The 279,872-nt window shown below is 36.6% G+C and overlaps 10 protein-coding genes and 1 long non-coding RNA gene across 12 annotated transcripts; 4 read left to right on the plus strand and 7 right to left on the minus strand.

Annotated features, from left to right (window-relative positions):
- Nucleotides 1-32,516: 32,516 nt before the first annotated feature.
- LOC100888483 (general transcription factor II-I repeat domain-containing protein 2-like) lies at nucleotides 32,517-33,122 on the minus strand. The gene has a single exon (XM_003730228.3). The coding sequence runs from the start codon at nucleotides 33,120-33,122 to the stop codon at nucleotides 32,517-32,519; it is 606 nt and encodes a 201-aa protein (XP_003730276.3).
- A 3,395-nt stretch (nucleotides 33,123-36,517) lies between these two features.
- LOC115927288 lies at nucleotides 36,518-37,979 on the plus strand. Its single transcript, XR_004065547.1, has 2 exons — nucleotides 36,518-36,695; nucleotides 37,898-37,979. It is a non-coding gene; the product is annotated as an uncharacterized LOC115927288 (long non-coding RNA).
- A 759-nt stretch (nucleotides 37,980-38,738) lies between these two features.
- Nucleotides 38,739-40,550, plus strand: LOC115927638. Its single transcript, XM_030993753.1, has one exon. The coding sequence runs from the start codon at nucleotides 38,739-38,741 to the stop codon at nucleotides 40,548-40,550; it is 1,812 nt and encodes a 603-aa protein (XP_030849613.1).
- A 65,428-nt stretch (nucleotides 40,551-105,978) lies between these two features.
- On the minus strand, nucleotides 105,979-111,339 carry LOC105441883 (tripartite motif-containing protein 45-like). Its single transcript, XM_030993754.1, has 3 exons — nucleotides 110,704-111,339; nucleotides 108,787-109,977; nucleotides 105,979-105,987 (listed from the first exon to the last, which is right to left on the minus strand). The coding sequence occupies exons 1-3, from the start codon at nucleotides 111,337-111,339 to the stop codon at nucleotides 105,979-105,981; spliced, it is 1,836 nt and encodes a 611-aa protein (XP_030849614.1).
- A 7,976-nt stretch (nucleotides 111,340-119,315) lies between these two features.
- LOC588505 (NSFL1 cofactor p47) lies at nucleotides 119,316-138,085 on the minus strand. The gene is made up of 10 exons (XM_030993017.1): nucleotides 137,872-138,085; nucleotides 135,677-135,840; nucleotides 134,620-134,733; nucleotides 133,536-133,616; nucleotides 127,105-127,270; nucleotides 125,776-125,885; nucleotides 124,658-124,795; nucleotides 122,791-122,949; nucleotides 121,410-121,469; nucleotides 119,316-119,979 (listed from the first exon to the last, which is right to left on the minus strand). Exons 1-10 carry the CDS (start codon nucleotides 137,989-137,991, stop codon nucleotides 119,847-119,849), a joined length of 1,245 nt encoding a protein of 414 aa, XP_030848877.1. The 5' UTR covers nucleotides 137,992-138,085; the 3' UTR covers nucleotides 119,316-119,846.
- A 3,602-nt stretch (nucleotides 138,086-141,687) lies between these two features.
- LOC588529 (26S proteasome non-ATPase regulatory subunit 2) lies at nucleotides 141,688-160,632 on the plus strand. The gene is made up of 20 exons (XM_030993018.1): nucleotides 141,688-141,820; nucleotides 143,099-143,155; nucleotides 144,031-144,195; nucleotides 145,994-146,115; nucleotides 146,681-146,908; nucleotides 147,742-147,900; nucleotides 148,715-148,859; nucleotides 149,813-149,873; nucleotides 150,545-150,697; nucleotides 151,254-151,360; nucleotides 152,274-152,401; nucleotides 152,945-153,032; nucleotides 153,392-153,554; nucleotides 153,852-153,953; nucleotides 154,499-154,734; nucleotides 155,310-155,478; nucleotides 156,098-156,319; nucleotides 156,869-156,987; nucleotides 158,273-158,387; nucleotides 159,290-160,632. Exons 1-20 carry the CDS (start codon nucleotides 141,719-141,721, stop codon nucleotides 159,355-159,357), a joined length of 2,709 nt encoding a protein of 902 aa, XP_030848878.1. The 5' UTR covers nucleotides 141,688-141,718; the 3' UTR covers nucleotides 159,358-160,632.
- Nucleotides 160,633-163,663: 3,031 nt separating this feature from the next.
- LOC100893473 lies at nucleotides 163,664-170,609 on the minus strand. The gene is made up of 9 exons (XM_003728510.3): nucleotides 170,500-170,609; nucleotides 169,105-169,584; nucleotides 168,042-168,263; nucleotides 167,476-167,562; nucleotides 166,518-166,704; nucleotides 165,734-165,873; nucleotides 165,089-165,188; nucleotides 164,678-164,781; nucleotides 163,664-164,090 (listed from the first exon to the last, which is right to left on the minus strand). The coding sequence occupies exons 2-9, from the start codon at nucleotides 169,577-169,579 to the stop codon at nucleotides 163,897-163,899; spliced, it is 1,509 nt and encodes a 502-aa protein (XP_003728558.1). The 5' UTR covers nucleotides 169,580-169,584; nucleotides 170,500-170,609; the 3' UTR covers nucleotides 163,664-163,896.
- A 24-nt stretch (nucleotides 170,610-170,633) lies between these two features.
- On the plus strand, nucleotides 170,634-180,083 carry LOC585534 (U11/U12 small nuclear ribonucleoprotein 35 kDa protein). Its single transcript, XM_785359.5, has 5 exons — nucleotides 170,634-170,989; nucleotides 175,036-175,183; nucleotides 175,845-175,940; nucleotides 177,595-177,808; nucleotides 178,500-180,083. Exons 2-5 carry the CDS (start codon nucleotides 175,076-175,078, stop codon nucleotides 179,297-179,299), a joined length of 1,218 nt encoding a protein of 405 aa, XP_790452.3. The 5' UTR covers nucleotides 170,634-170,989; nucleotides 175,036-175,075; the 3' UTR covers nucleotides 179,300-180,083.
- On the minus strand, nucleotides 179,825-213,781 carry LOC585554 (DNA-binding protein RFX6). The gene is made up of 18 exons (XM_785376.5): nucleotides 213,246-213,781; nucleotides 208,721-208,935; nucleotides 204,195-204,411; nucleotides 203,382-203,505; nucleotides 198,700-198,761; nucleotides 196,379-196,456; nucleotides 195,788-195,815; nucleotides 189,966-190,073; nucleotides 188,907-188,984; nucleotides 188,067-188,230; nucleotides 187,070-187,229; nucleotides 186,272-186,413; nucleotides 185,824-185,918; nucleotides 185,207-185,324; nucleotides 184,394-184,516; nucleotides 182,868-183,545; nucleotides 182,085-182,396; nucleotides 179,825-181,526 (listed from the first exon to the last, which is right to left on the minus strand). The coding sequence occupies exons 2-18, from the start codon at nucleotides 208,809-208,811 to the stop codon at nucleotides 181,276-181,278; spliced, it is 2,829 nt and encodes a 942-aa protein (XP_790469.2). The 5' UTR covers nucleotides 208,812-208,935; nucleotides 213,246-213,781; the 3' UTR covers nucleotides 179,825-181,275.
- A 3,235-nt stretch (nucleotides 213,782-217,016) lies between these two features.
- On the minus strand, nucleotides 217,017-243,587 carry LOC115927289 (zinc transporter ZIP12-like). The gene is made up of 12 exons (XM_030993020.1): nucleotides 243,051-243,587; nucleotides 226,862-227,152; nucleotides 225,958-226,165; nucleotides 225,470-225,696; nucleotides 224,546-224,720; nucleotides 223,718-223,887; nucleotides 222,756-222,908; nucleotides 222,107-222,220; nucleotides 221,161-221,206; nucleotides 219,972-220,124; nucleotides 218,443-218,630; nucleotides 217,017-218,177 (listed from the first exon to the last, which is right to left on the minus strand). The coding sequence occupies exons 1-12, from the start codon at nucleotides 243,381-243,383 to the stop codon at nucleotides 218,043-218,045; spliced, it is 2,193 nt and encodes a 730-aa protein (XP_030848880.1). The 5' UTR covers nucleotides 243,384-243,587; the 3' UTR covers nucleotides 217,017-218,042.
- A 9,630-nt stretch (nucleotides 243,588-253,217) lies between these two features.
- Nucleotides 253,218-271,806, minus strand: LOC115927290. Of its 2 annotated transcripts, none has more exons than XM_030993022.1 (12): nucleotides 271,756-271,806; nucleotides 266,502-266,614; nucleotides 265,798-265,851; nucleotides 264,691-264,771; nucleotides 263,272-263,340; nucleotides 262,272-262,532; nucleotides 260,341-260,603; nucleotides 259,647-259,768; nucleotides 258,517-258,910; nucleotides 256,891-257,398; nucleotides 255,315-255,430; nucleotides 253,218-254,375 (listed from the first exon to the last, which is right to left on the minus strand). In XM_030993022.1, the coding sequence occupies exons 2-12, from the start codon at nucleotides 266,578-266,580 to the stop codon at nucleotides 254,028-254,030; spliced, it is 2,295 nt and encodes a 764-aa protein (XP_030848882.1). In that variant the 5' UTR covers nucleotides 266,581-266,614; nucleotides 271,756-271,806; the 3' UTR covers nucleotides 253,218-254,027. The 2 variants fall into 2 exon arrangements, with proteins under 2 accessions (XP_030848882.1, XP_030848881.1); XM_030993021.1 differs by having other exon boundaries at nucleotides 262,272-262,571.
- Nucleotides 271,807-279,872: the final 8,066 nt, after the last annotated feature.

The raw sequence follows: 279,872 nt of genomic DNA on the forward strand, positions 1-279,872 counted from the left end.
ATTAACCCAGTCATCGGATTCAGGCTTGCCCGTACACAATTGTATGCACATTTTACACTCTCTGGGGAGCATTCCAGCCAGGCATCATTTTACAGACGCTCACAATGCTCAGCAAACTACACTGTTGTTCATAATGGTGGAATAATTGTTTTTACCCCAATTTATAGAATGATTTTGACTAATGTCTTGCCAAAGGACGTTGGTGTCGGGCTGGGATTTTAACCCAGTGCCTTGTGATCTGCAGTCGAGTGACTTATCCACTACACCACAACACCTCTAAGGAATAGCACCCACCCCCCCCCCCCCCACCCCTCGCATACTCAACCCGAGATACGCCACCGACAAGAGGTTTTATATCAAATATGTGTACCTTATCAGCTATCATATTACGGGATACAAAACAGTATTTGCTTTCAAGTTGAAAATAAATAAATTTCCTCAGAGTTAGACAACGGAATACTTCTCTTTCAGACTATAAGTATCATATTGACCATCAACTCTATGAGTATGCTATATTGACAGAGTGATTTCAATCTATGTTTATGTAATAATAAACTGTGTTAGGTTGTTAGCGCTATATATATAATAGAAAAAATGTAAGGAAACAACTATATGGCAAATATAGGGGTTCATTCATCCAAAACTTTATGATTTATATGAAGCATACAAAAAAGGCAAACAAAGAAAGGAGAGTTTCAGTGCCTACTTTGCCCCTAGAACCACCCCTGAAGATTGTGCCAGGAAAAAATGTTGCTCCTCTTCTCCATGAATATTCATGATGGAAATGCTGCTTCAACTTACAGAAATATATTATGTACTTTTCATTACCATACATTATCCATATTAATTCAGAAATATTTACATGTGTTTCAAACAAGCTTTTTTGCATATCGATCTTACAATAACTCATGAAAGAAAGGGATCATGTTATAAAGTTACATTCATGCAATATTTCGCATCAGTTTGAAATAGATTTAATTCAAAATTTGGTATTAAGTTTGGATTTCCCTTTAGATTCAACCACATCTAAACAAGCCTTAAGAGATAAAATAATTGGACAAGCTGATGTGTATAATGCTTTCCACACAACTGTGCCAGGAGTGTCATTTTTGACAGACATGGCTCATTATAAAATATTCACTATTATTAGTATTGCTGCATGACATTATATCTTGTTTGTTATTTTCTATGTTGATTATTTTTGGTGTGCGGTATATAATTATAACAAATAAACATGCAATACCATTGAAATAAGTTACACCGTTTTTTTTTATTTATCAGGAGACAATTCATATTACACAGTAATGAAAATAGATGTAGCATGGAGTATTAACGTATGACGTCATAATATCTAAGTTGTCAAGGTTGCTGGTTCCAAACGCCCCCCCCCCCCCCGCCCCCACTCCGTGAACGGAGGGATACGTAGTCCAGAAGCTGGCCTATTCATTTTGATCTCCACCATGCACGCTAACGTTACCTCTCCCTACTTACTTGCTACCAGCCGATGATGGCGTGATCATTAAATTAAGACGCCCGGCGAAAAAGCTTGGCTGGGGAGCATAATTATGAGTTTGTTGATAACGCCATCTTCGACGGCTTGAATCAAGTGTGTAGGGAAAAAATAAAGGACCGTGCACTAAGGGATACGATGCGTGTTCCCAAAATGTCCGGTAAAGGGGTACTTTTCACGCACCAAAGTCCGGCTCGTAGGATACAAAAATCCGGCCCGTACCTTAAACACCGGACTTAGGGGGTGTTTTCAAAAGAAGGGAACATGCATATGCGTACCCTAAATAATACTGAGTAAGGGGGGCGGGGTTCCAATCAATGCTGTGCTTAACAATGGTGTCACCGTGTTGTGATCACGCCGGCGTCAAGCACTGCCCCGATCCGGTGCGTTGCTTGAATGATTTCACAGTGAAACTCATACGCATGCACTGATGTTAAGAACTAGTGGATTACGAGCAAATATGACATAAGCGCTTTGGTACTATATGCCAGGCGCGTACGCAGGAGGGGGGGGGGGGGGGGTGGGGGGTTGAACCCCCCTTTGGTATTTTAATGTGTGTAAACCCCCCTAAACCCCCCTTCTTTTGTCCTCTTACCCCCCCCCCCCCCCCCCCCCCTTGAAAAAATACTGCGTACGCCACTGCTGTATGCTGAGTACTATTGAACACCTGGAATCTGAAACCTGAAGCTAGAAGATGATCATGTAAAATGCACTCTCAATCGTTAAGCAGAATGTAGGTATTGGTATTGATATATCTAAATGACTTCAAAATCAAATACTCTAGGAACACTTGTGCAAGAGATACAAAATAAAATAAAAGAACTGAACACCACTGTAGCGAAAGAAAGAGAAAGATTGATTTAAAGCCAAATCATGCAGATATTGTACTTTAACATATTATGTATACTTCAACTGATCTGCTAACTTTGTTCCACGGTGAAGGCCTTGCATTAACAAAAGTTCTCTCTTTTCACGTTGACTTCAACATGGAGGAACACGTAATCTGTAGTTGATAGAGTTTCATGATCTTTCTTACCGTTATGAACATATTTATCTAATAACTTAATCCTTCTACATTGGATAGAATGGTAATACAAAGTCTTGTGACCGAAATATATCTCTGAATAATTTTGTTTAACTACAGATGGTTATCTGCATTGTAAATATTTCTTCCTAGCGAAATAAAAAAAAAATAGTTTCAAGGGGGGTGGCATAATCATACTTCTCCCCCTCCCCCCTCCCACCCCCCCCCCCCCTCCCACCCCCCCCCCCCCCCCCCCCCCCCCCCCAAAACTCCACGTCCACGGACCCCTGTAAGGCTTCTATAGTCAGGAACGTGAATGCATTCATCCTATGCTAATATTAATCTATTCACAAAGACCAGCGTAGCACATCCTTTGTCAAAGCTCCTACATTATGTGTTTGGGGGAGGAATTTGTTTGCAAATTTGTGCCAAGTGAGCATCAGTTTGACGTGGGATGGTATACAAATAGACGCCATTTTGATTGGCACCTGATACACATGTTACACGAGGTTGGATAAATTGTGCTTCTTCAAACAGTTTCAATCATAAAAAGAGCATCTAGATGATCAGCATTCTTTCTGACTTCACATTACGAAGATTTGCATTGCAACATACCGGTATTAAAGTGAGCTTAACGTTATATGTAGGTCATTTTGTTGTGAAAAAGTTCGGTTTCATACAAGGAAGTGGATGAAAAATACGTAACTATGCGATAAAAGGAGAACCAGAGGTATTTATGCGGGATGGGGTATGTTTAAATTATCTGGAGAAAGAAATATGAGAAAACAAAGTTAAATTCATAGGATAACAACCTGTCTTTTGTGTTCATTTGCTTTACTTCTCACAAAATTGATAAATCAGGATGATTACTGGCAACGAAATAACTGAATACATTGTTTTTTCTCGCTTCCTCACAATATATTAACAATCTAGATGTAATATTTGTGGGTGTGAGGCTTTCACCACCAAAATATGTCTATTTGTACAAGAATTGGAAAACAAATAATCTGATAATGGTGACGTGAAACAAAGAAACGGAGACTTTTGGAGGGAAAATTAGATGGAAACGAAGTTTCAAGTTGCGGGTTCGTCACAATATGTTAAGAGGGGATAGGGGTATTGACAGGGATAGTGTGAAAGGAAGCGATAACAAGGGGTTAGAGAGGAAGAAAGAGAGGGAGAAAGAAAGTGGGGAAGAAATGAATCAATATGAAAAGAGACAGAAGGAGAGAGAGAGAGAGAGAGAGCAGGGAGAGACAACTAATGACATATAATTATAATGATTAAAGATGTTTGCACTGTTGTAGCATAGTTACAGCCAATGAGGGGGCATCGGTGAAATAGGGGTGAAAAGGAGAGGGTGAGGGGGGGGGGCAACATGCACTTAGGGTACATGCCATTAAGTTACATATTCATGCATGTAATTCTCAAATATTGTTGTAGTGAGAATCTTGAAATGAGTTCGATATCAAATAAGCAAATACAGATACTGTATTTTAGATTATGTGATCTGCTACATCTGCTCCACAGCGAACGCCTTGCACAAGCCAAGATTCTCTCCACACACATTGTCTTTACCTTGGTTTGTCGACAAACCTCCTTTGTGAATTCGGGACTATGTCTTTAGCTTCGAAAGAACACGTAATCCAGAGTTAATCGTCTGCTCAGAGCCAGAAAGGCAATAACTCATATTACTGAGCACAGAGTGAATGCCCTTCTGGCTCTCAACAGACGGTTTGTAGAGTTTCATGATCTCTAGCTCTTACCCTTATTAAAACATTGATCTAATGTCTTTATTCCTTCTACCTAGGATAAAATAGTTATACAAAGCCATGTGACCGATATATAACTCTGAAGAACTGTGTTTTTAACTACAGCTGATTATCTACCTTAGGCCTATATAGTTCTTCCTAGAACTGGAGTGGATATGCAATCCCCCTGCGCCCCTTGAAACGCCTCTAATGACATCAGAAGGAATGTGAATATATTTATATGATCTTAGACAGCGAGGATTCGTATTCATATTTATCTATTTACAAAGAGCAACGGAGCACATGTTTTGCCGACGCTCCTACATTGTGTGTTTGAGGGACAATTACTTTTTTCTCTACTTGCCATTATGCATGCACTATATGCCTGCATGAGTAAAAAATAACCATGAATTTGTGTGCAAATTTATGCCAAGTGAGCATCAGTTTGACGTGGGATGGTATACAAATAGACACCATCTTTATTGGTACCTGATACACATGTTAATAATAATAATAATAGTTAGCTCTTATATAGCGCATTTAATTACCGAAGGTAATACCAATGGGCTTTACAAACATTTCAAAATCAAGATACAAATGTAGAAGACAATATAAATAAAGACATATATAGAAATAATTACATGTATAATAAAAAATTACAAGTAAGTAGGCATACAATAGACATTACAACAATCGATAGTAGCTTCTATTAAAGTGACTTGGTAACATTGTTGAAGGTTGATGACAAAAATGGCTTAATTTGTGTATATAATGTTACTTACTATATTCCGTCTACGTACTAACCCTCTGACATGCACAAAATCCTGAAAACATTCTCAATCCACAAAGATATCTATGGTTTTCTGTGAAAAGGTCGATGTATGGCACCCTCTAACAGTGATTAACAGTGAATTCTACTAGCCATTTTTGAATTTTCCCAACCTTTTTTCCATGAAAAAAAGACATTGAACAGGCTATACAAAATCTGTAAACACTTAAATGTCTGGAATGGAATGTTAAGCCATTTTATTGCTTTGTGACGATTTCCATTCACCTAAAATGTAATTAAATTGTAATAATATAGTTGGGATCGATCAGATCAGTTTTTCCAATTTGTACCATGAATAATGGTCCGTTTTCACTCAAATCTTCAGATTATCTTTAATTGTACATCTAGCATTGAAGTCACTACCGTAGCACCACTATCTCTCATCTGAACAATGATACCAAGTCCCTTTAAAGGTGATACATGTAATATAACGGTGAGGAAGGCCCAATACAACACGAAAAGGTACATGTACGCCTGTATGCACGTGGGATGAAAAACAATTCCTTTGATGAATTTTGGATTAGGGTGACGTGACAATACCTCAAGAGGTATCACCAACATCAACATTTAAACATCACTATACTTGCAGTGCCGAGAATCGTTTTCTATGATATTTTCTTCTCATAAATTCCCTCAACGTTAGACTACAGAAAATTCCCTTTATATTAAAGATTGTGAGTGTCACATTGGCCGCACAATTGTTAATACATTGTCGCTCATATAGTTGGAATATTTTGTTTACCCCGATTTATGGAATTATTTTGACATTGATTTATTCCCAATACACTGTTGGTCATAATGATGGAATCATTATTTTTACCCCAATTTATGGAATCATTTTGACAATGATTTATTCCTAATAGATCTAGATAATAGTATACATTCTCAGATTGTATTGAATAATAATTTGTGAGTGTTTTATTTTTGCTTGACTGCTAAAGCATGTGTATGCTAATCAACTAGGGGACCTACTTCCTTAAGTCATAACTGACAGTAATGAGGATCAATGCCTCATAAAAAGAAACTAATATAGCACATCTACACGGTTTTCATCCTATGGGCTCACAGGAACGAAGCAATTGCTTAGCCAGTGAATTATGACTGTACGCAACGGGGGATAGGGTACGTCCCCGCCCCCACAAATACAAAAAACTAAGAAAATGCAAAAGAATGCAAACAATGGTGTCACCGTGGGGTGATCACGCAGGCGTCAAGCACTGCCCTGCTCAGGTGCGTTGCTTAAATGATTTCACAGTGAACCTCATACGCATGCTTTGTTGTTAAGAACTAGTACCCTGGATTACGAGCAAATATGACATTAGCACTTCGGTACTTTATACTGAGTATTATTGAAAACCACAGACATTCATAGACAGTTCGCTGGAAGATGATTATGTTAAGGCACTTTCAATCGTTAAGTAGAAAGTATGTATTGGTATTGATATATCTAAATGACTTGAAAATCAAATACTCTAGGAACACTTGAGCAAGAGATGCAATACAATAAAAGAACTGTTCACAACTGTAGCGAAAGAAAGAGAAAGATTGATTTTAAGCCAAATCCTACAGATACTGTACTTAAAAAGATTATGTATACTTCAACTGATCTGCTACTATTGTTCCAGGGTAAAGGCCTTGCATTAGCAAAAGTTCTCTCTTCTCACGTTGACTTCAACATGGAAGAACATGTAATCTAGAGTTGATAGAGTTCCATGATCTTTCTTACCGTTATGAAAATATTTATCTAATCACTTAATCCTTTTACATTATATAGAATGGTAGTACAAAGTTGGGTGGCCGAAATATATCCCTGAAGAAATTTGTGTAACTATGGTTGGTTATCTGCATTGTATATAATTCTTCCTAGCGCAATAAAAAGATTTGTTTTAAGGGGGATCGGCATAATCATACTTCCCCCCCCCCCCCCCCCCCTCCACGTCCACGAACCCCTGTAACGCTTCTTTTGACATAACAAGGAATGCAAAGGCATTCATCCTATGCTAGACTGCTATGATTCATATTCATATCAATCTATTCACAAAGAGCAACTGAGCACATCCTTTGTCACACTTCTACATTGCGTGTTTGGGGATAACTAACTTTTTTCTCAACTCTCAATATTCATGTAATGCATTCATGCATGAGTGAAAATGCCCATAAATTTGTTTTCAAATTTGTGCCAAGTGAGCATCAGTTTGACGTGGGATGGTATTACAAATAGACGCCATTTTGATTGGCACCTGATTGTTACACGAGGTTGGATGAATTGTGCTTCTTCAAACAGTTTCAATCATAAAAAGAGCGTCTAGATGATCAGCGTTCTTTCTGACTTCACATTACGAAGATTTGAATGACAACATACCGGTATAAAGGTGAGCTTAAAGATAAACTCCAGTTCTGGTAAAAAAAAGAAAATTAATTCTCACAGAATCAAACAAAACTTACACTGAATGTTCAAGATTACAAATAAATGACATATGCCAAACAATTTTGGAACAAAATGTATACTGGCTGAGTAATGAGCATAGAATGACAAGGAAATCAAGATAGTACTAGCCCCGACACCATGTGTGTTGTCCCATATACAGCTTTCTGTGTACAGTGCTTGTTACTTTACTAAGACTCGGTCAAATTTATTATGATTTTGATGACTCCAGAACCTTGCAGTGCACACCAATACTTACATGCTACATGATCAACTGTTTCTGATCCTTTCCACACCTTTTCTTTCACAATACAATCGCATTACCAGTACTAAAGTTTATCTTTAACGTTATATGTAGGTCATTTTGCTTTGAAAAAGTTAGGTTTCATACAAGGAAGTGGATGAAAAATACGTAATTAGGCGATAAAGGGAGAAAGAGGGGCATTTATGCGAAATGGGGTATATTTATCTTATCTAGAGGAAGATATATGAGAATACAAAGTTAAATTTATGAGATAGCAACCTGTCTTTTTTGTTCATTTGCTTTACTTCTCACAAAATTGATAAATCAGGATGATTCCTGGCAACGAAATGACTGAATACATTGGTTTTCTCGCTTGTTCACAATATTTTAAAAATCTAGATGATATATTTGGGGGTGTGAGGCTTTCACCAACAAAATATGTCTAATTGTACAAGAATTGGAAAACAAATAATTTGATGTATTTTGGATAATGATGACGTGAAACAAAGAATCAGAGACACTTGGAGGGAAAATTAGATGGAAACGAAGTTTCAAGTTGCGGGTTCTTCACAATATGTTAAACATACTATGTCCCTTTTGCAGCCAACCTCAAATTCTGTAGAACTTTCCGGGAATTATGAATATGTCATGTATGTCTGATCTGTGAAATGTAAACGTTAGCAGTGTCCTAATATTCAAATTATGCAAAGAAACCCGTTTACTTGCTAGACTTCACTGTCAGACACTATTGTTAGTATGGAGTGAGTGACTGGCTTTTTTTCTTCTTTGGTAATAACATACATAAAAAGAGCTGTAAAGGATTTGTCTACATCAATAACCTACTTCTTGTAATGGCAAAAATTAAACTGATTAAATCTTTGCGCAGCATAAAACGTACGACCATGCGGTACAATGGTCTGAAAATTGAGACTATTACTTATTGGCTCTATAGCTCCTAAGTCGATTTGGCAACTGATAGTCGTTATTTTCCCACTTAAAGACATTTCAAGCCCCCTTTTTTTTAAGGGGAGTTCTAATTTAGTATTATTTTCCAATGCCGTTGGAATTCAACCTTTTCATCTTTTTGGCCTACAAATGGGACATAGTACCTTTAAGAAGGGGATAGGGGTATTGACATGGATAGTGTGAAAGGAAGCGATAACAAGGGAGGGGGAGATAGAGAGGAAGACAGAGAGAGAAATAGAGAGCGGGAGAGAGAAAGATGGGAAGAAAGGAATCGATAGGAAAAGAGAGAGAGAAGGAGAGAGAGAGAGAGAGAGAGAGCAGAAAGAGACAACTAATGACAGATAATTATAATGATTTAAAATGTTTGCACTTGTATAGCATAGGTCCAGCCAATGAGGGAGCATCGGTCAAATAATAGGTGAAAAGGAGAGGGAGGATGCGCCACGTGCACTTAGGGTACATGTCATAAGGTTAAATGGCCATGTATGCAATTCTCAAATATTATTGCAGTGAGAATCTTGAAATGAGTTGAATAGCGAATACTCAAGGAACACCATTAGTGCAAAGAGATAAAATAACATACAAACACTACACACACACATGTAATGACATAAAGAGAAAGATTGATTTGAGCCGAATCAAGCAGATACTAGTCTTGTTCAGACGGAGGCAAGTTACCCTGGGGTTAAGGTCGTGTTAAGAGCTAGTCAGGGTCAATATGGTAAGGTAGGTGTTAAGGTCGGAGTAGTGAAAGTCCGGACGATAGTCCTGACCTATTTACTCCTGGACAAAATCCACGAGTAACTCGCTAACACGAGTAGAGGGTAGCGTAAGTTGTCCGTGTGGATGCTCTCGCTTACACCCAGGAGTATGTGTGACTTTTCACGAGCCATCTAAACACAGACTTTGGCCAACTTGGTTTCACTGGGTCACAACGTGGCCTATATTCTTTTGTTTTGTGTTTGCCTAACAAAGCAGTAGTCGCCATAATGGCCCGAATTCACAAAGGAGGTTTGTCGACAGGTATTTGTCGACAGATAGGTTTACGTGCGTCATATGACGCGTTTCGATGCGTTTCAGACAAATTAAGGTCCTATTGGAGCTCAGTGTTATTTTGCTCTTGTTTGTAATTCGAACCAGGAAAATAACACTGAGTTCCTATAGGAAATTTGTGTATTCGGATGGTCATATCTCAGCCAATTGGTTTTTCGACATTTGGATAATATTTTTGATGCTCTATCGGAAAAAAAGAAAACATGGAGAAATTCTAAACGTAGATTGGTATGTCACAGCTTCAGTATTTCATATGGTGTAAGTGAAATATTCATGAGAATTTACTGCTGCAGGTATTAACGTACGCCGAATAGCAAAACCCCGTCTGAACAAGACCTGTGTAGTTTAGTTTATTATTTATACTTCAACTGATCTGCTACATCTGCTCCACAGCGAACGTCTTGTATGAGCCAAGATTATCTCCACTCACTTTGTCTTTAGCATTGAAAGAACACGTAATACAAAGCTTTTATATATTCAGAATCTGTCTTACCCTGACGCAACCATTGATCTAATGACTTTATTACTTCTACCTAGGATAGAACAGTGGCACAAAGTCATGTGACCGAGATATAAGTTTTAAAAGAACTGTTTCTAACTACAGCTGGCCATCTCATTTTAGGGGTTAGGATAAGCCCCCCCCCCCCCCCTGAAACGATTCAATGGATTGAAATCACAAGGAATTTCAATGGATTCATTTATATTCATGATAATTATTTCACAACTAGAGCAACGGAGCACATCTTTTGTCAACGCTCGTTCATTGTGTGTTTTGGGGACAATTACTCTGTTTTTCTACTTGCCATATGCATGCACTGTATATGCATGCATGAGTGAAAAATGCCTATTAATTTGTGTGCAAATTTGGGCTAAGTGAGCATCAGTTTGACGTTGGATGACATACAACTAGAGGCCATCTTGATTTGCACTTAATACAAATATTACGATGAATACAGGTTGGAGGAATTGTTTTATCAGCTTTATTTATGACTTCATATTACGAATGTTAAAATCGCAACATACAGGTATGTAAAGTGAGCTGTAAATTTGATGTATTTTATCTTTGCTTTGAACAAGGTTGGTTTCATAAAAGGAAGGGGATGAAAAATGTCTAAAATTGTAATAATGCAAACAAAAAGAAAATAAGTTGCATGTGAGATGGGGTATGTATGTCTTATTTGACAGTAGACAGATGAGAATTCACATAATGGATCCACTTATAAGAAATCTTTCAGAAATATAAGGTCCTACAACATGAGATGAAATATTTCACACTGTTTGTCTCTTTTTCTTTCTTCGTGTCTCTATCTCTCACTGCCCGAATTGCGTCATTATTTGGTTGGCATGGCACCCGAATAAAACCTTATTTATTGCATTTCTATATCGAAATGAAATGTATGCCACAACAACATTTTCTTTTTATACCACTCGTGGATTTACTTATCGAAAAATTGATAAATCATATTGATTCCTGGCAAGGAGATGACTGAAGACAATGTTTTGCTCGATTGCTCGCAATATTTGGGACCCGGGCAATATCTTTTCAGACGAGAGACCCTATTTACAATGGACAATAGATCAAAACGCATGTACCTTATTAGCTAACTTACCACTTAAATGAAAACAATATTTACTTTGAAGATAAAAATTAATCTCATGGGATAAGACTAGATGTGTTTCCATGAATACAATTATAGTTGTTGATAACCAAGAATGAGAAGTGGTTTAAACATCACATTACATTTTTTGGTGGACAGTTGCTAAAATCGATTTTGATTTATCATTATTGATTTAGTAGAAACCATTGGACTTGTTGACATTCCAGTCAACTGCCTGATGCTACTAGTCAATATACTAGTTAGTTTGCCCTTTTTCTCCTCCCACTGGCTCCTCCTTGCAAGACGTTGTTTGCCGAACTTTTATTTCATCAAGTTGCATACTCAAACACTTTATAGCTGTCTTCTTTCCACAATTCAGAATGTTGGGTTCTTTATCATGCCATATCTTTACAAGCAAGCCTTAACTGATAAAATAATCGGACAAGCCAATGTTTAATGTTAGCATAAACCTGACTTGACTACAATCAGTGCAAATTTCCCCTCCAAATGTAATAGCTAAAGGGGGAAAAGGTGTGTGTATGTGCGTGTGTGTGTATGTGAAAGAGAGAGAGAGAGAGAGAGAGAGAGGGGGAGGGGGTGAGATGCATGAAAGGGAAAAGGAACATAGGATGATGTAAGTAGATAATGTATAATAAGTGATCAGTAACTTGGGGACAACATGATAAGTATAAAATGAAATATGTTGTATGAAGAAAGAAAGGCGATTATCACAAAATAATTTGGGTTGATTTGATCTGCGTCATTGATGGAGCATACAGCAGAGAAAAAAACAAATGGAGTTAGGAGTGAAAGATAGGAGACATACTGGAAAAAGCAGAAATGAAACAGTATGCATGTATGTCTGGTTCACTTTAAAATAAAATATTTTACCATGTTAAAGGAGCAAGGGGCATATCCGATCCCGGCCTATTCAGTCTGCCTCCCCAAATTTCGACCATTTAAAACAGCGTTTTTCAACCGAGATACCACGGGTCTGTCATGCTTATATTTAAAACATATATTGTGGACATCGTTAGCTTCAGAAACTGAGAGATGCTCAAATATATATATATATATATATATATATATATATATATATATCGCTGGGTATTTTGAAGAAGTAAAAATATATCAGAAATAGTTAAGTATATATTTTTTCGCAAAATTTTTAAACGACTCCATATGATGATATTATCATGTGCCCGAATATCGTATTGATCGGGGCAGAACGGCACCCGAATATTTATTGTATTGAAATGAAATTGATACCAATACGAAGTGTCTTATTTTAGCCCCCGTCTCTATAATTATTGCAAAATGGATAACTCGGGATGATTCCTGGCAACGAAATGACCGAATATATAACCTTACATTTTATATAGTGTATATTGATGACTAAATAACACATTTTGGCCATGGGAATAAAAGAACAATCGCTTGAAATATTTGAGATCTGGATAGTTTGTTCTCGGGCAAGGGGTCCTCACGCGAAAATGTGCCTATATTATAGAATGAAAAAACAAATCCTTGTTTACTAATTTTCGATCGGGGTAACGCGAAACTGTTTAGCACCTAAATTCCAAAGAACTCCTATAATGGTACTGTAAACAAAAATATATAAGTGGTTCAAAAACAATGATGTAGTCAACTAAAAAATAATAACATTCCGCTTTAATATAGCACTTAATACATCAACGATGTCTCCTCGCGCTTTACAGATATATTATATTATATTATTAAGTCCCGCCCAGTTAGTTACACTAGTTACACTCTCCCTGTCCACACACAACATTTTCCGTGATTAGGCGTGATTCTTTATTGCGTTTCGTTAGACTAGTTTCGTTATACGACGTATCGTTAGTGAGCGCCCACACACACAATTTCATCGTAAAACTATCGCGAAACGGTATCACTATCGCGAAACGGTATAGCTAATCACGGAAAATGTTGTGTGTGGACAGGGGGAAAGAATCACGCCTAATCACGAACATGTTGTGTGTGGACAGGGGGAGTGTAACTAGTGTAACTAACTGGGCGGGGCTTAACGTGACCTCGAGCGAAAGGAGACCAGACTGTAGAGTTTCAGGATTACTTTCTTCTGTTTATGGACATCCTTGAATTTATACGATAATTATTTATATGACGTTTCTTGTGTGTGGACACTTTGAAATTTATACTATGATTCTTTATACGATGTTTCGTTATAGAGTTTCGGGATAAATTGTTTTGTGTGTGGACACGCTGATACACTCTCTGGGCAGCATTCCAGCAATGCATCATTTTACAGACGCTCACAATGCTCAGCAAACTACACTGTTGTTCATAATGGTGGAATAATTGTTTTTATCCAAATTTATGGAATAATTTTGACAAATTATTTATTCCTAATAGATTTAGATAATAGTATACATTCTCAGATTGTATTGAATTGAATAATAATTGACGAGTGTTTGTTTTGCGTGACTGCTACGCATACGTATGCGACTATGTTTATTAACTAGGGGGCCTACGTCCTTAAAGATACTATGTCCCTCTTGCAGCCAACAGCAAATGCTGTAAAACTTTGCAGGAATAGTGAATATGTCAAGTATATATATATATATATATATATATATGTAAGCAAGCTTAGTGAAACTGCAATTTCTGACAGTGCTCAACTGTAGGAGCAAATGTAGATATACTTGGGTATTATTTGTGTCTCTTTTGTATTCTTGCCTGACTGCACATGAGTGTTTTTAACTTCGCCATGATTGTATTATGTATTTAGTTACTGATGAGCCTTCTGGCGAAACAGTCTGTATAACTCGTACCAATAAATTGTAACCTTCCAACTCCTATATATATATATAATTTATAATATATCAAATATTAAGGAGCGCTAAAAAACAATAAGTACCAATACAAATACATTAACAAAATGTAGAGTACAGGAAGTATATCACATAAATCATTGGGGGAAAATGGTAAGTTTTGAGGGATCTTTTGAGGTGGCAAGACAGGTAATTTCCCTTATGGAAAGAGGGATGCTGTTTCACGTCTTTGATGCAGCTACTGCAAAACGTTTTTCAGCTGCTGAGAGTCTAGATTTGGGAATGATAGGTTTAAATGTGTCGGTTGCTGAACGTAGATCACGAGTTTGTGTATATATTTGGAGGGTGTCATTAAGATATTCAGGTGCCTAATGATTGAGTATTTTAAAAGCATACGAACAGAATTTAAACAGAACACGTTAGTGAAGAGGTACCCAGTGGAGTTCATTAAATAAAGGTGAAGTATGTGTTCTTGACCCAAGGCCAAAGATTAATCTAGCGGCACGATTCTGGACAGTTTCAAGTTTCCTTCTATCCTTAGCAGATAAAACAGTATAAAGACTATTGCAATAATCCAACCTAGAAAGAATTGGAGCTCGGACAGCATGGTGATATGTCTTTAAATCAATGAATCTATGAATTCCCCATATATTGCGGAGATGATGGTTACAATTACGGACTACGTGGTTTATATGAGAGGTCAATTTGAACGTAGTATCAGTGCATACACCAAGATCTGTAATTTTAGGGGAGAGAGGAATGAATTTCCCATTTATTTTAAGCCGTTCATCTGATATGTATTGCAAATTTCGAGCAGAAGAACAAAAGGCCGTGATTTCATTATGTCCTATCTGTGAAATGTAAACGTTAACAGTGTCCTACTATTCAAATATTGTATATTGTATATTATATAGTACATTCATGATTCAGTGGCAAAGCAATTAATGGCCTCGCAACTGTGAGGCCCAATGATCAAAACTGTGTATATCAGTTATATTAGTGCCCTTTTGTGAGGCATTAATCCGCGGAGGTCTCGTAGTTGATAAACATAAAAGCATACACATGCTTAGCAGTTACGCAAACAAGCACTCGCAATTTACTATTCAATAACATCTGACAATGTATACTATTATCTAGATCTATAAGAAATAAATCATTGTCAATATAATTCTATGAATTGAAATGAAAAAAAGTATTCCACCATTTTGACCAACTATGTACATTATTTTTCCGATCTTACTGGGTACCCATTTAACACCTGTGTGGAGAGTGACACATTTAGACTAATGTCTTCCCAAAGGACGTTGGTGTCTGGCTGGGATTTAAAGCCAGTACCTTGTGATCTGCAGTCGAGTGACTTATCCACTACACCACAACACCTCTAAAGAATAGCACCCCCCCCCCCCCCCCAACCTCCCGAACCCGAGATACGCCACTGACAAGAGGTTTTATATCAAATATGTGTACCTTATCAGCTATCATATCACATGATGTAAAACAGTATTTGCTTTCAAGTTGAAAATAAATAAATTTCCTCAAAGTTAGACAACGGAATACTTCTCTTTCAGACTATACGTATCATATTGACCATCAACTGTATGAGTATGCTATATTGACAGAGTGATTTCAATCTCTTTTGATGTAATAGTACACTGTGTTAGGTTGTTAACGCTATCATACTATTTGTTTAAAAACACATTTGAGGTCTTAGTCCATTCGAATTCTAAAGGCATTAATAAAGAAAAAATAATTGCAGTTATAAAGCGCTAAATATATTGCTCCAAATGTCTCGGCCACTCGATAATATCACATCATAATATCGCTGTCAAATCGCGGTCACAATCCTAAGCCTATGTGACTGTCATTTTGCAAAAACGTTACGAACTAGGTGAAGTGTTATGATGTATACAAATAATATTAATAAATATATTACTTCCATATTTTCTGATCAAGAGAAAGCTCTATAAAGTACAAATGTTTTGGGAATCTTTGTATACTACGAATTGCGAACACTTGTACTTGAAGAAAACGATCAATTTAATATACATATATTATTTGCTCTCAGTGCATTATATACATATATATATATAGGTTATAAATGGTTGTGACAGATGCACACCCACACACCTCAAGACTATACAAGTGTTTCGTAATAAAAAAAAAAATTTAAAACAGTACGTAATCTTTGTATATCAATTTCAAAGCAATTTCACAAAAGGGAAAAATAGAATGCTTTCAAAGTATTTTGTCAATGTGCATTAGTAAATATTACTAATGGAGGTCATTATAATATTTTTTTTTTCCTCTCGCTCTCTTCTTCCCTTCCCCCTCTCTTCTTCAATCCCTTTCTTTTTCATTTTTTTCTGATCCTCTTTCTGTCCCTCCTTCCGTGGCTCCCCATCACTGCTGCGCTCTTCTTCTTCTCTCTCCGTTTCTTTCTCCATCCTTCTCTCACTTCATTCCACCCTCTTCTCTCCGTTCCTCCCGCCTCTGTCTATTCCTACCCCATTCATCCTACTCATTTTTCTCCCACCCCCGTCTCTCTCTCTCTCTCTCTCTCTCTCTTGAGAATTGTTCTTTCTACAGGTCAATACTCTGATCAGGATGGCGGCGAACTTCAGTTCTGCAGAAAACACATGTGAAGGAGAGAACTGTGAGGTGATCACAGATGTGACGTACTACGTAACGGAGAAAAAGACGCTCTGCGATGGCTGCGCCTCCAAAGAGGGATGCATCGGAAAAGCAAGAAAGGGTGGGTCGAATCTATATTGTGAGGAGCATGGTGAAGAAATCAAATTGTACTGCAAAACACATGGTGTAGCACTGTGTTATTCATGCGCACTTATAGATCATCAGCAGCCTTGCGTGCAACAGGGTTTAGACCGCGCCATCATGGAAAGTAAAGCGAGCCTAATCAATTTAAAAGAACATGCAAAGGACAAATTGAAGCTTTGTCGAGATTATGGAGATCATATTCATAAGTGTAGAAAAGACACCGACACCCATCTACAAGCTTTGAAAGATGAAGTTGATTTGGTAATCAATAAGGCGATCCAAACAGACAAGGACAAAGAGGAGGAGGATGCTGCAAAAATCAACCAGGAGACGGATGAGAAGAATACAAAACTTCACGAGGAGATTAAACAAATCAATGACAAGATTCGAAGAAACGATGAGGAGAGAGAAAATCTACTTGAAATCAACCGTACAAATGCAGAGAGAAGACGAGAACCAATCGACAATAAACAAAATGGTCTCCAAACAGACATACAAAACATCGCTGTAGAGAAAGAGAGAAAGATTGGACAGTTGGAGATATCTTGGCAATATAACACAAAAACCACAGAAACTACAATACAGACACTGGATACAGTACTCAAAGATGATTCAAATGTCGTCAAAGATGGGCATCGTGTGAAGACATCAGTGAGTGATGAATTAAAGAAGCCATTGAATGAGGATGAGGTGAAACAAATCACTGATACAATATCGGGTGTGATGTTTGTGACGGGTGCTGGGAGAAAGAAGTATGATTGGAGGATTGATGGGTATGATGGGGAATGGAAGCTCATTGATACAATCAATGTTAGTGATAAAATCACATTCCCAACCATTGTAGGATACATAGATGAATGCAATTTGATCGTCACAGATTGTTTAAGTGGTAGCCCACATACTTACATGTTAGATATAAACACTAACAATACTCAGAGAGTGATAACCGGTACTGATACATCATGGGTTTCTTCTTGTACATTGCTGAATGATGGCAAGGTAGTATGCGGTAAATACAGTAAAGGGTGTACAGGAGAGAGTTTGACTGGATGCATCAGTGTGTATGACAGACGATGGAAGCACATCAATGACGTCACAATACCAAGAATCATATCGGATGATGGCGCAAAGGTGGATGTAGCTGTTGACCAGGATGGGATGATCATCGCTGTTGAGTTTAGTGAGTCTAAGATATACGTCATCAACCCATCTGATGGTAAGATCATGAATACCATCACATGTAAACAGGATATATTAATGCGTGGTGTATTATCATCAGGTCATATCATCGCTATACCCTCACACTTAGATCACAGAGTGTTCTTTATCGACAGACAGGGTGCTCAAAGGGAAACCCCCCACAGTGGTGCCATCCTCAATGCCTGCATCGATCCTATAACAGACGACCTCTACGTCGTGACATCAGATGATGAGTACAAGACGTGTGTGATTGATCAGGTGATGAGTGGAGGTGACATGGAGAAGAGAAGAGTAGCATCATTACCTATATCAACAGAACTGGACTCACTGGAGGATAGGATGAGTCACCTTCTAGGATCTCGGGTGTTGATGACGCCATCGGGGAAACTGATTGCATGCGATGGAGACAACATTCTCGTGTTCAAAAACAGATTTACCCTCTAAATCGAATCCCCTTTAAATACAATTATCCATGTCGTTTACGTATACACATGCATGTAAGGAAACACTATCTACAGAATATTATCTTGATGTACTCATTTCGCTTCAATCTTTATAGACTAGAAAACCCTCATTTAAACACGGTTCTAACATGTTAAGTTCGTAAGATAGAATGACATGATGTCATCACTAGCATCCAAATAATTACATGCATATCTCTATTGTGTTTTATAACATGTACATAGATAAACAGGATAAACACTTTTCACATGAAAAAAAAATAAATTGTTATCATTTCTTTATTTCAAGGAAAAGTATAGCCATACATGAATTTGCAAGAGTACAATTACAATCACCGTAAGCAGGTTCAAGCCAAGTTTGTACTATGAATGATAGAATACAAAGAGCAAGATAAGATCTATCACTGTTATTGATCTAATTCAAATCAGGTTTGATTATAATTGTCCATATGCACTTTGTATTTACATGTATTTGCATAAACAAATGGTATGGCTATCACCACTATCATCACAATAATTACATGTAAATCTAAATATGTTTGTTATTACGTGTCACTAGATTAGATATGATTATATGATATACAGGATAAACAATTGTCCCATTAATAAATAAATTGTTATAATCATTTCTTTTTTATAAGAAAAGTGTAGCAATACATGTATTTTGCATAAGTATCTTAACCATTACCATATTAGGTTCTATCCAGGTTTTTGCAAATAGAATACAACAAGCAAGAGGAAATTAAAAAATGCAAAAATGGAATTAAAACAATAGTGACTTTAGTAGAAAATAAATGACTTTTATTAAAATACTTTAATAACGAAATACGATACAGAGTTTCCTGATCTGCCAAGATAGTATTTACACGACATTAGCTCATAAAATATGTTAATTCGTGCATTATACCAAGATAAAAGAAGATTTTGACTTAGACATTTACATTTTTTCTCTGTTACATGTTGATATAGTTCATTGTGTTCTGCTAAGGACAGCCCCTTTTAATTATATATTTATCCAACCCGATATTTAAGCCTTCTTCTTCATTATGACATATGATCCGTCACCTATCAGCTGAAAATTGGGATGAAATAAATGCTATCAAATAAAAGAAAAGGGTTGCATATCCTTCCTATTTATCAGGAAACTATTTATATCACATATGCTTATATGCTTTAATACACACAAAACCTGTACATATAGATAATTGCATTATAAGGAGTATTTGTTAGAATTAATTAGTTTTCTTGTTCTTGTTCTTTGTATCATTTTGCTATTAAGAGATATGTTTATCTATTGTATGTTCATTTACTTTTGTATGGACATATCTTACGAAAATAAAGGAAAATGTACCCATTTGTAAAAAAATACTACACTGATGTAATCAGTTTAGAGGCAGAAGGGAGTAAATACTGACTATATACTATGTTACTGTTCTTATATGGCTAAAAAAAAAAAATCTTTTACACTATACACGCTCATTTAGGTACATGTACATAACTGCATTACACTAAGTTCATGTATAGGTATATTCGTTTAAAAAAGTTATTTATCGTTTGTTCCAGCTACAGAGGTCAAATCATATGTGTTTTATAGTCATGATTTAACAAGATATATACATTTTTTTACGATTGTGGGGGGGGGGGGAGGGGATAGCAAGCCAAAACACTTTCAACCAATCCTACTACTGAGAATAAATTAAATGATACAATTCAATTTTCAATTATTTTATTCACTCATGGTAGCCAAAGGTTAAATAACAAATGAATTTACAGAATTCAAAACATTAATAACATCATACAAATTTAGAAGAATCATACACAATATTCCAAAAATACATATAAATACAAATGAAAGGAACTATACGTGTATAATGATAACATTATTACAAAATATTGCTTACAAACAAAACAAATTAGGAATTCAAATTTAAAATTTAAATATTGTCCACTTTTCATCAAAATATAAAGGCTCATAAAAAGTTACTTGAGTAGTATCTGATGGTAAAAATCAATAATAAATGTTTTTTTTTCTCCATTAAGTTTAATTAAAGGAGTCAAATTCATACATCTTTTGTCTTGTCAATATATTTAGCAAACCCTTCAAAATAATATGCTTTTAATAGATTGCATGGCATTGTTATCTACCATGCAAAAATGAAATGCATTTTTAATATGCTCAGAACATATTAACATGTATATAGCTGTATAATACCCGGTATTTGTAATATTTAACTTTCTTATTTTATGAATGTCCTATATGTATGGCACTTGTTGTTATGTTTGAGTAGTTTCATGGAAGCGATGTTAAAATAATGCGAAAAAGTTACACTGAGTTTTCATGTATATATGATTCAATTTGTTGAATTTGTATATTTGCTATGAGGCATGTTGATATAAATGTATCCAACAAGCTTACTTGGTAGAATGTCTGAGTAAACTCACAATCAATTAGGTTGCAAAGTCTCCTTATCCCTATTTACATTACAAGTTTGCTCACGATTTGTACATAGATGTATAATAACAAGTATTTGTACGATTCAACACTATCGATTTCATAACGTTGCAATGTAACATGTAATCCTTTGATATGTTATTTTTGAAAGGCAAATGATACAATATTAGATAAGTTGTATACCTTTGTCATCTAATACACTCATAATATGTAAATAGCTGCATATCATACTACTTTGGGGCAACTTTCGTTTTTTGTTTTTATTCTGCTATGAGATATGTTGATATGTGTATCCAACAAGTATTTTCAATAGAATGATTAATATCACAATTAAATGAGCTACAAAGTATTTTTATTTGATACGAAATCATTCACATTACAAGTATGCTCAGAACATGTACATAGCGAAATAATACCGAGTATTTGTAAGCTTAAAAATTTGTGTTTATATCAGTTTGCTAGGAGATAGCTTAATCTTTTTTGTAGTTTGTAAGAAGCGATGTATACAAATATAATAAGTTGCGGTCTTGTTATATAACACTCTCATAACATGTTAATAGTTATACAGTAGGCTTGCGGGTGCACTATGTGAGAGAGAGGGAGGATTGAGGAGTTAAAGTTAATAGTTGCATAATACTAAGTTCTGCAACAATCGATTTCGTTATTTGTTTTCATTTGGTAACGAGATATGTTGGTATTTGTATCCAAGAACTAGTTAGATTTAATAATATGCCAATTAGAAAATGCATGGAAAAGGCACTTTCTACCAATCGTATTGCTGAGCACAAAATAAATAATAAACCTTTCGTCTTGGTAATACCTTTAACAGACTCTTGAAGATAATTTGCTTTAGAATGCATGGCATTGTAATCTATCATGCAAGAATACGCATTTTAAATATGCTCAGAACATACCAACATATATATAGATGTATAATACCCAGTATTTGTAATATTACATTTTTTTATTTTATGAATTTTCTATGGCACAAAAGCGATGCTAAAAAAGTGGAATAATTTGCACAGTTTTGTCTTTTAAAATACTCACATCTTGTAAACAGCTGTATCATACTGTGTTTTGGTTTGTGATATGATTCATGTTGCTTAATTTATAAATTTACTATAAGTCATGTTGATATATGTTTCCAACAACTTTACCTGTTAAAATGTCTGAATAATATAACAATCAATAATGATGCAAAGTCTCCTTATCTATCAAAATATACTTACATTACAAGTATGCTCACGATTTGTACATAGATGTACAGTATAATAACAAGTATTTGTACGATTCAACACTGTCGATTTCATAACGTTGCAGTGGAACATGTAAACCTTTGATATGTAATTGTTGAAAGGCACATGATACGATATGAAATATATTGCAGACTTTTGCCATCTAACATACTCATGACATGTAAGTAGCTGCATAATACTTTTGGGGGGGGGGGCAACTTTCGATTTTTTGTTTTATTCTGCTATGATATATGTTGATATGTGTATCCAAAAAGTATTTGCAATAGAATGATTAATATCACAATCAAATGAGCTTCAAAGTCTTGTTATTTTTTACGAAATCCTTCACATTGCAAGTATGCTCACAACGTATATAAAGCAACATAATACCCAGTATTTGTAAAATTCAAATTTGTTGTTAATATCAGTTTGATACGAGATATATTTAATATTTGTTTGTAGTTTGTAAGAAGCGAGGTATAAAAAGATAATAGGTTGCAGTCTTGTTAACACACTCACAACATGTAGATAGCTGCATAATACTAAGTTTCTGCAAAATTCGATTTTGTTATTTTTTTCATTTTGTTATGAGGTATGTTGTTATATGTTAAATTTGATAATGTAACAATTAAATGAGGCGAAGTTTCATTATATATCAAGAAAGTATTTACAATATATATATGCTCATGGTATGTATATAGCATTATAATACCCAGTATATATGCATTTTGATATTATTGATAATTCATAATTTCGCTTTGGGAAATATCATTCTTTGATATGTAGCTATACAGTTTGTTATCGCTCACAAACATCACATGTAGATTATACTGATTACTTGTCATATTGATTTGTTTTTCTTTGAGACATGTTGTCGATGCATACATATATCTATCAACAAGTATTATACCTATAATATAACAATGTTGCAAGGTCAGGATGAAGATTACGATGATGGTGATGATTAAGATGGTGGCTTACAATGTATTGTATAGTGATGGTATGTTATCAACATGTATCAATAAATAATGCACATTACAAGTATGCTCAAGAAATGTACAGATCAGCATAATTCATAGCATTTGTAAGATTTGACTTTGCTGACTGTTAATTATTAAATGAAATACGTTTATCTATGTTGTGTAGGTTGATGGAAGAGATACTATTACAATACACACATGTTGTACCTGTTTTTTCCACTCCCTCACTCACAATATGAAGATCACTACATTATGTGGTATCTCATTCCACATACAACTACTCGCAATCACTAATCTCCTTTGAAAGTTGAAATGTTTTTGTTGTTTTGCGTTTTTTGCTTTTCATGTGTGTTTTTTTTTTTAAGGGGAGGGGTATTCCTCTTTCATTCTATGGAATGTACAATATCATGTGTATTGTTGCGCGAGTTTATCTCTTGTTTGTTATTTTCTTTGTTTGTTATTTTTGGTGTGTGGGAGATAAAATAAAATTAAAATGCTATATAATGAAATACGTTACACAGTTTTGTTATCTATCAGAAGACCATCCATATTACACAATAATGAAAATAGTTGCAGCATATACATGTAGTATCAAGGTAAGACGTCAAATCGGCTAAATTGTCAAGGTTGCTGGTTCCAAGCAATGTTGTGCTCAACAGTGGTGTGGTGATCAGACCAGTGCCAACCACTGAATTTGCCCTGTTCTGGCACTTTGCTTGAATGATTTCATGGTGCACCTCAAACGCAGGCTCTGACTGTTGTTTAGAACCAGTATAAACTGAAACGACGAGCAAATATGACGTTACCACTACGATACTTTATAACGAACTACTGGAAACCATGGAAATCCAAAGAAAGCTTGCTAGAAGATGATACTTTATAACGAACTACTGGAAACCATGGAAATCCAAAGAAAGCTTGCTAGAAGATGATTATAAGGTAACGTGTAAATATATTGCCCTGTCAATTTTTTTTTGGAACATTTGATAAGACATTATTCAGTTTGACATTACCAAATTAAGGGGAAATTGCAGTTGCTATTGGGTTGTGAAGTCATCATTAAAGTTTCCATTGGTTATGAACATATTTTAATGTCTATAAACAATTTGCTTTAGGCTTCAAACGTGTCAGTTTCATGAGAGATTTCAAGAATTAGAAGTAATCGGAGGGAAAATTAGATGACAAAGCAGTTTAAAGTGATGGGTTTGTTACAATATTTCAAGAGGGGTGGGGGCATTGACCGGGATAGCGGGAAATAGTTGACAGGAGAGAGGGAGATAGTGGGGCACAGGAAAGAGAGAGAGAGACGAGGAGAGAAGGGAGTATTAGATATATATATATATATATATATATATATATATATGTATATATATAAAGACAGAGAGAGAGATGTAGACAGAGAGACCGAGACAGAGAGACCGAGATAGAAAGAGAGACAGAGGTGGTAAGGAAGAGAGAGAAAAGAAACCTTCTTGCTATGACGAATCAGGAGAAATACATTTATGAACATTTTTTCTGAATGGCATGTTCCCTAAATCGATATTGCGCCCCTCCTCCCCCTCCCTCATTTCACTGGTGCTCCCTCATTGGCTGGATCCATGCTACTACATTGCAAATATCTTTAAATTTTCTCATTATTATTATCTGTTATAATTTCTCTTTACTCCCTCGCCCCCTCTGTCTCTCTCACATACAAACACTCATTTTCTCCCTTCTCTCTTTACTTCATTATCCCCTCTCTTGTCTGTTTTGTCCTCTCTTTCTCTCTCTTTCCAATTCCCTCTTTGTCTCGCTATCCCCTTTTCTCACTCTTACCTTCTTTTTCTCCTTCTTTGTCTCTCCTCTCTTCTTTACTTCTTCATCCCCGATTTACCTTATCCTCTCACCCTCTATTTCCATATTTCCCACTATCTACATCTCTTCTTTCTGCCTTATCGTCTCTCTTACTCTTTTACTCCTCCCCCTTCTTAATTACAGTGCCACTCACCCCACCCCATCTCAATTATATTTTTGCACAATGTTTCTACAGAATACTTTCATAATACACATGTTTGGTCATGTTCATCCAGAACATACACTTTGTCTCGCACCACAAATGTAGTGTATGATTCAATGAAGCAATATAGCTTGTACACAAATGTGTTATTACTTTCAATAAAGTATTGTTTGCAAGATCAGGGGGCGGTTCCGAGATTGTTTAAATTGCAGGAGGGGTTCAATTCCTCCAAAATCTATGAAGAAAAAATGAAAGGAAAAACTATTATGGCAAATATAGGGGTTCATTCATCAAAAAATGTATGATTTATATGAAGCATACAAAAAAGGGAGACAAAGAAAGGAGAATTCCAGTGCCTACTTTGCCCCCTGGAACAACCCCTGAAGATTGTGCCAGGAACAAATATTGCTCCTCTTCTCCCATGAATATTCATGATGGAAATGCTGCTTGAACTTACATAATTATATTATGTACTTTTGATTACCATACATTCTCCAGATTATTTTAGAAATATTTACATGTGTTTCAAACAAGCTGTTTTGCATATCGATTTTACAATAACTCATGAAAGAAAGAGATTATGTTATAAGGTTACATTTATGCAATATTCTGCATCAGTTTGAAATAGATTTAATTTAAAATTTGGTATTAAGTTTGGATTTCCCTTTCGATTCAACCACATCTAAACAAGCCTTAAGAGATAAAATAATCGGACAAGCTGATGTGTAATGCTTTCCACATAACTGTGCCAGGAGTGTCATTTTTGACAGAGATGGCGCATTATAAATGTTCACTTTTATTATTATTGCTGCATGAGATTATTTCTTGTTTGTTATTTTCTCTGTTGTTTAGTTTTGGTGTGCGGTATACAATAAAACAAAAATGCAATGCCATTGAAATAGTTACACCGTTTTTGTTATTTATCAGGAGACAATTCATATTACACAGTCATGAAAATAGATGTAGAATAGATTATTAACGTATGACGTCATAACATCTAAGTTGTCAAGGTTGCTGGTTCCAATCGCCCCCCCCCCCCCCCCAGCCCCCACTCCGTGAACGGAGGGATACGTAGTCCAGAATATGGCCTATTTAATTTTGATCTCCACCATGCACGCTAACGCTACATCTCCCTACTTACTTGCTACCAGCCGATGATGGTGTGATCATTAAATTAGGACGCCCGGCGAAAATCTGGCCTATTTAATTTTGATCTCCACCTACGCTAACGCTACTTCTCCCTACTTACTTGCTACCAGCCGATGATGGCGTGATCATTAAATTAGGACGCCCGGCGAAAAGCTGGGCTGGTGAGAATAATTATGAGTTTGTTGATAACGCCATCTTCGACGGCTTGAATCAAGTGTGTAGGGAAAAATAAAGGACCGTGCAGATTCTGGACTAAGGGATACGATGCGTGTTCCCCACATGTCCGGTAAAGGGGTATTTTTCACGCACCAAAGTCCGGCTCGTAGTACACAAAAATCCGGCCCGTAGCTTAAACACTGGACTTAGTGGGGTGTTTTCAAAAGGAGGGAACATGCATATGCGTACCCTAAATAACACTGAGTGGGGGGGGGGGGTTCCAATCAATGCTGTGCTTAACAATGGTGTCATCGTGTGGTGATCACGCCGGCGGCAAGCACTGCCCTGCTTGTTGTTAAGAACTAGTACCCTAGATTACGAGCAAATATGACATTCGCACCGCGGTACTTTATGCTGAGTACTATTGAAAACCTGGAACCTGAAACCTGAAGCTAGAAGATGATTATGTAAAGGGACTCTCAATCGTTAAGCAGAGTGTAGGTATTGGTATTGATATATCTGAATGACTTCAAAATCAAATACTCTAGGAACACTTGTGCAAGAGATGAAATACAATAAAAGAACTGAACACAACTGTAGCGAAAGAAAGATAAAAAAACAATTTTAAGCCAAATCAAACAGATGCTGTACTTAAAATAATTGGCAGTTATACTTCAATTGATCTGCTTCTTCTGCTCCACAGTTCTCTCCTCTCACGTTGACTTCAACGTGGAACAACACGTAATCTAGAGTTGATAGAGTTTCATGATCTTTCTCACCGTTATGAAAATATTTATCTAATCACTTAACCCTTCTACATAGGATAGAATGGTAATATAAAGTCTTGTGACCGAAATATATCACTGAAGAACTTTGTGAAACTACTGTTGGTTATCTGCATTTATAATTCTTCCTAGCAAAATAAAAAGATTTGTTTCAAGGGAGGTCGGCATAATCATACTTCCCCCCCCCCCCCACTCCACGTCCACGAACCCCTGTAACGCTTCTATAGGCATAACAAGGAACGTAAATGCATTCATTCTATGCTAGACTGCTATGATTCATATTCATATTAATCTATTCACAAAGACCAACGGAGCACATCCTTTGTCAAAGCTCCTACATTATGTGTTGGGGAACGAATTTGTTAGCCAATTGTTGCCAAGTGAGCATCAGTTTGACGCGGGATGGTATTCAACTAATCGCCATTTTGATTGGCACCTGATACACATGTTACACGAGGTTGGATGAATTGTGCTTCTTCAAACAGTTCAATCATAAAATGAGCGTCTAGATGATCAGCATTCTTTCTGACTTCACATTACGAAGATTTGAATTCCAACATACCGGTATTAAGGTGAGCTTAACGTTATATGTAGGTAATTTTGCTGTGAAAAAGTTCGGTTTCATACAAGGAAGTGGATGAAAAATACGTAATTAGGCGATAAAAGGAGAAACAGGTGTATTTATGCGGGATAGCAGGCGCGTACGCAGGATTGTTTTCAAGGGGGGGCGGGGGGTTAGCATTTATAAATCGGGAGGGGGTGGGGGTGGGGGGGGGTAGGAGGACACTTTTTTTTTTTTTTTGGTCTCGAAATTTGAAAATTTTACATTTTGCTCCGTTGGGGGGGGGGGTAAGGTCGCCTTTTTTAGGTCAGCCATGGGAATATTTAAAGAAAAAATAAATCACAAGGGGGGTTTTAGGGGGGTTTGGGGGGGTTTACACACATACAAATACAGAAGGGGGGTTTAACCCCCCCCCCCCCCCCCCCCCCCCCCCCCAATCTGTGTACGCGCCTGCGAGATAGGGTATGTTTATCTTATCTGGAGAAAGAGATATGGGAATAAAAAGTTTAATTTATGCGATTGTTCATTCGCTTTACACAAAATTGATAAATCAGGATGATTCCTGGCAACGAAATGACTGAATACATTGTTTTTTCTCGCTTGCTAACAATATTCTAAAAATCTAGATGATATATTTGTGGGTGTGAGGCTTTCACCACCAAAATATGTCTATTTGTACAAGAATTGGAAAACAAATAATCTGAAGCATTTGTGATAATAGTGATGTGAAACAAAGAAACAGAGACACTTGAAGGGAAAATTAGATGGAAACAAAGTTTCAAGTTGCGGGTTCGTCACAATATGTAAAGAGGGGAAAGGGGTATTGACAGCGGGGATAGTGTGAAAGGAAGCAACAACAAGGGATTGGGAGATAGAGAGGAAGAAAGACAGTGGGGAAGAAAGGAATTGATAGAGAAAAAGAAAGACAGAGAAGGAGAGAAAGAGAGGGAAGAAGACAGACAGTGGATATAGAAGGAAAGAGAGAGCAGGAAGAGACAACTAATGACAGATAATTATAATGATTTAAGACGTTTGCACTGTTGTAGCATAGATCAAGCCAATGAGGGGGCATCCGTGAAATAGGGGGTGAAAAGGAGAGGGCGGGGGGGGGGCAACATGCAGTGAGGGTACATGACATTAAATGTAATGATCATGCATATAATTCTCAAATATTATTGCAGTGAATATCTTGAAATGAGTTAAATGTCACTAACTCAAGGAACATCATTCCTGCACGAGATGAAATAACATACACACACTTAACACGACTGTAGTAAAGGAAAAAGAAAGCATGATTTAAAACAGATACTAGTCTTGTTCAGACGGAGGCAGGTTACCCTGAGGTAAAGGTCGTGTTAAGAGCTAGTCGGGGAAAATATGGTAAGGTAGGTGTAAAGGTCGGAGTAGTAATCGTCAGGACGATGGTCGTGTTAACCACGCCTACCTTTACCCCCGACCTATTTATTCCTGGACAGAATCCACGAGTAACTTGCTAACACGACTAGAGGGTAGCGTAAGTTGACCGTGTGGATGCTCTCACTTACACCCGGGAGTATTATGTGACCTTTTACGAGTCATCTATACACAGACTTTGGCCAACTTAGTGTCACTGGGTAACAACATGGCGTATATTTTGTTGTTTTGTGCTTGCCCAACAAAGCAGTAGTCGCCATCATGGCCCGAATTCACAAAGGAGGTTTGTCGACAAATCTAGGTTTATGTGCGTCATAATGACGCGTTGCGATGCGTTTCAGACCAAGGTCCTATTGGAGCTCAGTGTTATTTTGCTCTAATGTTATGAACCAGAGGAAAATGACATTGAGTTCCTATAGGAAATTTGTTTATTCAGATGGTCATATCTCAGTCAATTGGTTTTTCGACATTTGGACATAATTTATTATGCTCTTTCGGAAATAAAGAACAAACTTGAGAAATTCTAAAAATAGATTGGTATGATGTCACAGCTTCGGTACTCGGTGAATGACACATGAGAATTTACTGCTGCAGGGATTATCTTACGCCGAATAGCAAAACCCCGTCTGAACAAAACTTATGCAGTTACGATTATTAATTATACTTCACCTGATCTGCAACATCTGCTACACAGCACACGCCTTGCATTTAATTTGCCAAGATTCTCTCCACTCACTTTGTCTTTAGCATTGAAAGAACACGTAATCCAAAGCTTTTAGAGATGCATAATCCGTCTTTAATTCGTTTGACGTCAATTCTAATTGATCTAATGACTTTATTGCTTCTACCTAGGATAGAACGGTGGGACAAAGTCATGTGACCGAGATATAACTTGTAAAAGAACTTTGTCTAACTACAGCTGGTTATTTCGTTTTAGGGGTTAGGATAAGCACCCCCTCCCCCCCCCCCCCCCCCCCCCCTGAAACGATGCAATGGATTTGGATCACAAGGAATGTCAATGCATTCATTTATATTCATGATAAATATTTCACAAATAGAGCAAAGGAGCACATCTTTTGTCAACGCTCGTTCATTGTGTGTTTTGGGGACAATTTCTCTGTTTTTCTACTTGCCATATGCATGTACTGTAAGCATGCATGAGTGAAAATGCTTATGAATTTGTGTGCAAATTTGGACCAAGTGAGCATCGGTTTGACGTTGGATGGTATACAACTAGAGGCCATCTTGATTTGCGCTTAATACACAAATTAAGATAAATACAGGTTAGAGGAATTTTTTATCAGCTTTCTTTCAGACTTCATATAACGAAGGTTAACATCACAACATACTGGTATGTAAAGTGGGCTGTAAATTGAATGTATATAATTTTTGCTTTGAACAAGGTTGGTTTCATATAAGGAAGGGAATGAAAAATATATAAAATTGTAATAATGCAATAAAAAGAGAAACATGTGTATGCATGTGAGATGGGGTATGTATGTCTTATTTGGAAGTAGAAAGATGAGAATTCAAATTATGAATCCACTTATAAGAAAGCTCTTAGATATAAAAAGTACTACAACATGAGAAGAAATGTTAATAATATCTCACACTGTATGTCTCTTTTTCTTTCTTCTTTTCTCTATTTCTCACTGCCCGAATTGCGTCATTATTTGGTTGGCATGGCACCCGAATATAACCGTATTTATTTTATTTATATATCTAAATGAAATGTATGCCACAACAACATTTTCTATTTGTACCACTCGTGGATTTACTTATCGAAAAATTGATAAATCATATTGATTCCTGGCAAGGAGATGACTGAAGACAATGTTTTGCTCGATGGCTCGCAATATTTGGAACCCGGGCAATATCTTTTCAGACGAGAGACCCTATTTACAATGGACAATCGATAAAAACGCATCTACCTTATCAGGGGCGTACGCAGGATTTTTTCAAGGGGGGGGGGGGGGGGGGGGGTTTGAAATCGGGCCCAAAATATTTTGCTCCCGAAAAATTTAAAATCGCGCCGGCCGAAAAGTCGCTCAGTGGGGGGGGGGTGGGGGGGGGGGGGGGAAGGGGGCCGGGTAAGCGTACATTTTTTTTTTTTTTTTTTGGAGTCCCAAAAAAAATCGCAACGACTCAGCCAGCCGAAAAGTCGCTCAGTGGGGGGGGGGGGGGGGGTCTCCAAATTTGCAAATTTGACATTTTCTTCGTGGGGGGGGGGGGGGTAAGACGCCCCTGTACCTTATTAGCTAACGTACCACATAAACGAAAACAATATTTACTTTGAACTTAAAATTAACCTCATGGGATAAGACTAGATGATACTTGGTTGTTTCCATAAATACAATTATAATTGTTCATATTAAACCAAGAATTAGAAGTGGTTATATTTACAGTGCCGTGACTTGTTTTCTAAGAAATTTGTATCCTCATATAGAATACTTATCTGTGCATTGACAGAATGGTATCAATATGTTTTTAAGTAACACTACATTGTAGGATGTGTTGGAGTATGAGGTTGTTAACACTTACTATACAAGATCCGTCGTAACATTGGTTTAAAAACACAAAGTAAGAGCTAAGTCTGATCCAATCCAAAAGGTTTTCGATTTTATAACACCTTTTTCTTGCAGTTATAACGCGTTGCATACATAGCCCTTTTATATTCCACATACTAATAATCTTGCTCTACGATAGGTCAAAAGTAAAGCACGTGATGAAAGATATATCGCCCATTATTGATGGGAGAAGCAAAAAGTTCGTTACACCTTCTCAACTAGTTTGTTAGAAGCGCCAAAACGAAATGTAATTGAAGTTGAAGTGCCAACCTGTATGTTTGATGAATGTGCTGCGAGGAAATGTAGCGACCAAGCCGACAATGGACGGGTTCCAGGGGCCCACCATAGGTGGAGGATTTTAGGGCTTTTTAAAGGCCCGGATGTTGCATTTTTAACACCTTTTTAATCCAAAATGTATCAATCATAATTTCATATTGATGTGAAAAAGTTAGTACAATGCCTGGATACAATTACACTGAAAGTAAATATGTATGTAGTCATTGTGGTGCAATAAACACGGGAAATGCCAAAATAAGTTCAAATCAAACAAACAAAATGCCTTGCTTACCTCAATTTTAGTGGCTGAAGTTGCACTTTTTAGTCAGGGCTATCTGCTTGAAGTTTGGGGTGTATGATGTTGTGCAGATTCTTAAGCAGTGTTCCAAATGAGCATTTGTCAGGCTACTTCGATACTTGGTCTTTAGAATGTTCATCCAGAATGTAGCTGTTGACTCATTTCTTGTCTGCTCAAAGAGTAGTCTGAGTTCATCGTCAGACTTCATTCGTACAAACTGCATTTGCAGCTTTGCTTTTGAAAGCTGTGGAGCCACGAGGTTTGCTTGTTCCAACCACTGACCATTGGCCTCCATAGCAAATGGAATCTTGACCATCACGAGAAGATCGTCTATGAATGCAAAGTTGGAGAAACGTTCCTTGAACTCATTTGACAGTGCCTCAATGAACGAAACAAATTGCTCCACATCAGCGTCAGGTGAGTATTTCTTTAACTGAGTGAAGTGAATCATTTCACTCATGAGATCGTCTCTAAAGACATCCAACTGCAACTGGCATGCCTTCACCTCTGTCTTCACGTCAGAAAGGGACATAGATTTCCCTTGCAGGAGAAGGTTAAGTTTGTTCAAGTGCTCAAACATGTCAACAAGAAAAGCAATGACCGTCATTTCTTCCTTGCCATTGAGAAAGCAAAGGTATGATTGTGAAAATTCGTTGCCCAACTGTTGAAGAAACCCGCAGAGATCTTGTCGTAAGTCCCACACTCTACTCAAGACTTTACCTTTACTCAGCCAGCGGACTGCCGTGTGAAGAGGTACATCATGATAAGCAGCCTCATGTTCTTTCAAGAATGCCTTTACATCCCGGTGTTGTTTGGCTGACTATGCCCTTAAGAAGTTAACAAGACTAATGATAATGTTCATCGGCTTTACGAATTCACCTTTGAGTTTACTGCACATTACCGAATTATGAATGATGCAGTGAAATGTCAACAAACGCGGACAGTCTTTTTTTAGGAGAGTTGCTGCTACATTGTGTTTGCCGACCATCGCAGGGGCACCGTCAGTCACGAGGCAAGTGATTTTCTCCAAAGGTATCTCATTTGTTTGAAGGCAATATAAAATTGCTCCATGGATATCTTTCCCTGTTTTCGATCCCATCATTGGAATAAGCGCCAGTAGTTCATCCCTAAATAAACCTGCATCTTAATAAAGATACCTAACAAACAATGACAACTGAGCCACATCTGAAATGTCCGTGGACTCATCGGTAGCAATGGAAATACATTCTGTCACCTTCAGTGCATCAATAAGTTTCTCTTTCACAGTTTCGGCCATCACCTCGGTCCTTCTGGTATTAGTGTCATTTGAAAGTGGTATTTTGCGAAAGGTCTCAACTTCGTTTGGACATAACAAGCGAGCCGTTTCAACCATGCATTCTTTCACTACTTCCGAAGTGGAAAATGCCATTTTGTGCTTGTTCAGAATCCATGAAACTCGTAGTGACGCTTCCGTAGTTTTTTCTTGGAGTGTAGTTGATTTGACAATAATCTTGGTCGAGTATTCATGTGACTTGACAAGCAAAGCTAATTTCTCAACGCGTTCTTTGCTACCAAGAGGGTATTTTTGTTCAAAAGTCTGATGTGTTTTAGTATAATGCCTCCGAATGTCGTGTATCTTTACGCTGGCTACCGTGCGGCTGCAAATCAAGCACATCGGCTTAGCGTTAGATCTTTTCGGCAGGATGAAAAAGAATTCACGCATCCATTCATCATTGAATATCCGATTCTCTTCTTTCTTTTTCTTCTCAGGCGGAGCATCAGAAGAAGTAGATGCCATGATACTACACCGTAAAAAAATAATAGTCGAAATAACTCAATAAAATTGAGGAAAAGAATTGCCTTATTTTTATTAAGTAAATATTACTTACGGCATCTTAAGTAGCATTTACTTATTTTGCTGAATAATTTTTTACTCAGTTAAATCGAGTTTCATTAACGTAAATAATTTAAGTATTGTAATCATTTTAGATAATTAAAAAAAAAGCTATGATAGGATTACATATTGCACGATTTGGTACCCATCTAATCTAACAAGTAACATCCACTAATCATTTACTGCTTCTATTTAACCGTATATATATATATATCTACCACCATCACAAACTATTACACACGCTTCAATTCGACACATATTGAAAGGCTCCAAATTTTATATATACTTGATCGTAGCATCTTAAAAGGAAAATTGGTTGACAATTTCTTGAAATATCAAGTTTTGATTTGTTTTGAACTGGGTAACAATTAAAAATTGTCTTGTCTTTGCTTAGCCATGTTAAATGAATTAGTAAATGTTTTAAAGTCCTTACATTTTCATTCAACCACAAAAAAGAATTGTTTTATTTAAAAAAGAGTTTAATTTGGTCTTAATGAATATTCATAAATTATGTAAATATTTTTATTACGCACTGCATCGGTCCTTACTTTAAAAAGATAAGAATAATCAACATAAATTGTTTGAGTAATACGTATAATTTCTGATTTTTAGTTAAAATTACTAAATTAATACAAGCTGAAATTACTTAAAGTTCTTATGTATTTGATTTTACTTAAATATTCCACGGATGTTCTACTAAATTGAAAGTTTGAGTTAGCAAGACTTAAATTTAGTGCGTAAGTGGCAAAACTAATGTTTTTAAAGTAAATTCTACATGGAAAAAATACGTAAAAATTACCAATGAACAAATTCTTTTTTACAGTGTAGGGACTTTTAGAGTCGCACGAAGACAATAGGTCTATGCTACGATCGACGTCCTGTTAATGCACTGCCGTGAATGGACGTCATACGTATCAGTCCACGCAAATCTAAAAGTCCCTATTAAGTTCCTAGTTACCCCTGGTCTCTGATCACGCTTGATTCCTATACATTTCACACTATATGGAACTATTATGCAAGTTGCAGTGGTAAACAATGCTTTTGGAATAACAACGCTTGCACAAAGTGCGCTCCAGGCCAAATGAGGTCATGACCTAATTAATTAACATGGTTATTGCGACATCACTCTCGCCGACCAGTTTTTCCACTTAAAATGTCGCAATGCAGTATCATTGATTAGCTCGATTTGTCCCAGAAACCCGCGCGCGGATCACCAATCTAAAAATAGATACACGGTGTTTCCTCAGATCGGCAATGATAAACATTGTAATGTAGATAAACATCTGCATAACAGAGTCCCAAACTTCAAGCAGATAGCCCTGAGTAAATGGTAAAAGCCGTTAATTTTCCCCTTCTTCCTGTTTGTTAAGCAAACATTTGGGGCTTAACTTCGACTGCGATTTCTTGATTTTGCTGGGTTTTTAATTTAAAAAAAAAATTGTTATAATTGTTTTTTTCTTTCTTTCCGGGCAACAGCCGCGCGCCACTACGAGTGACCGCAAGCGCCACGAGTGGCGCGCGCGCCGCCAGTTGAGAACGCCTGTAATAAAATGTAGATAGTACTACTATCTACGCAGTGCAACGCACTTTCACTGAAGATAGAGGTACTATCTACAAAGGGCAATGCACTTTCACTGAAGATTATCCAAAAGCGCACTAAAACAGGCGTAATTAAGCGCGCATTACCAATGAGCGCAATTAAAACAAACACATGCGCGCACCGTATCCTCAAGGGGTTGGGTTAAACTACTGTTTAACTTTTTTGGTGTGAATTTGGGCATGGTGTCTTTCATGAAGATGCATACACGTCCTTTTCTTTTTGTAGTTAAATAGTTTTAGATGTGGAATATAAAGCAAATAATCACCTTTTGGTTTCAGGCGATGGCAAACTATCACTTCCTCGCCGATCAGAATGTATACGCTATCTTTCCTCAGCTTCGCTTCGGAAAGAAAGCTACATCCAGATCGCCTCGGAAGTGATAGTTTGTCCCATCACCTTAACCAACGGTAGTTATTTGCTTAATAGTATGGTTCGGCCACCTGATAGTGTCACTTTTCAAGAACACTGCCATTAAAGCGCGCATACGATCCTAAACCTATGTGTTTCGCCGAGCGATGATTTTTGCTTGGTTTAGATTTTCTTTTTTTTGCTCTTATAAGCTACCATAGGTTAAGTTCGGCACTGTCGCCATGTTCTTCAGTCAACGCAGTGCACAGTCAGAAATGTAGTCCAGTTTGACTCATTTACCAGTTAACCCGTCAGTTGCCATTCAAGTATTCCCGACGAAGTTTTGTCCCGCCACAGAAGTGAGTGTTTAGATTAATATAAACTGGAATGTGAACTGATAAAACGGAAAATAAGATAGTTTCAAGTTGAACTGTAAAATAGATTCTAAAGAAACTGTATTTAACTCATTAGCATAATGCACGTGTGGCATTAATTCCAAGATGGCTGCGCCTAAAATGGCTGCGCCCATAAGACGTACTTTAAAGTCATGTGTTTTTCAGGTTAAATAATAATTGTCAAAATAGAATTACAGTATTAGGCAGATATTGCTTTATGTCATTTATAAAGTAAACAGTGTTTATATGTAGAAGTCCTAAAGATAAAGGATGTTTATATTTGTGCATGCTAGAATCTTGGATTTTATGCAGTTTGTTTGGGTGACAAAAGTTGGTCTGTGGAATTTGATTTAGCTTGCTTAAAAGTTGCAAGACACCATTTATTGACTTGGTGAAAGGTTAAGCTTTGCACCTCTGGCATGTATTTAGAGTCAGAATTGAAAGACAGTGTTTAATCATTTTAAGAGTTAATAATGAAACTCGAAAGGATTGCTGTAGTGTACTGCATGTGTGGATTACAGATGTAAATTACAGGTGTAAATTACAAGTTATGCCAGATAGTTTATTTTGTATTGAAGTGTAAATCTCTAGATTATTACTGGGAAGTTTTAGAGCAAGTCAGGTATTTCAGTTTAATTCAAACAGGGTTAAATTGTATGAAGACATTTTATGAGACAGTTTTTCTTAGGCGAGCATAAATATGCAAATTAGGTGCCTGTCAAAGTCAGTGAAGGTCATTCGATACATTTAAAGCGACAATCCATTGTTGAGGTTTTTAGAAGGAATTATTTATGCTATGAAGATAGATGAGAATTATCAAGCTTATGTATGGATGCAAGATAAAGATGTTTACAGTTATTTTGGTTCATGCAAATTGACATTAATCTGTTTAAAGGGAAGTCAGGTCTGTTTGAGAAACTCTGAAAGTATGAGTGTTTGAAAGTAATGCATATATTAGACAATGCATTAGTTTTTGTAGCCATTGGTTACTCTGAGTTTTTGATAGTTAAAGGACAAGGTCAAGTTTGACAGTTTATAGAACAAAAGCAAAATGTGTTTAAATGAATCTTTATAGATTACTTGGTTTATTCAGATGTTTTGTATTGTATCTCATGTCAAGAATGATATACTAAATCTGTCACTGTTATTTTATCTGTTTTTTACAGATCGAATAAATAAGCTTCACAGCTTAATATCTCCATTTACGGCTGGACTCCCAAACTTCATTTTTCCCTTTCCTCAACTATTCACTATGTAAAGAACAAAATCAACATGTCAATTTTGCTTTCAATCATTAATTCTGCAATTGCAATAATTTATACAAATCATATTACTAAATTGTGCATTCCTTTTTGTCTTATCACTAGAAAGCCTTTCAAAAGTACAAATGTTCCGGGCAATGTATGTATAATAGAGGTCACGACCATTTTAATACTGACACAATATATATATTTAATTTATTTGTTATTTGCTCTCAGTGCATAATTTTTTTCTTCAATATATACACAGGTTATATGTTGATCGATGCGCATCGCCAATGTTCATAATCATACAAGTGTTTGATTAAATGTATGAAAAAACAGTACATGACCTTTGTATATATCAATTTCAAAGCAATTTCACTAAAGGAAATACATTGGCTTTCATTAACATTCTTTGTTTAAATGTGCATGAGGACATATTATTAATGGAATTTATTTTACTAAACATATGTTATTATCTTCTTTTCACTCTATCCTTCCTTTCCTCCTTCTTCAATCCCCTCTTTCAATCTCTTTCTTGTTCACTTTTAACTCATCATCTTTCTCTCCCCTCGTGGCTCCCACAATCCCTCCTAACATTCGCTCGTTCTTTCTCTCTGTATATCCATTCCCCGTTCATCCAACCCATAATTGCCCCATCCCTCTCTCTCTCTCTCTTTCTTTCTCCACCCCCTCTCTCTCTATCTCTCTCTCTCTATTTCTCTCATCAGAATTGTTCTTTATACAGGTCTACACTCTGATCAGGATGGCGGCGAACTTCGGCTCTGCAGAAAACATCTGTGAAGGAGAGAACTGTCAGTCAATTACAGATGTGACGTACTACGTGAAGGAGAAGAAGAAGCTCTGCGACGACTGCGCCTCCAAAGAGGAATGCATCGGAAAAGCTAGAAAGGGTAGGCCAAATCTGTATTGTGAGAAGCATGATGGTGAAGAAATCAAACTGTATTGTAAAACGCATAATGTAGCAGTGTGTCAATTATGCGCAATGATAGATCATCGTGACATGTCTTGCGTACGACAGGATATAGAGGGCGCCATCATGGAAAGTAAAGCGAGCCTAATCACTCTAAAAGAACAAGCAAAGGACAAATTGAAGCTGTGTCGAGTTTATGGAGATCAGATTCATACGTGTAGAAAAGATACCGACACCCATCTACAAGCTTTGAAAGATGAAGTTGATTCGGAAATCAATAAGGCGATCAAAACAGACAAGGACAAAGAGAAGGAGGATGCTGCAAAAATCAACCAGGAGACTGATCAGAAGAATACAAAACTTCACGAGGAGATCAAACAGATCAATGAAAAGATTCGAACAAACGACGAAGAGAGAGAAAATCTACTTGAACTGAACCGTACAAATGCAGAGAGAAGACGAGAACCAATCGGCAATAAACAGCATGTTCTTCAAAAAGACATAAATAACATCACTGAAGAGAAAGAGAGAAAGATTGGACAGTTAGAGATATCTTGGCAAGATAATACAAAAACCACAGAGACCACAATACAGACACTGAACACAGTACTCAAAGATGATTCAAATGTCATCAAAGATGGTCATCGTGTGAAGACATCAGTAAGTGATGAACTAAAGAAGCCACTGAATGAGGGTGAGGTGAAACAAATTATTAGGGCCATATCGGGTGTGAGGTTTGTGAAGGGTGCTGGGAGAGAGAAGTATAATGGGAGGATTGATGGGTATGATGGGGAGTGGAAGCTCATTGATACAATCATTGTCACAGATAAGTTCACATTCCCAACCATTGTAGGATACATACAAGAATACAATGTGATCATCACAGATGACACATCAGGTAGCTGCCATGCATACATGTTCGATATGAACACTAAAGACAGTCAGAGAGTGATAACCGGTATCAGTGATACATCATGGGTTACCTCTTGTGCATTGCTAAATGATGACAAGGTAGTATGCGGTAAATGTCAGGAAGTGTGTACAGGGTATAGTTGGATGGGAATCATCAGTATGTATGACAGACAATGGAAGCACATCAATGATGTCACATTACCAAGAATCACAATGGATAATTTCACAGTGATGGATGTAGCTGTTGACCAGAAAGGGATGATCATCACTGCTGAGCGGGATGAGTCTTACATACACGTCATCAACCCAGCTGATAGTAAGATCATGAATACCATCGTATGTAAACAGAATATAATAATGCGCGGTGTACTGTCATCAGGTCACATCATCGCTCAACCCTACCCTGATCACAGAGTGTTCATCATCGACAGACAAGGTGGCCAAAGGGAAATCTTCCGCAGTGATTGCATCCTCAATGCCTGCATCGATCCTATGACAGACGACCTCTACGTCGTAACATCAGATGATGAGAACGATACGTGTGTGATTGATCAGGTGATGAGTGGGGGTGAAATGAAGAAGAGAAGAGTAGCATCATTCCCTATATCAACACGACTGAGTGATAGGATGTTTCACCTTATAACATCTCGGGTGTTGATGACGTCATCAGGGAAACTGATTGCTTGCGATGGAGACAACATTCTCGTGTTTAAAAACAAATTTACCCTCTAAATCAAGTTCTGTTTGATTACCATTGTCCATGTTCACTACGTATACACATGCATGTATATAAACACATGATATCTACAAAATATTATCTTGATGTACTCATTTCGCTTCAATCTTTACAGACTAGTAAATCCTCATTTGATCATGATTCCAACATGTTAAGTTCCTAATATAGGATAACATCATGTCATCACTAGCATCTGAATAATTACATGTATATCTAAAATGTGTCTCATAACATGTACATAGATAAACAGGATAAACACTTTCAACACGAATGAATGAATCGTTATCATTTCTTAATTTCAAGGAAAAGTATAGCAACACATGAATTTGCATTAGTTCAATTACAATCACCATAATCAGGTTCGAGCCAAGTATGTACTATGAATAATAAAATACAAAATATAAATCTAAATCAAATCCTGTTTAATTACAATTTCCATCTGCACTTTGTATTTACATGTATGTACATAAACAAATGATATGGCTATGATCACTAGCATCACCGTAATTACATGTAAATCTAAATATGTTTGTTATTACATAACTATAACTAGATTAAACATGACTATATGATATACAGGATACAAAATTGTCCCATTAATATATAAATTGTTGTAATAATTTATTTTTTTATAAGAAAAGTGTAGCAATATAAGTACAATTGCCATTACCATAACTAGGTTCTAGCCAGGTTGGTGCAAATATAATACAAACAGCAAGATAAAATACCAAAAAGCAAAAATGAAGTTAAGATCGTAGTGACTTTAGGAGAAAATAAATGACTTTCATTGAAATACTTTAATAATGCAATACGATACAGAGTTTGCCTACCCGCCAAGATAGTATAGGATTTCCCGGCCAAATTTGCGAGTTTGTCATTAAAATTAATTTGTCTTGCGTTCAAATTCGACGGTTTTTGTGCTGTCGGGTATATCTCGGGTTTATATTCCTTTTTCTAGATTTCAAATCTATGAAGTTTTCGTTAGAATCTATGTATGTTTCATTCAAATTAATGAACAAAGTGCTTCTTTCGCTATTTGGTCATTCGATTTAGCGCAACACGATTTTCTGACATCGCGACGGTGTACTTTTTGCATTATAATTCATTTGTAGCATTCAAATTAGCACTTTGTGCACTTAAATTAATGGTCAATATACATTTCTCGTTTATTACACACTTTTTATAGCTCATTCTTTTTCTTTCAAGGTCGTTTTTTTCATGTGTATTTCATCCTATTTTATTTTCTTGCATTTATACTCTTTATATACTTTTAGATTTATCAGATATTCATCAGCCTTTAAGTTTGATTGTTTAAAAAAAAGACTTACATCTACGGACTTGATGGTCTCAATATTTGTGTAAATTTTCATGTAAGGAAGTTGTTTGTTTTGTGTTTCATCATAAATTTATCACAATTTCATTATGGAGGAAGGGTACAATATTGTGACTGAGGTAGGTGTTTTTGTATCCCCACTTTCCTGGGGTATATGGACATGTCCGTTCAGAAATGCCATATCCCTTGATTTCGCCCCTTCTTTACCTAATGTCTGACTACACACACATGCTTTGTCCTCAAAATTAATAAATTGAATAACAGAAAAGACCCCAATGGCAAATCATGTATTTAATTGCATTTTTTTAAAACTGTAAACGTGTGTTGCATTTCTTCCCCCTAACATTCCTAACTTGAATAAACATAATTCGAATACGAATGACAGGTGTTAATTTGAATGATAAAAATGACGCCTCGACAAGTGACGATTTATTTGAATGCTAGTTGAGCAGTTTCTAAATTGAATGACAGATCTATGAAATCCTTCGACCAGAATCCTAAATTAAATACAAAATCGGGAAAATTGAATGATAATTGGCATGGCAAAGCTGATCTGCGCTCACTTAAATGCAAAGTAAATGAATTCGAATGACAAACTCACGAATTTGGCCGGGAAATCCTATATTTACATGACAATAGCTCATAACATTATGTTAATTCGTACATTATACCAAGATTAAAGTAGATTCAACTAAGACATTTTACATTTTTCTCTGTTACTGTTGATATAGTTCATTTTGTTCTGCTAAGGGCAGTCAGCACAGGAGAGCCCTCTTTAATTATATTTCTATCCAACTTAATATTTTCGCTTTCTTCTTCATTATGTCTTATGATCCGTCACCTATCAGCTGAAGATTGGAATAAAATAAATATTATCAAATAAAAGAAAAAGGTTGCATAACCTTCCTATTTATCAAGAAACTATTCATATCACATATGCATATATTATTTAATACACACATAATGGGTACATGTATTCTAAAGATTATTATATTTTGTAAGATTTAATTTGTTTTCTTGTTTTTTTTCTTCATGATGATTTTGCGATTGAGAAATATGTAAATCTATTATATGTAAATTTACTTTTGTATGGACATATCTTGCGAAAATAAAGGAAAATTAATTGTTAATATACTACACTGATGTAATCAGTTTAGAGCCAAAAGGGAGTAAACTGTGACTATATACTATGTTACTGTTCTTATATGGCTCAGAAAAACACAATATTTACACTATATACACGCTCATTTAGATAAATAAATAGCTGTATATACATAGATGCATTACACTAAGTACATGTATAGGTATATTCGTTTAAAAGTTATTTATCGTTTTTTCAGCTAGAGAAATCAAATCATATGTGTTTTATCGTCATGATTTAACAAGAATTAAGTTTGATTAAAGGAGTCAAATTCATATATATTTTGTCTTGTCAATATCTTTAGCAAACCCTTCAAAATAATATGCTTTAGATTGCATGGCATTGTTATCTACCATGCAGGAATGAAATGCATTTTGAATATGCTCAGAACATGTTAACATGTTTATAGCTGTATAATACCCAGAATTGTTTACATGTATGCCACTTGTTGTCATGTTTGCGTAGTTTCATAGAAGCGATGCTAAAAAAATTCAAAAAGTTGCACAGTTTTGTTTCTGAAAATACTCACAACTTGAAATCTGCTGTATTACACTGAGTTGTTATGTATATCTGATTCAATTTGTTGAATTTGTAAATTTGCTATGAGGCATGTTGATATCAATGTATCAAACAAGCTTACTCGGTAGAGTGTTTGAGTAAAATAACAATCAATTAGGTTGCAAAGTCTCCTTATCCCTATTTACATTACAAGTATGCTCACGATTTGTACATATATGTATAATAACAAGTATTTGTAAGATTCAACACTATTGATTTTAGAATTAACATATAAACCTTTGATATGTAATTTTTGAAACGCAAATGCTACAATATTGAATAAGTTGCATAATTTTTTCATCTAACACACTCATAACATGTAAGTAGCTGCATATAGTATTATTATTGGGCGACTTTCGTTTTTTTGTTTTTATTCTGCTATAAGATCGGATGATATGTGTTTTCCAACAAGTATTTTCAATAGAGTTAATAATATCACAATTAAATGAGCTACAAAGTCTTGATATTTTGTACGAAATCATCCACATTACAAGTATGCTCACTACATGTACATAGCGAAATAATACCGAGTATTTGTAAGATTCAAAATTTGTGTTTATATCAGTATGCTACGAGATAGCTTTAATGTTTGTCTGTAGTTTGATAGAAGCGTTGCTATAACAATGAAATACAAAAAGTAGCAGTCTTGTAATATCTATAACACACACACACACACACACACCATGTAAATAGCTGCATAATACTAAGTTTCTGCAACATTAGATTTGTTAACTTTATATTTGTTATGAGATATGTTCATATATGTATACAATAATTATATATGTTAGGTTGAATAATATAATAATTAAATAGGGCGAAGTTTTATTATCTGTCAAGAAAGTACAATTATACATTACTGAAACGATTATATTACGTTCATATCAGCATAATATCAAGTACATGTACATTTTGATATTGTTGATTGTATAATTTCGCTATAGGAAATATCATTACTTGATATGTAGTTTAATAAAAACAGATACAATAACCAAAATACGTGTAAGCTTTACAGTTTATCATCGCTCACAATCATCGCATATATATTATACTGATTATGGTTCATTTGTGTATTTGCTTTGAGGCATGTTGGAACATATATGTTGCTATCAAACAAATATTACACAAATGATATAAAAATGCTGCAAGTTAATGAGGATGATGATGACGATGATGAGGATGATGGCTTTACAATGTATTGTAAAGCAATGGTAAACTAACAACATGTATCAATAACTTAATATTCACATTACAAGTATGCCCAAGAAATGTACATAGCAGCAGAATTATCTGCATTGGTAAGATTCAACTTTGTTGATTGTTATTTACTATATAACATATGTTTATCTTTATTGTCTAGGTTGATGGTTATAAAATAAGTCGTAGTGTTGTTTTTTCTTTCGTCTCACTCACTCAGAATATGAATATTACTGTATTATATAGTATGCCAGTCCACATATCACTACTCGCTACCAATACTCTCCTATGCTAGTTAAGATGTAATTGTTGTTTGCCTTTTTATGTTTCATGTTGTTTATTTTGTTTGGGGGAGGGTTATTTCTGTTATTCTATGTACAATATCATACGTATTATTGCATGATTTTATATCGTGTTTGTCATTTGGTTTATTTGATATTTTTAATTTGTGGTGATAAATAAAAATGAACATGCATAAATCATTGAAATAATTTGCACAGTTTTGTTATCTATCAATAGACCATTCATATTACACACTCATGAAAATAGTTTTAGGGAGAGTACCAATGAAATTCTGACGTCATAATGGCTAAGTTGTAAAGGTTGATGGTTAAAAATACTGTTGTGCTAAAAAAAATAGCGTGGTGATTACACCAGGGCCGACCATTGCATTTGCCCTGCTCCAGGGCGTTGGTTAAATTGTTTGTTGGCCTTATGCTTAAAGGGCAAGTCCCCTCCAAATATAACTAACGTTCAATAGAAGCAGAAAAATCAGACAAACCAATCAAAAAAGGTTTGAGCAACATCGGATAACTAATAAGAAAGTTATGATTTTTTGAAAAAGTATGTAAAACTATGGAACAATGAGAATTACAACACTAATTGCCAACATGGTTTAGTCAGTGAGTGTGACGTCATGTTCTCACTATTTATCAATTGCTTTTAATCCCATTAATTTCCCTTTTTATCCTTCAAAACTTGATTACCCCATGCCTTTGATAAGGTTATAATTTGTATAATATTGCGTGCTTGACATTTCACAAAATCTAATATGAACTTTGAAAAATTGATACTATTTTCTGGATATTGTATGTTCATAATTATTGATTTTAATATAAAACGTTTATCAAAATTCACATTTGTCATGATTAAACTGGAAAAATTTACTCTATATAAGTGCATTCATACAAAAACATATTATTATCAATTTAACTTTTTGATTTTGATTGGTTTGTCTGATTTTTCTGCTTCTATTGATAGTAGGTTATTTTTGGAGTGGACTTGGCCTTTAATAAAACTTTTTTTATTTTTTGTTGTTGTTGGTGTCATTGTGAGTGTCATCAGATATTTCAAAATGAGAGGAATTCGGATGGATGGATGGATGGATGAATGCTAACAATAAAAATGATTCATGGAAAATGAGAGAAACTCCCACAAATTGACAGTCCATCGTAACAAGACATTCTTAATTTGTAACATGCATGTGCAGAATTGCAAATAACTTTCGAGTAGAAAAATTCATTCTGAAAAAACATACGGAAGGAAATGATTAAAGGCAGCATAATTTCCTGCTTCATGTTGTTGGACCTGGAAAGATATTAACCCTACAATCTACATGTATGTCAAAGTATATGATTTAACACCCTTCTGGCTCTCAGCATATTATTCATTATTACTTATTTAAGACATGTAGATGAATAACATACACATTATCATATACATGTACAGTTAACAACTAAATTATTATTTTACCCTTACCCCTGCCTTACCAAGTTGTGTAATGGTTTAAGTACGAGGATTTAAGCAGTTGATTTCAATTTCCAACTTTATCTTTCTTGAGAATGTTTAGGCTTAATGTTTATTTTTTGACATATAAAGCTCCATCTAAAAGTATTTAAGAAAGGCGTTATTCCAACTAACCTTATATTATCATCACGAAAACAAAAATATTATTTACAAGGGTTATGAATAATTTAGGTATTAGTTGTATGTATTTATGGATAATCCATGTACTGTTTATAAAAGTACATGTTCATGTTTTAGACACCCTCCTGGATCTGAAGAAGCAGAAGATGTCTTCCTCATCATTGACCTGCAATTGACAAGAGACTCCAGTACGTTCATGTACTACAGTTGTTTTGTCTATGTTCTCAATTATAATCATGAATCCATTGTGTTAGTAAATTTTACTAAGTCAACCTTTAAACAGTTTTCATTTCTTGCAACTGTTATAAATTTAACCAAAACAGACGAAGGTCTGCACCACCCCCGGTGGAAAATATGTCAAAATACTGACATAATTGTCATACCTATGCACCCTCCCACCCAAGAGAAAGGGTACTAATGAAATATCAAAAACCTTGTAACAATTAACAATTTAAAAAATGCAGCAACAAAAATATATCCACAGCAATACCATTGCCTTCATCAATATATGTCTCTTAGAGAGAGAGAGAGAGAACGAAGACAATTTGAGATTTGTCCTATATTTGTAATGATCCACATGTATAGTCAACCAAAACCCAAGAAGGACGTTATCATTTCAAGCCAAACTATACTAGCAGCATCCTATCTAGCGCCATCTCGTAGCAGCAGCAGTATAGTCCAGTAACTCGCTGCGCTGTTGGTTCTTGCATCGAGTCCTATATCTTGGCTACGCACTGTTGGCAAGTTGACCATTAGATGGCGCTATGCAACAAACAGTACGTTAGAGCAGAAGCTTCATCTGTTCAGTGTTGCTTGTATACACCCGATACAATGCCAAACAACTCCACATCGACTCTAACCCGAACGATTCTGGGCAATTGGAGTTCATGTATGCCTCATATTTTGTTCAGTCTGGATACTGTATAGTGTTGGTCTTGCTGGTTTTAATGTCCTTCTGGCAAATTAACGCCTCTTAGCTCTCCATTAATCCAGAATACAAGTCACGTGATCCCTCAGATTGTAATTTGATACAGCTAGTCACGAAATATTTTAACCTTTTCAGGACAGGATTTATTTGAAGGGTTACATTGATCACATATTTATCTTCAAATTGGCTACTATTATACTTTTCGTTCGTTTTGTTCATTGTTAACATAAATGAAATGTCCCATATAAACATATACACGGTTGAGAATCTTGTTGAAAATTTGAAGGAGAAAAAAAAGGCCAATCTTAATCTTAAAACAATGATTTTGAATTTCTCAAGGTATTGCCAATTTAAAGATTTTTTATATTTTGTTTTATTCCTGACATCAAATGTGATATATTCATTAAATTAACATATAAATGGTGTTTGCAGAAGTTTTCGCCCTTTCAGGCATATTTTTTAGGGAATTGAATCAAAAGTTATTGAGCCAAACCAAAAATTGTGGTATGGCTGTCCTGAAGGGTTAGTGTATCAATCACCTAACACAAAAAATGTGTAAACAGCTAGAATGTACAAAATCAACCTTTAACAAATTATCTTACAAAATCTCTTTTCAGAAGTAATATTTTAAGCTTATTTATTAAATATAATATTACCATATAAAATGTATAAGATACATAACAAAATAACATCTGGAATTGGTACACTTAGAGTGTATCAAACACCACATTCTATTTTGCTCTTCGTGTAAAGGTTTCTACGTCACGATACTAAATTAAAGATATGAGACTCGAATATTACTTCTGCAGAGCTAATTGCATGTTGAAATGCATCACTCCTGATAAAACCTGTCTATAAAGATTACCTGCCTTTAAATACCATTATCACTGTCTCCCTTGCATGGTTCTTAGGTTAATTCAATACATCATATATAAACAAACATGTACAATCAAACTAAATCATAATGCACTAAGCTTATTTCCTGTATTAAACTTTCCTATGAAAGTAGTTCTGGAGTTTACTTAAAGGGATCCGGTTACTTTGTCTCAGATTCTGAAACAAAATCCTGGATTTGGCTCATACTGCAATGATAATTATAAACTTTCAGGTCAGTCAGGAACCCCGTGATTTATAAAGCCGATCGCCTGTATAATTATCAAAATATTTATGATTAGAAATCGAAACCGAATTTTGCGTTTTCCTAATGGTTTTCATAACACTACAGTCTATTGGGCAGAACGAGTATGGTAAACCGGTCACTCAAAGATTTTTACTTTTTTGAGGCACTTCTTGATCATTTTGAAGCGCAATTTGTTAAGGACTTCAATATTGCACCATATCAAAGACACTGGTAACACGAAGGGGCGTGCATCTATGATTTAACATTGTTTAACGGTGCATTTAAAGCTCCATAAAGATCTATGTCATTCATTGTCACACGATGTCTTTAATGGGATAATGGCATATAGATACATATCTCATATAAAATTGTAATTCCTCTTATAATTTCATCATTCAATGGCTAGCATGCATCATTGACGATCAACTAAGACATAGGCCTATACACATTACGTCTTTTTTTTATTCAATACGATACATCGTACAGAACACATGCATGTGTAAACATTGATAGACAGTTAAACCAGCCTTTCCATAGAGGTGTAGATGCTAGCGATCTTTAATTATCCCTTTTTTCTCATATTTTACTGCATGACCAACATTTTTCAACCGGATGTAATGTCAAAAACAATATATTCCAGTACGTGGGAATGTTTGTGAAGTCTGTTTTAATCACTCGTCGAACAAAAATTGACCTTGTTAAACTTCCTTCGAAAAATGTTGCGCAATCACCTTTTCCCCTAAGCTGTAATAGCCTTTGTCACTTCTGCATGTTGAAATCTTGATATACTTCGCTAATGATATTCCTGTGGCGTTGGTAACACATTGAAATGTGAATACGAATATTGCTGTGCTGTGGACTTTACATCGCTCAATCCTGTGCTACTATACGTTTCTCAAGGGGTAAGTTTATCATTCTCATAGTTTTTTTTTTGTATAGAACCTGCAGTATAACATTCTTACATTTACATTACAGGGGATAATAATACTAATTGTACCTATACATTTGTAAGCATGAGTTTTTCTAACAACTACACTACAACTATTACATAGCGACCACTAAGGTATATACAAAGTGGATTCCAGTCAGGCGCGTACGCAGGGGGGGGGGGGGAGTTGGGGGGTTGAACCCTCCCCCCCCCCCCCTTTGGTATTTTTATATGTGTAAACTCCCCTTAAACCCCCTCAAACCCTCAACCCCCCCCCCTTTTTTGTATTATTATTTTTTTTAAAGCCCATGACTGACCTAAACAAGGTGACCCCCCCCCCCCCCCCCCCCCCCCCCCCCCCCCCCCCCCCCCCCCCCCCCCCCCCCCCCCCCCCTCTACGAAGAAAAATGTCAAATTCAGCGGCTGGCTGAGTCGTTGCGACTTTTTGGGGACCACAACAAAAAATAGTGTCCTCTTAGCTCAAAGCAAATGAAGGATTATGATGATTCAGCCCTGCTCATAGAGATGTTGCGCAATTATCTTATTCCAGTTAGCCTTATAACTGATATGTTGCGCGGTAATATTGTCCCAAAAGTTTGATTCTAAGTACACTTCAATATATTACATTTGCATTTACTTTGTACGTAATCTCATTTTGTTATCAGTTCACTGTCGGTTCGGATAAAACAATGTTTAATGTTTGCACAAACCAGACTCGACTAGATTTATGTATAGAACACAGTCATCTATGGAGGGAGTGCAAGCACCAAAGATACATGTCAAGACTATTTCATCTTCCCTTTTTACAAAATTCCCGAACATGGAATGCAACAAACTTTTCAGAAAACAAGATACTAGATACAAGATATTTTATTTGGTCTTTGCAAACAAATTACATAGAAATTTAATTTCCACTGGCGTTACAGTAATATTCAAGAAAATACACAATTACAAGAAATAAATACACGGCTCGGGCTTACAAAATATGATGATAGTTAAAAAGCCAAAGTTAATTACACTGATGTATAATAAACGTAGGAATAACCATCATTCCCTCGCCCTCTATCACTAACAGGAAAGTCATAACTAGGAGAGGTACCAAGATTGGGCTAAAGATAAGAGAGTCAATAAACATGATCAATAACAAATATATACATCAATCTGAGATATTAATTTCCTTCCATACACTCCAATTTCACTTTTTTTTAACTGATAAGGGTCATTTTCCTTACATACACTACAATATCACTTTCTTTAACTGATAAGGGTCATTAAATCAAATGTGTGTACCTTATTAGCTATCGTATCACATGATGGAAAACTTGTTTTACTTTGAACTTAAACATTAACCCCATGAGATTTGACTAGATGCTAATTGGTTGATTTCATAACTGCAATGCTCATACACATCATAACGAGTAGGAAAAGGTTCAAACCTATTCTTAACTGATACGCTGTGGATAAGTTTATATTGTTGTTTTCTTCTAATAAATTTCCTCAACGTTAGACAACATAATACTTTTCTACAATAATGTGAGTATCATATTGAGAATACACTATATGAGTAATGCTATATTTGCCAGAATGGTTTTAATATGTTTTAGTATTATACTTTATTGTATAATGTGTTGAAGTATTGGGTAGTTAACGCTATTTATAAAATTCGCTAAAGTATTGGGTTAACCAGTGGCGTAGCTACGGGCTTGGAGCACGGTAATCTAATGATAGATGATTGAAAATAGGAAATAATACAACACGTGAGGCTATTGCAATAAGGAGGTAGAGTACTTGAAAACACTCTAAAAAATAATATTAGGTGAATAAGTAAGAGGTGCATTCAACGATTACGACTTAATGAATTACGTCCGTAATTTAGCATACATCAGACAAGAAAGGAAAGAGAAGATAGGAGTGAAAATGGAAAAAACACAGGACAAGTTACAAACCCTGTTTCAGCTCTAGGATCCTTGCTTTTTTATGACTTAAAAGTTTAAAAGTTTCACTTTAAAATGCACAATGTTTACACTATAAAGGGCAAGCGCATATGCAAACGTTTGCGCCGCATACATTGCCCCTGTTTCGGCCACTTGATAATATCAATATGAAGAACACTGCTGTTAAAGCACTTATCCAATCCAAAAAATATAGAAAAAACAAGATCAACATGTCAATTTCGCTTTAAATCGATTATCAATTTTGTAAATTATGGAATTACGAGTTCCGTTTTTTTTTCTAATTACTAGAAAGCATGTTGAAAGTAAAATTGTTGTGGGCAATGCATGTTCATGTATAATATAAATCACGAACACTTGTAACAAAAGAAACTATTGATTTAATATCTCTATTATTTGCTCTCAATGCTTGTTGTGTTAAATATGCAGGTCACAGGCGCGGATCCAGGATTTCTTAGGGGAGGGGGCCCAACTTTTTTTTTTTTTGCTCCCGAAAATTTGAAAATCGCTCCGGCCGAAAATTTGCTCAGTGGGGGTGGGGGGGGGGGGGGGGGGGGGGTACAGAGCACATTTTTTTTTTTTTTTTTTTGCTCCCGAAAATTTGAAAAACGCGCCGGCCAAAAATTCGCTCAGTGGGGGGGGGGGGGGGGGGGGGGGGGGGGGGGGGGGGTAGTGAGCACATTTTTTTTTTTTTGATCCTCAAAAAAATTTCAATTTGCACCCCCCCCCCCCTTGAGCGCCAGGGGGGGGGGGGGGGCCCAACCCCCAAAAAAGGTAAAAATCACGTGATTTTACATGATTTTTTTCTCAAGGGGGGGGGGGGGGCCCGGGCCCCCGGGCCCCCCCCCCCCCCTGGATCCGCCACTGGCAGGTCATTACTGTTATTGCAAATGCCCATCCCCAAGTTTCAAAACCATGAACGTGTTCGGTTAAATGAATGTTAAAACAGTATATGACCCTTAAATATCGATTTCAAAAAGATTCCTCCGGAAGAAATACACTACCACCCATTACTAGTAGATTTGAAAATGGGCGTGAGGAAATGATACTTATGGAAATGATACTTATAGAGGTCGTTGTATTTTATTTTATTTTGTATTCTCTTCCTCTCGCTCGGTCACTCCCTTCCTCTCTTTTCTTGAATACCCTCTTTAAATCCCCTTTTCCCCTATTTTCTAACCTTCTTTTTCTTCCTCCCTACGTGGCTCAACCATCATTTCTGACATCCCCTTGTTCTCTAACCCTTCCTTCATTCCTTCTTCTCTCACCCTTCCTGCATTCTCATTCATTTCTACCGTCCTCCCCCTCTGTCTTTCCATCCCTATCTATTCTATCCATTTTCTTCCCACTCCCCCTCTCTCTATATATATCTATCCTTCTCTCTCGTGCTCTCTTTCTCTATCTCTCTCTCTCTCTCTCTTCAAAATTGTTCTTCCTAAAGGTACATACTCTGATCAGGATGGGGGCGAACATCAGCTCTGCAGAAGACATCTGCGCAGGAGAACACTGTCAGTCAATCACATATTTGACGTACTACATGAAGGAGAAAAAGAAGCTCTGCATTAACTGCGCTTCCAAAGAGGGATGCATCGGTAAAGCAAGAAAGGGTGGGTCTAATCTTGATTGTGAGGAACATGGTGAAGAAATCAAATTGTATTGCAAAACACATGGTGTTGCACTATGTTATTCGTGCGCACATATATATCATCAGCAGCCTTGCGTGCAACAGGGTATATACCGCGCCATCATGGAAAGTAAAGGGAGCCTAATCACTCTAAAGGAACAGGCAAAGGACAAATTGAAGCTGTGTCGAGTTGTTGGAGATCAGATTCATAAGTGTAGAACAGACACCGACACCCATCTACAAGCTTTGAAAGATGAAGTTGATTTGGTAATCAATAATGCGATCCAAACAGACAAGGACAAAGAGAAGGAGGATGCTGCAAAAATCAACCAGGAGACTGTTGAGAAGAATACAAAACTTCACGAGGAGATTAAACAAATCAATGACAAGATTCGAAAAAAACGATGAGGTGAGAGAAATTCTACTTGAACTCAACCGTACAAATGCAGAGAGAAGACGAGAACTAATCGGCAATAAACAGCATGTTCTTCAAAAAGACATACAAAACATTGCCGAAGAGAAAGAGAGAAAGATTGGACAGTTGGAGATATCTTGGCAAGATAACACAAAAACTACGGAGGCTACAGTACAGACACTTGATACGGTACTCAAAGATGAAACAAATGTCATCAAAGATGGGCATCGTGTGAAGACATCAGTGAGTGATATATTAAAGAAGCCACTGAATGAGGATGAGGTAAAACAAATCACTGGGGTCATATCAGGTGTGAGGTTTGTGAAGGGTGCTGGGAGAAAGAAGTATGATGGGAGGATTGATGGGTATGGTGGGGAATGGAAGCTCATTGATACAATCAATGTCCGTGATAACATCACGTTCCCACTCATTGTAGGATATATAGATGAATGCAATGTGATCATCACAGATAGATTAAGTGGTAGCAGACATACTTACATGTTAGATATGAACACTAGAAACAGTCAGAGAGTGATGACCGGGAGTGATACATTATGGGTTGCCTCCTGTGCATTACTGAATGATGGCAAGGTAGTATGCGGTAAATACAGTGAAGAGTGTACAGGGGACAGTTTGAATGGACTCATTAGTGTGTATGACAGACAATGGAAGCACATCAATGACGTCACAATACCAAGAATCACAACGGATGATGACACAGGGGTGGATGTATCTGTTGACCAGGATGGGATGATCATCGCTGCTGAGGGAGGTCAGTCTAACGTATACGTCATCAACCCAGCTGATGGTAAGATCATGAACACCATCACATGTAAACATAATATAATAATGCGTGGTGTACTATCATCAGGGCACATCATCGCTCAACCCTACTCATCATTAGATCATAGAGTGTTCATTATCGACAGGCAGGGTGCTCAAAGCGAAATCCCCCACAGTACTTGCGTCGATAATGCCTGCGTCGATCCTACGACAGACGAACTCTACGTCGTGACTTTACTTCATGAAATAGAGTTCAGATCGTGTTTGATTAATCGGGTGATGAGTGGGGGTGACATTGAGAATAACATGGTAGCATCATTCATTCCATTTAAGGAATGGGCCCCACTGGCATATCTTTATGATTTCCTTCAATCATCTAAGGTGTTGATAACGTCATCAGGGAAAATGATTGCTTGCGACGGGAAAAATATTCTCGTATTTAAACACGGATTTTACTTTAATTAATTATCGTTTGATTACAATTACCCAGCCTCTCTACGTATTCACACACAGGTACATAAATATATGATATGGATACCTTTACAAGCATCCCAATATCTACAGGTAGATCTCAAAATGTGTAATATGATATGTACCTAGATTAGCCATTATTATATAGTAAACAGGATCAAAAATTGTCATTTTAATAAATAATTGTTGTATTAATTTCTTCATTCAAAAAAAAAATATATATATAGTGTCATAGTCTAGCATATGGATGGGGGCGCGTTGGTCAGGACGCAGAACATCATGAAGCTACACAAATAGGAGTAGAGCGAGTATCGTACTTTATTAGGTACAGCAAGAACAGAAAAGAAAACCCCTATAAATACAAAAGAAAAAAACAACATTGCATCAATATTAAGTGAACACTGATTATTATATCTATCTACATTATCATTTGTTAGCTGACTCCTTCAACAAATTATACCCGTTTATCATTACAAAACACATAAACTTGTACATTTATATACAGTGTTTAAAAACAACCATAAACACAAACGACTTTTCTATCACTACTTTTTTAATAGCATCACTACAATTAACGAATCCAGATGTTTAATCCTTTAAAAGACAATCAATATTACTCGGACATTATGACTGACTCATCCAACTAAGGTTTAACGAGAACAACAACCACTGTTAGATGTAGCCTCACATCTTGCCGTTCTATCCAGTCACTCTTCTGGAACTATGTGAACTCTATGAAGAAGGAAAAAAACAATTACCACACAATTGTAAGTACTAATGTCTGCAAGATAACTGTACAACTACAGTGAGCGACAATATCTGGAATGTATTATGTGTATCAACAAATTATTGGAAGTCGTTTCAGATTAAAAAAAGAAAGAAAATGTATCCTGAACTTGATGGTGAAGTGAAAAACAATGAAAAAAATATTACATATTGTATTTGGTAAGATAACATAATCAATATTCCGGATTTCATTCTCGTATAACTACGACTACTGATACATATTTCTCCACAATTTAATCACATAACAACAGTTTGCATCGACTAGACGGGTACACAATGAATCAACAATGGAAATAACAACTAATGTGTCTAGGATTATCAATAACTCATACTCCTATTAGTGAGCACAACCTAATTAGAGACTACATGTGCATATCAAAATTCATAAACAAATGATAATAAGCTTACATGAAATAAAACTATTAATATAACATTTGTCTTTTACAAACAGCTGTGATCAAGCTCAATAACGAACTCCTTTGTCCACACACAACAAATTCATCGTATAACTATCCCGAAACGGATTGTGTGTGTATACGAAACATGGGTCTGGGCATCGTTTCGAACTAGAACTCGATAAAGAATCATAGAATGTGTTGTGTGTGGACGTAACTAGTATAATTGGTCGAACTAGGACGGTATAACTGGGCAGGGCTTCACGTGACTGCGCGCGACCTCTCATTTCCGCTTCCGTTTCATGACCGCAGTAGCAAACTGCGCACCTATACGACGTTTCGATGTAGAGTTTCGGAATACTTTATTGTGTGTGGACACGCTGTCAGTAACGTACTGCCAACTGCTAAGAATAATTGAGCAAACGTCTCTTACTGCAGACCCATATATATTTCAGACATATATATAAGTTATATAGTATGGTCAATTAGCAATCACTACCTGCAATAATGTATCGTCTTCTGAACCAACCAAAACTAAATATATATTGATGATATTATTATATTACAAAGGCCTAGTTGTAAATATCAAAAATGTTAAATTTGCAATACTCATGAGCTGATTATTTATACCAAGTAAGGCATAACACCTAGAGTAGTCATTACCCACTAAATAAACAACGAAACAAAGCCATGCTGAGTAACTTTGATTTGATTTGATTTGATTTATTTATTTCCGTTTGATTTTCTTTTTCTTTTGCATTTTTACAAATATATAACAAACAAACAATACACATTTACACATGACTAAATAATATATGGAGAATAAAGTAAATCTGGCTGTAACTAATCGAAAACATCAAACAGGAGGGTTGAGAAAGTAAACAAAGCTTGATAACATGACTACCCTCAAAGGATAATATGGAGGAAAAACATTGGTGAAAGGGGAAAATCACTTGATAATATCCCACACTCAAATAACATGTACTATAATCACTTAATATTATGACAGATTCCTCTCATATTATTACAGAATACCTTTTAAAGAGACTACATGTATATCATTCGTTTAGAGCCAGAAGGGAGTAAACTCTGAGTATGTACTAAGTTCTGCCCTTATGGCTAAAAAACACAACACGAACACTATACAAGTTCATTTATAGGTAAATGTAAATAGCTGTATTTCACTGAGTACATGTATGGGTATATTCTTTTGAAAGTTTGACATTTATTGATCGTCATTTAGTTAGAAAAATTAAATCAAATGTGTTGTATAGTCATGAGTAAACAATATATACCTCTTTTTGACGATAGTGTGGAGGGGGGGGGGGGGGATTTCAGGCAAAATCACCTTTTACCAATCCTAATACTCAGAAGAAATTCAATGATACACCTTTTGTCACTTATGTTTCTTTAAACAAACCTTTCAAATAATATGCTTTAGATTGCATGGCATTGTAGTGAAAGTTGCATAATACCCCGTATTTGTAAGATTAACGTTTGCTGATTTTTGCATTGTTATTTTTGCTATGTATATGCAGTTTGATAAAACCAATGCTTAAATAATAAGATAAGTTGCAGTATTGTTATCTAACACACTCAAACAACGTCCATAGCTGATTTTGACATGGAGGTTTGTTTTGTTGATTGTTATTAGTTTTTGTCTCAATTTGCTTTGAGACATTTAAATAATTATATGCACATATCAAAAAAACATTTTTTGTTGGTAGAAATAATTATATAACAGCTAAAGAGGGCAAATTCTCACTATCTAACAAGAAATTAATTACCTTACACATATTATTATGATATGTTCATATTACAATATACCCAGTATTTGTGAGATTAAACACTGTCGATGTTGTTATTGTTATACGAGATATGTCAACCTTTGATATGTTGATTGGTAGAACAGATAGTGCGTTTTACTGATAATTGCTATGATTCAATTTGCTGATTGGCTATTTGACATACAGCCTCAACTCAAATCTTGTGGTAGTGGTGGTTATTTTACCTGACTGCTAAGAAAGCATAAATGCTTGTAAGAAAGCAACCAGACGACCGACGGCTTTAGGTCCTCTCCGAGGGACCTGGTAACGAGGATTAATGCCTTACCAAAGGGCATATAGCGCATCGACTTGGTTTCGAACCCGGGTCACCGGATTACGAGACCACTGCTCTACCGCTTGGATATATATATATATATATAAATCCAACCGGTATATTTGATAGAACAATATAACGTGTCTATTCTGATAGAATATATGATAAGAAAATTAAAGAAGTTAGACAGTTGTGTCATCACACACAATCACAACCTGTACATAGCTGCTTATACCAAGTCTTTGTAACATCGAATTTGTCGATTTTTCGTTTTGGTATTTGACATGTTTATATATATGTATCGAACAAGTATATATAATGAATTAACAAGTTGGAAAATGTATCATTTAATTTATATTACGAGTAAGCTCATGATTTGTACATAGCTTTACAAAGTACCTAGCATTTGTAAGATTTAACACTGTTGATGTCATAATGTTGCTTTGGAAAAATATCAATCTTTGATATGTAGTTTGATAGAACAGATAAATATGATATAATAAATGTAACCTGCACAGTTTGTCATCGCTCACAATCAGCACATGTATATTATACTGATTACATGTACCATTTAAATTGATGATTTTGTTTGTTTTTGATACATGCAAACAAATTGTTTATGTATAAAAACAAGTATATTCGTTACATCAAATAAAAGAACAATGCTGCAAGGTCATGAGCAAGATGATGATGATGATGATGATGATGATGGTGATGGATTACAATGTATTATATAGCGAGGGCATGTTCTCTACATGTATCAAGAAAACATTTACATTTTGGATATGCTCATGATACATGCATAATACCCAGTAAATTTCAGCTTCAACACCGTTGATTTGATAGCTTTGCTATCGGAGTTATAAATATGTAAAATATAGTTTGATTGAACAGATAGTAAGAATGAAATACATGAAAGCTGCACAGTTTGCCATCGCTTACAATCACCACATGTAGATACTTACTGATTCCGTGTAACATTTAAATGGTTGATTTTTTTATTTGATTTGAGACACGTTGATAAATGCATGTATGTATCAAAAAAAGTATTGCAACAAGTTATATAACCATGCTGCAAGACCATAGGGATGATGATGATGATGATGGCTTACAATGTTTTGTATAGCGATTGTATGTTATCAACATGTATAACAAATAATGCACATTACGAGTATGCTCATGAATTTTAAGGGCAGTATAACTCATAGCATTTGTAAGGTTTGACTTTGGTGACTATTAATTATGAAATGAAATACGTTTATCTATGTTGTGTAGGTTGATGGAAGAGATCCTATTACAATACACACATGTTGTAGCTGTTTTTCAACTCCCTCACTCACAATATGAAAATCACTACATTATGTGGTATCCCATTCCACATACAACTACTCACAATCACTAATCTCCTTTGCCAGTTGAAATGTTTTCGTTTTTTTTTTTTGCTTTTTTTGCTTTTCATGTGTGTTTTTTACGGGGGAGGGGTATTCTTTTTTCATTTTATGGAATGCACTATACCATGTGTATTGTTGCGCGAGTTTATATCTTATTTGTTTTTTTGTTTTTTGTTTTTTTTTTGGTTATATTTGGTGTGTGGTAGATATACATTTAAAAAAATGCTATACAATGAAATACGTTACAAATTTTTGTTATCTATCAAAATACCATTCATATTACACAGTCATGAAAATAGTTGTAGCATAAACATGTAGTATCAAGGTATGACGTCATATTGGCTAAGTTTTCAATATTGCTGGTTCCAAGCAATGTAGTGATCAACATTAGCAAAGAAGATTCCAACTGTTAATCTTGATTTCGAAAACTATTTAGCTAGAAGAAATGAAAAATCCTTCTCTTGGAAACCCATAAAAGAAATGGAAGTTTTTGACAATCTAAATGCTCTCGATGTTAAGAAATCCCATGGATATGACAAATTGCCAGTAAGATTAATTAGGGATGCGATACCCTATATTGTTGCGCCACTGACGTACATATTCAATTTGTCATTAGAAAAGGGAGAGTTCCCGGATGCATTGAAGACGGCAAAAGTGACTCCTTTATTTTGTGTAATGCTTTTTACAATGTTCATTATAATCTGTTTTTATGTAAAAGATTTGTAAAAAATCGTGCAATTCAGCCTTTGGGCTGCAATGTGATTTTTGAATAAATAAACCATTATATATTTATACAAAAAAGGACAAAAGACCGACCCTGGAAATTACAGGCCCATTTCTGTTCTACCGGTCATTGCAAAAATCTTTGAGAAATTAGCTAATGGTCGTCTAATGAATTTCTTAGAATCTAACAAGATTTTGTATGAACATCAGTACGGTTTTCGCAAGCGATATAGTACGAAGTTATCATTGATAAATCTTGTAGATACACTTATAAAATCAATGGATAAAGGTAAACCAACGCTAGGTATTTTTATAGATTTTAAGAAAGCATTCGATACTATTGATTGCGAAATCCTTTTAGGAAAGTTAAAACATTATGGTTTTAAAGTTACCTTTCAAATCGATCGCAAGTCTTATGCTACAAGGAAATAATATCAAGTAGGAGAAGGATAACATATGGTGTCCCTCAAGGTTCAGTCCTAGGGCCCACTTTGTTTCTAATATATATTAATGATTTACCATCTTCTACTAAATATTTTGAATTTAGATTATTTGCTAATGATTCAAACCTATTTCATACTTTTAATAAAAGACAGAAAGAAATAGATATGAATGAAGTAAATATCAAATTTTTGGAAGTCCAAAAATGGTGTTTTGTTAACAAGTTGACAATAAACTTAAAGAAAACAAATTATATGCTCATTAAGGGACAAAGGCAATCATGTGAAATTAGGGGTATTTTAAAACTCAGTGATACAGTGATAGATAGAGTCAATGCAGCATCTTTCGTAGGAATTCAAATTGATGAAACCTTGATGTGGAAGGAGCAAATTCAGAAAGTTAATAAGTGTATACGGAGGAAGATTGGACTGCTGTGTAAGTTGAGGCACTATGTGCCTAAGCACAGTCTCATGCTCTTGTATAAATCCTTTATCCAGCCGCACATACTTTATGGTATTGAAGTTTGGGGAAGTTGCTATAAAAATCATTTAAATTGCATACTATTGGCACAGAAAATGGCCATGCATGTGATTACATATTCCCCATTTAGAACAAGTTCAAAGGCACTGTTCGTACGTCTACAGGTATTAGATGTGCATAATCTGATCGAGCATTCAGTATCGACATTTGTATATGATCTGCAGAAAGGACATCTACCACATTCGTTAATGGATTACTTTGTTTTAATGAATCACATGTATAGAACAAGAGGGAGAGAACATTTAATGCTACGATTACCTAAATGTAGTAAGACACGTGGGACTTTTTCAATTTCTTTCATTGGAGCAAAGCTGTGGAATAATTTGCCCATAAATATAAGAGAAGAAAAAAACAAGATCATCATTTCGTCAAAATCTCAGAATTAAACTCCTAAGCAGAGATGAATCATAAGGATCAAATAATATGATATTAAGACAAAATAAATGTAATATACAGTTTAGAAACACGGAAAACCAATCCCGACTAGCACTTGTGCTAACTTTTGGTTCTCCCTTTAACAACATTTTAAGTTTTTAAGTTTAAAAATATCCTTTATTTGAATCACTTATAAGTTATTGGAACTCTGTGAATTTCAATTCCAGCCACAAAACTCTACGTTTTATTAAGTTATAGCTAATTCACAGGTTTGATATGACATGATGTATGATTAACTTTAAATAATTTGTATGGTTCAACTATGGAAAAAAAAAATTATTTCTTTGTAACCCATGTACATGGATATGTATACGACATGTTATTTTTGTTACCCACTTGAATACATTTTGTAACATTGTGTTATGTTGTTGTTAATAATTTCAAATTCAATTCAAACAATGGTGTCGTGATCGGACCACCACTAACCACTAAATTTGCCCTGTTCCAGCACGTTGCTTGAATGATTTCACGGTGGACCTCATACGCAGGCTCTGACTGTTGTTTAGAAAAAGTATAAACCTATGCGACGAGCAAATTTAGCACTCTATAACGAGTACTGCTGAAAACCGTGGAATTCATAGAAAGCTTGCATGAGGATGATGATAAAAAAGAGACAATTTGTGAATGTGTGCCTTGTCAGTTAATTTTTGGAATATTTGATAAGACATTAATCAGTTTGACATTACCAAATTGAGGTCAACAATATCAGTTGAATAGATATATGTATATTGTGTTGTAAAGTCATCATAAAAGTTTTCATTGGTTGTGAACATTTTTAACTGTCTATGAAAAACTTGTTTTTTGCGTTAATAAAATGTGTCTTCAAAATCTAATTTGTTGTCATCGTGAGTATCATCAAAGATTTCAAATTAAGAGGTAATCGGACGAAAAATTAGATGAAAAAGAACTTTGAAATGAGGGTTTCTTACATTTACAGGGATAGCAGGAAATGATTTACAAACATGAGAGAGGGTGATAATGGGGAACGGGAAGAAAGAAATTATTAAAGAGAGGGAGAGAAAGAGAGACATTGGTGGTAAGGAAGGGAGAGAAACAGAAACCTTCTTGATATAACGAATCATGAGAAATACATGTATGAATATTTTTTTTCTTCTGAATGGCATGTTGACCCCTGCCCCATTCCACCGGTGCCCCCTTAATGGCTCGATCCATGCTACAACAACATTGTAAATATCTTAAATGTTTTCATTGTGATAATCTATTATCATTTCTCTTAACCCCCCCCCTACCCCTTTCTGTATGTCTCTCTCTGTCTATGTCTGTATGTCTCTCTCTCTCTGTCACACACACACACACACGTATACTCCCATCTTTCTCCTTTCTCTCTTTCCTTCTTTATCCACTCTCTTGTTTTCTTCAACCCTCTCTCTCTCTCTCTCTATCTCTCTTTCTCATTCCTCTTTCTCTCGCAAACCCCTTTTCTCACCCTTTACTTCTTTTTCTTCCCTCTCTCTTTACTTCTTCATTCCCTCTTTATCTTATCTAGTCACCATCTCTTTCCATATCCCCCACAATCTCCTCCTTTCTTTCTTTTTCCCTCACTGTCTCCCATTCCTTCTCTACCTTTTCTTCTGTATTCCATTTCTCTTTTCTATCTTTACTTCTTAACCCCCTCTTTATGTCATCCTCTCTCCATCTCTCTCTCTCTCTCTCTGTATTTATTTCCCCTCTGTCTCTCATCCTAGCTCCCTCTTTCACTCTCTCTTATTCCCCATCTCTCTTTCTTTCTCTCTCTCTCTCTCTTCCTTTCTCTCCTTCTCTCTCTCGTACTTACACTGTGTCCCTCACCTATTTTTCCTGTTGCTTCCCCTCCCCTCTAAATCATATTTGTGCCCACAAAATAAAGAGTGAACAATTAATAACAACAGTTTATAGTGTATAGAACTATCTCATTACTCTCAATAAATTGTTGCCTGTAAGATCAGGGGGCAGACTCAGATGTTATGAACGGTGGGAGGGGTTCAATCCCCCCCCCCCCCCCCCCCGGAATCTATACAAATATTTGTGTAAACAGATTATCAGGCGAAAATGGCGATTCATTCAGGCAAAAAATTATGATATATATCAAGCACAAAAAGGGGGATGCTCCAGTTCCTACTTTGTCCCCCCCCCCCCCTAGATCGTGCAAGGAAAAAATATTGCTCCTCTTCTCTACATGACTATTCGTGATGGAAATGCTGCTTCAACTTACAACAATATTTGCCATGCATTCTCCATATTCATTCAGAAATACATGTGTTCAAACAAGCTGTTTTGCATACGATTTTAATATGAAAGTTTGTTTTTGAAACCTCATTCAAATAAATAGATCATATTATAAAGTTACATCTGTGTAATGTGCTATTTAACAGCAATTAGAAATAAATTTAATTCAAAGTTTGGTATTAAGTTTGGATTTCCCTTTATATTCAACCGTATGTTATTAAGCCTTTAGAGATAAACTAATTCGACAAGCCAACGTATTATGCTTGCACAAGTCCGACTAGACTACATTCATGCATATAATACATATTTGCCGGCAGTGCAAACAAAAATGGTACATATAGAGACTAGTTATATATTATTTTAAAATCATTTTCCCTAACATGAAAGACAACATAATGTTCAGAATAATAATAATGGTGGGTTCTTGTATAGCGCTCATGTCAGTCAGATTTGACCGTACTGGCGCTCCCGATTATTACCCTGGCGCTTGGCTGTCATACGGCGCTCTAGCATTTCAATTTCATTTCAATTACAAGGAATAAATTCCTACCAGGTACCCATTTACTTCACCTTGGTGTGGCAAATGTAGATCAATGTCTTGCCAAATGACATTAGTGCGGCAGCGGGACTCGAACCGCGGACCTTGTGATCGACAGTACGCCGACGCATTCACTCGACCACAACACCTCTACGGTCCCATGTTGACAAAATATCATGATAGTTAAAATAAATGGCACACGTGTTTAATCAAGGTAAGAATAACCATCACCCCTCGCCCTCTATCGCCTTCCGATAAGATATTCCTGTCACGGACAGGTTCCAAAGATAACACAGTCAATAAAACTTTATCAAAACAAATATATACAGTACGTCAATTTGAGATAGTAATTTCGTTATATGAACTCCAATATATTTTTCTTAAACTGATAAGCAAATGTATGCATCGCGATATTGACAACGGGCAATAGATCAAAATACATAAACGTTATCAGCTATCATATCACATGAGGGAAACAAATGTTTACTTTCAAGTTAAAAATTAACCTCATGAGATAAGACTAGGTGATACTTGGTTGATTTCATAAATACAATTATCATTTTACATCACAAGGAGTGAGTTCAGGTTTTAAACGTCTCTTTGCCTACGAAGCAGTGGTTCATTTCCTATGATATTTGTCTGCTTATAGATTTATTCAGATCAACGTTAAACAACAGAATACTTTTCTAGAAAACTGTAAGTATCATATTGACTATACAATGTAGGATTATGCTTTATTGTCAAAATGGTTGCACTGAATTGGAATGTCATATTTACGTTGTATGATGTGTTGCAGTATCAGGTTATTAAAGGTATATAACAGTTTGGTAAGCGTCCCCCTCTCAAAAAATGAAATGGAAGCTATTATTACCAATCATGTGAAGGAATATGTTTTGACTAAAACGTGATGATACAATTGTTGCCGGGAAACCGCCTACTATTTGATATATTTAAAATAAATTATTATATCTTTCCGGACTGGATAGATATCGCGTAGTCCCGTATACATTTTATGCGTACAGTGCTTGTAACTTTACCAAGACTGGGCCAAATTTATTATTATGTTGATGATTCTAAAAACTTGCAGTACACACCAATATTTATGTGCTATAATTATGACCAACTTTTTCTCATCGATTGCACAACTTTTGTTTCACAATGCAATCAAATGACTAGAACTGGTCGATACCTTGTCTGGTCTATATCTATAAACTGCGTCACAATGTTGGTTTAACCAGTGGCGCAGCTACGGGTTGAGAAGAATGTGAGATGATGGAAAAGGGGGAATACAAATAACGTGAGATCATTCAAGAAGTTAGATTACTTTACAAATACTCTTAGCAAATTATAATATTATGTGAATCAGTAAAAGGTGCATTAAAATAGTATCATAAAATGCTGTGGGTCCTTAATGTATCATACAGCAAAGAAGAATAAAAAAGAAGATAGGAGGGAAAGATAGAAAACATATAGGAACAAAAACAGAGAGAGAGAGAGAGAGAGAGAGTATGAATGTGCGTCTATTTCTCTTAAAATACACAGTTTGTTCCACTCTAAAGGAGCAAGGGGTATATTTACCTCCCGACCTGGTCAATCTTCTTTCTCAAATTGGGGCCTTTTTCCGTTACATATAAACCCCTTATGCCGCACCCTACCAAGATTAAGTGTCCATTTGTATGTCATTTCATCTTTTATTATCAAATTATTTAAGGAGATAGATTTCAATTCGTAATCAGTAACTTGGGAACAACATGATAAGTATTAAATGATATATGCTGTATGAAGAAAAAGGGGCGATTATCACGAAATACTTTGGGGTGAACTAATCTGCGTCATTGATGGAGCATACAATAGAGAAAAAAAAAACTGGAGATAGGACTGAAAGATAGAAGACATACTGGAAAAAGCAGAAATGAAACAGTATGCATGTGTTTCTGGTTCACTTTAAAATACAGAATTTTACCATTTTTTAAAGGAGCCTCCTCAAATTTCGACTATTTAGTAGAGCGTTTTTCAACCGAAAGGCCGCGGGTCTTTCATACTTATATTTAAAATATATATTTTGGACATCGTCAGCTTCAGAAAATGCAAGATGCTCAAATATATGTTTATATATATATATATATGTATTTTGAAGAAATAAACACATTTCAGAAATAGTAAAGTATATATTTTTCGCAAAATTTAGAAACGACACCATAAAATATGATGATGTGATAATGTGCCCCAATATCGAATTAAACGGAGCAGCACGGCACCCGAATATTTATTGTATCGAAATGAAATTGATACCAATACGAAGTGTCTTATTGTTAGCCCCCGTCCCTCTAATTATCGCAAAATGGATAACTCGGGATGATTCCTGGCAACGAAATGACCGAATATATAATCTTACTTTTTAAATAGTGTATGTTGATGACTAAATAACACATTTTTGCCATGGTAATAAAAGAATAATCGCTTGAAATATTTGAGATTTGGATAGTTTTTTCTGGGGCAAGGGTCCTTGCGCGAAAATGTATATTGATGAATAAATAACAAATGTGCCCATATTATAGAATGAAAAAAAAACAAATACTTGTTTACTAATTGTCGATCGGGGTAACGCGATAATTGTCAACACCTCATCTCCAAAAATTCCTATAATAATTGTACCGTAAACAAAAGAAATATAGGTGGTTGAAAAACACTAATGTAGTCAACTAAAAAATAATAGTATTCCGCTTTTATATGGCACTTAATACATCAACGATGTCCCTTAGCGCTTTACAGATATATTATTACCCCAGTCATCGGATCTACACTCTCTGGGAAGCATTCCAGCCAGGCATCATTTTACAGACGCTCACAATGCTCAGCAAACTACACTGTTCTTCATAATGGTGGAATAATTGTTTTTACCCGAATTTATGGAATGATTTTGACAAATTATTTATTCCTAATAGATCTAGATAATAGTAAACATTCTCATATTTTATTGAATAATAATTGACGAGTGTTTGTTTTGCGTGACTGCTAAAACATGCGTATGCTACTATATTTATTAACTAGAGGGCCTACGTCATTAAAGATACTATGTCCCTTTTACAGCCAACATCAAATGCTGTAGAACTTTGCAGGAATAATGAATATTTCATGTTTATATATATATATATATATATATATATATATATATATATATATAATACATCGAATATTTAGGAGCGCTAAAGACAATGAGTACCATAGCGTTTACAAATGCAAATACATACAAAAGACCAAAATGTAGAGTACAGGAAGAATATCACATAGATCATTGGGGAAATTGTAAGTTTTTAGGGATCTTTTGAGGTTGCAAGACAGGTAATTTCCCTTATGGAAAGAGGGATGCTGTTCCACGTCTTTGATGCAGCTACTGCAAAACGTTTCCCAGCTGATGAGAGTCTAGATTTGGGAATGATAAGTTTAAATGTGTCGGTTGCTGAACGTAGATTACGAGTTTGTGTATATATTTGGAGGGTGTCATTAAGATATTCAGGTGCCAAATGATTGAGTTTTTTAAAAGCATACAAACAGAATATAAACAGAACACGTTAGTGGAGAGGTGACCAGTGGAGCTCATTAACCAAAGGTGAAGTATGAGTTCTTGACCCAAGACCAAATATTAACCTAGCGGCACGATTCTGGACAGTTTCAAGTTTCCTTCTATCCTTAGCAGATAAAATAGTATAACGACTATTGCAATAATCCAACCTAGAAAGAATTAGATCTCGGACAGCATGGTGACATGTCTTTAAATCAATTCATCGTCGAATCCTCCATATATTGCGGAGATGATAATTACAATTACGGAATACGTCGTTTATATGAGAGGTCAATTTGAACATAGTATCAGTGCATACACCAAGATCTGTAATTTTAGGGGAGGGGGGAATGAATTTACCATTTATTTTACGCCGTACATCTGATATGTATTGCAGATGGCGAGCAGAAGAACAAAAGGCCATGAATTCAGTATGTCCTATCTGGAAAAAAAATTAAACGTTAGCAGTGTCCTAATATTCAAATATTATATATTGTATATTATATAGTACAGTCATGATTCAGTTGCAAAGCAATTAATGGCCTCGCAACTGTGAGGCCCAATGATCAAAACCGTGTCTATCAGTTATATAAGTGCCCTTTTGTAAGGCATTAATCCGCATTTCTGTCAGCTATGACTTATGGACGTAGGTCTCGTAGTTTATAAACATAAAAGCATGAACATGCTTCAGCAGTTACGCAAAACAAGCACTCGCAATTTACTATTCAATAAAATCTGACAATGTATACCATTATCTAGATCCATTAGGAATAAATTATTGTCAAAATCATTCTATAAATTGAAGTGAAAAAAGTATACCACCATTATGACCAACAGTGTACATTATTTTTCCCATCTTACTGGGTACCTATTTAACACCTGGGTGGAGAGTGAGAAATTTAGACTAATGTCTTGCCAAAGGACGTTGGTGTCGGGCTGGGATTTAAACCCAGTTACATACAGTTGAGTGACTTATCCACTACACCACAGCACCTCTAAAAAATAGCACCCCCCTCCCATACTGAACCCGGAATACGCCACTGACAAGAGGTTTTTATATCAAATCTGTGTACCTTATCAGCAATCATATCACATGATGTAAAACAGTATTTGCTTTCACGTTGAAAATAAATAAATTTCCTCAAAGTTAGACAACGGAAATACTTCTCTTTTAGACTATAAGTATCATATTGACCACCAACTGTATAAATATGCTATATTGACAGAGTGATTTCAATCTCTTTTGATGTAATAATACTGTGTTAGGTTGTTAACGCTATCTATAAAATGCGTCATAGTATTTGTTTAAAAACAAATTTGAGGTCTAAGTCCATTCGAATTCAAAAGGCTTTAATAAAGCAAATTTGTTTTGCAGTTATAAAGCGCTAAATATATTGCTCCAAATGTCTCGGCCACTTGATAATATCACATCATAATATCGCTATCAAATCGCGCTCACAATCCTAAGCCTATGTAACTGTCATTTTGCAAAAAAATACTAACTAGGTGAAGTGTTATGATGTATACAAATAATATTAATAAATATATTACTTCCATTTTTTCTGATCAAGAGAAAGCTCTAGAAGTACAAATTTTTGGGGCAATCTTTGTATCCTACGAATTGCGAACACTTGTACCTGAAAAAACGATCAATTTAATATACATATATTATTTGCTCTCATTATATACATATATATAAACTTGTAAAGTACAGCTACGTCTCACGTTCCTAGGCCATTTTCTTCACGCCTATATATATATATATATATATATATATACAGGTTATTAATGGTTGCGACAGATGCACATCCACACACATCAAGACTGTACAAGTGTTTCGTAATAATTGAATAATAAAAAAAACAGTATGTAATCTTTGTATATCAATTTCAAAGCAATTTCACAGAAGGGAAAAATAGAATGCATTCATAGCATTTTGTCAATTCGCATTAGGAAATATTACTGATGGGGGTCATTGTAATATTTTTTTTCTTTCTATTCTTCCTCTCGCTCGATTCTTCCCTTCCCTCTGTCTCCTTCAATCCCTTTCTTTTTCCTTTTTTCTGATCCTCTTTATGTCCCTCCCTCCGTGGCTCCCCATTACTCCTGCCCTCTCCTCCTTCTCTCTCCGTTTCTTTCTCCCTCCTTCTCTCTCTTCATTCCACCCTCTTCTCTCCGTTCCTCCCGCCTCTGTCTATTCCTGCCCCATTCATCCTACCCCTTTTTCTCCCACCCCGTCTCTCTCTCTCTCTCTCTCTCTCTCTCTATGTTTCTCTCTTGAGAATTGTTCTTTCTACAGGTATATACTCTGATCAGGATGGCGGCGAACTTCAGTTCTGCAGAAAACACCTGTGAAGGAGAGAACTGTGAGGTAATCACAGATGTGACTTACTACGTAACGGAGAAGAAAACGCTATGCGATGGCTGCGCCTCCAAAGAGGGATGCATCGGAAAAGCAAGAAAGGGTAGGCCAAATCTGTATTGTGAGAAGCATGATGGTGAAGAAATCAAACTGTATTGTAAAACTCACAATGTAGCAGTATGTCAATTATGCGCAACGATAGATCATCGTGATATGTCTTGCGTACAACAGGATATAGAGGGCGCCATCTTGGATATTAGAGTAAAACTAAACATTCTAAAAGAAAAGGCAAATGACAAATTGGAGGTTTGTCGAGTTTATGGATATCAGATTCATCAGTGTAGGAAAGACACCGACACCCATCTAAAAGATTTGAAAGATGAAGTTGATTTGGTAATCAATGAGGCGATCCAAACAGACAAAGACAAAGGGAAGGAGGATGCTGCACAAATCAACCAGGAGATTGATGAGAAGAATCAAAAACTTCAAGATGAGATTAAACAAATCAATGAAAAGATGCAAAAGAACGATGAAGAGAGAGAAACACGACTTGAATCAAACCGTACAAATGCAGAGAGGAGACGAGAACCCATCGAAAATAAACAGCAAGGTCTGGAAACAGACATTAAGAACATCGCTGAAGAGAAAGAAAGAAAGATTAGTGAGTTGGAGAAAGCGTGGCAGGGTAACACAAAAACAACAGAGACTACAGAACATACACTTGATACAGTACTCGAAAATGATAAAAATGTCGTCAAAAACGGGCATCATGTAAATATTTCAGTGAGTGATGAACTAAAGAAGCAACTGAATGAGGTTGGGGTGAAACAAATCACTGATACAATATCGGATGTGAGTTTTGTGAAGGGTGCTGGAAGAAAGAAGTATGATGGGAGAATAAATGGGTATGATGGGGAGTGGAAGCTCATTGATACAATCAATGTCAGTGATAACATCACATTCCCATTCGTTGTAGGTTACATAGATGAATGCAATGTGATCATCACAGATAGCTCAAATGATAACATACATACTTACATGGTAGATATAAATACTAAAAATACTCAGAGAGTGATAACCAATAGTTATACATCATGGGTTACTTCCTGTGAATTGCTAAATGATAGCAATGTAGTATGCGGTAAATACAGTGAAGGGTGTACAGGGGACAGTTTGAATGGACTCATTAGTGTGTATGATAGACAATGGAAGCACATCAATGACGTCACAATACCAAAAATCACAACGGATGACTTCACAGTGGTGGATGTAGCTGTTGACCAGGATGGGATGATCATCGCTGCTGAGTGGAATCAGTCTAAGATATACGTCATCAACCCAGCTGATAGTAAAATCATGAATACCATCACATGTAAACAGAATATAATAATGCGTGGTGTACTATCATCAGGTCACATCATTGCTCAACCCTACCCAGAAGATCACAGAGTGTTCATCATCGACAGACAGGGTGGCCAAAGGGAAATCCCCCACAGTGGTGTCATCCTGAATGCCTGCATCGATCCAATGACAGACGACCTCTATGTCGTGACATTAGATGATGCAAGCAAGACGTGTGTGATTGATCAGGTGATGAGTGGGAGTGATATGAAGAAGAGAAGAGTAGCATTATTCTATCTAGCAACAGAACTGGAATCACTGGAGGAAAGGGGTGGTCACCTAAGATCATCTCGGGTGATGATGACGTCATCAGGGAAACTGATTGCTAGCGATGGAGACAACATTCTCGTGTTCAAAAACAAGTTTACCTTCTAAATCAAATCCCTTTTGAATACAATTTCCCATGTTCATTACGTATACACATGCATGTACATAAACACATGATATCTACAAAATATTATCTTGATATAATCATTTCCCTTCAATCTTTACAGACTAGAAAACCCTCATTTGATGATGGTTCCAACATGTTAAGTTCCTAAGGTAGGATGACATGACGTCATCACTAGCATCCGAATAATTACATGCATATCTCAATTGTATCCTATAATATGTACATAGATAAACAAGATGAACACTTTCAACGTGAATAAATGAATTGTTATCATTTCTTAATTTCAAGGAAGAGTATAGCAATACATGAATTTGCATGAGTACAATTACAATCACCATAATCAGGCTCAAGCCAAATTTGTAATATGAATAATAGAATACGAAAAGCAAGAGAAAATCTATCACTGTTATTGATCTGAATTAAATCCTGTTTTATTACAATTTTCCAGTGCACTTTGTATTTACATGTATATACATAAACAAATGATATGGCTATCACCACTAGCATCACAATGATTACATGCAAATCTGAATATATAGATATTGTTATATGATATACAGGATAAACAATTGCCCCATTAATAAATTAATTGTTGCAATCATTTATTTTTTATAAGAAAAGTGAGGCAATGCAAGGATTTGCATTAGTGCAATTGTCATTACCATAACCAGGTTCTAGCCAGGTTTGTGCAAACAGAATACAAAAAGCTAAGGGAAATTTTAAAAAATGCAAAAATGGAATTAAAATCATAATGACTTTAGGAGAAAATAAATGACTTTTATTGAAATACTTTAATAATGCAATACGATACAGAGTTTCCTGATCTGCCAAGATACTAATTACAAATTTTTCTCTGTTCTGTTACATGTTAAAATAGTTCATTGTGTTCTGCTAAGGGCAGTCCACACAGGAGAGACCCCTTTAAGTATATCTCTTTCACACGATAAATAATTTCGCCTTGTTCTTCATTAGGAACAAAATAAATGTTAACAAATAAAAGAAAAAGGTTGCATAACCTTCTTTTCTGTCAAAAAACTATTCACATCACAAGTGCTTATACATAAGATGTACATGTAAATAGCTGCTTTATAAGCTATTATAAGGAGTATATTTAAAGTTCAATTTGATTTCTTGCTCTTGAACATTTCCCTTTTGGTTTTAAGAGATGTGTTAATCTACTTTATGCACATGTACTTTTATTCAACATTTCCTACAACAATGAAAGATAATTTACCCCTTTGTTAAGATACTACGTGTATATCATCCGTTTAGAGCCAGAGTATGTACTAAGTAACTGCCCTTATGGCTCCAAAAAGCACAACATGTACATTGTATACGCTCATGTGATAGGTACATGCAAATAGCTGCATTACATAAAGTACATGTACAGTATAGGTATATTCGTTTGAAAGATTCAAACTAATTGATTGTATTTTCAGCTAAAGAAATGAAATCAAATGTGTTTTATATTCATGGGTAAACCAGATATACCTTTCTGGACGATTGAGAGGGGGGGGGGGTGGCGGGCAAAAACACTTTTCACCAATCCTTCTTCTGAGAACAAATTAACTGATTACCTTTTTTCTTGTCAATATCTTTACAAACCCTTCATAATATATTTCTTTAGATAGAATGGTATTGTAATATATCATACGAGAATATGCAAAGCAAATATCTCAGAACATATAAACCTGTAAATACCTGCATGATATCCAGTATTGGTCAGAATAACATTTGTTGATTTCATATGATTTGTCTATGAGACTCTTTGTTATGTATATGTAATTGATAAAAGCGATGCTAAAATATTGAAATAGGTTGCAGAGGTCATCTAACAAACTCACAACATGTAAAACTTGCATAACACTGAATTTCTGCAACTTTCTGTTTTTTGGTTGGGGGGGGGGGGGGCTATGACAGGTATTTAAGAAATACATTTGATGGAATGACTAATACAACAACTACATAGGTTGCAAAGTCTCGTTATCTATCAAAAAGTATTCACATTAAAACTATGCATATAATATGTACATAGCAGCGTAATACCCAGTATTTGTAAGATTTGACACTGTTGATTTCATCATTTTGCTTATTATGAAACATTCAATCCTTTGATATGTAATTTTTTGACAAGACAAATGCTATGATATTAATATAGCCTATGTTATGTGTCACTTAATTATCGAGTAATAATGTAAATATGTATTGAAATTATGGAAATAAAAATCTCGCTTGGGGATAAGAACGAAAGAAATACAACTATTGAAAAAGGTTGCAGTCTTGTTTGAAAGCAAACACACACACAGCAGGTGAATAGCTGTATAATATCAATCATCTTGTTTAAACATTAAATTTGTTGATTTTCATTTTGCTTTGAGACATGTTGATATATTCATATATTCAAAAGTGTATTTGATAAAATTAAAAATTTAACAACTAAATAGGGCAAAGTCCCCTTATATATCAAGTATTTACGTTGCAAGTATGTTCATGATAATTATGTTGATAGCAGAAAATACCCAGTATTTGTAACATTCAGAACCGTTGAATTTATTTTTATTATTATATGAGATATTTTAATCTTTGATATGTTGTTTGATAGAACAAATACTGCGTTATACTGAGTATATGTACAATTCCATTTCTTGATTTTTTTTTTTTTATTTGGTTATATGACATGTTGATGTATATGTATTCAACCAGTATATTGGATAAAACAATAACAATGTTGTATAGTATCCTTATCTAGTTTGATAGCAGAGATGTTCACAATGAAAGAAGTTACTCAGTGTTAGTATCCACCACTCTCACAACCTGCACATATCTGCATTATACTAAGTGTTTGTAGCATTTTTTAATTTGTTGATTTTTTTTTCGCTTTGGTATTTGACATATTGATATATGTATTATTATGCTACTTGTATCTAATGAATAATATGATTAAGTAGGTTAAACATTCATGATTGTTTACATTAAGAGTATGCTCATGATATATAGATAATACTCAGCATTTGTCACATTCAACACTGTTGACGTCATAATGATGCTAGCGGGAAATATCTATCTTTGATATATAGTTTGATAGAACAGATAGTAGAAAGATATTATACATTTAAGCTGCACAGTTTGTCATCGCTCACAATTACCACATGTAGATTATACTGATTACTTGTAACGTTTTACTTGTTGATTTTTATTTGACTATGGGACATGTTCATACATACATGAAAAACAATGATGTATGAATGAAACAAGTTTATTCATTTCATCAAAATGAACAATGTCGAAAGGTCATGAGGATGATGATGCTGATGATTGCTTACAATGTATTGAAAAGTGAGGGTATGTAACCCACATCTTTATTACAAGTAGGGTCATGAAATGTACATAATTCACAGTATTTGTAAGATTCTACTTACACTGTTGCTCATAACGGTGGAATATTTTTTTTTATCCCAATTTATGGAATTATTTCAAAAATAATTTAAAAATACTAGATCTAGATAATAGTATACAGTCTCAGATTTTATTGAATAATAATTTGCCAATATGTGTTTTGCGTGACTGCTAAAGCATGTATATTATGCAACTATGTTTATTAACTAGGGGACCTATGCCCTTAAGTCATAAATGACAGTAATGAGGATTAATGCCTCACAAAAGGGCACTAATATAGCACATCGACACGGTGTTGATCCTGGGGCCTCACAGTTACGAGGCCATTGCTTTGTCACTGAACCATGACCGTACGCAGCGGGGGCTATGGTAGGGGGCAGTTTCCATAAATTAAAAAAAAAACAGAAAATGCAATAAATTTTCAATAATTTATTGCATTCTACCCCGGTCCCCAACATAAAAAAATCTTCTGTGTGCCCATGCCTTGAGCCATAATGCAATTCCCATTCACTATACGTTACGTACTAAAAGGCTGTATTGTCTGACCGTTCATGAATATTCATGTTTTGGCTAAACTCGGCAAAATGTTTGCTTTTACTGAATGGAAAATTACGGTGGGGGGTTGGATGAAATGGACATAATGAACATAGCAGAAGTGATAATTGATAATTCATGCTTCTTATCCTTCGTGTGCTTGACCTATAATCATATAATCGCTTGGCAGACTGAGTCCATAGTTCGACTTGTTTCACATGTGTATTATAGGCAATGGCGAGCTTGCAACCTATTTTGAAAAATTACAGTGGGTGAACTTTCAAAAGTCAATGAGACATGAGGGGTCCAATGAAAGAGCTAGTGATAACGTACGTCGGGGTGTATGTGCTTTTCGTTTAAACAAAAAATGATTTTTTTTTTTTTTTTTTTTTTTTTTTTTTTTTTTTTTTTTTTTTTTTTAAACGTCCATAGGCCAACATGTTAGGCTGCTGACTTTGACGATAGGGGTGTTGTGAAATGAGACTAAACGGAGCAATATGACCTCAAACGTAGGCCAGGCGCTGTTGTTATGAACTAGTCCTGGACGACGAGCGAATATGACGTAAGCACTTTGGGACTCTTTACTGAGAATTATTTTTAACAATGGAAATCCATAGACAGTTTGCTAAAAGATCATTATGAAAATGCACTCTTAATCTTTACCCAGAATGCAGTAAACTGACATTTTCTTTAACAAATAATTTTGTGAACAGAAAAACAACACTGTTCAGATGTATACATTGCGACCTCATTTTGGGGATATTCGACAAAATATTAATCAGTGTGACTTTACCAAATTAAAAAGATAACCCAAAATTAACAGATGTATTTATTTATTGTGTTTTAAGTCATGTAATGTACCATTGGTTATCATAATCTTTATATATGAAAAACGAAATGGTTTATGCTTGAAACATGTCTTCAAAATCTAAATGGTTCTCATTGTGAGTTTCATCATAAATTTCGAAATTAGTCAATGGGAAGTAATTGACGAACAAAAGAATGGGAGAGAGAGGAAGAGAGAGAGAGAAAGAAGGGAAGAGTGAAAGATAGAGAGAGTGAGAGAAAGGAGGAGAGTAAAAAGATAGCAGGCGAAAGAGAGAGAGAGAGAGAGAGGGAGGGGAAGAAACAAGAATATAGATAAGGGAGGACATAATAAAGGGGATAATTAAGGAAAGAGAGAAAGAGAAGAAACAGAGATAAATGAAGGGAAACAAAGAAATAATAAAATAACGTGTTAAGATATTGAGAAAGTTGTTGAAGCATGGGTTTAGAAAATGGCGGGACAGCAGTAAAATGGGGGAAAGGGGATGGAGAGGCAAAATCCACGAAGGGTATATGTAATTCAGGTAAATATTCATAGACGTAATTCTCGACATTATTTTATAGTAAGAATCTTCTTTGCTGAGCCTCATTGGTATTAAAGGGAAAGACCAGTTTTGGAAACGCTCCCTTCTCAAAAAAAAAAGAAGTGGAAGCTCTTATTACCAATTATGTGAAAGAATATGATTTGACTAACACGTAATGATTCATATTTTGCCGGGAAACCGCCTACTAACTGATATATATTTGGTAAATTATCATATCTATCCGGACTGGATATATATCGCGTAGTCCCATACATCTGTCTGTGTACAGTGCTTGTAACTTTACCAAGACTGGGCCAAATTTATTATCATTTTGATGATTCCATAACCTTGCAGTTTACACGAATATTATATGTTAGATAATCAGCTTTTTTCTGATCGATTCCCCAACGTTTCTTTCACAGTCCATTTCCATGACCAGACCTGGTACATACCCTGAATAACTTGAAATGACTTGGAAATCAAATACTCGGCGACGAATACGAGATGAAAACACATACGGTCACTTCACACAACTGTAGTGAAAGAAAGATACTTCAACGGATCTGTGACCTCTGTTCTACAGCGAGGTACTCGCACGAGCACAGTTTTTGTTTTCACTCGCTAAATGTTTCTCGCATAAAAGAAAAAGTCATCCAAGGTGTTGTGGGCATCACGGTCTATCTTACACTTTTGAAAACATTGATCTTATTACTATTAATCCTTCTACCTTGGCTATTTATATATTTATTTTGTTGTTGCATCTGGGTAATCATTTATTTAAAAAAGGTTTTGAGCTAGAAAGAAAAGACTGGTGCACCTTATGGTTTGTGCACCAGTACTTAATTCATTTTATTGACTGTACAATATAAACTAACCACATGGTTTGGGGTTCTGTGAACGTATATAAATGAAATACGAATTCCTTAAAAGCTTAGCCGATACACTAATCCTGGCTGCCCTGAAGAAAAACAATATTTATACAGGTAAGGGTAATGCGCATACGAATATAAAATACCATAGTGATACATACAAGTCATGCGACCGAGATATAACTCTGAAGAAGGTTGTCTAACTACAGCCGGTTATCTGCGTCTTATAGTTCTTCCTAGCCAAGCATACTGCCCCATGCAAAGCTTCCAATTGAGATAACAACGAATTTGAAAGCATTCATTTCATGTGAGACTGCCTCGATTCATATTCATATTAGTCAGTGATCTAAATCAGTAAAACTTTACGCAACAAGCGTAGCTTTGAAGTAGGTTAACATGTTATGTCTGTATTTAATTATTCACATAATAAACATATGTTCATGTTATGAATTACTTTGATTAAGGATGATGTACTTGCATATTATTCAAAAAAATGTTGATGTCTGTAAAGCTTTTGCTTGGAATATGAATAAAAACAACCAATCAATTAATCAATTAAAATCTATTCAAAAAAAGCAACGGAGCATATCTTTTGTCGGCTACCCATTCACTGTGTGATTGTGAAACAATGATATTTGTTTGTTCTCTACTTGCCATATGTTGCAGGTGTGAAATATGCCCATCAATTGTGAGCCAATTAGGGGCAGGTAAGCATCAGTTTGACGTTGGATGGCATACAACTAGACGCCATCTCGATGTTCACCTATACGCATATTATAAGAGGTTGGGTGAATTGTTCTTCTTCGGACAAAGTTTCAATTCTGATAGGAGCATCTGTATGATCAACTCTCATTCTGACCCCACATTACGAAGGTTAAAATCGCAAGAAAGTGGTAATCAAGGTAAGCTTTACATTGTGTGTAGGACATGTTGTTGTTTCATACAAGGATTCGAAGTGGATGAAAAATAATCTTTGAAATGCAATAAAATGATAAAAATGTATATGCCTGTGAGATGGGGTATGTTAACACTTATGTACAACAACAACAGACGAAATGTGAATTAAATCTTCCACTGGATGTCTTTTTTCTGTTTGCCTTTGTCTAATTCTCTCACTGCCCGAATCGCGCCACGATTCAGACAGCATGGCGCCCATATATAACCTTATCTAGTGTATTTCTCTATCGAAATGACATTTATGCCTCAACAAAGTATCCTTTTTTTTGTTTACCTCTTGTTCGTTTTATATCGCATAATTGATAAATTAGGATGATTCCTCTCAACGAGATCACTAAATACGTTTGTTTTGCTCGCTTGCTCGCAATATTTGGGATCCGGGTAGTATCTCTTCAGAGGCTTATGCCGAAAGGGTAGGTAGCGTCGCGTCGCGGCGCGTTGACTTGAACGCGACCATCCGTCCAAAGCCCCCCCCCCCCCGGTTTGGCCGAAAGGGTGGGTTGGGAGTGTCGCGTCGCGTTAACTTGAACGCTACCATTCGTCTAAAGCCCCCCCCCCCCCGGTATGGCCGAAAGGGTGTGTTAAAAATATAAAAACAAATATGGAGAGGCAGAACTATCCGTTTGTCGTATTTTTAGGTTACTTTCTTTTTTTCTTTCTTTATTGATTTGCCACTTTCCAACAAACGCTTACAAAAGGATAATTAATTAAACATTGAGGGTAAATCTCGGAAAATTATGTCATTTCAGTAACATTTGTAAATCACCCGTATCGAATTAGAAATAAACCACCTTTGAATTATATTTAGGGGGCATATGTCAGCCTCCCCCCCCCCCCAATCAGTACGCCAGTGCCCCCCCCCCCGGTCATACCTTGTTCGCGGGAAAAATCGTAACTGATCTCCCCTACCTTTCTTTTTTCTCTTTTTTTTATTTTCCTTTCTCTCCTCTTCTTCTTTCCTTTCCTTCTCTCTGTTTTAAGTTTGCTAGGGGAGAATATTGCTCCGAGTGTCTCATTTTTCCGCTCGCTGGATCACTGCAGCACAAACAAAGCTTGTTCGACGTCACTACCAAACTAGCCAATCAGCTGTCAATGACGTCATATTGAATGCGGCGGCAAATATATTTTGTGGTTCGTTTCATAAATACCATTTTAATTTGTCATAACCAAGAGTAAGAAGTAGTTTAAACATTACTATGCTTTGATACAGTACCGTTACTCGTTTTCTGTGATATTTTTCTTATCGTAAATTTCCTCGACGTTAGACTACAGAATGAATCTCTATGCGACTGAGAATCACTTTTAACATACACTGTATGAGTTCCTATAGTGATAGAGAGGTTTCAATCAGTTCTGATGTAACAATACAATGTATGATGTTTTGGAGTAAGAGGTTGTTAACTCTCTGTAAAAAAATACGTCACAATATTGGTTTAAAAAACACAAATTCAAGCCTTAGTCCAATGAAATCCAAAGGATATTTTTATATTATAACACCTTGTCATTGCAGTTAAAAAACCTGCATACTTTTCCCCGTTTGTTTCGGCCGCTTCATATTATTACTTTTAAGAACACTGCTATAAAAGCGTGCATACGGCAAAACTTAGACGTATGTAAAGAACAAGATCAATACGTAAATTTTGCTTCAATCATTAATTCTGTCAATCGCAATAATTTAATCAATTCATACAACCAAATTATTAATTTAATTTTGTCCGATCACTACAAGGCATGTAGAAAGTCCAAATGTTTTGGGCAATGCATGTACACTGTCGCTCATATAGTTGGAATATTTTGTTTTTACCTCATTCTATGGAATTTTGTTGACAATGATTTATTTCTTATAGATCTAGATAATAGTATACATTCTCATATTTTATTGAATAATAATTTGCCAATGTTTGTTTTGCGTGACTGCTAAAGCATGTGCATGCTACTAGGCTTACCAACTAGGGGACCTACTCCCTTAAGTCATAAATGACAGTAATGAGGATTAATGCCCCACAAAAGGGCCCTTATATGGCACATCCACACGGTTTTGATCCTGGGGTCTCACGGTTACGAGGCCATTGCTTTGCCACAAAACCATGACTGTACGCAGCGGGGGCTAGGGTAGGGGGCAGTTCCCACAAATTAAAATAACAAAGAAAATGCAATCAATTTTCAATAATTCATTGAATTTCCCCCAAGTCCCCAACACAAATTTAGTTATGTGTGCCCATGCCTTGAGCCATAATGCATGGTCGTTCAGAGATTGTTGTTATGTTGGGGACCGGGGAAATTCAATGAATTATTGAAAATGTATTGCCTATTTTTTAATTATTGTTATTTGTGGGAACTGCCCCCTACCCTAGCCCCCGTTGCGTACAGTCATGGTTCAGTGGTTAAGCAATAGCCTCGTAACTGTGAGGCCCCAGGATCAAAACCGTGTCGATTTGCCATATTAGTGCCCTCTTGTGGGGCATTGATCCTCATTACTGTCATTCTATTATTACTGTCATTACTGTTATTTCTTGTAAATGATCAAGGATGATTCTTGAATGATCAGTTTTTTCAAGGGGATACCAATTATTTTGTATTTTACCTGTTTATATGCTTGTGTATTTATCTATTTTGTTTTTGATGCTGTTATTTGTTTTTATTATTACCAAACAGGGCCTCATGGAAGACCACCAAATTGGTGATATGTGCCACCCTGCATAAATATCAGAAATAAATAAATAAATAAATTTATGACTTAACCCTAAAAAGGCCGGGCTATTTGAGGTCTTTGTTCGGCCGGAGGGGGGGGGGGCATTATGGCCTCCCCCCCCCCCTAAGATCTCGGCCGCAAAGCGGACGATCTCCGCGAAAATTTGCACGCTTGTCAATTGAAGTGTATAGAATAATATGAAAATTTCAATTTTTTTTAAAAATTCACTTATTTGCATATTTTATGGTAATTTATGCAAATAAAGTCATAAAATCAAATTTTTGCCCATAAATCATTTATTATTTATATTTGAGCATTCTTTTTCACTACATATATTTATAAGACCAATTGAAATAAAATACGACAAAAAAAATTCGGAAGAGCTAGCTTATTTCTTATGTTATCTCTTGTTTTTATAATTTCTTATGTATTTCATTGTTTTTTTAACTTATGTTTTTTATTGTTTTTGTTTTTTTATTTTATTTCTTACTAACATTCAACTATTTTGATTCCAAAAACAACCACCTAAACTTTAAACAAGACCCAATAACCAAGTTTTAGGAAAAATGACATTTCGATATGTTTTGTACACAAATCACAAAAATGAGCTATTTTCGGGCTGACATTCTAAGACAAAAGGTCACGTGACCTTGTAAATGTTGGTCCGATTTTCATTTTTTTTTTTTTTTTTTTTAAGATGCGCAAGACTCGAAAGCAAAAAGTCAGCGAGCGGCGGGGCGCCATCCGTATGCGTTCCCGAGCAATCGGAAAAATCGTGGAGGGGCCATAATGCCCCCCCCCCCGGCCTTATTAGGGTTAAGGGCGTTGTAGTATAGTAGCATACTCTTGCTTTAGCAGTCACGCAAAACAAACAATGGCAAATTTTTATTCAATACAATCGGAGAATGTATAGTATTATCTAGATCTACTACCAATAAATCATTGTCAAAACAATTCCATAAATTGAGGTTAAAAAAATATTCAAATAATATGAGCGACAGTGTATAATACAAATTATGAACACATGTACTGAAAGAACTTTTCAATTAAATATTGTTATTGCAGATGTGCATCCTCAATTTACAAGACCATACAAGTTTTGTATTAAATAAATGAATTAAATATCAATTTCAAAGCAATTTCAACGAAGGAAATACACTACTATGCATTAACATTCTTCCTTTTTAAGTGCATGAGGATAAATTACTAATGGAGGTCATTGTATAAAATCCATTTTTTTTTCTCTCGCTCGGTCCCTTCCTTTCTCCCTTTCCTTCTATTTCCTCTTTCGATTCCTTCCTGTTCATGTTTTTCTCACCCTCTTTATTTTACTACCTGCCTGGCTCCCCATCCCTCCTGATCGACGTCCTCTCATTCTTTCTCCCTTCCTTCCCCCTATGTATATCCCATCCCCATTCATCCAATCCTTAATTCCATCAACCCCTCTCTCTCCCTCTATCTCTCTCTCTCTCTATCTCTCTCTCTCTTTCTCTCGTCAGAATTGTTTTTATACAGGTCAATACTCTAATCAGGATGGCGGCGAACTTCAGCTCTGCAGAAAACATCTGTGAAGGAGAGAACTGTCAGTCAATCACAGATGTGACGTACTACGTGAAGGAGAAGAAGAAGCTCTGCGATGAATGCGCCTCCAAAGAAGAATGCATGGGAAAAGCAAGAAAGGGTAGGCCAAATTTGTATTGTGAAAAGCATGATGGTGAAGAAATCAAACTGTATTGTAAAACTCACAATGTAGCAGTGTGTCAATTATGCGCAACGATAGATCATCGTGACATGTCTTGCGTACAACAGGATATAGAGGGCGCCATCATGGATAGTAGAGCAAAACTAAACATCCTGAAAGAAAAGGCAAAGGACAAATTGGAGCTTTGTCGAGTTATTGGAGATCAGATTCATCAGTGTCGGAGAGACACCGACACCCATCTGCACGTTTTGAAAGATGAAGTAGATTCAGTATTCAATGAGGCGATCCAAACAGACAAAGACAAAGAGAAGGAGGATGCTGCAAAAATCAACCAGGAGACGGATGATAAGAATCAGACACTTCAAGATGAGATTCAGAAGATCAAGGACAAGATGGGAAAGAACGATGAAGAGAGAGAAAAACGACTTGAACTAAACCGTGCAAATGCAGAGAGGAGACGAGAACCCATTGACAATAAACAGCAAGGTCTTCAAACAGACATTAAGAACATCACTGAAGAGAAAAATAGAAAGATAAGTGAGTTGGAGAAAGCATGGCAGGGTAACACACAAAATAATGAGACTACAGTACATACACTTGATACAGTTCTCGAAAATGATAAAAATGTCGTTAAAGACGGGCATCATGTGTATACATCAGTGAGTGATGAATTAAAGAAGCCACTGAATGAGGGTGAAGTGAAACAAGTCACTGATACCATATCGGGTGTGAGGTTTGTGAAGGGTGCTGGGAGAGCGAAGTATGATGGGAGGATTGGTGGGTATGATGGGGAGTGGAAGATCATTGATACAATCAATGTCAGTGATAAAATCACATACCCAGCCGTTGAAGGATACAAAGATGAATGCAATTTGATCATCACAGATTGTTTAAGGGGTACCCAACATACTTACATGTTAGATATAAACACTAAAAATACTCAGAGAGTGATAACCGAAAAAAGATACATCATGGGTTTCTTCATGTACATTGCTGAATGATGGCAAGGTAGTACGCGGTAAATACAGTAAATGGTGTACAGGGGACAGTTTGACTGGATGCAACAGTGTGTATGACAAACAATGGAAGCACATCACTGACGTCACTATACCAAGCAACGCAACGGATGATGACGCAAGGATGGATGTAGCTGTTGACCAGGATGGGATGATCATCGCAGCTGAGTTTGATCACTCTAAGATATACGTCATCAACCCAGCTGATGGTAAGATCATAAATACGATCACATGTACACAGAATATAAAAATGCGCGGTGTTCTATCATCAGGTAGCATCATCGCTCAACCCTACCCAGTAGATCACAGAGTGTTTATCATCGACAGACAGGGTGCTCAAAGGGAAATCCCCCACAGTGGTGCCATCCTGAATACCTGTATCGATCGTATGACAGACGACCTATACGTCGTGTCATCAGATGATGAGTACAAGACGTGTGTGATTGATCAGGTGATGAGTGGGGGTGAAATGAAGAAGAGAAGAGTAGCATCATTCCCTCTATCAACACGAGTGATTAATACGGTGGTTTATCTACTAGGATCTCGGGTGTTGATGACGCCATCAGGGAACATGATTGCTTGCGATGGAAACAACATTCTCGTGTTCAAAAACAGATTTACCCTCTAAATCAATCCTGTTTGGTTACAATTGTCCATGATCACTACGTATACACACGTACGTAAATACACATATGATGTGGCTATCATCACCAGTATCCCAATAATGACATGTAGATCTCAATTCGTGTGTTATAGCATGTACCTAGATTAGCCATCATTACATGATATACAGGATATACTTGTATAAGTGAATTGTTGTAATAATTTTTTTAATTCAATGAGAAGTATAGCAATACATGAATTCGCATTAGTACAATTACAATAATCATAACCATGGTCAAGCCAGATTGGTGCAATGAATTATATAATACAAAAAGCAAAAGAAAATACAAAGATGTAATAATGAAATTGAAATCATAGTGACTTAAAGTGAAAATATACCGCTCCCGTTGATATAATATAACAACCCAATACGATGCAGAGTTTCGTTATCTGTCAACAGATTAATCACATGAGTTAAACTCAAAACATATTGTTGCATTATACCAAGATAAGGGAAGATCCAAAATTTGAAAATTTTAATTTTTTCTCCGTTTCATGTTGTTCTATAAAGTCATGGTGTTCTGCTAATGGCAGCCCACACAGGAGAGCCCTCTTTAATTGTTTCTCCTTCCCTCTCTATATTTTAGCCTTCTTCTTCATGTTTTCATATAATTGTTCACCTATTATTGGGAAACTGGGATAATTTAAATGTTATCAAATAAAACAAAAGGTTCCACTGTCTTCTTATCTATCCTGAAACTATTCACATCACACATGCTTATATGTTTCTACACACAACGTGTACATGTAAATAACTGCATTATAAGGAGTATTTGTAAGATTGAATTTGTTTTCTTGTTCTTGTTCCTTTCATTTAGCTATTAAGAGATATGTTAATCTATTGTATGTACATGCTCTTTTTATTGAACGTATCCTACACAGTGAAGGATGATGTAACCCTTTGCTAAGAGACAACATGTATATCATCCGTTTAGAGCCAGAAGGGAGTAAACTTGGAGTATGTACTAAGTTACTTCCTTTATGGCTCCAAAAACACGACATGCAAACTTTACACGCTCATGTATAGGCACATGTAAATAGCTGCATTACATTAAATACATGTATAGGTATATTTGTTTGAAAAAATGTATTTTTTTGATCGTTTTTCAGCTAGAGTAATCGAATAAACTTTGTTTTATGGGCATGAGTAAACATGATATTCCTTTTTATGACAATTATGGATTCAAATATGGAAAGCAAAATCACTTCCTACCAATCCTACGACTAAGAACTAATTAATGGTACATCTTTTGTCTTGTCAATATCCAGAACACTTCTACACATATTATGCCATGAGTTGCATGTAATATATCATGTACAAATTTGCTATAAAAAATGCTCACAACATGTAAGCAAGTATATAGCTGTATAATACCCACTATTTTCAAGATTTAACTTTGTTTCACTTTTTTCTACGAGATGTTTTTGTTATGTATATGTTGTTTAAAAGAAGTGATGCTAATATAATGAAATACGTTGTAAATTGTTGTCATGGTCGTCTAACACACTAACAACATGTAAATAGCTGTATACACCGAGCTTTTAAAAAGTAAATTTGTTGATATATCAATTTGCTTTTAGAGATTTTTTTGTTATTTATATGTTGTTTAAAAGAAGTGATGCTAAAATAATGAAATACGTTGTAAATTGTTGTCATGATCGTCTAACACACTAACAACATGTAAATAGCTATATACACCGAGCTTTTAAAAAGTAAATTTGTTGATGTATCAATTTGCTTTTAGAAATTGTAATATATGCATTTATCTAAAAAATATTTCTAATATCGTGAATAACATATAACTAAATAGGGCAAAGTCTCATTATCTATCTAGTACTGAGTATTCACATTACAGGTATGCTTGTGATATGTTCATAGCAGAAAGTACCCAGTATTTTGTTAAGATTCAACACTGTTAATGATTGTATTATTATTATATGATATATGTTAATCGTGTACATGTTTTTGATAGAACATATACTGCGTTATATTGAGTTTGTGTATCAACCAAATTGTTTGCTTTTCATTTGACTACATATGACATGTTTATATTGTATGTAACCAACCAGTATATGTGATGGAACAATAAATAGGTTGTATAGTCTCTGTATGTAGTTTGATAGAAGAGATGCTGAAATAATGAAAGTTACACAGTTGAATCATCCCACACACTCACAACCTGTACATAGCTGCATTATACTAACTAAGTTTTTATAACATTCAGATTGTGGATTGTTCGTATCGGTATGTGACATATTGATATAGATGTATGCAACAGGCATATATTGAATAATGTTATTAAGTAGGTTGCAACATAGTACCCAGCATTTTTAAGATTAAACACTGTTGATGTTATAATGTTCCTATGGGAAATATCGATGTTTGATAATAGTTTGATAAAACAGATAGTAGAATTATATTATAAGCTGCACAGTATGAATTCACTCACAATCACCAAATGTACATTATACTGATTACTTGTAATATTTACACTTTTTATTTTGATTCGGCTATTGGATAAGTGTATACATGTATACAGGTGAAGAACAATGCATGCGTATGTACATTTTAAAAATGTATATTCATTACATCAAATAAAATAACAATGCTGCAAGGTCATGAGGATGATGATGATGGCTCAGAATGTAGTAAATAGTGAGGGTATGTCATCTACAAGTATCAAAACATTATTTACATTTCGTGTATGCTCATGATATGTACATAGCTGCAAAATACCCAGTATTTGTAAGATACAATACTGTTAATATGATAAATTTGCAATCGGGAAATATCAAACTTTGATGTTGTTTTAAAGAATGGACTACGTGTAAGCTGCAAAGTTTGTCATCGCTTACAATCACCGCAAGTAGATTATACTAATTACTTGTAACATTTAAATGGTTTGTTTTTTATTTGCTTGAAGCGTGTTGATAATACATGTATCTTTCAAACAAGTGTTACAACTAATAATATAACAATGCTGCAAGGTCATGATGATGATGATGACAATGGCTTAAAATGTATTAGAGAGAGTTTGTTATCAATGTATCAAGAAACTATTCACATTTAAAGTACGCTCATGAAATATACATAGCCGCATAATTCATAGTATTTGTATGTCTTATCTTTGTTGATTGCCAATTATTATATGAGATATGTTAACTTGTGTTGTGTAGGTAATTGATGGAGGAGATGTTATTAAAGTAACACAAGCTGTGGTTTCTTCTTTTCATTTCATGCACTCACAGTATAAAGACCACTGCATGTTATGGTATCTAATCTTGTCTTACTTGATGAAATGTTAAATTCTTTTATTTGTTTGCTTTATTCGTTAGATTCTTTTCGAGGGAGGGGTATTGTTCTTTTATCCTATGTAATGTACAATATCGTTTGTATCGCTGCATGAGTTTATTTCTTGCTTGTTCATTTTGCTTGCTAGTTGATTTAGGTTTGTAGAAGATAAATAAAAATGAAAATGCTAAACGAATGAAATAAGTTACATAGTATTATTAGCTATCAAATGACCGTTTATATTACACAGTAATGCAAATAGATGTAGCATAGAGTACCACAATATGACCTCATACTGGCCACATTGTCAGGTTCAAAGCAATTTGTGCTCAATAATAGTGTAGCGATCACACCAGCACAAACCACTGAACTTTCCCTGCTCCAGCAGGAAGCCTGAATGATTTCACGGTGAACCTCAGATCATACGCAAGCTCTGACTGTTGTTTAGATCCAGTATAAATCTATACGACTAGCAAATATGACATTAGCACTTCAGTACTTTATAATGAGTACTACTGGAAACCGTGAACATCCATAGAAAGCTTGCAAGAAGATGATTATAAAAAAAAACAATATGTGTGTCAGTTAATGTTTGGAATATTTGATAAGACATTAATCATTTTGACATTACCAGATTGAGGGAAACAATCGCAGTTGAATATATATATATATATATATATATATTGTGTTGTAAAGTCATAATGAAAGTTTGCATTGGTTATGAACATCTTTAATTGTCTATGAAAAAAATGTTTTTTGCTTTAATAAAACATGTCTTCGAAATCCAATTGGTTATCGTGGTGAGTTTTGGTCATCATTTTTATGTTTCATCAAAGATTTCAAAATTAGACGTAATCGGAGGGGAAATTAGATGCAAAAGCAGTTTAAAGTGATAGGTTTGTTGCAATATTTTAAGAAGGGTTGGGGCATCGACTGTAATAGCAGAAAATAATTGACAGGGGAAAGGGTGATAGTGGGGAACAGGAGAGAGAGAGAGGGAGAGAGACAAGAGGAGAGAAGGGAGTATTAGAGAGAGAGAAAGAGAGACAGAGGTGGTAAGGAAGAGAGAGAGACACAGAAACCTTCTTGCTATAACGAATCATGAGAAATACATTTATGATTTTTTTTTTCTGAATGGCATGTTCCCTATAAGTCCATGTTGCGCCCTGCCCCCCCCCCCCTCATTTCACTGGTGCTCCCTCATTGGCTGGATCCATGCTACAACATTATACATATCTGTAAATGTTCTCATTACGATTATCTGCTATCATTTCTCTTTACTCCCCCGCCCCCTCTGTCTCTCTCACATACAAACGCTCATTTCCATCCCTTATCTCTTTCCTTCATTATCCCCTCTCTTGTCTGTTTTGTCCTCTCTTTCTCTCTCTTTCCCATTCCCTCTTTCTCTCGCTATCCCCTTTTCTTACTCTTACCTTCTTTATTTCCGTCTATGTCTCCCCTTTCTATTTACTTCTTCATCCCCGATTTACCTTACCCTCTTACCCTCTATTTCCATATTTCCCACTAACTACATCTTTTATTTCTCTCTTACTCGTTTACTCCTCCCCCTTCTTAATTACAGTGCCACTCAACCCACCCCCTCTCAATTATATTATCTTTGCACAAAGAAGAAAATAAGAATGAAACATTCAGATTATGTTCTGCATGTTTGATATATTTCAATGTTTATACAAAATACTTTCATAATACACATGTTTGGACATGATTATCGAGAACATACATTTTTGTCCCGCACCACAACAGTGTATGCTTCAAGGAAGCAAGATAGATTGTACATAAATGTATTATTACTTTCAATAAAGTATTGTCTGCAAGATCAGGGGGCGGCTTCGAAATTGTATACATTGCAGGAGGGGTTCAATTCCTCCAAAATCTATGAAGAAAAAATGTAAGAAAAAAATATATGAAAATTATAGGGGTTCATTCATCCAACACTTTATGATTTATATGAAGCATACCAAAAAGGCAAACAAAGAAAAGATAGTTCCAGTGCCTACTTTGCCCCCTGGAACCACCCCTGAAGATTTTGCCAGGAACAAATAATGCTCCTCTTCTCCCATGAATATTCATGATGGAAATGCTGCTTCAACTTACATCAATATATTATGTACTTTTCATACATTCTCCATATTCATTTAAAAATATGTTCATGTGTTTCAAACAAGCTGTTTTGCATATCGATTTTACAATAACTCATGAAAAAAGGTCATGTTAAAAGGTTACATTTATGCAATATTTTGCATCAGTTCGAAATAGATTTAATTCCAAATTTGGTATTAAGTTTGGATGTCCCTTTAGATGCAACCACATCTAAACAAGCATTAAGAGATAAAATAATTGGACAAGCTGATGTATCATACTTTCCACACAACTGTGCCAGAAGTGTCATTTTTGACAGACATGGCGCCTTATGTTCACAATTATTATTATTGCTGCATGAGATTATATCTTGTTTGTTATTTTCTCTGTTGTTTATTTTTGGTTTGCGGTATATAATTATAAAACATAAACATGCAATACCATTGAAATAAGTTACACAGTTTTGTTATTTATCAGGAGATAATTCATTTTACACAGTCATGAAAATAGATGTAGCATAGAGTATTAACGTATGACGTCATAATGTCTAAGTTGTCAAGGTTGCTGGTTCCGATCAACGCTGTGCTAAACAATGGTGTCACCGTGTGGTGATCACACCGGCGTCAAGCACTGCCCTGCTCCGGTGCGTTGCTTGAATGATTTCACAGTGAACCCCATACGCATGCTATGTTGTTAAGAACTATAGTACCCTGGATTACGAGCGAATATGACATTAGCACTTCGGTACTATATATATATATATATATATATATATATATGATGGGTACTATTGAAAACCCGAAACCTGACACCTGAAGCTAGAATATGATTATGAAAAGGCACTCTCAATCGTTGAAAATCAAATACTCTAGGAACACTTGAGCAAGAGATGAAATACAATAAAAGAACTGTTCACAACTGTAACGAAAGAAAGAGCAAGATTAATTTTTAGCCAAATCAAACAGAAACTGTACTTTAAAATATTTTGTTTACTTCAACTGATTTGCTACTATTGTTCCACAGTGAAGGCCTTGCATTAGCAAAAGTTCTCTCTTCTCACGTTGATACGTAGAGTTGATAGGGTTTCATGATCTGTATTACCTTTATGAAAATATTTATCTAATCACGTAATCCTTCTACATTGGATAATATGGTAATACAAACTCTTGTGACCGAAATATATTTCTAAAGAACTTTGTCTAACTACGGTTGGTTATATTGTATAGAATTCTTCCTACCGAAAAAAACGTGTTTTTTCATGGGGGAGTGGGGGTTTGGCATAATCATACCCCCCCCCCTCCCAAAGAACGCCTGTAACGTTTCTGTGTACATAACAGGGAATGAGAATGCATTCATCCTATGCTAGACTGCTATGATTCATATTCATATTAGTCTATTCAGAAAGAGCAACAGAGCATATATTTTGTCAACGCTTCTACATTGTGTGTTTGGGGACAATTAACTTTTTTCTCTACTTGCCAAATTCATGCAATGCATTCATGCATAAGTGAAAATGCCCATGAATTTGGTTTCAAATTTGTGCCAAGTGAGCATCAGTTTGACGTGGGATGGTATACAAATAGACGCCATCTTGATTGGCACCTGATACACATGTTACAGGAGGTTGGATAAATTGTACTTCTTTAAACAGTTTACATTATAAAAGGAGCATCTAGATGATCAACTTTCTTTCTGACTTCACATTACGAAGAATAACATTGCAAAATACCTGTATATAAGGTGAGCTTTACATTGTATGTAGGCCATTTTGCTGTGAAAAAGTTTGGTTTCATACAAGGAAGAGGATGAAAAATCGTAATTATGTGATCAAAGGAGAAACATATTTATTTATGCGGGATGGCGTATGGGGGAAGAAATATATGTTTTAATGTAACACTACCTTGTATGATGTGTTGGAGTATGAAGTTGTTAACGCTAACTATAAAATGCGTCCTAACATTGGTTTGAAAACACAAAGTAAGGGCAAAGTCTGATCCAATCCAAACGATTTTTGATTGTATAACACCTTTTTATTGCAGTTATAACGCGTTGCATCTATTGCCCTTATATTACGCTTCGGCCACTAGATAATATCACTTTTCAAGACCACTGCCATTAAAGCGTGCATACGATCCTAAACCTATGTAAAGAACAAGATCAACATGTCAATGTTGCTTTCAATAATCAATTCTGCAATTGTAATAATTTATACAAATTATATTACTAAATTGTGAAGTCCATTTTGTCTTATCAATAGAAAGCCTTTCAAAAATACAAATGTTTTGGGCAATGCATGTATAATATAGGTCACGACCACCTTAATACTGACACAATATATATATTTAATTTATTTGTTATTTGCTCTCAGTGCCTTATTATTTTATATAGGTTTTATGTTGATCTTGCCAATGTTCATGACCATACAAGTGTTTGATTAAATAAATGCAAAAGCAGTAAATGACATTTGTATATCAATTTCAAAGCAATTTCACTGAAGAAAGAACATTGGCATTTATTAATCATTCTTTGTTTTATGTGCATAAGGACATATTATTTAATAATGGAAGTCATTTTACTAAACATATTTTATTCTCTTCTTTTCACTCTGTCTTTTCCTTCCTCCTTATTCTTCAATCCCCTCTTTCAATCTCTTCCTTTTTCACTTTGTCCTCGTCCTCTTTCTCTCCCTCCGTGGCTCCCCCATCCCTCCTGACGTTCCCTCATTCTTTCTCCCTTCCTTTTCTCTCTGTCTATCCCTTCCCCGCTCATCCAATCCATAACTGCCCCCATCACCACCTCTCTCTCTCTCTCTCTCTCCCTCTCTCTCTCTCATCAGAATTGTTCTGGATACAGGTCAATACTCTGATCAGGATGGCGGCGAACTTCAGCTCTGCAGGAAACACCTGTGAAGGAGAGAACTGTGAGGTAATCACAGATGCGACGTACTACGTAAAGGAGAAGAAGACGCTCTGCGATGGCTGCGCCTCCAAAGAGGGATGCATCGGAAAAACAAGAAAGGGTGGGTTCAATCTTTATTGTGAGGAGCATGATGAAGAAATGAAACTGTATTGCAAAACGCATGGTGTTGCGCTGTGTTATTCATGTGCACTTATAGATCATCAGCAGCCTTGCGTGCAACAAGGTTTAGACCGCGCCATAATGGAAAGTAAAGCGAGCCTAATCACTCTAAAAGAACAGGCAAAGGACAAATTGAAGCTGTGTCGAGTTTATGGGGATCAAATTCATAAGTGTAGAAAAGACACCGATACCCATCTACAAGCTTTGAAAGATGAAGTTGATTCGGAAATCAATAAGGCGATCCAAACAGACAAGGACAAAGAGAAGAAGGATGCTGCAAAAATCAACCAGGAGACTGATGAGAAGAATACAAAACTTCACAAGGAGATTAAACAAATCAATGAAAATATTCGAAAAAACGATGAGGAGAGAGAAAATCTACTTGAACTGAACCGTACAAATGCAGAGAGAAGACGAGAACCAATCGGCAATAAACAGCATGTTCTTCAAAAAGACATAAATTACATCACTGAAGAGAAAGAGAGAAAGATTGGACAGTTAGAGATATCTTGGCAAGATAATACAAAAACCACAGAGACCACAATACAGACACTTGATACAGTACTGAAAGATGATTCAAATGTCGTCAAAGATGGGCATCGTGTGAAAACATCAGTGAGTGATGAATTAAAGAAGCCACTGAATGAGGGTAAGGTGAAACAAATCACTGGGTCCATAACAGGAGTCCGGTTTGTGAAGGATGCTGGGAGAAAGAAGTATGATGGGAGGATTGATGGGTATGATGGGGAGTGGAAGCTCATCGATACAATCAATGTCAGTGATAAAATCACATTACCAGCCGTTGTAGGATACATAGATGAATGCAATGTGATCATCACAGATAGATTACGTGATAACCGACATACTTACATGTTAGATATAAACACTAACAACAATCAGAGAGTGATAACCAGTAGTGGTATATCATTGATTCTCTCCTGTGCATTGCTGAATGATGGCAGGTTAATATGCGGTAAATACAGTGACGGGTGTACAGGGGACAGTTCGACTGGATGCATCAGTGTGTATGACAGACAATGGAATCACATCAATGACGTCACAATACCAAAACACACAACGCTTGATGGCACAAGGGTGGATGTAGCTGTTGACCATGATGGGATGATCGTCGCTGCTGAGTGGGTGCAGTCTAAGATATCCGTCATCAACCCAGCTGATGGTAAGATCATGAATACCATCGCATGTAAAGATAATATAATAATGCGTGGTGTACTATCATCAGGTAACATCATCGCTCGACCCTCACCACCAGATCACAGATTGTACATAATTGACAGACAGGGTGCTCAAAGGGAAATCCCCCACAGTGGTGTCATCCTGAATACCTGCATTGATCCTATGACGGACGACCTCTACGTCGTGACATCAGATGATGAGAGGAAGACGTGTGTGATTGATCAGGTGATGAGTGGGGGTGACATGAACAAGAGAAGAGTAGTATCATTCCCTCTATCAACAAAATTGCATTCACAGCAGTTAAGGAATGGTCACCTTCTATCATCTCGGGTGATGATGACGTCATCAGGGAAACTGATTGCTTGCGATGGATACAACATTCTCGTATTCAAAAACAGATTTACCCTCTAAATCAAATCATGTTTGATTACAATTTCCATGTTCGCTACGTATACACATGCATGTACATAAACGCATGAAATCTACAAAATATAATCTTGATGTACTCGTTTCGTTTCAATCTTTACAGACAAGAAAACCCTCATTATGTCATGGCTCCAACATATTTAGTTCCTAAGATAGGGTGACATGATGTCACCACTAGCATCCAAATAATTACATATATATCTCAATTGTTTCTTATAACATGTACATAGATAAACAGGATAAACACTTTCAACGTGAATAAATGAATTGTTATCATATCTTTATTTCAAGGAAAAGTATAGCAATACATGAATTTGCATGAGGACAATCACAATCACCATAATCAGGTTCAAGCCAAGTTTGTACTATGAATAATAGAATACAAAAAGCGAGAGAAAATCTATATATCACTGTTATTGATCTAATTCAAATCAGGTTTGATTATAATTTTCCATATGCACTTTGTATTTACATGTATGTACATACACAAATGGTATGGCTATCACCACTATCATCACAATAATTACATGTAAATCTAAATATGTTTGTTATTACGTGTCACTAGATTAGATATGATTATATGATATACAGGATAAACAATTGTCCCATTAATAAATAAATTGTTATAATCATTTCTTTTTTCATAAGAAAAGTGTAGCAATACATGTATTTGCATGAATACAATTGCCATTACCATAACCAAGTTCTAGCCAGGTTGGTGCAAATATAATACAAACAGCAAGATAAAATACCAAAAAGCAAAAATGAAATTAAAATCATAGTGACTTTAGGAGAAAATAAATGACTTTTATTGAAATACTTTAATAATGCAATACGATACAGAGTTTCCTGATCTGCCAAGATACTAATTACACGACATTAGATCATAACATATGTTAATTCGTGCATTATACCAAAATTAAAGAAGATTCAAGTAAGACATTTTAATGTAAATATGTATTGTAATTATGGAAATAAAAATCTCGCTTGAGGATAAGAACGAAAGAAATACAACTTTTGAAAAAGGTTGCAGTCTTGTTTGAAAGCAAACACACACACGCAGGTAAATAGCTGTATAATATCAATTATCTTGTTTAAACATTAAATTTGTTGATTTTCATTTTGCTTTGAGACATGTTGATATATTCATATATTCAAAAGTGTATTTGATAAAATTAATAATTTAACAACTAAATAGGGCAAAGTCCCCTTATATATCAAATATTTACGTTGCAAGTATGTTCATGATAATTATGTTGATAGCAGAAAATACCCAGTATTTGTGACATTCAGAACTGTTGAATTTATTATTATTATTATATGAGATATTTTAATCTTTGATATGTTGTTTAATAGAAAAAAATACTGCGTTATACTGAGTATATGTACAATTCCATTTGTTGATTTTTTTTTTTATTTGGTTATATGACATGTTGATTTATATGTATTCAACCAGTATATTGGATAAAACAAAAACAATGTTGTATAGTATCCTTATCTAGTTTGTATAGCAGAGATGTTCACAGTAAAAGAAGTTACACAGTGTTAGTATCCACCACTCTCACAACCTGCACATATCTGCATTATACTAAGTGTTTGTAGCATTTAATTTGTTGATTTTTTTTCGCTTTGGTATTTGACATATTGATATATGTATTATTATGCTACTTGTATCTAATGAATAATATGATTAAGTAGGTTAAACATTCATTATTGTTTACATTAAGAGTATGCTCATGATATATAGATAATACTCAGCATTTGTCACATTCAACACTGTTGATGTCGTAATGATGCTAGCAGGAAATATCTATCTTTTATATAATTTGATAGAACAGATAGTAGAAAGATATTATACATTTAAGCTGCACAGTTTGTCATCGCTCACAATCAACACATGTAGATTATACTGATTACTTGTAGCGTTTAACTTATTGATTTTTATTTGGCTGTGGGACCTGTTTATATATATATTCATAACAAACAATGGTGTATGAATGGAACAAGTATATTTAATACATCAACAAAACAAGAATTCCGAAAGGTCATGAGGATTATGCCGATGATGGCTTACAATGCATTGGATAGTGAGGGTATGTTATCAACATGTATAAGGAAATTATTCACATTACAAGGACGCTCATGAAATGTACACAATTCCCAGTATGTGTAGGTTTTTACTTTGTTTATTGTTAATTATTATATGAGATATGTTAATCGTTGTTGCGTAGCTTGATAGAAGAGATGCTTTGAAAAATAAAAGAAGTTGAAGTTGTTGTTATTTCTATTTTCACTCACTCACAATATTAAGATCACTGCATTATGTGGTATTCCTGTCCACACACTGCTACTCGCAATCACTAATCTCCTTTGCCAGTTTAAATGTTACTTTTGTGTTCATTTGCTTTTTTCGGGGATAGGTATTCTCCTTTTATTCTGTCGTTTATATTTGTGCATGAGTTTATCTCTTGTTTGATGGTTATAATTTGAGTGTGGATTTATGTGGATAATTCAAATGAACTGAAATTAAATCGAATGCTATACAATGAAATTAATTACAGAGTTTTGTTATATATCAGGAGACCCGATTGATTTTACACATTTTGAAAATAGCTGTATCATAGGGTATCGAAGTTTGGCGTCATACTGACTAAGTTGTCAAGGTTACTGGCTCCAAGCGATTGTGTGCTCATCAATAGTGCGGTGATCATACCAGCGCCGAACGCTGAATTTGCCCTGTACCCGCCCGTTGATGAAATGATTGCATTGTAAATCCCATATGCAGGCTCTGAACTAGTAACCTGGACGACAAGCGAATATCGTGTTAGCGAGACTGTACTTTATTCTGAGTACTATTGATAACCATGTACATCCATAAACAGTTTGCTAGCAAATGATTATGCAAAGGGAATGCCAAATTTTACCGATAATGCACTTAACCGACATTTTCGTGCACAAATATTATTTTTTAAGGCAATAACATTTCAAGTATTCAATGCCAGCTCATATTCGGAATATTCGACAAGACATTATTAAATTGGTTTGATATTATCAAATTGGGGAAATTCTTTTTAGCAGATGCATCTATCTATTAGGTTTTGAAGCCATCATACAAATGTCCATTGGTTATAACAATACTTGTCTATGCTCTAAACATGTCTTCAACGTTTAAATGGTTCTCAATGTGAGTTTCATCAGAAGATTCAAGGTAGACACTTGGGAGGAATATTAAATGAAAATATAGGACAGAAATATTGACAGTGAACAATTATATTATTGAAAAGAGGAGAATAGGAGATAGATGGAAAGAGAGAAAGAGAGAGAAAGAGAGAAAAAGAGAGAGAGAGAGAGAACAAAAAAGGAGGGAGAGAGAGAAAAGAGGAGGGAAAGCGTGATAAAAAGAGTAAGAGATAGAGAGAAAGAAACAGATAGAGAGAAATAGTAAGAGAGAAACAGAGAGAGAGAGAGAGAGAGAGAGAGAAAGAGAGAGGGGGAAGGAAGCATAATCACGGAAGTGGTAGGGCGAGAGAGGAGAGAAAGAACGGAGAAAAGGGAGTGCAGGGAGAAATTGTATAAAGAAGGAAATAAAAGAGTAAGGGGAAAAAAGAAAGAGATTATATACATGAGGGGAAGACAGATAGAGATATAGATACTCATACTGAGAACATGTTAAGATATTTACAAAGCTGTTGTTAAAAAGGTCTACCCAATAACAGGGCACCTGTGGAATAGGGGGAATGCACTTTGGGTACATGCCATTCAGCCAAATGTTCATACACAAAACACTCAATATTTGTTACAGTAATTATGATATACTTTGTCTATTAAACTGAAGCTGGTTATTTGCATCCTATAGATAGCGCCCCCCCCCCCCCCCCCATTCCACCCATGTAACGCTTCTCTTGACATCGCGAGGAGTGTTAATGCATTCATCCTATGCTAGACTGCTATGATTCATATTCATATTAATCTATTCACAAAGAGCAACGGAGCACACCTTTTGTCAACGCTCATACATTGTGTGTTGGGGAGACAATTACTTTTTTTTCTCTACTGCAATATATATACACTGTGTGCAAGCTAGCCATGTGTGAAGAATGCCCATATATTTGTGAGCCAATCAGTGGCAAGTGAGCATCAGTTTGATGTAGGATGGCATACAACTAGACGCCATCTTGATTTGCACCTGATACATGTTACAAGAGGTTTGGATGAATTGTTCTTCTTCAAACAGTTTCAATTATAACTAGAAATTTAATTCGTCATGATGATGAATTAGGTGGTCTGTCTTTAATTCTTATGATCATGCTCATCTTCAATTCAATGATCAAATATAATAATGTTAATGTAAAATTATGTATTAATATATGAATTGATGAATGACGTACTGATGAAATGAACTGATATATTGAACTGATGTGAAATGAACTGAATTGGTGAGCTAAACTGACGAACTGATGAATGAACTAATAGATTGAACTGTGACCTGAACTGAAGTGATAACTTAACAGACGAAAAAAATATTGAGAAATGATTATGATCAAAATCATGATCATAATGACATTTAATGAAACAAGACTGGAATGTAGAATGCAGCTTTCAGAAAAAGTCACCTCCCAGAGGCATGACACGCAAATTAAGAAAATTATGACATGTCGCATTTAATCGAAATTTTGACTATGATGACGTCATCAAAATGAAAAATGGTGAGATATAGATATAGAGAAGGGGAGAGGGAGACGTGTTATAGTCATGTAAAAATACATGAGCTGGACAGAGGGGTGAAATAGGAATCAGAATGCACTTGGAAGGAGATAGGATAATAATTAGTATAATGAAACATGATAGGGGTTAAATAAGAATACTAAGGGCAAAGGAAAGAGCTAGAGAAAATTAAGGAATATCCTAAGACATAAAAAACGAAGTAACAGAAGGCACACTTACGATAGCTCACAGTATCAGCTATAACATACTTAAATTGGGGGGGAGGGGGGGGGGGGAATAGAGCAAAAATAAGAGAGATACTGCTCAAAGAGCAATGACATGTAGATGCATGACGTGAACGAATTTAACCTTCAATAGGCTTAAAATGCAAATTAAGAAAATTCTGATGGCGCCTTTAATGGAAATTTTAATAATGATGAATACAATTTTCATAACACAAATTTTGATGAAAATTGATAAATTTTTACAGAGTTACAATCCCTTTTGCACAAATATGATGACGTCATGAAATGCAATTCGTATTTTGAGTTTTAATACAATTATGATGTCATAATATACTTAATTGCCAAATGAGACATGAAATCATATCTGCGACTCATACTCTATCCAATCATGAACAAATGTGGGGATCACCAGGTATCCCAAAGCGCCGTTTACTATTATTTCAATTCATGTTTCTGTCCATGGTAAAGATTGTAGGGGTGAAATAAGAAAGGGCAAAGGGTAGAGCTATAGAAAATTACTGAACATTACAAGACATCAATATTAAAGAAGATTCACTTTAGACATTTTTAATTTTCCTCTGTTACATGTTAATCTATGTCATGATATAGTCCACACAGGAGAGCCCTCTTTAATTATATCAGAAAAAAGACGAACAATTCACATTATGGTACGAATATTTCATATATTTCAATGTCTTTTCATCGATCATGCATAGCGTGCACTTTGTCTCACACAACAAAACAGCATATATAAACATAGATTGTATACAGAATTGTCATATTAATCTCAATAATGTATTGCCTGAAAAATTAGAAGATTGGGGACAAAATTATGACAAGTAATAAACAGTACGTTAGGGCACAACGTTCTTCTTTTCAGTATTGATCTTATACACCCGTCACAATGACAACCCGACTCCACATAGACTCTAACCCAAACGATTCTTGTCGATTGGAGTTCATGTAAGATTTTGTTCAGTCTGGATACTGTGGTGCTGGTCTTTGTTTATGTGACCGAGTTAACGTTAGCTTTCAGCTAACACTCAATTTTTGGCAATTGTATTTGTCCAATAAATAAGGTCCAAATTAACGCCTCTTATTCTCTCCATTAGTCCGGAGTACATGTCACATGACCAATATATTGTAATTTGATACAGTTATGAAATATCTTAACCCTTCCAGGACAGAATTTGTTTCGAGGGCTAAAGTGATCTTCATATTGGCAACAATTTTATTTTCATTTTGTCTTTGACATTGCTGAAATAAATGTAATGTCTCAGATAACAATCGAAATGGGTGAGAATCTTGTTGGAAAGATGAAACCTACCAATTTTGATCAGAAAACAATAACTTTCAATTTCTCAAGTTGTTACCAGTTTAAGGATTTGTTTGTCTTTCATTATTTTAAATTTCTGACATCAAATGTGATATATTCATAAAACAAACAAATATGCAGTGTATGCAGAACTATTAACCATTTCCACTCATGCAACTGGCATATGTTTTAGGGATTTGAATCAATAGTTATTGAACCAAACCACAACTATGGTATGGCTGTCTCGGAAGGGTTAGAGCGTATCAATCAACTAACAACATAATTTGTGAACAGGTACAGTGTACAAATCAACCTGAACAAAAATTGTCTTACACACAAAATAAAATTGATACTTGAAGGTCATATTACGAATTGTATTACCATTTGGAACTTAAACGACACGCAGCAAAGTTACAGTTGGTGGTTTGTCCACTGGAAAGTGTATCAAACGCTGCATACTATTTTGCTCCTTACGTAAGGGGTTCTATGTCGCTATACTACATTTAAAATATGAACTTCGAATATTACTTCTGCACAGTTATTGCATGTCAAAATACACTTGTGACACAATGATCATTAAGATTAGTGCATGAACGGGTGTATCTCGATAATGGCACATAACTACATATTATTCATATACTTTTAAATCATCTAATAATTTCCTCGATATATATATACATGTATAAATTTGTTAGAGTTGAGAATTCTCGCACTTTTACATGTATAAATATATATATCACCCGTCCCCCGGTCAATTACAAAATGGACAATTACCCCCCGGAAAATTACACACCATAGACTTTATCTTTCGCCGTGGTTAATTACCCCCCCCCCCCCCCACTACCCTCGGACAAAATGAATATCAACTTATAATCAGGGTAAACTTCCCCTTTAACCCTTACAAAGACTGAGCGATTTTGAACCTTTAAAGAAACGGGGGGGGGGGCTAAAAAGGGCCACACCCTCCTACGATCTCGGCAACCGAAACTCCGATCGACTCCGAATTTGGCATGGTGAAAGATTTCCATGAGACCTACAATATTGCATAGTTAAAATATCCTTTTGAATTAGAATATGCTAATTAGAGCTAGATAATTATGCTTTTTTTATTTGTTATATATACATGTATATATGGTAATTCTAGTGAAACAAAACTGTGTCCATAGTACAATATACATGCTAAGATTATATTAACACTATCTATGATTTTGTAAAAGGTAAATTATGACAACTATCCAATTTATGAACAATTATGATGTTATAATATATCATGAACACGTGTTTTGGTGACGATTTCATGTGAAGTTATGACAATACATTTTACTTCTTGTTGTTTGGAGCGCTTGTTTTTTGGTCTTAAAATCACGAAAATTGATTTAGTTTTACCGTTTTCTATGTTGTTTTCTTTGTTTATCTTTGTATAATTCTTTATGTATAGTATGGTTTGATACAAATGAGAATGCTATTAGTTGTACTCACCATGCTATATGGGAATACTTACAGTACATGTGAAAAGATGGGTATAAAACTGCAACATTATTAGGGAGCATTTACACTGTATGTCATTTTTTGTTCACTTCAGTGACACACGATCGCAAAATGTTACACAACGCCCGGGCAGTTTGCCCTGTGTGTGCAAATTTGGTATCAGAGGATGCGCAATACTCTAAGGAAAAAGTCTTGAAGTGGCCCCGTAAAATATTAAAGAATTACAAAGAAATCACAAACATAGAGGAGTTGAAGGTTAAATCACCCGAAGTATTTTCAGGGTTAATGAACAGTATGTCATTTTACAGGGAGGAGGTAGTTGTCCTCGGGAGGGGCTTGGTTGCCCTTGGGGGCAATATTGCGGAGGTAAATTTCCTGGGGACTGTTTTTCTTGGGGAGGGGCGTTTTCCGGGGGTGGGGGGGGGGGTGTCCAGGGGATATAATACCCTGATACGGTTATTAACAAAACATTGTACAGTCGAGAAAATAAGTGTTTTGTGTAAATAATTGTATTAGCTAATATAACTTTTTTTTTGATGCTCGAGTGTAAATAGACACATCAATTGATGCAGACACACACACTCTCTCTCACAAACACACACACACACAAACACACACTCACTCAAGTATTGTCTTTTCAACAGTGTTCTTGAATACAAACGTGGTTACAATGTTAAAATTACACTTGAGTATACTGTCAATTTCATGTAGTTTGTGCATCATAAGAAGAGAAGTGGGTTTTCACACAGAACGTATACACATGCACCTTTGAACTAAATGGCGGTATTCATCTTTTTTGTATGTATCTAAGAAAGGCGACCTATTTAGGCCTTAAGTGGTGAATAATTTGAGATTACAATAAGTAAAGTCCTCGATATTAGAGCAAAACTTGTTACTTGCGTTCATTACTACATGTAAATTTGGAATTTCTCTAGTTCTCTCTCTCTTTCTCCATCTACCACTACGGGACTCTATCAGTATCAATCTACAACACCGTGTGTATACAACAAGATAATGTACAATTATTGACAGGGTAGGTTTAGAGCGTCACCTACATTTTATTTCGTATAACTACTGTATTTTCTAATAAAAAAAAGCAAAAGAGGACAAATACAAAATACAAACTATGAGACATGTGTTAAAAGTACTTTACAAATTGTTTACACAAACAGTACATAAACCAAAGGGCCTCGTCTTTGATACAAAGAGTTGATATCGACCGCAACTATGTACATAAAGAGAAAGGAGACTACCAACTTCCGATTGATTTGGATCAATCGTTACGATTTGTAAGACGGGGCCCTGGAGTCTAAACGAAATAGTTGCTCCATTTTACAAATATGAATTGACTTTTATTGTTCGAAAAAATGATTAGTAACAATAGTTACTGTTATCACAATATCTGTAAGTATTATAAATATGCGAAGTGACATTTTTACCAATAATAACAGAAATGCAGTAAACTTGAAATATCATAACGTTTTTACATTATTTAGGGTGTTTATTCAACAAATAAAACTTCCGACTGTTAAACTAGGACTAATTTGTGTTAATACATTGCTATTGGCTACATCAAACCAAACTAATGTGTTCTTGTATCAGTTACAAGAGCTAGAAATGTAATGGGTTTCAGACAGGCGTAATTTGTGTTAATACATTGTTCTTTTTCTACTTCATAACAAACTAATCTCTTATTCTTTTGGTTCCAATTATTCAAATTAATGGCCTTTCAGAAAGGGTGCAAAGTGAATACGAAGGAATTTTTCATTAAACTTTAATAGCAATACAAGTTCTTTAATTGTTTTTATGTTCGTACGTATAAATTGTATTGTTTGAACAGATGTAAAATATGTTGTCAAATGGAATGGAGGAAAATAAATGTTCATTTGAATTGAATTCATTTAAACCCTATGGTATAATAATACTACTTGTAGTCATTTCTATAGCTCCGCCTATCTACACATTCTATTCCGAGGCGCATTTATTATTAAACCGGCTTTAGCCTAACTGCCATTACAGCGCTCTAGCATTTCGAGGAATTAATTCCTGCCAGGTACCCATTTACCTCACCTGGGTCGAGTGTGGCAAATACAGATTAATGCCTTGCCAAAGGACATTACTGCCGTATCAGGGATCGAACCACGACCTGGATATTGGATGGCTTTGAGTGTGATAGAAGAATATATTCATCGAGTTATGCAATATTGAACAAGGCAGAGACGAGTCTAATATTGTCATAGCGGGAGCAATATATTCTTGTATTACACGAAAACAAAGCCATATAATATTTTACTACTATTATCTATATCAGGCTGAATAGGGACATAACAAAATTGTAATTACCTCGGTAATTATGGCTTTTGTGTGTGTGATATCGATATCGATAATTGAAGTTTCCGGATGACTGAGCAATACGAAGACAACAGTTATCCGGATACTGCGCTAAAGATATCGAATAACACTTATTATTGTACCTCTTGGAAGCCTTATATCGATAATAATGATCATTACTTCATTCAAATATACAAAGTTATCACAATACTACTCAAGAAATATAAAACCAAACAAAATAAAGTTTTAAATACTATGAGAAGAAAAAAATTATAGAATAATAAGAACTAATAAGAAGTCAATCAATATTGTACCCATTTTCAAGTTAAACATAGTATAGTATTAAATCACTGGCTTCTATTTATTAAGTCTCAATTTGAATTGATTTTAATTTTAATTAGTGTTAACAAATCTACAAGGATGCAAGAGAGGAAAAGAGGATAAGTGAATATGGTTATCAGACAATTACAACAAAATGTTTGCTCTACATGTTAATGTTATGCTACGGTCACAAATGTTCGTACGAACGATTCGTTCGTACGAATCCCCCTGTTTCTACGAATTTCAGAGTTCGTAGAGATTCGCAGATGGGGCATATATTCTTACGTCCTTCTTACGGAGTTCGTACGAACGCCGTTTAATTCGCAAGAACAACTCAAGACCTTCTTGAGAAACGAAGTGATTTTCGGTTATACAATGGCCCCAGAGTTTGTACGTTTTCGTAAGAACGTCTTGTGTTCTTCTTACGTCAGACGTACGCCAATCTTACGAGTTTTTGTTCTCGTAAGGTAGTCGTACGTTTAACTCACGGCATTCACAAGTCATTCGTAAGAAGAGCTTAAGATTTTTTTTTCTATTTGGTCGGGTTGCAAAAAAAGCGCTGCCGTATACTGTCGAAAATTCTATGACTGTTGAAAGTTTGATATTACACGATGACAGTATTACCAAGAAGACTACAACTGCAACTGCAACTCCATAAAGTGTTTCTTGAACTTGCTGTTAGCATATCTGTTACTTCCTTTATTATAAAAGCAGTCATGTTAACCGAAGAAGTCAACAAGTTTTTGCTCTGTGGTGGCATCAAAGACATAGGACTACTTCTCCTTTCTCAGTTTCCCCGTTACCTCATCTTCATCGCCGTCAAACTGCCGTCTTGATGATTCTCCCTCCTCCTCGTCGTCGTCATCTTCCACCGCCTCCTCCCGGTCGCTTCCGATATGGCCATCATTTCTTGATATCAGGCGCGCCGAAAGCAGTTTGGGATTGAAGCTCAAAGGTTTTCGGCATCTAATTACGGTCAGATGAGCATATTTTGATATCTCATTTGTGACATTGGTAGGTCACACATTTTGTTCTCTCTCTTTCTTTCCTTTCCTCTTTTTTTTAAAAGTGAGGGGGGGGGCTCGAGCCCCGAGCCTCGCCGTTCTGCAGGCCCTAACATGAAGGCTTCTAAATAAGCACATTTTTATGCCCAGCTGTAAATTTGGGAATTAGTAATTTTCAAACAAACGCATCAAAAGATATGATTTACCAAAAAGTGGGAGAAAAAATACCGGAAAATCATGTCATTTCAGCAACGTTTGTAAATCACTGGTATCGAATTAGAAATACCCCCCCCCCCCCCCCCCGCTCATTGGTACGCCAGTGTTCAGGGGCTCATGTCTTCTCACCACTATAATATTAAAAAAAAAAACTTTCCCATCCTCTTACAATATTTCCACGATATGCGCAAATCGCATATATTATAAAAACATCCATTGATAAAATGTATTAGCAAGCGAAATGTATACGAAATTTAATCTCTATTAACTTTCCTTTTCTTTGAATGGAATATAATTTAATTTAATTTAATTAAATTAAGTTTGGTTAAAAAATACAAACCATCTATACTCCTTTACTGCTTTTTTTTATAGGGGTGGGAGGGGGCGAATGCCCCCCTGCCCCTCCACCCCCCCCCCCCCCCACTTCCGGCGCCTCTGCTTGATATTGCTGTTGCCGCTCTCCTCCTCTTTCTCCTTCCTCCTCATCTCTTTCCTCTAACAGATTTCCTCTTTGGTCCCAAATTTCTTCGACTGGAGATGCACCCTCGACGAACACTATGAACACAGTGAGGCTTTATAACCCTTAAAACTCAAAATGTGCATAAATTGTGTACGTACACCTTACGAGCACCTTACGAACTTCTTACGAACGCCAGGAGTCATTCGTACGAAGACCACAAGAATCTCCGCTCGTAAGGCGTTCTTACAAACGCCTTACGAGCCTTCTATGAACAACTTGAGGCGTTCTTACGGTCATCGTAATAATTTGAAGCTTCTAAAAATGTCCCTCCACCCTACGAAATGTACGAAGATCTTGCGTGGTTCTTACGATGTAATTACGGCGTTCGTACTGCCGCCTTACGAAGAGAGGGTTTCGTACGATGTTAAAAAAAATCTTGGACAAGACCATCGACCAATCTGCGTTCTTACGAACGGTCTACGAACGGTCTACGAGCGCTTGTCTCGTACGGCCGCCTTAAGAAGATCTTACGAAATGGTCTGAAAATCGTTCGTACGGCGTTCGTAGCAGCCCGTAAGGGTATTTGTGACCAAGGCATTATCAGTTTGTGCTTTCTCATACACAAACGAATTAAATATCAATCAAATAATATAGCAACAAATAATGTGTATTAAAGGTTTGCATCTTGCACTCAAGAAAAACAATCAGAAAACGATGAGTCAAGACATAATGTGTCTGGATTCGTTAACTTTGCAATATCAATCATTTGTTGAAACATCATAGTGAAAACATTACACAATGCAAGAAATATTTTTTTTTTAATGTATTAATCTATTTCGAGAGGGGAACTCAATCATTGTTTTGGGCAATGACATCTATATACAGGTAATTAACATTTATCGAGAAATATAAGTATCATCTCAATCTATTAGTTATTACAGAACAAACTATAGAATATAAAATCTAGGCCCGTATCATAGAAGGGCTGGAGCAGAGAGGTATACCCTATACACGTAATGGAATGTGAGATTGATTACAGTCACCGTGATAATTTGATAAAATACAACATTGTTTCACAAGAAAACGCGAGCATGGTCGGAGAGAGTGAAACCAAATAACACCATTCATAATTGATCAGCTCCAGATCAAGTGCATTAAACACAACTCTCTCCTTTAGGTTCAAACCATCAAGGGCATATAGCCGAATTACCAAGTTACCAGTTTTAGCATCAACGAACGCTACATAAACCCTGTCCTGCTCATCCACGGCAACATAAAGGCTGACCGTATCAGGAGCGTGCAGAGACTTACCAGCATTCCCTTTCCTGTCATAGACCGTCACCACGCTTCCATTGTCTGGAATACATGTACTCGTTATGATCAAACCCGACCTGGTAGAAGATGCCTGCGATGCCCTGTGTTTTGTTGGAACAGTGTGTTTGAGAGTGGATCCAGTCGGGTCATAAATGAAGACTTGGTTTCCATCGTTAGCGATGAGGATATCATCAGATGGACTAACTCTGTTTAGTCTGAGTTCTAGATCTGTGCGATTGCCTTGCATGCGGATGGTTGATTTCCTGGCTCCATCGTGAGAATATATGTGTGCTTCTTTGCTACCCGTCGATACGCACAACGACCTGTCTTGTTGAAAGACAAGATCAAAACACATCATGTTAATAGTTGGTATGTTTGCATACTGCTTCCTTTTACCATGTGAATTAATGATATCTATACCACATGAAGTATGCGTGAGAGCTACGCTGTCCTCGGAGTACGGGGTCATACCCTCCATCTCTCCCCGAAGACCTACACGCATAATGACTTGTACATAGATGCTCTCTGGGTCAAGACGAGTATTACATGTAGGCTTTAACTTCTTCTCCTGTGCTTTCCTCGTAGTGGCTGCCGCAGAAGTGTGATCAGTAGCTGGTTCTAAGATGCTCCCGAGGTCAAGACGAGTAACCCCTGCAGGCTCAAACCTTTTCTCCTGTGTTTTCTTCGTAATGGCTGCCGCAGACGTGTGATCAGTAGCCTCCTTCAGCATGGCATCAAGGTCCTCACAGAGCAAGGTATGAGCAGACAGACTGTATAATTCAAGACGATCCAGTCCGTCATTAGCTATCAGTGTTATTGAGCTACAAATACTCTTTATCCTCTGTCGATCTTTTGATTTCAAGACGTTCAGGTTGTCGTCTGAATTCCGCTTCACTGCATTGATTTGCTCGACGAGATTTCGATGATTTTCTATAAGCTCCTTGGCCTTGATGCTGTAGGCCTGACTGACGTTATCAAGTAGTTTCTGCACGGCAGTGTATACTTTATGGCGGTGTTCTTCAACGTTATGAATGTTCTTCTCCAGTTCTGTCTTCTTAACGGCACATCGCTGGACAAGGTCGTTCACCTAAAAAAAAATAACAGAGAGGTGAATAGAACTTCTAGCATGAGATGTATGCTAACTACATAGATTTGGTTTCAACATGAAATATGGATTCGCGCGCGCCTGAAGTTTCACAAATTTATATATCGTACGACTGTACGAGGATGTAGGAATAGGATTCATTGTTTTTTCTGCTTCATTAAAAAAAGGAACTTGCCCTTGTCTTTCTAAAGTCCATTTGTATGAAAGCAGTAATATCAGACAAATATAACGGAGGCTTACTAGTATTGTTATCATCATAATAATGATAGATAATATTAATACAACTAATACAAGTACTATGATGATGAAAATAAAAAAACATAATTATATTTATACTCTATTGGTAATTATATTTGATAATGATGACGATTTTTCATTTATATTATTACTATAATTGTTATCATGTTCACTTTTCTTCTTGTCCTTATCTATCATTTATGAATAAAATTATCCTCATTGTCATCATAATCATAGACAAAGACAAATATTAATGTATTGTTACGTTGATGCAAAGTATAGGCTCTTGCTAGTATACGCCCTTTTACACAAATACAAACAAAATAAATTAATTAATAAATCAAATTTCACTGATTCCTTATTTGGCGTAAATGGCGTAGCTACAAATCTATTTGGATAATCTGGGCATGTGCCCCTTTCACCCATTAAATGGTAAAATAACAATTTCAGTAAAAATAAAACCACTTTTACCTTAAGCTGTAACTCCTGCTTGAAGTCAGCCTGATTCTTGATGTGGTGAATTTGATGACCAACGATCACGCACTTGAGACAGACATAGACCTTACAATCCTCACAAAACATATCTTTGTTCTCTTGTTTGTGGATGCAGCACTTCTCAGATAGATGACCAATTCTGACTTTCCCGTTGATAATATCCTGTATGGATACAATTTTGTGACCTTTAAAGACAACTTTAAGATGTTGATGACAATCCAGACACTTATCACACATGTAGTTATTACATGTACAGCAGAATGAGACGGCATCTTGCTGACACATGCAAGCAGTGCATTTCGGCCTCATCTCAAGGACAGCTTTCATTCCTCCACACTTGGCGTGGTAATCGTCTACGAGTCCGTTGACCGTCACATTGGTCAGGAAATCATCGACACGGTTCGCAGACAACTTGGTGATCTTCCTGCAGAGAGGACAGATCATGTGATCGAGATCCTGGTGGGAAAGGTCGTAGTTCTTGAGACATTTCCGACAGAAGGTGTGTTCGCATGAAGTCAGGATGGTTGCCTCGTCAAGGATACCAAAACATAGTGGGCACGTCAGGTTCTCTGAGGGGCCTGAAGCTTTCTCTTCCTCATTCCTCTCAGCCATTGGTACAAATATCGGATTTCTGACTTATTACAAGCACGAGCTCATTCTCCGCCTATACAACTTTAAAATGTTACCAGCTGGTGTGCACTAGAAGCCAACCGTCAGTTCATGCAAGCACAAACTATATGTAATGGCGTAGTAGAATTTACCAATATCCTGACTCTACGCAACAAGTGCGTCCTATTAGACTGCATGCAGTTCAAACATTGATTAAAATATGCGTCGAAAAGGGTGCGCCTAACTATAATACCTGAATACAAATAAGGTTATAATAGTAAACTTACACTTGATTAAATTGGTCATCCTATAAATAGAGGTGGGTTTTTCCACAGAGAGCGCTCAGCTTATTATTAATTGGGGCTCTTCATCATTTGTATCTAAAGAGGGCGACTCGTTTAGTTGAGTGGTGGATAGATTGTGTTGGAGGTTTACTTCAGTAGAATCCTTTGTATTAGAGCGCTGGTCTGCGAGACATTTTATGTACTTGTATTACTATGTTTGAAAGGGTAAAGGACGGTCAATACAATAATAATTTCACTTCTTCTTTCTCCACTATTATTCCTTTATCTCCTTCAATTTCTGTCCTTCTCATCCCTTTTTTACGTCACAAAATCTCTTTTTTTTTAACGAATGGAATCCTACGAGGCTACGCCTATTACTATGCAAATTCGCCTTGAATCCACTACTTTCTCTCTCATTATTTATTTTCATAACTTAGGCTTCTAACCATAGTTATGTTGATCATGTATGTTGATCATGTCTGTCTCAAGAACTGATATTGAGAAAAATGATATCAAAAAACAATGTATAGGTCATATTGCAAGAGAATACGATTAATTTAAAAGAACAATTTATTAATTTCATCACAATAGTTCTGTTTGTGATATTACCTTTTGGGGAAATCTGTCCAAAAGATTTTCATTTCATTGTAAAACGACGAAATGCTTGAATGAATGAATCCGTAGTCAAGCTGTTAAGTGATTCAATGTGTACTGCTATCGAGGCCATGCAGGTGAAAAGGAGACCAAATATCTTCAATTTCTTTCTACCTTCCTTAATCATCCAAGGTTCAAAGCAGTCCATCCCACAATATGTGAAGAGTGACGTCTCGGAAACTCTGTCAGAAGGTAGATCCGACAATTATTGGGATTTGAGTTGGGCTGCGTAGTTTGTGGCACATTTTGTATGAGTTTTGATACTCAATTATTGCCTCCAACAACCCAGAATCCCTTCTCTCTGATTTCATTGATTATCATGTCCCCTGATGTGCTGTAATTTCATGACAATGACGAATCATCAGTTCCGTGATTTGGTGACTTTGCGGTAGAATTGCTGGGTGTCTCCTTTAATACATAAGAGTCATCACCTCTTCGAATCCGTCCTCCTATCTTTAGGAGGTAATAGTCATCTATTAAAGATAATATGTCCCTTTTGCAGCCAACATCAAATTCTGTAGAACTTTGCAGGAATTATGAATATGTCATGTATGTCACTCCTATCTGTAAAATTTAAACGTTAGCAGTGTCCTAATATTAAAATTATGCAAGGAAACCCGTTAACTTGCTAGACTTCACTGTCAGACACTATTGAGTGACTGACTGGCTTTTTTCTTCTTTGGTAATAACATACATAAAATGAGCTGTAATGGGTACATGAGCATTTGTCTACGTCAATAAGCCACTTCGTGTAATGGGCAAAATTAAACTGATTGAATCTTTGTGCAGCATAGAACGTACGACCATTCGGTAGAATGGTCTAAAAATCAGACTATTACTTATTGGCTCTATACCTCTTAAGTCGATTCAACAACTAATAGTCGTTATTTTCCCACTTAAAGACATTTTCAAGCCCACCTTTTTTAGGGAAGTTCTAAATTAGTATTATCTTTCGAATGCCGTAGGAATTTAACCTTTTATTTTGTTTGGCCTGCAAATGGGACATAATAACTTTAAGAAGGCATCAAGATCATGTAAACGACTAGCTTTCTTGATTTGTTGCCTCTTTTCTTTTTAAGAGTCGTTCTTCTGGATATATGTCAAGCATGAAATGAAGAGCAGACAAGTTGTGACTGCTTTCCTGATGCGATATAAGGTCAACTGTCTGTTACTTTATCAATTTAATGTCTGAAATGTAAGACTAACAGACAGCGGACATTGAATCGCATCAACGTCTGAAAAAAGAGACTATCAACTTTCTGAACAAATGCTCATACAATGTACATAGCATGATAATTCACAATATTTGTAAGCTTTAACTGTATTTATTGTTAATTATTATATGGGATATGTTAATCTTGTTGAGTAGGTAGATGGAATATATGCTATATTCATATAATATTGACTGGCCTTGAGGGGTATATCAGAAATATTGACCAAGCTCAGATCATATTGCCCCGAGTCGAAAGACGAGGGCAATATGGTCTTAGCGCGGTCAATATTTCTGATATCCCCCCGAAAGTAAAGCCAGTCAATATTTTTATTGTTATCCAAATCAGACATCTAGAGCCAGGGGCGTACGCAGGATTTTTTCAAGGGGGGGGGGGGGGGGGGGGGGGGGGGGGGGGTAAGCGGACACTTTTTTTTTTTTTTTGGAGGCCAAAAAAAATCGCAACGACTCAGCCGGCCGAAAAGTCGCTAAGTGGGGGGCGGGGGGGAGGGGGGAAGGGGGGGGGGGGTGGGGGGGGGGGGGGGGGGGGTAAGCGGACACTTTTTTTTGGTCTCGAAATTTCAAAATTTGACATTTTTTTTCGTTGGGGGGGGGGGGGTAAGGTTACCTCATTTAGGTTAGCCGTGGGTATAAATTTTTTTTTATAATAAAAAAAAAAAAGCCAAAGGGGGGGGGGGGGGGGGTTTAGGTTTTTTTAGGGGGGTTTACATACATAAAAATACCAAGGGGGGGTTGAACCCCCAACCCCCCCCCCCCCCCCCCCCCCCCCCCCCCTGCGTACGCCCCTGTCTAGAGCAAATACAAACATCCACCATGACAATCTCAAGAACTGAACAAACTTTGTCAAACCAAAAAGGTATATATAAGTACTATCTATCTTCTTTTTGTAAAGTAATTTTTTGCTGCTGCCCACTTGCGCGACTTGCGCATTGAATAAGCATAGCAAAGTACGTTACGCGAAATGTCAAAGTCAATGTCAATGTCAAATGAGCCCGCATCGACTGTATTACATGTATGCATGTTGTGCTTTGTAAAATCTAGCTGAAGCTAAACTGTCTGCAAAATCAGTTGTTTTAAAGATGAAGTTGAGTTCTGGTCATGCGATAGCCTCTTGTCGATGCCCTCGCGCTGTTGGAGTCTCTAAATTCTGACGAGCGAAGCGAGTCAGAGAAAACCGAGGCGCCTCCGCGCAAGCGCCTCGGTTTCTCTGACTCGCTTCGCTCGTCAGAATTTAGAGACTCCAACAGCGCGAGGGCATCGACAAGAGGCTACATGCGATTGCATTGTGAAAGAAACGGTGTGGAATCGACCAGAAAACGTTGATCATCTAGCATATAAGAATTTGTGTGTATTGCAAGCAGTGGCGTAGACAGGTTCGTACACCTGGGGGGGATGACTCAGGGGCGGATCTAGCTTTTTGCTAAGGGGGGGTGACCAAAATAATGACGATGCGGAGCATCGTCCACGAGCCGCGAAGCGGCGAGCCGATTTTTTTTGGGGTGTTTATTTGAACCCCGTAAGTGATGTTTTCCTGGCATCTATTAACACAATGGAGACCATAAAAAGCAGTGCATGATAACGTCTTTTTAAATCAAGTAACAGTTAAATACACAGTTATATCCAGAGTTATCATGTGTTTGGGTAAGTTACTAGATGAGTTGAATATCTTCTCACAATATTTGCACTTGAAAGGGTTTCTCTCCAGCGTGCGTTCTTTTTTTTTTCTTTTTTTCTTTTTTTGGGGCCGCCCAAGGGGGGGGGGGGTTTAAACCCCTAAAACCCCCTAAACCCCCCCCCCCCCGTAGATCCGCGCCTGTTTAATCTTGTGGTTATCTTGTGGTTTCCAAACCACAAGATAACCACAAAATACTTGTAAGATTTTCTTTTTTTTACCGTCTGAATTGGCTTTCACCGTGTGAATGCGGCTAATAACAATAAACACAATTACAATAATGATGATGATTATTATTATCATCATCATAATTATTATTATTATTAATATTATAATTGTTATCGTTATTATTATTACTATTATTATCATCATTATGACTTATTAAGTAAGCAAATATCATTCCCCAAAACCTGGGGGGGGGGGATGATTGTACATGCCATCTCCCCCACTGTGAGGTGGGGGGGATGCATCCCCCTCATCCCCCCCGTTGTCTACGCCCCTGATTGCAAGGTTCTAGAATCATCAAAATGATAATAAATTTGGCCAAGTCTTGGTAAAGTTACAAACACTGTACACAGAAAAATGTATATGGGACTACACGAACACGTGACGTAAAAATCCACCCCCCGAGTTTTACGATGTAACTGACATATTTAGAATATAAAGGCATTTGAAGAGCAATGCTTTTCAGGGAACATGTCTTGACTGATGATCTTCCACAATTGCATAATAAGAATTATTACGCTCACAAATTATAATTCACCTCTTCCCAGAACTCAACCTTCTCTTTAATTGTGTAAAATTCACTTTAAATATATTGCCGATGTGGGATATAAAACAAATATTAACCTCCTTTACTCGGGCAATGGATACAAACTATCATCGTCTCGGTGATCTCGGGCTAGCCCCGAGATCCCCGAGACGATGATAGTTTGTATCCATTGCCATTACATTGTTGTTCAGTCTTTTGTTGCCATGCATGTGTTTAAATGTTTTTTATTCAGGGGAGGGATATTCTACTTTTAATCTATAGAATGTACAATATCATTGGTAGTATTGCGTGAGTTTATCTCTTGTTTGTTATTTGGTTTGTTTATTCTGTTGGTGTGCGGTAGATATATTATAAATAGTCATGCTATACCATTTATATAATTTGCGAAGTTTGATTATATATCAGTAGACCATAGGTATTAAACAGTCATGAGGATAGTTGTGTCATGTAAATGCATTAAATGATAGAGTACGGAAGTATGACGTCATAATTGCTAAGTTGTTAAGGTGGCTGGTTCCCTCTTCAGAACTGCGTGTAACTGCAGCTGGTTATATACATCTGATATTCTTTCTACATTCTTTGTTTTAAATTGTTTGGGGGTGGATATGCATATCCCCCCCCCCCCCCCCCCCCCCCCCCCCCCCCCCCCCCCCCCCCCCCCCCCCCCCCCCCCCCCCCCCCCCCCCCCCCCCCCTGTAACGCCTGTAATGGCATATTAAGGAATACACATGTATTCATTTGATTTTAGACAGCTACCATTCATATTCATATTAATCTATTCACCAAGAGCAACGGAGCACATCTTTGTCAACGTCCATGCATTGTGTGTTATGGGGACAATAACTGCTGCCTGTACTTGCAATATTCATGCACTGTATACATGCAAGCCATGTGAGAAGAATGCCCATACATTGGTAAGCAAATCAGTGACACGTGAGCATCAGTTTGACGTAGGCTGGCATACAACTAGACACCATCTTGAATTGCACCTAAAACACAGATTAAACGAGGCGAGTTGTTCTTCTTCAAACCAACGTTAAAAGTCGGTCCACAGACGTAATAATCATATATGATTGATAAACGTCTGTAAAAAACTCAATTACACAAACTTCTTCAAACAGTATCAAATATTATAAAATGAGCCTCTAGACTGTACAGGGTGAGTCAGAAAAAATGTCCAACTTTTTAAAAGTTGTATTGTATGAAGTTTGAATATTTAATCAGGGGTTTAATGAGTTACCCTCCCACTACATTAGGGTACCATTTTCATTTGAATCCCTTCACGCATGACTGAACATCAGACAATCTTCACAAGATTGCCATATTTCACTTGCGCCAACTTACTGGGTGATGAATAAAACAGTGCATTGAACAAAGACAGTCAGACAGACAGAAAGACACACACACACAACCACACACATGTACACACCCACACACACACACACATGCACGCACACATACCCGTCCCTTAGTCCCCTTGAAAACTCAGTTCGGCATGGACAATAGCAGTGGCATTACTATCATCATCGTTATCAACTTTCAAATATAGGGGGATAATATTTCAGATCATCTCCCCACCCAGTGGCCGATCCAGGGGGGGGGGGGGGGGTGGCAACAAAAGTTTTTTTAAAAGATGGTAACCACAAATACACCTTTTTTGCTAAAGGGGGTTGTCGAAATGAAAAAGAAACTGATTTTATAGTTAGTGTTCACTTGTCCCCCCCCCCCCCTCCCGTTGACCAAAACAAAAAAATAAAATAATTGTAATACCCTCTACAGAATAAAGAAGAACACTATCAGAAATGTTTTAGTAGTTTTTCATTTTTCCTGAATCACACAATTAATTTCATTGGTATATATCAATGTTTGTTTTGTACTTGTATGATTGAGAAACAAAATAACGTGAACCAGATATCTTGGACTTATATTTCATTTGACATTTATTTTTGAACATTTCACAAAGTCATGTGCCTAAAGTGTCTGAAGTGTTGAACACATGCTGAAGGAGAAACAAATTGCTTATATATTGTATTTCATTTGACATTTATTTCTTAACATTTCACACAGTCATGCGACTGATACAATTTTCATCAATCAATGGCCTACTATAAATGAATATTTATATTTGTTAAAGTCTACTTGAATGAAATTCGTGTTCATTTAGGGGGAAAAACAATGCATATTTTCACGATCTTCGTGTGCTTGACATAGCTACTGTAATGAGAAATCTCCATGAAATAGTCTGTTCTTATTTTTAAGACATTTATCCGAAACTTGTATAAAGAAGCATTGTGTAAAGAATCTTTGTACAGTGGAAAGGTAATACATGTATATATACAGACTGGACAACAATATTTTTCAAAGAAGCATTGTATAAAGAAAATACAGTCAACTCTGCCTAAGTCCACAGAAATAGCTTGGACTTAAAAGAAATTTGACTTTTATGAAGTGTAAAACAATAGAATATAAGGACAGTGGACTTTAAAGGGAAAGTTGAGTTCTGTCGCAGAGGGCGCTACACAAAATAATTTTTTGTGAGATAAATGAAAAACTGAGTGTCAAATTTGAAAGAATATACAATCTAATTGACAAAATCATCTTTGTTTGATCAAAATTGGTTCAGAGACGGCTGAAATATCCATAAATATAATGATTTATAATACTTGTGTACCACCACAAATATTAGATAATTTGAAAAAGCTGTTGAAAAAAACGAAATAGCGCCTTTTAGCGGGTTTTTGTTGGCATTTTCGTGTTGGTTATATTATGCACAACCAGTCGGCCCATGTATTGTTATTTCTAATTAAATAATTAATTAACGGTCACCGTATTTTTTTGAAAGTAGAGCTGAATTGGTATGATTGAATTGGCTAAATTTCATACATTATGGGTCTAAAATCACCTTCATAGCAATTTTAGGTTCTAAAAGGGCACTAGTAATGTCATAGATAAGAATAAGAGCAATAACCAGGCACTTTGAAGGCATTTGTGGTCTGAAAACAGAACTCAACTATCCCTAAGTAGACAGTCGACTTACGCAGAGTTGACTGTGTTTTCAAAGTGACTTCTTAACTTCTTGTCTGTAAACCTTATTACACCAGGGGAATACAAAACGAGTATACCATCTTATCTACCTTAAACAATAAGGGTTTGTTATGACATTGTTCTTTATAATGAGAGGGGCATATGGCAGGAACTTCCACAAAGGCCTCTTTCAAAAGATGGATTGAACCCACAACCTTTGCATTTCCAGTTAAGAGCTCAAACTACTCAAGTACCGACGACATCTCTTTGAAGCAAAATTGCCATGTCTTCAAAAATTTGATGGCAGGAGGATCGTGTAATGTATTGTGGGCATTAGACTTTTCACATCTGACAGAGGCAAATACGAGGCTCAAACTTGGTGATAGTATGTATCACCATATAGGAAGATGCTCTGATCAGATTTTGAGTAAACTGGTCAACGGTCAAAGGTCGCAGAGGTGAAAAGGAACATAATTCACATACTCCTTTTCTGTGTAAATTTAATAAGATACTAAGATGTGAGGGAGTACAAGCTGACTCATAAAAAAACTACGAAAAAACAAAGATGTGGTTAACTGCATCAAATCTGAACGAGCCTGAACCCACTGTCTATTGACCGGTCTCATTCCTATAGGCTTAGTACAGAAACGACCCTGTTCCTGTAGGCATTGGGGTAAGAAATGTAGTTAATCCTACACGATAATACCCCTCTTGCTGGCTATGTATAAAAATGAATTTGAAAACAAGTTTGTTATCATTTCATGACACCATAACATATCTATATGTTTGAAATTCTAATACAACAAAACATGCACATCGTCTCTCCAGAGACAAAAACGTGAACTAAAGCACAAATAATAAATAAACCAAAAGCTACGTCAACCGTTGGACAATGACCGCATTCATTAGTTTGGCGCCCTCTATCGTCTGGCTGGTGTCGGTGAGAGTCTTATTTGGAAATGTTGTCAAGAGGTTGAAGGATTGTCCGCTATACTGGGGTCTTGATCTGATGGTGAAACTCAAAGTTAAGGACATCTTTTTCATTCATTTGGTTATTTATTTCCAACTTCATATAAAACAATAGATCATTACAATAGTATACATTATACAAAAAATGACATGCAATCATACATGTAAACAGTATCAGAGACACCAAATTCAACAGTCGAAAATGAGAAAAGGGGAACTAAAATAAGGCCAGAGTTTCTTGTAAAATAATCTGAAACAGAATAAAAAGCTAACCGACCTTGTAATTGGTACATTTGTATTGTGATATGGGATGTTATAGATGTGATATAAAATGTATGTGACCTTACACATGTGATACATGATCAAATACGACCATGCTGTGCTGGATTCAAAGCTATTAAAGTATGTGTGTTATTTTCATTAAGTAATACAGCCACACGACACCACACCCCACGGCCGCGTCATACCAAAAGACGTTAAAAGACGGGTGTTGCTGCTACCTTGTTTGCCGTTGAACAATAAGGGGATAGAGCAACGTCGATCTGGCGCTGCTCAGTGGCTGCCGGGCACGCGATCAATTGGGCAAAAAGAATTTCCATTTCAGTTTAACTTAATAAAATTTGGAGTGGACCTTAAAAGATTATTATTATTATTATTATTATTGCAGCGGTGGGATTCAAACCCATGCTATCAAAATGACTGGAGCCAAAAACCATATTGCATGTGTGAAAGCAGGAATATGGAAGAAACAGAATGGCGACAGTTCTAAATAAAACGACCCAAAAACAAGGGAGTCAAGAATGATTGAAATACCCGTATGAGATTACTAAATCTACCGTATATTGACTCAAAATGACAATTTGGTTTGTAGATTATGACGCAGCCACAGTCAACTCCCCTGTTTATTTTGTACACAAATATCTTTACTTTCTGTTTTTCTTCAAAGTGCCTTGAAAGGCATCATAACTTACTTATTTGGCAGCTAAAATGAACGTAAATAATAATGTAAAAGTTGACATACATATTTTGGAACACCTGGATTCAAGATAGTGTGATGGGAAATCTAAAACAGTTACCAACAGGATTAGATCTGGTTCATAAAATAGTTGTGTACACAAAAATAAAAATCGAATTAAAAGTAAATTGATAAATAACTATTTGGTGTAGAGATATTGGAAGCTGATATATTTTAGTACAGAGGAAATAGCAGAGGACCTTTAAAACTATATCAAGGGTTTGCCGATTTGTATTTGATCTACTACAACTTTAGGCAGTCTTAAAATTCAGGTCTTTTATTGCATTTTCCCCACACTTTTACTGATCAGTTCTTCTCATTTTGTTTGCTTTTATGAAACCAGCTCGATATCAGGTTGGACTTCCCCTTTGATACAAGAGGCATATTCACTGAAGTTATGGCAATATAAATAATGCAGTAAAGTGAAAAATATTAATGAAAAGAAAGGATACGCAGTGACGAAATTCCTGATGTCTCCGACTGTGTGACAGTGGTTGAATTTTCCTGTAAGTCTGAGAAAGAAAGAAATAGAAGGAAAGAAATTCATTAAAAAGGCCTTTAAAGGCAGGTGGTCTTCATTTACAGGTTCTTGTAGTACATGTTTTAATAATAAACCATGTTCAAAGGGAACAAAGAATGTGGTCTCTATAGATAGGTGGTCTTTCTATACAGGTGGTTGCTAAAGCAGGTTTGACTGTACATAGCTCGGGTTTATTCTCAAACATATAAATCAATGGAAGCAAACATTTAGGTTGGCAAAATACCATATTTCTACTATATATTGTTCCACAATAGAATGTATTTCTCTAGTGATAACCACTACATGTACCACAACATGTACTAACAACATTATCCTGTCAAATTTATAGAGTACATGCTAGTGTTGATATGCTGATTTTCGAGTCGTCTCTGAAGTAGATAAAGAATGCATCTATTTTTATCTGCCATGCAAGCTGCTCAAGACGTTTCAATGTTACCCTGTTGGTAGCTAAGCTAACTATTTAGGTACTCACAGCATACCAAGGAATTCCTTCCGATTGGTACCATCTGCCACTCTCCACCCAGGTTATATACGGGTACCTGACAATTGCTTGTAAATAAGCAACCAGGGTACAGACGGATTTTAATCCTCTCCGAGGGACTTTGTAATGAGGATGAATGCCTTACCAAAGGGGCACTGGCGCATCAAATTGGGTTTCGAACCCGGACTTCCCGGTTACGAGACCACTGCTCTACCACCGAGCCATTGTGCCTCACAAGTATTAAAGGGAGTGTAGCATGACAAATACTGGTTTACGCCATCTACGCCTTTTGGTGGGCAACTGCTCGTAAACGAATGGAATCGATTAGCGGCAGTCAGCAACTTAATCTCTACATGGTTACACACGCTCCGGTTTCACGTATGTTGCATGCATGTGATTGCTGCGGTCGCGTCTTCCGTAGTCATATTGTACCCGATTGGCCCTGAGTCAGGCCACGGGAAAGACACGGAGTCTCTTCATGCTACACTCCCTTTAATACCAATGGGTTGTATTCTCGAAAGCGGACTAACTATGGAATGCCAAGTGTCCATAGAAAAAGTTTTTTGAATAATTTAATCTGTCACTAAATTAAAATAAAATGTAATAACATAATTTATAAATAACAATATTACTATGATATAATTACGTTATGGTAATTTAGGGACATATTAAATTATTAAAAAATATATTCATATGGACACTTGTCATTCCATACTTAGTCGGTGGATTAAACCATGGACTAAAGTTAGTCCGGTTTCGAGAATACCACCCAATGTGGCTACCTTGGGTAAATACGCCTATCTTGACCTACCTGGAACCATCTGCTAATCTGAGCTGCAGGGTTGTAGTAGGTTGGTTAGGGTCGACATCTATCGAAGCTGCCGGGGCTGCTGCTGCACCTGATGACTGTTGTGATGGAGTCCCTTGAGACTGCCCACTAGGCGCTCCTGGGTTCATGGTCGGTGTGGGACTAGGAGAGACACAAACAAAATATTTTGAAAGTGTTGTTGTGATTATTCAACACTTTTAAAATCCCACAGCACTACTTATAGCCCTCTATGTAGAAAACAATGCCTAATCAGTGCCTGTTAGTCCCCTATAATCCTCTTTTTCTTATTTTAATTGAGAGCTGATTTGATGACATAACCACCTGTCAGTGACCTTGCAGGGAGGTCTAATCCCCCTGGCCAAGCTAGTGCAGATAGGCTTTAATGCACAATTTCCAGTAGGTACCAGTAGAAAGAAATTCCTTGAAAGCTGTGAGGACTGATATCGGTGTCCGAGCAGAGCTGGGGTAATATTGGAGAGCACTAAGCAACTTCTGTGGTGGATATGTGCACTATAGAAATATCCAATATTATCATTATCAATTTCGACACCAATATAAACAAGTGCACATTTTGCCCTATTCAGATATGGGGGGTGTTTCACAAAGACCCTAAGTAGAACTTAACACTAAGTTGGACTTACAAATTATGGACAGCCATTGGAGCCTTAAAATGAAATATATTCAAAAGCAGAAATTCAAGTATTTTAGAATTTTTATAAATTCCACATCAAGAACATAGAATCTCCCATGATAATAGAAAATATGAATGATTTGAATCAACATTTTATGTCTTTTAAAATAACTTTTACAAAATGTTTTCAAGGATGCTAATGGCTTTCCATAATTTTTAAGTCCAACTTAGAGATAAGTTCAACTTAGGATCTTTGTGAAACACCCCCCAGATGTGGTAAAACTGCAGCGTTTTTAATGGTGATGTAAAGTGTAATACGTTTTATATTTCTGTATCTTATAACATATAGCTCAGTGAAAACTTGCAGGCTCTATGTTGCCGGCAGTTGCCATACATTTACACATTTCAAAATAAATTGCGACAGTTTATAACGTCATATCTGAATGACCCCTTACTTTATATCAAGAGCAAAAGAAGAAATGAAACTCCATATAAAATTCAGTTTAATGTACATCAAATACATGAGAAGGATACAAACTGAAATTTGACATTGGAATATAAAACATGACGGAATGTAATTGAACTTGAAAAAGGAGAGGTTTACCAAAAAATGAGATATTCTTGGGTCTTAATGGGAAAAGGACCTTACCCACTTAACATAACAATGTGTCTAGAGAAACTCTACAAATAGATTGCTTAGGATTAAGTTATAATAATAATGATAATAGTAATATTCCGCTTATATAGCTCATGTCTCTAAGCGCTTTACATATGTTCTATTACTCAGGTCATTGGATTCAGTGCTTGCCCGCACACACTGTGTGCCCAATCTCCACTCCCTAAGGAGCATTCCAGGCAGGCGTTACATGACGCTCAAAAACTGTTTGACCAACAGTGACCGTCGCATCCTACCGGGTACCTACTTAACACCTGGGTTGAGAGTAGCAAGTGCAGGTTAATGTCTTGCCAAAGGATATTAGTGCTGTGTCGGGATTCGAACCCTCGACCTTCGCATCTCCAGTCAAGCCCCCTAAACCACTTGGCCACGACACTCCCACACAGTTCCAAGGAACCATTTCACAAAGCCAATGACAAATGACAAATATCTGTGACAAATCTGCTGATAACTAATCAGAAGCAAGGATTTCAGTAGCTTATAACAAAAACTGTCATTTGTCACTGATGACAAGTTTTGTGAAACACCCCCCTGGTCCTTACCTGCCCAACATAACACCATGTCCAGTGAAAGCTTTGGTGCTCTGCTTGGGTCTAGTGAACTCCTCGCTCCGATGGTCTTCTAGATCTAGGCTCACCTCACCTCCCTTCCCCAGCTGCAGCAGCTCATCTGGGATCTCTCTGGAGAGAGGGAGAGAAAGAGAGAGATAGAGCAATGAAGAGAGAGATAAAGCAAGAAAGAGAAGATAGAGGAAGAAAGAGAGATAGAGAAAGAAAGAGAAAGAGTTAGTAGGAAATCATGTTCATAATGTAATATGAAAGAAGAGAAAATAAGCTTTTTGATGATTTGTAAATTAAACAAACAGTAATTTGGGATTATTGACAAATTCAACCATAAATCTTGATTTCCTTTTTTCAGAAACACCCAGTATATTATAAGACTTAAACGTCAAGCACTTTACATATATAATTACTACCCTGCTCATCGGGTTCAGGCTTGCCCGAACACAATGTACGCACATTCTCCACTCCCTGGGAAGCATTCCAGCCACATGCCATTTGAAAGATGCTCACAATGCTGAGCAAGCCACAATGACTGTTGCATCCTATCAGGTAATCATTCCACACTTGGGTGGAGAGTGTAAAATCATAAGAACAATAATAACATCAACATTTATATCCCACAAGTATTTATCCCAGGGGATGCTCAAGGCACCTATAAAGTAGTAGTAATACTCCCCAGGGAGTGGAGAAGGTGTACACTTGAGGTACATGAATGAATACGATGACCAAAGGAATAATATCTGGAAAGTGCTTAGAGACAGTATGTTGTATTAAGCACTTTATTAATCTAGATTTATTATCATTATTAATATTACCCTGGCTTTAGCCCAGCTACCCTTAGGTGCTAAAGGCATTCAAGTAATACATGCCTGTCAGGCTGTCAGGTACCCATTCACTACACCTGGGTTGAGAGTAACAATTTTATAGTTATGCCTTGCCAAAGATTAGTGCCACAGCGGAACTCAAACCGCAAACCACAGTACGGAGACATATCCAGTAGACCACGACACCTCTCGTCATGTGGATTAGTGTCGCACCAAAGGATGTTAGTGGTGGGCTGCGATTTTAAGAATAAATGAATGGAAGCACTAACTTACCCTTTCATGATAGCTTTGAGGAAGGCATCATTCTGTGGTTCCCTATAATCTCTGAGTTCACCATCATCAATACTAAAACCAGTCTTCCACATCTTAAGAACTACATGCCTCTGTGAGGATAGAGAAAGAAAGAGAGGGATGCAAAACTTAAAGCCACACTGCCCTACTTGTAGCTACTTGCTCCCTCTAAATAGAAAACAATGCCTAAACGGTGACCATTGGTCCCCCATGATCCTCTTTTTCTTACGTTAATTAAGAGCTGAGTTGATGAGATAACCACCTGTCCAGTGACCTTGCAGGGTGGTCTAATCCCTCCTATAAACTAGTACAGATAAGCTTTAAGAACGACATGTCTCTGTGAAGATAGAGATAAAGAGAGGGATATAAAACTCAAAGTTCATCATCAATAAACTAAAACCAGTCTTCCACATCTTAAAAACTACATGCCTCTGTGAGGATAGAGAAAGAAAGAGATACAAAACTCAAAGTTCTTCATCATTATACTAAAATCAATCTTCTACATCTTACATGTCTCTCTGAGGACAGAGAGAAAAGGAGAGGGATACAAAACTTATATGTTTTGAAAGTTAAACATTAGATCTCTATACAAAAGTGGGTAAAATTGCTGACAAAGGCTGGCATAATTAACAGCAGAATATTTCTGAGGCAAAGTTTTTGTATTGAAATTAAAAGTTGAGAACAGTAGATTTGTGGGGGATTCCCCTACTCTGTACCTAGTGTTATTGATAGAACAACCCCCCCCCCCCCCTCACCTGTGAATATAGACATATACATTACTAACCTTCTTGGCCTTGGACCAGGCATTGTACCAGAGGTGCCTGGTAACGGTACCACAGGTTCCTGGGGGATTTCCCTAGTCTGTACCCAGTATTATTGATAGCACACCCCTCCCCTATGAGTAGAAACTCCTACTACCTCTCTTGGCCTGGGACCAGGCATTATACTGGTACCACAGGTTCCTGGGGGGATTCCCTTGTCTGTACCAGTGTTATTGATAGCACATCCCTCCCCTATGAGTAGAAACTTCTACTACCCTCTCTTGGCCTGGGACCAGGCATTGTACCGGAGGTGCCTGGTACCGGTACCACAGGTTCCTGGGGGGATTCCCCTTGTCTGTACCCAGTGTTATTGATAGCACATCCCTCCCCTATGAGTAGAAACTTCTACTACCCTCTCTTGGCCTGGGACCAGGCATTGTACCGGAGGTGCCTGGTACCGGTACCACAGGTTCCTGGGGGGATCCCCCTAGTCTGTAGCCAGTGTTATTGATAGCACACCCCTCCCCTATGAGTAGAAACTTCTACTAACCTCTCTTGGCTTGGGACCAGGCATTGTACCGGAGGTGCCTGGTACTGGTACCACAGGTTCCTGGGGAGATTCCCCTAGTCTGTAGCCGGCACCCCTGAAGGCTCTTGAGGTGTTTCTTGGCTGGGATGTTGAAGGGCTGCCACCGGCTACCTCCTCTGCACCATGCCTGAAACATAATGCATACAGTATATATTCAAATTATCCTCCTGAATTTTCTATCGACAATCCACTAGGAACTGCTGATAAATTCAATCAATAGAATGCTTCTTTCAATATACTGACCGATTCTCTCCGTTAGGTCGGTCCTAAAATGCGGAATTCCCTTCCTCCTATTTTTACAGTATGTCGGATTTAATAATTCATTCAAAAGACTTTACAAGAAGCATCTTCTCTTTCTTTATTATGCATAATTTATTTTAAGACCACACCTCTAATACTAAATACTTCCATTTTTTTTCATTTTTTTTCTTCTTCCAAGTATATTGTCACGAAATTGGTTTCATTTCGTAGATAGTTATTTCGGCGTAGATGGCGTAGTTCAGGTTAAATATACGACGCTAAAGTCACGTGTTAATTTTAAGAATGTTCGATTGTGCATGTTTTTGACAGTTTTAGTGTAATTACTTTTCTACCATTAATAATTACTTGTTCTCTTTTGTTTAGTTTTATAGAATAAAACTAGTGCTTTCATTTGATATATGGTTTGTTTCAATCTGATATTGGAAAGTGGAGTTATATCAATGTTTATGTAATTTTTGGAAATCTAACCAGAATAATAAATTATGTATAAGAAATGTGTATATAAATCAATTGTCTCACGTGTCTGTGAGCTTCCTGTCATAGTCTACATAATTGCCGTCGCCCACTGGGCACACTTACATTGTAAGGCAATCAGATTATGTTTGGATATTTGCCCAATAAAGTATTGCGTGCAACGAAATGATTGAGATGATCGTTTGCATGTCTTTCCATGGGGAAACCTAAAGTGGAAGTCTGATTTTAGGTGACGACCATGGTAAGAATCTAGGTTGTGTTTGTTGGGTCTTTTACGTTCTAGTATTAGACAATACCAGGGACTACTGTGTAGCAGAGCCAGTGGCATGGTCGAGTAAGCTGACTGTACGAAGTCAGACGGTCTGGTTGTTTGGAGGTGCATGAAGCAAACTGGTGCGGCCAATTGGAGTTGCATGCACAAGCAGACTGGTATAGACGTCTGAAAGGTGCAGAAGCGGACTGGCCTAGTTGGCTTGTGGTATATGACGGTACAACGGTTGGTAGAAGACGGTGGTCGAGAGGTGGTGCGGAGCAATATATCAGACTGGTGTCAACGTCAACGGGCAGTATATTTCTGCCAAACGGATCCACGGTAAAATTGGTACCGGACCAGGAAAACCTACCAGCAGAAGGCATCCTGACAAGAGAAGCTGCTGGGAAGAACATCGACAGGAACCGGTTTCGTTACATGTGGTGTCAGAAGTGGGATCCAGTGACAATGGCACAAGGAAGAAATATGCAGAATCGACCAACGCCAGGAGAAATGATGACGCATTTAGAAAGCAGTATGACAGAAATAGATCAAATGATGGAGCAACTACGTGCTTCGATGAGGCAGGCACCAGTTGCAGACTCAGAACCAGGTCGCCGCCAGGAGGCATTTCCCCCAACTCTGAGTGGACAAACTGCATCAGGACCAACTGCAGAATCACAGATGCCAGCGGCACAGCGGGTTAGATTTAGTTCAACGCCCCGACAACAAAGTAGGCGGATGCCCACTGCAGGAACTGAAGTTCATATTACACCACCGCTTTTCTCTCCACCTATGCAGGATGTGGGGAGGTCAAATGATGCAGTAATCGGCAGACGGCCGCATATGGTACCAGACAGATTTGACGGTCACACTCCTGTCGAGGATTACTTGCACCACTTTGAGGCATGTGCTGGAGTAAACAAATGGACCAAAGTAGAAGCAGTGCAGTTTCTTGCTGCAAGTTTGAGGGGATCTGCTGTGAAGCTGTTAAACCAACAGCCTGGAGTGGATTTGACGTACGACGAGTTGGTATACAGACTCAGGAACCGGTTTGGTCTTGGAGGCAAAGCTGAGGTATACCTAGCAGAGTTGAGACAGCGTCGTCGGCAACCAAAGGAAAGTCTCCAGGAATTAGGACAAACGATACGGGAGCTGTGTGCATTGTCCTACCCCGAGTTCGACGAAAAAGGACAAGACCGACTAGCCCGTGGGCATTTTCTGGATGCCGTAGTAACACCAGAAATAAGAAAAGGATTGTTCCGTGCTCAACCTCGCACGCTTGATGATGCCGTGGAAGCAGCTTTAAATACAGAGGCCTTCCTGAGGATGGAGGGTCAGAGAAATGAAGTGAAGCGTTCAACCACGTACAGTCGAGCACTGGAAGAGTGTGAGGTTGCAGCCATCCGTGAACAGCAACCAAGGAATCCTACTATGGATGAGATAGTAGAGAAGGTATTAGATGCCTTAGACATGAGAAATGGGAGGAATACGATTAAACCAGATGTACCAGATAGGAGACCGGAACAAACCATGCCAACTAAAGTCTCAGAACGGGAAGATAACCGGTGTTTCAACTGTAATGAATTAGGACACTGGAGGAACCAATGTCCTTATCCAAGGAAAGTTAGGGGAGGAACAGCACCACCAGCAGCAGAGAAAGCAAATACAAACTTACAGTGGGCAACTGCAAATGGGATGACAGATGAAGAGGAGCAGACCAGAGTTGGTTCGTCTCAGGATCCTAACAGGAAAGGACTTTTCCTGGAAGGGAAAATCAATGGACAGTCCTTGAAATTACTGATCGACACCGGAGCCACCAACACTTTGATTTCAGATAAGGTGTTTGACCGGATAGAGGATAATAGAAGACCTGAGTTATTACCAGTGACCAGCGTGGTATTACAAGCAGATGGGACCCCGTTGAGGACCAGAGGTAAATCAAGGCTGGAAGTGCAGATCGGAGATTCACTTGTCACTACAATGGTAACTGTGGCCAGCCTCAAGAACGAAGGCATTCTTGGGCTAGATTTCCTAGTTCAAACTAATGCTGTACTTGACTGCCACAAGATGGAATTGAGGACCGAGTGGGGCATAATTCCATGCCTAGATAGTGAAGGAGAATCATTCTGCAGAAGGATAGTGGCGGGGGAGGAAAACTCAATTCCTCCACGACACGAAATGGTGCTAGCAGACAGAGTAACAGGTAAAAAGGAAGCACTGTGTGAAGGACTGGTAGAATCTCCTGTGAACCCAATCGAATTATGGAAAAAGGGACCCATCGTTGCCAGATCTGTCGTGAAGACAGATGAAGATGTGTTGCCTGTCAGGGTGTTCAATCCAACAAGGGAACAGAGGAACATAAAGGCAGGCACTGCCATTGCCTCATTGTCAGCGGTGGAAGAAGTGGGCACAGAAATGTGCAACCAGACGATGCCCACTGAAACCAGTGCAAGCAGAAACATGCCACCCGACAAGCAGGGAAACAAGGGCGTTGATGCCCGACGTACGACTACCCACTTCTTTCAATGTGACTCTTGTACCAAAAGTTATGAGAAGAAAGACTCTTTGCAAAGACACAAGCGGGAAGTGCATATCCTGAAGTATCGTTGCGACCAATGCGATTATCGCACGGGTAGGAAGAAGGAGATGGAGCGGCATCAGGGAGCCCACGATGTAGCTGTGGTTCCCGTGAGAAAACACAGCTTAACACCTGTTTCTTCGCCAAGATGCAAACCCACTTCCACGCCAATAACAGGGACCTCTGAAAAAGCTGATGCATCGTGGCGTCATGTAAGAATGGACTGGCGGTCGCCACCACGTGATGATCCAAGATTGGACCGGCCTCGAGGGAGGTCACCATGTCGCTACCGCTCATCGCGACGAAAATCCAAATCGCCCCAAAGCGACCTAACGAAATCGTCATTTCAAAAGACCCCGGAGTCTCCACAGCACGATGGATCGGAAGCTTCCCCTCGACATAGCTGACAATCTACGCCCGAACCAGAAGAAGAGTTGGATAACGACGAAAGGTTCCCTTCACCACTTGACTTGCGATATTCATCTAGGAAAATGGCGTCGGAGACTGCATGGGCTAGTGAGTGGACTGAAATTGCTAGTAAGAATGCTGAAACTCAAACTGACACTGATAGTTCTCGTTAAAGAATTCAGTCAGTACTGCATGAACTTAGAACCGCTGGTTCCGGTGGGAAGGATACCTAGATGCCCATGGACGTTATTTTCTGTAAATGTGTTATATGCAGTTTGTAAATTGTTGTTAGATATCGCTCGGGGAGCGAGCTAAGGAAAATAAGGGAGTTGTGTCACGAAATTGGTTTCATTTCGTAGATAGTTATTTCGGCGTAGATGGCGTAGTTCAGGTTAAATATACGACGCTAAAGTCACGTGTTAATTTTAAGAATGTTCGATTGTGCATGTTTTTGACAGTTTTAGTGTAATTACTTTTCTACCATTAATAATTACTTGTTCTCTTTTGTTTAGTTTTATAGAATAAAACTAGTGCTTTCATTTGATATATGGTTTGTTTCAATCTGATATTGGAAAGTGGAGTTATATCAATGTTTATGTATTTTTGGAAATCTAACCAGAATAATAAATTATGTATAAGAAATGTGTATATAAATCAATTGTCTCACGTGTCTGTGAGCTTCCTGTCATAGTCTACATAATTGCCGTCGCCCACTGGGCACACTTACATTGTAAGGCAATCAGATTATGTTTGGATATTTGCCCAATAAAGTATTGCGTGCAACGAAATGATTGAGATGATCGTTTGCATGTCTTTCCATGGGGAAACCTAAAGTGGAAGTCTGATTTTAGGTGACGACCATGGTAAGAATCTAGGTTGTGTTTGTTGGGTCTTTTACGTTCTAGTATTAGACAATACCAGGGACTACTGTGTAGCAGAGCCAGTGGCATGGTCGAGTAAGCTGACTGTACGAAGTCAGACGGTCTGGTTGTTCATGAAGCAAACTGGTGCGGCCAATTGGAGTTGCATGCACAAGCAGACTGGTATAGACGTCTGAAAGGTGCAGAAGCGGACTGGCCTAGTTGGCTTGTGGTATATGACGGTACAACGGTTGGTAGAAGACGGTGGTCGAGAGGTGGTGCGGAGCAATATATCAGACTGGTGTCAACGTCAACGGGGCAGTATATTTCTGCCAAACGGATCCACGGTAAAATTGGTACCGGACCAGGAAAACCTACCAGCAGAAGGCATCCTGACAAGAGAAGCTGCTGGGAAGAACATCGACAGGAACCGGTTTCGTTACAATATGTTATTATTACTTCTGCGCCTGGTGCATTCAATTGTCAAGCCTTATTGGCTTCATCGGATGCACCATCTTCCATTTGTACTATGGTTTATACTTACATATTTTCTTTTTTTGAATGCGATTATGTAAATTTATATGTAATTTTGATATTGTTATCTGTAATGAAATTCCATATTTCATCTTTGTATATATTGTCATGATGATGGAAATAAATGTCAATTCACATGTCAATTCAAAGCCTGAATGGCTACAATGTGGTTGGCAGTCCATCTGCATATTTAATGTACTGGAGCAGCGTTTCTTAACCTTTTTTAAGTCATGCCACCCTTTTGCGTCACCCCAATCCAAAATCCATTGACAGAACATTCATTTTGCATCACTCTGAAACGTGTGACACACCACATACACATCAGCAAATTTGTTTCTAACTTTATGTCTTATAAAGAGCTGCAACTGATCAAAAAAAATTGCAAGTTTACAGTTTCCTATCTCTTATTATGTACATAGTTGCGATTGATATCAATCACAAATAAGTTTATTAATATTATATTTATAGTCGGGGCCCATATACCTGAATCTCAGTTCGTTTGACTCTCGACTCAATCTCTTTCTCCGTCATTCTCTTGATCTAACCTCCTTTTTCTAGATCGTTTGCAATCATTCATTTTCCCTTTTTCTATCTTTCTTTCTTTCTGTTTGCCTTTTACTATTTTCCTCCATTTTTCCCTGTTTTATTTGTTTTCCCAACAAATCTATAATTTCTTAGCTACATATTTTTTTCAATTTATTGATTTTCTAAGCATACTTTGTTCATGTTATATTGTAAAACAGCATCTGAGGAACTAACACTTCAACAAGCTCTGCTTCTAGTTAGTTCCTCTATTCTTGTGCTTTTTCTATTATATTTGTTGTTTCATTGCATATTTTTGTAATATAATTTTTTATTGTATTATGTTTTGCATGAGAAATAAAAACATTTGAATCATCAATTAATCCTTGGTGATACAAACATGCAAGAACTTTGTAACTGGAATGGAAAGGGGGATGAAAGCAGAGATGGTTCAAGCAAGCTGACCTCAGGTCAAAGGTCAAATGTCATAGGTACTACTCACTCTTTAGCCTGTTTGAAGATGTCTTTGACGAGACTGTCCGATTCCACCTTCTTCTTCTTGGGACCGACCACCTGCTGACCGCTGGAATGAGAATGGTATCAAATATTAGAGGATCATTCCATGGGGTTGGGGTCACTTTGTGACATACCACAAGTGAGAAACTTAGATGTCTGCTATCAACCAAAACAATGTTTGCTCAAACTGGGTTTAGCATGAAAAGCATAGCCAACTATGTGTACAAGTAATCTAGCTACAATGAGAATGGTATCAAATATTAGAGGGTCATTCCATTGGGGTTGGGGTCACTTTGTGACATACCTCAAGTGGGAAACTATAGATGTCTGCTATCAACCAAAACATTGTTTGCTCAAACTGGGTTTAGCATGAAAAGCATAGCCAACTACATGTATGTGTACAAGTAATCTAGCTACAATGAGAATGGTAAGAAATATTAGAGGGTTGTTCCATGGGGTCGGGCTAATTTTGTGACATACCACAAGTGAGAAACTGTAGATGTCTGCTATCAACCAAAACAATGTTTGCTCAAACTGAGTTTAGCATAAAAAGCATAGCCAACTATGTTTACAAGTAATCTAGCTACGTGGTGAATTAATATCATAGACCAAAAGTTTAAATTTGATGTCCATGTAACGCTGAAATAAGAAACACATATTAAGCAAAGATTTTGAAGAGAAGTAACTGAAACAGGAATAATTCTGGCAAGGCACTTTATATATACCGGTACATTGCTTTAAACATTTCAGCAGATGATTTCATCTTCAGTGTGTACTATTTTTATTTTTTTATATCAGAATTTGCACAAACTTTCCCTGACCTGCTATTCTCATTTTCTGCTACTATTAGAACCAGCTTAATATCAGGATGCACTTCTCCTTGAACCATTAGCAGTTTTGTCTCACGTATGAGTGACGTTTAGTTTGATATTTTAATCCAAAATGCTCAACATGCCTGGAGCAGAAAGTTCCGAAAAATCACTGGGAACTTTATCTGACCTGTTTCTCTCATTTTCTTGCTTCTATCAAATCGAACTTAATATCAGGGTGGGCTTCCCCTTTAACTTTACCTGCCATGCTCTGGTCCACCCGCGTAGAAGGCTTGTCCTTCTTCATCACTGTCATCATTGGCTTTCTTAGATGAATAGTCACCCAGAGTGGCTATACGACTGCTGCTTCCTCCTCTGGAAAAGAAATAAAAATTCAATTATCAAGTTAAAGGCCGTCTGTACTAGTTCAGCCAGAAGGGATTAGACCACCCAGCGAGGTCACCCAGAGTGGCTATACGACTGCTGCTTCCTCCTCTGGAAAAGAAATAAAAATTCAATTATCAAGTTAAAGGCCGTCTGTACTAGTTCGGCCAGAAGGGATTAGACCACCCAGCGAGGTCACCCAGAGTGGCTATACGACTGCTGCTTCCTCCTCTGGAAAAGAAACAAAATGCAATTATCAAGTTAAAGGCCGTCTGTACTAGTTCGGCCAGAAGGGATTAGACCACCCAGCGAGACTGCGGGGTCACTGATAGGTGGTTATCTCATATCAGCTCTCAATTAACATAAGAAAAAGAGGATCATGGGGACAAACAGGCACCGGTTGGGGGAGTTTTCTATATAGATGAGCAAGTAGGTACAAGTAATTAATGCACTTTCTAGACCAGTATTTTTAAACCGTACTAATTAAAGTCACGGCACGCTCTTTAGAAATAAAATGTTTTGTGTCTGAGGTATTCTGAGTCTTTGATTTTGACGTGAATAGGTTGACTAATATTTGCCTTTCACATAAAATAAATATGCTTGGGTACGAAATTCAAAATGTATTTGTTCCACTTTTACATCAACATGCAAAATTTTTTAAGATTCGTACATAGTAAAGAGTAACAAAACATTACGGGTAGTGTATGGTTGATAGCCAAATGTTCTGAGTGAAGTGAAAATACATCAGGCATTACAAAATAATGAACCTTCAGAATAACGCAATAAATTTTTTGAAATTATGAACCTTATTTCATTTTTGGAATCTTGAATCTCGTGGTAATGTGGTAACTGTAAATTTTGTTTTGGAATTGAAAACTTTTGGAATAATGAACCTTCAGAAGAAAACGAATGAGTGCAACCTGAGTAGACCTACCTTCCTTTTGGGGCTGATCCTTTAGCTTTGCCTCCTCCCTGTGGCTGAGCTGCAGGAGGTGGTTCAACCCTAGGGGGTTCAGGCTGTCTTTCAGAGGGAGGGTCTCTGCTTGGTGGATCAGTAACCATGTCATCTGAGTTATCATAGAAACTCTCTAGCGCCACCTGTAATAATCAGAAAAAAAATATTTTATTTTACTTTATTTGAATTTGATTTATTGGTTTCTGCATCTTTTTTGGTTTGATAATATATAGATAATATACAAAATTAAACAAATATATTTAGGGGGAAACAGAGTGGCCACTGTAGACAGGTGGGTGTTCTACTGTCTACAGCACACAGTTCTTTCTTAAAGGAGACAACATACTTTGCCACTATAGAAAGGTGGCCTTTATAGGGAGGTGGCTACCTAAAAAAGACAGAAGTTTCATCTAGATCTTTTCAGCAGAATGTAAAATACAAAACAGCATATATAGCAGTCTTTTAAAATTACAAAGAATGAAATGCAAGTGCTTCAGTTTTTTAAGAGGTATCTACATGGATCCGGGCTAACTCGGACCAGGGGACAACTCGGCCCAGCTGCAAAAACGGTCATTCTTTGTCATTTTAGCCTAACTCTAACTCTAACTCTAACCTTAACCCTAAACCTAACCCTAAACCTAAACATGCAAAAAATGACAGTTTTTAGAGCTGGACCGAGTTGCCCCCTGGTCCGAGTTAGCCCGACTCCATCTACATGTATCTGCCCACGAGTGGACAGTTTAGATAATGTTTCAAAATGTGATGGTTCCCATCCAAATTTATACACTTTCTCACAGGTTTCAGTGCAAACAATTTGCAGCAATTTGTAGTGAAACCTGTCAGGAAGTGTATATTATAATATCTTTGTTTTAAGAAAAAAATTAAGAAAATTGACACCAAACAGATAAGAAAGATAACCACTTTGAAATGCTGTCCATTATTGAAACAATTGTTAAAGATTTAGAGTAAAACCGCCAAACTTCGGACACTAAAGACAAAACGGGGGAAAACATTAAATTCTTTTTTAATTATTGAAAGATCAAACATACTATTATTGTGCAAATACTGTTTATGTATGTCATGTAAAAGAAAATTAGTAAAGGAAATGGAAAACTAGAATTATTTACTTACCCGCCGAACCTGTTTTCATGCCAAGCTTCGGACGTTCATATGTAGCGCACGTATAGCGCATAGCGCACGTATACACCTTAACTCCCCCGTTAAGGAACTGTAAAAATCTAGGTAACCTGAAATCTGTCTCTGAATTCAATGTTTTTTGTGAGTTTTGCAGACGGCAACCTGCACGATATAGGTTAGTAGTAGTATCAAATGCATGCAAGTTAACCGCCTGAGCTAGGCTCATATTTTGCGTTTGAGCCGTTGAAGTCATTTTTGTCCGAAGTTTGGCAACGTCCGAAGTTTGGCGGTTTTACTCTAGTTGATTTGTGAATTTTTTGGTATGTAATATACTCCACGCTCGAGTCAACGTAAACGAGGACGTGTCATATTTCCGATCTGCATGTTGGTGATGTGAAAAACAGATTCCCCAATGATTTTCTTGATGCATTTTACATACACGTTATGAGCGATAGTCATAAATCAACAATTAGCGCCAGACGGACAACCCATGAAAGTAGACCCTAGATGGTGAACTGGGGTTATTTTCTTACGCGGTATCCGTTTTTTCGCATCGCCAGCGCACGGTTCGAAACCTGCAGATCGCCGATAAAAAAAAAATGTCTGCGAAAAATGTGAATGATCCTTATTTTTTAGGACGCAAGTTGTCGGCATTTACGAGGATATCCTTAATTATCGGACGATCCTCATAGTCATACTTGGACCAGTACCAGCAGAACTCTTCATCTTCACATGGCCAAATCACCGGCAAATGGGGACCAATGATGATATGGCTTTGCTTGCTAATTGCTACATCAATCATGGTTATGGAAACCACTCGTTCGTCAACATGGACACGCTTGTGTTTAGGCAAAGTCTCACACGAACAGATGAACACTTGACTCATTCAGTCATTCACTCACCACTCACTCAACTCAGCTCAGCCTCAGTTATGACAGTGCGCTAAAATTGAGTTGGATATCCCCGTTACTTTCCCGACATAGGCTAGATCTACACCGTCAATAGTAAAGTTCCATTATAGAATCTCAATATCTTACCTCCAACTTCCATCCTGACGACTCAAGAAAGAACGAAGCTCTTTCCCTTTCCGCCCCAGTAACGCCAATAAACTGGGTGAGGAGTCCATCTTTCTCGAGCTCTGCACTGGTGGCTGCCATTTTGATGATAATTTCTTTCTGGCAAAGTAGTCTACTGCCCTCTATGTATTACTTTGCGAACATAATTTTAGTTTATTTTATTTTTTCTACATTCATTTACCTTTTTTTGATTTTGAAATTGTAAAATATGACAACACATTAACATAGATATGAAACAATAATTTAATATAATTATCATATACAAGAGAATCATGAAAAACTCCAAACATACCAGAAAGGTGAAGATACATAATTAGATTTCGAACGTCCACTTTTTTAAATGAATCGTTACTTTATGATCATTCTTGTTCATGTTCCGTGGCTTTTTTTATTCTTTATAAATATATTGATTACCAACAAGGGTATTTGTTCATCAACATATCGCAGCCAATGGCTGAATTACATGCATGATTTACAGATATTTGGTTTTTAAAATATTTTTAAAAAACATCATATTTACGATGAAAACCCAGTAAAACTCAGAAAGGGAAGAAAGAAATAAAGGAAAAATGTGGAGCAGGAAAAAGGAGAAAAGGAAAGGAAAGTTGAGGGAGAGGGAGTGGAGAGAAAAGGGGAAAAGAGAATGAAGAGTGATAGAGAGAGGGAGAGAGAGAGAGGGGGGGGGGAGTGTGAACACAGAGCTGGTATAATAATGATACAAATTAAAAATTTAATTGACAAAAGTTATTTCATCCAAGTTAGTGCATGGGAATGCACTTCAAAGGAATTGATTTACAAAAAAGTAATTTTGAGGCAAGAGAAAAATACATTTCCACATTTACAGGCAACATTATTCATCAATCATCAATTCACTATAATGTGTGTTCTAAAACTCTAAGTTCAGGTTTTTAGCATTAGAGTGAGGGATGTTTATACTTTAAAGGTACTATGTCCCATTTGCAGGTCAAAAAAATGAAAAAGTTAAATTCCAACTGCATTTGAAAGATAATACTAATTTAGAACTGCCCTAAAAAAGGTGAGGCTTGAAGATGTCTTCAAGTGGGAAAATAATGACTATTAGTTGTCAAATCGACTTTAGGGCTATAGAGCCCAAAAGTAATAGTCTTGATTTTCAGACAATTGTACCGAATGGTCATACATTTCATGCTGCGCAAAGATTCAATCAGTTTAATCTTGGTCATCACAAGAAGTGGGTTATTGATGTAGACAAATGCTCATGTACCCTTCAACTCATTTCATATGTGTTATTACTAAAGAAGAAATAAGGCCAGTCAGTCACTCAATAGTGTCTGACAGTGAAGTCTAGCAAGTAAACGGGTTTCCTTGCATAATTTGAATATGAGGACACAGCTAACGTTTAATTTCACAGATAGGACATACATGACATATTCATAATTCCTGCAAAGTTCTACAGAATTTGAGGTTGGCTTCAAAAGGGACATAGTACCTTTAAAGGAAGAAATTCGCCCTGATTTTTTTTAAAAACTTGAAGTGTGACTTATTACCTCAGATGTGGTTGTTGTTGTTTTGTGTTTTTTTTTTGGGGGGGGGGGGGGGGGGTGGGTATTTTTGGTCGGCCGAAGTTGATAATTTAGCCAAGGAAATAATCGTGAATCTAAATGTGCTAAAGATAAAAATCTAGAGGTAAAACATGTCAGAGATAAAAGTATTAGAGGTAAAAATACCGGACTCTGGTGTAAAACGTCAGACATAAAATGTATGCTTACAAAACCAAATTTGGTATGTATTCAGATATGTATGTATTTCATAATAAACATATATATATATATATATATATTGATAGCACACTTGATGAGAAATCTTTTAATTTGGACTTCGTATAAGTCCTAATTAAATGTTACAGATTTTCTTGGAGTACTATATACTAGAAATAACCTTCGCTGGGATGCCCGCGTTGACCGTCCGTGCGTTGGTATTTTATATAAGTTGAAGTTTAATAATGTATCATTCCCTACATCATTTACATACCTCCCTCATATTTCTGTATCTGACATATTTTACCCCCCCCCCCCAAAAAAAAAAAAAATCATCAAGTGGTATGAAATGTTTAGCTAATAATCCAATGGAAACGTCAACCGGGGAGGGGATGTGAACAAGCAAATTTCTTATAAAGTACGCTTAAATCTTTTTCAAATTCTACCAAAAAGTGTTTTGAAAAGACGGAATTATCTATTTATTTAAGAGGCTTCATGGATTGATCTGTAAAGGAAGTTATACTGTTTTTGCCCGTTCCGTTTTATATGTTTTGATTTTGTAGTGCATGGATGATTTATTCGAATATCGTATTGCACTTTTTGGTTTTCAATAATTTAAAGATTTGCTTTGTGATAAATTATTATGTTCTCAATTGATTACCAAATCATGCCCATGAAACTAGGCCTCGTAATTTATTAAATGTGTTGAAAGTAAAAGGACACCAATCAGAATGGAGGGAGCTTTTATGAGAAGGGGGGAGTGAACATGTTAAAATAAAACGGGGTAAGTATACTTATCAGAGATACAAAGCGTTAATTATGAGAAGGGGAAGGAGCTCTTTTTCTAATGAGAGCACTTATCATAAGGAAAAGAGGCGCTTATAAGAAAGAAAAATGGGCACATGTGGAAATGAAAGGTGTACTTATCAGAGTGAGAAAGAGGTAGTTATTTAGACAGGGAAAGGGCACTTCTTACAGAGAAAAGGTGCACTTGTCAAAGTCAAATGGGCACCTCTCAAATTTGAATAGGGAAACTATATCAGAGGTGAAGTGAGTACTTATCAAAAGTAAAAAGGGGCACTTCTCGTACCTCAAAAGGGGCACTGAGATTATAAAGGGCACCTATGAAAATGGAAAATTGATACTTATTGCAAAGGAAAATGTGAACTTGTCGGTGGAAAAGGGACATTTGTCAAAATAAAAGTTGCACTTATCATAGGTGAAAAGTAATAGGGGCTCGTTTTCAAAGTAAAATGGGCAATTTTTCTATGTAAAAGCACTTCTTACGAAGTTGTAGGGGCACCTAGTACGTCAAAACGGGCACTTTTGGTGTACTTGAAAAAGTGGAGGGGTATGGGCCCCAGGCGCGTACGCAGGGGGGGGGGGTTTGGGGGGTTAAACCCCCCCCTTTGGAATTTTTTTGTGTGTAAACCCCCCTAAAAAAACCTAAAACCCCCCCCCCCCCCCTTTTGGATTTTTTTTTTTTTTTTTTTTTTTTTTTTTTTTTAATTATTAAAAAAAAAAAAAAAAAAAAAAAATTATTCCCATGGCCGACCTAAAAAAGGTGACCTTACCCCCCCCCCCAACGGAGCAAAATGTCAAATTTCCAAATTTCGAGACCAAAAAAAAAAAAAAAAAGTGTCCTCTTACCCCCCCCCCCCCCCCCCCCCCCCCCCCCCCCCCCCCCCCCCCCCCCCCCCCCCCCCCCCCCCCCCCCCCCGCTTATTCAGCGGCTGGCTGAGTCGTTGCGAAATTTTCGGACCGATTTATAAATGTTAAAACCCCCCCCTTGAAAAAATCCTGCGTACGCGCCTGATGGGCCCCCACTGCCCCCCCCCCCCCCCCCCCCCCCCCGGAGGCCGCCTCTGGGTGATATATATAGATCTATAGGTTTGCAATTATATAGGGTCGAGTGGCTTAATTCATGTCGACTTTTTCATTGAGATCCGTTTAAAAAAAAAGTGCATGTAGGTCTAGTATAAGGATCTCTCTCTCTCTCTCTCTAGCTGCGCTGGGCTCTTTTGTGTAGCGCCATCTTTCGTTCAAAATTTGAAAGTCGGTTCTAAATCATCATGGCAGACACAACGAAGCAAGAGGAGAAGAAACCGGAGCCCAAAAGTGACAAAAATGACAAAAATGACAAGAAGACCGAAGATGAAAAGGAGCAGGATTTGGTAAGAATCAGTCATTATTTAATTTAATGTGAGCGTTATGGTTTTGTTTATTATAGGGATTTCAGAAAGTAAAGGTTCAATGCTGTCTACTGATGATGACAATGCAAGTTTTATGAAAACATCATGAAAAGGAGCGGATGGGACCAGGCTAAAATTGTGTATAATGGTTGTGTGACCGTTCGTGTGACTAGGCTAGTTTGCGCATGTTCATGGTTCGCTATTTAGATTTCGAAAATCTGATATCTCCAATGAAAAAATGAACATCAAATTACACGATGACAAAATTTTCTTTGGAATATGGTGTGAAATAATGAAAATATGGACAGATTTTGCAGTCATTTGCGAATTGCATCCTTTCCGAAAAAATGTGAACTTGTCGAACAACTAACCGAACAGGGTCTGGAAATCTTCATTTTGAGAGCAGATTTCCTCAAAATTGTAAATAAAAAGTACCACCATCTGATTGTATGACATTTGATTGACATTTTCCCTTTCAAAATATTATATTTGATGGATTGCTTTGTGCAAATTCATACACAAAAATATATTTAAAAAATTGACTTGAAAACACATCAGACAATCGGTAGGGGCGCTGGTCCGAGAATAAGGATCGTCTTCATAAACAAGGACCAATGCGTCCTCAAAAATAAGGACCGTGTGCATTTTCGCAGACGTTTCACATTTTTGATCGGTGCATTAGCGATGCAAAAAATGGATTCTGCAATGATTTTCTTGATGCATTTTACATTAACTTTGTAAAGAGACCTTCACATTATGAGCAATATATCCTTGGGAAGACGGACAACCCATAAAAGTAGACGGTGAATTAGGGTTGCTTTCCCCCGGGGAATCCATTTTTGCCATTGGCAGCAGGCCGTTCTGTAACATGAAACCCCCCAGAGCGCCGATGATAAAAAACGTCCTCGAAAATGCAGACAACCCTTATTTTTCAGGACATAGTTTGTCTGCGTTTATGAGGATATCCTTGTTTATGAGGATGATCCTCATTCTAGGACCAGCGCCCCTACTGACAATAAGTCTGAGACAGTGAGAAAATATTGGGTTGTATTTATGAATTTTGTAAATGCCTCTACAGCCACAGGATTGAATCAAATTATAAACTATTGTAAGGTGCAAAATTTTAATGCTAGACAGATGGCTTTCATTCAACAATTGCACAAAGTTTCTTGCCACAAAAGTTTAGGTTATTACAATTCTTTTAGTTTTACTTGGCACTTTTCATATCGGTTTTCTTCTCTTTTTTTTGTGTGTGAACAGTCTGAGGAAGACAAGACGCTTCAAGAAGAGCTGACAATGCTAGTGGAGAGGTTACAGGTAAGCCTGTTCACACAGAACAGATTTCAGTCTGTACATGTAGCTGATAAGTAGTTAACCTTGAAGCTATGTTATAAGCCATTTTCATTATGTATTCAGATTTTCAAGATTACTAAGCAGCGAGCTTTGATATTATACATTAATGTATTTCAATACTCAGAATGTGAATAGACCTGTTTACTAACAAAACAAACTTGAAAACTTGCCCAAGGCTTGCCCTACATAGTAACAAGAAATGTATGCAGACTGGATTCCAAATATTGTAGGTTATTCATAAATGACAGGTTAATGGAATACAATGTCACTAGGGCCCCAGGATCAAAATATCCATAAATTTTAATATATAGGTTAGTACCTAGGTCCATTGCATACTTTAGTTCTTGCTAGTTAAGTAGGACAAATATGGCTAGCACAACATGTACATGTAATGTATGCAATTTGCATTCTGCCTATTGAAATACAGTTATTTGTAATGGATAAATGAAATCATTCATAACAGAGACTCATTCATTAGATTGATTACATTACCAAGAGGGCCTATTTTATGTAGTTATTTTTAGATAATTGTGTGTTTATCCACTGACAGGTACATAGAAAGATATAGCAGCTTGATGTGTTTACCAGTAAAAACTAGTTTAAACCAGTAAAAACCAGTTTAAACCAGTTTAAATGAAAATGATATGTTCTCTAATGGATAATTTTAATAGGCAGTTGCACTCCTCACAAAAGACATTGCCGACGTAGTGTCACAGATGAGCAAGTAATGCAGTCTCTAGCCCGATTTACGTTAAACTGCAGCAATTTGATAGAGAAAATAGAGACTATGATCAGTTTGCATTGTCACACATTCTTCAATTCTTGCTTTTCATTTACAGGAGAAGGATACCTCCCTCTATCGCCCCGCCCTGGAACAGTTGAGGACGATGATAAGAGCGTCGACAAGTTCGATGACCTCGGTTCCAAAGCCTCTCAAGTTCCTTCGCCCTCACTACGACACTCTCAAGGAGATCTTTGAAAACATGGCTGTCGGTGATAACAAGGTATTAACCTGTTTACTACTGAAATCTCTTATTCTCATAGGTTTGATACAGGGGCCACCAGGTTCCAGGAGGGAATGGGTTATATTCATTCACCCCAAAATTAGAGAACAAAATTTAATCACAATAAGAAAGTTATGAATTTTCTAAAAAAGCTGTAATCACATTGATACGTAAGGGAAATTCAAATTGGCTGAAGCAATGAGGTCACTGCGATGTAGTGGTGAGCAACTCTCCCATTTGTTCCAACGTAAAAATACAAATGTGTACATTTAGAAAAATGTATTAATCAATGGGATATTTCTTTTTAGAGGATCTACATAATAATGTGTTATCAGTGTTTTGAGAAGTTCCCAAGGGAGAAGTTGCTTTGGAGAAGAACAAAAAGTAATATGATATTTGTGTACACGACAAACAAGTAGGCCTGAGTCGAAACGGGTCCCCGCCCGGGCCCCGACCGTCGAGCTGAAACCCGGTTTTTGGTTTTCGGGTTTCGGTTTTTCAAAATTAAATTTCACACTGATATTTTGAAATATAGAACTAAAAATATGGAATTCACAAACTTATATTTCAATATAATCAAATAAATATGCTTTAGAAATAAATGGATATTGTTTCAATTGACGGTAGGTGTTTTTATCGCTCTAAAATTGAGGCTGCAAGAAAGGAATCACGCTTCGTGGTACCGATCGAGTGCGTTCAGAAACGGAAGTGGAAATAGATCTATGACCCACTGAAGACAGAGCAAGAAAATGCCACACACAAGACTAAAATATTGATCAGACTATTGCAATTAAATCGTAATACTAAAGGCATTAATTTAATTGTCAAAATATATCCACAACATAATGGTTTATCCTTGATAGTTTGATGAAGGAAAATAAATTAGAGCTCTTGAAATAACATTGAAGTGCCTTTCGTTCGTTCTAAAAAATGCGTGTATAACGGCAAGCAGAAGTTACGAGTCAAGCTTGATATGCACGTTTAAATCGCTACACCGTCATCCGACCTGATCGGAACAATAAGCATTAAACCAATTAAAAAACATCACGGAAGACTTTAAGGGACTCCAATTCAACAAAATTACCGTAAAATAATTATTTGCTTTGACAAATAATACTATAGATATTCATAATATCTTACAGAAATAATGATATTTCATGAGCTACGTACTCGATATCGAGTTCAGCTAGCCATCATTTTGAAATGAGACGTAGTTGTCATGCATGCAGCGCAGAATGCGGCAGCTCGCAGCTAGAGAGGGAAAAAAAATCACGTAATAGTCACGTGAATATCACGTGATCTCAGGCCCGCGCTTTTTCCTCTCTCTTCTGCATACTGCCCTCTACAGTCTACAAAGGAAGAAGAAAAAAAAGGCTCTCAGTCAACCTGTTTCTCTATCATGTTTCTTAATGACTCTTTCATTGTATTTATGCAATTCATGTATATTTCCTTAGTGTATCCTTACATCAACTTCTTTTTTGGAGGTTCTATGTTTTTCTTCTTGATAATGATTATATTGTTCATGTACTTTGTATTGCACTTAACATTTAATGACAGTTTATATGTTCATGTACCCCCTCAGCGTTTTCATTATTTTGGGAAATGGATATGGCTTTTTACAAATACTTATTATTTAATATTATTTATTTATTTATTTAATTGACATATTTATACAGAATAGAAAAGAAACAATCGAATCAGCCAAGCTGTTTTTCATTTTAACATGATTAAACATTTCCAATTCTAACCAATGGGATTCTTTCCATTACATCAGTGTTTTTTTTTTCTTCATTTGCAGTGTTTCTGTGCAGACATTATCTCTGTGTTGGGCATGACCTTGAGTGATAACAAAGACTGTCTCAACTTCCGCTTGGTCGGATCCAAAGAGGACATCGCATCATGGGGCCATGAATACGCAAGGTAATATTAGAGACATGTAAATCCGGTTTCTCAAGGGTACAACCATTCAGGGATTTTGTTTTGTTTGATGATGATTGTTTTACCTGACTGCTAAGAAAGCATGTACTGTATATGCTTGTAAGTAAACAACCAGGGTACAGACGGCTTTAAGTTCTCTCCAAGGGACTTGATAATGAGGATTGATGCCTTCCCAAAGGGCACGATCGCATTGAACGGGTTTTGGACCAGGGACCTCGCGGTTACAAGCCCACTGCTCTACCACTGAGCCATCACGATTCCTCACCTAATTAAAGATGTTCTCAATCACCTAAAGTGGCCTTCACTTTTACAACCGTATGGAGCGTTTGATGGAAAAAGTCATCATCGTAAATTTTCCCTCACCCAAAGTCTCTCAGAGAGACCAGGGGTATAGGGACATCCAATTCGCTGTGTCTGATACTTGTTCACTCTTTAAGAGTATTTCCATCGGTACGGTGTCAGCGAATTATGACCCACTGCACATGGAAGCTGCACAGTACAGTATATAATATAGTAGTATAAAATGAACCTATTATTATTATATCAGGCACCTTGCGGGTGAGATAGGCCAGGTCTGGAACGAGACCGATGCCGAGAAGGACCAGGTCCAGCGCGAGAAGCTCCTGACCCTAGCCAAGGAGATCGTACCCTACCACATGCAGCACAACGCCGAGGCGGAGGCCTGTGACCTTATCATGGAGATAGAGCAACTGGACATCCTTCAGGACTACGTCGACAAGAATGTCTTCCCTCGAGTTTGCCTCTATCTTATCAGGTATGGCCAATTTGAGCAGTGGTTGCGAAAGACTGATTTTTGACAATGTGTTGGTGATTGTTTTTACCCGTCTGCTAAGTAAGCATGTTAGTGCTTTCTTATATCAGGTATTGCCAATTTGAGCAGTAGTTGCGGAAGACTGATTTTGATGATGTTTGGTGATTGTTTTACCTGTCTGCTAAGTAAGCATGTTAGTGCTTTCTTATATCAGGTATTGCCAATTTGAGCAGTAGTTGCGAAAGACTGATTTTTTATAAATATTTGATGATTGTTTTACCTGTCTGCTAAGGAAGCATGTATGCGATTTCTTAGCATTTAATTTCTTATATTTTCTAATGCTTTCTTATATTTTGAATTTTTTTTTTTTTTTTTAAATGAGCCATTACCGGTACATTTCACCAAACAGAATCTCTATCAAGGCTTTGTTGACTATATTCTCACATAGTATTTTGCTAAATATTTTGTGAGATGTTATTGCAAATCATACTGCACTTCCCTTTTTCAGGGAATTTAAGATATCAAATTATGTCGACAGGGCTTACTTCTGAAAGAGAACACTTTGTTCTAATTACAGTCAAACTTGCTCTTATAGTGACCACCTGTCTACAAAGACCACATGTTTTGTTTCCCTTGAAAACAGTTCCTCCTTGAAACATGTACCAAAGGAACCTGTACATAAAGACCACCTGCCTATAAAGACCACTTTCTTGTCTCCCTTGGGTGGTCTTTATAGACAGGTTCCACTGTATATGCAAATGATATGTTTTATAAAAACAGTTATCCTTGGATGTAGCTCCATTCACATGCCTCTTTGAAATTTCATCTCCTTGTAGCTGTGTTAACTATGTCCCAGAACCAGAAGACTCCATCCTGTTGAGAACGGCCCTGGATATTTTCAGGAAGTTCAACAGCTATCCCGAAGCTATGAGGCTGGCGATCAGGCTGAACGATGTGGAGCTCATAGAGAAGATATTCACCTCCTGCCAAGACAAGTAAGTCATGTCTCTTCTGCTCCTGCAGATGTACAGGGTGGTTTTTCACCAAGACAAAGATCGACTTTAAGTTGGACTCACTTATAGCAGCCACTAGTTCCTCTTACCAATCCTGGCATTGGATTTTCAAGGGATGTTGAAATCGTGGTCACAAATCTTCAGAATTTACCTTTTTTGATAATTCATTATTGAAGGGAAAAACATTGTCTAAAGATCATAATTGAAAGACCAATGGTGAGAGCAACCAGTGGCATAATTGGCCTGCCATAGTCGATCTTAGTCTTTTTGAAACACTCCCCAGGACACCATGTTGCGGGGGGTGTATCTTCGTACTTTAAAAGTTGTGCAGTTGAATTCACAGTGGTGTGTAAGATTTAATCTGTGTGCGGTTAAAAATAAGAGACGCAATCCTAGCGCAACTGTATCACAGGGTAATCTGAAATACAATAAATGAGCATTTGCCACTCTCCACCCAAGAAATTTAAATGGATGCCATTTTTGATAAGTATGTCATATGGCCACTTGTCTTTCATTGTACCTTTGTTTATAAAAATGTATGTATCCATCATTTTGTACATTTGCTTTGCTGTTTTATGCTTTGAGCAATATTAAATAAAGACTTATCATAAGCCAGTCAAAGAGAAGGTTGAGTTCTTTGAAAGGTCTAATATGATAGTGAGCGTTTCCATTCTCATTATGTGAGTGTAGATGAATATCATCCTGGATACTAGCCACCGGACCATGTTAAGTAGGCTCTTACTCATTGTGGCCTTCTCACCTTTTGACCTCTTAACCTCTGACCATTAACCCCTAGGTTGGTCCAGAAGCAGCTAGCCTACATGTTGGGATCCCAACAGATCTTCTTAGAACTTCCAGAGGAGACCGAAGATTACGATGACCTCGTTGAGATCATGTCTAATACTCAACTCAACACACACTTTCTTGCTCTAGCTCGAGAGGTAAGGTCTTGTTCATACTAGAAAAGATAATATGTGTATTGTAGGTAGTGGTAGTAGTGGAAGTTTTAGTAGTAGTATTAGACATAGTAGTAGTAGGAGTAGTCGTTGTCGTAAAAGTAGATGATTTTATTGACCTTGTTGAGATCATTACACACTTTCTTGCTCTAGCTAGAGAGGTAAGATCCTTGCTCATACTAGAACAAATTATTTGTATGGTAGTGGTGGTAGTAGTAGGAGTAGTAGTAGTAGCAGCAGCAGTAGCAGCGGCAGTAGTAGTAGCAGTAGAAGGAGTAGTAGTAGTAGCAGTAGCAGTAGTTATAGTAGTAGTAGTAGTAGTAGTAGTAGTAGTAGTGGTAGTGGTAGTGGTAGTGGTAGTGGTAGTGGTAGTGGTAGTGGTAGTGGTAGTAGTAGTAGTAGTAGTAGCAGTAGCAGTAGTTATAGTAGTAGTAGTAGTAGTAGTAGTAGTAGTAGTAGTAGTAGTAGTAGTAGTAGTAGTGGTAGTAGTAGTAGTAGTAGTAGTAGTAGTAGTATTAGTAGTAGTAGTAGTAGTAGTAGTAGTAGTAGTAGTAGTATTAGTAGTAGTAGTGGTAGTGGTAGTAGTAGTAGTAGTATTAGTATTAGTAGTAGTAGTGTAGTAGTAGTAGTAGTAGTAGTAGTAGTAGTAGTAGTAGTAGTAGTAGTAGTAGTAGTAGTAGTAGTAGTGGTAGTGGTAGTGGTAGTGGTAGTGGTAGTGGTAGTAGTAGTAGTGGTAGTGGTAGTAGTAACAGCAGCAGTAGTAGTAGCAGTAGAAGTAGTATTAGTAGTAGCAGCAGTAAGAGTAGGGGTAGTAATAATACAGGTTGTAGTACATGGCATAGATGTGGTCAGCTATACAGATATTGATGAATAAAGAAAGATAATTCAGAGAGAACGATGTTTTTCTTCAACCTCAACTTTTCTTTGTTTATTTTCAGCTTGATATTATGGAGCCCAAAGTCCCAGAAGATATCTACAAGAGCCACTTGGAATCAACCAGTAAGTTTCTTATAGATTACGTTTATGCTATGGTCAGATCTCACCCTGCGTATTTGCATGTGGGTGACTATGTGTCCTCAGGACTGTGTGGTCGGGTCATAGGACATCTCCTGCATTTTCTATGACCTTGTAATCATCCAGGCTAATATTGGAGCACATTAAAATATCCAATAGTTTTTAGTACCTTTCTTCTTAAGCTTTGAAATGTTATGATCAAACGTTAGTATTAAAGGGTAATAGTCAGTAATACATCAATTGTCAAGTTTACAAGACTGAAATTACAAGATTGATTGATTAATCTAGGAATTGGAACTAGTTACGTCCTTGGACACAAGTTATTCTATCTCTATCCTTGCTAGTTAGGTATATCATACAACAATACTACATGGTACAGCAACATTTGCTCAGCGGTCACTTCCTTCACTTACCTCATTCCTAACTTCAACCCTGGACCCAGCACTGTATCTAACCCAAAGCCTGACGCACAGCAACCCTCTCCCTAACCCTATTATTTTTGATGAAATAACGCCTTTAGCTTTTGTCGCAGAAGCCAGTGAGGAGCACCATATCATTGATGAAGTAAAGTTCAGGAACAAATTTTGGGTCACTGTCCAAACAATGCCTCTTTCTTTGAATTCAAACTTTCCTTTTTGAAACTTTTTCTTTGACAGGGCCCTCGTTTGCCCCAAGCGGTTCTCAAGTGGATTCGGCCAGGCAGAACCTCGCTGCGTCTTTTGTGAACGGTTTCCTGAATGCTGGGTTTGGACAGGACAAGTTACTCACAGACGACGGCAACAAATGGATCTACAAGAACAAGGAACACGGTAAATAATGAAGAGGAATTTCATTTTTACAGTTTTATTGTATCCCTTAAACTTGAGCCTGGATGGCGAACAGCGGGGGAGGGTGGCGACTGTAATCTTTGTCTGCCATGTGTATAGCGAAAGTCATATTGAGAGTCAGCGGAGGATCTGGGCTCTGTTTCATGAAACTTGTTATCAATAGCTAGTTACAATAATTGTTACTTATAAGCTACTGAAATCATGGCATTTGATTGGCTGAGAGCTATTTTGTCCTAGATATTTAGAATAACAAGTTTTGTGAAACTGGGGCCTGATTACTGCTATACTACTACCCCAATATTCCGTTATACTTTCACACTATGCTATTGAAAGTTTTGAAACTTTGGTGATGTAAGTATATTTCAACACAATGCATGGTGAGAAAACTTAAGATTTCCAAGAACTATTAATTTCTTTCATTCATTTATTGCAACCGTGTGTTTGATAAAAGACTACATTATGAGCTGATCTTGTTATTGAGATCATAAATGTGGAAATTGTATCATTCTATATGTTTTGAATTACAATTTTTGTTTAGGTATGATGAGTACGACGGCTTCTCTAGGCATGGTGCTCTTATGGGATGTGGACGGTGGTCTTACTCAGATTGATAAATACCTCTACTCATCGGAAGATTATATCAAGGTAATTACACACACTCCCTCTCTCCCTCTCCTCCGTCTCCCCTCTTTCACCCCGCTCCCTTTCTCTCTCTCTCTCTCTCCCCTCTCTCTACCTCTCCCCTCTCTCTACCTCTCCCCTCTCTCTCTCTCTCCCCTCTCTCTACCTCTCCCCTCTCTCTACCTCTCCCCTCTCTCTCCCTCTCCCCTCTCTCTACCTCTCCCCTCTCTCTACCTCTCCCCTCTCTCTACCTCTCCCCTCTCTCTCCCTCTCCCCTCTCTCTCTCTCTCCCCTCTCTCTACCTCTCCCCACTTCCCTCACCCTGTTTCTCTCTCTCTCTCTCTCTCTCTCTCTCTCTCCCTCCCCCTGTCATCTTTCCTTCTCCCTCCCCCTCTCCACCTCTTCCCATCTACCTCTCCATTTCTATATCTCCTTCTCACCCTCTCCCTTTTCCTTCTCCCTCCTCTCCCCCTCTCTGTCACCTGTCTTTTCCTTCCCCTCTCTTGATCTCTCCCCATATACCTCTCCACCTGTATACCTTTTTTCTCTGTTCATGTTTAATTAGGCGATTATTCATGAACGCTTCAAGCTTTGAAAACAAAATTTCATATTTATATTTGTATTGAGATTCTCTATTTACATGCCATTATATTTTTTTGCTCCATGGCCTAGGTTAAGAGGGGAGGGTGAATCTGGATTCTTTTCTTTACCTTCTTTCTGACCATTTCTCTCACCAGTCTGAGACTCTCCTAGCTAGCAGCATTGTAAATCCAGGTGTCAGAAATGAGTACTTTCTTTCTCTTACAGTTCACATGTTCCTTTCTCTCACCAGTCTTAGACTCTTAACTGCATGCCACATTGTAAATTTGGGTTAAAGAAGTAAGAAACAAGTATAAATTCTCTCGCTTACCTTTGTCATAATCCTTTCTCTCACCAGTCTGGGGCTCTTCTAGCATGCGGCATTGTAAATTCTGGTGTAAGAAATGAGTGCGATCCAGCTCTAGCTCTCCTGTCTGACTACGTGCTTCATAACAACAACGTCATGAGGATAGGAGCAATCTTCGGGTGAGTGTACTCTCATCGATACTGTATAAGCAGTTATTTCCATGGGGTTTATTTTGTTTGTGAATTTCGCGAAACACTATTGATTGTGAGTTTTAACAACACACAACAATATTTCAGGCAAGTCATGTGGCATGAGTTGGTACAGGGTCATGTGATGGCAGTTTTTAAGACCACGCTGATGGTCGCGGCCGGCACCTGGTTTATGAACTAAAAATACCGGAGCCTACCCATAATATGATATTGGGAAATACTGCAACGTCGCTTCTAATGTGATTATAATAATAATAATATATGAGATTTGTAAGTCCCCAAGGCCCCAAATCCACTTGAAATCAAATGCTAAATGTGCACTTGTGAAATCAGCCAACAAAAACCAAACAAAATATAGAGATCACATCACATAGAAGCATCTGCTTTATAAACAAAGGAACAGAAGTATTAGATAGAACATACACAAATGACAGACAATTGATTATAAGCAGAATTGAGCGATAAAGATATGTAAGGTAATGTACAAAATTGTGATAATTTTCTTGATTGCAGTCTTGGTCTGGCGTATGCTGGATCAAACAGAGAAGACGTGATTAGTCTCCTTCTACCAGCCTTAGCAGATACAAAGTCTAACATGGAGGTAAGCTATATAATAGTGCATTTATTTAATCATTTACATATTTATTTCATCATTAATTATATATTTATTTATATATTTATTCATTTATGTATTTGTTTATTCATGTATTTATTTATGCATTTATTTGTTTATGATTATTTATTTGTTTATTCATTAATTAATTAATTTATGTATGAATTTGTATTTGTTGATTGATTGATTTAATTTCCATAATAATGATGATAATAAGAACAAATGTTATTGCCTGGGTGTTTTGGTGGTCAGTAATTGCTAAAAAGGGGCGGTAAGTGTATCACTAGTGGCCAAGCGTGTTATTATATTTTCCCCCTTTTTCCCACAAACTGCATTATATTTGACAGGTTGTAGGAATCACAGCTTTAGCGCTAGGTCTTATCGCCGTCGGCACCTGTAACGGTGAGGTGACGAGCACCATTCTTCAGACCCTCATGGAGAAGACCAAACTAGAACTCAAGGATAACTTTGCTCGGTACCTGGCCCTGGGTCTTGCTCTAACGTACCTTGGTGAGTCTATTTGGAGTATATTTAGAACCCCCCCCCCCCCCCAACAACAAAAAAGAAAAGTATCTCATGAAATTGTATTGATGACAAAGCTACTTTGTAAATACACATTATGCTGGTACCTTCCAAGTTACTTTTATAGTATTGCACCAATATATATCCATGTTTTCTATTCTTTTGCTGTAATAATGTGCAGTTCTATGTATGTAGGTTATTTTTTAATTGCTTAGGTCAAGTAAGATTTACCTGAATTATATTGAATGAATTTAATAATCTTATTCTTCTTTGAATTTATTATAGGCAAACAAGAAGCAGTTGAGGCCACCCTTGCAGCTTTGGATGTACTCCCAAGCCCTTTCAAAGAATTTGCCAAGATTCTAGTTGATGTTGTAGCATACGCAGGTGAGTATCCTAACTCATATACAGAGCTGCCAACCATTATGTTTTTCCCGGACTTATTCTGTTTTTTTCAAAATTACAGTCGTACATTGTAGGTTTTTGCTTCTTAAAATTCTTCTTTTGTTTGATCTCACTCTTATCTTATTTTTTATTATTATATATGCATGATTTATTGAATAAAGAACAGATGTATAAGTTGTGTGTTTATTATAAGTTTTGGTAAATAATTGTTAAGTCAGAATATGGTGCGCTTAGAGACACCAGTATTAAGCGCCTTATAAATATTGTTTATTATTATTATTCTTCTTTCTTTTCTTCTTTTTTTAGACATACCGCAAGTCAACCAATTAATTAGTTAATTTTTCACCTCTCTAGATATTTGTCTATCTATAATTCAATCTGTCAATCCATCTATCTATCTATTGACTTATCTACCTCTATATCCATCTATTTATTGATTTATCTATCTCTCTATCCATTTATCTATCTATCTGTCCATCCATCTACCTCTTGACTTATCTTTCTCTCTATCCATCTATTGCTTTCAGGCACTGGCAATGTCCTTAAGGTCCAGCACCTCCTCCACATCTGCAGCGAGCACATCGAGGACGAAGACGGAGAGGAGAAGGAGAAGAAAGAGGAGAAGAAGAAAGAAGAGAAGAAATCAGATGACGGTCCAGTGGATCACACATCACATCAAGCCGTAGCGGTGCTTGGTATCGCTCTGATTGCCATGGGGGAGGAGATTGGATCGGAAATGGCTCTGAGAGCCTTCGGACATCTAGTAAGTTCAATTTAGAAGTCGCTTCAAAACAAAACATTGATAAAAGGAGATTGATGTTATGTTTGAATGTGATGGATTAACGGTTAGGTTAGTGCATGTGCACTGTAGGTTGTGCCTATCTTTTATACGATGAGTGTGTATGGGTTGATGGGGGTACTTATATGTCCTTTGTCCTTCACATTGATCTACATTTGCCACTCTCCACCCAGGTGTTAAATGGGTACCCGGTAGGATGCGAAAGTTAATGTGGTTAGATGAGCAAGTGTGCACTTGTAAAAATGACGCCTGGCTGGAATGCTCCCCAGGGAGTAGAGAATGTGCATACATTGTGGGCAGGTAAGCCTGAATCCGATGACCAGGGTAATAATATATATCTGTAAAGCGCTTTGAGAGGGCCTGTAGTCCTGAAAAGCACTTTATCAGAACCAACTATTATTATTATTATTATTAATATACCCTTGGGAAAGATCCACTGCACCAGTCAGATGGTGCTGATTGGTTAGCTAAGGATGGATCCTGATTGGTCAAGATTGGCTGTTGGTCATTCATACAATCATTACTCTCTTCCCTCCTAGTTACGGTACGGTGAGCCCGTCATCAGACGATCAGTCCCTCTTGGTCTAGCCTTGCTGTCCGTCTCTAACCCTCAGCTCCAGATACTCGATACACTCAGCAAGTTCTCTCACGACCCCGACAACGAGGTCGCTCACAACGCCATCTATGCTATGGGCATCGTTGGAGCAGGTAGGTCCTACTTCTGCCACACATCCTCTGAAAATTTGTTCGTGCCCAACTTTTATACTATTGTCTCTATACACCTCTCCATTGTCAATAATTTTATTTGTGTCTCACTTGGTGTCTAAATCCATGCTTTCTCTTTCTGTCGTTTAACCTTTGTTTCTCAATCTCGTTCTTTTATCCCCCTCTCTTCCTTTTTTCTTGTTCTTATTCTTCCTTTCTCTTCTCCCTCAGAAAAGTTTCTCTCACTCTCCCTCTCTCTCTCTCTTTTTGTCCGTCTCTTTGTCTGCCTGAATGTTTCAATCAACTATCTCCATGACTAATTAACTCTTTCCCCTTCTTCTTTCCTAATTACACTTTTACATACCTTTCATGTACCTTTTCCTCTCTCCCTCTCACTTTGCTTCGTAATCATTTTCCAATCATATTGCAGACCAACTAAGACATGATTGATAACATCAGGAATATCATTTGAGCAGATAACTTGAACAGCGGAAGACAAAACGTTTTGGAGAACCTGTATCTCAATGTCCATTACATTGTCGCTCCAACGGCTTCTAAGCTATGCAAAATAGACAGATAAATCAATAATGATAATCAATTAATTTTTTTCTTCTCGGCGTAGGTACCAACAACGCCCGCCTGGCTGCCATGCTCCGTCAGCTCGCTCAGTACCATGCCAAGGACCCGGCCAACCTGTTCATGGTCCGTCTAGCTCAGGGGCTCACCCATCTAGCCAAGGGCACCCTGACCCTCTCCCCGTACCACAGCGACAGGCAGCTACTCAATCAGGTGGCTCTGGGAGGTCTACTGGCTACCACACTAGCATTCCTGGATGTCAAGAACAGTGAGTCACATGACAGATCACATGACCACACCATATGCATGTAATACTTAGTCACCTTGAGTGATTGTATGAACCTTGCTCCTGCAACTTTTTCCTACACTAATCGATTTCTTAACTTCAACCCTCAACCCAACACTATAGCTAACCTTAAACCTAACCTAAGACCGACTCGAGCCCAGAATAATTGTTGCTGGGTATAATGTCAGGTCATTGATAATACCACTTGAGCAAATTTTCTGATGGGCTTTCAATATTCCTTCAAGAAATTCCTTGAATGCTGTGAGCACCACATATGTACCCAAGCTAGAGAGATTATACTTTGAGCTCCTCACATGGTGGATGTGAGCACTTTAGAATTATCCAGAAATTATTACTGTTATAATTATTATGATGATTAATGATTATGATGATGACGATGATGATAATTATTAGTAGTAACATCATTATTATCATCCTTATCATTAGTATTTACTATGATTAGTATAACTATTATTTCTTGACAGTCATTATATGAATTTTATATTTATTTATTTTGTAACCTTCTATCAGCGATATTGAGCAAGTCTCACTACCTGGTGTACGGCCTGGTGACAGCAATGAGACCGAGAATGCTTGTAACATTCGATGAAGAACTGAGACCGCTCCCTGTACAAGTCAGAGTCGGACAGGTAAGTACTGCAAAAGCTCTTCTTTTCACAAATTTCCCAAATCATGTCATATTTACTTTATGATATGAATGATTGAGAACCAGGCATATAACAGAGATGCCAACTAGTACGGATTTCCCGTAATTTCTACGGGAAATCGGCTGATTACGGGCGGTACGATTTTCATACCATAAATCCCAGATTTTGCCGATTTTGCCGATTTTCAAAATTAGCACTTTAAGGTTTAGCACATACTTTTGACTATTGCAGCGCAGCCATCCTTGAATCCATGCATAGAAATCCCATAGGGCTTCCGATTGGACAATTTGTTATCTAGCACACCCCTTTCACAGTGCAGGTGCATACATGTGTGTCTTTGTATATTCTGACTGTGTACGTGTGTGCGTGTGTGCCCAGCAGAGAAAGACAGCTTCGCGAGCGGGGGCCGGGTGAAATACCTCTCTTGGCCGCGCCGCTACCGGGCGGCCAGCGCCAGGCCTCGCTACGCTAGCGCCGTGTTCACTGTCGGATTTCTCACAGGCTGTCACAGCGTTCATCGATTTTCGTCGACAATCTGAACTCATGTTGGTTGGATTTAGAGATCAATCCTCATGTCTTCCACAACTAAGAAGCGTGGCAAGAAGTTACAGACTTTTAAAGAAGAATACAGTAAGAAATGGAAATGCATCGTTCCTTCAAAGAAAATATGGAGTTGACACCAACTTATGAACTTACATGTGCAAGGACGCTGCAAAAGACTATAGTAACATATCAAGACATTTTGTCATGAGTTCATCCAGTCTTTCAGTAGAATACTTTCAATATGGAGTTACATGCACATGTAACACCAACTAATGAACAGGTATGTTACTTTTATTTAACTTGTTGTGCTATCGCGCTTGCCTGCGGGAGCTGCGCTTGCCAGCGTGCAGAAAAATTTGCGTCGCGCAGAAAATTACTGATTTTGTCTCCAAATTACTGATTTTTAGCCTTATGATTACTGATTTGTGCTCTGAAAGGTTGGCATCCCTGATATAATATAATTCTTCAAGGCACAAGAAGACAAAATAATACATACACAAAAACAATTAATTGGATAGTAAATATTGAATTAGACTCGTTTTGTATAGAATAAGCACATAGTTTTTTAGTTACACATGCCTAAGACCACCACAGGGTTCCTGATGCATAACACACCACTACTGTAATGTTTGTGTGACCTATCTTACTACTATTCATTCCAAATAAATGGTAATTTAATATCAGTGAATTCAACTAAAACCTTTGATTTTCTTTTCTTTCTCAGTCTGTAGATGTGGTCGGCCAGGCAGGCAAGCCCAAGACCATCACAGGATTCCAGACGCACACAACACCGGTCCTGCTAGCGTACGGAGAGAAAGCTGAGCTCGCTACGGATGAATGTATCCTTTATCAATCAGTAGCAAATTGGCAATTTTACATTACATGGCTTTGTTGCTGGTATTTTTATGCCTCCGTTACGAAGTAGCCGGAGGCATTATGTTTTCTGATTGTTTGTCTGTCCGTACGTCCCGTTCTCATGATCATGTTATCTTATTGATTGATTACCGCCAAACTTGGGTCATTGGTTATTGTTTGTTTGTTTGTTTGTTTGTTTTTATTTCTGCGTTCAAAATAATACAATACATAATATAAAATGTGTTTACAAAGATAATATACAAAACAATTCATAAGATAAACAATATAGTCATGATACATAATGAATACAAAATAAGGAAGTGAGCTTAAACTTTTTTTATAGATATATATATATCCATATATACGCACATATACATACATATACATATATATATATATATATATATACATATACTGTACATAGCACATGCATACATACATACACATACACATATACACCTATACATACTCTCACATATAATATAATATATAATCCAATCAATGAACGCAGGAGACCGCCATTGGTTAGTGGTTATTGATTGACTGGTTTTACCATAGGTTATAGTGTTATAAAAAACCGTTAAGGGAAAACGATTTTTGAAATTTTGAATAATTCCAATCATAAATATCTTAATAATAAGATTGGCGACCAGCTTGTAAAAGTCATGGGATTCTTGACTGACATAAAGGTTTACAATTATATGATTGCAGCATGATTTAATTCCAGGATTTTGATTAGAATCTGAGGCGAAGATACCCAATCTCATTAAAAGGACCATATTGCCCTCGTCTTATGACTCAGGGCGACACGATTATGTTGCGTGCAAAAATATTCAAGGTCATCCATTACTGCAGACAATTTCCTTAACCCTTTGTACCTCTCCAGATCTTCCTGGCACACCTATCATGGAGGGATTTGTCATCTTGAAGAAGAATCCAGATTTTGAGCAATGATTCCGGGCGGGGTCTACCGTCCTTAGCAACCAGATCCAGGGACCCTGACCTTGAAAGTAGGGTTCATACTTAAAAACCCATGGGCCACATTCTACAAACATGTTTCTTTGAAGCCTCGTTCACATATCACACTGTAAACTGCCGCAAAAAAACCCATCCAAATGAATAGCAACTGCGTTCAGCAAAGACTTGCATGTATTCACTGAGCTGTGTGTTATGAGATACAGAAATATGATGCATATTACACTCAATGTCATCATGAAATAACTACCGCCGTTTTGCTCTGTCATATTTGAACGAGGCCCTAATTTCAAGGAAAATTATTCACTGTTCATTACACCCTGTCATGGCAGTATATATTTGCATACTGTAAGTTTTGACGAAAAATACCTGGATTTTTATGTTTTGCCTGAAACGTTAATAATTACCATCACTATGGATAATTTCCAAGAGGTTTTTGTCTTATAATGAAACAATCAACCTTAGTATTTGACTCTTTATATATCTAGTGAAATAAAGCGAAACCTGTATATAAAGACCACCCGAGGAAGTCATTTTGAGAAAAGTGGTCTTCAAAGGCAGGTGGTCATTATGTACAGGTTCCTTGAATACATGTTGCAATGTAAATCACTACTCAACAAAACAAAACTAACAAATTTCAGGACAGTATAAAGAACCTTATTCATTATAACCCGAGGACATGTAGCCGTGAAGAAAGGGGAATAGAATTTCATCTGCATCTTCAAGCTACGGTTGGAGGGTCTGGTCACCCACATTTTGTTTTGTTTCGACTATGAAACCACCATTTTCTCTTTGGAATTCAAATTTGGTCCTGAACCTGTTTAGGAACAATGCTTGCAATCAAATAACTATATGAAGAAAATTTATGATTGACAGTTTATCTGCAAGTTGTTTTACAATCTGGTATTAGTGATACATGTCTGTCAAACTTTCCAACGCCACAAGGATTTTCGGAAAGCAGTTTCATACAAGGCCTAAAAAATAAATGATGTAGACATTCATAATTTATTCTTTTCAAGACATATGACATGCCTGAATTAAATTTTTTCTTTTTTTACTTTTCCGTTTTGTATATTATTACCTGTTAATGAAAAAGCTGGTTGTTAATGTAAGGTCCGCTTTCAAAGAAGACCAATTATATAATTAATGTGTAGATATTGACTTGATGTAATGATGTATTTGTATTGTTGCATTCTGAATACATTGTTTAGGCATGAACATTCAAACAGATTAAATTGTTTTGTGTAAAGCACACATGTTTGTATGTATATGTTTTATTCATTTACTGGGTCATGAGTCATGATTACAAAAGTAAATTTGACCAGACTGTTAATGTTAAGTTGTAGGGATGGACTGTTTTTTGTTCAGTCTACATTTTTTTCAGAGCGGAAAAGTCACGCTTTCCAATAACATACAACACTTAGAATTATCTGCAGTAGAAACCCACTTAAAGGCAGGGTATTTTACAGACTAGCATAAACTGATAACTTCAGGACTAAGAAGAATAGAGAGCAAGAAAGAGGCAGAGATTATTAAAGATAGACATGGACCAGAGAGATAGAGAAAGAGAGAGAGACGGACAGAGAGAAAGAGAGAGAAGAAGATGGACAGACAAAGAGAGAGTGAGAGCTGTATGAGAAATCATTGAAAGAATATAAAATGCATTTCAAAGAGGAAATGATTAAACATGACAAGATAACTTAATAGAGAATGGAATGAATTCATTTTATTTTCATTAAAATAAATAACATCAAATTTGATTATTTACAACACAAATTTGAAATAAAGCCCATTAAAATTTAACAAATTGCTAAGACTCGACATGAAAGACAATGTGGTAAAAATCTAGAGAGAAAACTAATATCTGATAAATATAATGTCTCTAAAACTGTAATGTAACACATGAAAGTAACCCATAACAATACACTATTTCTAATCCTTGGGATACAAAGCAAAAAATAATGAATTTCCAAAGCTTTAACCTAGCTTCTCAAATAAGGCACTCAATCATTCAGGGAGGTCTTTTGTGTACCAATAGACCATTTTTGTAATGTAACAAAATCTAATGGATATGTCGTTGCGAAGTGCCAGAATACAAATTATTTCATTCATCTGCTACAAATAATTGTATTTCAATAGTCAGAATGCGAACTGCAGACACTACTTGCTGCCAGGTAAGACAACGATTCTGGCTTTCCTCGCTTAAAGGTACTATGTCCCTTTTGCAGCCAACCTCAAATGCTGTAGAACTTTGCAGGAATTATGAATATGTCATGTATGTCCTATCTGTGAAATTTAAACGTAAGCAGTGTCCTCATATTCAAATTATGCAAGGAAACCTGTTTACTTGCTAGACTTCACTGGCAGACACTATTGAATGAGTGACTGGCTTTTTTCTTCTTTGGTAATAACATACATGAAAAGAGTTGTAAAGGGTACATGAGCATTTGTCTACATCAATAACCCACTTCTTGTGATGGCCAAGATTAAACTGATTGAATTTTTGCGCAGCATAAAACGTATGACAATTCGGTACAATTGTCTGAAAATCAAGACTATTACTTTTGGGCTCTATAGCCCTAAAGTCTATTTGACAACTAATAGTCGTTATTTTCCCACTTGAAGACATTTTCAAGCCCCACCTTTTTTATGGAAGTTCTAAATTAGTATTATCTTTCAAATGCAGTTGGAATTTAACTTTTTCATTTTTTTGGCCTGCAAATGGGACATAGTACCTTTAACAACATGTGATATGTGCATTTTGGTACAGTATTAATCCTTATGATATTACCAAGTCCCTCAGAGACGACTTCTAGCCTTCATTACCCTGGTCACTATACACAAACTTTCTTAGTCAGATACAAACTATCAACAATCGAATGCACGAGCACACAACTACATTTCAATCAAAGATCTACAAGCACAAGCACCTTTAGCTATCGAAAGTGGTAGCTTCAAGAAAAATATCAAATGTATGTACAACAAAAACATAATTTATTTCTATCCTAAAAAAAAATTAAATTTATCTTAAACAAAAAATGGAGATAATCAACAAGTCTGCATGGATCTGAGATGTAGACTAACAATTCAAAGGATAACTACTGTATTACAAACAAACAAAAAGTAATGGAGAAAAAATGTTTAAGTGTACCAAACACCAAACCATGCTTTACTTTTGATTTGAATTAGGTTTCCGTTTAAGTATTTAATATGGGCTACAGTATTTCAGTTCATTCTATACAAATCAACACATTTATTCCTTTCAATCAATTCTACATAAACTTATCTAAACTACAAGAACAACTTGTGTAATAACAATAAGTTTGCGATCATCACATCTAATCATTTCTTATCATAACTTACAAGTGATTACTATTTATATACTTTGGCTTACATATCACACATGAATTGATAATTCATTAAATAAGAAACGCTTGGACGGACAATGGACTCGTGGTATGGACGGAAATAATATAGTATACATGCACTATACCGGTAAAAGAAACTATAATTGTTGTGACCTACCATAATAATTCTCAACATTCAAGGTGTTTACAGGCCTAAGGATTATAAATACAAAGTCAATGACATTTTGAAAATGACACTCGGATAACATGAAAGATTATGTCAATGTCCATATCTATCTGAAACATATCCTCACATTATGAATTATCTGCCTGCATGGCAATCATATACCAGTAATTGATATCATTATCATCCCTTGTGAATGCACAGTATTCTGTCCTAGCTGTAGTTATATGTATAGCATTGGCAATGTTGATGTCAATTACAATGTCAATTACAATGTCAATTACAATGTCAATTACAATGTCAATTACAATGTCAATTACAATGACAAAATTGTCAAAGGCCATTACAGTTCTCACTCTGATTGTTTACTATGACATTGTATTCTTTTTTCCCTGTTTATTTTCATCTACGATCTGATAGTGACTTTCTCTCTTTCTATCTTTTCTTCACTGCTCCACCCACCTCCTCTACCTTTGGTCCTCTTCTACTCTCACTCTCTCTCTCTCTCTCTCTCTTTCTTTCTCTCTTTCTCTCTCTTTCTCTCTCTCTCTTTCTCTCTCTCTCTTTCTCTCTCTTTCTCTCTCTTTCTCTCTCTCTCTCTCTCTTTCTCTCTCTCTCTCTTTCTTTCTCTCTCTTTCTCTCTCTCTCTCTTTCTTTCTCTCTCTTTCTCTCTCTCTCTCTCTTTCTCTCTCTCTCTTTCTCTCTCTCTCTCTTTCTTTCTCTCTCTTTCTCTCTCTCTCTCTCTTTCTCTCTCTTTCTCTCTTTCTCACTCTCTCTGTCTGCATCCTCATCATACAAAACTGATTTCATGTAACTCACCAAACTAAAGCTGCTTTGAATATTATTTTACCATAACTGTAACTGTCTATTATTATGATTATTTGTTTTTGTAATTAATTGATCTGTAAAATTTCAACAGTGAAAAATGAATTTCCAAATCGATAATAAACACTTAATTTCTATTTTTTCTTCAATTAATGTCCAAATCTATCTGAAACTTGTCCTCACATTGTGAATCACTTGCCTGGCATACATATACCAGTAATTGATATCACCCCTCGTTTGTGCGCAGTAGCCCGCCCTGTTGTTGTTGTAGCAATAGATGGATGATATCACTATGACGATGAAAACGGTTGCTAAGAAGAAGATCAACATCAGAAGCACTGTCATGACCCAGTCATCTGGAAATGGAAACGGGGATAAAGTTATTCCTATTGATTGTAACATATACGTAGTTAGTTAATTCGTTATTTGTTGCTACTGTCGTTAGTATTTAGTATAAATGTCTAATAATGTTTAATATGTTTGTTTTGTATCACTAGAAGAATATATTATTAATTGAATATTATATATTATATTGTTGCTTTTACTCTAATATTTCAGAAATAACAATAAAAACATTTTGTTTAAATATATATTATAAATTGAATGGTATAGGTGTAATAACATTTCAAGTCTTAGACTTATATTGTCAAACCTTTGCGTGTTTCTCCACTGACTTTTTAAAGTCTACTGCTATTGTTTGTATAATCTCTTGTTGATCATGCCATGTAATCTGATGATCCATGCAGAAATTGATAAATAATTGTTTATGTTTGGATTATTTCTTTTAAAGAAAATTAAAAAATGAAGAGAAAAACATACAAAAAAATGAGCCTGGAGAAAAGAAGTATAGGATAAAACAAAATACAACAGAATATAACGAGGGAAGAGAAAGAAAAATACAGGAGGAAAAAGGTAGAAGATTATTGGGGTATAAATCACTTACCACGTTCCTCTAAAGAAGTTGGTTCCAATTCTCCTTGATGTATCATTGCTTCATTTGTCCCTTCATCTACACCATTCAGGTCTTTGCCATTATTATTGGTAAATCTATTTGTTGATATACAAAATAAAAACAACAACAAACAAAACAAAAATTATGAAAATATGCAGATAAGGATGTTGGACATAAGCCAGTTTTGAGAAATAAGCAGGCTTGAAATTGAGGCCACATTAGCCTTGACAACAACACCAAAATCATCATTTGTGAATAATTGTGGTATGAATTTTGCATTAGATATATGTTTTCTCAGCAAGTTTCAAGTGTATTTCATAGGCAAGTGTAAAACGTTTTATCTAGATGCCCGTGGTAGGACTACACCTGTACATCTCTGACTTGATTTCAAATCACACTCACCTTTGCCTCAGCTCTGGTGCAGTGCTGTCAGGTGACACGGTGTCATGTGACCTCTCGGTCTTCAATGCCTCCTCCTCCTTCTCAAATTTCTGCATAGCATCTGTGGTTTAACAACAGAGAAAGAGAGAGAGAGAAGGAGAATTGAGAGAGAGCAGGAGAGAGAAAGAGAGGAGAAGAGAGGAAAATGAAGAGAGAAAGAGAGAGAGAGAGAGAGAGAGAGAGAATAAAAGAAATATCAAGTTATGCTATGACTACTACATGTACTACTACTCACAAAAATAATGATGATGATGATGATGACTTAGAGTAATCTATTATTTTTAACCATAATTTTTTTTATTTTTTATGAGACTTGATTCATATTTTGTTGTAATACAAAAATTAGTAACACACAAATGAGTGTATGAGATGGGATACCGTTTTCACCTCAATAGATTTCTTTACCTTCTTCAAATAACAAGAGATTGGATACATTTCTTCTCACAATATACCAACTTGTAAAACAAAGATTAACATATTAGACTTGTTACCAATCTCACCTCAATAGAGATCTTTCCTACATTAGAGTCAGATTGGATACACATCTTCTTACAATATAATAACAAATACACAGAAGTATAACATGAGATAGGATACCGTTCTCACCTGAATAGAGTTTCTTGCCCACATCAGCATAGATAACAGTGAAGAGATCCAGTGATGCTATGGTAACGGGATGGTCCTCTCCATAAACAGTTTGATACATCTTGGTCGCTTTCCCACAGTAGTCTAGAGCAAGCTGCAACCTAAAAGAACAAAATTCAAAAAATAAAGTGAAACCCACCTTGAGTCACATGTGCACCCAGACAGCACAATGTCTCAAACAATTCTCACTATCGACAGTATATTATACAAACCTGTATGTTATGTTCAAGCCCCATTTCAAATGCATTCTCAGAAAGAAAGAATAGGATGAATAAAGATGAATAAAGTTGAATTAAAAGAAGAAGGAGAAAAGAGAAGGAAGAGATAGTAAAAACAAAACTGTGTTTTTCAAAAAATAAGAATATGAAAAAAGAACAGAACAGAAAAAAATAACAGAAAAAGAATAAATTGGATAACAAGAAAAGAAAGAGAAGAAGAAGAAGAGGAACAAGGAGGGGGAGAAGGAGGAGGAGGAGGAGAAGGAGAAGAAAGAGAAGGAGAATAATAAAGAGAAAAAGAAGAAGGAGAAAACGAATAAAAGGGAGAAGAAGACAAGAAAGAAAAATAAGGAATAGAAGAGAAAAAATGAAAGAGAAAGCAGGGGACAATGGAGAAGAATGATTTTTTTTTAAGAGAAAGGAAAAATATTTTAAAGACGATAAAGAAAAGAGGAAGAAGAATAAAGAAGACGAATGAGAAGAGGAACAACAGAAAAAGACTTATGAATTCCAAACGATAAACTTACTTTCCCTCCTTGAGGCACAGTCTAGCCAAGTTCTCCATCTCTTGACCTTTCTTAGCATCAGGTGAAAGGTCATCATCTAGGTCATCACTCTTATCATGGCTAGACTCCTCACCAGGCTCTTCATCGAGTTGTTCATCATGCTGTTCCTCGCCCTCCCCTTTGCTTGGCTTCCTCTCAGCTTTAGAGCCTGCGAGGATTAAACAGAATACAGAAACTGACAATATCTATAGGAGACATGAAAATGAAAAAAGGGAGGGAGGGATGGAACCATATACATGTACATGTACAACATACATATAGTTCAGATTTGGCCTTAATAAGGACATGATGGACAAGTAGAGAAAACTGTGGAGACTAAACTAAAGGAGATATAAAAACATTGATAGGCTGACAACAGAGAAAGAGAGAGAGAGAGAGAAAGACAGCACGAGACTGAGAGAGAGAGAGAGAGAGAGAGAGATAGACAGAGATAGGAAGAGAGAGAGAAAAAAAGTGAGAGATTGTGAAAAATAGCATGAAGGGATGCACAGAAAATGGTTTCCAAAAAAAAATGAACTTCAATGACTTGTGAAACCAGAAAATTAATAACAGCTTTTATAAATTACTTATCCTTAATATATAATGTTTTCAAACCTAATTAGAATGCTTACTCAGGTATGCATGTTAAAAAATAATAAAATAAGTGTCACGCATTAGGCGTGACATCACGCATTTCGAGGGTCTGGAAATGCTCTCACGCACGGTGCGCGCGCTAGATTTTAAAAAAATGCTATACCTTATACGTGTGTTATACCCTCGCACGCGCGCATGCGCGCCGAAAAATGAAAATGTCACAAATTGGCGATCTTTGAAATTGGCGTCTCTGTATTCATCATACATTTATCATCATTTCCATTTTCATTTAATATGCGAGTACAATTTCTAGCCATTTTACCAGTCTCTGTTTATCAGTACTTACCTGAGTCTTTCTGTACACTAACTATATCAATCAGAGCAGTTTCATAATACATCTTCTCTGCTTGGATGAAATAAACAGCTTTCTCATCTGAAAAATCGCTATTAAGGAAAAAAAACAGTTATCATGGAGTGAAAAAAATGCTCCTGTCTACCAAGTGTATGTTTTGTGCTGCACAAAGATTCAATCAGTTGAATTTGGCCATTACAAGTAGTGGGTTCTTGATGTAGACAAATGATCATGTACCTGTTAGAGCTCATTTTATGTATATTTTACTAAAAGAAAGAAAAAAGTCAGTCAGTCACTCAATAGTGTCTGACAGTGAAGTCTAGCGAGTAAATGGGTTTCCTTGCATAATTTGAATATTAGGACTCTGCTAACGTTTAAATTTCACAGATAGGACATACATGACATATTCATAATTCCTGCAAAGTTCTACAGAATTTGATGTTGGTTGCAAAAGGGTCAAAGTATCTTTTAAAAGACAAAAACAGAAGAATTGTTATCATATTAGATTGTAGCACTAAGTGCACAATTTATGAATAATCATTATTCTTAATAAAGGATACATTCCTTGTGCTCAAAATAGATATCAGCAACAGCATGAAGACACCTTGGCAGCTCCTCAAAGGTTGACCCCTCGGACAACCCTGTGATGGCTCCAAGATAACACGCGAGGGCTCCCTCCAAATGACCTTCCTCTTGTCGTCTCGACCCCTCACGGTAGAGATTTGACCTCTCAGGTCGCATCAGGTAATGAAGTTCACGATCCAGCAGGGCTTGGATGTTATCTGGATGAATTATGGGGAAAGAAGTTTTGTTTTGTTTTTATTTTCTGTATAACAATTCATACATACAATTTACAAATATAATAGAAATCAAGAAAAAAAAACCGGCTGGAATGCTCTATTCAGAGCCATCATTGAAATGGCTCTGCTCTTCCTAGAGGTCCAGAATCATGATTGCAATGAATTAGTAAAAAATCTATAGCAAGACAAAAGTGACTACATGACATTCAAAGCAGCAGTCTTTGCTGGTTTTCTTAAGTTGAAGTTAAATACAAAGAGAGATTAAAAATAATTATATAATATTGGCTGCCCTTGAGTGGTATATCAGTTATATTTGCAAGCTGAATATAATATATCTGATATACCACAAAAGAAAGTCAATATCATTATTATTATACATTAAAAATTTGAGCTACGTGCAGTGAAATTTAGAGGATTGAAAAGATCAATTTATCAATCAATGGCAATATTCCAATCCAATAGTGTGTCGAGAAGTCTTAAAGCAAAACTTGGAAAGTCAAAATGAAATATGATTCAACTTTTGAATATAAATTGGTGTCTAAAGATAAAGTTGAAAAATTTGGGTTCCCAATTGAAGTCCACATTAAAGGAACCTGTACACAAAGGCCACCTGCCCATACATGTACAGACTACTTCTCTTGTCTCGATCCCTTGCACAGTCTTTCTGTACAGCTTTTACAGGATTACTTCAAATCAAGATTATCATCCTCTATTTTCTTCATTACAGACCGTGTTCATTGTTAAAGTCAACATAGGGTCTATATAGCAGCTGACTGACACAAATAGACAGTAATCTTTTTTAGGATTAACTGTATTAACATACCATTTTTCTCTGACTGAATCTCTGTTTTAGTCGCTTCTGTGGTCTGCGATACATCATGATCTGATCCATCCGCTCCTGCTGTAGATCTTGTCACGTTACCAGCCCCAGCATCAGGGCTTCGATCGGTATCCCGCTCCCCGTCATCAGGGACTGCAGTCATTCCCTTCTCTCCATCTGGAGTTCCTTCTTTCTGGTGATGCGTTTCATCCTCATTTATTCCCTCGTTATCCTGTTTCTCTCCAACACTACCATCTGAGCTCTTCTTGTTTTCAATCTCGACATCACCCACAGGAGTATCAGGGTCTTCCTTCTCACCCTGAGCATCTAAAGCTGGTTGTGAGTCGAGAATTCCATCTTTTGTGTCTGGTACCATGCCCGACCTTTGACCTCCTGTATCCCCACCAGGTCCTGGTTGGGGTGTGCTGAGGGGGGTGTGGTCTGTATCATCTGCGGGATTCACAGGTTCTGACATCATGGATTCTGTCAATGAGGACCAATAAAAAAAACTGGATTAAAGTAATTAATCATACCGGTACATTAATCTGAAATGATGTGCATGTTTGTGAGAAATGTTTGAAGTAAAGAAATAAACGATAAGGCACTGTACACGGAGTCTGACTATACAGTAGAGTCTATGTCCGTAAGCAAAAATAAAGTTGATACTGTTGCGTTGCCTTTGGATTCTAACACAAAGCATGCATCCAATAATTTTCTCTTTCCAAACATAAGATAAAAATCAACTCTGATCCCCTCGCAGTTATGAGATGTCCAAATCTACCCCACAATCTGTCCCACTTTTTCCCTAAAATCAGCACATTCTATGCTAACAGAAACCATGGTAACAACAGAATGCAATATCATTTCAGTGATGTTCAGACATCATAATTATAATTTCCCAATATTCAATTTAAATATTGTCCTTCCTAGCCAGGCACAGAGAACTTTAGCTTAGCCTTAGGCTTACATGATGTAGGTCTACATTAGCGCATGCGCAGATCGTTCATCCGATCTCAGCCTCATTTTCATAAGTTGATGGCACCTAGCTTAGCCGACATGGGCCCTTCACTTCAGAAGAATCCATATGTATCCATCATAGAAGTATTATACTTGACTCAAGTATATAAATAACAGTATAGTCAGCTGGGTCTAGTACTAAGTACTAGTAGTAGTAGTCTGGCCTGGGGCCTGGCCTGGGGCCTGGCGCACTAGCTGGCCAGACTCGCGGGCGCGGGCTTCGTACAGATGCTCCTGCAGTATGCCACTGCACTGCACAGTAATTTATTGCTCTTAATCTTAGTCTTATCGAGGCTTACATTGACTGTTTAGTAAAATCCTTCACATTTCACATGAATTGCTAGTTAATTATCAAATGTATGAAATTTGTGCGATAATCACCTCGAATGTGTTCTCCAAACAGTCTAAAACAAAAGCTCAAGCAGTCCAATCACAAATCTCCCCGGCGCAAAATCCTTGTTTTGGCGTCCGTGGATTTGACCTTTGACCTGGCCAGAAAAAGGTGCTTTCCCTTCGTAAGTAAGCCCGAGGAGGTGCATGGATCTTTGAGTTTGACTTTCATAACATTTCTACTTCATTCTTGTAATGGTCTAACGTTTATTACGACCTTATACATTTAGTTGGGAAATGTGGATGATAGTGTTTTCCACGTCTTACTCGAATCAGGCCAGGGTCTTGGAGATGAAGGCAGTTTACTTTAGCTAGCTTGTTGTCAACTTCTTGAATTGCACTCGACTCCCTAGAGTTGAGCGGATTGGAGGAAGGATAGACGCCTATTCTACCGGCGTACCAACAGTAGCCCCTGCCGTCTCTTTGCTCTGCAGCTCAGCAGTGGCTGTTGCAGTGGCTGTTGGCGCCACACACATATCAAGCAAGTACACTCACACTGTCATATATAATCTAGTAACTGTCTTTTTCTTTATCCTGAAAAGTGCAGGCTTCATGGAATGAAGATTACGCATTGTTTCTTTTGTTTTTGTTGATGTTAGGAATAGGAGTTATTTATTTTGCAGTGCTTTGTTTTGTGTAATTTTTTATTACGGTATTATTTTGTCTTGAATATAAAAAAATTGGGTTGTCTTTCTTTTCCAATTTTGAATTTGAGGTATAGTTTATGGAACAGGATGAACGATAAAAGATTGAAAACCTAGTCTGCTTTCATAAACCATTATTACAACAGTGAAGTTTCAAGAAATTTTTAGGAATTTAGTTAAATATTTATACACATAAGGTCTATGAAACGCAATCTTCTTTCCCAAATAAGTTTAAAATTTATATAAACTTCAGTCAGTTTCCAATTTACTCACAGTTTAAAAAAAAATCTTATGAATTATTTATTAGATCTAGACCTACTGTACTTTTTATTTATTTATTTATATACCCCCCCGGTATATATATATATTTTTTTTTTGGGGGGGGGGGGATGCCAAAGCCTAGTTCAATCATATCCATCTTCAGATTATCATAAGTTTTTCAGAAACAAACAAAAAAATCAGATCAGGTCCAGATGCTGACAATTAATCCAAAGATCCGAACAAGTTGTTTTTGTTGTGGGGGAGCTGCTCTGTATTTCGTACTTGAATTCAGCATTTTAGCAAAGCCTATTCAGCCTATTTTCGAACTGAAAAACAGAATCAGCCTCCACAACTTGGTTTGGAAGGCTGTTCAATTCCACAAACTGTTCTCATAGAGAAGAAGTTAATGATTAATACAAGTACTTTTGTCTGCTCTGCGCTTTAAGTCAGATGAAATCTGTTACCACTATAGTGCTAGTGTTACTGACCTCAAATGCCCAAATTCACAAAGGAGGTTTAAATTTAACCCATGGTTTAAATCTCTATTTTCATGTACATAACCCATGGTCTAAAACTCTCAAATTAGCGCAAAATAAACGTGACACAGTCAGAGGTCCAATATTAGATGCGCGCAAGGCAAGATACCCATAATTTGCACTAATTTTAAACCATGGGTTATGTAAATGAGGGTTTAAACCATGGGTTAAAATTAAACCTCCTTTGTGAATTCAGGCCAAAGAGAGAAGTCACATTAGAACCATAAATTTTGAGCGATTTAAAAGTCTGAATCATGTGACCACGAGCTAACCTATACCAGCAAAAGCAACGTCAGTCTACGTAGTCTCCCTTCATAACAAAGTCCTTTCAATGAAGGAACAAACCTAGATATATATATGTCTTTGATAACAACAAGACAGAATGTTATAAGGTATCATACCAAACTTCTCTTTGTGCAAGCTTAAAGATAAACTTCCCATAGGAAAGTGAAAAGTATGCCGCAGACCTGCCGCAGACCTGCCGCAGATCTGCCGCAGACCTGCCGCAGACTAAAAGTCTGCGGCAAAGAGTATGCTGAAGTATGCGGCAGAAAGAAACTTTGCTGCAGACTTGCCGCATACCAGTATGCCACAGGAACAGTCTGCGGCAGATCTGCGGCAGGATGAAATTTTGCTGCAGACTTGCCGCATACTAGTATGCCACAGGAACAGTCTGCGGCAGATCTGCGGCAGGATGAAACTTTGCTCCAGACTTGCCGCATACTAGTATGCCACAGGAACAGTCTGCGGCAGATCTGCGGTAGGATGAAATTTTGCTGCAGACTTGCCGCATACTAGTATGCCACAGGAACAGTCTGCGGCAGATCTGCGGCAGGATGAAATTTTGCTGCAGACTTGCCGCATACTAGTATGCCACAGGAACAGTCTGCGGCGGATCTGCGGCAGGATGAAACTTTGCTGCAGACTTGCCGCATACTAGTATGCCACAGGAACAGTCTGCGGCAGATCTGCGGCAGGATGAAACTTTGCTCCAGACTTGCCGCATACTAGTATGCCACAGGAACAGTCTGCGGCAGATCTGCGGCAGGGCGAAACTTTGCTCCAGACTTGCCGCATACCAGTACGCCACAGGAACAGTCTGCGGCAGGTCTGCCACAGGAAATCCCATTAAAGTCTAATAGGGCCAATTGAAACCAATCATCTCATGCATATTCATTATTACTTTACACGTGTGACAGAAAAATACATTTATCATGATTTGTTAAGCAAATTAAGACAATGCACATCATTTTTGTGATTTCTATTTTCCTTTTGCCATTATTAACCAATAGATTATTTTGTCTGATCATGTTACAATTACATTCACGTTTAAGCAATAGATATATTGATTACTAACCAAAAAACTATGATTACTAACCAAGAAACAATATACATATTTAGTATATATATGTGTACGAGCCTGTGTCACTTTAAATGTTACTCTTGAATACACTTCAAATGATCAATGTGATGAAGTTAATACAATTGAGAATAGAATATACCTAGTTGGTAATATCGATATATATTGGTATTACCTAATTGGTAATATCGATATTGCCAATATCGATTATGAAGTATCAATCAGTTTATCACTGGTTCTTCTACATGCATACTTTATTGCCACGTACTGGATATGAAAGAGTATGCGGCAGGTCTGCAGCAGGTCTATACGAGATATGAATATTCATGACGAAGAGTCTGCGGCAGGTCTGCCACAGACTCTGCCGCAGACTTGCGGCAGACCTGCCGCAGACTCTTCATCATACTGAAAGAGTATGCGGCAAGTCTGCAGCAAGTCTGCGGCAGACCTGCCGCAGACTCTTCATCATACTGAAAGAGTATGCGGCAAGTCTGCGGCAGACCTGCCGCAGACTCTTCATCATACTGAAAGAGTATGCGGCAGGTCTGCAGCAAGTCTGCGGCAGACCTGCCGCAGACTCTTCATCATACTGAAAGAGTATGCGGCAAGTCTGCAGCAAGTCTGCAGCAAGTCTGCGGCAGACCTGTCGCAGACTCTTCATCATACTGAAAGAGTATGCGGCAAGTCTGCGGCAGACCTGCCGCAGACTCTTCATCATACTGAAAGAGTATGCGGCAAGTCTGCGGCAAGTCTGCGGCAAAACTAATTTGCATGTGAAAAAGATGACTGTCTGCGGCAGGTCTGCTGCAGATCTGCGGCAAGTCTGCCGCAGGAGTATGCGGCAGGCTCATTTCTTTCCTATGGGTTGAGTTCTGGTAAAAAAAGAAAATGAATTCTCACAGAATCTAACGAAACTTACACTGAATGTTCAAGATTACAAATAAATGTCATGTGCCAAACAATTTTGGAAGAAAATGTATACTGGCTGAGTAATGATCATATATAGAAAGATAAGGAAATCAGGGTAGTACTAGCCCCGACACCATGTGTGTTGTCCCATATACATCTATCTGTGTAAGTGATTGTTACTTTACCAAGACTCTGCCAAATTTATGATGATTTTGATGACTCTAGAACCTTGCATTACTCACCATTACTTACATGCTATATGATCAACTTTTCTGATCCATTCCACACCTTTTCTTTCACAATGCAATCGAATTACCGCAGTACTCAAAATACTGTATAGCCATTCAAGACAGGTATTGTCATCTTTTACACATATTCCACTTTTTACTCATTTGATCTTACAGTGCCCATCACACAAGCATGTATAACATCTCATTTTTTAAAAAGAATATAATATTTATAAAGGCAACAACAACATTAAATTGCTATAAATTTGTTGACTGTTACTGAAATACATGTACATGTACATGTACATGTACATGTACATGTAGGCCATCATACATTTTCTTCTTTTTAAAGGCAGGCTTTACTACTTCAGCCAGAAGGGATTAGACCACCCATCGAGCCAGCGAGGTCACTGTGATAGGTGGCTATCTCATTAACTTAGCTCTCATTTAACATAAGAAAAAGAGGATCATGGGGGACCAACAGGCACCGATTTGGGAAGTTTTCTATATAGAGGGAGCAAGTAGCTACAAGTAGGACAGTGTGCCTTTAAAAGTAAAGCCTTATCTAATTTGTATTTTGAATCTTGTAGGAGTTTCCTCCACTATCGAGAAATTTGATGAGTCATCAGCATGGAGTCTTGGCATCCCATAGCTCGTGTGTATCACCCACTAACAGCAGGTTCTATAGATGGGACTGATACCAGACCACATGACAGGGCTGTAGAGAGAGCCATCAAGGTAAATCTTCTATTCATGTCTGTTCACAGCCAAAAGTAACTGCGTAAAAGCATTAGTTATTGCCCTTTGTGCTTTATAGAGACGTCTTTAAATATAAATTTGTGAAAGGATATATAGGGACAAGTTTAATATCTGGTAATGGAACATTTATTTCTTCTTTTTTTCTTAAGCATAACAAATATGCCACTCTGCACTGTGTGAAACGGGAATGTTTATAGGTTATGCTCATCTGTGATACTAGATTGGAGACTTTTTCCTTTCTGGTACTGGTAGGGCTTCTGAGTGATTTCTTAGATTCCACTTTTTGTGCATAATAATTTAGTTTCAACATCATACCTCAAACAAAAGAAGGAGAAGTGTTTGAAAGTTAGTGAGAGCTGGGGAGAGCTGGACAGAGATAAAAAAAGAGCTAGAGAAAAGAGAGAGAGAGGGGGTCAGAGAGGAGGAAGAAGAGAGTGGGGAAAAGAATGATAATTGTTAATAAAATGTAAACAAAGAAAGAGAAAAAGTAAAATTGAGATGTGAAAGGATAGGAATAAGATCTGGAGGATTTCATGCATGTTGTAGTGCAATATTAGGAAGCTATCTTGATAACAAATATTCAAAAGAGCATATTCTGATATTAGGTTACATTTTGCATTTCATACATTTCTCATTTCAGGCCAGTTATGTACCGCCCTCTGTTGACAATGACCCGCACTTGACCCTCTTTGTGGCTAGGCTCAACCCTGAGACGACAGAGAAGACCCTACGCAAGGTAAATGCTACCCCCTTTACGGACTACAAAAATCATGTAACTGGGCGGGGCTTATCGTGAGTGTGCACTGATGATTGGTAGCCTGCTATCATGTCACCTCTTCAAAAATTTGTCTCTATATTTTTATTTTTGTTAGTCTGTTCACTCTTTTTGTTTCAACTGAATCCTATGATCTTTTATACAAATTCCTTTGTTTTGTACATTTTCTATAGGCTTACAGACTAAAGGTCATACAGGAGTCACCAATTTACTGCAAACAAACTTACTGTAATAATCATTATAACAACAATACCGGTAATAGTGGGTTCTTGTATAGTGCTCATGCCTGTCAGACTTGACACTCGATCCTGGGGGGTGTTTCACAAAGATGCTAAGTAGAACTTAACTCTAAGTTTGACTTTAAAAGTCATAAAATGTTGATTCAAATCATTCATATTTTCTATTAGGATGGGAGATTTCATATTCTTGATGTGGAATTTATAAAAAAGTCTAAAATACTTCAATTTTTGCTTTTTATTTGTTTATATTTTAAGGCTACTAATGGCTCTCCATAATGTTTGGGTCCAACTTAGAGATAAGTTCAACTTAGGATCTTTGTGAAACACTCCCCAGGAGCTCCATAATTATTACCCCAGCTTTAACATGGCTGTCATTATGGTACTCTAGCACCTCGAGGAATTCATTCCTGCCCATTAACCTCACCTTGGTTGAGTGAGTCTATCGTAGATTAATGTCTTGCTAAAGGACTAATAAAGACCATGGTGAGTCAATGTTTAAAGGTTCATAGTAGTTGGTGCTCATGGGAAATCTAAAACCATTCAGGTGGTTACCCAACACAAAGTGTGGTCAATCACCAAGGGTGGACTTCAATAATTTTTCTTCTTCGCTATAAGTACATGCCACTACCGGGTGTATTCTCGTACTGATGTAGGTGATGTGCAGGTGTATATGCAGTGTCTGAATAAAGGCCTACAAAGAACTACATGTATGTGCAGCTAACTGTGGAGACATCTGTAGCTTTAACAGAGGTCTTGCATAAAGAACTGGCCTCGAACCATACCGCCATAAGGGATTTTTCATCATTATAAATTACCCTCACCCTTGAGATATGAAGGCAAGCGGGAGTATTTTCTGGGCATCGGATCTTTGCTGCCTGAGGGGCCTGTACACACATTATCATTAAACCAAATCTGGGCCCTGTTCCATAAAACTTGTTAATAATAACAAGTAACAATTACTTTTATAAGTTACTGAAATCATGGTGTTTGATTGTCTGACAGCAAATTTGTCATAGAATTTTATCACTTGTAATTGATAACAAGTTTTGATGAAACAGGACCCTAGTGTTTACAAATTATGAGGCAAATCATTAGTACTACAAATCATATAATACACATGGACAGTGACAACTGGTCTTTACCTTTAAAGCGGGACGGCACTACTTGTAGCTACTTGCCCCCTCTGTATAGCAAACATTGCCTAAGCGGTACCTGTTGGTCCCCCAAGTTCCCCTTTTTCTTATGTTAATTGAGAGCTGATATGATGAGGTAACCACCTGCCATTGACCATGCATGGAGGTCTAATCCCTTCTGGCCAAACTAGTGCAGATAGGCTTTAATTCAGATATCCTTTTTATTATTTATCTTAATTGCAGACATTTTCAAAGTATGGCGACATCAAGCAAGTGAATCTCATCCGTGACGTCGTGACAGGCTTCTCCAAGCAGTATGCATTCATTGAGTTTGAAGAGGAACGATCAGCAAGACGCGCGAGGGCAGAGGCAGATCAGAGCGTGATCGAGGAACACATCGTCTTTGTGGACTGGGAGTGTGAACATACGTTGGATGGTTGGATCCCCAGGAGGCTGGGTAGGTAGCGTGAACAAACCCTCATGCCAGAAACTTCATTTAAGTGAAACGTTTGTGATACACGTACGTGTTATATGTCCTCTGTATTATCCACAGCGATTTTTTTATGTCAGTGTTGTGTCTTGTGAAAAAACTTTAACTCCAGGAACTAAATTGATGTGAAACTTTGCAATGTGTGATATAAATATACCTGTATGTCCTGTTTATCCACAGTTATTTTTATTTATGTTGGTGTTGTGGCAGTTGTGTCTTTCATTATTTTCTAATTAATTGGTGCGTTAAAATTTCGCAATTTATAACCACTCACAAAAATCACTACTTATCTGTTCATTGATGAACGTTTGTGATTTTACAATATAATGTATATGCATTAAGCAATCTCTCTTTCTTTCTCTCTCTCTCTTTCTCTCTCTCTCTATCTCTCTCTCTCTCTCTCCCTGTCTGTGTTTTGCTATCTCTCTGTTCTCTGTATGTCTCTTTGTCTATACCTCTCTCTCTCACACTCTTTCTCTCTCTCTCTCTCTCTTCCTCTCTCTCTCTCTCTCTCTCTCCCTCTTTATCTCTCTTTCTCTCTGTCTCCTTCTCTGTCTCTTTCTGTATCTCGCTCTCTCTTTGTCTATAACCCTCCCTCCCCCTCTCTCTTTCTCTCTATCTCTCTTTCTCTACCTGTTTCTCCTTTCTCTGTTTGCAGGTGGTGGATTGGGAGGCAAGAAGGAATCCGGTCAGCTGAGATTCGGTGGTAGGGACCGACCATTCAGGAAACCTATCGTAGTACAGGCAATTAGAGATAGAGGGATAGAAAGAGACAGAGATGAAGGGATAGGCAGAAGCAGAGATAGAGGGGTGGACAGAGACAGAGATAGCGGAATTAGAGATAAAGATAGAGAAATAGAACGAGACAGAGGTAGGGAGAATAGAGATAGAGACAGGGAGAATAGAGACAGAGATAGAGGGATAGAAAGGGACAGAGATAGAGGGATAGACAGAGACAGAGATAAAGGAATAGAACGAGATAGAGGTAGGGAGAATAGAGATAGAGAGGATACGGATAGAGAGAGAGGGTTAGGCAAAGAAAAAGATACAGACACGGAAGATGGAGAAATAAAAGATAGAGATAGAGAGTACAGCACAGATGGAGATAGAAGAACGGGTAGATATAGAGACATAGAAAGAGATCATAGAGCAAGGGATAGAGGGAAGGATGAAAGCAGAGAAAGATTAGGAGATCGGTATAGAGAAAAAGATAGGGACAGATACAGGGAGAGGGAAAGAGATAGATATAAAGACAGTGATAGGGATAGAGATAGATATAGGGATAGGAGGAAAGAGAGGGATAGAGAAAGGGAAGGAGAGAGGAAAGAAAGAAAGGGAAGCTATAAGGAAAGAGAAGATGAGGAGGGAATAGATGAAGAAGTGTATGACGGGAGAGAAGTGGAACAATATATTGCAGATGTAAAAAGAGAACTATGTAGTTCAAGATGGGATAACTAGGTTTGTGATGTGGAGTAAAGGTAAAGCATCGAGTTGGTTAAAATAGAAAGCATTCCTAAGGGCTCAGTGAGATACAACTTGGTAATCCACCGCAGAGAAAACCCTGCCATGGTTCTTTTACGTGTAAATGTATTGCAACTGCTCGCATTGAAGGTCCTATGCGTATTCACATAGCACTGTGTTAAAGAAATGTGCAGCGTCTACCACCTCATATCTATAGGAGGCTTTAGATGGTTAATCTATTTCCAAAAGAGGGTCCTTTGTAATGCATGAATGAAACAAGATATTATGTGTATTGTGTAATGTTTGAGTTATCCATCACAGATACATAATTTTAATTGTAATTTTATAATTGTCATTGTGAACATTTCACAAATAAAATTGTCTTTGGACTTGGACAAATGGTGTGAGCTCAAAACCCACGTTTGAAACCGGTTCTGGTTCAGAGCTACAGCGCTAGCATCATAGTCTGAGCTATAAATAGTATGATACACTCATAATAGACAAATTAGTCAGAAACATATGTTGGCAGCATAGTTATTTATTGATTAACAAAATGCCCAGCATTGTATCAAATATTTGATAGATTTATTTATAATTGTCCTTTCTTTTCTGGCACGAAATTATGATTCACTTTACAGGTTACTTAATACAATTATCAAGAAAGTCATCTTTCAATAAATTAACTTCCAATAATGAATGATGAAAGAGCATAAAGTGATTTTTATTTTATAAGATTGATACGTATGTCTGTTTTTTGTTTAATAAAACACAAGTATGGTATTAACCGCTTTTGTACCTTGTGTTATTTATTTATCAGTCAATGATTTTAACAACAACTAAAAAAAGATAAAATGATTTTTAAGTTACATTACATTGCATAGCACACATCCATTGTTTTGTTGAGTCTTGAAAGCTAGGAGGGACCTGATCATTACACATTTATTTACATTGGAATACATACAGTACATGTTGTTACAGGTAATAGCGTGAGTCCAACATTTTACACACAAATTTAATTTCATATATTTACTCAAAGAACAAAAGGAGTAGTTTAATCTTAAATTGAGGGACATCATATATCATGAAATGTCTTTCATTTAATTTGAAATATATATCATTTATATGTACAAAAGACATCAACTTTGAAAGACTAGCTATAACAAGATCACACACCACACAAAACTATTAACTACAAGGTGTTTGTATTTTACAAGAAGTTGGAATAAATGGGTAACGGTTTTATTATCATGACCAGCATGAAAATATTAATATGGAGTAATGACTACAAAACTACAACAATATTCTAAATGTATTCATAGTTCAAACACTATTTAGGCAAGGATATTTCATTAAATATTGATGTCTATTCATCACATCCGTGAAAGCATGTAATGTCCTTTTTTTGGTTTTCGTACACCTGCATTTACAAGAACTATCACAAAGTATTCAGTTTTGTTTTCAACAAACTTCTTTTCATGCCTCTGCATTTTACTTCTAAGCAACCTTTAAACCAGGATGTTGTTTTCTTTTCCTCCCTCTCTCTCTCTCTCTCTCTCTCTCTAGTTTAGTGTTGTTTGGTCTACAACCGGTTCATCTTCTACCCAATTGGTCTTTCCCATATGGTCCACACTCAGCCCATCTACTATCCACATGGTTAAATCATAAATATCAATTTTAAAAATGAATATTAGACCTTGGGAATAGTAGCAAAGAAATGGCATTGAACAAACTAGCAGTTAGACCCACTGGAAATGAGACTAAATGAGCAAAAGAAAACATTTTAAGCATTCTTATTGGAGATTAGACCAATTGGTCATTAGCCCTAAACAGTCATTATACCAATGATAAGTAGACAAAAATGATTGTTAGACCATGTGGAAAGTAAATGGGAATAGACTAATTGGGTAGTAGACCAACTGGTTGTAGACCAAACAGCAAATCGCCCTTTTGCTCTCTCTCTCTCTCTCTCTCTCTCAAAGGCTGAACACTGTATTAATGGAAGGTAAAGGAGGTCCATGTGCATTTTCACTGAGGGAGGTAGAAGCTCCTAATGCAGAAACGGTACTGTTATCCAAGTGCTCCCTCTGTGATAATCCATGCGTCGCTCCCCCATTCTCTGGATGGTAGATCCCAGGCTGTCCATAGGAATCTGAAGTCACACTTGAGCCATTTTGACTTGGGACTAGTCCATTGTTGCCCATAGGGTAGTCCTGATGGGTTGTTTCTATTCAGGGAACAAACAACATAATATACAAATTATAAAGAATATATCTTTGGACAAACAGTTTACATGTATCGTTGTTATTTTAAAAACAAAATATGCCACTTCCAGAAAACTTTAATTGAGCATTCCATTCCTATCTAGACTGTCTAGACAAAATTCCTAATTACTGATATTAAGCACTTTTTTGTTATAATGATTCCTTCTCGCTATATAATTATGAGATATGAAATATGAGATGATAGACCAATTTACTAACATATTCAATTATTGTATGGATGTTTCTTTCCTGGGGACCTAGTTACGAGCTAATTCCATTAATCTGTTCTCAAAGAATACAATACAAACTCCAATTTCAGTCTGCATGTATTACTTGATGCTATGTCGGGTAAGCATCGGACAAGCTTTCGAGTTGTCAAGTAGAACCTCTATTTAAAAAGTATGCATAAGATTTGGATATGTTAGTAAGCCAGTTCATTGATTTCATGTGTCTCTGTCGAAGCAAAACCTGAAAGCAGTAACAATGGACCACAGACTGAGAGGGCGCTGTTCATGGTTTACCTTGGAATGCCGATGGGTTGATGAAGTTGTTCTGGTGCTGATGTCCGGGGTTCTTTCCCTGCTCTCCTCCGCACGCCGCTTCCAGCATACGCAATGTGTCCGCTTCGTCGCTGAAGTGCTCGTGCGGATGACGGCCGCCATTTTGGCTGGCGTACTCGAAGGGTCGCATGTCCTGTGCGTAGCTGTCTGAATTAGGGTTCGTCTGATGTTCCAGACGGGTGCGATTGGCAAATGAGTTACTGGTGATGACTGAGACCCTTTCCGCTGCTATTGGTTTGTTTTGACTCGCTGTCTGGTTCGGGTGGTAATAAGCTTCACGGTGGAAAAGGAGAAAAAAACATACGGTATAATTTAAAGTGAATATGCTAGATAATGTTATCAGTTCATATTTCTTCTAAACACTGCCTTTAAAATATATATACATTAATCTGTAGATGACTATCAATAACGTTTTCTTTTCTTATTGTTGCATTTTTAGTTATCTTGTGATAGTTATTCAACATCTACAGTAGACAGCAAAATGGCGTTGACGAGTGACGTGTTAATTACTTTTAGGTTGTGTCGGAGGTCTGTTTTTTTGTTGGTTGTACTCGGATGATCCCTTATATCAAGCGAAATATGTCCTATATTTGCATTATGTTTAAAGCCAGATAAATATGAATGAGAAATATGACTGATGGTTTTCAAATTTCCTCTGGTCTTTAGAAGCAAGAAGCAAGAGACTGCAAGAATACTACTATGTCTACAGATCTTAGCGGAATAAGAGGATCGGACGATTTATACCTTGGTTGTAGCTATTAGTGGAGTAGGGGTAGGTGGAACCCGATGCATCCTGCCTTTCCCCGCCCATTGCACAATTGCCATAGTAACGATCATCCCGGTGTGAGTAGGAATCTGGGTAGGCCACGCCCCCTGCATCTGCAGAATCGTGAGAGCGTGGATAATAGGGCGAACTATTGTAGCCCTGAGGAAATACAGTTGGATGGTGGTAGTAGTTGGATGCTGGGTACGGGGCCATGTAGTTTTGGGTCCTCGCAGACGAGAGATACGGCTCCTGCCCCTGAATGTGATTAACATAGGGGAAACCAGCTTGCGGGGACGTGGACGGCATGAAAGGTTGGTTGTGGGAGGGGCCAGCATGAGGCGCCAGCGGTAGAGGCGTTTGGTTGATGACAGAGTTGCGCATGACGATAGGCGAGATGGGAGGAGTCAACATTGGGTTGGTACGTGACCCGAGGGAATGATGATGGGGTGTGGTTCCATAAGGCATGAGGTAGTCTCTTTCTCCAGGCGCTAGGGAGCTCATATGTCCGGGATAAAGCGTGTTGCGGTTATGGTCGATCACTTCTTCCCGCTTGCACTGTGACTGGTCCCCAAGGCCAACTTGCTGTCTCTGTACTCCGTTGCGGTTAGCAAGGAAACAAGACCCAGCAGGATTGGATAGCGGTCTCTGAGTGTTACCTGTCGTAAGAAAGATAACCATAATATATCATTAATAAGACATTAACTGCCATGACTGTGTTCAGAAAAAAAACATCAGCTAATTGAACAAACTTAGAGAAGATGTTTGACTTAAACTGTTCACAATGCATACAACTTCATTAACAGTGTTAGAGATTGAAACAAAAAAGGACATTACATAAAAACGTTACATAGATACACGATATAGCATGTAGCCTACTCTCGATACTTGTGTGGAATGGGGTTGCCTAATGGTGAACAAAAGGCTCTCAGCCAATCAAATGCCTGGATTTCTGTAGCTTTTAACACTCATCGCATCGTGTTACAAGTTTTATGAAACATGGACCAGAACTTCAAGAGTGAAAAGATGCTGGAGCTTCCTTGTCTAACCGATTTATACTTTGTATGCCGTTTTTTGTATGTTATTCCATCCATCACCTTGAAGCAGCACTTAACTGGAAGAAGATCATTTCCATTATCCTTTCAATATACTACTGTTATTGTGTGCTTTGTATTGGAAATGTGCACCTTTGATTTTTTTTTCGTTACTCTATTAGACATGTCTTTGTGTTTTATTTGTGTATGTTCTTAATCAGGACCATGAATGAAAACAGCTTTGCTGATGATGCTTTCATCTTATATAAATTATGTTGCGATAGATAAACTAATTAATTAAAAAGAGAGTGAAACAGAGAAAATATGATGTAGGGGGACAAAGTCGATGGATTATATTACTGGTACACAGAACGATATAAAAGTGAACATAAAACTTAAAGAACGAATAGGAATTCGAAAAAGAATGCAACAACGCTTGAGAGGAGGATGGGTACATATAAAGTTGAACATACCTGAGGCCTTCATGTGTTTCTCCAGGCGATTTTGAAGGTCGTTGTCCTTTTCTGTGTTGAATTGGCTTTCCACAGCCAGGAGAATGTACTCATCAAGCAGCATCCGAATCAGATGGAAGGACGCTATGACAAGACAAATCATGAAGATCTTGTGATAATTATTATACTTATAACAATAATGATAATGATAAAAACGATAAATATAATGATAATGACAATAAGACAAATACTTTACACTTATAGTAATAATAATAAACTTAAAACAATAATTTTAACAAAAATAATGATAATATTAACAACATTGTTTTATTTGATTCAAATAATTGTAACAATAATATTATATATCAATAATAATATTATTGTATTCATCAAGCAGTATTCGAATTAGATGGAAGGAGGCTATGGCAAGACAAATCATATTGAAATAGAGGGCAACATCAACGATCTTGTAATAATAATTATACTTACAACAATAATGCTATAATAATAACGATAATTATTATGATAATAATACTGATAATAATACTTATAGTAATGATAATAGTTTACAAAAATAAACTTAACGATAATAAAACAATGACAAAACACATTGAAATGTTTACTCCCAATAATCATAAGAATCATTATAATGATAACAGTATTACTACTAGTAATAATAAAATCAACAATAATGATGGTAATACTAATAATGTAAATTGATAGTAATGTTAATAATATAGAGGGTTCAGGAGCAGAGGTTTCGGGTAGAAATAAGGAAATTTGAAATTAAGAATATTTTAAACATTCAGGCCAAAGGGCCATGTATAAGCTTACCAAAGCTCTGTGCATTATTAATTGTTAGTGAATGCATGACACGAGCTCCAAAGAAAGACCATTTCAGCAAGAAATCCTGAGCTCGCTTCTTGAAGGAACGCCCGTTCTGCTTACTCGGCTGTTACATGAAAGAAAAACAGAAAGAAATAGCCCAATAACTCGATTTAAAACTGGAAAAATTTATGTAATAATAACATCATAATAATGTTGGCTATTTTTATAACACAAATATCCACCATGCAAGATGTCCACCGCGTTCAGGTTCAGAGTGGCAAATTGGCGAAATGACATTAAGTGCGGCTGCGGGACTCGAATGGTAAACTACTTGATCGAAAGTCCAAAAATATATCCACTAGACCAAGACACCTCTACATGATCTAATCTTTACAACATAAAACATCACGCGATTTTGATGAAATATTCTTTGGAATGTATTTTTCATAATTCTTATATTAAGTTTGGTGGTCTTAAATGAATAAATAAACAAGCACCATGTTCACAAGTATTCCAAGTAAACACTACAATGTTTGCTATATTAAAAAGATGTTGTTGTTTTTTTTTCATTGAGGTTATTTTTATGAGAATGGTATGAAATTGATTGACCTTTGACATCATACCTTGATGACCTTTGACTCGACGACCTGGTCTAGCCATTCAGTAAAAGCCTCCACCGTGGCTTGTTTCTTCAGAAGTTCCTTAAAGTCATTCAGAACTACAACAAAAGAAAGACAGAGAATATAAATATACATATTTCAAAATTATTAGAGTAATCCGATTATAATTCTACTACTAATGATGATAATGACAATAATAATAATTGTAGTGATTATATAAGTACTAATTATTATAACAATATTAATGATTATAACATAGTACTATGCCTTTCTTTGTTCTTGTATAATATCGCAGATTAGTAATAGTGTGATAATAACGTCTATATGCGGTTGCAAACCAAGGCTGTAGCGCCCAGATCACTCATGGAATCATTTCTGCCCTAGTTGTACCAACTTATACACCTCGGTCAAGTGTGGCAAATATCTAAACAAGGCTTCATGTGAATCTTACATTCAGTGTTCAGTTCCGAGTCAGTTTCATCTTGACTAACAGACAGCATTGCATGAGATCCAATAGAGCACAGATCAACCTTCTCAAGGTCTTCAATCATCTGGTCAACGAGCTGCTGGTCGAACAGAACAGGACGAGCCGTCTGGAGAAGGAAACAAATATTTCTTGAGTACTTCGAATATAATAATAATAATACAGCATTTGTATGCTCCATCGATCTCGTAAACTATTGCGAGGCGCAGAAGGATAGAATTAAAATGAGTTACATAGAGAAATGAGAAGGAAAAAAAGAAAAAATGCATAGATGTACATTCAACATATAATTAACTAAAATGACATGCGAACATATATGACTTTAGATTCTTTTTAGATGTTTCTAGGGATTATAGTGATCGGATCCTCAGTGGAAGAGCATTCCAAAGATATGGCGCTGCAGAAATATAACATACCATAGTTAATAGCTCTTGGTAGTGTGTTATGAGTTAGATTTTGTTTTTTAATGTCAATATTCCTATTATTATTATTGTGTACACGCTCAAAAAAATTGTGATATTTTGTATATGTTGTATCGCTCAAATTTAATTTGATTCGTATGTTGCAGAAGAGCATAAATGCAATTCAATTCTAACAATTACTCCGGTTTTAGCGGAGCTACCCTGATAAGGCACTCAAGCATTGAATGAATTAAATTCTTCCTTCCAGGAACACATTCACCTGGATGGAGAGAGTAAAATGTCGATTAATGTCTTGCCAAAGGAAAATATGTTGTTTCGTGACATTATTGTATGTGATATTTACCTGAGCTAAGTGCAGGAACGAGGATTGTCTTTTAAGCGACTGGACAAAGCGTCTAGCCACGGTCATCTTGGATTCTTTGAGGGTGTCAGGTAGGTTCTCAAGTGATGACGTCAGCCATAACTCCCATTGTCGAGTAAAACGTCGGATATCCGTCAGTAAACTGTAGGCAATCAGAGAATGAAAATGAAATTTCTTAACTTGAAGCAGAAGAAGCTGAACCATTAATTGGAACATGTGTCTTGGAAACAAACAAATGGTGCATTATTTTACATTCATTGCATTTGATTTAAGATCATGACTTAAACAAAATCACCTTTCAATAGTAGGGCACGTGAGGGAATTGCAGAGTATGGCCTTATTATGATAATTATTTTTTAGTAGCGCCACAAAAACTCAAAAAAAATACCACAGCGTTTATAATACACTCCCAATTTGAAAAGAAACATAAATAATATATAGACTCGTAAAATACGTAAATCACTTTATATTACCGAGGGAAGCAGTCCTGTTTAAAGAATCGTTTGAATATGGCAATACAGTGTTATTTCTCTGAAGGAAAGTGGAATGTCCTATCCGAAGCAGCCACTGTGGAACGTTTTTTTGGTTGATGAGAATACTTGATTTGGCAATAATTGCTTTTTATTTCAGTCAGTTGTAAAGCTTAGGTGACGAGCTAGTGTATATACTCCGAGATAGTAACTCTTTATTTGCCACTCAAATCATCTCCTTGTCACATCGTATTTATAACGGGATAGATACATTTATACCAAAGACTTCAAGACAAACCATTCTTATTAAACAATTCTAAAACATAGCTGCCAACCATTCCTATTTTGGAATACGATTCCTTTTTGGGGGGCCATGAAGCTATTGTTTTGAACCCCAGATTCCTCTCTTTTTCTGAAATATTATGGGCGGAAACTATACAAAATAGACTGTATTCCTAATTTGGCCTTGATAAATTCCTAATCTGTACTCGAACGTTAAGAAGACAAACCTTTCAGGCATTTCTTGCATGGTAGCTGGAATAAGGATATCGATCACTGTCTTGTAGAGTATCGAATCGCATATGCAAATGAGGTCAATCATGATGGGATTATCGAGCAAGGGTAGGAGGTGATCGGGCATGCCTTGCCAGAAATGCAGCAGAAAGTTCTGGATCTGTTCAAAGTGGGTAAGACAAGGGAAAATTCCAGGATGACATAGAAATATAGAATACGCATATCCGAAACGTGAAACAAGCTAATACCACAATAAGCTTTGCGCTACTGAAATGATGTCGTGCAAATTGGGAGATGAAGAGGCTAGGAAATTGTGAGCCATAAATGCCCATATAGATCATAGTGTGATTAGTTGATTACGAATACTCTTTTCGTTTAATTCAGCCCAATATGAAAGGCTTGCTACTTAATTTGTGAAATTAGAAATTATAAGATTACCCAGGAATCATAGAAAAGAAAATGGAATACGCAAGAAGTAGGCCTACTCAAGAAAATGAGTATAGATGAAGTGGGAGCACCGCGGTCTATAATGGTAAAGGCCCTTGAATATTAGGGAAGTCCGGGATTCGAACCTTGCTCGGTGATTACACCCTTGTCGCTCTCTACCCAGGTGTTTTAAGTGGGTATCTAGCTAGCAAATAGCGGTGGTAATGATAATTACAGGGCCTGCAGGAATATTAGTATTAATCTTGCTTTGCTAGATGGATAAATAAAACTAAATCAATATTACATGTATCATTATAAAAATTTGTAACTGAGACATACAAAGTATATTCACATTAATACGAAAAAGCATTTAGTGAAAGTAAATAAATGTAAAATCTATTGTTTCTTGCCTCATCGAAGCTTGAATTGATGATCGTGTCAAGTACACACTGAGAATGAGTCTTGTACATGACAAGAAGGGTATCGACCTAGAGAGTAAAACAAAGGAGAATTAGTAGGCTAAAAAAGATGAATATATTGAATTGTATAAAATTCTCACAACACCATTTAGATTCTACACAAAGCTTTCGGACCATTCGTTCTTGCCTCTTGGTCTCCCAAATTATTCATTTTTCCCGTTTATCAGTTTATTAAGTAATTTTTTCCATTGAGCTCGTGGTAGTTGTTACAGACAGCATTGTTTAATGAAACGACCCTGATCACGCTCCTATGCACGCACATGCACATACGCACACACAGTCACATCTCTGTCTCTCACGCTTTCTCGCCATATTTCCCTTACTCTCACTATTCTTCTCTTCTCTCATTATCCACCCTTCGCCCCTCTTGTTCTTCGAGCTCATTCCATTGGATCACATTCACACCCACACGCACACCCACACATATCCATCTACCTCTCTTTATACCTCTCCCTTTTCTCTTTCTGTCTGAGCTAATCTCATTTCCTGTTTTCTGTCGCGCTCTCCCTGTTTCATCACCTACTACTTTTTCCTACACAAGCTTTCGAATCCCGGCCTAGCAAAACATCATCTACATTTGCCACTCTCCACCCAGGTGTAAATTGGCGCCCAATATGCCAAAGCGCTCCATATTTTGGCTGCCAGCTATGACAGGGATAACGATGTTGGAGCGGACATGTTCACTATATATAAGTAGGCACTGTTAATTTAGGGAGATGTTATTTGATTCAGTAGTAGAGTATTTCATCAGCTCTCTGTCTTCGCCTACTGGCTAAGGCGGACCCCGGTACGAAACTCGAGTCACGTCTCTCGGATGGTGACGTTAAAGGTCGGTCCCCAGACGTAAACAATCTGATTGATACACGTCTGTAAAAAAAAAAAAAATCACACCAAAACACACGCACACAAACACAATGTCTTTATTGTTATTATTTTGTTGCCCTTTCCCTCCATTTCTCCCTCAACTTCGTGTCGCAGCTAGTATCTTACCCTTTCCGCTGACAGAACAAAGGGTAGAGCCATCTGCTGAGCATCCGGGAACTCTGGCAGTAGTGTCCCTGTCTTCGATGACAAGGAATACTTCCGGGTGAAACCACCCTGTGGTAAATTAAAAAATATAGACAGTTAACAACCAAATTATTCTTACCCGTAATTTTTTAATTATGTAGAAAAATTGATTTGTCCCGATTTATGTTTCTTGAGAATGTGACATATTAAAGCTTGCATTTAAAAGTATTCAACAAATGAAGGCCCTAAATGATTATTCAACCTGTCCATATGTCATTCTTGTATTATGAAAAACACAAAACACCATCAAATTTAAAGGAGGTTGGAATAACTTGGTCGTTGACTGTAGGCTCACTTTCTAAAAAAGTATCGCTATTAGGGGTAGTATTATGTAAAATATATTCGCAACTGCCTTTGAAATATCATGACTCAGGGTCATATCCAATACCCTATTATGTATCCTGTAGACACTAGACATCATGTTCAGGTAACGTAACGCGTTATTGCAACTTTCACATATTTCAGAATGTGATGGGCATGGATGCTTAGAATTTTTTTATAAATATGGACGCAAATTAAAAAGTCGTTTGCTATATTACAGGTTTCTAACTATCTCTCTGATCATAATATACTCTAGGCCTACAGTTGTCAAAAACAAGTAAATAAAGAGACAAACAAATCATAATTAAAACAAAAAGAAAACGTGAGAAGAGTTAAAAGAACTCGTTAAAGGAAAAGGTGAGTTCTGGTAACGGATTGCATTGTGAAAGAAAAGGTGTGGAATGCATCAGAAAAAGTTGATCATAAAGCATGTAAGTATTGATGTGTACTGCAAGGTTCTGGAATCATCAAAACCATAATAAATTTGACCGAGTCTTGGTAAAGTAACAAGCACTGTACACCGAAAGCTATATATGGGACAACACACATGGTGTCGGGGCTAGTACTATCTTATTTCCTTATCTTTCTATCGTCATTACTCAGCCAGTATACATTTTCTTCCAAAATTGTTTGGCACATGACATTTATTTGTAATTTTGAACATTCAGTGTAAGTCTCGTTAGATTCTGTGAGAATTGATTTTCTTTTTTTAACCAGAACTCAAGTTTATCTTTAAGGAGTTTAAAAACCCTTGCCAGACACATTTTTGTGTCTTTCAAGAAAAGTGTCATAACAGGCGTGGGTGTGAGTCGTAAGACATAACGGGAATCATAACAAAAAAGGAGATGAAATGAACATCATTTAGTAAATTTATAACTCCGGTTTATTCCGCTCCGTCATATGCAAGTGCATAAACCAATCGAACAGAGTATGACGGATAGAGTTTTAATGAAACACGACATGTGGTCTATTGCAGAACGCTCCAGTCTTAAAAGCGACACATGCCGATGTTTCCGCGCTAGCTCGACGACGAAGGCCCGTGAAGAGCGCGGGAAGAAGGAAGAAGCAAAGGGGGTAATTTGGCGCCATTATTCACCGGTAAGAGGCATGTCAGATAGGAGTAATTTACAGCCTGGAATTTGTCCCTATGTTTGCATTGAGCAGATGAATATAGCAATAAAGCTGTACGCTTCCCCACTCTTTTAAGTGATCAGGACTGAACACGTGTGACACTGTTAAATGTACAGGATAGCTTATTAGTATACTAACACTCTTTGGAAGCAATAGCTTTTATTGGATGTGTTTTCAGGAAGGAAATAAGGTTTATATTAATGAAAGAAAAGGAGAGGCGGAAATATCAAAATATTGAGAGGGTTTATGTAGATGGCGAGAGTAAATGAGAAGAGAAAAGAGAGAGAAGGAAAGAAAAGGACCAAAGGAAGGGGTGTCACGGTACAAAATAAAATGACTTGACAGGTACACATTTTGGAAATGAATTGACCATACTATTTTTGCGAACGCAACACGTACCCCCTTACCAACAAAATCACAACAAAGGAAAATGGAAAAGGTAAAAATAAAAACATCAGTGGGTCAAAACGACTGCTTGGAAATGGGGAAATCCAGTCAGGATCTTTAAAAATCTAAAGACGTTTGTATCCGGTGAGGCAAAACATGTGGGTCACGCTTTTCATTAACAAATCTATTTTAGGCCTATGGTGTTTCAGAAAACAGGTCGGAGATGCTCCGCGCATGGACAGTTAAAGGTCATTTGTATAACATTTTAAAACCCATCAAGACGAATGCTGGATTCGTTTTAATGACAGTTATGTAATCATTCATTTCATCACCGACGGTACATTCTATGGTACGCAGGTCGAAGTATGTTTTCCAAGAGGGCAAACAAAAGGTATTTGTAAAGTACCTCCATCACTTTGGCAATGATCATTCTAAAATGCACTAAGTGGGACCTTTAATAATAAAAACATTCTTGTGGAATCAAGATAAAACAGAATATGAAAATACCATATGAGTAACAATCGCAACGAAACTAGTCGTTCATTCTAAAGATCCTATAGGTATTATGATTTGAAATTTAAATTTTATATTGATGTCGTCTTAGGTAGAAATAAACATTGTAATGGTGTACTGCTATCGGGGGTTTATTTCTTATTTGATCCCTTTCGGAAGAGTCATTCCACATTTTGTGAGTCGGCTTAGTAACTTTTTATTCCGAGCCCTTAGAAAATAAACCAGCTGCTTGAGTATAATGGCAAACCTTCCGCACACAATGTTTTCATGTTTGTCGCATTACCATACTGCGTTTGAAGCAAGGAGTTTTAAAAGAAAGAAAATAATCTTTAAAATTCTTAAACTGGCTACACGTTGAGAGGTTCAGAATCATTGTTTTTCGACCAAAATTGGCAACTTTTTAAACTTTTAGACACGGTTTGTATCCATGTTTATTGTTTTCAGAGACAATTGCGTTTTATTAGAGCAATGTAGCATTAAAAGAAAAATATTATTGATGCCAATTTGAGGAATGATTAGTGATCGATTTAGCCCTTTAAAAATCCCTGTCCTGAAAAGGTCAGGCAAGATTTGGTGACTATAAATAGGAGGGAGAAAGGGGAAGCACCGATTAGAGTAATTTATGTACATTGAAGGACATTCTCTGGTGGGGTTGAATGCTTTCTAAACTAAGCAACCGTTATTTCACGGTGAAACCATAACATGGAAGAACGCCATGGGGCACAACGTTTGGTAACCCAGTTACCATCCGCAATCCCTTTCTCCGGGAACGTTGGTCTTTCCACATCACCATGCGTGCATGCCGGGAGAGGTGGCGGTCAGGTCATGCCGGTGGTTTCGGGGATACAATGCGAGGCTAGGCAGACACGCTAGCTACAACTCGTTGCGTAGTGGCCTGGTCTCCCAGTTTAAAAAGACCAGGGGGGTGTTTCACAAAGATCCTAAGTAGAACTTAACACTAAGTTGGACTTAAAAATTATGGACAGCCACTGGAGCCTTAAAATGAAATATATTCAAAAGCAGAAATTCAAGTATTTTAGACTTTTTTTTATAAATTCTACATCAAGAAAATGAAATCTCCTTGATGATAAAAAAATATGAATGATTTGAATCAACATTTTATGCCTTTCAAAATAACTTTTACAAAATATTTTCAAAGATGCTAATGGCTTTCCATAATTTTTAAGTCCAACTTAGAGATAAGCTCGACTTGAAACACCCCCAGGGCATCGCTTCAAGAAACCATCATAAGTAGAAGTTCTGCGACATCCCATTGAAATGCGTGCTAAATTTAATACCCGCAGTTCAATGGTTTGGCGGCTAACTTGCAAGACAGTGTACTCATGACGCTTTCGTGACACGGGTGGCGTTAGAAGGCACTCGTTTTTTTCCGAAGGTTCATGATTCCCAAAGTTCTTTATTCGGAAACACAAAATTTCCATATCAGCCCGGGGATTCCTAACTACTAAAATGAAATAGGGTTCCAAAAATGCATAGATTTATTGTCTTAATTCGAAGATTCGTTTATCAGAAGGTTAATCATTCCGCAAATGATAACTTTATTCCAAAAGCTCGTCATTCAAAATGCTACGATGTCGACATTGGCTATCATTCTTTCACCTCAATCATTTGGTTTGCATTGCTTGTCAAACTTCTTACTTATCTTAAAATTTAAAAACCTTGAGGTTCGATTTGCTATCGTCTATGAAACCAAGAGGTGGATTCTGATCGGAATAAACATGAATTTCCGAGAAAATAACTATTGTTAGGGAATCATATTTATAATACTTCTTTGATTTTATCATCTACTTTTACCATCTGTCAAATCAAATCTTCAACATGGAGAACAATCTAATGAGCTGTCCAACTTCATTCATTTTAATTTAAAGCCCTTACATATTGTATTCGGTTGTTTTCGAGATCAAACTAAAAAGAGATTTGGATCAGAAGCAAAAATTTAGAAATCAGTTTATATCACATCGCATCCTTCACGGCTTCCAAGAAATAACGTGTAATAGAAAGTCGCCATAATTTTTCTGATACAATAAAACTGTCTCTTTGTGTCTTCTCCGTTTTCTTAATAAAAGAGGTACAAGTCTCAAGATATCGGGCTTAGTGCTTGGATACCAGTGAGTGGGGATGAGCGGGTCTGGTTACGTAAGTAACGTCGTTAACCTGCGGACCCGCAAAGTTAATATCTTAATTAGATAACCCACAGCGACGACCATTCGCACCGGGTTCGATGTGGCGGTTTATTTCCATTTGGTCTAATGTATGGATTTGTCTTTGTTAGATCCATCTACTATCCGACATTTTCATTGTAATTTTTCCTCTAAATAATAAAGATTAGAAGTACAATCTCTCTCTCTCTCTCTCTCTCTCTCTCTCTCAAGTATTTTGTTGTTTTCGTTTGTGTTGGTGCATGTCAGTGCGTTGTGTCATTGAATGCAATCACACTATACCATAATTATGACATATTTCATTCAGGATCTCCGCATCGATTGTTAACATAAGTGAAATTGCGTGTAAGGCTTTTGATATTCTTGTACAAAAATTTAATGTAATGTCCGGTTGTGTAATGTTGGATGGTTATGTTTGTATTGTATTGCATTGTATCAATTCAAACATTTAGTAAAAACCAAAAATATATAAACATTCATGAGTATAAGCAACGAAATAGGAAGAAAAAACACCGTTAAAATAGTTAAGAAATGGTTTTTTTTTTCTTTCTCTCATGTTTGTATTGCTTTAAAATCTTTTCGTCATGTCTACGCTGCATTATGGAAGGAAATCGGTTAACTTCCACCAACACATGTGCGAATGAACAAAAGGGATCAGTAAAACAATTTAAGGCGACAGATCGTTGATATGGGCACTTTAAACTACTCGATGGCCTATCCGCTTTCCTTCGCTACTCAGGAAATACCTACGCTGGCCCGCTGTTATAGCCGCCTAAGCTCTCGGGGTCTTTGTTTGCTAGAGCCCCGATACACGAGCTCTTTAAGGGTTTCGGCAAACAATATGGTTCCCGCGGTTAATATATACAAGGATGAAGTACGGTGAACAAGCGAAACGTCATGATGACAATACTTTAGCTCTTCACTAAACCAATGTTTCTTCGAAAAAAGGGTCCACAGTGGGTTAGTGCACACGTTTTGACACTCTCTATTATAATGTTACATATTTCCTTTTCCTAACTTAATGCAATAAGATTTTGTGGTTCCTAAAAGCCTTTTTAGTAATGGGGAATTTGTGACGCCTAGGTGTTTAATGAAATGAGTAAAGTTTTTAACTTTACAAGGTAAAGAATGGGAGCTATCATTAACATCAAACATAATTACAGACACAAACACGAACACATAATGTATAAATTTACGACTCAGTGATCTTACCTCGCTTTTTAATCTGGCCCCTGAAAATCTGTGTGGATTAAACCGAAAAAAAAAAACGAATCGATTTAATACACAGGAATTAGTTTGGCAAATTTTACAAAGATTTTCGTAATTATGACTTCGTTTCCCCTAAAATGCATTGAGAACCCACCGAGGATGTATCACAGCTTTGTTAAAGAAAATTAGTTATCCTGAAGATGATATTGATCATGAACTGTAAGGTTTAAAGCTGTTTTCAGTTCTTAGCTGTAATAGATGAGGATCATTGTTTTTCACCTATTTCCTTCATTCTGAACTCTGTCAATAAAGTGAAGTTTTGATATCAGTGTGGTAATGTGACAATGTGAAAATGCTGTTTTTCTAGTTGAGGAATTACTACATAAACACGATAAAATATTCATCTACCATATTTTTTTGTTATTTTCTTCTTTTGCCAAAGAAAATTATTGACACAAAACATATACACTAACATGAAACTAACATGAGAGACAATAGTTGAAATTATCACTAGTCACGTGACGCGCTAATGACCAATGACTGGTAGAGAATCTTACTATTACTCACACATTGAATGAACTACACAATACATACCTTGTAAGTCCCTTGGTAGAGTAGACTGTATGATAATAAGCACTGGATTCTTTGATACCAATACCGTAGTAGTGATATCTGCAAGAAAATGATCAGAAAATGCCCCAAAATAACTAAATAGGAACAAAATCTACATAAAAAGACATTAATAATTCCACTCTGCGATAGAAAAAGTTAATTGATTTTGTGATGCCCATAAAGTTGGAATATTTCTCTTTACTTCTTTTAATGAAAAGATTGTAACAATATGATTGATTTTACAAAGATCAAGTTTATATTTTCTTAGAACTGAGAAGATAAAAGCTCTATCCGTAACGACTAAATCATATTGTCACAATCCTTTCATGGAAACAGGTTTAATAATGACAAATTATCATAAACGCTACGGGCAACTATGTATGTGTGAAACGTCAAACAGACATTTTTTCTTATGCTATTTCCAAGTAAACATCGTTCAGTGCAACGAATAATGTTAAAGATATATTTGTTCTATTCCTTTTTTTCAAAGTACAAAGTTACAATAGTAGTTTTAGATTTGATTCGCAATTAGACATTTTTCAAGTAAAGAAAATGCATTTCTACAGAGAGTGAATTCCTAAAGTGAATTATACAGACATATCTGCCCCCCCCTCAAAAAAAAATATATATATATGAAGAAAAAAAATATAGAACGGCGTTTCTGCCTGAACCTACAATACATGTACATGGATTTTTTTGTTTAACTCTGAATACGATTTTACTATTTGACCAGTGATTTAATTTTACGAATTGATTTTCATGTTAATTTTAGACTAATAAAATTGCCAATAATTATATGTGTCATTCAAGTGATTAGTCAGTTAAGGACAGAACCACTATGTCTTTATCGGTAGACAAACCAGGGTCGTCTTCTTTATCAGGTATCTCTTTGAAGTGACCGTCAATCGCTATGGTAAATACGGTCCGGGGAATATAAATTGTGTCCCAAAGCAGAGGCAATTGGTGATGGATATCTATTTTCTCTATCGTCCTCCGTCCAAAGTTGTAATTTTAATTCACGTAGCACAAGACTTTTTGATTTGATAAGATTAATTTATCTATTTTTCCACTCCATATATGAAATTGAAATAACATATATAAAGTTACTAAAAAATATTACAATATATAGGCATAATAGAACAAATGAATTATACAGGTTAGGTAACGAAGAGTGATAGGTATCTACGAATTAACAAAATAAGTTTACAGAAGTCATTTAAGTTTGACAATAAGAAAAAAATATGTTCGACTTCGATACAAAAAATTGCTGAATTGGGCTTTCCTCCAATTGTTAGCTATGTACATGTATTTATATTTCATTTTTATATATTTTCTTTGTATAATATTTTGTATCTGATTTTGGAAATAAAAACAACAAAACAACAACAACTTCATTATAAAATTGAAGTGAATTTTAGCCATCAAATGTGTTGGGCTCCCGACACATTAGAGAGGCTTGAACTTTAAACATGATGCCAATCTCAGCTTGTTTTTTTCTCGAAATAAGTTGAATTAATAAGTGGACAAGGTTTGTACAGTGACCAATATTTACAATGACATTAACATCCGAACCAAGGTTAATAAACATCGTAAACTTTGATAACAATGGAATTTACGAAACAACATCTGAGAGAACAAGAAATCTCTTAATGCGTGACGCTCATTACCTTGTATGATGTGATTTCTTGTATTTGTGTGCGAGTGCGTGTGTGTTGTGCGTGTGTGCATGCGGGTGTTTTGTTTGTATGTTTGTATTGTTTCGTTTCGTTTGTTGTGGTATTTGTTTTGTTTGTGCTGTTTTGTTACTACGTCGTTGTAATCATATGTATTTGAAGAGATGATAATAAAAGTCTTTAATTCAATGGCTGACCCACGTGCAACCTCCCCCTTCCAATATTTGTTTTCAATCTCAGTAGATGGTCCAGAGATCGTGCCACCGGCCAAGAAAAGGAAGGGGAAAGAGAAGAAGAATCATGAGTTGATGGCCTTTCTTCTTCTTCTTCTTCTTCTTCTTCTTCTTCTTCTCCTTCTTCTTCTATTTCCACTTCATCTGTTATTAGTAACTATCATAGCTTTTCCTATTTTATCAGGAATTTCTCCCTTCCTCCCTCCCACTCCCTGTCCCCCTGTCTACACCCTTCCCTCCCTCTCCCTTTGACTCTTTCGTCTCTCTTCCTCCCTCCGCCCCCCCCCTCTCTCTCTCTCTCTCTCCCTCTCTCTTCTTCTAGATCTCTCCCTCTTTTCTCTCTTTGGATAGAATTATATGAAACTATCATTAGCGATATATTAATGTAGTGTCTTACTTTGAATGGCCTCTCGTTCCAAGTCGTCTTGTAGTCAGATTTGGGAATTTCTGTCGAATTGTCTGGGGGAAAAAGATAGAAATGGAATATAATCAAACGGAAACGTGATGAGTTATGAATGCGCTTTTGATAATAATGCAATCAAGCAATATTGATCTTTAACTCTTATCTTCTCTCTCTCTCTCTCTCTCTCTCTCTCTCTATTCTTCTGTTTTTTTCTCTCTCGCTATCTCTATTTCCATTCTACCCCTCTCTTTCTCCCCCTATTCCCCCTCTCTCTCTATCTTTGTATATAACTTATTCGCTTCGTGTTCCGTTTGTCCGGGAAACTGATTTTAAAAATAATGTTATCTTCGCAATTTGTATCTCCAATGTTTTTGCTTAACAGAATGGGAAGATCCCTCGTTACGTTGGTTACAGAATACGTATTATTCACTGTTGTTCCAAACACATTGATAAAAGTGTAGTAGTTTGGAACGGTTCGCATGACGACAAAGTAAATTACATTCCACGATCAGTCAAGGTAAGACAACATGTCTGCATTCGTAGTCTTCGACGCAAACTCTTCGAAGTCGGCAAATCTTTATCGATACTCGAGTTAACTGTACTCAAACGAATGAATAAATATGCTTTGATTTACATGTATTTCTCCGTAGATTATGTAAAAACCGCGCAGGCAGGAATTTGTAAACGGTTGTGATTCAGCTTTTCTTTGTCAAAACGCATGTCAACACTGAAGGTGTTTTTTTAGCACATCGCTCAAAGAGTATTTCTCAATTAATATACATGTACTCGGAGAGAAAATAGATGTTGACAAGTTTTAACGCAATATGTGCGCTGCTCATTTTGCAATCATTAGTTAGTTATACGATCTCAACTCTCACATGGTGTTTAAAATACTGCGCCATTCGCTGACACAGTCCTACGTCACGCAAATCATGCCTCGTGTGCAACGGGTATGAGAGACATATTGGCGCTAACAAGTTACGTCAAAGAATAAAAGTTAGTCTCTTAGCAGATGAAATGCTGATGTCAATTTTGTTTCATTGTATGACAAATACATCTATAAAGCGGGTGATTGTATTGTGATTTTCCCAATCCTATTGCAAAGGGTTCCCGTGATAGACCTGTTTTTATCTATGTTTCAATGTTTTTTTTAAATATGTAAATCATGTGCAATTCGGCATGACTACCGCGAATTCGATTCTTCTGAATAACCATCAATCAATCAAACAAAACAAAAAATCAAGCAAACACGAAAAATCAATAAATCAGTGTTTCTCCCCATAATCCATGTTTATCTACTATTAGCTATTATGATCCAAATTCACCTGCTGTGCGTAATGGTACCTCCATTGATGAATTCCACTTTTTATACATAAGCATGCTGTTGCTGTGCCTGACAAGCCTATGGCAAAGCTTTATATTTTTCAAGAGAAGCTTTTGTTCAAGAAGCATGCATACAATTATCAAACAGGTCTATGTCCAGGGGGGGGGGGGCTACAAAGATCCTAATTCGACCTAAACATTATGGAGAGCCATTTGTAGCCTTAAAATAAAATATATTCAAGAGCAAAAGTTTAAGTATTTTAGACTTTTCATATATCACATCAAGAACATGAAATGACCTTGATAATAGAAAATATGAATGATTTGAGTCAACATTTTATGCCTTTTAAAATATCTTGTACAAATTTGTTTCATTAATGCTAACGGCTTTCCATAACTGCTAAGTCCAACTTAGAGTTAAATTTAGGATCTTTGTGGAAAAAACACCCTGGTCTACTTGTAAAGCACTGCTGGGTCTGAACGCAAGACTACGTGTAGTTTTTCATGACGCACAACACCACGCGAAAGGACACCATTATTACGTAACATCGGATATATACCTCGTCGATTTACTCCTAGGCCGTGAGATTTGTTTGTCCACCCCGCCATGAATAGATGATGGCGAGAAAACAGTGGACTTACAAGATCTAAACACTGATTAGTTCTCCTTATCAATGTCGGATACATGCAGACGCAAAGAGGATTTATCAATATCTAAATAGATGAATTACAAGTAAAACCACTGTAGTATAACGGTGAACCTACAAGGTATTTTATTATTGGACGAGGTTTGTTTAAGAATTTCTCAGACTTGTCGTCATTATTGGAAGGAATTCTTCCAATGCTCAAAGGATGACGCTGCTGTTTTGTCGCCAAAGGTAATCGCCCCAATCCTCACAACAAGAAAAACAAACAAACATCCGTAAACTAAGACAAAGCAAAGTAACTGAAATACAATTACATATGCATGTAGGATATGTGTGATACCCTGCGAGTGGATAGAATGTTGATTCTAACAATTGGATTCAATTTTGTATTATTGTTATGATTAACTTTTATCTATTAAAAACTGCTTTTGTTGATTAACGTAGGCCTACTCTGTTCACATTGATGTATATTTCGCATGTTTTGTAACTTGTAGGTTAATTTGTAATATTTTGTCTGATATATATCATTGTTTGTCGTTGTAATTTGTTAGCATAGCGCTCAAAGACTTCGGTGGAAAGCACTTCATAAGCACCGTTTTGTCATTATTATTATTATTATTATAGATTATCGTGTTTTTTTTGTGTGATTTTGTTTAACAAAATGATGACGTTGAACCTAATTAAATGATTGCTTGAGGGTAGACACGTGACTCCGCATTTCCAAATGTGTTACTAGTCATTAGAAAGTGCTACTGGCCGGTATTTAGCATTTACGAGATCCATGTATTCAGCTTTCTTATTCACATAGGCCTATACCAGTTTAAGATATTGCATTTTTTCGCAATGATGTCATTTTACAATTTGAATTTAAATATTTAAATACCATAATGAGCATTTCACTCATGCTTCCCGTCTCCCTTACCATGGCATCGGAAATGATATCGTTTCACAAACACTACATTGAAAATGTTCACGAAGACAAACTTTTAATGAATATGTTTTTAAAAGTTCTACTTCTAATTATCCAGGAGTAAGATAAAATGTAATCATTTTTTTTGTTTAAAGACCGTCAATACTACTGGGACAGAAGGGATTAGACCACACAGCGAGGTCACTGACAGGTGGCTATCTCATTAACTCAGCTCTCAACTAACATAAGAAAAAGAGGATCATGGGGGACCAACAGGCACCGATTGGGGAAGTTTTCTATATAGAGGGAGCAAGCAGATACAAGTAGGACAGTGTGGCTTTAAAGGTACTATGTCCCTTTTGCAGGCCAAACAAATGAAAAGGTTAAATTTCAATGGCATTTGAAAGATAATTCTAATTAAGAACCCCCTTTAAAAAATGGGGCTTGAAAATGTCTTTGAGTGGGGAAATAACGACTATTAGTTGTCAAATCGACTTAGGAGCTATAGAGCCAATAAGTAATAGTCTTGATTTTCAGACCATTGTACCGTATGGTCGTACGTTTTATGCTGCGCAAAGATTCAATTAATTTAATTTTGGCCATTACAAGAAGTGGGTTTTTGATGTAGACAAATCCTTTACAGCTCATTTTATGTATGTTATTACCAAAGAAGAACAAAAAGCCAGTCAGTCACTCAATACTGACAATAGTGTCTGACAATGAAGTCAAGCAAGTAAACGGGTTTCTTTACATAATTTGAATATTAGGACAATGCTAACGTTTACATTTCACAGATAGGACATACATGACATATTCATAATTCCTGCAAAGTTCTACAGAATTTGAGGTTGGCTGCAAAAGGGACATAGTATCTTTAAGTATAAGGAGAGTTGTCAAATGTAACGCAGTGGTGGATGCGAAGGGGTCGTAAAAACGCGGCTCTCTTTCTTCCTGATTTCCATGACAGAAGTATACATAAGGTTTTGCTTGTTCCTGTATTTTGAACCACTCCCACTCCATACCTTCAAGTTCAAGTTCAAGTTTTAATTGTTCCGCATTTTACAAAAAATATAGACATACATATAAAATAACAAATTATACAAGTCATGTAGTATAAATGGGCACGTCTCAATGATTCTCAATTCATATAATAGATTAAAGACCGTCACCACTACTGGGCAACAAGGGATTAGACCACACAGAGAGCCATCGAGGTCACTGTGACAGGTGGCTATCTCATTAACTCAGCTCTCATTTAACATAAGTAAAAGAGGATCATGGAGGACCAACAGGCACCGATTGGGGAAGTTTTCTATATAGAGGGAGCAAGTAGCTACAAGTATGGCAGTGTGCCTTTAAGTGAAAGGTGAGGAACCTGTATTGTTTATATCCTATAAAATACGGTTTGGAGTGCGTTGCTCTATTTTTCAGAAACTCAAATATTATACAAATATACTGTTTTTCGTGGGCTCCTTTGTTTCTTGAGTAAACTCCAAGAGTGAATAATTATCATTGTCAGTATATTTAATTAGAACAAATTTAACCTTCCCTTTGCCGTGAGTGCTAATATGCACAGTCACTCGTTTTCCAAGCGTGCCGATCGGCACAAAACTCATCTAAGCATCAGATCACTCATAAACTGTAGCTGTACATGTCAACCTTTTGAACACCTGTTATTTTTACACTGGAGACATGAAAATAATCTTGAATCCCTTAGTGTAACTATCCTACAGGAAACGCAGTTTGGCACAGGGACATCATTCGCATGACACATAAAGTTAACATGAGATTGTTACCTTGCCAAACGTAGCAGCGCATGCTGGGTCAAGAGTCTCCTTGCGGCAAAAGTCGAGGTAGTGTGAATAAAGAATACACCGTGGCAAGCATACTCCCTCACATATACAGTAATTCTCTTCCAACCTAAGGGGATGAAGTGAGTGAGGGATGGTGAGAGAGAGAGAGACAGAGAGAGAGAGAGAGAGATGTGGGGGATTGAGAGAGAGAGAAATAGGAATACCGTCAGCAGTGCGAATAACATTTGTAAAGAATTATAGATGAGAACATATTTTTATTAATCAATAAATATATAATATTATTCTCAAACGACCTCAAAATAGTAGTTTAGAACGATGTAACGCCCTCCCCCACCCCTCACCCCTCTCGCAGTAACCCAATCCTTACTAAACGTATACGAATCAAAGTAAGTTGTAATATGACTCAATCTGACGCCAGATAACATTACAATAACGCACGATGTTCATTATAGAGCTTTCATTGAAATAGTTTTTAAATTTCAGCTGTGATAGTTTTTTTTTATAGGATACATACACTGTTGCCCAAACAAAGTTGGAATACTTTTTTTTTCCTTACCTCTTTTCATGAAATGATTGTGACAAAATGGTTAATTCTTGATAGATAATGTTTCTGTCTTCTCGGAACTTTATTGGTCAATCTCTATGAATCTTTAAACTACTAAAATTCTGAAAAAAATGTCAATTCTACTCTTAAGAAAAATGATATTCTCACAATCATGTCATGAAAAAGGTGAATAATTATATCAACTCTTTTGGCAACAATGTAGACTAGCATAATACTGCTTATAAACTCACCATTGCAAAGTTAGTGCAGTTTGTTTCTTCTTGTCTTTGACCATTTGGGCTACGGTCTTTTTGCCAGTCGTTTTCTTGGTTTCATCTTTCTTAGTCTTGTGCATTTCATCTTCGTTTTGGTTGTCTACGTCTGTCTTCCTAATTCCATCGTCGACGGACCCGTTTTCGAGTTCTATTTCGTGCTCATCCTCCGAGGAAGACTCTGCCGTCTCACCTTCTGTGTAAAGATATAAGTTTCAAAGGGCAAAGAGTTTAGTCAGATCCAACTGTTTACTTACATATCCGAATTATATGTATACTGTTTGAAGAAAGGTTGTTCTTGTCTATCCGAAAGCTTGCCCGATGCATACCCGACCTAGCAACAGACAATGTATACTGAATGGATTGCGAGTATTGTAGTTTATTCAATAATGACAGGTGAATGGAATACCTAGTCACTAGGTCCCCAGGAAAGAAAAACATCCATCAATTCGTATGTTAGTAAACCGGTCTAATGATCACAATTATTGGCGAGAGAGAGAGAGAGAGAGAGAGAGAAGAGAGAGAGAGAGAGAGAGAGAGAGAGAGAAAGGGGGAGAAAGAGAGAAGGGAAATATAGACAGAAATAGTATTGAAATTTATGGCAAATATAGTAAGGAGGATGGAAAAAGAGATGAAGAGTGAGAGAGATGGAGAGGGAGGATGGAAAGGGAAAGTGTGCGCGCGCGTGTGCGTGTTAGAGATAAAGAGAGAGAGAGCGCGGGACTTTAATGTACAGGTGTAGTGGTCGACTGGATACGTCACCGGACTGTGGATCACAAGATCCGCGGTTCGAGTCCCGCCGACATTGATCTACATTTGCTACACTCAACCCAGGTGATGTAAATGGGTACCTTGCAGGAAATCATTCCTTGAAATGCTAGAGTGCCGTAATGGCAGCCGTGCAAAAGCCAGGGTAATAATCGGGAGCGCCAGGAGTGTCAAGTCTGACAGATATAAGTGCTATTAATACAAGAACCTATATTATTATAATATAGAACAAAATAAGATCTGAAAAAGACTTTCTTATCGAAAAAAAAAGTATTAAAAAAAACAAGATGAAAGTGTGCGAGGGGACCTAGGAAGGTGCGGATAGGAAAGAGGGGAGAGGGAAGGGAAAAGATCTGAAGTAGAAATGATGAAGAAAAAGAAGAATTTAAAAAAAGAGAGAGCGAGAAAGAAATAATAAAAAGAGAAAGAAGGAGAGATAGAAAAAAGAAAGATAGAGAGAGAGAGAAAGAGAAAGATGGGTGGGGCTGACATAGAGAGACAAGGAGGGGTAATTTTGTTGGTTTAAGGAGCTAAACGGGCTATAAAAGGGTCAAATATCACAATACCGACCTCGTGAAGATGTTTTCAAACTTTCTGGATGGTGACTCATCCTAGAATCTACAGTGAAATGTTGATAAAGCCCATTAGGCTTAGGTAACATGTTAGATAGCCTATACTGATCACACTCATTAAGCTAGAACAAAGACAGATGAACGCCTCGTAATTAAATCGGGAACACTAGCATATGGCCATGGGCTTCGGTGATCAGCGCTCACGACTTTAATTCTAACTCAAACATGCAAGGGTTGGCTGAGAATCAACTTTTTGTCCATTCTTAATTAAAATAATAATAATAAGAAGAAGAAGAAGAAGAATGATAATAATAATAACATCGCTTGTATAGAAGCCCTAAAGACAACAAAGTACCATAAGCGCTTTCAAAATTAGAGAATGTGAAGGAAAACCTAAAAGTACTCGTTCCTAGCCTCATAAAATAAGTATATCTCATTATGCCGAGAGAAAGATTATGTTCAAAGGGGATTTTTGAAAGAGGCAAGACAAGTTAATTCTCTCATTTAAAGTGGAATAATTCTTTCACAATTTCGAGGCCTCCACTGTAAAATGAATTGGTTTCGTTATAGTTTGGATTTGGGAATTAATTAATTTTTGTTTTAAATATATTTACCAACAGCAATACAGTAAAAGGATGTTTACATATACAAGAACATAAACTATTGGTTGGTAAAAGGGGCCCAATAAACGCACGTGTGCTAGTCGAACGTAACACATTACACAGCTAAAACAAAGTATTTTGATACAAACAAAGACTTTTTTTTGTTAGAAAACCAAAATGATGAATTTACTCTTACAATCGATAATTATTTGCAACATCAGTTTAATTTTTACATGTAGAATTCCAATCTATTTGTCTTCCAATCATATTAATGATAACATTTATCCTGAATTTATTTAGAATTACTAAACTATCTGAATTTTGCACCATCGTTTATTCTTGTTTATTTATTTGTTTAATCATTATCAATATTATCATAATTATTATTACTTTTTATACTTTACATTTTATTTATTAATTTATTTGTTCATTTGTTTAATTATCTATTGAATTAATAGTTTGTTATCATGTACATTATATTATAACCATCACAATTTAGTCTCTTTGGGCCACGAGAATGGAATCTAAGTAATGAACTCCCCCAATTAACGGAATCTCTTCAATTATTACAACTCCAATATTTATTATATAATTCGCCTTCTATCACTGAAGAGAAATATTTGTTTCTTTCGCATATTCAACATGTTCAAAGTCTGTGTAATATCGCTATACATTTTTAGTCTCTCAGACGAATTTGAAAATCTTTTAATCTATCATCAAGTAAGGGTTTGGGCGAAATATTTCACTTTTATCTTTTCACCTATATATCTGTTTGTTTTAATACGTTATCCTTTTACGGTTGTTAATGTAAATTCGAAACTTATCGGCTTCAATGTTGGATATTACTGAATTAACCTTATCAGAGCTCATGAGGAAAAAAATCTCATAATTTTTACATTTTTTATCTAGGATATGTGAAAATTTACATAAGCATCAGTTTTATATTTTAGAGCACATTAATTCACAACCATGTTATCCAATTTCATTCTATTTTGTTGAATCGAAACAGGTAACAAGAAAAAACGCATAGTCCTCGGCAGTCCTTTTTAATTTGTGTTATACATGTACGGTGATGTTAAATTATATATGATGCAAACCAAGTTTTACAATTTACCAATAATTAATCTTGCATTAGAAATGTCAGTTTCGGACGATTTAGTCTATAGAGAGGACGTTTGTATATTTAAACACGTATATGTCCAAGTTACTGTTCCGTACGTCACAAACCACATCTAAGATTTTAGTATATATATAGATGGTTGTAGTAAGCTAATACCCATGACAGAGCTTTTATCATACAAAATAAAACGGGAAATATGAAATGAAAATACATTTTGGTGTCAATATATAATGTTCACAACACCACATCGGACTTGCCCAAAAGATACGTTAGTCGAATTGTAGTTTTGTCTTAAAAGTCAAACGGAGAGACAATGTAAAATGAGCTCTTAACAAAATAAATATTATATGAAAGGTGAGAAAAGGGCTTGCTGCATGGCAAAATAAGCGCTATTGCACATGAATGCCGCCAATACTAGGCTAAATCGGCAAACTACCGTATCCCGAGTATTTTTGTAAAGTTTTCTCTGACAATGACAAAGACTTTGATGACAATTACAATGACAATGATGTGCATTTGTAAATTATACTTTTTTCTCATTTAAAACGCTTTATTTATTTGTAAGTAATCATTCGCAACCAGATGGCCGAATTTCAGATTCTTTTACAATCAGAATAAATAAAATGGATACATGAATGAATAATAATTCATCGATATCAGTGAAAATGCAACATTGTGAGTATATATAAGTGAGCTTATTTCATGATATAGATGCATGACGTGGGCCTAAGAGTCTCGATAGGCATAGCAATAGGTTCCAGCAAATATGGGAATTGTAAATAACAACAACAGTAATTCGTAGCAACTTTTATGAATCCACCCCACTGTGAGAAAGAAGATATTAAGGGAGATGAAGGGGGGGGGAGAGAGAGAGAGAGAGAGAGAGATTTAGGGGAGAGGAAATAAGGAACGGAAGATGACATGGGTGAAAGAGAGAGAAGGGGTCATTTTGATTGTTAAATTAACGGTCCTGGAAGAAATTAAGTTAACAAATTTAGATTTCTGCTCCTTTTGAAACATTATTTATCATATATTTTCTATTATACAAGTGTCGAGAAAAAAAATCAGTTATTTTAAACATGTTAAAGAGTGCATTCCACGTTCCCCTTTCCGAATTGGGAGGGCCCCATGCACCCCACCCATTTTTAAATGTTATCGATACACCACTGCATGAAAGAGGAGTGGTGTAATTAGTATGATTATGAGTTATGCTAACGATAAGAGAAATTATAGAAGGAAAGAGAATAACAACATATAATGATAACAAACAAAAAAACTTCTGTTGCATTTTGATGAAAATCTTTTTTCCGACTTAATAGGGGCAGAAATAGCAAATGGTAATAAGTGCACAATGTGCGAATGAGATTGAAGACCATTCTAATCAAAGGAAAAGATACTTAAAAATGACGTTTTGAAGAATAATATTTGTTATGAAAGGCTTACCGCTCATGTTGCTTTGGAAGAGCGTTTTCTTCGCGGGATGTTCACCGTCGACAACCAACTTGATCACGCTCATCGACCGCTTACTCGCCATCCTAGCTAGCCCGTTAATCTCCCGTTGGATTCTCGCACCGTTCCGCTAAACTTCCCTACCAGCTCCTATAACTCCTCCTTCGTGGGCGTCCTTGGTCGTGTTTGAAGCCTCGAGTACCGGGGGACTGTCGGGGAGGGAAAGACAAACAGGGTGGTAGTCAATGATTAGCTATAATTGCTCCAAAGGCCCTTAATGTGAAGACTCATACACGGGTATTGACACAGTAGTTCATGTAACAGAACAGTTTATCATATACAACCGTCTCTCTCTGTCGAATGTTGAATGTCACAGAGACCTTCGCATTTTTGTTTGACACCTTGGCTACATGCAATTATATTACATTGTTATTTATGTTATTTGTCGTTATTTGTTTATGTTATGTTAATGTATTGTTATATTTTATACAAATGTGAGTCTTGAGATGATTTATATGCCTTCTTTTTATTTGCGCATGACAATAAATAAATTCAATTCAATTCAATGTATGACTAGTATTTGTTTGTAGGTGTAATTGCTAATTTTAGCATCAGAATATCGTTTTACATCAAATAATAAGAATTTCATTTTAAAAATCAAAGAAAAGGACAGTGAAGTCTGTTTTGAGTGCAATACCGGATTGCGCAACAGGCGGAGTTTGCAATGTTCAGGAAACAAGGATAAGTCTGATAGAAAAAATAACAAACCAAAGAAAATGACTGACAATAGGGAAAAAGGGACAGGGATGGAGGGGAAAAGGAGGAGATATAAAGACAAGCAGGCGGGTAGGAAGAATATTGGGAATACACGACATTTTACTATTTTATTTCTAAAAGACTAAATGCTTATCCTCATAGTTTTAGTAACTGTTGCGCCCCTTTTTGTTTAGGTTTGGAAGCACCCTGGGTTTGAATAAAATTTGTCTTTACTTGAAAAAGGCTGAAAGGCGAAATTAGTATATTTTGTATCACCTAAAAGGTTGTTTATTAATTCTTCTTCTCTTGTCTATTTTTCGTCAACAACAACATGGCAATATATGGAAATATATATTTATATACGCAGTAATTAAAATATCCACCTGCAAGTTGAAATGGGGTCAGCCGACCCCACGTCGACCGACCCTGAGTTGACTTCTGAATTTAGAAAAAAATCAGACAAAATAGAAGTAGTTTTGAATATGTAAATATTTTAAAAACCACACAGCAATATAATTTGGAGTAGGCTTCTGTATTTCGTATTTATACAGTCATATTTTCAGTGTCATTCATCTAACTTATATTTGTTTCAAATCATTTTTATGACTATAATATTGTTACTTTTACCATTGTGAGAGATTATTAACCATTATTGAACGTTTAATTCAATGTTTGAATAAAAATTACTGCTCTTGATGGCGGCTGTTCACATGTATTACAGGATGAGCAGTTCATAAAACCCATTTCATTTTATTTTATTTTATTCGGGCGTTGTCTCACGTGTAACCTTGCACCACCATTGCCCCCATCCCCCCCCCCCCCTCCACAAAAAACCTCATACAGGGAAAGCCAACTTGTAAGAGGGTATTTCAATTGCTGCATTTATATGTATGATTTATGTTTATTTATTTATTTATTTCTGATATTTAAACAGGGTGGCACATAATCACCAATTTGGTGGTCCCACATGAGGCTCTGTTTGGTAAGAATAAAATAAGTAATAGCAGGAAAAACAAAATTCATTAATTCATAAACATGTAAACAGGTAATATACAAATTAATTGATATCCTTCCGCTCATTTTCAACATTAGAGTTAACTTTCTTTTGGGGCACCCTGTACCTAACTTCAATTCATCTCAACAATATGCTTCAATCGCCACCATGTGTCATGCAATTGGCCATTAATCATTAGTTGGTCTGCCACCGACAATGCATGCCATCACTTTGGAACATGAGCTCTTTTCATAATGTGTACAATGTACAATTGTCATTGTGATCGAGCGATTCGTCATTTCTTCAAGCGTTTTTAGAAATTAAACCCCCAAAATGTTCATCGTGGGTCGACAAGGTAGTTTTACTTGTAACAAAACGTAATGGAGATATATATATAAATATAAATAAACTGCTGGTCAAAAGTTTTGTTACATCCTTTATTTTGAGATCTCTTTTTAATTTTTGGTTACTGACTTTTGAATATCCCATTTTCGTAATTTATCAAAATGTATGCATATGCCTTTGTAAAACACCTCGATACGAATTATTGTATTCACCTGTTATGAATTAATGTATCTCAATAGTCAGAACTGAAATTGCATACAAGTCATTAGCTTGGTAGAACAAATGTTATTGCTTGCCCTACCTACCAACATGAAATTATGCATTTTGCTTTCTAATTGTTCTAAATTATATTGAAACACTAGCCATTTTAAATTTTCAAATCAAACATATTTTATAAATAAAATGAACACAACATTTGTCAAATCTTATAACTGTTAATATGTCTTCTTCTTATTCTCCTCCTCCCCTTCTTCGTCTTCTTCTTATTATTTTTCTTTGTCATTTTCTTCTTCTTCTTCACCTTTTTCTTCTCATCCTCTTCCTTCTCTCTCCTCCTCCTCATTCTTCTTCTTCTTTTTCTTTTTCGCTTTTGTGTTCTGTTTCTTCTTCTCTTCCTTCTTATTGTTTTTCTTTTCCCCCTGTCCTCGTCCGCCGTTAGGTGTCGGTGATGATTTCTTCTCTGTTTTTCAATTCAATAACTTAAAAGTGGGCGAATGGCACAAGTATACTGACATGACTGAGAAACAGAACATGATACCATTCTCTTTTCAGTCATATAGGCTATATATATATACACGTAGGTCTGTCGAATCCATTTCGTTATTTTTTCCTCTCAAACCAATTTTGTTTGCTTTCTGAATCAAGTATTCTCCAAATCAAACAAATCAGTGTACATATCTTCTCATAATGTCAACACTCGAATTAATATGATTGAGTGGTGTCGGGTCAAAATTGATGGAAATTTATGTACCAATTCAGATGCCCTTCAGGCTTCACGGGAGATACACACTCCTGTATATACAGTGTGTTATTCTAAAAAGGATACTCGAATTCTCCCAACAATTACTGGAAATTTGATTTCGTCCTGATTAATTGTTATTAGTCATGTCAAAGTACAATTCATCCTCTTTCATATGTTGTGATATTGTCATACATGAAAGAATTTGAACGGTTTTATTTTAAAGTGAATGATGTCAAAAGTATGTGTAGTTAACACAGAGAAATAATGCGTAATGTATGTCCATTTTAGTATATTTGCAAACGAGCGAAACAAAATACCGAGACACAAAGCAAAGCTGAGTGATATTTCTTGATTTGTTTTAATATTCATACTCTTTCAAAATTTTAGTAACCTTTAATAAGACATGAGTCCATATGGCCCGAATGGACAGAAAAATCTGATTTAAGAACAGAATGGAAATGAATGTGGGGAGAGATTCAATGAATGGCCATTCATTGTGTTGATGCATAGATCCATCTCTCGTGGGCGAATCAATTTTTATATTACTGGTTTAAAATGATTTTAATTCGATCTCAGGCTTTACCATCACAATATAATATGATTTGAAAGGGCATAAAATCTCCTTGTTAGGATACATTATAATACTTACATTTTCATATAATTTATGTGTATTTGACGAGATGTTGCAGGAGGATTGTTTGTTCCCTTTTTGTTTAGAGGAAAGACATTGTATAATTTATATACATTAGTTGGGAGTTAGGAATATGATGAATGCTCACGTTAACTTGTGTATGATCTTCCATTGTAAATAATTATTTTAAAAATTCATAGAAAACTAAGGTGCAGGATATAGTTTTTTTTTTGTGGGGTTTTCAGAAATATTTCTAAACACATCATGCATTTCAAGAGATTATCTGACAAGCGTTTAATTCAAGCCAAATCGCACGAATTGTCCTCTTTATAATATGCCCAACTGGCCCCTTTATATTGTGTATTATTAAAATAATGGAAAGTAAAGTTCTTAAGTGACACAGAAATTAGGAATGTTCATTTCATGACATTTTAAAAACAAGCGGCATCGGCGCTCGTAAGGGTGAATAACGGGGATAGTGAATACATGACATACAAATATCTCTTCTTTTCCTTTTATAGAAATAGTCCCCTTACTTCTAATTAAAACTAGATAATTCTGAAATTTCGATGATTTATACATGAGTTCATTAACTCTCTAGGCAATTATACAAATAACTTTGAATTACACTAACGTGGTTTTTCTTTTAATATGCTGGATCTGTGTTTACTTCAAAACAAATAACTGTTCATCTGAGTTATCGTTACTGCCGGGACTTTTAAGAATGAATCAATAATTAAGAAATTTTGTTTTATTGCAAGGGGGATGAGTTTATTTGGAGGATGCGATTATTAACAATGTACAACAAATTAAAGTATTTAACATTACTTACCTCACTCAGAAACTTGCATCTATTATGTAGGTGCTGAGCATGTCCACTTTAACGATAGGGTACGGAAAAATACCCGATTAACAGAATAAGAGAGTCAGATTATACCTTGGTAGAATGGTTTTACACCAGTCGCCAAAGTTACGATCCGTTTTTGAAATCACGTATAGATAGAAAATGCGTGTTGATCTCGAATGCAATCTTTTTCAAAATCCTGCTTTTGGGGATCGTGCCACGAATTGATATCTTTTTACGCGAGACAAACTCAGGCGTCTTGCTATTAAGGCCATGCTCATATAAATTAACTATTCTAAATGCGGTCCAGTTATCAGAAGTTGTATTTACACAGCGGCAACCTCTTACGATATTACTACATCAATTATGGCGTCTGTTTGTTTGAGGCTTTAAATAGTCGTACGCATGCGCAGTAATGGCTCAGAAATGGACAAAATATATTATCACTGGATTTATGCAAAGCATCACTATGAAAATCATAACAATGAAGTAGCGGTATAGTAGCAGGAGGAGGAGGAGGAGGAATGGAAGGAGGAGGGCTATATTGCTAGTTTAAAAGAGTTTTAGTTCGATGATCTCAGGTTTTTTTCAGCAGAATTATATTTTTCTTCGAAATAACGCCATTGTATCCATTGTATATTATGAGGTCTAAGGGCCAAGTCATGGCAGGGACAATTGCAGAAATGCATCGAGCATTCATCGGAAGTCCTCCTACCATTTGTAGTCTCCTGTCTCTTATCACGGTCCATGCTCTTATGTACATAGTTGCGACTGATAAAAATCAATTTCTACTCTGTATAAGACGCGGGGCCCTGATCTCACATGTAACCTTATCTTTATGAGATAAAAAATGCATGACATTGCATTACATGCCTATTTTCCCCACTATTAAAAAAAAAAATCATTCTTTCATTTTCGGTAGCATAGGTACGGGGGCATGGCGGGGGCGGTGGGCACACACCCTTACCCATGTTGACGAAAACAGGGAAAGGCAAAATAGAGGGATAAGGGGACTTGAATTCAGATGAAAGGACCCTTCTCACACCCTCTACTCCCTAACGATATACCTTGTTTCTTTGTATTTCATCCACCAAGTGAGACTGGTGCATCTTTCCTTCAAAAAAGGGGGGGAGGGCCCTTCAATGGCTTGGCCAACATCCGTCATGTCTGAGCTTGACTCGATTTACTCGTCTAAAGACACATTCATTCAAAATTGCTTTTGATGATTACCTGTGTTCACATTGATGTGCGTTTTATATGTATTGTAGTTTGTAGGTTTATTTACAATTTTTTTGTTTTGTTTATCAGTCTATTCTGTTTGTTATAGCGCTTAGAGACTTTGGTGGTAAGCGCTTTATAAGTAACGTTTTTATTATTATTATTATTATTATTATCATAATGATGAAGCTAAACCTGAAACTCATTTATATGATGCGTGCATGCACTTCAATTCTCTTCTCTCATTCTAATCATACATAAAAGGGTGATGTTTGATATCACGTGTATGAAGAAATATAATTCTACTGGAAAACGGAATAACATTTTTCTTCCTCCAGTTTTCAACAAATCAATCATACAATTTATTATTTAGCAAATGATTTCCTCTTTTCCTTGACGGAAAAAAATGGGTATTTATCCACCTCTCTCTCTCTCTCTCTCTCTCTATCTCTATCTCTCTCTCTCTCTCCCTCTATCTCTCTATCTCTCTCTCTCTCTCTATCTCTCTCCATCTATATCTCTCTCTCTCTATCTCTATCTCTCTCTCTCTCTCTCTCTCCCTCTATCTCTCTCTCTCTCTCTCTCTCTATCTCGCTCTATCTCTCTCTCTCTATCTCTCTTTTTTTACGAGTTTATTGCTTACACTTTATTCAGATATGAGATTTGACAATATGAATAGTAATAATATATGACCAATGATAATAAAAAGTACCCCAAAAAGGAATTTAATATCGTAATTCAAATCGAAGATGACATACATATTTTTAAAGCAACATCTATGAAAAGCTCAGTAGACAAGAATTGTTAGATAAATATTAAATAAATGAGTTTTACCCCCCAAAATATAATAATATAGTAAGATAAGAAACTGAATATCTTTCCTAATGGAAGTACTGTAAGAAATGTAAATAAAATGCAAGCTACGTTCTAGTTGTAATTGAAAGTATCTCTGAAAAGGCTAGGATATAATACATGAATAGCTAGTTTACCCCTCCACAAGAAAAACAAAATATATATATATAATAACACTAATAACAATAGTTAGGACCTGCTGCTACTAAGATGCTCAAGACTATTACATCTACAAAGTGCAATGATTAAGTCAAGGAAAATATATATTGATAAAAACATGGTATTTTTCTTTGAAAAGGAGGTCAAATGGTCGAAGTTCGGCAAGTCAATTTACATGAAATTAAATAACTTTTAATCTTGTTATGGCAATTAAAAGGACCATTTAAAGATAGTTTAGCTGTGAACGTAAAAAATAGCTGGAATTACTGTAGTTTGCATCACTATAGTGATACTAGTGCTCATATTTCAGGATCGTCAGGTCAAAGGTCAAAGGTCGTAAAGATCGATTGACATGTACGTATATATTTGTTTTGCTCTCCGTTATATTCCAATAACTATTCAAGCCATGAACTTAACCCGAGTTAAGCGGAGGCAAATTGAAGACGCAGTCGCATTTGTCTCATGTGTATACTGCGTGTTGCACTTAATTGTTTGTCATTTTAAAGTCATTATTTCACAAACATAATTTGCAACGATTAAATTAGTGAATTAAACTGTTTGTTTAGACAGTGTGTATCAAAGAAACGCACAGTATCAAATATGTAGTATGTCGAAATTAAAATTCTTTTCGATCACTGATTTTTGTTGTTGAGAAATGTAACATAAATATTCCGGTTTACATAAGCATCTTCTAAGCATCTTATCTAGAAATGTGTCATATATTTTACAATTCAAATACATAAATACAATAAAAGTTTTATAGTGGAATAAGAATGCACTTTAATTACTGCGATTATAACATTGTCAAGTAAGATAGTGATATATACAATAAAAATTGGTTCCCAATAAAAATATTAAAAAACAACAGAAAAGGGATGCAGCCATTTGGGGGGATGTTTAGAAAGTATTAATAGTATAAATAGAATTATCTTAAATAGTTTACAAATATGAAATAAGAGGATGCAGCCATATTTGAACAAGAGAAGTGAGTGAATTTGGGCAAATGCTTAGAAAATATTAATAGTATAAAAGGTAAACACCTCAAATAATATACAAATATGAAATAATAATAGGATGCAGCCATATTTTGGCAACAGAAGTGAATTTGGACAAATTTTTGGAAATTATTAATAATGTAAATATAAGTCTGTGAATATTGATGTGCATCCCCTCTTTCTTTTCTCTTCTTTTTCTGTCTTTTCCCCCTTTTACCAATATTTTGTTCCTCCATATTTGTATTATTATGTATCCTTTGAGGGTAGTCATACTATCAAGCTTTGCTTATTTTGTCAACCCTCCTGTTTGATGTTCTCGCTTAGTTACACACAACCTTACTTTATTCTACATATATTCTTTTGTCATGTGTGAATTTGCAATATTTGTTTGTTATATATTTGTAAAAATGCAAAAGAAAAAGAAAATCAAACAGAAATAAATAAATCAAATTAAAAAAAATCAAATCAAAACACATCAAATAATATATAGATATGAAATAATAGGATGTAGCCATATTTTGGCAACCGAAGTGAATTTGGACAAATTTTTGGAAATTATTAATAATGTAAATGGAAAACACATCAAATAATATACAAATATGAAATAAGAGGATGCAGCCATATTTGGGCAAGAGAAGTAGATGTGAAAAATGTTTTCACAACCATTTTGAATTTTCCTAACCATTTTTCCATGAAAATAAGACATAAGACAGGCTTCTAACAATCTTTCAACACTTAAATGTCTAAAATGGTATATATATAGCATATGTATTGCTTTGTGACACTTTACAATCACCTAACATGTAATTAAATAGTAATATTATAGTTGGGAGAATTAAGGAATCGATCAGATCAATTTTTTAAATGTTTATCATTAATAATGGTATGTTTTCACTCAAACTTTCAGATTATCTTAACTTGTACATCTTGCATTGAAGTCACTACCTTAACACCATTTTCTCTCATCTGAACAATTTTACCAAGTTCCTTTCAGAAAATGTTTAGACACACATCTACCATAAATTTAATTTTTGCAAATATGTTTTCATACAACCCCTGTCTATTACGTCATCAATAACTACAGAAAGTGAAACTTTCTGTTTGGAGCAATTTGGAGAGGAGCTCGCAAGATACGTCACAGTGTTGCCAATTTGTGTTTCCCTTAAATTAGAATGACATATTGCTCAAACTATCACTACTTTGTTTCACTATTGTTTCTTCGTCAATTAGTAACGAGGATGAAAACGGAACGGTCTTCGTCGAGACCTATGATAAGCATGATATTGGAAATGGAGGGCGTTTCACAAAACTTGTCATTAGTGACAAGAGAAAGTTTTTGTTATAAGCTACTGAAATCCTTGCTTCTGATTGGTTATCAGCATATTTGTCACTGATTTTTTTTTCATTTGTCATTGAAAAAAAGGCTTTGTGAAACATCCCCCTGATGTCGATAGCGATGTTGGTTATTAGAGAGCGATGCTGATGGCGTCTTCGTAGAGGGCGATGTTGGTTATTAGAGAGCAATGCTGATGACGATTTCGTAGAGGGCGATGTTGGTTAATTAGAGAGCGATGCTGATGGCGTCCTCGTAGAGGGCGATGATGAGGATGAGGAGGATCCCGAGCAGAAAGCCAAAGTTCTGAAGGCAGAAGATGATTCCTTTTCTCTCTCCTTTGTAGGCATGGAGAAGAGGAAGCTGGAAACGAAATAAAATAAAAAATATTATATTAATAATAATAATAATTATAATTATAATAACGATAACAATAACGATAACAATAACGATAACAATAATAATCATAATGAAAATAATGATAGTCATCGTTGGTTCTTGTATAGCGCTTATAATGTCTGTCAGACTTCGAGGAGAATGAAATCCCCAAACTATTAGCCCACTATCTTATTCAAAATCATCAGCCATCAATAAACAAATCTTGAAATCGAATTTTTGCTGAACTTACCATGTGCACTAGTCCAACGTAGAGGAACGTGCCGGCAGTAGCAGCGAAAATCCATTCCCGCGCGTTCTGCGTCTGCGCAAGAGGGATCCCGACCCACAGACCGACGAAACACGTGCATGCGGACAAGAGATTCCAAAACACCGCTGTGGACAAGCGCATGCCCTGGTTGAGGAGAACAGCTAAGTCACCTGCAAAGAACAAGGAATTATAGAGAATGCAACGAAAATAAGCATAGGAAGAAATTAAATCCCTATATATTCCACACAAATAATCTCTCTGTGCTTCATTGTACCGTGAAACATGCCTATAAAGACCACCCAAGGGAGACAAGAAAAGTGGTCTTTATAGGCAGGTGGTCTATATGTACAGGTTCCTTTAGTACATGTTTCAAGGAAGAATCCTTTTCAAGGGAAACAGAAAATGGGGTCTTTTTAGACAGGTAGTGTTTCTATACAGGTGGTCAGTAAAGCAGGTTTGACTGTATTTAGTAGTTAGGCCTACTTAACTTATGTGTGACATTTACAAGAGTCCAACAGTTTGTTGTTGACCGAGTACAGAGAAGAAAAATTATTACATTTCAAAATTCACAACAAAGTAGGTCATTCATCAATTTGAGAAATATAGAGTAGGATTATTCAAAGGTAGAGCACTTTATTAAGACAGTGTATTCTACTGACATTACTTAAGATTAACGTATACTGCCATCTGCTGCTCGCGACGGCTCGATGTGTCGACAGCCATGTCGCACAATGCATCACCAACTGATTAGCACGCGTGATATGTGCATGGGTACATGAACCGGAAGTCGTTCTATGTCTACGCATCAACCGAAAGATGGTGCGATTTGAAAATACATTTCAGCAGTGGTATAGCGATGTCGTTGAAATATCCTGCCTTTAAAGTAACTCGGTAACATTGTTGAATAAAAAAAACTGTTTGATTTTTCTAGGAAACGTTTTCTAGGAAATGTATTATAGTATTCCCGACCATTTTTCGATTTCCCCAACTGTTTTTCCATGAAAATAAGATAATAGTTCAACACTTAAATGTCTGGAATGGTATATAGAGACTATTCATTGTTTTGTGACGATTAACATTCTCCTAAAATGTAATTAAATTGTAATAATATAGTTGGAAGAATTAAGGAATCGATCAGATCAGTTTTCCCCAATTTGTATCATTAATAATGGTATGTTTTCACTCAAACTGTCAGATTATCTTTGATTATACATCTAACATTGAAGTCACTATATAGCACCATTTTCTCTCATCTGAGCATAGTCACCAAGTCCCTTTAAGCCCCACTGCACTTTTAAGCCCCACTGCACTTTGTATAGCTACTTGGGCCCTCTATATAGCAAACAATTATTATGCCTAATTGGTGCATGTTGGTCTCCCATGATCCTCTTTTTCTTATGTTAATTGAGATATGATTTGATGAGATAACCACCCGTTAGTGACCTTGCAAGGAGGTCTAATTCCCCTGGCCAAACTAGTGCAGACGGAATTTAAGATCCATCGTTACTTACCTAGCTCGTGGGGCAGCTCGTGGCAGAAGACAGCGATAGTTGTGCTGAGACCCGCCGGGATGCCGATGGTGAAGGCGGCTCCGATCGCCAGTCCGTCTCCGAAGTTATGCAGGGCATCTCCCATCACGATCATCAAAGGCACTGTACCACAACCTTTAGAAACAAACATATTAAAGATAAAGTTGAGTTCTGGTAAAAAAGGGAAAATGTATTCTCACAGAATCAAACGAAACTTACACTGAATGTTCAAGATTACAAATAAATGTCATTTGCCAAATAATTTTGGAAGAAAATGTATACTGGCTGAGTAATGAGCATAAAAAGATAAGGAAATCAAGGTAAGTAGGCCCGACACCATTTGTGTAGTCCCATATACATCTTTCTGTGTACAGTGTTTGTTACTTTAGCAAGATTTGGCCAAATCTACTATGATTTTGATGACTCCAGAACCATGCAGTACACACCAATACTAACAGGCTACATGAACAACTTTTTCTGATCCATTCCACACCTTTTCTTTCAAAATGCAATCGGATGTTCAACTTAGTCTTTAAAGAACTGTAGTGATGGATTATGGTTTGTGTAAAAGAGGGCTGGGATACCAATCCGGAAATAACTGACAGGATCAGAGTCGTTAATTGTTACATTTTATAATAATAATAATAATAATAATAATAATAATAGCCTAATAGTCCACTCCAAATTTTATTAAACCGAAACGGAAATTCTTTTTGCCCAATTGATCGTGAGCCCGGCAGCCACTGAGCAGCGCCAGATCGACGTTGCTCTATCCCTTATTGTTGAACGCCAAACAAGGTAGCAACAACTCCCATCTTTTAACGTCTTTTGGTATGACGCGGCCGGGGTTCGAACCCACGACCTCCCGGTTGTAAGGCGGACGCTCTACTGACTGAGCCAACACTCCGATTCGATTGGATCCAAATTTGAATAGGGAGAGCAACCATTATCGTATTTGAAGGAGGGGCAAGGGAGCACTTTGCCCTTCGTCACATTTTTTTCTTCAAAGACATATATATATATTTTTAATGAATTCAAGGTAGTGAGGTACTATGTGGACATAAAATAGCCTAATCTCGTTATGATATGTGGCCATATCCAAGAAAGTCAAGTTTCGTTTTCTTACACTTGCAGAACTTAAATGAGAAAAGTTTAAGGTATGCAGTTTTACCTTTCAAGCAATGACTCTGCGTTTCGTCACCATCCTCAGCATCGGTCTTTAAGAAGAAGAAAATACATTGTCAATATATATATATTTTGTTGTTTGAATATATAAAATATAAGATAAAGGTTATTTTAAAGGGCAATATGCCAGTTTTGAGAAAGCAGATGTTTAAATGAGCTTCAAATATCCACAGATATTTGCACCTTTGAGATGTCCCACTTTGTACATTTTTGGATAATCACTACAAAATTGATAGAGATTTTGTTTTTTATTGAAAGACTTTATTTATTTAATAAAACATGCACAAATGCAACTCAATTATTACAAATAAATATAACATAATGGTAAAAGGAAGCATGGTTACAGCATTTTGTACATGTTTCAGATTATCTACTGATAAAACAAACTTTTTGTTTTTAACGTTTCAGCATATTCTTAAAGGAATATAAAATAATTGTTCTCCTTTTCATTTTCAGAGAATATATAAAGTTTCTTTTCAGTCTTGAAAGGTTTCAGTTAAATCAATTACTTTCAAATGCATATCTTGCATGTGCCATCTTGAAAATAATACTCTCAGTAGTGCGTCAACGAATGTGCCGTCGGTTCACAAATACAAAATGATACATAGCTTTCATGAGCATGTAGCAAGCATTCGTCTCGATGTCATTCAAATGTATTGAATACTTAATTTTAAATAGCAGCTTTGTTTAGTATACTTAATGAAACAAGCAAAACAAATCGTTCTATGTCATTTCTAACGAACCCATATAACATTCAATATTTCATAAATATGATGAATGATAAGAAACCTCAACTGTATGAAAATACCAATGATATCATTATTTTGTCGAAATGTCTACGATGTTCTTTATTCAAATATGATGACACTCTGGAAATGTCATTCCGTATTAATCACATGTACAAAACTAGACCGAATGCATAGTCTTCTTACCAGGTTTTTCTCCGAATCGGATACTTTGGATGTCTTCTGTAATCCCGTGATTGGTGTCTGGGAAACCTGCATGGTGATAGACCTGTTGCCATGGGCATGCGAATGTTTGCAGCACTGATGGATGAAGAGTACAGAAAGATGAAATGGTTTAGAGAAATGCGTGAAACGTGTCCTTCAACCTCTTTGAAGGGTAAACAGAAAGGAAAAAGGGGTTTGGAGAAAGAAAGAGATTGAGAGATTGAGAGAGAGAGAGAGAGAGAGAGATAGCGAGAAAGATATAGATAGATAGATACAGAGAGAAAAAGAGAGACAATAGAGAGAGATATATATAATTTATATATATATATAGAGAGAGAGAGAGAGTGCGCGTGTGAGAGAGTGAGAGGGAAAAGGAGAGAGAGAGGGGGAAGGGGAGGGAAAAAAAACCCTCACGCATTCTCCTCTAATCGGCACTTCTCATTATTTTTCTTCTTATTTTCATCATCATTATAATTATTAGTAGTAGTATTAGCAGTAGCCTAGTGGTAGTAGTATTATTATTGTTATTAGTAGTAGTAGTAGTAGAAGTAGTAGTAGTAGTAGTTGTAGACGTACGGTGGTAGTAGGAGTATTAGTAGTAGTACTACTACAACAACTATAACAGACTAACCGAGGTCAAGCTAGAAACTCTCTCCACCAGAAAGAAAGCATAGATCGCCATCTCGACCGCCAGGCATTTCCAGACGTAAGCTAGCTCGGGATTGGCCGGTCCGTGGACGGTGTGATCATGCCCAGAACTATCATGAGCATGCAAGCCAACAGCCTGGAATAAAATGAGATGATATCAATTATGAAGATTACATGTAAACACCTTACCATTTTAAATGCATTCTGAAAAGAAAATAAAGGTAGACTTTGAAGAAAAATTGGGTGTAAAATTGTCTTTTGGAGGAATTACAAATTCAATATCAATAATCCATTTTGAGTACAGCTTAATGGAAAAGGCGATCAAGCAGAAATGTGTCATATTTTGGTGTACAAGTTGGTGTTTTGGTTCATTTTTGATTAGCATTTAGAAATTATTAACGGTTAAATTGTATGAAGTAAACAAAGGATCAACATAAGTGAAAATAAAATGGCGCGTATGGATCCCAACTCCAAAAGTTGGGTTCCGTACGTGCGCCCTATTCTAACCGTACGGTTAATACGCGTGCGTCAACTCGTCTACTCAACAAGCCGATTGACTGTTTACTGAAATTATATTTAGACTGTAATATCTTTTTAAAAGACGTAACGTTTAAAGGCCCGCTGCACTACTTGTAGCTACTTGCGCCCTCTATATAACAAACAATGCATAATCGGTGACCATTGGTCCCCCATGATCCTCTTTTTCTTATGTTAACTGATTAACTGAGAGCTGAGTTGATGAGATAACCACCTGTCCAGTGACCTTGCAGGGCAGTCTAATCCCTCCTATAAACTACGGCAGATAAGCTTTAAAGCTCATAGATGGAATACATAATAGCGACAAGGAACCCCTTACATCAAGAGCCAAACTTGTGTGGTTATAGGGATAGGTACACTTTATCATTTCACTTATTTTGGGAAATGTAATATGACCCTAAGCTTCACCTGCGGAATCAGATGCAATACTGCATCCCCCGTGAGTGTTGCTACTGCTAGGGCCATCATGGTCTGTAAAACTGCCTCGTAGACGAACCCAGACATGCAGGGGATGAAAGCGGCACCGAGAACGGCTAGGAGACTGATGATGAGCACGGCTAGATTACTGTAACCCCAAACTGAAACCAAAAAAATGGTTAGGTTTAATTGAAGATAATGTTGAATACTGGTCATAATATTAAATTATCAGGGAAGTAATTGCACAATTCTACGTTTAAGTGCCTCGTTACAAACTGTGTCGTTCACCTGACAAGACTAATTGCATTTCAATTGTCAGAATACGAATCGCATACATATCGTATTGTTAGGTAGGCCAAGCCATTATTATGTGTGGAAGTTCAATATGTATGGTAGTTACAACTTTTAAAATTCACAACTTTTTTAACGGTTTCTCTGAACTCGTTCAAGCTTTTCGGATTTCTTATGGAGCAATTTGCTCATTAAGGTTTCATTTCCCCTTAAGAAACGGCTTACTTATCGGATCATCGCATCGGGTCTGGTGGTCGTGTTACAAGACTCTTTGTGAAAACATGCCCCTTTATTCACGAAATGTCGGGGATAATGGTGGTGAAATATACCCCTCCCATCAACGAATAGTCTGATCCAATTTACCCGACAGTTTGTGACAATCCTACAGCAAATATACGTAATTTCGCGCCATTAACATGCATCTTCACAGGATCTTCCGTTTCCGTTTCACGAAAAGTCGTGTAATGCAACTACCCGACCAGACGCGATGACCCGACGAGTCGAAGTAAGCATTTATAAGTAACTTACTCTCAGCATCTGTATAGGAATTAGTTGGTTCCTCGTGATCATCTTGACCGCTGCATGCACCCGATAAGATCTGCTGGATCAGGGAGGGTAGCATGGATGTATACTGGGCCTCGCTCATACCAGCTTCATGGTCTACCCCGTGGATGTCTAGGAGTTGCTCCCCCGTGTAGCAAGTCTGGTGGATTGAAATAAAGTCAGGGAATAAATCAGTAGTATAGTCAAGCATAATATGATATTTCTACCACCACTAGTATTACTACTACTTGTACTACTACTGATAACAAGAATATAAGTAGTAATAGTACCAGTAGAAGTAGTAATACTACATTTACTCTTAAATGTCACAAATTGTCTTAAAGTTTGTATAAACAAACGTATCTTTTTACTCCAACATTACGCTTTGATTCACACATAATTAATTATTTTGGAATAATTATTTAAAACAATTTATTTTACACTGCAGTATCATCATATGTGACGTAAAGGCTTTATAACCGGCCTGTATGAAATTGTGATTTTGATTCGTAAAGATTATGTATTTTAACTTCTTATCAATTTTATTTTTAGTCGATGATCGTATATTAGGACCCTTTTAACATTGTAGACATTTTGCAATAAGTCTCTGGACTGTGTACTACTTTGTATTTAAATTTAAAGGAGCTCTCTCCTCAACCACCTATAATGTATTTAAGTGTAAGCACATTATCTACACTAGTTTGGCCAGGAGGGATTAGATATCCTTGCATGGTCCCTGACAAGTGGTTATCTCATCAAATCAGCTCTCAATTAACCTTAGAAAAAGAGGACCCTGGGGGACCAATGGTCACCGCTAAGGCATTGATTGCTATATAGAGGGCGCAAGTAAGTAGTGCAGTGGAGGTTTAAAAGATCATTTCGTATTCAGAATACGCCCCGGGTACTTACAGCGGACACATTCAGTGCATCGTTGTGGGATCCATGGTCATGTTCGTCCGCCGCACGCTCCACGCGGTGTCGGTATCCCACCGCTGCCACCGTGTCCTCGGCATGTCTTCTTCGACGATGGTCGTGGTCATCATGGTCATCACCATCGTCGTCAGCATCGTCGCCATGATCGTCATGTTCGTCCGATGAGCCTCCGATACCAAGCTCCGAAAGCAAATGTTCTAATTCTAAAAAACAGAGGCGAATCATGGTGTTAGTAGGCTTATTATTTCTTCTAATACTATTTCTAACGAAAATATGAGTAATGATCATAACAACACTAGTAAAATGACAATAACAATATAACCATAATAACGATGATGATATCCAAAATACTAACAATAATAATAATAATAATGATTAGCTAGTTTGTATATCGCTTTTTATTATGTTGTAAAATGCAGTAATCAAATTAATCAATCAAACAAACAAAACAAATTCAAGGTCACCTTCTTCAGGAATGACCCCGCCTGTTGCGTACGAATTGAAGACTGCATCCACGAAGTCATCGGGCGATGGTAAAGTTGCCTCGCCGATGCAGTAGCCTTTGAGAAGGTTGGAAACCACGAGTTCAGCTATGGCATGGACCTCCGCTTCGCTAGCACCTGCTTCGTGATCGCCGACGGTTGCGGTAAAGACGGATTCGACATCGAAGCACTATGAAATGGTATTAGAAAATTATTTAAAAAAATGGAAACAGAAGTAAGTAAATGAGGAAGGGGCAGTGTATTTTCACATTATAATTAAGATGAGGCAACGATCGAGACTAAGAAGAAAAAATGAAGAAGGAGGGGAGGAAGAAAAGTAAAAGAATGGCGAGAATAAGACATCTCAATGTTACATTTAAAATTACGAAGACAAACAGAGAAGTGTAAAGACATATTTCTTTTGTTTTTGTGTGGGTTAGTTAGATTTGTTCGGTTTGGTTGGTTGGTTGTTATTTTAAGAATTTTAAGAATTTTAAGTTAGAAGTACCTTATGTTTGCAATACGAAACCTAGGATATCAATAATTAACAAACTTTGGTATATCGATCCTCGTAGGAACAACGTTTAAACAATTTTCCATAATTGTTCTCGGAAAGTATCCCCCCCCCCCCTTTTTTTGTCTTTGTTTTGTTGTTTTACAAATACGTAACTATGTTGGTGTTGTTGTTATGTTGATAACGTCACTAAAAGACGAATTTATTTCGTGCTTTAGAGATGGAATTAAATAGTCTTTCTCATAATTAGTAGGTTTAATTTAAAAACCTAAGTGGATGCACACCTCGTTTGGCATGGTGTTCGGTTTGGAATTTGGGGCGGGGGCGGGGGCGGGGGCGGGGGCGGGGGGGGGGCTGCGGTTGGGGGTTTACCGTTGTTTGGGTGGTTGCGGTATAATTTTCACTCATGGTATGTAAAATTTCTTCCAAATCCTCTTCCGACAGGGTTGCGTTCGTCCCATCTGCTCCGGCAGACATGAGCTCCCCAAACACCGTCTCCTCACCGAGATCCGTCCCGCCAGCACCGGCGGCGCATACCGCCTCCAAATCGAACGTAGCATAGAGCAGCAGCGGTGTCGCTTCGTGGAAGACATCCTCACTGAATCCGTACGCCGGGTCAACGTTGAGGGCGGTAAACAGATCGGTCACGAAATCGTCAGAGCACTGCGAAAACAATAATATTGATGTGATATTCATAAATGTCAGATTCATCGAAACAGAGCGAATATTTGCTCAGTTACACTGAAGGTTAATATGTTTTTGTCGCCAACTGATTGGATCACCTGTCCTTGGCTCCAAATGAAAAGTCATTGTTATTAAAAGCTACTAACAAAAGAGAAAAAATTAGCAGGAAATCGTATTGTGGTAGACGTAAGTAAAGTAAGTAAAGTTTATTTAACCATAAAATGAAACATGTACATACAAATGAGTAACATAGTAAACATAATACGGTAAAGGACACCCTTAGAAGCAAATTGCTTGTGTTGGGGCCTTAAAAAGAAAAAAAAACAAACTACACATAAATTATACAGTTTAAAAACTTTAAAATAACATGATACAAACTCACAAGCACGCTCACACATATACATACACATATACATTCAAAATATCCTCCTCTGCTCAAACAAGACGTAAGTCTTTAATTTTATTTCGTTATCATTCAAAAGGAGTCGGCCAAGACTGTGGTAGTAAGTAGTTATATCAGTGAGACCGGGGACGGCCATAGGTTTTGTACACGAATATTTTCGTACTTATACTATTTCTAATTGGCTCGTGTACATTAACTTTGAAAACTTTGGGAAAAAACGGACTTCGGAATATCCTAATAATCTTTAAGTAAAATCAAAAATGTCAAAATTCACATAGAAACACGTGTTGTATCACTTTTTAATACAATAATGTGACTTGGGTTCTATTTCTCTAGTTAAAAATGTTTTGTATATTTTATCTCTGTTCCCTGGTAACATGACTAAATTGCAATTCTTATCTTTGTATTAAAATCTGTTTTGCATAAAGTTGTCAACATTGAAACGGAAACAAATAAAGTAAAATATCTGTACTACATAGTGTTTTATTTCATGAATGTGTGTATTCTACGTCACAATAGTCGTACAACAAACTATGTCCAGAATGAATAGAGTCGAGATGGTGAAACTATGAAATAGAGTTACGGAGTTAATAATAGAGTGTTAGACCTCAAAAAGAGAGTAGTTGCTCTAGAAAAGTTGGTGATTATTCATAAAGCTGTATGATCCGTCAACGGCGTTGTGGATAATACGGCGTTACGGCGTTACGTCATGTTGCGGCGCTAAACTGCGGATTTACGGTGTGTATGTTTGCTCATAGACCTACCACCACCTAGGTCTATGGTTTGCTGTACAATTATGTTAACTTTTTTAAAAACGTATTTACGATGAAATAATATAATAATGTGACTTGGGTTCTATTTCTCTAGTTTAAAATGTTTTGTATATTTTATCTCTGTTCCCTTGTAACATGACTAAATTGCAATTCTTATCTTTGTCTTCAAATCTTTTTGATGATGTTTTGAGAAAGTCCAAACATAGACCTGAACTATATATGAAAGTGTTGTGTGAAAGTCCAAAGAACTCGGCGGTATGAACAGGTCGGAGTAAAAGAAGCTTCATTATTTTGTCGAAAGTCTGTTGAGAGGTTCATAAACTCAATGCACGATCAATAAGAAACAACGGTACTATTGCTGAAAAGAGGTAATTCTAATACAAAAGAAACTAGACCTAAATAAAATATAAACTAAATCAATACCCTTTACATAATGCCTACAATACGCTTTCTCGTGTTGCCAAGCGAGGATCACAGTATGGGTAAATACACGTTCCTTTATTTAGTTGATCGAACAATAGATACTGATCCAACCTATAACGACGTTGTAAACATTCCTCAGAGAGGCAAACTCAAAGTATAGAAAGAAAATTCCTTAGACACGCATGTTAAAAGTCAGTTCCACAAAGAAAATACCTATCCACTATTCAAAACGTCAATAATTCCTAAAAATCTTTAAGTAAAACTCAAAATGTCAAAATTTACATAGAAACACGTGTTGTAAGTCACTTTTTGCTTGAAAAAAATGTAAGTCCAAAATGAAAAATCACTAAGTAAAATTCATAAAGTCTCAATGCCATAGACACATGTGTTAAAAGTATGTTGTTAACGAAAAAATAGACTATGTCAAAGTTAATGTACACGAGTCAATTAGAAATAGTATAAGTACGAAAATATTCGTGTACAAAACCTATGGCCGTCCCCGGTCTCACTGCTGTAACTACTGTAGTATTTGTTGATAAAGTTGGACCTGGCACAAAATTGTGATGGGAAAAATAATATTAACGGCACTTTTCCAATCTTGAGTGAATTTCGCAAATCGCTTTGCGTTATGATCCAACCGACTGTTAATCAAGTCCCACCCAATAATCCATTTAATATTATTTTAATCAAACATAATTTGTTCTTTTTTATAATTTATTTTTCCATCATGCTCAACATAATTCGATCACCCTACAGGATAGTATAATAGGATAATGCTATAAGCTCAATAGTGGCAAGCATTACTTATAAAGAGAAAATGGTGTATTATTTGTATCTTTGGACCAATAATAACGTATCAAGGAGCATTGGGGAAGGGCCATTTGGCCCACCCTTGATAAGTTTCCTACCAAGACACAAACAAAATACCTGACTTTCTAGTTTAGAAGGGCTATAATACTAGCCAACCCGGCAACAGACCATCTTATTAACGTTCATCTTTAAAATTATAAAATTGCGTTAGGTGTGGCCGTGTGGGTGACAGCGTGGGTGAAGGTTTAAGTGTATGAGTGTGTTTGCAGCCGGGGTTTTGACAGACGTCTATCATTCTATCAATCATATTATGATTATTTACGACTGGACCCTACCTTTAACATCATCATACGAAAGACGTGACTCAGTTTGGAACCAAGGTCCGATCTGAGTCAATAATATTGGAAGGCAATGTCAGTGAGCTGCTCGTACCAGGGACACCCTTGGTAGAACCAATTCACTTCTCCAAGTTAATGGTGCGTATCCTTAACTTTTCTTACACTCTGGTATCAGTCCCATGCGATTATATATTATATCAGAATCTCTTTCTTTTCGCCTCTCTTTCTGTCACTGATTCTCTCATCTCAGTCTCTTTCTCTCTCTATTCACATCTCACTCTCCCCTCTCATTCTGCATGTAGTTTTTTCTGTAACCATTTTATAACAGTAAACTATATTTAAGACACGTTGTGCGGTTAATTTCTTTTTTAAGCAAATCGGGACGGTAACTTTTTTCATTTAATGTTGAAATTATTACTTTGTTTTAAACAAAAATGTGATATTTGATGTCATTGATGCTATCAAAGCAACAACTTTCAATTATGATTCGTGTAGTTTGTTCAGTAACAAGGAATCTATAACAATAACAAAAATAATAATATTGATGATGATAACAATAGTAATAATAACATGTCTTGTTTACCACGGATAGCCTCATCAGTATTGATACTGTCCTTCCTGAGGGCCCGGGGGGGGGGGGCACACGGTGGGAAAGAGAACATATACTCCCCAAAAAATCGCAAGGACTCAGCCAGCGGCTGAATAAGCGGGGGGGGGGGGGGGGTAAGGTCATCTTTTTAGGTCAGCCATTGGCATATTTAAAAAAAAAATTAAATAACATTTTTAATAATTCTTTTTTTTTTGGCCGAGGGGGGCACGCCCCTGTTTTTCAGTACATTTTGGGCGAATTTAGGGCTGATTTTAACATATTTTGGGGGGCCGGGAGGGGACGTGCCCCCTGTGCCCCCCCTGGATCCGCCACTGGGGGGGGGGGGGGGGGGGGTCATAAAGCTGTTCGTAAGGTTACGCACGACTTTACGATCGACTTGTATATGAAGTGCCAGATAGGATGCCAAAAGTTTTTCTGATATTTCCAATAACCTCAATTAAATTATGGCAGAAAAATATACTTTGCATTAAAAATGTTTGTTATAATAAGAATGTTAATCTACATCGTTTCAACTTTAGTTGATGCAGTTAATAATGATTGAGCGTACCATTTGGCTTTTCATATATAAGTCGTTCGTAAAGGCATGCGTAATTCCATCCCCGGGAAGGGGGGGGGGGGGGGTCACTCGCAACCCAAAGTGAAACGCGTGCTCGTCATAAAAAACGTCGAAAAAGGGTCGATTTTTGGCATTGTGGCGCCGTCGACGATTTTAGAGAAAAGGGTGCTTTTCAGGTTAAGTTTCGACGTTTAGGGTAACTTTTCGGCCATACCAGCGCCGACATTTATTTGCGTGTATACTACCCATGTCTCTTTAAAATTAGTTCCTCCAAAGAGATATGTTTCCCTTGATTTTTCTAGTCTCTACGCCAAGAATTTGAATTACCTGGGCTTGCAGTGTGTTTGCAGCCTGTAATAGGGTACAACACTGCCGGCCATATTAATCTTGTTGTGTATGTTTGCAATAGAGTAAGTTCTTAATTTGAAATTTCTAATTTAAATTGAAACTAAGCACTTTTTACTGAGCCATGTTAGTTTATTAGCTGCATTAATAAACTTGAATGAAGAATCAGCGTATAGCTTCCAGTCTATAATGCCTCAGTGTGAAAATTAACATTACACTACTAGCTTGGTGAAGGTGGGGATTATAAGGGGCCCTTTAAACATGGCCAGTCGTGCTAACATCAAATATCCTTGCTTAGTATGTAATACTTCAGTCAGGAGCAACCAGAACGCGGCTTTGTGCATGGGATGTCAACAATGGTGCCATGTTAAATGTGGAGTCCCATTATCTGACTATGAGCGAGACATTGATTGGACTTGTAATAAATGTATATTTCAAGAACTACCGCTCCACGATCATTGTGAACCTGAAACATTAATACCACAACTAGAAGACATAGATGATATTCCTGCTATATCTCGTGACTTGGACGAAGTCCGATTAAATACTACATGCAATCCCTGTTCTATATGTGAAAACCTGTAAAGAGAAATCAGAAAGCAGTGTTGTGTACTAATTGTTCAAAATGGGTTCATATTAAATGTGCAAATGTTCGACCTGCTAATTGTAATGATCCTAGCGAGAAATTTGTTAATTGGCAGTGTACAAGATGTTTATTTTCCCAATTACCTTTTCTATATGATACAGACTACGAACAAGAGACAAACGAAGATTTGTCTGGTAGTAATGTTAACATGTCAAATCAAGATGTGGGTGAGTTGAACCATGCTGATTGTACATTTCCCAGTGAAAGGGGGCTTAAAATTGCTCATTTAAATGTAAGAAGCCTTCGTAATAAAACGGCTGACATTAACTGTTTTGTAAAACGCTATCATTACGATTTGATATCCTTATCTGAAACATGGTTGGACGAGACTATTGGTAGTAATACATGTTGTATAGAAGGTTATAATCTGGAGAGAAAAGACAGAGACTATTTAGGAGGAGGTGTTTGTTGTTACATTATAAATAGTGTACCCTACATAAGGAGGCAAGATTTAGAATGCGAAAGCTTAGAATTACTGTGGATTGAATTAAAGCCCAGAAATGAAGCTTGTTTGTACGTGGGCATTATATATCGTAAACCAAATTCTTCCGTATCCTTTTTCGAAGAATTAGAGGAAAATCTAGAACAAGTCTTTTCGCTCTCAGATAGAATAATACTGCTTGGTGACTTAAATTGTAACATGCTAACGGTTAATTCTTTGTCCAATAGGTTAACTGAAATAAGCCAGTTCACGGTTGCAGTCTGAGCATGAGCAGATAAAGGTCATATATTGCAGAACAAATTTTGAAATTAACGGAGACGAAATACTGGATTCGTGCTCATGAAAGTTATGTAACATTATTCATTCATGCACATTCAGTGCACTCCATGATACACAGGTGGAAGTATTCTTTGAAAAGGGGAAACAAAGGCTATTTCTATAGCACCTCCATCGCTGTAGGAGTGATTATTTCAAAATGTACAAAGTGGGACCTCTTCATGGTTTTAAGATCTGTGGATATTCGGGGTCATTGCAGTAATGTGCTAACCGTGAACTGGTCTATTGGTGAATCCCTGTGTTTAATGCAGCTCATTAACAGGCCAACTCGTGTGACTCCTTTCAGTAAAAGCCTGATTGATCTGATTTTTGTATCCAAGGCACTAGGAGAATTACACTCAGGTGTACAGCCTATTGGGTTTAGCGACCATTCCTTAGTATATGTTGTTATAAAACTGAAAACACCCATTTCGTTGCCTCAAATTTCACGCTTTCGGTCTTTAAAACTTTTCAATGAAAATGCATTTCTCAATGATATTGAAGATATTGATTGGAGTGAAATGTTTAAAAATGTTACTGATACTGATGTTATGTGGGACAAGTTTAGAGATGTCTTTCTGAAACTCTCTGACAAACATGCACCCTATGTATCAGTGCGTAAAAAAGTTAAAGGGTCTCCATGGATAACCTCGGTTTATAAAGAATTAGCAAGAGATAGAGACTATTGCAAAAGTCAATTTTATAAAATTAAATGCAATAACATCAGAAATGAAAATAAAACTACCGCTCTATGGAAGAAATATACTTCATTGAGAAACAAAGCTAATATACTTAATAAAAAGTTGAAAAGGGCTTATTATCGAAGTAAAATAGAGAGTAGCAAAGATATGAAAGAATCCTGGAATATTGTAAAAGAGTTGTTGCCTGATAACAAGGCTAATCAATGTTCACACATAGTAATATACAGATGGATCAAGATCGCCAGATAAAGACTCTGCTGCTGCTGCATTTCATGTACCTTATTATGATGTTTCTCAATCTAAGAGACTGGCTAATTACACATCGTCTTATAGAGCAGAGATGGCCGCAATTGTACTTGCCCTGACATGGCTATTACAACTCCCAGGACTCTACATTCTTTGAGTTCACTCCAGGCCATAGAATCTCGTAAAGACGAATCTTTCATTCTTGAAATTTTAACCCTGTGTAGTCAACTAAAATACAAGGGCACCGAGGTCTATTTCGAATGGATTCCCAGTCATTGTGGTCTACAACACAATGAGATAACAGATAAGTTTGCTAAAGCAGGACTAAATAAAAATATAGAAATCAACAACGCTCTTACCAGAGCAGAATCAAATTATGTTATAAAGAAATACTACATAGATATATGGCAAAAAAGATGGAATGAAACATCATCCCCCCTACGGGAAACGCAAACTCTAGTATCAAAAACATTTGTGTGTTACCTGAACAACAGATATCATGAAACTATTCTTCATCGCCTAAGAATGGGAAACTTAGGTTTAAATAATAATCTTTTTGAGTTGAATCAACATGAGACAGGTCATTGTCCAAACTGTGAGCACCAAAAAGAAACAGTTAAACATTTTTTATGTAAGTGCCCACTCTTTCTTATAGAGAGAGCCATGCTTATAACAGAATCTGGAATAGAAAACGAAGAATTAATCCCAATACTCCTGAAATCAACAGATATTAATCACCAACAGGCTCTGGTTAACTTCGTAGTTAGATCTAAAAGGGTACACCTGTACCCCTACTAACCACCTTGCACCGCACATAATTATTTGAGCCCAATATGTTTCGCTTTTTATAGTGAGTATACATGTACATGAAGAAGAAGAGTGAAAAAGAAGGAAAAAAAAGAAGAAGAAAAAAAGAAATTAGAAGAGAGAACTGTCTATATTAACGTTTAAAATCTTCATGTATCATGATCTGTTTTTTTTTATTTTTTGGTTTTCGGTCAAAATTTTGAAGAAACACGATGGAGACGACTAGACATATTGGTGAACGTCGGAGGGCCTAGGCTCAGCATTAGGCTGAGTTGAGAAGCTTGTCACTACGTACCGTGTCCGAGTTGGTCCTTGGGCGTCCTATATAGCCGATAAGCCTTTTGCTCGCCAGCCACTGAATTCTTCAACATTAAATAAAAGTTTAGCTTTTAAAAATCCAATTTATCCAAATCTATATATAAAAAAAAAGTAAATCTAATTTTAAAGAAATAAAAATCCTGAGAGAAGAGGCGTAAATATTCACTTCTGAATGAAAAACGCCTATAAATTAAAACAACAACAACATAGTAATTGAAGGCGAAATTGTATCCGATCCCTTAAAAATTGCAACAGAGTTTAATACAATGTTCAGCAATATCTTTCAATCGATTCATGGAGAAGAAGGCTCTCATGAAATAAAAGATAACTGTGTAAATGCTATTAAAAGACTCAGTAAAGTACAATCACGTTTCGTTTTCAAAAAGATAACCACCGAATTTGTTTTAAAAGAATTAAATAATCTTGATTGTTCGAAATCTGTGGGTCTTGACGACCTCCCCCCTAGATTGTTGAAACTTAGTGCTCAATTGGTTTCCATTCCTATTGTTCGTATTTTCAATCAATCAATACAATCTGGGCGTATCCCAAATGACTTTAAGATGGCTAACATAGTCCCTATTCCCAAAACAAAGACTATAGTCACGAACTGAGCAACTTTCGTCCTATCTCCCTATTGTCCACTGTTTCCAAAGTGTTGGAAAGAGCAGTCCACTCTCAATTGATGGAATATCTTCATAATGAAGAATTGATGTCCGATCGGCAGTCCGGTTTTAGGAGTAAACATTCCACCTCAACATGCTTAACGGAGATTTGTGAATGGTTATACGATAACCTTGACAAAGGCGATTTACCGGTGCTGTTTTGAGAAGGGCGTTTGATATCATCCCCCATGATCTTCTTATAACAAAAATTAGTTATTTCGGCATCAGTGGAACAGAATTATCATGGTTTGAGTCTTACCTAGTGGGAAGATACCAATGTGTGTCATACAAGGGCATTAGAAGTGATTTCCTTCCAGTTCATTCTGGGGTACCGCAGGGTTTAATTTTGGGCCCGCTACTATTTTGTATGTACATTAATGACATATGTGATTTAGCCTTGCATTCAACTACTAATATTTCTTTGTACGCAGATGACACTGCCATTTTCTCATCTGGTTATGGAGAACAAGCTGTTCAAACCCAGTTACAAAATGACATACTAGTTTTATGTGAATGGATGAATGAAAATGGGCTAGTTGTTAACACAGACAAAACGAAAGTTATGTTATTTTCAAGTCGAAGGAAGAAGAATCCAGTCAAATTACAAATAAAAATGGATGGTAAACTTATAGAAAATGTAACAAAATTTAAATATCTGGGTGTTATTGTAAATCAGAACTTAGATTGGTCTCCCCATGTCAATGATGTTGTCAAGAGGATTATGAACTCGCTTATATGTATGCGAAGGATTAAGCACTGTTTGACAAAACGTTTATTTACTAATTTATACTATTTTTAAATTCTTCCTCACATTGATTATTGTTTAACTGTTTGGGGATCACTGAAAATGAAAGATTTAAAGCGACTACAGAAATGTCAAAACAAATATTGTCGTTTAGTATTAGATGCAGATTATTATACGCCTGTACAATTTATGTTAAATTCTTTAAGGTTGCAATCCGTCAAACACATATTGGAATATAACTATCAAGTACTTATGTATAAAATCCTGAATAATCTTGCTCCTGTTTATCTAAAACAAGCTCTACCTCAAAGTGCTGACCCGTATCCCACGAGATTAATTTCAATGCATCAATTGTACCTTGCCAAACCCGGAACCGATTTCAAAAAACAGACCTTCACGTACACAGCAGCAAAGTTATTCAACTCACTACCCATACTGACCAAATGTTCCGCCTCACTACCCATTTTTAAACGAAAAGTCCGTGAAATTCAATAAGCCAGTTTCGTAATGTAACCAAATTTAATGCATACGTCTTTGTGAAGTGCCTCAATACAAATTATTTCATTCACCTGATAAGAATAATAGTATTTCAATAGTCGGAATGCAACTGCATATATTAAGTGTTGCTAGGTAGGTCAAGCCATAATGTTTGTCCAACCTGGCAACAACTTAATATATGCAGTTGCATTCTGACTATTGAAATACTATTATTCTTATCAGGTGAATGAAATAATTTGTATTGAGGCACTTCACAAAGACGTATGCATTAAATTTGGTTACATTACGAAACTGGCTTATTCAAGTGAGTTAATTTTGTGATCGCTCACATGAAGTATTGCTACCACCCTCTCCCTCTCTCTCTCTCTCTCTTTCGTTTACTCTCTCTCTCTCCTCTTCCATTTTCATCTAATCTCCTATTTGTATAAAATGTTTTATACTTTGTTTATATTATGTTGTTTTTAATTATTGTATATTTTGTATATTTGTATGTGTATTGTAATATATTTGAAATGTAATTTGTTTGTGTACAGCAGGGCTCCCTTGTAAAGCAGGCCTTGCGGCTTGAATGGGACTACCCTGCTTTTTATACAGAAAACATGAATAAATAAATAAAGTAAAGGTTCTGTATGCATTATTTGCAAGATTTATGAAAGGCCAAAATTGAAATAAATAATGTTTCATGTAAATTTCGTGGGGCACTTATGGAACTCTAAAGTGTTACACAATTTTGTTTTTAGAGTTTACGCCAATTAGGGGTCCATTTTAAAGTTTATACGCCGTTTAGGGGTCCATTTTAGTTTCTTACGCCATTTGGGAGTGAGATTTACAGAACCGTACTCCAATAAGGGGTGAAATTTTCTACACCGATTACGCCATTTAGGGTCCATTTTTGAGGTGCTCTGACGAGCACGCATACCACTTTGGTATGCGAGTGACCCCCGGGAATTTCATGCGTAATATTCGACTTAAAACATAGCGTTAATCAGACAGAATCATTCAAACAGAAAACGCTAGTCAAGCTGTCAGTCGGGACTGTTCTGAAGGCACCATCATCATTCAATCTCGTTTCTAGAGTATAAAGGTCGGCTAATAAATCAAGATCGTTGTGGCGTGGGCCTAACAATGGAAGTTACAAACTGATTCAGCCGAGGACGCAGGCTCGAAACTGAGTCACGCATTTCGGATGGCGACGTTAAAGGTCGGTCCACAGACGTAAACAATCATAATTTTGTATCTGATATGATTGATACACGTCTGTAAAAAAACAATTACATACACACACAAAAAGAAGATAACGAACCTTGATCAATTTTGGGTTTAGATGCAATGAGGCATGATTTAAATTAATTTTGACAAAGGCTAGGGTGATGCAATCTTCGTGCATGACGAACACATTTAGAGTTGTGTGTAATTGGGTTTTTACAGACGTGTATCAATCAGATATGATTATTTACGTCTGGGGACCGACCTTTAACTTCACCATCCGAAAGACGTGACTCAGTTTCGAACCTGCGCTCTCGGCTGAATTAGTTTGTAACTTCCACTGTTAGCTGGATTACAGGCGCTGGATTACATGTGGATAACATTTAGAGTTATCCAGGGCCCTGGTATAGAGTTGCGATCGATCCAAAAGATCAATAGCAAGTCCTCCAACCAATCACAAGTTTGCAGTATCCTGTCTCGTTTGTACAATTATCATAGTTGCGATAGATATCAATCGCAAATAAGTTGCGATTAATAATTATCAACTCTTCATAACAAAGGGCCCAGCTGTCTTTTAAACTGTTTTTTTTGTGTGTGTCTGTGTTTGTCTGCCTCTTTCTCTCTCTCTCTCTCTCTTTCTATTTCTCTCATTCTTTCTCTTTCTCTTTTTTCCGTCGATTCATTAATTAATTTCAATGTTTAATTTTTTAAAGTTGAAAATACCTTCTTCTACAGAACAAGTAATTTTGTCGGAGTAAGTAATACAAACCTATTTACTATTTACTTTTTATTTATTCGGAGCGGGGATCATTCTTCAAAATAATGTCCTAAAATATCGGACAAGCAAACAAGAGAAAAAGTTTCATTATTGTTTAAAGTCCAAACATATTTCAAAACAAAAACAAAAAGGAAGGTTCAAACTTTTGGGGAGATCTTAAATTGAAGAAAAGAAAATCTGTGAAAAGTGGGCTTTTAAGCTCAAATATAATTAGGTTGACTACTCCGGTGTCATGTATTTTTCATATACATGTACCACGTTTATCTCTCTCTCTCTCTCTCTCTCTCTTTCTCTCGTTTTCTCTCTCTTCCACCTTTTCTCTCTTTCTCCCTTTTACTCCTCTATTCTTGAACCTATCTCTCTCTACATGTTTTGAGTAATTATCCTCATACCATTTGTAAAAAAAAAATAGTAGTAATAATTTCAACAACAACAATAATAATAATGATGATAATGATAATAATGATAATGCTTCTCATTATTATTATAATAACAATAATAACATAAAGGATAATTATATGATAATAATGAAAATGATAACCATGAAACTAATAATAATTGTGTAGTAATAATAAAAGTAATGATAAAATAATAATTTGGTTCTAATCTGCCGGTTTAAGGCCATTATATTTTCATCTCTTAAAAAACAAAAAAGCTCAGATAGGCCTATATAATTTGAACATGACATTTTTAAAATCTAATTTTACTCCATATAATACTTTTAATAGCATCTTATTTTCAAAAACAATATGAGAATTGAGAGGTTCTAAGTTCAGACGAAATAATGATGAACCATTAGAGTATGCTGATAAAAGAAAAAACTGTCTCACACGAAAACAACATTCAAAATAGGTATGTCGTCATAATGTTGAAATAACCCGAAATTAAAAATAGGTATGTCGTCATAATGTTGAAATAAACCGAATGTGGAATAGTCATGCGCTCGAAGCACGATATCTTATTCCTCCAATCAGCTCCAATGAGCCTATTCAAGCGCAAAGTATCATTATGAGCTATTTCATTTTCATGCCATGCACATCAAAACTAATTTCAAACTACGATCGACCAATTTTGAAATGTATCCAGGAAAGATATATAGTAAATCTTCAAAGCCGTAAAACCTAAATCCAATAGACTTTTAACTTTAAATCTTTCAGGGAAATAAGATTTAAAGTCTAAGGATAAACTTACTTTTATATTCAACGACTTTTGTCACTAAATACATTCCGCCTTTGATTTAAAATATAGATCCTTGTAACCTAAAAACAAATCCAAGAAATTAATAGAGTAGATAATGATATAATCTCCTATCTCGTTTATACAATTATTATAGTTGCGATAGATACCAATCGCAAATAAGTTGCGATTAATAATTATCAACTCTTCATTAGAAAGGGCTCAGCTGTCTTTTAAACTGTTTTTTGTGTGTCTGTGTTTGTCTGCCTCTTTCTTTCTCTCTCTCTTTCTATTTCTCTCATTCTTTCTCTTTCTCTTTTTCCGTCGATTCATTAATTAATTTCAATGTTTAATTTTTTTAAGTTGAAAATACCTTCTTCTACAGAACAAGTAATTTTGTCGGAGTAAGTAGTACAAACCTATTTACTATTTACTTTTTATTTATTCGGAGCGGGGATCATTCTTCAAAATAATGTCCTAAAATATCGGACAAGCAAACAAGAGAAAAAGTTCTAACAGTTTCATTATTGTTTAAAGTCCAAACATATTTCAAAACAAAAACAAAAAGGAAGGTTCAAACTTTTGGAGAGATCTTAAATTGAAGAAAAGAAAATCTGTGAAAAGTGGGCTTTTAAGCTCAAATATAATTAGGTTGACTACTCCGGTGTCATGTATTTTTCATATACATGTACCACGTTTATCTCTCTCTCTCTCTCTTTCTCTCGTTTTCTCTCTCTTCCACCTTTTCTCTCTTTCTCCCTTTTACTCCTCTATTCTTGAACCTATCTCTCTCTACATGTTTTGAGTAATTATCCTCATACCATTTGTAAAAAAAAAAAATAGTAGTTAAAATTTCAACAACAACAATAATAATAATGATGATAATGATAATAATGATAATGCTTCTCATTATTATTATAATAACAATAATAACATAAAGGATAATTATATGATAATAATGAAAATGATAACCATGAAACTAATAATAATTGTGTAGTAATAATAAAAGTAATGATAAAATAATAATTTGGTTCTAATCTGCCGGTTTAAGGCCATTATATTTTCATCTCTTAAAAAACAAAAAAAAGCTCAGATAGGCCTATATAATTTGAACATGAAATTTTTAAAATCTAATTTTACTCCATATAATACTTTTAATAGCATCTTATTTTCAAAAACAATATGAGAACTGAGAGGTTCTAAGCTTAGACGAAATAATGATGAACCATTAGAGTACGCTGATAAAAGAAAAAAACTGTTTTACATATGGAAACGTTGTATCATCCGCTCAATCTGACTTGCGTGCATAGAACAAAATAAGCATTTTTTCATGAAAAAGTGAAGATTTCTAAAATGTGCGTTTCTTTCAAGCATTGGGGCGCCCGGAAGTCACTCGGGTAACATTTCATAAAGTATAATATAAAAAGACCATATGCAAATTTTCTGTACTTTCGTCGGAAAAAATACATTTATCCAGCTCAATGTCGTCTCTTTTTGCGTTGAAGAATAACAAATAGCGAGTTACAATCACACTTTGGCCGCTCTCGCAAGCTCTCACTCGTTTCAATATGGTCAAGCGATTTTGGGGCAAGTGGTTAATGAAAATAATAATCGTTAGCTTTCTTCTGGTATTAAACTTGTTTTGATTGATTGTATAATTATGTCGGAATAAAGGAAACAAAAAGGCCCGACCAATAACTTATCAGCGTCTGAATTGACCTTTTGACCTTGAATTCCCTGATGCAAGCGCACTAATGAGGTCATCTTCGCTAAATCGGTGTCTTTTATTGTAAAATGCAACACTTTCACAATGTTTATACATGTACACCTTTTTTAATTATTAGTCAGATATAATATATTTTTTCTGATATCACTGAAGTTTTGGGTTTTATTTAATGAGTAATTCTAAGATATGAGCCATTTTACTGTTTTAATTTACTGGATCGTACCATTAAAGTCGCAGGGTAGAAAGATGCATTTCCAACCGCGCCAAATTTATTTTACGTTCCGACATTATGTTAAATGGGTTCGTGTTGTTACGAATCCACTGCTTTCTGCTCCAACAAACGTTCACATGCGGAGTCGTTTATCAATTCAATTATTCAAATTTATGGATGCTTCCTAGCTTCCCAGTTGTTTGTGTTGCTGTTGAAGCATTTTATTCACCTGCTATCATTCTTTGTACTCCAATTGCCAGAACGCAAATTTCATTTTGGTTTTATAGTGTCATCGGAGTCGTTTATCAATTATATGTATTCAAATTTATGAATGCTTCCTCCCCAGGTATTTGTGATGTTTAATGCATTTCATTCACCTGTTATTATTCTTTGTACTCCAATAGTTAGAATACAAAATGCATTTTGGTTTTATAGTTTAATGCAATAAGTAAGTCAATAAAAGAGTATGTTCTGCACAATAAAAACAATGTGTGTCCCTATTGTACAATGTGATGTGTCCCCTCATTTTGTAATAGTTAATTTACCCATTTACATAATGGAACTACCTGCCCCGATGAAGCCAGTGGCATGTGACCCCTGAGCACTCAACACCGTGTGGGAGTCGGTTTGTTGTCAAATTCTTTTATGAGACAAATACAAGCAAACGTTTCCATATGACGAAAACAAAATTAAAAATAGGTATGTCGTCATAATGTTGAAATAACCCGAATGTGGAATAGTCATGAGCTCGGCGCATGATATCTTATTCCTCCAATCAGCTCCAATGAGCCTATTCAAGCGCAAAGTATCATATGAGCTATTTCATTTTCATGCCATGCACATCAAAACTAATTTCAAACTACGATCGACCGATTTTGAAATGTATCCAGGAAAGATATAAAGTAAATCTTCAAAGCCGTAAAACTTAAATCCAATAGACTTTTAACTTTAAATCTTTCAGGGAAATAAGATTTTAAGTCTAAGGATAAACTTACTTTTATATTCATCGAGTTTTGTCACTAAATACATTCCGCCTTTGATTTAAAATATAGATCCTTGTAACCTAAAATGAATCCCAGAAATTAATAGAGTAGATAATGATATAATCCTTTGTATTTAAAAACGAAATTGACTTAACTAACCTTTGAGCAGTTATTGACGCGGTTTTCACAGCCAACCCTTGAAAAGAGAGTCGAGACCAAAATGGCGACTTGTGTGGAAGTGAAGTTCTGGTCGTGGTTTTCCTCAAAATCTCCCAAAACTCGTTGCGCAGTTATTTCCTGATCCAAGAGAAAATTTCCAACAACTGCAAAATATTCCTCTTCCGAGTCTCCATCGTGGTCATGGTCATGGTCGTGGTCGTGGTCCTGTCTTCGATGTCGACGAAGCACCTCTTCCGAAGAAGACAGCGAAAGCGATTGGAGGAAAAGTAGAGCGAGTATGCCCACGACACTAAAACGAGTTGACGACGCCATTGCTGTTCTTTGCTGTGGTTCGTTCAAAGTCTCCTGTGTAAGTGCGCCGGTGTGCAAAAGCTACATGCGATAGTACTGTGTGCAACGCCAAAGTGAGTTACTGCGGGGATACTGAATATACCTTCGTCATTGCACGCCCCACCGATCTTGGGTAGATAGGCCCATTGTTCCTCTATTGTTCATCTTCCCGTCTATTCAAAGTCTATTCGAGTGACAATTCTTGCGTACACTGTCCTGCTTCACACAAAAGTGCAAACGCGTATTATACGTTGTTGAACTGAACTGGTTCATTGATCAACAAAAAAAGGTATATTCAAAGATGCCTGGCATCTATTAGAGCAGCCCGAACCCTTTCACAGTCCAAATGGGGATTAGAAGGAATCACAGTAGGCCTACACAGGGATAATCCGTAGTAGTTGGATATGAGAAGGAAAGTTTTGCAGCGACACTCTGCACAGGGCACAAAAAGCACCCTACCAATAACAAAATACATCTAGTTAAAGGGATCCGGTAATCTTGACTTACATCCTTTAAAACAATCCTGGATTTAGCTCATGCTGCAATGATAATTATAAACCTTTAGGTCAGTCAGGAACCGAATGACTTTTACAAGCCGATCGCCTGTCTCATTATCAAGATATTTATGAATGAAAATCGAAATCAATTTTTTGCGTTTGCCAAACGGTTTTCATAACACTACAATCTTTTGGGGAAAACGAGTATGGTAAAACCGGTCACTCAAAGGTTTTTACTTTTTTGAGGCACTTCTTGATCAATTTGAAGCACAATTTCTTTTAGAGCTTCAATATAACACCATATCACAGACCAATGGTGTCGATTTGTATCCATGGTTGGGGGAGGGGGCGGGGGGGGGGGGTGATAGGTGTCAACATATTTTCGGCAATGGATCAAAGCAACCAAGAGGTAGAAGCGTGTGGCAGGTTGCACCCTTCCTTTCCAAGTTATTAACTTTTTCAAGTCACCCTCAATAAAGATAACATTTTAGAGAATATAAGAGTGGTAATAAAATGAATAACATGCTAAATGTTAGTCCAGACTCTTCCCTGCAGTGTAGGCCTCAAGCTACCAGACTGGTATCATCTATTTTTAACGAAATTTAGACATTACCCAAAAAAATCCAACGGTGAGGGATATCAACTTGTGAAAGTATTATGTTTCCAGTGGGCACATGCATTAATAAGCAACCAGGAAAGGTTCATGTAGACAGAAAATTCTTTATTTCCTGGTGATAGAAACATACATTTTATGAATATTGATGTCTCCAAACAACATTCATCGTGAAAAACCCATTCCAATATTCTGTGTTAGGAGATCTCAAAAAAACATAGTTCTCATTAGTAAATGAAAAACATATTGATTTTGGTTCTTCATTTGACTCTCTTCCTTCTTTAATTAAACCAACTGAATCCTCTCTGCGGGAATCTCAATTCAATGAAACAGAATATCACTGATGCAAAATTTGTTTCTTAAATGACAGAAAATGTCCACTCCTGATCTTATACAAACTGTACTCTGTTTCTTAAAAACATAATATAAAACTTACGTTCCAACTACCAAACAACAAACTTCCATTATCTCCTTCTTCACCCAGATATACTTATCATACCAGATACGCTCTAAAATATAAGCATAATATTCCCCTAAAGCCCTGACCAGAGCACTATTCTTTTCTTCAAAAACTATAACCATCTTAGAAGGTGAATTATTATTGGAAGGGTGTTATAAACAAAACTTCAAACTTAATAACATTCTAACCTTCAAAAACACCTTAACTATATTATGCCTGTTACGTTTGAATACAATACATAATTATAGGCCTACATCAGCTTTTCAATGAAACAAAAATAAGTTGTGACATAATAATCTTTCTCCAAAATATCGAACTGGAGTATTCTGTTGTATTGCTTGTTTATGTACATACAAAGAGCTTATTTTCAAGAGGCACTAGATCCATGTGTGTAACTTAAAAAAGAACTCTTTGTTTACCCGATTTTGTTCAGGTGTTTATGGAAAGTTGTTATTAAAAGATGCATGTGTTCATAATTTCTCTCGTAATTTAGGTTAACGATTTTGTTCAAGGTAAATAGAGGAAAATGTATATCATTATCTCCATTTGCTATCAAAAGACTTTGCCTCGTTCGGAAAAAATAGCTCTTCAAATGTTTTACATGTAGAGATATAAATAAACAAAGAAATGGATGAAATCAATAAAACAAAATAGATACTGAGTATAAGTCAGGGAACATACTGTAAGTTTCTTCTCCTACATGCTGCCATTTGGACAAAACCGTCTTTCTCTTGTCTTTCTTCCTTTTCTCTTCCCCCTTCCTTTGTTTCTTCTGTCCGTTTCTTCCCATTTTCCCTTTTTCCTAGGTAGCAAGCCCATATGGGGCCCATATGGGGATGATCTGGGTCACTTGTGGCATCTGGGCTAAATGGAACCCGCATCCCATATGGGGCCAATGTTTAGTAACCCATTATGGAATCTATCTGGGCCAGCCCTTATGGGTCCCAGGTGGGAATTGTTTGTTTGTTTTATTTATTTATCCACGGTTAAAAACACCTGCTATCAGCCACAAGGCTATTTTTCAGCAAGTCCGTTAAAAACATTCACACAATATACATAAACAAAACAAATATAATTCATAATACAAATTAAAATAACAAGAATACACATGTGGAAATAACAACAAAAATACAAATGTCTAAATAAATAAATAAATAAATAAATTCTTAATAACAAAAATACAAATGTGTAAATAACTCTTAATAACAATCAGAAATTTGAGGAGAAATACAATTTAGTGAAGTCACAAGCTCCTTATCACAAAACAAATCATCAGGTGTAGATTGAGTGAACGATCGAGAGAGCGAGGAAGAGGGGGAAAGAGAGAGAGAAAGAGAGAGGGGGAGAGAGACATAGATAAAGATAGACAATAACAATTAGAACGTAGGGGGGAAAACACCATCGATCGCCTTTATAAAGTTTGAAAGCCGGGTTTCTTTTCTGATGCACTGGGGTAGGTGATTGAATAGCCGAGATGCGATATAAAGAGTGCTGTTTCTTAGAAAAATTAGTGTTTGGTTAAGGTATCTTAATAGTACATTCCCTGTTTCTAAGGTTATAATTACTTTCTTTCAAAATGACTTTAGTAGAGAGAATATCTGGTACTTCATTGTTAAGTATTCTGTACATCAGAATAACCAGGTCCTTCTTAACTTTAACATTGAGACAATCAAGTTTTAATCTATTGTAAAGTTCATGTCTGCTGAAGCGAGAATCCACCCAAAGTACTATTCTTAATGCTCTGTTTTGTATTATCTGAAGCTTCTTTATGTGCCCAGATTCGGGTTTCATCCAAATCGTACTACAATAATCAAAACGAGATCGGATCATCGTATTATATAATAGCAGAGCAGTCCGTTGATCAATAAATGGTCTAGCTCTTCGTAAGACAAAAAAGTTCCGTAGTATTGTTGATTTCGCCCTTTCAATTTGTGGTGTCCATGACAAATCTGTATCAAGTATAACACCGAGATATTTACATTGATCGACTCTCTCTAGGGGACAATTGTCAATACAGACATTAATGTTCTCAAAATCTTTACGTTTACATTTTGTTCCTATGACCATAAACTTACATTTCATTGCATTTAGCATAAGTTGATTATGCAATAACCAATCATGAATAACACCTAAATCTTCATTGATTATACACTGAAGACTATTTGGATCTCTAAATGCGTAGTATAAACATGTGTCATCAGCAAACATTGATACAGTGCAATGCTTGACAACAAGCGGTAAATCATTCATGTATAATATGAATAACAGTGGCCCCAATATACTTCCCTGTGGGACGCCACAAAATACTTGGTTTGCTTTTGACCCGTTACCGTTAATAATAGTAATGTGTTTTCTCAAAGAAAAATAATCTCGAAACCAACATAAAGATTCAATGCTGAAACCATATATCTTCATTTTTTGTAAAAGAATATCATGTGACACCATGTCAAAAGCTTTTTCAAGATCCAACGTTACCAATCCAATGACATGACCTGTATCTATCGCTGTATTCACATTTTCTGTTAGATTCAATAAAGCTAACTCTGGGAATGAGCTGGGCGTACACATTATGGGTAGAATATGAATATGCCCATATGGGTAACACATGGGGAAAATCTGGGTCAACCCACATGGGATATATCTGTGTTAACCAATATGGGTACCAGATGGGATTAAGCTGGGCATACCCATTTGGGCCCAGTTTGGTATGGGTCCCATCTGGGTCCCATCTGTCTTATATGGGTTTACCCATATGGGTCCCATATGCTTCTTGGGTGCATTTGCCTTAGGGCCCTAGATGGTTTTCCATATGCGGCCCATGTTTCAGAGAATATGGGACCCATGTGGGTTTGCTACCTGGGTTATTATCCTCTCTGTCTCTCATTATCTCTCTCTCCCACTCTCAACTTCTTTTTTGCACTTTTGCGCTTCGCGCTTAACATTTAGCTCGTTGCTTTTTAACGCTGCGGCTTTGCATTTGGCGCACTGCATTTCTATGATGCTATTGAGGGAATTTTATTTTTATTTATTTATTTCTAATCTTTTGTCAGGGTAGCTCATTCACCAACAAGTAGTGGTCTTCCATGGGGCCCTGAATGAACATATTTACATCGGTTATATACAGAACAGTTACAAAAATAATACTCGTTTGCAAAATAAACATATATCATTAACCTAGTAAACTGTAATGTCAATAGGAAAATATTAATTAAGTCGCAGTTATGTGAATAAGTCATGTTAATATTACAGAACATGCACGTAATGTATGTTCGGCTGTGCCATTCACAAATTATAACTTTGTTTAAACAATCTCTTAAATGAATTGACAGAGGAAGCCGTTCTCAACGAATTATCTAGCTTATTCCATTCAAATATGGAAGAAACAATTGGGGGCTACACTAACAACAATCAGTGTGAAATCTAGGTATACGTAAACATCCACTGTCTATTTGCCTTGTATGATGCTCATGCACATCATTAGGATTGATTAAGCCTACCTGAAGGTAAGAAGGTGCTAAGTTATGAACGCATTTATATATCATCATAACGCGACTTAACTCAAACCGCTTGTCTAGTGTCATCCATTTCAGACTTGTGAACAAATCAGCCGACGGTGTGTCATATGTCTTGTTCAATATTATTCTTGCGGCCCTCTTTTGAATTTTTTGCAGCTTAGTTGTATGAGATTGAAATCTGTTCGACCATACAACAGAGCAGTAATCTAATCGTGGCAACACTAGACTGTTATAAAGTAACTTTAAGGATTTGTGAGGCAAAAAACTTTTTGCTCTCTTTATCATGCTAATGTTTTTCTGGGTAAGTTTACTTACGTTTTCGATTTGTTTAGACCATTTGAATTCTTCATCTATCAAAAGTCCTAAGCATTTGGTGAATTGAACTCTTTTGATCAAATCGCCGTTTAATGAAATGGTAAAAGATTCAATTTTCTTGAGATTAGCAGGAGAGCCTATTAACATGACACAAGTTTTTTCAGTGTTAAGAACAAGACGATTTTCCTAAATCCATGCCATGACTCTGTTAAATGCAACAGTTAACTTTCTTCCACAACAGTTGCATCATTTGCACTGACGGTAAGTGTCGTATCGTCAGCATACATATCTATGACACCTTCAGGAGTACATTTAGGTAGACTATTAACATATATTAGATAGCTTAGACAGATACCGAGATGTGATTGGTCCAGAGCTCGTCACGTGATATCAATTGTGAGGATCCAAATTGTTATATTTTCCTGGCCGGTCACTTTTCGGTGTTATATTAACCAGCTGGTGAAATGAATATATTTTTAATCAATGCATGTCGCCCTCTTGAGGACTGTATGTCACCAATTACACACATTACACCATTACCGAGGGTCATTTAATTTTTTCAATATTTTTTTTTCATGAATTTTTTTTTCCCTTGAAATTATTTTTTCCACATTTTCTTTTTTTCCCAAAAAAGGCTTTTTTGGGTAATTTTTTTTTTTTTTCCCGAAAAATGCTTTTTTGGGTAAGAATTTTTTTTTTCAATTTTTTTTTTTCCCCCAAATTTTTTTTATAATTTTTTTTTTTTCTTTCTTGAACTATCTCGACAGATTATTTTTCTGTAATTTCCGAAAAAAAAGGGGAATTTTTTTTTTCGGGCAAACAATTTTTGGACCCCCCCCCCCCCACAAAAAAAAGGGCTATCTAATATAACAGTTATTGACTGGCAGGGGGTATATAACATTCTTTGGACCTGAAGGGAGTTATATTTCCCCTCGTGACAATATTTTCCCTCAGCGCTGCGCGCTTCGGGAAAATATAACCACTTGGGAAATATAACTCCCTTCAGCGGTCCAAATAATGTTATATTACACCCCCTGCCAGTCAATAACTGTATAATATTGAAAATAAAAGGGGACCAAGAATTGAATCTTGTGGCACACCTAATTTGATGGTTGATGGATGCGACTTGGCTCCTTTGAATTGGGTCACTTGTTGTCGATCCCCTAAATATGATTTGAACCAATAAATAGTCCTATTACTACAACCTATACAAGCTAGTTTATGTAGAAGTAGCTCATGGTCAACAGTATCAAAAGCCTTACGAAGATCTATGAAGGCAACTCCAGACTTTTTTATCAATATTCAACGACTATTGATTTACAAGTTTTGCTTATGTCTAAAACCAGACTGATTAGGGTGTAATAATTGATTCTCGTCCAAGAATTCACTGAGTTGTTGGTAGACGGCCCTTTCTAAAATTTTACTCACGATAGGTAATATTGAAATGGGGCGGTAATTATTCAAAGAAGAAATATCTCCAGATTTGAATATTGGTACTACCCGAGCCTTTTTCCATTCACGTGGAACAACTCCTGTAGACAGGGATTTGTTAATGATATCACAAAGAGACTCTGCGATAACATTCTTCGTCATCTTTAAAAGTTTACAGCTGATGTGATCTTCACCAGTTGCTTTATCTATACTCAGATTATCAATCTGTTTCAATACAAAATCCTCAGTAATCAAATTCAAATTAAATTGCGAATGAGTTGGACCAATATTATTGTCCTCGTCTACTCCCAGTTGAGACGTATTCCTTCGCAGGTCCTTTGTAATCTTAGTAGCATTAGAAATGAAAAAGTCATTAAAAGCTTCAGCAATATTTGCATTGTCTGACACATTAGCACCATCAACATTTATGCTATTGGGAGATATAGGTAATGACTAAAGCCCCTTTCACACCGGATCTGCGTAGAGTTGCGTAGTGTTGCGTACCGACTACGCCGATGTTAAGCTGCGTACTCATGAATAAATTAATGCTTCGGAGTAGTCCCTGCGTAGGTTATGCGTAGACTTGCGTACGATGGCGTATAGTTACGTACCCTGTGCGTAGGCACCGCGTACCTACGGCGTAGGCAATTGGCGTAGGGTTGCGTACGCTTGCGTAGGCCTGGCGTAGGGTTACGTACGCTTGCGTAGGCCTGGCGTAGGGTTGCTTACGGTTGCGTACGGTTGTTTACTGTGTGCGAAAATGCCATGTAAAAATGCATTAGACGCTCGTAGGAGCCACGAGTATAGCCATTGGCTATACAAATATGTTAAAAATATGTTAAAAATGAACTGTGCAGTGAAAGAATTGTACATGTTATTACATGTGAACATAACTTGATCTTAGTATAATAATAACATTCTGACAAACTGTGACATCCAAGGGGCAGTGGGTCTCTTTTGCATGCGTGAAATAGGGCTCAAACGCCAATTTGCGTAAAATAGTAAGTGAAGAAAATAACATTTATAAACCTGCCATAAGTTTTAATAGTAAAAAGTGGCATTTGGTACACGTTTTTGACCGTTAAATTTTCAGTTTTTTTAGTAGGTATTAGCAACTGCTGAGATTATTTTGCAGTAATGTTAATTTGTTCAAGATTTTATTTTCTAAAAAATACAGACATTTTTGTAGATGTACTACATAATTGTACTCAATGTAACAATAATTTATTCCAATCTGGACAAAAAAAGCATATTATGGACTGCCAATTTCACATATTTTCTTTATTTTTCCAATATAATTGATGCCTTATGTTTATCAAAAAGCTAAAGATAACTTGCAAAAAATGTGTAATTGTTAATATCAGGTGGAAAGAAAGGTTTACAAAAATAATGAATCAAGCTTCTTTTCATTAACACATGTCAACACTCTCTGCAAACTCTAACTTAGTCACTGTTTTCAGAGCATTAAATTGAACTGCATTACACAACTGATTCCAATTAAATAAAACCAATGAATATTCATTGGTATCCTTTATTTTTCCATCAATATATGTTACATGTACATGTATACTGTATCAAAATTCAAATACATATATATTGATTAATTCAATGAATTAATCAACTAAATACATATCAATGAGATTTTAAAAACGTGTAAGTTTATACATGACACTTGTTATCTGAATCGTATAAGTTTATACATGACACTTGTTCTCTAAAGCGTATAAGTTTATACATGACACTTGTTCTCTGAATCGTATAAATTTATACATGACACTTGTTCTCTAAAGCGTATAAGTTTATACATGACACTTGTTCTCTAAAGCGTATAAATTTATACATGACACTTGTTCTCTAAAGCGTATAAATTTATACATGACACTTGTTCTCTGAATCGTATAAATTTATACATGACACTTGTTCTCTAAAGCGTATAAATTTATTCATGACACTTGTTCTCTGAATCGTATAAATTTATACTTGACACTTGTTCTCTAAAGCGTATAAGTTTATACATGGCACTTCTTCTCGAAAGTGTATAAGTTTATACATGACACTTGTTCTCTGAATCGTATAAGTTTATACATGACACTTGTTCTCTGAATCGTATAAATTTATACATGACACTTGTTCTCTAAAGCGTATAAATTTATACATGACACTTGTTCTCTGAATCGTATAAATTTATACATGACACTTGTTCTCTAAAGCGTATAAGTTTATACATAACACTTGTTCTCTGAATCGTATAAATTTATACATGACACTTGTTCTCTGAATCGTATAAATTTATACATGACACTTGTTCTCTAAAGCGTATAAGTTTATACATAACACTTGTTCTCTGAATCGTATAAATTTATACATGTCACTTGTTCTCTAAAGCGTATAAATTTATACATGACACTTGTTCTCTGAATCGTATAGATTTATACGAGACACTTGTTCTCTAAAGCGTATAAGTTTATTCATGACACTTATTCTCTGAATCGTATAAATTTATACATGACACTTGTTATCTGAATCGTATAAGTTTATACATGACACTTGTTCTCTAAAGCGTATAAGTTTATACAAGGCACTTCTTCTCTAAAGCGTATAAGTTTATACATGACACTTGTTCTCTAAAGCGTATAAGTTTATACATGGCACTTCTTCTCTAAATTGTATAAGTTTATACATGACACTTGTTCTCTGAATCGTATAAGTTTTTACCAGACAGGAGATGTACCACTGGTATGAATTTGGCGATCCTACTTCAAAGCTGTGGAAAGTTATTGTGTGTATACAGCTTTGTATGTTAAGTTCAATGACCTTTTAACCTTTGAACTTTGTTGAACACGAGTGACCCATATTCGAACTTGACCCGAGTCTACAAGAGATGTACCACTGGTGTGAATTTGGCAATCCTTGATCAAAACTATGGAAAGTTATTGTGTGTACTATGCTTTTAATAAAAAGTTCATAGACTTTTTGACAGTGCCGTAAAAACTGGAAAACAACAACAACAACTTTTGACCTTTCACCTTTGTCGGATATCGCCCATATTCAAACTTGATCTGAGTCTTCAAGAGATGTACCACTGGTATGAATTTCACGATTCTACTTCAAAGCTGTGGAGAGTTATTGTGTGTACAGCATAAGTACAGCTTTGTATATTAAGTTCATTGACCTTTTGACCTTTGAACTTTGTCGACCATGACCCATATTCGAACTTGACCTGAGTCTTCAAGAAATGTACCACTGGTAAGAATTTGGTGATCCTAGCTCGAAGATATAGAAAGTTATTGGGTGTACAACATAATTGTTGACGCCGACACCGCCGGTGTAAAAAGTGACGCCTATGCCTGGCTCCTGCTACGCAGGCGAGACAAAAAGGACATGAAACCATTTTAACGGATATCAACCGATGCCAAAAAACGACATCCGTTCCTCAAGTGTGACAGCCGCATGACGGATTAAACAAAAGTACCATCCGTTACTTGTACATTTTCTGATCCGGCCATGTCTGGCAGCGGAATAAGCTTGTAAGTTTTCAATTCAAAATATTACAGTAATATTAAAAAAGATAAAATTACATCTGTTTAAATCATATAGATTGTAAATCTCATGCAACTAAGATTTGTACTAAGGACCCTCTGGTGAAATTAAAAAGCTCCTCCACTTGTGCTTCACAGCCCCCACCCCCAAAAAATATTACTCCAATTTTATTGAAACCAATAGGCCTACTATTTTGCTCAATTATTTGATAGCTAAGGCAATTACAATGGCCCAATTAAGCTAGGATCTACAAAGCTACTGAAAATAGCTACTGTGCTTCTCTCTCAAACCATTCACTGTTTGAAGAGGAAGTTTTTCTCCAGCAGTCAGTGAGAAAGGAGGGAGAATCACAGAACTAGAATCAATAGTCTCAACCCAAAGCTGTTTCCTGCCCTTTTGTCCTTTGACTGGTACCTTTACCTCCTTCCACTTAGAAGTCAAGGTTCCTGTGTACCACTCGATCTGTAGGGACTTGTCTTCATGTACACTGCGAATGCAGCCAACTTGAGGCCAGTGTGTCGAGTACTCTGGGAGATATGTTGCCACCATGTCTCTCTCCCTAACTTCTGTCCTCTGTTCCTTTACTTTGGGTCCTATGTGAACCTAACAAAAAGAAAAAGAAAGTAAAATAAATAAAATAAGAAAGTGAATTGAAAACGAATAGTGTAGTGCCACTACATACATTATCAGTGATTCAAGACAATTCCTTATGTACACTTTATTTACAACATATAAACATATTATTATAGTAATTCTTTCTGAAACCTAATAAATAATTTTCTTTTATAAAATCAGAAAATATTGTTGAAACTTCTACTATTTTTGTATTTTTTGATTTTCAATTAACCCTAAAAGGGCTGTACGTTCACCGGGATATGTTTAAGGATATTTTTTTTTTGTGCCGGGAGCTTTCATGACTTTATAGCATAGAGTCTTGCGCATCTTTTGATGCCAAATATAAAAAGTTTTGACCATCGGGTAACGTGCAAATTGACGATTTTCCCATTGTCTGTGTATTGTAGCAATTCAATGCAGAAATGCAGATGTGCGATACCTACGATTACGTAAATGCAGATAACTACAATTTTTTGAGGTGCTCACATTGATGTTTAAGAAAAAAAAACAAACAAGAAACAACAAAAACAACAAAAATTTGGGAAGACTTTTGCAACTAATGCACAAGCGTATAGCAATCACTAGTACCCAAAGCTAATCTTTACCTGACATGACCTGACCCCAAAATACTCGGCATGACTTGTAATTACTGTAATGACTGGAATTATGCAAGGGCTTACATGTATATATATTAGGGGCTAGATCTTGTGTGAAGACTATACAGAGTGTAAATTCTGTTAGGGAATAATGTTGCACTCAAGATGCAATTAAGCTGAGTGTGTTAGTCATGCAGCATTGTAGATGATTTACATTTTTTTTTTTTAGAAAGCAACTCAAGTTGTAAATAACGATTAAAATACATTTAATACTAAATATGGTTCACAATATCTTTGTCTTAATTAAGGGACATATTAATGAAACATGTACCTGTCTGAATGTTTCATCCTCTGTGTTGCAAGCATGCTCCTCAAGCTGTGGTCTGTCAGTTGGTTGTTTGGCCATTATCAGTAGATCGCATATAGGCCATCTCACTGTTGAATCTTCTGTTAAAACACACAAAGGAAATGTATTATAGCCCTGATGTAAGAAACAGTGTGCTAAAATATCAAAGTTTATGATCAGCCAGCTAGATAGGTTGTTATTACCTTCATCCAGTTATATAAACATATAGTGGCAAATTCTTGGAATAATAATCGTTTTATCTAATGATACTATGACCTAATCTCTTGAAAGGTCATATATATATTTTTTTAAAACCCTATATAGCCCGGGCTATGCAGTGTCAAAGGGGGGGGGGGGGTGCTTTAGCCCCCCCCCCCCCCCCCCGAGATCTCGCCCCTCAACTGCCTGATCGTGATGAAATCGTCACCTGCAACATAATCTCCAAAATCGTATATTAATCTCTCTGAAAAATATTTTGTTTAATCGATTATGCTAATTATGCTAATTTAAGCATGAAATTAGACCTTTTTTGCTCTAAATCACTCAAAACAGCTCGAAATGTGCTGTTCTTTTGATCTAGACACTCTATGTATTATTCTTAACAAGCGTACTTTAAAAAAAAATCCAGTATCAAAATTAAGTTATGTATTTCATTGTTTTTTTAATTTCTCTGTTTTTCGACCTTTTCATTTTTATTGTTTTTTCAATGAAATTTGTTGGCAACACTTATGCGATCATAACTAGCATAAACGAAATAGATTTCAATCTGTGAAAGCAGATATAATAATACATTTAAAAATATTAGCTAATACACAATTTGTATTGAAATTCTACAAGAAACCACGTTTTTGAGCTATTTTGGGTCCGATGTGCAAGTACATGTACAAAATTATGTGTAGCATAGGAACTGCATGCCCGGGCGTTGTTGCGCGAGATGTGAAGGAAAAAAGTCATGAAATTTCAGCGCAGAATGTCTTCGCTTTAAATAGTTATTGTAAAAAATGTTTTAAGGGGGGGCCAAATTAGTCCCCCTTCCCCCCCCCCCCCACCCCCCACCCCCCCCCCCCTCATCCAGGCTATAGGGTTAAATCTCGAAAAATAGCAATACCATAATATCTATCTCTAAAAAAAAAAATTTTTAAAGAATGAGTGGAGAAAAACTCAAAAATATCCTCTCAGGTTTATCTATGCTGCTGACTCAGCTGCTCCCTTGTGAGAGGCAATCAAATATCATAAATTGGCGCGTAATTTGCTGGCTCTCTGTAAAACAGCCATTCCTCTTTTTTCTATAGACCACCATCCATTTGATTTGTAGTCAATGGTTATATGCATTAGATAAACCAATATTTTTGTGTCCCACTAGCCTAGTTCGCTATTAAGATTTTTTTGTGAATTGTGCCATGAAGGGGTGTAACAGTCAAGACTTCAATACAAATTGTCAAAGTTTTGGGCCATAAAGCTTGAAGATGCTACATTGTATTTTTCAATGTTTCATAGGTGATGGAAAAAAATACCATAACACCATCAATTTTGGAAGTTTAAAAAATGACAGAAATGATACCTTCATTCTCCTCCTCTTCCAAGGTGAGTAGCTCATAGAGGGACCTCCATGCCTCAATGTCTACTTCTTCCAAGTATGGCTGGAGCTTGTCTGGTAGATGTATGATATTGATGTCCGCAAATGACTTCTCTACCAATGTTGGTTGTCCGTCTGGATGTGATGACAGGATGTGGTTGATGCCAGTGGTGTCTCTCCAATGTGGTGTAGTTGACCAGTCTTTTGTTTGTAGGGTGGCTTTTCCTTGGTGCAGTGCGAATTTGAATATGTGTGGTTTACTGTGATAGCACATGCTGTGTTGATGGGGAAGAAGCCATTTGCGAACATCAAAGAGGTGTAAGATGCGCTCCGCTGTTGTAGGGCAGTGAGCTTTGTGGAAAGCGGCGGGAATAGCTTGCAGAAGTTTTGGAAAAGATGGGGTGCTCCTTTTCTTCAAGTGAGTTGCAATCCTTGAAAAGAACTGGTCGATGTCCTCATGTGTGTGACCGACCATCAAGAAGCCAACTTTGATCTAAATGCAAACAATAAACGTTATAAGGTGAACAACAGTATGGAATAAATTGAATTTTAGGGACATTCCTCAATGATACAACCCAATAAGCATGAGGGATAATTTATTCAATTGAAATTTTTCTTCATTTATCAGAACATTTATCTAACAAAAAACATATTTATCAAAGCTTGTTTTTGTTTACGCTTTACAAATCATATGTACACTGATGACAAAGATGACAACTTTATATTGCCCATGGTTTCTAATGTGCACTACCTCTTTCCCGTTCATAGGGTTCAATCTTTCCGAGAATAATAGGCTACGACCAACAACAAAAAACCCAAAACACTATTTACCATTGGTATACATGTATCTGTGTAAAGTAAATAATTCTAAGTCACAATATCTTTTTTTAACCCTATGATGCCTACACATATCAGACATTTTGGGCAGTAAATGTATTTGATAGATTAAAACAGAGGATCAACTGAAGATATGCAACAATACAATAGCGCAAAATCCCCCATCATAAAAAGTGAGTCAGAAATAATGATTCACCTTGGAAATTTGCCATGGTGAAAATAATTTGTAATCATGAATATTTTCTCTTTTTTTTCACACTCTTTCTGCATCGTTGTTCTCTCCTGCTCACACTACAACTTCGAGAGAGTGGGTTTGACCCACTTTCAAACACTGTTTCATGAATAGATGCCCAACAGCAATGGTACTGCATGCAGCGGGAAAGTGTACTCTACCAGTACATGTCAAACATTTTTATATTTACATATCCCTTCACAAAATATCATGTACTTTTAAACCCAAGGTTTTGGTGCAATTGGGTTTTTACCAAGTTACTTTAATTTACTGTCAACTGTGAATAGTTTTCTGACAAAAGTGAATATTTATAATGTTTATTCTCAAACAATGGGCAATTTCCGAGGTATATCATTATTTCTGACTCGTCCTTTACATGATTCTGAAAAGAACCTCCAAGACAAAGGCATTCTCTTATCCATCCAATACAAGTTCAAATAAACAAAATTTCCTTTTCATTTTGCGATTAAATAAAGCATCATTACAGACTGAATACTTATATTGACAATTAATTACTAAAAAGAACATGTATTAAACATTACCTTCTTGAAGATATTGAGTTCAAGGAGCAGGGACAGAAAAGAAAAGAGATGTCGATTCTTATTCTCCCTAGAAGTGTTGTCCAGCTGTAGGTAGAGGACTGGTGGAAGAGAGTCGGCATAACGGACCAGGATGTTGAGCAGGATATTAATGGTTAGGTTGCTGTCATGTGGGTACTCGTTAAAATCGATGTAGGCGTGTTGACCTCTTCCATGAACAAGTGCACCGGTGATGTGAGTGTGCAGTTGATCATTGTAGCTCAGAGCTTTAGGTGTTGGATGGAGTTGCGGTATTGATGTGCAGTGCTGATCCATCCCATCGATGATTACACTCATGTATTTCTCTGGCTGTGACTTCGCTTTGCGGATGTGTTTGTAATATTTTTGTCTCTCACTGCTGCTGAAAAGAAGGTAAAGAGCAATGAGGAGTCATGCTATGCTTAGAAGTTTTGATCACAAAACCAATACTAATGCCTTAAATACACGAGTAAATTGTAATTTGAATGTGTTATCTGAGACTTGGCTAGGTTTACGTCTATATCAATGATACTTAATTGTGACCAATATACTTTTTTAAAGTAATGAACTTGTGCCTACATTTCTTCTCCTGTTTTCCCTACTATTGTATTTTTCTTCTACTATAGGCTTTTCACGTCAAATATCCACTGATTAGAACCAAACATCCGTATAGGCAGTTCAAATGCCCATATTTTATTGTGGTCACCTATTCAAATATATTAACATTGTTGTTGTTTTTTTCCATTAAGAATTTCATTACTCTCTTATTGCTAATATTTGTTGTCCAATTTTTTAATTTGTTCTGTTATTTTTCTCCAATTTTGCCGCTTCTATTTAAAGCAACTTATCTTGGAGCCTGAGTATTCCTCTAAGCTTTCTCGGTTTTTGTCTCCTTCAAAATCTTTGTTGAAATATTCACTTCTATGAGGAAAGCATATAATGACATAGCTCTAGTTGTATATTGTAGCTACATGTAAAATACATCCATGGTTGTCATTTGTTGCACTTAAAATACTGGATCACAGATCACCTCATTCTAAATGCTTAAAAGAAAAAAAAGTACATCAAAATCAATTACAACATTAACTTCAAGCTTTAATCAAAGTTTGCTGTACCTTTGTTTCTCTACATGTTTTTGATGTTGTGCAATCAATTGTCTTCGAACATCTTTGTCGTTTGTCTTGCCAAGCTTCATTTTCAGCTCTGTGCACACATCGCACTTAGAGAAGCGGTTCACCTATAAAGAAAAAAAGAAAAATATCAAAGAGAAGGATTGTTAATTACAAAATTAATGTTATGGATGTGTTTTCTTGATGCATATAAATGTAGATGTTATAAGACTAATATAATAATATATTGACACAAAGATACAAGAGGCCTCAGGAATTTAACAGATTTCGTCTGGCTAAGAATCATAAATTCATCTATGTCTAACCCTAACTGTACCGGGGGTATAATTTGCATAAATTAGCATTATTGATAAAATAAGCAAATTTCCGCGAAACTAATGGCAAAATCTCTGCATAATTTTGTGGCGATTGGCCCATTTGGAGTGCATTAAAACTGCAATATGTTTTGTACACAAACTGACCTGAAATCATGATGGGTCATATGACACTATAAAAGAATTGTCTGTTTTTGCAAAAACTTACGGTAGTGTAGTGTCAAAATAAAAAGTAATGAAGTGGCATTGCTGAAAACATGGCGGTTTTGATTATGGTATGCAACAACCTATGTTTAGAGCTTTTGAGCGTCCCGCCCCACTCACTCCCATCCAGTACAGTTTAGGGTCAATGGAATTTACAATACCTTGGGGATTGTGATGTGCTGCTCTTCCTTTCTCCAAATCCTTTTGAAGTGAGTCTCAGAACAAACCTCAGCATTATCTTGTCGTATTCTTCTATACACCTCTCGCTTTGTGAACCCATGTGGAAGGTTTACAGACTCTCTGTCAGGCATTCGGTCTCCATAGGAACGAGCAAATGCATTAAGTTCTGTCTTCGCGTTTAGGGTTTTGTTAATCTTGTGTCCTTTCCTCAAGCAGTTAGCAGGCAATGGGTATAGCAGTCCATCTATTCACAACAAATTAAATGCATGCATGGAAATAACTAGAAATATCGAAAATGGCTGATCACCACAAAACTCGGCATGCGCCTCAGATATTGCGCAAAGGAAGAGACCTTACCTATATTTTTGGCTGAAAATTGCTTATTTTGTCATTTATGCAAATTCTATTCATGAATATGTTTTTTATTATGAATTACATAAATAAATAATAATAATACCAGTCTCTTATAAAGCGCTTTACGAGTTAAGACCAAAGCGCTCACAGCATATTATTGCCCCAGTCATTGGATTCAATTACAAAAAAAAAACAGCATTTACAGTGCACAATCTCCTCTCCCTGGGGAGCATTCCAGCTGGTCACCTATTAGGCGCACACAATGCCAATTCAACTGCATTGCGTTCGCATCCTACAGGGTACCCATTTTAACACCTGGGTAAGGTGAAGCAATGTAGACAAAGTGCCTTGCTCAAGGAACATAAATGCTGTGCTGCTTTTACAGAGTTTATTTTTTGGCAAAAAGTTTCTTAAAAGCCTATTTGACATTATCATATAATTGAATTGTCCATATACTTGTTTTATAATAATAATAATATAATAACGGCCATTTGTACTGCGCCATGTCTGTCAGATTTGACACTGGGCGCCCCATTATGAATTTCTAATGTATTTTACTGTTTTTCAATTCTTATGTATTTTATTGTTTTAGGACTTCTTATACTTAAGATCATTATCTGGATCAATTTACAGTTTGAGTAAATGATAAATCTAGTCTAAAGAATGAAACATTACTGATTCATAGACCCAAACAAGAAACTTCACTTTGCCATTTGTTTGGTAGACAAGATGACAAAAATTTCAATTTTCGGCTTGACCTTTGGTCACAAAAGGTCAGGTAACTCTCTAGCATTCGCATCCTACTGATTTCCAAAAACAGCAAATAGCGGTTACAGCACAATCCCCGAAAATGCAGGGGTGGGCTGATGCCCCCCACCCCCCAGTACAGTAAGTGTTAAAGCTACATAAGAGTAATGAAAGATAATGCAGCTGTCGTACACGAAAACCCCTCACAAAAAGTTCTGCAATTCAAGTTTGAGAAAGGGTATCTCTCGTTGTATTAAATGATTAAATGATACTTCAGTTTGGCACCATTGGAAAGCCTGTTCATTCCCCTAGACAATGATGCCCAATTTTTATAATGTAATCATGGAATATGCAGGACACCTGAATATCTGACCAAGTAGAAAGTCAAATCTTGCAAAATGCATTTTTGTCAACAGTGAATTCTTCATTTGTTTAGAGATAAGATTGTGTTTAATTGATATCAATTCTGATTGAATGCCAATGCAGTATTCTCATATTCTTCTGAAGATGAACTTATTTCAAATGATTTTGAGATATCAAAACAAGAAATTTTACCTATAATTTTGTGAGAGGTTTATATCATACAAATGAGCCAGGAAAAAAGAGTTTTAGCCAAACCAATAAGAATGACCAACAGTCACTCTGTATTTCAAGTTTAACTACCTGCAAGCTTTCTATAAACAAAAAAGGACAATAATACGTTGGATGAATATGGGAGATTCTTTTAGGGTTTATGTACATTTTTTGCCCAGTACATTATGTACAAAGGCCATGAATTTTCAAAGAAACTGTTTTGAAATATGAACCTCACCTCTGAACTGCTTCTGCCAGTAGTAGAATCTTGACCTCACAATTCCAACGACTTGATGCCAGGCTGTGGCACACACCTGCTCCAAACCGATGTTGTAGGAGAATTGGAGACTTTCATTTTCAGACCGAGAAGAGTGGGTTCTGAAGTACTCCATCAGCCATGTCCTCTGATCACCCAGCGACTTTTCCTTAAAAGCGATCCGAGCTGCAGCTGCATCTGCTCGTGTGACTCTTGCCAGACAATCTGTTGAACAACATCTTCCTGCAAGGACAGTTATAAATGTCTGATGACCAGTTCTAACTGCAAAAGGGGAAGTAAAAAACAAAGCAGTTACGTCTCCATTGTTGTAAACAGGCATGAAAGCCTACAAGAATAACCAAATCTTTGTGCGGCATAGCCAGCTTATGTACATGTATGAATGGAATGAAGTAAAATTCTCAAAATTTATTCAAGTTGCAACTTCTGAAGGACTTTACTTGCTTTGAAGTACAATATAATTTGGATCGCCATGCAAAATTGAAATATCCCGTTGTCAAATCCACTTGTTACCATTTACCTACAGAAGTCTTTGGCGATTGCCATGGTAACATTTTCTAAATAATATCATACATGTACTTACATGGTTCATTAAAAAACTGCCGTCTACTATAATAAAGGGCCGTTCTCATAAGAGCAGGTAAACCTCCTCAACATTTGCCCCCGCGGTAAATGAGAAAACGATGCAGTAATAAACCTATCAGACTGTTCACATACGAAGAAGCATCTCCTCCAATCAAAACCTAAGCAATTTTTATTTTGGTTCCTGGAGGCAAAAATATTTGACCAATCACATGCCAGGAAAATGGGATGTTGCATTGTTGCGATGCGTATTGCTCATCTTGATTGCCCGGTTTACACGCCATTTTGGGGGGGTCAATGTGCAAACTTATTTACCGCAGGGGCAAATGTTGGAAAGACCCTTAAGAATTACTTTGTTATATCAGATTGTTTGAGTAAGTACCTCTTTTTTTCTGCTCTTGATCACTGCATGATGATTCCAGTTGAAATGTCACATGTCTTCTCTTTTTTCCTGTGCAATGATATAAAAAATGAAGAATGACTTAACTATATCTTGTATAATCATTATCATTATGTTGCAGTATAAATGGATACAAAAATCTTAATTGACTCAACTTAGCTTTTTGCTAAGGGGGGGGGGGGGGGGGGGGGTTGCAGGCGCAGGATTTTGGTAGACCCCGATTAACAAAAAAAATTCAAACCAACACACATAAAAACATGCTTTGTCCAATGGGGGGTAGGGGGGGGGGGGTAGGGGGTACGGACGGACAACCCGAAAACATGAGGCAGAGGTGGAGGCATAACAAGTCTTATCTAAAATGTTTGTGGTGAGAAAAAGTGAGCCAAAAATATGAACCGTTTTGGCCAAGATTAACATCAATTTTTGCTAAAATGTGAAGTTTTTTCAAAGAAATTTAGCCTCATTTAGCCCTAATGACATGCCAGTTGGATGAAAGAACAGGGTAAGCTCATTTTTTTAATACCAGATTGGTAACACAAATATTTTTGAAGATATAATATAGATATATTGACTGCTTTGAGATGTGTGTACTAGCTTTTTTTAGGCTAGCAAAAATATCATCAAATATTGACTACTAGCTAAAAAACAACTGGTCAATACTGATCAAATTACAGTCTTTCTACATCATGCCTTGGTTATTATGCTGATTACTCAACAAATACTCTTTTTCTAACAGAATCATTTAAATTGTTCAATGTCTAGCACATACATGTATGGTATTGACACCCATCCCAGGTCATTTCCTGCCCTCAAATAAAATAAAAGGCCCAGTCACAATATGGATAACAATTGACTTGAAATAAGCTCATGGTTCAAAATTTGGTTCATATCCACTTGGTCTACTACCAGTTGGTCTAATTCCCACATCATCTAACACTAACATGGCTAAACCCATTTGGTCTACTATCACTTTGGTCTAATTGCCGTTTGGTCCAATCATCACTTGGACTAATTCCCACTAAGGCTGATTGTCATTTTGTCTAATTATCAAATGGTCTAACTACCATTTTGTCTATAATACTTTTCCCCATTTTGCCAAAAGATCATCTGGTCTATTACCAGTTCATCTAATCAGATAGACTAAGTGGTGTTAGACCAAGAGGGTATTAGACGAAATGGGATAGCCTAACTGGGAATTAGAAGAAATAGGAAATGGATTAAGTGGCAATTAGACCAAATGGTTATTAGACCAACTGGTTATAGACAAAATGGGATATTAGACAATGTGGGATGAGACCAAACGGGCATTAGACAAAGTGAGAGTAGACCAAGTGTCAATTCACCCAAAATTTCATACAGCTTTATTGAACACCAATTACTCATAAGTGATGTTACACTAACCCCTTTTCCTTGGAATATGGCAAGCATCCTCATCTGCATCACTCTCAAGTTCAGTGATAAAGATACCAGGAGTCCAGGGACCTGTAGGAATTCAAATGAAAAGATGTACATGTACATGTATACCACATACGCTTAACATAATACAATGTAGGTAAGGGCATAATACTTGTCTTTTACAGATACATTAAGCCCTGCCATGCTAATTGCTAACCATGCATGGTGTTATTTTTTTCAAAGACAGCAGACAGTCAGCTGTACTTGTGCTGTCCAATACGGATATATAGCAAATGAAGGGGAAAAAAGAATAGACCAGGCAAGCTATGTGACATGCTCACAGGAAACTTTAATGTTAATGTGAATGGAAAGTTGCAATATTTATTATTGACATGCAAATACATGTACGTGTATGATATCTTGTCAGATTTCACCTTTTTTTTTGTAGTTCAAATTGTCTTGGTGTTGTAAAAACATACACATTCCTGAATTAGATAGAATTGAATACTTTTTTAATTATCTTTTTTGTGTAGCAAATAAGAATTTTAGTGAAAATTGTAAGTACAAAATTTTAATCATAGTGTAAACTGTAAAAAATTAGTGGGCCACCTATTCTACACTGACAACAGTAAGGCAGATATATATATATATATATGTACAATCAGATGCAATAGGAAAATGGTATTCACTTTCATGACCCAATTAAGGCATTGACCAGCACACTTAATCTTGTCTATTGTACTATGTATACTACATGTATGAGCTGAATAGCTACTCATCATAGGGGACATTGCTTTTGTTTTCATTGTTTGGCACTCTTCTTTAGTTTACGGAAAAGTCATTTAAAGGAAGCTTAAATACCAGAACGCAGAATATAAACATGCACACGCAAAGCAAAAGCTCAAATTCTGTCAATGCATTACAAAATGAAGACAAATCTATAGAACTGTTTTATTCAAATTTGGGGTTTTACTTCAATATAAACGCAGGAATAAAGTCTTCTGCTCTTCAATGATACTTTAAGTCATGTTTAAGTTTTTGAGTTTTTCTTCATTCTTTAAAGTTTGTTCTGCTTTTCCCCAAAACATTGTATGGAATTTTCCCAGAACATACCTGTCTCACAATGTAGATCCTCATCAGCTTCACTCTCAAGCTCTGTCTGGAGACCTAAGTACATTCATAAATATGATATTGCTTAAATGGTTTACATTGTTTGGCACTCTTCTTTTATTTTATATGGAAAGGTCAATGAAAGGATTTAGCTATTCCTAGAAATGAGGGATACATTGTACATGTAGACAACATGACAGACTGTGTAAAAGCTCAATTTCTGTCCATGTTGCACAACATCAAAACAAATCTGTTTACAATTTTGGGAAAAAACAAGCTCTGAAAAAACTAGGAATTGTAATCGTCCAAAACATTACAGCATACATGTATTATGTAACACCACTATGATAATAAATAATAGTATTGTTGTTAATATTATAAATTCAATTCAATTCAATATGCTGTGAATTTAAAATACACTGAACAATAGCTATGAAAGCTGAAGATATTTACACAATTATCACAATGATCTTTGAAAATTCACAGTACATGTAGGCCTACTACTACTGGGTGTTTCCATAACCCGACACCCTAATCCTAAACCTAATCCTAACCCTAGGGTTTAGGGTTAGGGTGTCAGGTTATGGAAAGACCCACTACTACTAGTTCTCATCTATGTCCATTTTGCAAACTTTCGCTGTGCTACATTTGTTTCTGCATTCACTTACAGCACATTATTTAAGAATTCTTTCCCATAATTTACTTACCTGTCATCTGTGTGTTTGGAAGAGCATCATCAGGCTCAGCTGCACTCTCCAACTCTGTCAGTGGATCCAAAACAGCCATGTTTCTTCAGCATGAAGCACTAGATCTTGAACAGCTAGAATACATAAAATAAACCCCAAAGAACTTTATCCGATACTCTATGGGTTACTGGTTAAGGAGTTAGAAGAACTTAACGGGTCTACCCTCGACGCGCGGCACCCAACTCGACTTGGGTGCTAAGTGCGTTTATTCATGTGCGCGCACTCAGTTCCTGCGTATGTACATGTAACTCTATGTTAGCAACCCAATGCACATGCACGTGGTAGACGCAGGCCCAGGTGTTTGGTATATATCTATGGGCAAATGTAAACTGTTTAGTTCTTCTAATTCTTTAACAAGTAACCCATAGAGTGTCCTTAAACTTAAAGATAAACTTTAGTACTGGTAATGCGCTTGCATTGTGAAAGTAGAGGTGTGAAAGGATCAGAAACAGTTGATCATGTAGCATGTAAGTATTGGTGTGCACTGCAAGGTTCTGGAGTCATCAAAATCATAATAAATTTGACCGAGTCTTGGTAAAGTAACAAACACTCACATAGAAAGCTATATATGGGACAACACACATGGTGTCGGGGATGGTACTACCTTGGTTTCCTTGTCTTTCTATGCTCATTACTCAGCCAGTATACATTTTCTTCCAAAATTGTTTGGCACATGTCATTTATTTGTAATCTTGAACATTCAGTGTAAGTTTCGTTTGATTCTGTGAGAATTAATTTTTTTTTTTTACCAGTACTGGAGTTTATCTTTAAATGTATGATCAGAGGGAATAAATCAAAGTTTTACATTTAAACATGAATTAAAAACTCAATTTTTAATAAAAAACATATAAGGCACTACCTGCATAGATCTAGACTAGTCTAGGCTAGACCGAAATATCAGTGTTTATGTTGGCATTGGATGCCCTGAGATTGGATTTTCTTTAAAGTCACAAGAGTTATCTGGTGGGGGGTGGGGGGGTCGGTGCATTTTGGCAATTTCCTTTTATATGGTGTAGTAGTTCAAGTACTGTTGTTGTTTATCATCCATTGTTAGACCCCTTTGCAACTGACTTATCCTGACACTTTTTGTGTCTTTGCACGGTTTGGTGAGCATAATTTTAGGGGACAAATTGCAATGTTCAAGCCTCCTAAATTGGAAAAAAATTACAAAATCCCTTCAGTTTATTGAAAAAATTCACATCAGATCTTGTTACCAAAATGTATCATCAATTGTTCTGTAAACACAAGAGGTAAGTGTCAGTGTCTTTTTGATAAAAAGTTACGCCATTTAGATTAAGGGGGGACATACATATGATGTGTATAGGTCAAGATCTATATACATCTAGCCTACTTGATGTAGTATTATAACTAGATCAACATGTATGTCTAATTTAGTCTTATTACTCTGAAGTATTCTTCTACTAAAAGTTTAAGATTTATAGATCTATTCCACTCATCCACTGTATAAGGTTATAACCTAGACATGTATCTGAAGATACTTCGTCTAGTTATAACCTTGTACTCTTTTACTAATATGGGTATGGTAAGGCGTAAAGTTATAGATCTAACCACTCATCCACTATATGAGGTTATAACCTAGACATGTATCTGAAGACAGATACCTCGGTCTAGTTATAACCTTGTACTCTTTTGCCAATATGGGTATGGTAAGGCAGGCCTGTAAATGGGATTTTTCAGGGGGGGGGGGGTGCGTAAGTTGATAAAACGGACCTTTGATACAAAATAACTGTTTGCAGAGGCAGATCCAACATTAACCATTTTTTCTTCAGAGTGACCTGAAAGCAAGGCATTTTAAGTGCCTCCTTTTAATCCTCATGAACAGGGAATGTATCTCCTTAAACAAATAATGCGAGTGCAAATCGTGAGTGGAAATTTTCATAAAGTGACCTGAAGTCAAGTAGGCTAATCATTGCACTTTTTGAGTTTAAATTTTCCATGAACATACATGTATAATACCCCTCCCTTCTCTTAATCAATCATGCGAGCGCAAAACACGAGGTCATTTTTTTATATTTAAAGCAACCTGAACACAGGGAATTTTAGGCTCATGCACTCCTCTAAATCCTGATGAGCAGGATATGTATTTCCTATAAAAAGGGGGCCAAAAGCCAAAACGCAAAGGCATACTGTGTGCAAAAAGAAGCATTTTCACATTTCATATGATCCCTGAATCACCTCTTTAAATATTTCCATACATGTAAAGGTGTAAACCAAATATTACGCTAGCATTCAAAGCCATTTTGGTATGCCCTGGGCGGCACCATGATGATTCCATTCCCCCCAATTTTTGACGTACATGTATTTATGGACAAACCCTTACTGGTCTTTCACAATCATAAACGAACTGTTTGTGTAGTATATTAATTTAAAAGAAATGTGCAGTGTTAGAAACCTCTTGCATTGCATTTATATATTTAATATGTAAAATCCCTTTCAAAATAAAATTCTAGCAACGGTTCATCCCGAAAACTGCATGAAAATCATGACATTAACTGTTTAATCAGAACGAGGATGTTAGCAAGCTTTGTAGATCTTAATTTATCCACATACATGTAATTGTTGAAGAACTTTTTTTTCACAGTACTCCCGTTGTGTTAGATCAGCTGTACGATCTGCATAATGAATGAAAAAGAAGTCTAGTCATTCATATGCTGGTATGCAGCCAATCTTACACAATGGGAGTTACAAGCTTCCTAACAATATAACTGTTATTCTATCGCAATGTTTAAACCTAAAATTTGAGTAAAACAAATAATGTTTCTATCATTATATTATTTTTATGTATTTGTATAGCGTATTTTATATCAAAATTGTATCTAGATCTAATTAATTTTAAAGGTAATATGGAATGTTATCAAAGTCCAAATATACGTCACAGACTTGCATGTAGGGGGTCTCACTACAGATCATAAACATGCCAGCACCCTTGATAGCAGACGACATCGCAAATGCCTATTTTTCAAAATATTTGCCAGTTTGATGTGGGGTACTCAGTGGGCGTTTTTTGGTGATCTATGTATCAAAGGAAAGCTTGTGGTAAAAATTATATATTATAATTGATGAAATTCTAGTTTTGGTTTCATTTAAACAAATAATGCGAGCGGAAATTTTTTCATATAGATCTAGTTACCTGAAAACAGGGCATTTTAAGCGCTTTTTATAATCCTCATTAACAGGATCCTGTTAATCCTCCCCTGATAAATGGTCCACATTAATTACAATAGGTTCTTTTAAAAAAAGTGGGCCTTTCAGATACTTTTTTTTTTTTGGGGGGGGGGGGTGCATGCCAATACTCTACAATGTAAACAGATCTAGATCTAGATGTAATATGTAGGTCTAGACCTAACTTTGTTAGATCTATAAAAAGTATAATTCTATTCTCATCTAGAAATTTAAACAAGTCAAAAAAGTGAAGAAAAAAAATCACAAATTTCGAAAGTCTAACACACAGTTAGCAGCAAGAAAGTGTTGCCATAAAAAATGCCTGAAAAAATATTTGTGGTTTATACAACATTCTTCAAGACTTCATAAACAACTGTATTATTAGTATGGTAGAGGTACCTTAATCCATGCAGTACATTAATCCACGCATCCCTCAATACGCGCGATGCGACGCGTTATATGCGCTCATTTTTTTTGGATAGACAATAAAACAACAAGCCTATCGCGATATCACAACAATTTTGAGGGAAAATCATTGGTTTCTTGTATTTTTATGATTTCATGAAATCATCAAGAATACACTTCATTGAGACAGAAAACGAAAATATACATTCATTTCCTGTATTAAAACTGTGGTGTGTGGATTAATGTACCGCTTGATTTTGTCAAAGAAAAATTGAAGCGGTCACGTAATCGACACGAGAGTTAACATTCACCAAATATTCCTGTCAAAGTTTTCTCTATAAATGATCCTCAGAATATTTAGTATTTAATGAGGAAAAAACGTTGATAAAAAATGTTAAATTATTTGACTTTTTAGCCTTTCAAAACAAAGTGCGTGGATTAAAAGTACCTCCATCATACAGTTGTAGATCTAAACTATGAGTAGACTAGATCTATGACCATCAAATTTTAAAAAGATCACTTTAACTTCGGCCAGGGCCTAACTGTTAGGCCTATACTTTGTATTGACATCGTGTTATGAGTGGCCTATACTTTGTATTGACATCGTGTTATGAGTGGCCTATACTTTGTATTGACATCGTGTATGAGTGGCCTAGCCCAGTCAACATATTTGTAAAGTGACATTGTATTCCTTCTTACTTAAAGGTACTATGTCCCATTTGCAGGCCAAAAAAATGAAAAAGTTAAATTCCAACTGTATTTGAAAGATAATACTAATTTAGAACTTCCCTAAACAAAGTGGGGCTTAAAAATGTCTTCAAGTGGGAAAATAACGACTAGATCTATTAGTTGTCAAATCGACTTTAGGGCTATAGGCCTAGAGCCCAAAAGTAATAGTCTTGATTTTCAGACAACTGTACCGAATGGTCATAGAGGTCTACGTTTTATGCTGCGCAAAGATTCAATCAGTTTAATCTTGGCCATCACAAGAAGTGGGTTATTGATGTAGGCCTAGATCTAGACAAATGCTCATGTACCCTTTACAACTCTTTTCATGTATTTTATGACCAAAGAAGAAAAAAAAGCCAGTCACTCACTCAGTAGTGTCTGACAGTGAAGTCTAGCAAGTAAACGGGTTTCCTTGCATAATTTGAATATGAGGACACTGCTAACATTTAAATTTCACAGATAGGACATAGGTCTAGGCCTACATGACATAGGCTAGACCCTATTCATAATTCCTGCAAAGTTCTACAGAATTTGAGGTTGGCTGCAAAAGGGACATAGATCTAGAACCTTTAAGTTCTAGATCTACTAGATCTAGTTTTACTAATACTAGACATAAAGTTAGATCTAGATCTAGATCCAACATAAAATAGACTTCCAAATTGCCAGAGTCTATAGCTACTGTGGATTAGTACAGCAACGTTAGTCCAATAACTGTTTAACACCGTAACTTAGCTCCGTCTCGCCCAGTACACTACAGCGCACAACGTGTGAATCTAAGTAACAAAACACTGTGGTAGTACTAGTAGCTGTAACACTTTGTAAATTGTAACACATTAACTGTTATCTAATTAAGTTAACGTTACTGTAAAACTTGAAAGAAAAAGCATTGTAAAATTACCTCTCGCTTTCCAACGCAACGCCAGTACTCTGAAGGTACCGTAGATAATCACTCTTCTCCTCGGACAGCTGTCAACGTAGCTTTTTGGGTGCAACAAATTCAAGATTCAAGATTCGGCACGTGCTGTCGATGGGAAATCTATTGTTTACAAAACACCCAAACATGGGGATTATAGAAGTATAGTACACACGTAGGTAGACATGTCCGCCGCGCTCCGTGGGAATTTCTTAGAAACTAGCTCGACACATCGCCCGTGCGGGATTATTAACTTCTTAGAATTGTTGTTGTGTTGTTGTTTTAATTTATAGGCGTTTTTCATTCAGAAGTGAATATTTACGCCTCTTCTCTCAGGATTTTTATTCCTTAAAATTAGATTTACTTTTTTTGATATATAGATTTGGATAAATTGGATTTTTAAAAGCTAAACTTTTATTTAATGATGAAGAATTCAGTGGCTGGCGAGCAAAAGGCTTATCGGCTATATAGGACGCCCAAGGACCAACTCGGACACGGTACGTAGTGACAAGCTTCTCAACTCAGCCTAATGCTGAGCCTAGGCCCTCCGACGTCCACCAATATGTCTAGTCGTCTCCATCGTGTTTCTTCAAAATTTTGACCGAAAACCAAAAAAAAAAAAAACAGATCATGATACATGAAGATTTTAAACGTTAATATAGACAGTTCTCTCTTCTAATTTCTTTTTTTTCTTTTTTTTTTCTTCTTTCTCACTCTTCTTCTTCATGTACATGTATACTCACTATAAAAAGCGAAACATATTGGGCTCAAATAATTATGTGCGGTGCAAGGTGGTTAGTAGGGGTACAGGTGTACCCTTTTAGATCTAACTACGAAGTTAACCAGAGCCTGTTGGTGATTAATATCTGTTGATTTCAGGAGTATTGGGATTAATTCTTCGTTTTCTATTCCAGATTCTGTTATAAGCATGGCTCTCTCTATAAGAAAGAGTGGGCACTTACATAAAAAATGTTTAACTGTTTCTTTTTGGTGCTCACAGTTTGGACAATGACCTGTCTCATGTTGATTCAACTCAAAAAGATTATTATTTAAACCTAAGTTTCCCATTCTTAGGCGATGAAGAATAGTTTCATGATATCTGTTGTTCAGGTAACACACAAATGTTTTTGATACTAGAGTTTGCGTTTCCCGTAGGGGGGATGATGTTTCATTCCATCTTTTTTGCCATATCTCTATGTAGTATTTCTTTATAACATAATTTGATTCTGCTCTGGTAAGAGCGTTGTTGATTTCTATATTTTTATTTAGTCCTGCTTTAGCAAACTTATCTGTTATCTCATTGTGTTGTAGACCACAATGACTGGGAATCCATTCGAAATAGACCTGGGTGCCCTTGTATTTTAGTTGACTACACAGGGTTAAAATTTCAAGAATGAAAGATTCGTCTTTACGAGATTCTATGGCCTGGAGTGAACTCAAAGAATCAGAAAAGATGACTGCCCCGGTGTAGAGTCCTGGGAGTTGTAATAGCCATGTCAGGGCAAGTACAATTGCGGCCATCTCTGCTCTATAAGACGATGTGTAATTAGCCAGTCTCTTAGATTGAGAAACATCATAATAAGGTACATGAAATGCAGCAGCAGCAGATTCTTTATCTGGCGATCTTGATCCATCTGTATATATGTGTAAATAATTTGTCCATTTCGAATTTATCAATTCTAGGGCTGCTTGTTTTTGGGCAAAACAGATATCTGTTTTCGTATTACCTCTTTTAGCTCTGATGACACATGGGGAGGGAGTATTTTCCAAAAGGGTGTGTTGAAAAAATACTTCATTGGATCTTCTAGTATGTAACTGAATTTTAATGTACAATCCTTGGTTCTACGTCCAAAAGCTAATCTAGAGTTAGTACCTCCAAGAATATTAAATTGCCAACAATCTTTCACATCTTCGTTCAGAGGGTGTTTGCGCATACTCTCGATTCGTTTTCTTAGTTTAATTGATAACATTTCTCGCCTTAAATCAAAAGGCATTTCGCCTAGTTCGACTTGCAGCGTTTTAAGGGATGTACCTTTCCGAGCGCCTGCACAAACAAATAACGATTGGTACTGAACTGAGTTCAACATATTTTTTGCGCTTGTCGTAGCCGAGTTGTATGCTTCGCAACCATAGTCTATAATTGATAGTATTAATGCTTTATATATCATCACTAGTTCTTTAGCATCTCCAGACCACTTGGCGTATGCTAGACTTTTGATAACATTAATCCTTCTTTTACATCTTTTACTAATATCTAATAAATGAGGTCTCCAAGTCATCCGTTTGTCAAATGTGACGCCGAGATACTTGTGCTCTTTATGTGGTGTCAACTTTTGACCTCTTATATATAACTCGTAATTATCATCATTTGTATTGTTCGAAAATAAGATAGGAGTCGTTTTCTCTACCGACATAATAAGTCCAAATGGATTGAGCCATGAGTTCAAGGAGTTTAGATATTGTTGTATGTTCTGGATATTTTGTTTTACATCATGGCCTGATTCCCAAATTACGATGTCGTCTGCATAAATCAAGCTATGTATATCTGGTCTCAAAGGTATGTCACTTATCATTATATTAAAAAGGAGGGAGCTCAAAATGCTACCCTGGGGTAAACCGTTTTCAGGATGCGTAATTGCCGATTGGCATTACCTATTTGCACTTGAAAGGTACGGTTCAACAAGTAGTTTCTCAAAAAAATCAATATGTTTCCTTGGAGACCAATTCTACGTAACTTGACGATTAATCCTTTCGTCCAGAGAGTATCATAGGCTTTGGCCAGATCAATAAATACGACTATGGTTTTCATACCCACAAATAGATATTTCTGAATTTCATTTTCTAAATGTACTAAGTTATCTATTGAGCTTCTCTTTTTTCTAAAACCATGTTGTATACTACTCAAAATTTCGTTTTTCTCTATGTACCATTCTAATCTCTCCTTTACCATACTTTCTAATATCTTTATAAAGCAAGGTAATAATGAGATAGGTCGGTAGGATGTTAGTTGGGAGGAGTCTTTATTTGGTTTTAATATTGGTATCAACATTGCGTGTTTGCATTGTTCCGGAATCGTCCCAGAGGACCATATTCTGTTATAAGACAGAGTAATGTTTTCCTAGCCCTGGTTGGAAGGTTTTGAAACACAGTATATATCAAGCCATCTTCACCAGGGGCTGATGTCTTTTTTATATTAAGTACTTTTTCGAGTTCCATCATAGTAAAAGGTTCATTGATAACTGAATCATGTTCTCCTTTATAATCAATAGATTTTATATTCATCTAGCAGTTCTTTATTTCCCTTTTTTTGTTTTACTATTGATCTTCAGAAAATGCTTTCCAAATTCGTTAGCTTTTTCTTGATCATCTATAATTACTTTAGATTCTACTTTTAGTGCTGATATCTTAGAATGAGTTTTATTTGGATTACCCTTCAGACAACGAATCAAATTCCATAGTTCTGAGATTGAAGTGAACCTGTTCAGTTTTGAAGTGTAATCCAGCCAAACATTCGTTTTGTCTGTCTAATAATCCTTTGGGCTTCGGCCTTCTTTTGTTTGTATAATTTTAGATTTTCATCATTCCATACTCTCAATAACCTATTTTTATATTCGTTCCGTTCCTTAATCTTTATTTTGCATTTTTCTGTCCACCATGGGACGGGGTTGAATCTCGCATTCTTGTTTTTATTTCTTTTGGGTACAGTGTGTAATTCATTTAAGATATTATTTTAGAGATTCCATGAAGTTTCCGTAAATAGTTTTGACATCTGCGTCTAGCAGCGAGTCAGTGTCCATTCGTTGATCGCACAGTTTATTGAATTCGTGCCAATCTATCTTCTTGAATGACCGTTTTAGAGTTAGGTCATCTTTCGTACAAGATTTAGGAGTTTTTTGTCGATTTCGATGTATATTGGAAAATGGTCACTTCCGAATTTGTTTGATAGCACTTTCCAGCTAGTGTAACTGGCTAGAGCGGGAGTTGCTAATGATAAATCTAAACATGAGGTTTTCGCCAGTAGTTGGGTTTAGCGAGTACCCGAGCCATCATTTAGGAAGACTAAATTGTGTTTCAGTAAATATTCCTCAATCACTTTTCCATTTTTATCTGTATTTTTACTGCCCCATTGAACATTATGAGAGTTAAAGTCTCCCAATATTAACATTCTACGTTTATTCTTTATTTCCTTTATCAAGAAATCTAGTTTATTCATAATTATGTCTTCACATGGATTATAGTAATTTATCACGGTTATGGATGTGTTGTCAAAATACAAATTAATCTGTTGCATTTCGATGTCAGTTTCTATGATTGGGTAATCATAATTTAAACTGTTGTGTACATATATGGCACATCCTCCACCGCGCCTTGTTTTCCTGCTTTTTAGCAAAACATTTGTAATTAGCGATTTGTATTTTGTCGTGATCGCGGAACCATGTTTCCTGAATACATAATAAATGAATGGTTTCACTTTTTATAGAGTTTAAGTAGAGCAATAACTCATCCCCGTGTCCCTTTAATCCCTGTGCATTCCACTGTAGGATGCGGAATGCCATCTTAGTTCCTTTAATTACTCGCTTGCATAATAGCTGACCAGCAGCTATCTTAATTAAAGACAACACCTCTCCTTCTGACTTATCTTTCATAATTTGGATCATTAGTTGAAGAAAGAAGGTTATCAATTCCTCATTTGTTGCTTTAGTTATAAAATTTTCCTTGATTTGTGAAGACGGTCGCCCTGTTTTTTCGCTAGTTTGCCTATCTTGGCGTTGTGGCAAGGGAGGATCTGCCTTTGGGGTGTGATCCGGAAACACATGAGAGTTATCGACTTGGGGGGTGGGGTGGTTTTGCTTTACTGTATTTAAACCAAGATCAACAGATGGTTGGGGATTATTTGCGGTGTTTAGATGTTGTTGGTGAGGAGCTAGTTTACGCTCCAATGGTATTGGAGCTTGCGCTTGCATATTATCTTTTTCTTCTTTCAATTGGCGAGCAGCTTGAGCAATAGCTGAGATTATTCAGCACTTTTATCTTTTGTACTTCTTGCGCTTTTTGTGCTTGTTCGCATCCATTATATGCAGCGGAATGTTCACCTCCACAATTTACACATTTGGGAGTGTCCTTTTTTATGCAATCGTCGAAACTATGCTCCTCTCCACATCTGACACATCTCTGTTTCTGTTTGCAAATAGCTATGGTGTGGCCATATCTTTGGCATTTAAAACACCTGGGGCTTGAAGGTATATATGGTTTGACCTTTATTCTTTGGAAACAAAGAATGATGTCTTGGGGAAGTACTGTAGCTTCAAATGAAACAATTACACTCCGAGTTGGAACTAAATCTACATGTACATTCCCATCTTGAGGTTCTTCCCTCTTTCGATTTTTCCTTACTATTCTTTTCACGTTAACTACCTTTTGACTCTTTAGTTCTGTTTCTATTTCTTTTTCTGACATCTCAGTCGGTATATCTGATATGACACCTTTCTTCAAATCAAGTTTCAAATTGACCTTCACTGGTACGTTATCAATGATTTGTATATCAGGACAATTTCTTATGTTGTTTCGTATCCTTGCATTTAACGAGAATTCCGTTCCGGTAGACTTTATAAATTCTGGCGATGAGCCGATACAGTTTTGGATAGATTTTTGCGATCTTTAACATGCTAACGTTTCTTAATGATTTTTCCCTGTCAATAGGTGTAATGAAAAGCTTTAGATCTTGGTCAGTTGCTATTAGAATTACTGGATTTTGATTACGAAATACTGAGTTTTGTGGTTCCATATTATCTGATGACGAATCCTCTTTTAGTGATAGGTTCTCAACATTGATACTTCCTTCACGTATCTTTCTTTTTTTTCTTCGAACACTTGCAGACGTGACTGTCTGGAATCCGTCCTTTAGCTCTATTCCTAAATCTTTGCTTGGTTGCCTGAATCAATATCTGCCATAGCGTTAAGTGAGGAGTCGTCGGGGGGTTTCATGGTCCGCGCCGCGTGCGGCGGGAGATTTAAATCTACTTTGATTTGTTACTTATTTATGGTGCAGAATTATGTATAAAATGAGCCCAAAATGTTCGCTTACTACCTTTAGCAAGTCATTTCCTATCTGAACTAGAGTCGAAGTATGGAAACGTCCCGTGAAAATCCGATAAATATCAAAAAAAAATATCCAAAAAAAATGCAACAAGCAACAGACAGACAGCCACGGTTCAACGCATAGTCTTACTCCCAGTCTGTGATGGACGCGGGGACGCGCATTTAAAGATTCGTTGTACGGGATGGGGGGGGGGGAGGGGGGGCAGGGTGAGGGTGGGGGTAAAGACATTTAATTGCTGTACTGTTGGGACACCTCAAATTAGAACTTTCCAAGATCGAGTTCGATCCATCGACCTCAAGTCTCCAGCTTTTATTTTATTGTTGTTTTTGTTTACGCCACTCCCGCTAGTCTGAGTCTATATAATTCTATACAGTACAACGTAGGCCGAGGTGCCTCTGCCTCGACTCCAACGTCGAACAAGTGAGATGCCAACTAAAGGGTGTAATAAGAAACTAAATCATTAATTTGTTGGGTTTTTGCATTTCGAAAATTATATGAGCCTCGATCTGCAGGACCACTTTTCGTTAAAAAAAAAAAAAAAAAAAAAAAAATTGTAAAGTGCACAGGCTTCACACACTTCAAAACGGGTGTTTCCACATGTTTACCTGCATGTATACACCCCCTGTCATCCTAGCTGACATGGGTAGGGTTAGGGTTATGTTTAAGATTATGCTTAGAGTTAGGGGTGTAAGGTGAGGTCAACAAATGGAAACACCCCCATTTGAAGTGTGTAACGTAGGCTATGCATCTTTACGATTTGCATTATTTTTACGAAACTTGGCCCTATATACAGCCCTCTCCCCTCCCAATACATTTTAACACAGGTCACATTTCAGCTAGGTCTCTATCGAGAAAAAAAAAAATCAGCTCGCGTGCACTTCAGTTTGAAAATTTGCTCATACGAAGAACAAAGGCGGATTTGGGGCTAATGGCCCTATCTTGGAGAGGGGTGTGCGGATGGGGGGGGGGGGGCTCAGACTATGAACAACCACCAAATTTATGGGTGGGGTACATTTATCACTAAGCCACTTATAATTTTGGTGTGGATCAAATATTATAGAGCCCTTACCCCATTGTTTTTTTTGTTTTTTTTTGGGGGGGGGGGCTCAGATATCATTGTGTCTACCATATTTTTGTTGGGAATCGACTATCATGACTATCATTGAGCTCCTCTCTCCTCCGAAGATATTTTAACAAAAGTCAAATTTCAATTCTCTTTCAAGGAAAAAATTTCCATCCGCGTTATGAGTTCCCACAAAATATTGTGGGGGGGGGGGGGGGCTCAGAAATAATTTCTTATCCAAATTTTAAAAAAATCATCTCGCATGACTTCATTTTTTTTTCTTTCTTTCTTTGTGGGTGGAGTTCAGATATCATTGAGCCATCATATTTTGGGTGGGGCTCGGATTGAGCCCCCCCCCCCCCCCCCTCCTCCTAATTTATTTTAACACAGTCAAATTTCGGGTCTTTATCGGGCAAACAAAAAAATCGTGCCCATGTTATGCATTCTAATATATCAGGGGCAGGGGTTTTTTTTAGTAGGAACAAACTAAGACGGATTTGGGGTTAAGCCTGCCCCTTCTATCTTTCAGAGGGGGATGTGTGCGGAGGGGGGGGGGGGGGTGGCTCAGACATTAATTGAAACAACCACCAATTTTTTTTGGTGGGGGACAGTTTATCTCTAAGCCACTTATAATTTTGGTGTGGCTCAAATATTACTGAGCCCTCTCTCCCAATTTTTTTTTTTTTTGAGGGGGGGGGGGGGGGCTCAGATATCATTGTGTCTACCATATTTTTGTTGGGAATCGATTATCATTGAGCTCCTCTCTCGATCCTCCCAAAAAAAGGATAACATTTCCACCCGTGTGATGAGTTCCCCCAAAATATTGGGGGGGGGGGAGCTCAGATATCATTCTTTTATCAAAAACACAACAAAAAAAAAGCTCGCATGACTTCATTTCGATTTTTTTTTTTTTTTTTTTTTTTTGGGGGGGGGGGGGGG

The sequence above is a fragment of the Strongylocentrotus purpuratus genome, unplaced genomic scaffold (genome assembly GCF_000002235.5).
Source record: "Strongylocentrotus purpuratus isolate Spur 01 unplaced genomic scaffold, Spur_5.0 spur5_scaffold_20, whole genome shotgun sequence".
NCBI classification, from domain to species: Eukaryota; Metazoa; Echinodermata; class Echinoidea; order Camarodonta; family Strongylocentrotidae; genus Strongylocentrotus; species Strongylocentrotus purpuratus.

Coding starts and splice junctions, on each gene's coding strand:
- LOC100888483 (XM_003730228.3), bottom strand. CDS start 33,122: ATGACGGTCATTGCTTTTCTTGTTGACATGTTTGAGCACTTGAACAAA.
- LOC115927638 (XM_030993753.1), top strand. CDS start 38,739: ATGGCGGCGAACTTCGGCTCTGCAGAAAACATCTGTGAAGGAGAGAAC.
- LOC105441883 (XM_030993754.1), bottom strand. CDS start 111,339: ATGGCTGAGAGGAATGAGGAAGAGAAAGCTTCAGGCCCCTCAGAGAAC. Junction 109,978..110,703: donor AGCAGGAGTTACAGCTTAAG/GTAAAAGTGGTT, acceptor ATTTTTTTTTAG/GTGAACGACCTTGTCCAGCG.
- LOC588505 (XM_030993017.1), bottom strand. CDS start 137,991: ATGGCAGCCACCAGTGCAGAGCTCGAGAAAGATGGACTCCTCACCCAG. Junction 134,734..135,676: donor GGATCAGCCCCAAAAGGAAG/GTAGGTCTACTC, acceptor TTTCTTTTCCAG/AGGAGGAAGCAGCAGTCGTA. Junction 125,886..127,104: donor CTGGTCCCAAGCCAAGAGAG/GTTAGTAGAAGT, acceptor CTATCCTCACAG/AGGCATGTAGTTCTTAAGAT.
- LOC588529 (XM_030993018.1), top strand. CDS start 141,719: ATGGCAGACACAACGAAGCAAGAGGAGAAGAAACCGGAGCCCAAAAGT. Junction 144,196..145,993: donor TGGCTGTCGGTGATAACAAG/GTATTAACCTGT, acceptor CTTCATTTGCAG/TGTTTCTGTGCAGACATTAT. Junction 150,698..151,253: donor CTACAAGAACAAGGAACACG/GTAAATAATGAA, acceptor ATTTTTGTTTAG/GTATGATGAGTACGACGGCT.
- LOC100893473 (XM_003728510.3), bottom strand. CDS start 169,579: ATGATGTCAGAACCTGTGAATCCCGCAGATGATACAGACCACACCCCC. Junction 168,264..169,104: donor GATTCAGTCAGAGAAAAATG/GTATGTTAATAC, acceptor TAATTCATCCAG/ATAACATCCAAGCCCTGCTG. Junction 165,189..165,733: donor GGGCAAGAAACTCTATTCAG/GTGAGAACGGTA, acceptor GTTAAACCACAG/ATGCTATGCAGAAATTTGAG.
- LOC585534 (XM_785359.5), top strand. CDS start 175,076: ATGGAGTCTTGGCATCCCATAGCTCGTGTGTATCACCCACTAACAGCA. Junction 175,184..175,844: donor CTGTAGAGAGAGCCATCAAG/GTAAATCTTCTA, acceptor TTCTCATTTCAG/GCCAGTTATGTACCGCCCTC. Junction 175,941..177,594: donor CAGAGAAGACCCTACGCAAG/GTAAATGCTACC, acceptor TCTTAATTGCAG/ACATTTTCAAAGTATGGCGA.
- LOC585554 (XM_785376.5), bottom strand. CDS start 208,811: ATGGCGAGTAAGCGGTCGATGAGCGTGATCAAGTTGGTTGTCGACGGT. Junction 204,412..208,720: donor CTTCCAAAGCAACATGAGCG/GTAAGCCTTTCA, acceptor ATCTTTACACAG/AAGGTGAGACGGCAGAGTCT. Junction 196,457..198,699: donor GGAACGAGAGGCCATTCAAA/GTAAGACACTAC, acceptor ATTTTCTTGCAG/ATATCACTACTACGGTATTG.
- LOC115927289 (XM_030993020.1), bottom strand. CDS start 243,383: ATGGCGTCGTCAACTCGTTTTAGTGTCGTGGGCATACTCGCTCTACTT. Junction 223,888..224,545: donor TTCCTATACAGATGCTGAGA/GTAAGTTACTTA, acceptor TTTTGGTTTCAG/TTTGGGGTTACAGTAATCTA. Junction 221,207..222,106: donor CCGATTCGGAGAAAAACCTG/GTAAGAAGACTA, acceptor TTCTTCTTAAAG/ACCGATGCTGAGGATGGTGA.
- LOC115927290 (XM_030993021.1), bottom strand. CDS start 266,580: ATGGCTGTTTTGGATCCACTGACAGAGTTGGAGAGTGCAGCTGAGCCT. Junction 264,772..265,797: donor GGATCTACATTGTGAGACAG/GTATGTTCTGGG, acceptor GAATTCCTACAG/GTCCCTGGACTCCTGGTATC. Junction 263,341..264,690: donor CCATATTCCAAGGAAAAGGG/GTTAGTGTAACA, acceptor ATCATTGCACAG/GAAAAAAGAGAAGACATGTG.